Source organism: Dendrobates tinctorius, unplaced genomic scaffold (genome assembly GCF_039654945.1).
Source record: "Dendrobates tinctorius isolate UK_male_01 unplaced genomic scaffold, ASM3965494v1 ptg000007l, whole genome shotgun sequence".
Taxonomy (NCBI): Eukaryota; Metazoa; Chordata; class Amphibia; order Anura; family Dendrobatidae; genus Dendrobates; species Dendrobates tinctorius.
The window spans coordinates 51264031-51534523 of record NW_027361675.1 but is presented as its reverse complement, the minus strand read 5'-3'; the positions used below and the strand labels follow the sequence as shown (position 1 = coordinate 51534523).

The 270493-nt window shown below is 44.4% G+C and overlaps 2 protein-coding genes and 1 long non-coding RNA gene across 3 annotated transcripts; 1 reads left to right on the top strand and 2 right to left on the bottom strand.

The window, feature by feature from the left end:
• Positions 1–9228: 9228 nt before the first annotated feature.
• LOC141088491 (uncharacterized) lies at positions 9229–14956 on the bottom strand. The gene is made up of 3 exons (XR_012231963.1): positions 14362–14956; positions 11497–11926; positions 9229–11424 (listed from the first exon to the last, which is right to left on the bottom strand). It is a non-coding gene; the product is annotated as an uncharacterized lncRNA (long non-coding RNA).
• Positions 14957–34343: 19387 nt separating this feature from the next.
• On the bottom strand, positions 34344–43262 carry CYB5D2 (cytochrome b5 domain containing 2). The gene is made up of 4 exons (XM_073574589.1): positions 42904–43262; positions 41255–41395; positions 40944–41127; positions 34344–35391 (listed from the first exon to the last, which is right to left on the bottom strand). The coding sequence occupies exons 1-4, from the start codon at positions 43178–43180 to the stop codon at positions 35178–35180; spliced, it is 816 nt and encodes a 271-aa protein (XP_073430690.1). The 5' UTR covers positions 43181–43262; the 3' UTR covers positions 34344–35177.
• Positions 43263–102705: 59443 nt separating this feature from the next.
• On the top strand, positions 102706–270055 carry LOC141088480 (multidrug and toxin extrusion protein 2-like). The gene is made up of 17 exons (XM_073574576.1): positions 102706–102846; positions 131792–131893; positions 141125–141193; positions 174394–174542; positions 192344–192386; positions 198632–198676; positions 206579–206676; positions 207098–207195; positions 208117–208230; positions 233409–233476; positions 234702–234810; positions 242204–242279; positions 246985–247054; positions 249514–249646; positions 264267–264361; positions 267033–267090; positions 269816–270055. Exons 1-17 carry the CDS (start codon positions 102706–102708, stop codon positions 270043–270045), a joined length of 1698 nt encoding a protein of 565 aa, XP_073430677.1. The 3' UTR covers positions 270046–270055.
• The last annotated feature ends 438 nt before the right edge of the window (positions 270056–270493 follow it).

Here is a 270493-nt window from a genome sequence, read left to right as displayed (position 1 = left end):
TTGAAAGGAAAAGGAACCTGTCCATTGCAAACGCAGATATCGTCAAAGTCCTGAAGAAATCAGGACCTGGATAAGAGCTTCATGGAACAAGGGAAAATCATGCGATTCACAGGAGGCAAATATTGAACGAAGAAAATTTCTTCCTGAGAAAAACAAGTATGGACTCAAACCTAGATCCCCAAAGTCACGCTGAGGAAAAAAGCGCTGAAGAATGACGAGGCTTAGCCTAAGGAATGAGATCGCTTGTCCTTCCAGTGACCTCATCAATGATTTGGCCTATTGGAGCCACATTGACAGAACGGAAAGTTGGTGAGGGACGTCGGGGATAATTTCGCTCGTGAGACCGAAAGCCAAATGGAACCTTAGATAGGAAAGATAGGCGAAAACCCATGTCTCCATGAAAGAAAATTATTTTGAACAGTGAGGACAGTCAAATCTTTCGACTGGTGTCCAGAAAGAATGCTCTGATGAGCAAGCTAGGCCACGCGGCTATAGAATTTTGCCAACTACTGTGTGAAATTTGCCGTTGGCATCCTTGAGGGATACACTTCTGGGAGAGGAAGGACCATAGTGGTGGAAAACTTGGAACCGGAGGGTTCGCAGCCGCAGAAGTAGTCCAATTTTGCGAAGCACTCGGGAGAAAAGAGAAATATTGAGGCGCCCCCTTGTTTGGAAACTGCTGAAGTCCGTTCTGTGAGAAAATGACAGGACCTGAGAGCAGGCCACTGGGAACCTGCTAAAGAGTCGAACACTGGAAACGTACTGAATGGCACCTGGGAATAACCTGGATCTCATCGTCGCGATGTAGGCTCAGGATGGCTATGAAGAGACAACAAATTGCTCGACTAAGCAGGTAGAACGAAGGCTACTGGATTACTTTGAGATCAAAGGGAAGATAAACCCATCATTCAGGGATGAGGGTGGATATGGAAAAAATAGTCCAGCCGGACTTAGAAAAGGGATTTGTCGAGCAAGGAAAGTCCATGTTGGACTATGTCAACTGTAAGGAAAGTTGGCTCTAGGTAGATAAAATAGACCCCAGAGGACAACTAGGCTGATGAAAGGCAGGTCAATCCGTATGATGATGTAAATGACCAAATCCATCCTGGACCCTCTGGAGCAGGGACTGGATTGCGGTGAGTAGACCCGCTTACCTAAGTCTTAAGACAACACGCCCGAGGATAACAGGGAAAAGATACAATTCTAGCTGAAGGAAGAAACACGTTATCACCAGACTCATCCTTGGATCCCAGACTGGAGCAGCTTTCTACCCTGGTCGATGCTTGCGCAGAGTCAGATTCCACTCTTGTCTGAGGTGGGATACATTTTCCAGTCACGGTCAGAATTTACCTGGCGTCTGTAAGAAAGAATAAGTTCCGACAGATAAGGAGCTTAGGCATTGTGGTAGCTCGAAGGCGCTTAGGACAGACTACTATAGGCCAAACATTAAAGTAACACCTGCAGTAAAGAGCCTGCGGACAGTACTGTAAACTGATCAGAAGGTGTGGCAAAAACTCCTGTGGGGCAACTCGCACATAGGGTCCAGAGCATGCCGCAGTAAAACCGCGACCATCCGTACCTGACGAGAGTGTCTGACCCACCTGAGGGTGGAGAATCAAGTTATGTTGCTACCGAGATCCGCTCTGTGGTACAGAGATCCGCTCCGTTTGGATATGGTAGTGCTTACGGTTAACTGTTAACAAACCACGGATGTTATTAACAATGAAATATGCATCTGAAAGGTGTGTTTGACTCACCTGGACACGGCCTGTAACAGCAGCTGCAGTCCGTCAGGAGCAATAAATGCCGGCACCTCACCACGAGTGGTGATTAGACGGGAGCTTAGGCAAAAGCTGCAAAAGACCCAGATGAAAGCGAAAGAGGTCGCTCCTAACTCACCTGAAATGGGACAGTAGAGCCGGACCAGTGTAGTAGATGGACCTCGGGTACGTTTGTCATCAGAAAGACGGCATGTATTGACTAAACATGTCTGGTAGAGGTCTATCCAAGTGCTCGATAAGAGATATAATACTGCTGCAATAGAGCGCGAGGAACCTGAAGGCGAGAGCGTCTAACTCACCTGAATACAGTACAGAACACCAGTACCACTGAAGCAGTCAACCCCAGACACGTCTCCACAGTAATACGGCCGTTTGAACTACTGTACCTGGAAGGTGGTGCTTCTGAAGCCTGTATAGCGGATATAGCACAGCTGCCATAGGCTCTAAGTATCCTGTGAACAAATCAGCGTGGAGAGAACGTGGAGAAGGGAATAGGAGACAGCCATTTCTGTGTTGCGGTGCAGTCTAGGTCTGGATACCTGATGACATTAGGTAGAATAACGGCTTCTGTGTTGCGGTCAAGGACTGGGTACCTGACGGCATTAGGCAGAATAACGGCTTTTGTGTAGCGGTCTAGGTCTGAATACCTGACGGCATTAGGCAGAATAACGGCTTCTGTGCTGCGGTCAAGGACTGGGTACCTGACGGCATTAGGTCGAATAACGGCTTCTGTGTAGCGGTCTAGCTCTGAATACCTGACTGCATTAGGCAGAATAACTGCTTCTGTGTTGCGGTCTAGGTCTGGATACCTGACGACATTAGGTAGAATAACGGCTTCACGTGTAGTAAGCCGTACTACGAAGACTAGTAAAGTAGATTCTGACCATTCAATTCTTCTGACGGTAGAACATTAGGCCTGGGATCAGAAAGAGACTAACTGCACTCTGTTGTGTGCTATGGTTCCAACCTCTGGACCAGCGAGTTGTGGTCAGCTTCTTTATCCACTGAACCACAGTAGACAATTGCCAGGTAGCACGAACTTCCATCCAGCTGGAAGGCCGGCCAAAACACAGCGGACGTGAAGAGATAGAAGCCGCACATTATTCTGCTTAGAGCAGTATGAAGCCAGCGTCCGGAGGGGGCTGCAGAAAAAAGGAAGGGCGAGTGCCTGTGAACAGTAGATATGGGAGCAGATGCTATGCCAGGGCTCCAGCACCTTTATGTGTGAAGCAATGGTTGAGTGTTGCTCTGCTGAAATCAAGGCACATATGACAAAATCAGATCTCCGATGAAAAAAAGTGCGATTGAAACCCCCTACCAGGCCAACGCCATGCGGCAAATACAGAAGACAGCAGCACGGCTCTCCAAGCCTCTGTGTGTTATGCCAGACATACTGATGCACTAGAGACCGTGCGGCAGAAGATTACAATTACGCCAGGAAAATACACAATGCTAGAGTACTATTACATCAGTGACTGTACAGTTCAAGAGTACAATTACTTCAAAGACTGTACGGCTCCAGAAAACCATTACGTTAGTGACTGTACTGCTCCAGGGACTGTACGACTATAGCGCATTTCACATGAGACGCAATAGCTAAGATGGATCCTCTGCTCCATCATTGGACCTGCGGAAAGTGTGGCCCTGCTTAATTTTACTATGAGGGGCTTATACTCCGCATTGTATCTGATTCGGCTGAGGGGAGATAAGCAGGAAACAGCTGGTCCTGTCCAGTGAAGGCACTAACCGTGTCCCACGCTGGGAGAATACGATCGCTGTGGTGGATGCCGACACAGGGAGGATGCCGAGGTCCAAGAAGATGTATCTCATTTTGCAAGTGAGAGAAGAGGAGCAAAACTGAGCGGTGACTAGGACCGCGCTGCCCTCAGGCAGGACAGAGTCATTACCGGAGTGCTCACACCAATATGGCTGCTCAGAGCCCCCACCTACCCGCCTTAGACAAGGGCGCACTGTGCACAACTCCACTCTGCACAGCCCGAACGGGGGCAGAGCCAGCCGTCAGCTCTGGGGACAGAAAGATGGCAAAGGATATTCTCTCTGTGCCGCAAGGGAGGCCGGACGGAGGGCAGAGCTTGCGCTGGGTGCAGGGAGCGGCTGAGGGAAGACGGGCTGGAAAAAAAAGCCGGCCCGAAACAAGAGGATGGGGGCGGGGCTACAGAGGACTAGGCCGCAATTGAAGTCGGGGCCTAGATTAGACCCAGGAAACTGCTGACGAAGGGGGGGGGCGGCGCGGAGGCCTGAAAAATTCTGGAGTTAGCCACTGGATCCTACCAGAAAGGTCGTCGGGTGCGGGGGGGAAACGGTGGGGCGGGATACACGCACTGAGGAGAGCAGGCTGCTGCCCACCTTCGCCTATTCTGCTGAATAGGGTACCAGCTGGGGGAAGCCTGAAACACACCGCACTCGGCGAGCGGTGGTGAGGGCTTTGACGACCTCGGCAGGGAATGAGCTCCCCACATGTGTGGCAGGAAGAGCAGCCAGGGAGCGGGAAGGAATCTGCCCGATATAAGCTGGGCCTAGACTACTGGAACCTAGGGGATTTCCTCTTCTTTACCTATCTTCTTATGCGGTGTTTACCTCTACTCCCTGTGGTGTCAGACGTCCAAGAACATGTTGCAGGACGTCACATCTCATCCAACTAACAGGCTCTGGTGGGCGAGTAGTTGGGAGACGAAGGGCAAGGACCAGGTCTGGATCACCTAAGCACGCTTCTGTGCTAGGGGTTTGGGTCCTGCCGACTAGACATATGAGGATACGGGGTGGCACTACACGCCGTACTCAGTCTCTTTGTGGGAGTACAGTTGTGACCTTTCACACTGTATCCCTCCTGGTACCTGAAAAGGAACGACGCACATTGAGGTAGATAAGGGTCTAATGAAAGACCCGTGTCCACCTCCTTCTGACACTAAGCTAAACTGCGGAGGAGGAGCCAACTTTTTTTCTGCATAGTGTCAGCCTCCTAGTGGCAGCAGCATACACCCATGGTTTCCTGTGTCCCCCAATGAAGCGATAGAGAAAGTAGAGAGAAGTCTGATCTTTTTTACTCCATACAGGATTTGGCAATTGGGATAAGTAATTGTTCAATCTGTGTAAGGCTACTTTCACACATCAGGTTTTCGGCGTCAGGCGCGATCCGGCGTCGTGCCGGAATGCCGGATCCGGCAAATGTTTTGTAAAACCTGATATGCCGGATCCGGTTTTCTGCCGGATCCGTCTTGTTCTTGACAGACAAAACCGGATCCGTCTCATCCGGTTCATCCGTTTTTCTATCCGTTTTTCGACGGATTACGCCGGATCCGGTTTTTAAAATTGACCCTTGTGGCCTTCCGAACGGGATTGGCTACTGGAAAACTATATATAGCATGTTCCTACAGCCCTTCTTTGACAGGTTGTAGAGAAGAAAGTGCAGGTTGGAGAGAAGAGCAAGTTACTGGCGAAGATGGATGTTGTCATTGGAAATATTACCACTAGAAGTTCTGTGACGGTTTCAGTAATGAGGGACAATTTTGCACTATACTTTGTCACCTCAAGGCAGAGTACACTGGCAGGATGACAGAGTGTGAAAGATTTGTGCCCTAACCAAACTTGTGTACCTTCTGGACCAACAGTATATACCTTTGCCAACCAAAGTTGGCTATCTTGTCATGGTCTTACTATTTTTAGCTTTAGGCCACAGGTGTGTACCTGGTTGTGTTTTATGCAAAGTATTTCACCTTTTAACAAAAGTTGTGTACATTGTTAGGAAATCACCAACAATAAACACAACTTTTTAGGTGAAATACTTTGCTTCAAACACAACCAGGAACACAACTGTGGCAAAAAGCTAAAATTTACCCACAGTTATATACCTGGTTTTGAATACCTTTTTACCTTTGAAATACCCTGTATTTAACCTTTTTTTTAAACATAGTTCGCCGCAGAAAGAAATGACAGACAACCATTGTGAAACGATAATTTAACTTTTATTTAAATTTTTTTTTTTTTTGTAAAATGTTTTTAAAGTGCAAAAAACTTTTTTAATAAAGGTTTTAAACCCAATGGGCATTTTTATTAAAAAACACACATTACAAATCTGTGTAGTGTGGGGTGGAAATACTGCTGGAGGGGCTGCGGGACACTTCGACACTGGGTGTGTGGAGAGAGGACTGGGATCGTGGTGGGGAAGGAACAGTTAGAGGTGAAGGTGTGGAAAAAGCTACAGAATGGGTGGACATGTGGGAGGCAGAAGAGGTGGTGGGTGGTGGAGTGGAGGGTTGGGCAGGGACTGTAGGAGCAGATGATGTTGATGGAAAGTTGTATGGGGAAGGAGTTTGGTACGGGGAAGGAGTTTGGAAGTGGGGAGATGTCTGGTACTGGGGAGGTTGCTGGTACTGTTGAGGTTGCTGATATGTAATAGGAGGGGGAGGATGGAAAGTGGCTGGAGGGGGTGCAGATGTAATAGGAGGGGGAGGATGGAAAGTGGCTGGAGGGGGTGCAGATGTAATAGGAGGGGGAGGATGGAAAGTGGCTGGAGGGGGTGCAGGTGGAGGAACTACAGTGGTGGGAGGTGGAGGTTGGGAGGTAACCTGCTGTAGAGCACCGTGGCACGAATGCATTACATGCATCTGCTGGGTAGGAGATAGTGTTGCCATGCGCTCCACAACAGACCTGAAAAAGGTGTGTTTTGGCGAAGATCTTGCTTCTGAATGCATGGTTTGCAGAAGTGTCTTCACCTCCAGAATGCTGGAGTTGATCTGCTGAAAGCCTGCGGAGATTTGCTCTGACAAGACTTTTGGACAGTTCTGGAAAGATGCATTCAGATGCAAGAACTCTTGCGCATAACTCTTTTCCTGACCCCTCTGCCGCTGCCGCCCAGTACCCGCAGGTGTACTAGAGGTGGCAGGGGCAGAAGGGTGGGGTAAAGGGAAAGCGATCTCACCAGCAGCTTCATGTAATGTAGGCGGCCACGATGCTCCTGTGCTGGTGGATGGGACAGATGGGTCGAATGTGTGGGAAGGCTGGGAAGGTGCAGATGTACCGGGGCGGTCGAAGTGTCCCTCGGTGCCGGTCTCCTCAGGGATCGCCTCAGAAGGGTCCAATCGTGCAGGCTCCCGAGTGCTGCTCACCGTGCTGGGGAATAAAGAGAAAAAAAAACAATTAAAATACTGACATGGTATGGCCCTGGCTGAAAAAAAAAAAGTTACATCTAAGGCCTCTTTCACACTTCAGTTTTTTGCCATCAGTCAAAATCCGCCAAAAATTTGAAAATGGCGGATCCGCAAAAATGGAAACAAAACGGATGCAAACTGATGGAACGGATCCGTTTTGTTGAGGATCCGCCATACCGATTTTACTGCGGATCCTCAACAAAACGGATCCGTTCCATCAGTTTGCATCCGTTTTTGTCATCCGTTGGATCCGTTTTTTGCGGATCCGTTTTTCCACACCTCCAAAATGGGATGCTCCCAAATATGATTCGCTCTTGGAAAATGCTCTCAAATGTGATTGGATGCTGGAAACTAGGGAGAAATATATCTAGGGTGTTGTGATACAATTTCTTTGAAAGGTTTTAGAGCTAGTGGCAGCGATGGAAGGAGTTAGTGCGAGTCTGGAAGGAGTTATTGCGAGTATTGACAGCTTCTGTGTGGAATTGGATCTTCACTTGAATCGGTTGGCAATTATTGCTATCGAGAGGGAGAAAAGAAGACTGCGAATCCTGCGTATGAGGAGACGGCGCCAGTGGATTCATCCCATTAATGCGCAGATGTTCACCCGTGGCGTTTTTTCCACAATGTACCTGGAATTGAGGGAGAATCCGGACAAGTTCTTCAACTACGTGCGCATGCGGATGGAATTCTTTGAGATATTGGTGGATCGTGTTGGAGAACAAATCCGGAGAAGGGACACCTACATGCGGTTTTCTATATCACCGGCGGAGCGTTTGATGGTGACCCTTCGGTAAGTTATCTACCTTTTAAAATGTTTCAGATTCTGCAGGCTTTTATTGTTATGTTATGGCTTGTAGTTTGTATTAATTTTACTTTTTTTCCCTTTTTTTAAGATTCCTGGCAACTGGAGAATCCTTCACCTCCCTCCATTTCCAGTTCCGGATTGGGATTTCCACTATTGCTGGAATTGTACAACAGACCTGCCGGGCATTATGGGATTCTCTACAGGAGGAATACATCCCAGAGCCAACACAGGAGAGGTGGCTGGAGATTGCAGAGAAGTTTCAAGATATCTGCCAGTTTCCAAACTGCATCGGTGCCGTGGATGGCAAGCATATCAGGATTGTGAAACCCATGGGATCTGGTTCACAGTTTTACAACTATAAAAAATACTTTTCCATTGTGCTAATGGCCATTTCGGATGCAAACTGCAAATTCATTGCCGTGGACATTGGTGCATACGGTCGTTCTAACGACTCACAGGTATTCAAGAGTTCCACCATGGGCCGTCGCTTGTATGGAGACAATTTTAACTTCCCACCTCCAAGACCACTCCCTGGAACAACAGGCCCACCAATGCCTTTTGTGTGCGTTGGCGACGATGCTTTTCAACTTTCAAAACACCTACTGAAGCCATATGGTAGTCGTGGATTAACACACCAGAAAAGAATCTATAACTATCGGTTAACCAGAGCGCGCAGAGTGGTGGAGTGCGCGTTTGGAATTTTAACTGCAAAATGGAGAGTCCTGTTAACGGCCATGAAAATGAAAACAGAGACTGTGGATGAGGTGGTAAAGGCCTGTGTAATCCTGCACAATTTTGTCCTTTCAAAGGAACCAGTTTCCATCGATGACAATGTGTATGAAACCACCTTGTGGGATTATGAGCAGCAAACTTTTCGGAGTACTGGTTCAGTGGCAAGAATTAGGGATACCTTTGCAGATTATTTTGTTACACCAGAGGGACAAGTGGACTGGCAATATCACATGATATAATTTTCTTCTTACCAATTGTGAGTAATTTTTTTTTTTTTTTTTTTTATCTGAAATTTTACCAAGTGTTTGCTTTGCACAAGCATTGTGTTTTACCATGTGATTTGGTTAATTTTACACTTTGCAGTGTTAACAATTGTTGGGTACCAAGCGTAAAGTTATCCAAGTGTTGTGTACCAAGCGTAAAGTTACCAAGTGTTGTGTACCAAGCGTTTTACACTTTGAAATGTTCACAAGTGTTGGTTATCAAATGTTGTGCTACCAAGTGTTTTTTTGTACCTTGTACACCACCGGTGTACTGTGAAATATTACCCAGGGTTGTGTGTTGTGTTAACAAGTGTTGTGTTTACCTTTTACACCACTGGTGTAATTTGAATAAAGAAGCAAAAAATAAACATCACAATAAAGTTTTTTGAAAAAAAACAGTTTATTTCTGACAATTTGTATTAACTGTATTTTTTTTTTTTTAATTTTTTTGTAACTTTTTTTGTAACTTTTTTTGGTATTACCTTTTTGGTAACTTTTTTTTGGTATAATATTACCTTTTTTAATTTTTTTTGGTATATTACTTTTTTAATTTTTTTTGGTATATTACAACAGAAAAATTACAAACTATGATACTGTTGGGTGGAGATAGTATTGGAGGGGGGGTTAACAGGGTTGACCACATCGAGGGGGGTAGGGGACTGGGGAGGGAGTTGGTGAGGACCAGAAGTGGAAGGGGGGTTTAACACATGTGGTTGGGACGGGAGTGGATGGACAGACGAGGTTTGTGGGTACATTGAAGGTGTATGTGGGGGTGGGTATGGCGAGGGCATTGGGGTATAATGCAATGGGGAAGGTAGGTACTGGGAAGAATGGAATGGGGAACTAGAGAAAGGAGAGGGAGTGGTAGGAGGAGGGACGGCTGTGTGATTGATGGTGGTGGAAGGATGGACGGGGGGAGGATGGACTGTGGAAGGATAGACAGGGGGAGGATGGACTGTGGAAGGATAGACAGGGGGAGGATGGACTGTGGAAGGATAGACAGGGGGAGGAAGAGATGCTTCAGCAAGCACTTCCACTAGAGCATTCTGACAGGCTTGCATCACACGCATCTGCTGGTGAGTACTTAAACCTTCCATTTGCCGGACAACAGATTGAAAAAAGGTATGTCTCGGTGTCTGGTTTGATTCTAAACTCATCTGTTCCATGTATCTTCTGAGTTCCATGATACTTTGATTGATCATGGTCAACCCAGAAGATAACCGTTGTCCATAAGTGTGGAAACCGTGTTGAACAGTTGAGTTTAGACTCAAACAGTCAGACAAGGTCATCCTTTCCTGACTCCTCAGACGCTGCCGGCCAGAACCAAAAGTTGGTCGAGATGTTGCGGCAGTGTCTGAGGGGTGGGGAACAGGGAACAAGTCGTCACCAGCAGCTTCATGTGATGAAGTCTGCCCTGCTGCTCCAGTGCTGGTGGAGGGGATAGAGGGATCAGACAAGAGGGTAGGTACAGAGGGGTCGGATACCTCGATGTGGTCACCGGGGGCGGTCTCACTAGGGATCACTCCAGAGGGACGCAACTCTGATGCAGACTCCCGAGTGCTGCAGATGGTGCTAAAAAAAAAAAAAGAAGAAAAAAATGTATATTAAAAATATTGATATTTAATTTAAGTCTGCTGAAAAAAAAATTGGTTAAACATTTCTACTACAGGAATTGTTTGGGGAATATTTACCTTCTGCACGCCATTGTAGATCGCAGGAACGCCAGGGCTTGGTAGTTTTTGTACTGGGGTCCCCGGCGTCCTCCCGACGATCCACTCGGGGTCTGAATCTCTTTGTTGTAGTCCCTCTTGAAGCGATCCCGGAGCGACCGCCACCGTGTGATAACCCTGTCACCTGTGAAGCAAAAAAAAAAAAAAAAAGGTTTAGTATTCAACACTTCACATGCTGGAAATATAAGTTACTGAAGTTGTAATACTTACGCACAAAATCCCTGGCCCTCGCATTGAGTTCCTCCCAGTTGTCAATAACTGAAGAACAGACTTCATCCCAGAGCCGTCGTGTGGTTGGTTGGTCGGCATGAAGACGGTTTGCCATGTTCCACAGCGGCTCCCGGATTTCCACCTCATGGATGAGGTCATCACTATCAATAATGACACCCTCCTCCTGATGTCTGCGGGGAGCACGCTGTGAAACCTGTGAAGATAAAAAACAAAACAAAAAGCAAAAAATTACATTATATTCAAACACATGATGTTCATTTAAACAATTATCAAAATAGGGTTACTTACCGTTTGCCGACCACCAGAGGCATCACCTTGACGACCCTGGGATGTCCTGGGAGTCACTCTAGTGCGGGCACCGGATTCTGAAGACTGTGGGAAAAAAAATAAAAAATGTTTGGATGGATGCAGTTATGGTGTGCACTGTGATGAATGTTTGTGTTGGGTGTAGCATTATGTATCTGTGTATGTGCTAAACTTACAATCTGCGCACCCCCTCCGTGTGTCTCTCCACCCTGCACGTCTCCTCCTGGAAGCTCCTCTGAATCAGCTTCCTGTTAAAACATAATAGGATAGTGTTTTTAACCACAAAAAAATTATTTTAAATAAAAAATAAACAAAATTTTTTTTACCTCAGCTCGCTGATGATGTGAGGGGGAGCTTTCAGGAGAAGACATTACGGCTTGGGGCAGCTGTGTTGCTTCCTGAACTGATCTGCAAGTATAAACACACTTGTTAAGCTACTATACAAAGTATCATAATAAGCTTTCAGGCTTTTATACTTACAGGGAAAATGTTTGGCTGGCAGTATCTGCTTCGGCCTGGCTGGCAGTCTCTGTTGCGGTCTGGCTGGGCCTCTCTGCTGCAGCCTGGCTGGCAGTCTCTGTTGCGGTCTGGCTGGGCCTCTCTGCTGCAGCCTGGCTGGCTCTCTCTGCTGCTACCCTGCTGGTAGTGCTTGAAGTGATCTGCAAGTATAAAGAGACTTGTTAAGCTACTATACAAAGGATCATAATAAGCTTTCAGGTCTTTATACTTACAGGGAAACTAATGGTTGCCTGTACGCCGCGGTGTGGCTGTTCCTCTCTGCTGCGGTCAGGGTTGTTTCTGCTGCGGTCTGACCGGTCATGTCTGCTGCGTTGATCCCTGCTGCGGTCTGAATCTCTGCTACGGTTGGGCTGGCCGTGTCTGCCGGTATGGTGGCGCTTCATTGTGTGAACTGAAAGAAAATGATATGAAAGTTTTAAAAAAAAAAACAAAAAAAAAAAAAAACCACATTTTGTATGTGTAATTCCCTGAAACTAATTATACGCAATTTTAAGTGTTTGCATGTCTACATTCCCTTATCTCAGAGTGTAACCAGTGATTGAAGGTGTCTAATATTTTGTGTAAACCTACTTTCTTTGTGTTTTGTAACTGAGTGTAACCAGTAATTGAAGGTGTGTAATTGCTGTGTATACCAGTTTGCATTCCCTGAAACTCTCACCGAGAGTGTAACCAGTGATTAAAGGTCTCACCGTGTAACCAGTGATTGAAGGCGTGTAGTGTGTAATTGCTGTGTATACCAGTGTTTGCATTCCCTGAAACTCTCAACAGAGTATGTAACCAGTGATTGAAGGTGTTTAATTTCTGTGTATACCCACTGTGTTTGCATGGTTTTGAATTCCCTGAAACTCAGTTGTGTATACCCATTTTTTCATGGTATGTTGCAATCTCACTTTTAACCACACTTGTATACCAGAACACTTCAATTACCTTTATGGTAACTTAATTTTACCTTTTTTAAAATGATACAAAGTAGATTTTTTCAAAACAATTTATTTATTTTTTTTTTTATTATTTTTTTTTTTTCCAAAAAATAGGAGCTACTCTGCTCTTTATTTTAAATACCACAATACATGAAAAATAAAAAAACGCAAACACGCATAACACACAGCCAGGCTACACACTCCAGGTGTCTTGCAGGTGGAAGATTTGCAGCGGAGTTTGAAATTCTATCAGTCAGGCTGGTGTTTGATGTCTGGTTCGGTTTCTTCAGTGTGGCTGTTGCCAGATGTCTGGGCACAAACCACATACAATACCATTTAGGCCGGTTTCACATTTGCACTTTATAGCGCAGCGATGGCCTGCACACGTCCGCCACAAATCCCCACCTACTACTGCACATGAATGCTTGCGATCTGCGCACCCTATCTTTATCATAGGGTGCACAGATGGTGCGCTGGCAGGATTTTACAGTGTGCTGCGCACTTTTGAAGGTGTGCCGTGCGCGCCAAAATGCAACATGCTGCGTTTGGCGCGCAAGGGCACACCTTCAAAAGTGCGCAGCACATGGTAAAATCCTGCCAGCGCACCATCTACGCACCCTATGATAAAGATAGGGTGCGCAGATCGCAAGCATTCATGTGCGCTAGTAGGCGGGGATTTGTGGCGGACGTGTGCAGGCCATCGCTGCGCTATAAAGTGCAAATGTGAAATCGGCCTAAATGGTATTGTATGTGGTGTTATTGGGCACAGACATCTACATTAAAACACCAGCCTGACTGATACAGTCAGGCTGGTGTTTGATGTAGATGTCTGGGCCCAATAACACCACATACAATACCATTTAGGCCGGTTTCACATTTGCACTCTATAGCGCAGCTATTTCCTGCACACGTCCGCCACTAATCCCCACCTACTAGCGCACATGAACGCTTGCAATCTGCGCACCCCATACTAAAGATAGGGTGTGCAGATCGCAAGCGTCCATGTGTGCTAGTAGGCGGTGATGACCAGATGGGACGGGGATTAGTGGTGGACGTGTGCAGGTTATCCCTGCGCTATAAAGTGCAAATATGAAACCAGCCTTACACCACACAATCACAGCAAGAAATACAATATTAAAGTTGTATGAAAATAACATGCAGTACACATGCAACAGAAAAAAAAAAAAAAATGCAACACACACACGCACACACGCTCCAGGGGTCTTGCAGGTGGTAGACTTGCAGCTGTGCAGACAGGTTTTATAGCTCTAGTTGAATCTTCTGTCAGGCAGGCTGGAGTCTGATATCTTGCTTGGAGTATTCAATGTTGCTGGTGCCGGATTGTCTGGGCCCAATTACACCACATACAATACACCACTCAATCGCAGCAATCACAGCATAAAAAATACAATATAATTACAGTTGTATGAAAATAAAAAGCAGTACACATGCAACAGAAAAAAAAAAAAAAAAATGGAAAGAAAAAAAAAAAAAAATGCACACACAGGCCACACACATACACACACACGCTCCAGGGGTCTTGCAGGTGGTAGACTTGCAGATGGGCAGACAGGTTTTATAGCTCTAGTTGAATCTTCTGTCAGGCAGGCTGGAGTCGGATATCTTGCTTGGAGTATTCAGTGTTGCTGGTGCCGGATTGTCTGGGCCCAATTACACCACATACCATACACCACTCAATCGCAGCAATCACAGCATAAAAAATACAATATAATTACAGTTGTATGAAAATAAAATGCAGTACACAAGCAACAGAAAAAAAAAATATAAGAAAAAAAAAAAAACAGACATGCAACACTCACAGACCACACACACACACACACACACACACACACACACACACAACACACTTGCAGGCCATACACAGAAATGTCATAGGTATACTCACACTTGGTAAAGCTGGTACTGGCAGGCCTCTTGATAGCTGTGGCTGCAGGCTTGGTGGGTGTCTGGCAGGCTGGGTGGTCTGGCAGGCTTGGTGGCTGTCTTGCAGGCTTGGTGGCTGTCTTGCAGGCTTGGTGGTGGTCTGGCTGGCTTGCTGTCTGGCTGCTACTGCATGTCTGGGCCCAATTAGCCCATCTTATATAGTTTTGGGACTGTCTGGAAAAGTATCTTTTTTTCTGGGCATGCGCAGTGCGATTTTGCGGATCCTGCCGGCGGATTCCGCAAAATCGCGGATCCCGGCGGATCCGCCGCCCATAGGGCCCCATTCTACCGCATGGCTGATGACGGCGGATCCGCCGTCATCCGCCATTTTGACGGCGAAAAAAAACGTTACATTCTCCGTCCCCCTCAGACAGAATCCGCAAAGAATTTTGCGGATCCGCCGAATATCGGACGCAACGGACGACCATCCGTCAAAATCCGCCACTAATGTATCCCAATGGGGAAATTGGCGGATCCGCAACAAGAAAAAGCGGATCCGCCAATTTCAAATTTTGGCGGATTGTGACTGATGGCAAAAAACTGAAGTGTGAAAGAGGCCTAACATTTTTTTGTCACATGTGGTGTGTAATATTTACCTTCTGGTGAGCATTGTTTCCCGGAGGAACGACAGGGCTTGTGCGTACTTGCTCCTGCGTCCTCCAGATCCACTCGGGGCCCGCATCTCTTTATTGAACTCCTTCTTGAAACGATCCCTCACAGACCGCCACCGATTCACAATTCTGTTCCCTGAAACGAGAAAGGAGTGGTTAGTATACAACATCAGTGTTTCACAAACTCCAGTCCTCATGGTCCCCAGGGGTCATGTTTTCAGGATTTCCATAGTAAATAGAAATCCTGAACACATGATCCGTGGGGACCACGAGGACTGGAGTTCGGGAAACACTGGTTTACATCAAGCAACCGGTACTGTATATACTTACGCTCTTTAATCTGGGCCCGAACATCGAGGTCCTCCCAGCGGCCCACAAGGAGCGAACAGATTTCCTCCCAGAGTCGTCGGGTAACGATAAGGTCAGCGTGGCGGCGGTCAGCCATATTCCAGAGCGGCTCCCTTTCTCTGACGAGATCGATGAGGTGGTCCACATCGAGTCCTCCATCCTCACCGTCAGAGTCGGGAGCACGCTGTGAAGGCTGTTAAAGAAAAAGACAAAAATAACATAATTAGCCTCCACAAAAGAAATGAAATAAAAAGTGCAAAAAAACAAAGCAAAAATATTTATACTTACACGCTGGTGACCACCGCGTTGCTGTCGCCGACGACCCTGGGAGGCACTGCGAGGACCTCTTGGCCGAGCACCAGATTGGGAACACTAGAGAAGAAAACAAAAAATGTTATGTCTTTGGATGTAGGCATTTGTTTGCTGTGTGTGGTCTGCAGAACATTGTTTTCTATGTGTTGTGTGTAGTGTGATGTTGTGTTTCTGCGTTTGATGCAAAAAACTTACCATTTGTGAGCCCACTCCAGGTGTCTGTCCACCCCTTCCTTCTTCTGGGAGCTCCTCTTCATCTTGTGATTCCTGTTTTGAAATAAAAGGCAATGAATAGACATATATTACAGAGATGATGGATTTTGGAAATAAAAACTTACCGTCAAACGCTGACGATGCGAGGGAGGGCTCCCAGAAGAAGATGTGCTGTCCTGTTGATGGCCAGACTCCATGGCTGTGGGTATTGCTGCTGCTGTTGCTGCTGCCAGTGATGCCATTTCTGCTGCTGCTGCATCTCTTGGGCGGCTGTTGAATAAAGAGAAACAAAGGGCCAATGAATATCTTGATATTCCATGGCCCTAGTTTGGAGGAATGGGGGATTTGATAATTACCGTCTCTCATCTGCTGCTGGACTCCCCTCCTCAGCATGTTCCATTTGCTGTTCCATTTGCTGCTCCATTTGGGGTGGTGGTGGTGCTGATGGTGCTGCAGTGGTCTCCTGCCTTCTCCTGCTGCGCTTGGTTGCTTTCTTGGGTGGCATGTTGGGTGTGGCTGTGGGTCCCACTGTCTTGCTTTTATATATGTCTTGTGGGCAGAGCTACTGAGCATGCTCAGACCAAAAAAAACGGATCCGGCCACCGGATCCGGCTTTCGCCGGATCAGGCGCATTGCGGCGCTCATAGGCTTTCATTGTGTGAAAGAGCCGGAGGCGCCGGATCCGGAGGGTCCGGCTTTTTCGCCGGAGACAAAAAACGTTACAGTAGCAGTTTTTTCCAGACGCCGGATCGCGACACATTGCCGGATCCGGCGAAAACCGGATGAAACGCATGGCCATCCAGCGCGATCCAGCGCAAATGCAAGTCAATGGGGGGAAACCGGATCCGGCATTGCATTTCGCCGGATCCGGTTTCTGTCAAAAGCGCCGGATCACGCCTGACGGCGAAAACCTGATGTGTGAAAGAGGCCTAACCCTAGCTTTATTAGAAGCTTTCTTCAATCCATATTTTGGGGTATCATCTCTTAGTATTTAAAGATACAGAGAAACTGTCCAGATACTATCCTTCAGGTAATCCCTTCCTAAGTGGTGCAGGATGGCTATTGTCACACCTAAGGGTGAGTGCACACGCTGCGGAATGGTCTGCGGATTTTTCCGCGTGGATTTGGCAAAATCCGCAGGAAATCCACAGGTCAAAAGACCTGCGTTTCACCTGCGGATTAGCCTGCGGTTTTCCCCTGCGGTTTGACACATGTACAATGGAGCAGGTGTGAAACCGCTGCGGATTCCGCACAAAGACTTGACATGCTGCGGATTTGAAACCGCCGCAAATCCACGCGGAAAAATCCGCAGCATGTGCACAGCATTTTTCATTTTATCATTGATTATAATGGTACTGTATACCGCAGCAGAATCCGCAGCGTGTGCACACACCCTAAGAAGTGAATTAGTTGCTGTGGGTTTTCTGAATACCTGGTTCTCAATGTTTTCGCCATTTGTTTTTATAATTCAGTACCTCTAGAAACAGACATTTATCACTACCCTCATTTGTACAATGAAGACCCAGTATGTTAGGCCTGTTTCACACTTCAGTTTTTTGACGTCAGTCAAAATCCACCACTTTTAGAAAAAAACGGATCCACCCATTTTTTGGTGGATCTGTTTTTTTCCCCCATAGACTTGCATTAGCCGCGGATTTTGACTGATATTCGTCCGTCAGATCCGTTTTTTGACGGATCCATGAAAATTTTAGCGTCTCCCGGGCGGAAGAGACGGACGATGCAACTCTTTTTGCAGCAACGGTCCGCTATTTTATAGTGCGCATGGCCGGCAGATTTCCCCTGCCGAGCATATTAACCCTAAATACCGTTCTGGAAGCACCGAAAAAAATCTCTCTCTCCCCCTCCCCGGACCGCGGTTCCTTTAAGTTTAGCCCACATGCCGACTCCAGCGGATCCGTACACAACACGGATCCAGTGACGACCATTTGGCCCACAACGGCAGTGGATCCGTTTTTAACAGCTCTGGCGGATTTGGCCTTCCGTCAAGAAACGGAAATGTGAAACAGGCCTTAGAGTTCAACTGTTCCACGGACTCAGAGAATTGTGTGACTGACCACTTCCAGGTGAAAAAAAAAATGTTTATGCAGTATGCCCATTCTGCAACTCTCTCAGCACCCACATCTTGGTCGGTGCCAAAAATCACAGTCTCCATCCACCTGCCCAGAATCAGATTAGCATACGTGTGGGCACATGGGCTTCTATTAGCAGTGACCTAGAGCTGGTGGTAGAACCTGCCATTAAACTGTTTTCCAAATTATTATGCAAAAAGAGTTTAGGAGTGATAAGGTTAGAATTTTTTTGTCATTTAAACTCATTGATGGTGATGTGTGTCAGGGCTCTTTATATCACTGAAAGCAATTGCAGATACCTGTGCAAATTAGTTTGGCAGGTGTGTCCAAATAAAGGCAAGACTACTTAAGAAGGCTGTTCCACATTATTAAGCAGCCTACATTTTTTGCCAAAATGGGAAAGAAAAAGGATGTGTCGGCTGCTGAGAAGCAACAAATTGTGGAGTATTTAGGTCAAGGCATGACTACAATCAACATTGCCAAGACACTTCATCGTGATCATTGCACAATCAAGAAGTATGTAGCTGATTCCCAGCACACACGTGTGCGTGCTGATAAGGAAAAATTGAGGACTCTTTCCAACAGGCAATTGCGTCAGGTTAAAAGAGCAGCTGCAAAAATGCCTTGTCATAGCAGCAGACAAGTTTTTGAAGCTGCTGGTGCCTCCAACGTCCCCCGAACATCAAGATGCAGGGTCCTTCAGAGGTTTGCAGCTGCCATCCTGTCGACCACCTCTATCCACTGCACACAAGCAGAAACGGCTCCAGTGGGCCAAACGATACATGAAGACTGACTTCCAAACTGTTTTGTTCACTGATGAGTGCCGTGCAACGCTCGATGGTCCAGATGCATGGAGTGGAGGATGGCTGGTTGATGGACACCCCATGAAAACACGGCTAAGGCGCCAACAAGGAGGAGGTGGAGTAATGTTTTGGGCTGGAATCATGGGGAGAGAGATTGTCGGCCCCTTTAGAATCCCTGAAGGGGTAAAGATGAACTCCATAATCTATGTGGAGTTTCTCAAACAGCACTTCCTGCCATGGTTCAAGAGGAAGAACCGTGCTTTCCGCAGCAAGATCATAACGCACCGTCTCATGCTGCAAATAACACATCTGCATCTCTGGCTGCTATTTGCATAAAAGAGGACAAACTTATGGTGTGGCCACCATCTTCCCCTGACCTCAACCCCATTGAGAACCTCTGGAGCATCAGCAAAAGGAGTGTCTATGATGGCGGGAGGCAGTTCACATCTAAGCAACAGCTCTGGGAGGGTATTCTGTCCACATGCAAAACAATTGAAGCACAAACCATCCAAAAACTGACAAATTCAATGGACGAGAGTTCAGAAGCTTCTTTCGAACAAGGGGTCCTATGTGAAAATGTAACTTCACCTAGAATAAAGTTTTGACTTGAAAACTGTTTGATTTCATTTTGTAATAAGCTGACAATGCTTATAATTTCACAATTGACCATTTTTTCATTCAAAATAAAAATAAAAAGGTTGAAAACTGCTGTGCATAATAATTTGGAACATGCATTTTGACTGTTTCTTATTTTTAAAAATATACTGTTTTCATAGGCAGTTTGTTCAAAAACATTGCAATTATACTAGAATAGTAGATGACTGGAAAATAACAGACTGCAATTCATATAGGTAATTTAGAGAAAATGAGGAAATATTTTTTGCATAATAATTTGGAACACAGTGTAAACAGGTAGTAATTAGTGATGAGCGAGTATACTTGTTGCTCGGGTGTCCTCTGAGTATTTTGGCGTGCTCGGAGATTTAGTTTCTGTAGATGTAGCTGTATGATTTACAGTTGCTGGACAGCCTGAATACATGTGGGAATTCCCTAACAAACAGGCAATCCCCACATGTAATCAGCCTGTCCAGCAGCCACAAATCATGCAGCTACATCTACAGAAACTAAATCTCCGAGTAACGAGTATACTCGCTCATCACTAGTAGTAATTTCCGGTAAGGCAAAATATCAAACTCAGCAGAACAAATTAATTTTGAGTGCAGAATTGAACACCGGTTGAATACAAAAAATATATCTTATGGCCTCCACCCCCTTGTCTTTGGGGATGGATTCATACTTTCTAGTAAAATATCAAAATTTAAGGTTAGACCTTTTAATCTCAAGCGATCGTTTTGTCCCTTATAAATGATTGCAGTGCTGTCACAAAGGGCCTGATAACATTATCCAGGTATATGCCCATGTTTTGACTCTGGCTACCTGTCCCTGATGCAAATGATCTACTTCTCAAGGGTCTCAGGCCCTAATGTACTCTAAGCAAAAAGTAGAAAGTGGCTGTTGCAGGACTCTTAGGCTACTTTCACACATCAGGTTTTCGGCGTCAGGCGCGATCCGGCGTCGTGCCGGAACGTCGGATCCGGCAAATGTTTTGTAAAACCTGATGTGCCGGATCCGGTTTTCTGCCGGATCCGTCTTGTTCTTGACAGACAAAACCGGATCCGTCTCATCCGGTTCATCCGTTTTTCTATCCGTTTTTCGACGGATTACGCCGGATCCGGTTTTTAAAATTGACCCTTGTGGCCTTCCGAACGGGATTGGCTACTGGAAAACTATATATAGCGTGTTCCTACAGCCCTTCTTTGACAGGTTGTAGAGGAGAAAGTGCAGGTTGGAGAGAAGAGCAAGTTACTGGCGAAGATGGATGTTGTCATTGGAAATATTTTGAAGAATTTGGCGGATTTTATAGCGGAGGCGAATCGTTTGAGGGTGATTGTTCTGGAGAAGGAGAGAGCGAGACAGCAGTGCATCAGGCATCGTAGACGACGTTTGTGGATCCACCCCATCACAGCCAAGAGAATGACGCGTAGGGTCTATTCTACACTCTGCATGGACCTTCGACGAAACCCGGATAAATTTTTTTGATATGTTCGGATGAAAATGGAGAATTTTGATTACTTGGTGGAACGCATTGCACACCTCATAAGAAAAGCGGACACCTATTGCCGCTTCTCTGTTTCACCCACAGAGCGTCTGATGGTGACTTTAAGGTAAGCCACATTTATTGGATGTGATCGCATCAGAGCACACTTTCACTGCAATCTTGTTGGTGGTAGTTTGTATCTCCAAGTGTTATAGCTGAGTTTTGGTATGTAATGCTGTGATTTAAAACTAATTTATTGTTTTTTAATTCCCCACAGATTTCTTGCAACTGGAGAATCCCTTTCGTCACTGCATTTCCAGTACAGACTCGGGATTTCTACCATATCTGGAATAGTGAAGTACACATGCCATGCACTGTGGGACTCCTTAGCTGAAGAGTTTTTACCAGAGCCCACAACAGAGAGGTGGATTGAAATTGCTGACAAGTTTCAACAGATATGTCAGTTTCCCAACTGCTTGGGCGCTGTGGACGGGAAACATATCCGCATTGTAAAGCCAGCCTGATCGGGATCGGAATATTTCAATTACAAGAAATATTTTTCAATTGTCCTCATGGCCATCGCTGACGCGGAATACAAATTTATTGCTGTTGATATTGGGGCCTATGGCCGCTCCAATGACTCTCAAGTTTTCAAACTGTCTGCCATGGGGCGTAAACTGTATGGAAACACCTTCCAGTTCCCACCTCCTAGACCGCTGCCGCAAACATCTGGTCCACCTATGCCATTTGTCTGTGTAGGGGATGAAGCCTTCCAGCTGTCAGAACACCTTTTGAAACCATACTCTAGCAGAGGATTGACAAGACCAAAACGCATTTTTAATTACCGCCTCACAAGAGCAAGAAGAATGGTTGAATGTACCTTTGGTATTCTGACAGCCAAATGGCGGGTCCTATTGACTGCGAACAACCTCAAGACAGAAACTGTTGACGAGGTGATCAAAGCTTGCGTGGTACTCCACAATTTTGTTATCTGCAAGGAACCCATTTCCATTGAGGACACCTCTGAAGAAACCACCTTGCAAGATTACCATGACATTACCACTAGAAGTTCTGTGACGGTTTCAGTAATGAGGGACAATTTTGCACTATACTTTGTCACCTCAAGGCAGAGTACACTGGCAGGATGACAGAGTGTGAAAGATTTGTGCCCTAACCAAACTTGTGTACCTTCTGTACCAACAGTATATACCTTTGCCAACCAAAGTTGGCTATCTTGTCATGGTCTCTATTTTTAGCTTTAGGCCACAGGTGTGTACCTGGTTGTGTTTTATGCAAAGTATTTCACCTTTTAACAAAAGTTGTGTACATTGTTAGGAAATCACCAACAATAAACACAACTTTTTAGGTGAAATACTTTGCTTCAAACACAACCAGGAACACAACTGTGGCAAAAAGCTAAAATTTACCCACAGTTATATACCTGGTTTTGAATACCTTTTTACCTTTTAAATACCCTGTATTTAACCTTTTTTTTAAACATATTTCGCCGCAGAAAGAAATGACAGACAACCAGTGTAAACAATAATTTAACTTTTATTTAAAATATTTTTTTTTTGTAAACTGTTTTTAAAGTTAAAAAAACTTTTTTAATAAAGGTTTGAAACCAACTGGGCATTTTTATTACAAAACACATCATAAATCTGTGTAGTGTGGGGTGGAAATACTGCTGGAGGGGCTGCGGCACACTTCGACAATGGGAGTGTGGAGAGAGGACTGGGATCGTGGTGGGGAAGGAACAGTTAGAGGTGATGGTGTGGAAAAAGCTACAGAATGGGTGGACATGTGGGAGGCAGAAGAGGTGGTGGGCGGTGGAGTGGAGGGTTGGGCAGGGACTGTAGGAGCAGATGATGTTGATGGAAAGTTGTATGGGGAAGGAGTTTGGTACGGGGAAGGAGTTTGGTACGGGGAAGGTTGCTGGAAGTGGGGAGATGTCTGGTACTGGGGAGGTTGCTGGTACTGGGGAGGTTGCTGGTACGTAATAGGAGGGGGAGGATGGAAAGTGGCTGGAGGGGGTGCAGATGTAATAGGAGGGGGAGGATGGAAAGTGGCTGGAGGGGGTGCAGGTGGAGGAACTACAGTGGTGGGAGGTGGAGGTTGGGAGGTAACCTGCTGTAGAGCACCGTGGCACGAATGCATTACATGCATCTGCTGGGTAGGAGATAGTGTTGCCATGCGCTCCACAACAGACCTGAAAAAGGTGTGGTTTGGCGAAGATCTTGCTTCTGAATGCATGGTTTGCAGAAGTGTCTTCACCTCCAGAATGCTGGAGTTGATCTGCTGAAAGCCTGCGGAGATTTGCTCTGACAAGACTTTTGGACAGTTCTGGAAAGATGCATTCAGATGCAAGAACTCTGGCGCATAACTCTTTTCCTGACCCCTCTGCCGCTGCCGCCCAGTACCCGCAGGTGTACTAGAGGTGGCAGGGGCAGAAGGGTGGGGTAAAGGGAAAGCGATCTCCTCACCAGCAGCTTCATGTAATGTAGGCGGCCACAATGCTCCTGTGCTGGTGGATGGGACAGATGGGTCGAATGTGTGGGAAGGCTGGGAAGGTGCAGATGTACCGGGGCGGTCGAAGTGTCCCTCGGTGCCGGTCTCCTCAGGGATCGCCTCAGAAGGGTCCAATCGTGCAGGCTCCCGAGTGCTGCTCACCGTGCTGTGGAATAAAGAGAAAAAAAAACAATTAAAATAGTGACATGGTATGGCCCTGGCTGAAAAAAAAAAGTTACATCTAAACATTTTTTTGTCACATGTGGTGTGTAATATTTACCTTCTGGTGAGCATTGTCTCCCGGAGGAACGACAGGGCTCGTGCGTACTTGTACTTGCTCCTGCGTCCTCCAGATCCACTCGGGGCCCGCATCTCTAAAATTGAACTCCTTCTTGAAACGATCCCTCACAGACCGCAACCGCTTCACAATTCTCTACCCTGAAACGAGAAAGGACAAAGTGGTTAGTATACAACATCAGTGTTTCCCAAACTCCAGTCCTCATGGTCCCCAGGGGTCATGTTTTCAGGATTTCCAAAGTAAATAGAAATCCTGAACACATGATCCGTGGGGACCACGAGGACTGGAGTTCGGGAAACACTGGTTTAAATCAAGCAACCGGTACTGTATATACTTACGCTCTTTAATCTGGGCCCGAGCTTCGAGGTCCTCCCAGCGGTCCACAAGGAGCGAACAGATTTCCTCCCAGAGTCGTCGGGTAACGATAAGGTCAGCGTGGCGGTGGTCAGCCATATTCCAGAGCGGCTCCCTTTCTCTGACGAGATCGATGAGGTGGTCCACATCGATTCCTCCATCCTCACCGTCAGAGTCGGGAGCACGCTGTGAAGGCTGTTAAAGAAAAAGACAAAAATAACATAATTAGCCTCCACAAAAGAAATGAAATAAAAAGTGCAAAAAAACAAAGCAAAAATATTTATACTTACACGCTGGTGACCGCCGCGTTGCTGTCGCCGACGACCCTGGGAGGCACTGCGAGGACTTCTTGGCCGAGCACCAGATTGGGAAGACTAGAGAAGAAAACAAAAAATGTTATGTCTTTGGATATAGGCATTTGTTTGCTGTGTGTGGTCTGCAGAACATTGTTTTCTATGTGTTGTGTGTAGTGTGATGTTGTGTTTCTGCGTTTGATGCAAAAAACTTACCAATTGTGAGCCCACTCCAGGTGTCTGTCCACCCCTTCCTTCTTCTTCTGGGAGCTCCTCTTCATCTTGTGATTCCTGTTTTGAAATAAAAGGCAATGAATAGACATATATTACAGAGATGATGGATTTTGGAAATAAAAACTTACCGTCAAACGCTGACGATGCGAGGGAGGGCTCCCAGAAGATGATGTGCTGTCTTCCTCATGGCCAGACTCCATGGCTGTGGGTGGTGTTCCTGCTGCTGCCATTGCTGCTGCTGCTGCATCTATTGGGCGGCTGTTGAATAAAGAGAAACAATGGGCCAATGAATATCTTGATATTCCATAGCCCTAGTTTGGAGGAATGGGGGATTTGATAATTACCGTCTCTCATCTGCTGCTGGACTCCCCTCCCGTTGTTCAGCATGCTGCTCCATTTGGGGTGGTGCTGATGGTGCTGCTGCAGATGTCTGCTGCCTTCTCCTGCTCCTGGTTCTTGGCTTGGGTGGCATGTTGGGTGTGGCTGAGGGTCCCACTGTCTTGCTTTTATATTTGCTACTGAGCATGCTCAGACCAAAAAAACCGGATCCGGCCACCGGATCCGGCTTTCGCCGGATCAGGCGCATTGCGGCGCTCATAGGCTTTCATTGTGTGAAAAAGCCGGACGCGCCGGATCCGGCGTGTCCGGCTTTTTCGCCGGAGACAAAAAAACGTTACAGTAGCCGTTTTTTTCCAGACGCCGGATCGCGTCACATTGCCGGATCCGGCGAAAATCGGATGAAACGCATGGCCATCCGGCTCGATCCGGCTCTAATGCAAGTCAATGGGGGGAAACCGGATCCGGCATTGCATTTCGCCGGATCCGGTTTTTGTCAAAAGCGCCGGATCGCGCCTGACGGCGAAAACCTGATGTGTGAAAGAGGCCTTAGGCAGCAAACAAAAATCAAACTCCTCTTCCAGAATGCTCCTGATTTCTAGCCATTGTCCAATCATTGGGTTAGATGGAAGGATTTCATATCCCTCACTCTCAGCTGGGACTTGCACATCTGTTTGTATGCTGTTGTATCAAGGATTACAACATTGTCCCCCTTAGCCAAGTGTTTTATAGTAACCTGTTGATCCATTTCTAGCAAATTTGAATCTGGAGTTGATCCCTCTTGGTGCTCTTATTCTTTAGGTCAATGAATGGCTGTTCTGCATTAGTGGCCCCATCACCTTCCATTAGATTAGCAAAAACTTTAACATCTGGGAGCATTTATTTTGGAATGTCAATATCAGTACACAGCTTACTGTCCTGTTTTGCAAAATGTTTGTGCCACTTTAAACTTTAGCGCCGCCTATTGGATGTAACTATCCTAAAAGTCAACATTAACCCTTAATAAACCTTGCCACATGACTTGGGATAAGAAGCCAAACCAGAAACTTCATTTGCAGACACATATTTCTGTTTGTTTGCCTCTCCTCAGTGTAAAGCAAGAGATCTGATTTGGCTACATGAGAGGCTTCTGACTGGGCGTGCCACTTTAGTAAAATGGATGTGAGTAGACCTTTCTCATTGAGATTTCCTCACTCCCAGTGCTTACAGACATTACAAGTGATGGGAGAAGAGGAGAGCTGCTCTGTAATGTCATTACATAAATCTCTCTGGATCTATCCCAGGTAGCATGGAATAATGTTCATCACTGCTCTACACTGCAGCTCTCCTACTCTGGTGCTGTAATGACATGAGCAGTGTTTGTCACATACAATGCTGTGAATATATTCCAGTAATCGGGGCATTATTCCCCAATACTTGTTATATATCCAGAAAGGTGGATGTAATTTTTTTAAAGAAAAGACTAATGAGAACTGAGTTTGACTAAGGCAAGGAGAGAATTCACATGTTCTTTGAGTACTGGATCCAAGGGGACAAAATCTTTTCAAACAAGCTGATTAGATCTAAGACGTATATGTCAAGCTCTTTTTTTTTTTTTAAATGGGGCCTATTCTAAAGTATGGAGCATTATGTGGGGTACATTATACTGTATGGCGCACTATGTGAGGACATTATACTATATGGAGCACTATGTGGGGCTATTATGTTGTGTTGGGCACTATGTGGGGCCATAATACTGTATGGAGTACTATGTGTGGCCATTATACTGTATGGGGCACTATGTGGGGCCATTATACTGTATGGAAGGCAAGGCAGAGCCCCATTATTCTGTATGGAGGACTATGTGGTGGCAATTATACCCCATGGAGCACTTTTTGTGGCCATTATGCTTTAAGGAGGGTTGTGTGGTGATTACAGTTGGAGAATCATACTGTGATGAGGTCACGCTGGCTACTGGGCTATTTTAGAATCTGTTTACAGAAGACTTTTCAGAAGTCTCATAGTCCTCCGACAGGAGTATAATGACAAGTCATTACTCCTGAATCAGTACAGAATGGCATTCTGGTGCTTTTTTGTGGACACCAGACTGCAATTCTGGAATCTTAATCCAAAGGAAGAGGAAAAAAACCTTATGAGCTTGAAGTTGTCGTTTTGCAACACCTTGAGAGTCTCAGGTTGAAGATCCCTGGGCTTGAGAATAGGTTTAACTGCAATTGGGAAGGGAGTGATGTGAAGAAATATCTGGCCCAGCTCAGGATATGCACACAGTTAGCACTGTCCACTGATCAGCTATTAAAATGACAGTACCTACAGTGAGTCTGATACACTCCACCAGTCTTCTCACTGGCTGAGGATGCTGCTCTCCCCAGCTGCTGCAGCTCTGCTTCTTCTGATTGCCTATGTAGAAACACACATCTTTCATAGGCTCACCAGGAATCCAATGCATTGGACAAGGTAATGGCCATACATACTGAATACTGAAAAGAATGAGGTTTAGTGAAGGGAACCTCGGAAGAAATCATGCAGTAATCATATTGTCCTTCTCTAAGGAAATGAAAGATGGGTAAGGCCCCTTTCACATTGCGTTCTTCCTCACGTTCAGTGGTCCAATCAGGATTTGCGTCAAAACCCCTCGCAAAACGGGATTCGAGTGTATGTGCCAAAGAGGCCATTGACTATAATGGTGCCGACAGTCAACGTGCGCTCTGTCGTGCATCATTTTCAGGCGTATATACCTAATGGATGCAGAGACTCAGATGCGGCCCACTCGCCGTGGGTAAGAACGCAATGTGAAAGGGGGCTTGCGAGCCTCAGGGTTGGCTGTCCTAGGGATTCTAAAAGCTCCCGAGTTACATTTTCATGAATAAAATTTATATAAGAAAGAAAGCAGTTCTACACCAATCATTGCCACAGTAAGATAATGCATGTTTAAATTTGTACAAAGACATTTAAGTACTTATTTCATTAATATGGAACTAATGGAGATGTGGCTGGAGGTTCTGTACACAGAGGTTTGCCGACCATCTGGAAATTCCGGGACAGAACAATTGCAAACTCTAGAATTGGTTAGATTTCATAATAGGGGGGTGTGAGGTAGCGCTGTCATTTAAGTAGGGGATCACTCGCTCAGCAGCCACAAATTCAGATCCGGCACAGGTTTTCCATAAACCAGTATAGTCCATGCGGTTTATTAAACATCATAAACAATGACCAGCAATATATAAACGGCATAGCGTCCATGACAGAGCTTCACTCTGTTAGCAATGTCCAATACGCAGGCTTTTCAGCCTCACAGTTATATCTCACCTCGTCAGGGTTCTCTCATGGCTGCTTCTCCATACTGCAGACATTCATTCCCTCCAGGGAACTCTCAGGCACTTGCAGCCATTACTCACAGCGTCCACATGTGCTGTCAGGCAGGAAGCCCCATCTCAGCGGGACCTTCCACACTGGACCAACCGGGTCCAAGCATTCACCCCATGTGACCTACCCTGGCCACATTATATGGTCCATAGCCATGCCCACCGGGTCACATGACACACACACATATACACTTTACAATAGCGTTATTAAACAGACCCCCTGGGTGGGTTTTTAGGTAACTAGTCCCTGACACATTGAACCGGCACCTCAGTTCTTAGCTCCCCAACTTCACGAGATCTCATCTCTTCATGACAGTCTGCCAAGACGGGCACCAGCAGCTCCGATCCACCACCAGTCGGACCCGGCCGCTGTTCATCACTGTCAAAGTTCTGCCGAAGACCACTTACAGTTTCTTTGAGCTCCAAGACTTTTCTCGAGCTCCTCAACCCTGTGCTCGGCCATTTGTCTCAGGACTCTTTTTTGTTCGAGATGTCCTTCCACTGGCTCCTTTATCAGCTTTATCTCACGATCCTGTTCTCTTTTGCCCAGCACGTGTCTCACCACTACCTCTTTAATTATATTGGGTACCACTGGGTCAGTCCCACCAGTCGTCTCATCTCCCAGCCCACCATCCGTCATATCACGAGACGTCAGGTCCGTAAGTTGGGCAGATGTACTTCTTCCAGTCAGTTCTACCTCTGACCTGTCCACGTCAGGAGCCGTCAGTGTCTGCTGGCCCCACAGTTGAAACGTCTCCATTGTCCGACCATACATCATCAAACAAAACAAAGTCCCGGCCCCTCTCCAAGGCATAGACTAAGTCCCATGGTATCCCGCCCCCTTGGCACTCACCACCTTTGGTCCCCTCAAACATTACTCTGTCGACTGCATAATTCACCGTGACCCCATGTTTACAGCGAACCCTGGCGTTTTTCTCGGTCAGAGATAAAATGAGTGGAGTTCCTGTCAGAGTCACCTGACTCTCTGAGTCCAGTCTACCAGAGACTCCTTCCCGGTGCAGCATCACGGTACACACCTGTGGCCCGTCATTATCTGGAAAATACATGCCGCACTCCTCAAAACTCATACACACTGCGGTTCCCCAGACATACCCACTGAGGCAACCAGTGCTGCCCTTTCTTTAACAACCCCGATACTGCATACATTCATTCCCTCCAGGGAACTCTCAGGCACTTGCAGCCATTACTCACAGCGTCCACACGTGCTGTCAGGCAGGAAGCCCCATCTCAGCGGGACCTTCCACACTGGACCAACCGGGTCCAAGCATTCACCCATGTGACCTACCCTGGCCACATTATATGGTCCATAGCCATGCCCACCGGGTCACATGACTATGACCTCATCACAGCTCCTTCACACACACATATACACTTTACAATAGCGTTATTAAACACACCCCCTGGGTGGGTTTGTAGGTAGCTAGTCCCTGACACATTGAACCAGCACCTCAGCAGTATCACTGCTGATTAACACACACATAAACCTCCATCTCAAGGCCACCCACCTTGAGATACATAACGGTCATTCATCCACTCTCCTGGGACATCCATACAGCGCCCCCTAGTGGACACAGTGGTCACTACACCACAGGGGTCAGGCTGTGTGCACACGCTGCGGATTTTGCTGCGGTTCCGGCCGCTGCGGACCCGCAGCAGTTTTTGCTGCGGTGTACAGTACCATGATTCCCTATGGGAATCAAAAACCGCAATGCAGATGGTGCGGAATTTTCCGCGCGGATTATCTGCGGTTTTCAATCTGCAGAAAGAATTGACATGTCAATTCTTTCTGCGGATTCCGCTGCGGTTTGCCATCTCCTCCACTGAGATGAAAAACCGCAGGGCAAAACCGCAGAGCAATCCGCAGGTAAAACCGCAGGTATTTTTACCTGCGGATTTTACAAAATCCGCGCTGATGAATCAGCACCTAATCCGCAGCGTGTGCACACAGCCTCAGGGGTCTACAGCTGTCTTATGAGTAAGGACAACTGCAGGCCGTCACCAAAATTGACCCCTCCTTGACTAGGCAATTTTTAGTATTTACGCTTTAATTTTTTTCTTGTTCCAAGAGGCACAACTTTTTTTTATGTCAGTATAGCTGTATGAAGGCTTGATTTTTGAGGGACAAGATGTAATTTTGTAATTTAGAACAGATTCAATCATTTTACCATTCGATCTACTAGAAAACAGGAAAAAAATTGAAAATGTGAAAAGTTCCCAAAAAACAAGTTGCAACTGTTTTTTTGTGGCTTTGCTTTTACAGTGTTCATTATGTGGTAAGAATGACCCTGCAACATTATCCTCCAGGCAAGTACCATTGCAGCGATATCCAGGGTCGGTTTTAGGTTTTAAAATGGGGCCCCAAATGCTAACATATTGCACATCACACAGAAGCATTTTGGTTGTATTTACATGCGCTGAGTTCAGGACGCTAAATGAGTGTGATCGACAATATTGAAGTCATTTGCCACTTGTTTCCCGGCCTCTTTCCACCGGCTGAGGAATAATGATGGGACAGAATAATCAGTAATAGATCAATCTGTCCCCATACAGTATCATGTTAGCAGCAGCACATCTAGTTTACACCGGCGACGTGCTGCTGAGAACAATGAATTTTGTTGCGGCATAAACAATCCAATCACTTGATGAATATGCAGCATTTTGCTTATTTAGTATAATACACCCCATAGTCCTCCACATAGTATAATGCACACCTCATAGTCCTCCATATAATATAATACACTCCTCATAGTCCTCCATATATTAAACCACACTTCTCAGTCCTCTATATAGTATAATACACTCATAGTGCTCCATATAGTATAATGCACCCCATAGTCCTCCATGTAGTACAATTCATTTCCCATAGTATAATGCACCACATAGTTCTTCATATAGTATAATGTATTCCCCATAGTCCTCGATACAGTATAATGGAGCCCCCATAGAATATAATGTTGCCCCTAAGGCATAATGCAGCCCCCCTCATATACTATAAGGCAGCCCCCATAGAATGCAATGTAGTCCCCTCAGAGTATAATGAAGCCTCCCCTTACATTATAATGCAGCCCCCCATAGAATACCATATAGCCCCTTCATATATATTGCCCCCTCAGCATATCATGCAGCCCTCCATATAATACAATATAGCCCCCTCGTAGAGTATCATGCAACCCCCACTCATTGAATATAATACAGCCCCCCATAGAATATAATGTAGCGCAGAGAATATGATACAGCCTACCTCCCCATAGAATATAATACAGCCCACCTCCCCATAGAAAATAATGTAGCTCCCCCCTCCCCAGAAAATATAATACAGCCTCACAGTCCAGTACTCACTCACTGATATATTTAAAGAAAAAAAAAAAACACAATCCTCACCTCCTCTCCTCATTCCCCACGCTGCCCCCGACTCGGCTCTGGTCTCAGTGGCTGTGCACTGCCCGGCACACAGTGGATGTGCGATGAAATGACGCCATAGCGCACTAGCAGTGTCAGAGGTAAATGATGGGAGAGGGAGCGTCATCTGGGGCTCTCTCATCCATCATTGCTTTCAACTGTATCGGCGTAACTGTATGGGGCCCCCCTGACTCACGGGTCCCATAGCGATACGCCACTGGCTAGGGACCCAGGGGGGAGCAGAAGCCCTAGGCAGCTGCCTAGTCTGCCTGCCACGGTAATATCAAACTTGTATAGTTTCCTGTGTTTTTTTAAACTGGTAAAAAAATGTGCGTCTCCTTTTTTGAACCCTGTTTTGTTCTCATTTTTACAACAATGGAGCTGTGTGAGAGCTTGTTTTTTGTGTTATCAGCTGACATGGTTACACCATTTTGGTGGATTTTATCTTCATCGCTTTTTCTTGCATTTTTTGCAGAGTTGTGGTGTCCAGAAGAACTACAATTGTCTTTTTTTTTTACTGTTTGCAGTGTTTACTGATAGTAACTTTATATTTTGACCAGATTTTTAGTGATGCAGTTATACCATTTTTGTAAGATTTTTAATAGGGGAAAGGGGAGGATTTAAATGTTATATATTTTTTAAATGCATTTTTCCTTTACTTTTTCAGTCCCCTTTGGGGGCTTGAATGTCAGATGAGTGATCAATCTACTATATTGTATAAATCAGTATCCAATGTTAGAGATTAACATTGGCCTTTAAGAGGTTAGCAGCAGAAGGCTTTGCTCAGCTCCACTTGCTGCTGTTAGAAGCAGACGATAGCTGTGTAAGGCTACTTTCACACATCAGTTTTTTGCAGTCAGGCAGGATCCGGCTATTTTTAGAAAAAACAGATCCGGCGTAAATTTTGGAGAACTGTAGAAACGGATCCGTTTTTCTGCCGGATCCATCTAGCAGGTTATATCTGTTTCCTGGGGGCTGGCCAATTGGATCTGAGCATGCGCAGACTTAAAAAAACAGATCCGGTGGCTGGATCCATCTTTTTCTGGATCCGGCGCCCATAGACTTTCATTGTGGCAAAAAGCCGGAAGCGTCGGATCCGGCGCTTCCGGCTTTTTCGCCGGAGACAAAAAAAACGTTACAGTAGCCGTTTTTTCCAGACGCCGGAATGAGACAAGTAGCCGGATCCGGCAAAAAACGGACGAACCGCAATGCCATCCGGCGCGATCCGGTGCTAATGCAAGTCAATGGGGAAAAACTGGATCCGGCATTGCTTTTCGCCAGATCCGGTTTTACAAAAAAAAAGCCGGATCTCGCCTGACGGCGCAAAACGGATGTGTGAAAGAGGCCTAACAGCCATCATCTGCCAGGAATGAAGCAGGCTCAGCTCCCGAATCTGTGACAGAAAAGAGGACCCATCATATGACGCAACAGTATGTCATATGTCAGAAAATGGATAATTCCTCTTTACTGAATGTTTGGTTAGTTTATTAGAGCACATTAAACAGCTAACCTACCAATAAAAAAGCTATGTCAAACAAGTGTTTATTGGTATACTAGATTATGGCCCGATGCTATCGCATCGGGAGGATGCGATAGCATCACACCTCTTGCCATGTTAACCCTCAACACACACACTCAACACACACTCCTCTCACCTTTCACCATCTCCACTCACTCTTTCACTCCACATACGACTCCTTCTCTCACTCCGTCTCTTATACTCACGCCGTCATCGCCGCTGCTCCACGATCCCCGACATCATCTTCCGCCGGCGCCATCCTGGATCCAGACGTTGTCCATGCCGGCGACATGTTCTTGCGGCGACGCCATCTTGAGTATCGTGAAATCCCGCGATAGTCAAGATGGCGTCGCCGGAAGAACATGTCGCCGGCATGGACGACGTCGGGATCCAAAATGGCATCGACGAAATCTCGCGAGTTTTCGCCGACGCCATTTTGGATCCCAACGACGTCCTCGCCGGCGACATGTTCTTGCGGCGACGCCATCTTGACTATCGCGGGATTTCGCCGATCCAAAATGGCGTCGCCGCAAGAACATGTCGCCGGCGTGGACGACATCGGGATCCAAAATGGCGCCGGCGGAAGATGATGTCGGGGATCGTGGATCCGCGGCGATGACTACGTGAGTATGAGAGACGGAGTGAGAGAAAGGGTCGTATGTGGAGTGAAAGAGTGAGTGGAGATGGTGAAAGGTGAGTGGAGTGTGTGTGTTGAGGGTTAACATGGAAAGAGGTGTGCGGTGACGTCACCGGTTACAACTGGACGGAAGTTGTTACAACCGGAAGTTGCTTAGGGCATTTATTATTATAGATTGTTGTCCTAGCTCGTATACATGTGGATCAAGTCTACCTCTGTGAAGCCTTGTATTTCAGCTACAGCCATCAGATGACCATGGACAAGCTGAACTTACAATTGTGTTTCCGTCTTCATTGTGATGGCTCCTCATGCTCATAATTAATCAAAAGTAGTATAGATAATTGGCTGTTTCAGCAACGACCTCATAGAGATCTTATTGGACATGATTCAACCTTGTGGCGATCCTGTTTTACCTCCTGAAAAATTATGAATAAATTGACAACAGGGTGGCACCATTTCCCTTCACAAGAGGGTGGTGTTGAAAGGTGGCTGCAGAGAACACTGATGGTATAGTGATAGTGGGGAAGGACACTCCCCCAACTTGACTGATGTCAATTTATTATTTTCTAGAAATAAGAGAAAAATACACAGCAGAGTGCTAAAAAAAAAAAAGATGCTCCAGAATTATCAATGTCAGGATAGCTACAATGTTATGGGGTAGCTCTGTATAGTGATCAAGCTTTCTAATCACTTTCTGTAGGGTTTACACTTACTAAATAATGATGTTTGGTGGAGTTATTCCTAAAGTTGCGCATGCCACTGTACAGCCCCCTAGATACACCTCTGGTATAGGAGGCCTTATAGGAAAAGCATAGATGAATGGCATTCACCAAGGAGCAATCCATGTGAATACAAAAACTAAGAAATCAGACTGGGGCTAAAGGAGGAAACTTAGAACAAAAACAATGGCCGGCTGCCTGCAGTTTTCCAAAGTCAAAATTTTTATGTGGTTGTGGACCCTCTTGATAAATCCATAGCACAAGCTGCACCATTTGTATTACGCGCCAATAAGACATGTGGAAGTCTTTTTCCAAAGTGACATCAGAATGTGTAGATATCACAATTTTACTAAAACCATATATTAGTAATAGTGGTCCTCCAGAGTCCATCTTATCAAGAACAGCACTTAGAATCAGAGTGTGGTATTCTCGGCATGAAGTCATGCTTGCGTTACACTCACTGAAACAATAACGTCGTGCCCAGCCTACTAAACAGAGAAGTCACCAAGGATATCGACAGGTAGGAGGAGGTTCGCAGAGCTCTGGTCTGTTGGTCTAACTCATCTCTACTTAGCATGTTGTAAGTATCTATCCATTATGTATAAGTTACTGATATATATCATTTATTCTTTAAGCAGGCACCAGTCAAAAAGAGGATTGCAGTCTTTATATTCCTTCAGGGAAGGATTATGTAGATCTCCATGGTCATCATGTTCTATGGTCTCAGGATCTTCTGATGGGGGACCAGTAGTTCTGACACATACACAGCGATATCCATCATATCCAGCTAGGTACAATTTTCTGGGGACTCCGGCCCAATCTCTTTGTATTCCACCACTACAAAGACAAACAATAATTAATCAGTTGTAGCTGGCTTTATAAAAGTTATTGTACATATACACAGTCTATCAACCTCTTTAGTTTCTGGCAATTTAGCTATCAGGGTACTTGTCAATGCCGTGAATCTAGAGCAGGACTAGATAAATCTTAGTGAGCTCAAAAGTTAGTTGTAACAGCGGCAATGCAACCAGAAGTTCTTTTTACTTATAAAAAATTATAATCCACCCATATGTAGTAACTAATACTTATACATTCAACACCTGGATCTATATAGATATACAGATACAGTAGATCAACAACCCCATAACTTCTTACAGTATATTTAAACGACTGTCCACCCTCTGAATTTTATATTCCATAACTCTTTCTGCACAGTGTAAAATAAAAAAAATATAGAATCATAGAATCGTAGAGTTGGAAGGGACCTCCTGGGCCATCTGGTCCAACCCCCTGCTCAAAGCAGGATTTGCTAAATCATCCCAGTCAGATGTCTGTCCAGCCTCTGTTTGAAGACTTCCTTTGAAGGAGAACTCACCACTTCTCGTGGCAGCTTGTTCCACTCATTGATCACTCTGTCAAAAAGTTTTTTCTAATATCTAATCTGTGTCTCCTCCCATTCAGTTTCATCCCATTGCTTCTAGTCTTTCCTTGTGCAAATGAGAATAAAGATGATCCTTCTACAATGTGACAGCCCTTTAGATATTTGTAGACAGCTATTAAGTCTCCTCTAAGTATTCTCTTTTGCAAACTAAACATTCCCAAATCCTGCAACCTTTCCTCATAAGACAGGGTTTGCAGACCCTTCACCATTCTGGTCGCTCTTTTCTGAACTTGCTCCAGTTTGTTGATGTCTTTTTTAAAATGTGGTGCCCAAAACTGGACACAATATTCCAGATGAGGTCTGACCAAAGAGGAGTAGAGGGAAATAATGACTTCACGTGATCTAGACTGTATGCTTCTGTTAATACATCCTAGAATTGCATTTGCCTTTTTTGCTGCTGCATCACACTGTTGACTCATATTCAGTCTGTGATCTATTAGTATACCCAAGTCTTTTTCACATGTGCTGTCACTTAGCCCTATTCCTCCCATTCTGTATATGCTTTTTTCATTTTTATTGCCCAGATGTAGTACTTTGCATTTCTCCCTGTTAAAAACCATTCTGTTAGTTGCTGCCCACTTCTCCAGTTTATTTATATCTTTTTGAATCCTCTCTCTCTCTTCTCTAGTATTAGCTATCCCTCCTAGCTTTGTGTCATCAGCAAATTTAATCAGTTTACCCTCAATTCCTTCATCTAAATCGTTGATAAAGATGTTGAACAATACAGGGCCCAGGACAGAGCCCTGTGGTACCCCACTTGAGACATTCTTCCAACTGGATGTGCAGCCATTTACGACCACTCTTTAGGTCCGATCACTAAGGCCGGTTTCACATTAGCGCTTTTTAAGCGCACGCACGGCCGGGGGTAGCTCCGCCCCCGAGCCGGCTCTCTGCCCGGCGTGCCCGCCCCTTGCTTGTAGCGCCGCCTCCTAGCGGACAGCGGCGCCTGCGATCGGCGCACCCTATCTTTAGCATAGGGTGCGCAGATCGTGCGCAGGCCGTGCGCTAGTTGCGCTTTGACCTGCGCTGCGCACTTTTGACGGTGCGCCGTGCGCGCCAAAATCGAACTTTTCGGATTTTGGCGCGCACGGCGCACCGTCAAAAGTGCGCAGCACATGTCAAAGCGCAACTAGCGCACGGCCTGCGGATGATCTGCGCACCCTATGCTAAAGATAGGGTGCGCCGATCGCAGGCGCCGCTGTCCGCTAGGAGGCGGCGCTACAAGCAAGGGGCGGGCACGCTGGGCAGAGAGCCGGCTCGGGGGCGGAGCTACCCCCGGCCGTACGTGCGCTTAAAAAGCGCTAATGTGAAACCGGCCTAAGCCAGTTATGAATCCACCTAACAGTTGCCTTGTCCATTCCATACTTAGTCATTTTTTCAATAAGGATTGTATGAGAGACTTTGTCAAATGCTTTGCTGAAGTCAAGATATACTATATCTACAGCATTTCCCTGATCCACCCAATCAGTGATTCCGTCATAGAAGGAAATTAAGTTAGTCTGACATGACTTATTAGTTACAAACCCATGCTGACTCTGTTTAATCACTTCATTCTTATCCAGGTACTGACATACATGTTGTTTAATAATTTGTTCAAAGATCTTTCCTGGTATAGAAGTCAGACTCACCGGCCTATAGTTGCCTGGGTCCACCTTCTTCCCCTTTTTGAAGATAGGAACAACATTTGCTCTTCTCCAGTCTTCTGGCACTTCTCCTGTTCTCCAAGAATTTTCAAAGATTATGGAGAGGGGTTCAAAAATGTCTTCTGCTATCTCCTTCAGTACTCTGGGGTGTAATTCATCTGGACCTGGAGACTTGAATTCATTTAGGTTAGCTAAGTGTTTCCTCACTATCTTTCTGTTTATAGATATCCTGGATTCTTCTATTCCCTTAATAGGACAGCAGTGAAGAACAGCTGATGTTACATTTCCTTTCTGAGAGCAAACAGATGCAAAATAGGAATTTAAAAGTTCAGCCTTCTCAACATCCTGTCTTACAATTTCTTCATTTTCATCCTGTAAAAATCCTATAGCATCTTTGACTTTTCTTTTACTTTTGACATATCCCCAAAATCCTTTATTATTGCTTTTGACATCTCTTGCAAGCCTCAATTCATTTTCAGCTAATCTGATTTGTGCCCTGCAGGTTCTGCAGACAGCATTATATTCTTCTTTAGATATGCCTCCCTCTTTCTATTTTATAAACATTTTTTTCTTCCTTTTTACCATGTGCTTAAGTTCTGTGTTCATCCATCCTGGTTTCCTTAAATGCTTCTTATTCTTCCCTCTTTTCAGAATTGTTAACAACTGTGCTTTGAGAATTTCATTTTTCAAGATTTCCCATCCTTCCTGGACATTTTTGTCCTTAAGGCTATCCAGCCATTGGATAGCTTTCTATACTCTTCTTCAAAACTGGCAAAAGTCAGTGACTAATAATAATAATAAATTTTATTTTTATAGCGCCGACATATTCCGCAGCCCTTAACATTTCAGAGGGGATTTGTACAGACAATAGACATTACAGCATAACAATAATCCCATACAGTAGATTATAACAAATACCAAGAGGAAAGAGGGCCCTGCTCGCAAGCTTACAGTCTATGAGGAAGGAGGTAGACACGAAAGGTGGGTGTTAACAGTTGCCCTGATTGTATGGACCAGCCATAATGTTAAGTGTGTAACAGTACAAACACAGAGGGCTCATGGATGCATAAAGCATGTGGGAAATCTGGTTATGGTAAAACTTTTGGCTGTGCCACACAGGGATAGATTAGGTTAATGTGTTGAGGCGGTAGGCCAGTCTGAATAAATGCGTTTTTAGGGCACGCTTAAAATTGTGGGGATTGGGGACTAATCGTATTGACCTGGGAAGTGCATTCCAAAGAATTGGCGCGGCACGTGTAAAGTCTTGGAGACGGGAGTGGGAGGTTCTGACTATTGAGGATGCTAATCTCAGGTCATCAGCAGAACGGAGGGCGCGGGTAGGGTGGTATACTGAAACAAGGGAGGAGATGTAAGGTGGTGCTGAGCTATGGAGGGCTTTGTGGGTGAGGGTAATAAGTTTATACTGAATTCTGGAGTGGATGGGTAGCCAGTGTAATGACTGGCACAAGGTAGAGGCATCAGTGTAACGATTGGTGAGGAGTATGATCCTGGCTGCAGCATTCAAGACAGATTGGAGAGGGGAGAGTTTGGTAAGCGGGAGACCGATTAGAAGAGAGTTACAATAGTCGAGACGAGAATGAATAAGAGAAACAGTAAGAGTTTTTGCAGAGTCAAAAGTAAGAAAAGGTCGGCTTCTAGAAATGTTTTTGAGGTGCAGATGACAAGAGCGAGCCAGTGATCGAATGTGGGGGGCAAAGGAGAGCTCGGAATCAAGTATGACCCCAAGACTAGTGACAAATGTGTTGAGTTCAGTGATTGGTTGCAATGATCACATGTCCATATGACTAACGGGATCTTGCTTGTGTTTTTGTGACATATGAACACTGCAGCCAATCAATGGCCACAGCTGATCAAAACTGCAGTCAAATGCCTTGACTGATGAGGAAGCATGGAAAATGGTAAGGGACCAGGGCAGCACTAGAACAGGTGCAACGGGGGGGGGAATCGGTAAGGCCTCTTTCACACTTCCGTTTTTGCTTGTCAGTTAAAATCCGCCAAAATGGCGGAAAGCGGATCCGTTTGTAACTGATGCAAACGGATGCCACCGGACCGTTTTTTCGACGGATCCGTTGAATGCAGAATTTTAAAGGAACCGCAGTCAGAGAGAGAGACAGAGATCTTTCAGACTTCCGTTTTTGACCATCAGTCAAAACCCGCCAGTTCATGAAAAAAATGGATCCACCATTTTTTTTGGCGGATCCGTTTTTTTCCCCATTGAGTTGCATTACTGGCGGATCCTGACGGATGGCCATCTGTTGGATCCGTTTTTTTGCGGATCCGCCAAAATGTTAGCGTCCGCCGGCATGCCTGGACGGACCCTGCAACTTTTTTTTGCTGTAGGATCCGCATTTTTCAGTGCGCATGCCCGGAGAAAGGAAGTCAGCCGGGAATTTAACCCTGAAATCCTTTCTGGCAGTGGAAAAAAATGCTCTCTCTCAGACTGCGGTTCCTTTAAAATTCTGCATTCAACGGATCCGTCGAAAAAACGGTCCGGTGGCATCCGTTTGCATCAGTTACAAACGGATCTGCTTTCCGCCATTTTGGCGGATTTTAACTGACAAGCAAAAATGGAAGTGTGAAAGAGGCCTAAGGCAATTTTTTTTTTTTTTTATAACTAGTGAGCTGTTATTGAAAAAGAAATCAAGTGGAATCCCCCCCTTTAACATATTTTATAGAATAAAATGAGTGCCATTTTTTACTGTCAGCTGCAAACACTATAAATATTTAGAGGAGTCTATGACAATCTGGTTAGCCAACAAGATAGAACAGGTCTTGAGTGCCTGATGCAGTTACATGCTTCCCTATGTAGCCATACACGGGAAGTATACAACTTTTGACTATGTTTAGCTTATTTTTTGATCCATTCATCACTTAAAGTTGTAAATTGGGTCTCAGACTTGTCCAGAACCCAGCCTTAGACCGGGATCACACATGCGAGAAACTCGGATGAGTCTCGCATGTTAATACCTGGCACTGCCACCGACACTCAGGAGTGGAGCGTGCGACTCCATGTATTGCTATGCGGCCGCACGCTCCGCTCCCGAGTGCCGGCGGCAGTGCCGGATATTAACATGTGGGACTCGTCCGAGTTTCTCGCATGTGTGATCCCGGCCTCAGGCTACCCTCTCATGTAAAATACTGACCATCACAAAACCAGGAGTGGGTGATAAATCCAGAAGTGGTGACGGGTTTCTATTATGCTTTTCCTCTGACCGTTCCACTCCTGGTTTTGGCTTACAGATACTGAGGTAAAATACTGAACGTGTCCTCAGTCTGTTACTCACCTATTTTTGGAGCACCACACTCTGTTGGAACCAGAGTTAAATTCGGAGTTACATGGAGGAAACTGCTTATTCTCTTCAAATCTCTGCTCTTTTAACTTTACCCCAATATCAATAACGGCTAATGCTTCTTCTAAAGCTTTTGTAGGATTTCCTTCTTCATCATAAAAATGTCCTATGAGTTTACCTTATTGAAAGAATAAAAAAAAAGACTAAGTACTGCCTTCTTAATAATGTCTCTATCCATACGCTGCTTACCAGCAGAACATTATTATCAGCACAACTGGCTCTCATATTGGGGGCAAAATACATACCAACCACTGCATAGTTCTTCTGATAAAAAGTAAGCCAATTGTGGAGGTGTAGCATCTGCGGAGGGGACAGTTCGGTCACATCATCTACTAATCCACCTTCTGTAAAGTCTCCAGTCACGTAGGCTCTAGAGGCGTCTCTCGCTGGGAAAAAGAAATAGAACATTCAGTTGTTTTTAATAAACTCTCTCCCGCAATGTATTTATTTCAGAAAGATTCCCTAAGTATGCAACGCAAATCACTCCAACAGCCCTATGGGCCATTCCGTAGCAGCTGTGAATCTCTACCCACCATCCACATTTAGCAGAAATGAACAGAGGAACAAATATGCTGCGGATTTTTACTAAGAATTTAATTGCATCAATGTACGGAGGTGAAAGCTGAAAAGAGAGAAGCATGGAGTGCTCGCTGTGTGTAACAGTCTGAGCCGCTAATAGCTGCCTCTATGATCCAATCAGCCACACAATAAAAGTATGTGCACAGGGGCGTCGTTTTGACGGTGGGGTGACCCCAACAAAATGCAACATGTATGTGTTCACCGCAGCGTCAAAACAACGCATGCGTAGGCGGAGCTGAACGGAGGAGGTGCGGCAGTGGGCGGAGCTTCACGGAGGAACTACGCAGCCCTCTGCAGCTCTGACATCCCGCAAATCTGAAACCAGCCTTAGAACTGTTAGCTGTACTATTCCTCCTTTATGCCCATTGGAAATGTATGAGTAACCTAAAACTGTCACCTTTTGGAAGTGATCCTTAGGAAAAGCGCAATAGAAATGACCATACCAGAGCCCTATATACCAGACCATGCCCTTTTTGTGTTTTTGCTCACAACATCCAATTAAACTGTGCAAAAAAATGTGCAAACCTAAAAAGGTGCAGGATAAGGCTAGACCACCTCCACCCCTGGGCTCGGCAAACCTAAAAAGGTGCAGGATAAGGCTAGACCACCTCCACCCCTGGGCTCGGCAAACCTAAAAAGGTGCAGGATAAGGCTAGATCACCTCCACCCCTGGGCTCGGACCATCAGGCCTGGGGAGGAGATGCATAACAGAAAAAGATGCTACAGTCGGGGAAGACTGGGGGCTGAGGAGCTCTGCCAAGGGGAAGAATAAACCAAAATCAGGAGTGGAACAGTCAGAGGAAAAGTATAATAGGACCACATCACCACTTCTCACGCACTCCTGGATCTGGCTTACAAATACTGAGGTAAGATACTGAGAGTGGGAACGGGGCCGTACTTTGTTATAGGGCTGAGCCAGTAGCAGGACTCTGGTGTAGCGTCATGCTGCAGCATCCTCACAGAGGGAACATGTGGGGATCACAGCGTTGTTTAGGACGCCCAGGAAACGCTCTCGTCCTGGAGTCGGGGTCATCCCCACTTATTCTGGGGCTCTCCCAGGCCATGCGGGACAGTTGGAAGCATGGGTAACACACACGTTTCCAATTGATGCATACACTTCCAGGAGGGAGAACAGGGTAACACAGTGCAGAAGTCTAATACTAACTCCAGAATTATTTGATAAAGAAAACAAAACAAAAACCATGTCAAGAATGGAATCCACTAACAGGCAATTCATTCCCCCTCTGACTGCGCTCTATAGTGACAGGCATTTCCATGGCACATTTCCCCCATAGACAGAAATTAGGATTTTTACCTGCAAAGAAGCTGTAGGAGCCCCCAGGCCCATAATGCTTTAACCCCTTGTGCACATCAAACACCTGCCCTAGCACTGCCAGGTACAAGCCAGGGCTGCCATGCCCCCCGTGATAGATGGAGAGCTCCCCCTTACTCAGCAGCCGTCCCGGGATCACACTGCACTGCTTCGGAAAGATATAGCTCAGCCCGGGGATCTCAATGAAGGTCCATGGATCCGTCCGTATGCCCAGCAGTGCCGCCAGGCACAGAGCAGCGGCTGCCAGGTACCCGAGCATGGGCACTGCACGATCGCCTCGCCTGCCCAGCACTGAGCACTCCGCTTGTTCCGGGTCTCAAGGGGGCGGAGCTAATGCTTTGTGGTGAACCAATGCAGTCATCACACTGCCATCTAGTGGCAACAATATGGATTACAGCCTGCACTAACCACACAGTTCTCAATGATTTTGGCGAACAAGTCCACGCCTCAGTCACTGTTCATCGCTGTGGACTCTGCATATTATCAGGGCTCCATACTGGCAACATGTTCAGACCCCAGGCTGTGCCCAGGTTGGTTCCACCCCAGCATTGCCTCCTCCCCCCTCGAACCTTCCACAGTCCCAGGGCCCACTCCTTGAAAAACTCAATTTCTGTACCAAATACTCACCAATCACACATTAAGGCTATGTGCACACGTCTGGAATTCCCGCAGAAATTTCCGCTGGAATTCCGGAATTCCATTCCGCAGGAAAAATGCAAGAAAACCTCATGTTAAATTCCTGCCTATTTCCCGTGGAAAAACTAGCGATTTGCAAGCGTATTTAGCTGCAGAATGCTAGCGGTTTCCACGCGATCTGTAGCAGTGCTTAGAGAACTGATTGACAGGTTGGTCACACTCGTCAAACATAGTGTTTGGTGTGACCAACTTTTTACTATTGAGGCCGCCTATGCGGCATCAGTGGTAAAAAGATAGAATGTTAAAATAGTAAAAAATCATGTTATTCTCACCTTCCAACGTTCCACGCAGCGTTCTCGATCATCGCGATGCTCCCGGCAGGTCCCATTCCCAGCGATGCATTGCAACAATGACCTTTGATGACGTAGTGGTCTCACGAGACGGCGACGTCATCAAAGGTCATTATCGCAATGCATTGCTGGGAATGGGACCTGTCGGGAGCATCGCTGAGGCCTGGTGACACTGCTGGGACGCCGGAAGGTGAGAAGAACGCAATTTTTTTATTTTAATTCTATTTTTTACAGGGATATGGTACCCACAGCCCGGAGGACAGTCTCCTCTCCTCCGGACCGTGGGTACCATCCGCAAATGTTCTGCTTACTTTCCGCATGGTGTGCACAGCCACATGCGGAAAGTAAGTGGAACAATGCATTCCTATGTGTGCGTATTTTCCCGCGATTCCACACAAACAATGAACATGCTGCGTATTCTTCCGCGATGCAATTCCGCTGCGGAAAAATCAGCAGCATTAGCACAGCATTGCGGAAACCCATAGGATTGCATGGGATGCTGGTTTTTGCATTTTGGCGGCAAAATTGCGCGTTTAAAATCGCCACAAAAACGCAAAAAAAAGCTGCGTGTGAACACAGCCTAAGGCTATGTGCACATGCTGCAGATTCACCAGCGGATCCGGAGGTAAAACCGCGGGTAAACTGACCTGCTGTTTTACCTGCAGATTGGCCAGCGGTTTTCCCCTGTGGTTTGACACCTGGACAATGGAATAGGTGGAAAACCGCAGCGGAATCCACAGAAAGAATCGACATGTCAATTCTTTCTGCGGATTTAAAACCGCAGCTTTTCCGCAGTGAAAAAACCGCAGCATGTGCACTGCAGATTGTAAATCCCATAGACTTACATGCTACTGTACACTGCAGAACTGCTGCGGATCCGCAGCAGAATCCGCAGAGTATGCATATACTCTAAGGGTGTGTGCACACGCTGCGGATTCTGCTGCAGTTCCGCAGCAGATTTGGCCCTGCGGATACCATTATTCCCTATGGAAAATGGAAACCGCAGTGCAGATGCTGCGGAATTTTCCACGTGGATTTTCTGCGGTTTCTAAACCGCAGAAAGAATTGACATGTCAATTCTTTCTGTGGATTCCGCTGCGGTTTACCATCTCCTCCATTGTGGAGATGGTAAAACCGCAGGGCAAAACCGCAGGATAATCCGCAGATAAACCACAGGTCTTTTGACCTGCGGATTTATCTGCAGATTTTGGAAATCCGCGCGGATCAATCCGCAGCAGATTCCTCAGCGTATGCACACAGCCTAACAGTTTCCACCGAACACCATATCACATACATAGTCATTACTTTTGTTTTAGGCCTGTTTCACACTTGCATCAATCAAAATCTGTCGTTAGCAGAAAAAAACGGATCCGACGGATTTGCCTTGCGGATCCGTTTTTTTCCCCATAGACTTGTATTAGCGATGGATTGTGACGGATAGCCATCCGTTTGGTCCATCGTGCGACGGATACATTGGAAAATAGGTGTCCGTCAGCCGGAAACATAGTCCATAGGAACATTTTTTGTCTCCGTTGAAATGTCTGACAGTGACGGATCCGTCGCCGTCCGTCGTCTGATAGAATGGACGCCTATGGGCGACGCATCTGTCAATCAGAACAATTTCTCTTCATTTAATTTAACCCCAAAAGCCATTCTGGCACTGAAAAAAATCTCTCTCTCTCTTTCTCTTTGGCTGGAGTCACACACAACGTACAAAAATACGGACCATATTGTACGGCCGTAATACGCATAAATGGTCCCTAAATAGTGCTCCATATGTCATCCATTGTCAGGGTGTGGCCGCATATTTTTCTCATGTAAGCATCTGTATGGCATCCGTATAGCGTTTTTTTCTCGCAACCTTGCAAAATGGACATTTAACGGTTTTGAGGCCTGCACATAATTTAAATCATCAGCACCAACCCTATTTATTGCCTCTACACCAGGTGGCAGCCTCCAATCTGCCCATTTTGGTGCTGTGCTTGTGTTGGTGTATCGGTGGTTGTTAGCAAACATGTCAGACACACTTCAGTTCACCCCAACTGACCGTGTTCTCTTCAACTGGGTTTTGTCCCGCCGCTTTGGTCAACCATACCCAGTGATTGTGGATCCCAGGAGGAGGAGACGCGTACATCCACTTTTGAGGCAACAACTGACAAGAGCTCATTTTCACCGCCTCTATTCTTCTCTTCAGGAGCATCCTGAAAAATGTTACAAATACTGTTGCATGAGCCTTGCAACATTTGATTGACTTTTGGAGACAGTGCGCCCTGGGATCCTGGGATAACCTTTCAGGACACAAGGATGCGCAAAGCCATATCTGCAGAGGAGCGACTTCTACTCACATTACGGTATGTACTACACAACCACATTCTCTATGTTCATGATGTGTTGCCCAAAGTATGTTTTTTATTTTGTCCTAAGTTTAATGCCCTCATCTTATTCTAGATATATATAAACTTACAGACCAGTGTAATATGTACTGAATATCACGTAGTGATTGTGCGACCAAATATATGTGTGTTAGTAGATATGAATCACTAACAAGTTTGGTATGTATGTACCTGGTGTTTTGTTAATTTGTGCATTCTAAAATGTTCCATTTCTGTTGTTCTTCAGCTTCCTGTCCACTGGCCTGTCTTATGCCACTCTCCACCATGAGTTTCTCATTGGAAGATCTACCATTTCTGGCATAGTCAGGTCGACATGTAGTCAAATATGGTCAAGACTACATCAACTCGTCATGCCCCAGCCCAGGATGTGAGACTGGTTGAGGATAATAATCCCAATTCTTATAAACAATACTTTTCTGTGGTATTGTTGGCTCTGGCCGACCCTCAATACAAGTTTATAATTGATGACATTGGGGCCTATGGAAGGACGGGAGACTCTAAAGTCTTCAATACTTCCATTATGGCTCGGCGGCTGCGCACCAACCAGTTGGATCTACCACCACCATGCCAGCTACCAGGCTCCACTCAAGAATCAGTCCCTTATGTCCTTGTGGCAGTTAACGCGCAATGTCATGAGGCCATATCCCCGGCGCAACCTGGACCACCGGTGCAGAAATTTTAACTTGCGCCTATCACGTGCTCAGCGACTGGTGGAGTGTTTCTTTGGCATTCTTTGGGCCAAATGGCGGGTCCTCCAGTCTGCCATTCAGCTGAGTGAGCAAAATGTAAATGAAGTAATTAAAGCATGTGTCGTTCTTCATAACTTCACCAGGATACATGATTGTTCCTCCTCTGCTGGTGTTGTGCGTGGGTCAGACAATGTACGTAGAGCGAGACCACCTATCAACCCTCAACGTAGACCGCTCTCTGGGCTCAAAGTGCATGATATTTTCACAAATTACTTTGTCACCTGAGGGGGAAACTTCTTGGACAGATCATGCTATGTCTATGTTGTAAATTTTTCTTTTTGGCCTTTGGGAAACTATATATATTACAACCCCTTATGTCTTTTCTCTGTTTCTAAATCACTGTGTAAGCATATGGCAGCATGTCGTGATGTAAGTGCATCATTGATAAAGACAGCAACAATTGAAAGTTAAAACTTTTTATGTATCCTTTTTTTCAAGGCCTTGTGAATCCATATTCGAGAGATATGGTATTTAACAAAATGGCCCTAATTGGCCTTAGAACAAAAAAAAAAAAGGTAAAATGTAACAATACGGCATTAACAAAAAAAAAACACACAAACTTATAAATTGTAGTATGTGGGGGGGGGAGAAGGCGGCAGCCCAGCCTGTGTTGCCTGATGGCTAGTTTGGTCAACTTGTCCCTCGGCCTGTGTGGGGGCATACTCTTGCCCATGATGGAGGTAGTGGGCCGGCTCCTGGGCTTGAGGTGGATACTGGGCACTATAATATTGGAGACGACTCTCCTGTTGGGGCTGGTAGGGCCGTGAGTCTAAACCACCAAAATGGCCATGTCGTCCCCAACCAGATTGGTACCAGCCTCCAACATTGGCTGGGAGCAAGTGGCCATATTGGTGTGCTGGGTTATACCCTGACATTTGGGAATCATGTTGCCAATGTTGGGTAGGGAGGGAAGGGGGTGAGGTGTAGGCCCACGTGCAGGAGGATCCTCAGACCCTGATTGAGCAAGAACTTGGGGGTGTGGGTTGAGACGCATGAGATTCCTGGGTGACAGCTGCCACCTCTCCAGAAACTCAAACACCTCATAAGGGGTATTGGGGGGTGTGCTTGCGTCAATTAGGATCTGAATGGATCCTCGCACACGTAGCCGCACCTCACGGGGAAGGGAACGAAGATAATGGGCAAGGCTGCGTGAGTACTCCTCCCCATCATCAGTGGCAACTCTGGTCACATAATTTTAGTACCATGTATCCACATTGGTCCTGGTGTAGGGAAGGTGACCTGACGGACGGACTTGTCAGAATAGAGGAAGGAAGGGTTGCACAGTTTAGATAGGTGTCAGTTACTACAGTGGGGAAACAGCTGAGAAAGTGTACTGGACGTGCAGTACCTTGGGTTGACCAATAGAGGGCAGGGAAGAGTGTGAGCAAAGGACTTGACATCAGCTTAGGGCTTAGGAAACCGTTGGTCATGGGGGGCGGAGTTACAGGAAACCGGGTTTGATATAAATTTGACAGGAGGGTTCCAGAAAGTTCCAGTCCCCAGGGGGAGCTCCAGTGACAGGAGGACTACGACAGTTTGTGCACTGTGAGGAAAACCGTACCAGGGGGACTGAGGAGAGAGAAAGTCAGGGGGGTGGTCCTGACAGGAAGAACTGCAGTAGAGGCGAGACACCGGGTGTAGGACACCGTATTTGACACGACGCCTGACCAGTAAAATTGCTGTTGGTTTACGGGCCTAAGGCGGCCACAGTGACGAACCTGTCAGGAGCGTCAAAAAGTGAAGAAGGGACGGTACATGCATGCACGTCTCTGGTGTGAAAGTGCAGTGTGCATAACGGGCCCTAGAAACGGAGGGCCGTGAGGTGAAGTGAAGTGCGATATACTTCTGAGGCCGTCAGGCGGACGGCGAGTGAAATAAACTTAGACCTGTTGCACCCAGGACCTGCCTCCATCTTGTCTCTGTTTTGTCTCTGCGCGGTAAAGAGAGGGACCACCCCCCAGTCCGGCCCACGACCCTACACTGGTATCAGTGGCAGCGATATGGCGCCTAAGTCTACCTCGCTGGTATGGTACAGCAGGCTAGGGGAACCCTCTAGCCCATCAATTGGGCTGCTGCTGTTGCCCTGTTCATCCTGGATGTCGGATGGGGCTGCAGCTGACAGTCCTTGTAGTGGCTCTGTTCCTGGTGGTGGTGTTTCTGGTGGCAGGCCAGGTTCTAGGGCAGGATCAGGTCGAGCAGGAGAAGTCACTTGGGCCTGGCTCCTTGGAAGGTCACAAGATGGGCCAGACACCTCAACCCCTCCACCTACAGGATCAAGGATGGCCTCTGAATCAGACCCTGTCTCCCTTTCAGTGAGGTTAGACTGAGTTCTGTGATTAAATATAAAATGTAGATAAAGGAAAATTTGGATCGGGCCCTATAACGCATTTGTGTCATGTTGTGTTTTTGGTATACTTACGGTCTGAGATCCATAATTGAAGCGAGGAACGAGAGGCGGTCGAAATAAATATATTTCCGCTTTGTGGGGGCCGCAGAACCACTTCTTGCCTGCCGCTGGCGCTCACGGCGATACTGGTCACGGATGCTGCGCCAGCGTCTCATCACATATTCGATTGCAATGTGACATAAAAGAATGAAAAAATACAATTTGCCTAAAACAAGTTTTTGAACTAGTATCAAAGTAATGTGGCCTACTAGGGTGTGAGTTCTACCCTGGGTAGCATATAGCATTGGTGCAACCAGGCCAGATGCACAGGGTCACAGTAGCTCATGTGGCAAGTAGCAACTCTTTAAACTGTTTTTGCTAAGCATTATGAGGAGCTTGGGGACAGGGTAAAATCCTCTCAGGGTCAAACAGTGGGTCCAAAAATAATATACAAGGCACAAGAGCCCAATATTAGAAGCACAGGATGTGGGAGGCCTACTTGTAAAATAATTTTTTGATGGCAGGTAATTTGACATACATAATTTATGGGCACTTACTTATGTTCTGCTGCTCCTCACGTGGCCGATCACCAAAATCAGGGAACATTCGGAGACATATGCGCCTCCATGCAGCCTCCTTTCTTGCCCGGTCGGCATAATGTGCATCCCGTTGGTCCCATAATTCCAGGCGATCCTGCACAAGAACAATTAGCATCTCCACATTCAGATTCAGGTAGGGTGCCATGATGCAGGACTCCGTGGAGGTGTACTTCCTGGATGTCTTGAGTGCTTTTTGAGCTAATTAGCATGTCTAACCTTCCTGATAATTGCTTGGAACATTTCCTGTCACCAGGTGAAGTCCTGCATATTTCTCGCAAGTCACACGTGTGGTTCGCGTGTAATGCGTATTTTTTGCGCACCCATAGACTTGCATTGGCGTACTATGGTCGTAGTACGCTGACAATCGCTGCATGCTGCGATTGGCACGGACCGTATGAAATACGCGTAAAAAATAAGCCTGATGGAAGCTACCCCATAGAGAATCATTGGTCCGTGTGCAATGCATTTTTTTAACGCCTCTCACTCGTCCGTATTCCTCTCTAGTGTGCCGCCGGCCTTTCTCTCTCTCCAGAATCCTGTCACTTTAACTCCTTTACTCCCAAGCGTGGTTTGCATGTTAATTCCCGGGCCAATTTTTACCATTCTGACCACTGTCCCTTTATGAGGTAATAACTCTGGAATGCTTGCATGGATCCCGCTGATCCTGACATTGTTTTCTCGTGACATATTTTACTTCATGTTAGTGGTAAAATTTCATTGTTATAACTTGCGTTTATTTGTGAAAAAACAGAAATTTGGCGAAAATTTTGCAATTTTCCAACTTTGAATTTTTATGCTCTTAAATCACAGAGATATGGCACTCAAAAAACTTAATAAATAACATTTCCCACATGTTTACTTTACATCAGCACAATTTGGGAACCAAAATTTTTTTTTGCTAGGAAGTTATAAGGGTTAAAAGGTGACCAGCGATTTCTCATTTTTGCAACACTTTTACGGACCACATCACATTTGAAGCCACTTTGAGGGGTATATATGATAGAAAATATCCAAAAGTGACACCATTCTAAAAACTGCACCCCTTAAGGTGCTCAAAACCACATTCAAGAAGTTTATTAACCCTTCAAGTGCTTCACAGGAATTTTTTGAGTATTTAAAAAAAATGAACATTTAACTTTTTTCACAAAAAAAATTACTTCAGGTTCAATTTTTTTATTTTACCAAGGGTATCAGGAGAAATTGGACTGGAAAGGTTATTGTGCAATTTGTCCTGAGTACGCTGATACCTGAGATGTGGGGGGAACCACTGTTTGGGCGCATGGCAGAGCTCGGAAGGGAAGGAGTGCCGTTTGACTTTTTCAACACAAAATTGGCTGGAACTCAGATTGGATGCCATGTCACGTTTGGAGAGCTCCTGATGTGCCTAAACAGTGGAAACCCCCCACAAGTGACCCCATTTTGGAAACTAGACCCCCCAAAGAACTTATCTAGATATGTGGTGAGCACTTTGAACCCCCAAGGGCTTCACAGAAGTTTATAACGTACAGCCATACATTTAAAAAAAATCATATTTTTTCCACAAAAGTGATCTTTTCACCCCCAATTTTTATTTTCCCAAGCGTAACAGGACCCCAAAAGTTATTGTGCAATTTGTCCTCAGTACGCTGATACCCCATATATGGGGGTAAACCACCATTTGGGCACATGGCAGAGCTCGGAAGGGAAGCAGCGCCATTTAACTTTTTTGGCTGGAATTGAGATCAGACGCCATGTCGCGTTTGGAAAGACCCTGATATTTTGGCCCACAGAGTCATGTGAGGTCTTATTTTTTGCAGGACGAGTTGACATTTTTACTGGTACCATTTTCGGGCACGTGACTTTTTTGATCGCTTTTTATTCCAAGTTATGGGATGCAGAATGAACAAAAACCAGCGTTTCATGAATTTCTTTTGGGGGGTGCGTTTACACCGTTCCGCATGCGGTAAAATTGATAAGGCAGTTTTATTCTTCGGGTCAGTACGATTACAGCGATACCTCATTTATGTTTTTTTATGTTTTGGCGCTTTTATGCAATAAAAACAATTTTATATAAAAAAATAATTATTTTTGCATCGCTTTATTCTGCGAGCTATAACTTTTTTATTTTTTCGCTGATGACGCTGTGTGGCAGCTTGTTTTTTGCAGGACAAGATGACGTTTTCAGTGGTACCATGGATATTTATATGCGTCTTGTTGATCGCGTGTTATTGCACTTTTTGTTCGGCGGTATGATAATAAATCACTATTTTTTGCTTCGTTTTTTATTTTTATTTTTTAAGGGGTTCGCTAAAGGGGTTAAATAATGGGACAGTTTTATAGGATGGGTCATTACGGACGCAGCGATATCAAATATGTGTACTTTTATTGTTTTTTTTATTTTCAAAAAATGAATTTATTAGGGAATATTTTTTTTTTATTTATTTAGCGATTTTTTAAAATTATTTTTACACTTTTTTTTTTTTTTTTAACTTTATTATAATGTCCCAGGGGGGACATCACTGCCATGTGACAGATCGCTGATCTGTCACAGGCACTGCTGCAGGCTTCCTCGTGCCTGCGCTCTGCGGACAATGAGGAAGCCAGCTCCCTGCAGGCCCCCGAAGGTCCCCGTAGCCATATTGGATCCGGGGACCTGCAGGGATGGAGGCCCCCGCAGCAGCGCTGCACATTGTGCTGCTGTGGGGGTCTCAGGGAAGCACGGATGGAGCCCCCTCCCTGCCGATGCTTCCTTTAACCCCCGGTACACCGCGATCATGTTTGATCGCGGTGTGCCAGGGGTTAACGTGTCGGGGGCAGTCCATGACCGCCCCTGACACATGGTGCCGGGTGTCAGCTGTGATAATCAGCTGACACCCGGCCGCGATCAGCTGTGCTCCCCCGTGAGCGCAGCTGATCGCACTAGACGTACTATTCCGTCCTTGGGACTTATGTCCCAGGTGACATGGATGGAATAGTACGTCTAATGTAGGAAAGGGGTTATAATTCCACCAATTGCTGCTCAACGGATCCAGCAGATGTCAGTGCCTGGGCCCACCAGAGAATCCTCTGGTTCTCCGGTGGGCCAGTAAGACCCTGGAGGGGAGATACGTGTCACTGTGCGCATGATGGCGGCATTGATGTAAAACCAGAGTAGTTTCCTCCAGCACACTACGTGTTGAGAGTATGAAATAAAAGTTGCATTATGAGCTGGTTTTAGTGGACGTCCATAGAGTGGGTGGGAGGGGGTCTACCGTATCTCCACATGAAAAGTCCTGACAGGACCTGTGTGATGTCAAGATCATGTGATCAGTCACATGATGGAGAGTCACATGGTCTGGCCTTAAATAGCTCAACTTGAGGGTTAGTCTGGGCTGTTGAGGGCCTGGAGAGGAAGACTCCAGGAGAGTGTTTATGCACATAGTGCTTGTGCAAAGACGTTGTTAACCCTGAGTGGGCTGACCCAAATAGTGCAAGGACAACACAAAAAGCTACCGCTTTGTTTTGATGCTCTGCCCAGGAGGGGGGCTGTGTTTATTTTTGTGCTTAACCCCTTAACGACCACCGATACGCATTTCAACGGAGGCAGTTAAGGGTATTTATGCCTCATCGCACATCAGAGGAGAGAGAAATGAGGTTCCCTGATTCCTCCCGGTACCTCCTGCATCCCCCAATCCTTTCCCCTATTTTTCCTATTAGTTCATTTTGATCACTGTGATAGACTCTCACATAGATCACAGTGATCAAAATAAAAAAAAAATAGGAAATCAAACCCCCCTTTAGTTAGGTAAAAATAATAAAGTAAAAAAAATGTATTTATTCCCATTTTTCCATTAGGGTTAAGGTTGGGCTAAAGTTAAGGTTGAGTTAAAGTTGGCGTTGGGCTAGGGTTAAGTTTGGGGCAAAAGTTAGGGTTGGGCTAAATTTAGGGCTGGGCTAAATTTAGGGTTGGGCTAGGGTTAGGGTTGTGGTTATGGATGGGATTACGTTTAGGGTTGGGATTAGGGTTAGGGGTGCGTTAGGGTTACGTTTGTGGTGAGGGTTATGGATAGGGTTGTTGGGGTTTGCGATGTGGTCAGGGTTATGGTTAGGGTTTGGATTAGGGTTAGGGGTGTGTTGGGGTTAGGGATGGAGTTAGAATTTGGGGGGTTTCACTGTTTAGGTACATCAGGGGGTTGACATGATGCCACCATTGATTCCAGACAATTTTGCGTTCAAAAAGTCAAACGGAGCCCTGCCATGCGCCCAAACAGTGGCTTTACCCCACATACAGGGTATTGGTGTACTCAGGAGAAATTGTACAACAAATTTTGTGGTCCATTTTCTCCTGATACCCTTGTGAAAATAAAAAAAATGGTTCCAAAGTAAATTTTTTGTGAAAAAAGTAAAATGTTCATTTTTTCCTTCCATACTGCTTTAATGCTCGTGAAGCACCTGAAGGGTGAATAAACTTCTTGAATGTGCATTTTTGGGTATTTTCTGTTATATTGATCCCCCAAACTCACTTCAAATGTGACATAGTCCCTAAAAAATGGTTTTGTAAATTTTGTTGGAAAAATGAGAAATCGCTGGTCAGCTATTAACCCTTATAACGTCCTAACAAAAAAAATTATGGTTCCAAAATTGTGCTGATGTAAAGTTGACATGTGGGAAATGTTATTTATTAACTATTTTGTGTGACACGACTCTCTGATTTAAGGGTAAAAAAAAAAATAAAAAGTTTGAAAATTGCAAAATTTTTAACATTTTTGCCAAATTTCCATTTTTTTCATAAATAAACGCAAGTAGCCACTAACATGAAGTACAATATGTCATGAAAAAGCAATCTCAGAATCAGTGGGATGCGTTGAAGCGTTCCAGAGCTACAACCTCATAAAGTGACAGTGGTCAGAATTGTAAAAATTGGCTTCGTCATTAAGTACCAAATTGGCTCTGTCACTATGGGGTTAAAACCTTGGTTTATGCTGTACTAAATAAACAAGTGCACCCTTAAAGGCGCAGTGGTCCATTGACTACCTCCGTGTGCAGCCGAGTGAGCCGATCTACCACACCCCTCACTTCACAACTCTCCGATCCTCCAACTGACTGTGGGGAACCACAGATGAACCAGTCTACAGAGCTGATCACACATTGTATTCCATGAGCATCAGAGTTCTGCTCCAAAGATTCACAGAATTAAGAGGAGGAAAGCATCTGCACTGATGCACACACTTTTTTTTCAGTTGGATCAGGGGCCTGATTAATTAGGGTCCGAGCAGAATTCAGACCCTCGTCACTAGACGCTAAACCCTGGGGGTGGAGGTGATCCTGATGAGACTCATATTCCAGAGGCGCATGGGAATTGTACGGTGCTGTCTGGGCAGGAAGAAGAGGAGGGTGACTCTCAGGGCGAGGAATGGGAGAACAGAAAGGATGATGATAAGATTCACACTTGGTGTGAACCCAGAAGTTTACGTTGTGGCTTCCCGCACAGAATTGGAGTGATGCAACCATGATAAGCACTGCATCCTCAGCCACAACTCAGGCTGTGGCTAGCAGCAGTCATGGGTCTGCAATTCACATGGGTGGCAGACGTTGTCTAGCCTGGGACTTTTTTCAGATTGAAAAGGATGACTCAACTCATGCTATCTGCCAACTTTGTTAAAAAAAGACTCAGTAGAGGCAAAAATTCCAATAATTTGACTACTACATGCCTGATCCAGCACATGCACTATCAACATGCGTTAGTCTGGGAATCTCGGACTAGCGGGCCTCGTCAACTCCGGCCACCCCATCAACATCTTCTGCTGCTGCTTCTTCTTCCTCCAACACCATACCAAGCTTTCTCACACAGGTTTCCGGCTGCAGAACCTCCACTTGCTTACCCACTACAGTTGGGGGGAGTGAGGGCCCATCTGCTGTTTAGGCAGTGGACATGCCTGCTGTTTTTGACTGATCTCAGACTCCAAGCACATGACATCTTTCTCAATCCACCATAACATCTCCGCCTGCACCTCAGTCACAGTCCAGAAGTTTGTCATGTTCACTCAACTCCACCTTCTCTCAGCATAGCAGCTAGTCCTTGATCCCATAGTTGTGGTCACATAAAAGATTGTTTCCTCCTACACATGCCAAAGCTAAAACTTGAACTTCACCATCTCCAATCTGTTGGCAATAGAAATACTGCCTTTCTGTCTGGAGGATACAGATGGTTTCCGAAAGCTAATGGTCGTCGCAGTCCCCCAGTACAAGTTGCCCAGTCGCCATTACTTCTCAAAGAAAGATGTACCTTCCCTACACCAGTAAGTCACAGACAACATCACCTCTTCTATGAAAAAATCTGTCTGCCATTTCACAACTGACACCTAGAAGAGCAAGGATCGCCAGAGGCGATACATGTCAGTAAATGGGCACTGGGTGAATCTGGTGGCTGTGGGGGCAGGTGGTGAAGGGTCTGCTCCACAAGCCTTGGAATCCCCAAGGCTTTCAGAGTGCTTGGGGATGTAGAACTAAACCATTACACACCAGAGGATAGATAAATAAACTACTAGACAACGGGTTGGAGAACTAAACTACTAAACACCTAGGGCTGGATAGCTAAACCACTACACACCAAGGGACAGTGAACTAAACCACTAGACACCAGAAAATGGAGAACTAAAACTATTAGACAACAGAGCTTGTGGAACTAAACTACTAAGAACCTAGGGTTGGAGAACTAAACCACGACACACCAAGGGAAGATTAACTAAACCACGACACACCAAGGTGTCACTAGACACCAAGTCTTGGAATGCCCAAGGCTTGCGGTATAAACGTCTGTATCTAATACTTCTTTCACTGCTTCGGCCTCCTCCCCCTCTTCTAGGGCCTCCACCTGCTCCCCCTCAACCTCTCCTTTAATGAGACACATGTTCGAACAATGCAGACAGAATCCCCTCCACCTCCATGCTAAGCAGCCAGAGCTCACCAGAATCAGGCAGTGTATAAATTAATATGCCTTGGAGATTGCAGTCACACAGCTCAAGAGTTGTGGAAAGCTATCCAGGCCAAGTTTGAGCAATGGCTGTCTCCACTGAACCTGTAGGCAGGCTGTGCGTTATAATGGTTCGAACCTGGTGCAGTCCCACACTGGGGCAACCTCAAGTTCTTTGTCACTATCCCGATCTTCTGCAGAAAGCAGGGTCACCGTGTGCTCACTTCCGACGATCGCACCCTGCGGGACCTACAGAGGGCTTTGGGCTACTAGTTAACCTGTTGATATGCGATGTGCCAGCATACAAATTGTTTGTGAAAACTGTGTTTCAGTGACAAATCAGAAAGCCAGATTTTCATTTAAAAATCATTACGCCTAATATTGAGGTGCAGTCACGAGGCCCTATTAGCTAATCCAAATTGTTTGTGATAAAACTGTGTTTCAGAGACAAATCAGAAGACCACATTTCCACTTAAAAATTGTTAGGCCTAATGTTGGGGTGCAGCAAGGAGGCCCATTTAGCTAATCCAAATTGTTTGTGATAAAGCTGTGTTTTAGTGACAAATCAAAATGCCATATATCCACTTAAAAATCATTAGGCCTGATATTGGGGTGCAGCCACGAGGCCCAATTATTTAATGCAAACCATTTGTGATAAAACTGTGTTTTAGTGATAAATCAGAAGGCCAGATTTCCACTTAAAAATCATTAGGCCTAATATTGGGGTGCAGTCATGAGGCTCAATCAGCTAATCCAAATCTTTTGTTATGAAACTGTTTCAGAGACAAATCAGAAGGCCACATTTCCACTTAAAATTTGATAGGCCCAATATTGGGGTGCACCACGAGGCCCAATTAGCTAATCGAAATCATTTATGATAAAACTGTGTTTCATTGACAAATCAGAGGGCCAGATTTCCACTTAAAAATTGTTTGGCCTAATATTTGGGTGCAATTAGCTATTCCAAATTGTTTGTGATAAAACTGTGTTTCAGGGACAAATCAGCCAAGATTTCTACTTAAAAATCGTTGGATCTAATATTGGGGTGCAGCCACAAGGCCCGATTAGCTAATTAAAATCAATTGTGAAAAAAAGTGTTTCAGCGACAAATCAAAAGGCCAGATTTCCATTTAAAAATTGGTAAGCCTAATATTGTGGTGCAGCGAGGAGACCAATCAGCTCATCCAAATTGTTTGTCATAAAACTGTGTTTCGGTTAAAAATCAGAAGACCAGATTTCCAAGTAAAAATCATTAGGCTTAATATTTGGGTGCAGCCACGAGGCCTAATTAGCTAATCCAAATCATTTGTGATAACACTGTGTTTCAGAGACAAAACAGATGGCCAGATTTCCACTTAAATTGTTAGGCCTAACATTGGGGTGCAGTGAGGAGACCCAATTAGCTAATCCAAATCATTTGTCATAAAACTGTGTTTCAGCGACAAATCAGAAGGCCAGATTTCCACTTAAAAATCATATAAAGGGGGTTTTACACTAAGCGATATCGCTAGCAATATCGCTAAAACGTCACTGGTTTTGTGACGTTATAGCGATATTGCTAGCGATATCGCTATGTGTGATACTTACCAGCGACCGGCTCCCCCGCTGCTCATCGCTGATCGCGCGAGAATGTCCGGCTCCATTTCTCGTCGGGCGCTTCCTGCTGAGACTTCCTGCTGTGACGACGAGCGACGCTGGACGCGGGCGGGAGGACGCAGGATCGCTGTGTGTGAATGGTAAGTATCGTGCGCTGCGTCGCTGCTGCATCGCTGTGAGGTCTTTCTGTATGAAAGCTCACTAGCGATCATTTAGCGATGCACCAGCGATCCTGACCGGGTGGGATCGCTGGTCGGATCGCTGGTGCATCGCTAAATGTAAAAGGGCCTTAACAGTGTTGTTTAGGCACGCTATCTAAGAAAATAAATAGTGATTGTTCATTTAGTGACAGGCGACTGCCAGCTGTGAACCTAAGGTTGTGAAACAGCAGGTTACATGAGGGGAAGACTACCTACAAAGAAAGTGGGAAAAAGCGAGGTCATGGTCAAAGGGAGAATAGGCTTGGTGTTCGACGTGTGCTTGGGTTATGTTAATTAAAGCTCAACTGAACAAACTCTGTCTTGTCCTATCCAAAGACCACTGACAACATCTGTTACTGGACAGGCCACTCGACTCCCTTTCTTTGGCATCGCATAGCTGTACTCCTTGTAGATGAGGCAGAGAAAGAGCATATGCTCCAGTGAATGGCAAGTACTGCATCAAGTGGCTTCTCCTCTTCCTCCACCTTAACATCACTCAGTAGAACCCTCAGAGGTGGCTTCCTACTCACCCTTGTTTCCCCCACGTCAAAAATTTCCAAACGCCCAATTGACTGTGGGGAATCACAGATGGGCCATTCTGCAGAGCTGTTCACACATTCTATTCTGTGGGCATCAAAGGTCTGCTCTGAAGAATCACAGAATCTAGAGGAGTAAAGCATCTGCACCGATGTCCAAAATTTTTTCATGTTGAATCCGGGGCCTAATGAAGTAGAGTCCGAGCAGAATCCAGACCCTCATAACCAGACGTTTACCACCAAGGTTGGATGTGATCCTGATGAGACTCAGCTACCATAGGTGCACACAGACTGTACTCTGGTGTAAGGGCAGGAAGAGCAGGTGGGTGACTCTCAGGAAGAGGAGTCTGAGAACAGAGAGGATGAAGATGAAGATGTAGACCCCACTTTATGTTAACCCAGAGGTATGCAGGTGAGTAGCTCAGGAAAGGAGGTGGAAGAGGAGGACGACAAGGCGGTTATTGTTATGAATGGGTCACCGAGGAGACTGGCAGGAACAGGCTAAGCCACCAGAAAACCAGAGAGGTTGGAAACTGCGGATTGCGGACCCCTGGTCCTATCAACACAACTAGCAGTAGGCGAGGAGCGTGCCTACGAAGCCCTAGACGCTTCGGCACAGCCGGAGAACTAACTAAGCCTAAAGTCAGAAAGATGAAATCTAAACTGCCCCGGAGCAGATCCCCAAAGGAATAGACAGCCCCCATACATATATTGTCGGTGAGACAAGATGAGACACAAACACAGGCAGAGAAGAGGCTGAGCAAACGGTGCCCAAGCTGTCTAGACAGGACAGGATAGAAAAGATACTGTCTGCAATAACGCACAAAACCCTAAAAAAATCCAACACATCTGATATACAAAAAAATTGAGGCCACACGACCTCACCCCCGCTAGATCAGCACTCTGGTATGGACTGGAAGCAAAGCAAAAGATACTAACATAACAGGGGACTGAACAAGCTGGAACATATGGAGCGGGGCACAGCGCAGCCCCCAGCAGGGAGTACGCTGAACCCTAGCAACAAAGAAAGCAAAAAAAAGGCACAACCAGATTAGATGCAAAGGATTAGCAAAAGAATGACTTAACTGAACCATGCAGATCAGGCAGGAGACAAAAGAACTTCAAATGCACAAGGAGGAACTCACCAGCAACTACCAAGAGCAGCCAGCTCAGTTATATGCTCCCAGCCAGTAATCCCAGGTTCCCAATTATCATCGTAAGGTGGGAAACTTCCATCAACATGGCCAGCTCCACTACTCCCAGTAACCACCAGAGGGAGCTTCGGCTCAGAAGTCCGAGCCAGGGAATTCACAACAGGTTACGTTGTGGCTTCCCTCACAGACACAAAATGATGCAACCACAAGAAGCACTGCATCCTAAGCTCCACCTCTGTCTGTGGCCAGCACAGGTCACGGGTGTGCAGTTCGCAGGGGCGACAAGGGTTGCCTAGCCTAGGCCTTTTTTGAGACTGTAAAGGATGACCCAACACACGTTATCTGTCAAATTTGCAAAAAAAAACTCAGTAGAGGCAAAAATTGTAATAATTTGACAACTACATGCATGAACCGGCACATGCATGATCAACATGCCTTAGTGTGGGAATGTCAAAGCATTAAAATGTGAACTAGCAGGCATCGCCAACCACCGTCCCATCAAACCCATCTACCGCTTCTTCTTCCTCCGTCACCGTGCCAATTCTTCTCACACAGCTCTCCGGACGTAGAAACTCCACTTGTTTACTCCCTACAGTTGGAGTGAGTGAGAGTCCATCAGCTGTTACGGAAGTGCACATGACTGTGGCTTTTGTGTTACCTAGCACAACACATCTTTCTCAATCCACCATAACATCTCTGCCTGCACCTCTCCACAGTCCAGTAGTTTGTCCTGTTCTCCATACTCCACCCTCTCTCAGCACAGCAGCCAGCCCATGTACCCGCAGTTATGGTCACGTAAAAGAATGTTTCCTCCTACACATGCCAAAGCTAAGAGCTTGAAATCCAGCATCTTTAATCTGTTGGCCACGGAAATGCTGCCTTTCTGCCTGGTGGATACAGACCATTTCAGAAAGTTGATGGCCATCACTGTGGCCCAGTACCACTTGCCCAGTCACCATTACTTCTCTAAGAAAGCTGTGACTGCACTACACCAGCAAGTCGCCGACAACATCACTATTTCCCTGAAAAAAATTATATGTCTGCCACTGACACCTGGATGAGCAAACATAGGCAAGGAAGTTAAACCTTGCTGACTGGGTTCTGGGTGACTGGTGGCTGTGGGGGCAGGTGGTCAAGGGGCTGCTCCACAAGTCTTTGATTCCCAAAGGCTTTTGGGAGAAACCTCTGTATTTAACAGTTCCTCCACTCCTTCTGCCTCCTCCATCTCCTCTAGGACCTCCACCTGTGCCCTCAACCTCTCCCTTAATCCAACATGCGTTCCAACAGTGCAGATAGAATCCCCCCAAATCTTCAAACTATGCAGCCATAGCTCACCGCAATCACGCAGTATTCAAATTAATATGCCTTGGAGATTGCAGTCACAGAGCTCAAGAGTTGTGAGAAGCTATCTAGGCTGAATTACAGTAATGGCTGCCTCTACTGAACCTGGAGCTAGGAAAGGCAGGCTGCGATAACAATGCAAACCTGGTGGTGTCCCTTCGCCGGGCAACCTCACAAACTTGCCTTGTATGGCTTACGTCTTCAACCTGGTGGTACAGCAATTTCTCCGCCACTATCCCTGCCTGGGCGCGCTGTTGCAGAAAGCACGGTCGCTGAGTGCTCACTTCCGCCAATCGCACCCTGCAGGTCCTCAACTTGTATCTCTTCAGAGGCCTATCGGTTAACTGTTTGATTTGCAACATTACGACACAGTGGAATTCCACTCTGCCCAAGTTGCAGCAACTGTGGCAGCAGCAATGAGCGCTGGTACAGTATGTCCTTTTGCATAGCCTGGGCCAACGCAGTACAGGCGTGGTGCAAATCACACTTGAGGAGTGGGCACAAATGAAGGACCTCTGCACCCTTCTGCACAGTTTTGAAATGGCTACTAAGATGCTTAACGCTGATGATGCCATCATCAGCATCACTATTCTGGTCATCTACATGCTGGAGCACACTTTGAATAGTTTGTGTGAGGAAGTGGTGGTCCCAGAGAAAGAGGTGGAAGCAGAGGAGGATGCGAAAGGGATAACAATATCTCAAATTTTTGGACTGTTGTCACACTGGAAGGTACAATGGGAGGGGTGGCTTGCAGCTATCGAGGGGGGCTCATGGTACCAGACAAACTGTTAGTGAAGGTGCATGCACAGAGGAATAAAAGGAGGAGGATGAGGTGATGGATGCGCAACATTCAAGAGATGAAGAGGATAATGATCACCTCTCTGTTGTCCATGGTTGGAGGAAAGAGAAGTCACCAACACACCACGGACTTTGACCTCATGGAAGCGCCTGACACAATAGCACCTTCTTGCTGCACTATCTTTAACATGATGCCTGTATTCTTAGTAACATAGTAACATAGTTATTAAGGTTGAAGGGAGACTTTAAGTACATCTAGTTCAACCCATATCCTGTCCTAACCTGCCCTAACATGTTGATCCAGAGGAAGGCAAAAAACCCCATGTGGCAAACAGTAGGCTTCACATTGGGGAAAAAATTCCTTCCCGACTCCACATACGGCAATCAGACTAGCTCCCTGGATCAATCCAATATTAAAGAAACTAGTGTATATACCCTGTAATATTATACTTTTCAAGAAAGGCATCCAGGCCCTTCTTAAATTTTAATAGGGAATCACTCATTACAACATCATATGGCAGAGAGTTCCATAGTCTCACTGCTCTTACAGTAAAGAATCCGCGTCTGTGAGTATGCTTAAACCTTCTTTCCTCCAGACGTAGAGGATGCCCCCTTGTCACCGTCACAGGTCTAAGAGTAAAAAGATCATTAGAAAGGTCTTCTGTAATATAAAATTGTCCTCCTCTGTATTGATTACCCTGCAGAGTTTAGTGTCATCTGCAAATATTGAAATTCTACTCTCTATGCCCCCTACAAGGTCATTAATAAATACGTTAAAAAGAAGCGGGCCCAAAACTGACCCCTGTGGTACCCCACTGCTAACCGTGACCCAGTCCGAGTGTGCTCCATTAATAGCCACCCTTTGTTTCCTATCCCTGAGCCAGCTCTTAACCCACCTACACATATTTTCCCCTATCCCCATTGTTCTCATTTTATGTATCAACCTTTTGTGTGGCACCGTATCAAACGCTTTTGAAAATTCCATGTACACCTCGTCCACTGCATTCCCTTGGTCCAGTCCGGAACTTAACTCTTCATAAAAGATCAGATTAGTCTGACAGGAACAGTCCCTTGTAAACCCATGTTGATATTGGGTCATGAGGTTATTCTTCTCCAGATACTCCAGTATAGTATCCCTCCAGGATTTTACCCACAGTTGAGGTTAAACTTACTGGCCTATAATTTTCGAGTTCAGTTTTTGCCCCCTTTTGAATATTGGCACCACATTTGCTATACGCCAGTCCTGTGGTACAGACCCTGTTATTATGGAATCTTTAAAGAATAAAAATAATGGTCTATCTATGACTGTGCTTAATTCCTGCAGTACTCGGGGGTGTATCCCATCCGGGCCCAGGGATTTGTCAATTTTAGTGATTTTTAGACGCCACCGTACTACCTGCTGGGTTAAGCAGGTGACATTTAATGGAGAATTTTTATCCCTGATCATGTTATCCATCATGGGATTTTCCTGTGTAAATACTGATGAAAAAAAGTCATTTAGCATATTGGCTTTTTCCTCATCCACCATTTCAACCAGACTATTTTTAAGGGGACCAACACTATCATTTTTTAGTTTCTTACTATTTATGTAGTTAAAGAATATTTTGGGATTAGTTTTACTTTCTCTGGCATTGAGTCTCTCTGTCTCAATCTTTGCTGTCTTGATTTGCTTTTTACAGAATTTATTTAATCTTCTGTATTTAGTTAATGCTTCATCACTACCTACTTGCTTTAATTCTCTAAATGCTTTATTTTTTATCTCTTATTGCACCCGTTACAGCTCTATTTAGCCATAGTGGTTTCCTCCTATTTCTCGCATGTTTTTTCCCATACGGCATACACTCACTGGCCACTTTATTAGGTACACCTGTCCAACTGTGTGTTAAGACTTAATTTCTAATCAGCCAATCACATGGCGGCAACTCAGTGCATTTAGGCATGTAGACATGGTCAAGACAATCTCCTGCAGTTCAAACCGAGCATCAGTATGGGGAAGAAAGGTGATTTGAGTGCCTTTGAACGTGGCATGATTGTTGGTGCCAGAAGGGCTGGTCTGAGTATTTCAGAAACTGCTGATCTACTGGGATTTTCACGCACAACCATCTCTAGGGTTTACAGAGAATGGTCCGAAAAAGAAAAAAAATCCAGTGAGCGGCAGTTCTGTGGCCGGAAATGCCTTGTTGATGCCAGAGGTCAGAGGAGAATGGGCAGACTGGTTCGAGCTGATAGAAAGGCAACAGTGACTCAAATTGCCACCCGTTACAACCAAGGTAGGCAGAAGAGCATCTCTGAACGCACAGTGCGTCGAACTTTGAGGCAGATGGGCTACAGCAGCAGAAGACCACACTGGGTACCACTCCTCTCAGCTAAGAACAGGAAACTGAGGCTACAATTTGCACAAGCTCATCGAAATTGGACAGTAGAAGATTGGAAAAACGTTGCCTGGTCTGATGAGTCTCGATTTCTGCTGCGACATTCGGATGGTAGGGTCAGAATTTGGCGTAAACAACATGAAAGCATGGATCCATCCTGCCTTGTATCAACGGTTCAGGCTGGTGGTGGTGGTGTCATGGTGTGGGGAATTTTTTCTTGGCACTCTTTTGGCCCCTTGGTACCAATTGAGCATCGTTGCAACGCCACAGCCTACCTGAGTATTGTTGCTGACCATGTCCATCCCTTTATGACCACAATGTACCCAACATCTGATGGCTACTTTCAGCAGGATAATGCGCCATGTCATAAAGCTCGAATCATCTCAGATTGGTTTCTTGAACATGACAATGAGTTCACTGTACTCAAATGGCCTCCTCAGTCACCAGATCTCAATCCAATAGAGCATCTTTGGGATGTGGTGGAACGGGAGATTCGCATCAGGGATGTGCAGCCGACAAATCTGCGCCAACTGTGTGATGCCATCATGTCAATATGGTCCAAAATCTCTGAGGAATGCTTCCAGCACCTTGTTGAATCTCTGCCACGAAGAATTGAGGCAGTTCTGAAGGCAAAAGGGGGTCCAACCCGTTACTAGCATGGTGTACCTAATAAAGTGGCCAGTGAGTGTATATTGTGCACAGGTCCTATTCAGGATGCTAATAAACATCTTCGTCCCAGTTAATTGCACCAAGATCATCTCTCATCCGTTGGAAATTTGCTTTCCTGAAGTTTAGTGTCCTTGTAACCCCTCTACTACACATCTTATTAAAGGATACATGAAAACTTATTAATTTGTGATCACTATTACCCAAGTGACCCCCAACCCTTACATTTGATATGCGGTCTGGCCTGTTGGTTAATATTAGGTCTAGCAGTGCCCCCCCTCTTGTTGGGTCCTGAACCAGTTGTGAAAGGTAATTGTCTCTCATAGTTGTCAAAAACCTATTACCTTTGCTGGAACTGCAGGTTTCGGTTCCCCAATGTATTTTAATAGGGTTAGAAATAGTGCAGACTGCCAGGTTGCCATTCTCTTAGATCCACGGTATAAGAGTAAATTTAGCCAGATGCTCCCCCCTTGGAAAGGGATGTGCATACATGCTGTATCTATTTTCAGATGCAACCTTCTCGGTTTACCAGTGACAGGAAAAAAGTTCTGTTCATCATTAATCTCCTGACTGATGAGGCTCTTGAATGAGGCTCACCTTATGTGGGCAAGAATTCTGACCTTCTAAATGACTTAGTTTCCTCCATCACAGCTATGGATCACGTGTTTGATGACCCAAGTTGTTGTGCTACAGCTTGTCAGGAAAATATGAATAGGTTTACATTCTATGTACACTTCCAGAGCTTGTGCTGCCCCTCCCCATCACATTTGTGCAGTGTCATACTGAGCTCTCATGTACAGGCACATAGCTGCAGCGTCCAACCCCCTTCCTCTATCTTCCCCTGCCTGTGTGTAATTCTATCTCACTCTTTCCCCCCTCCCTCGGGAATGTGGTTTTTGACCAGGTAAATCCAGTTTGTCTGTAGCACATGCCGGAACTGAAGGTGGAAACAAAAGTCGTGGGTGGTTATATAACCCACGACCACAAATAAATGATAAAGTCATGACAATTGGTGGGATATAATAAATCCCTGACAACTGGGGGCAACCTCACACCCCCAGTTCCTGACATATTGATGGTAGAGTGGTGGGATCATAGAGCATCAGTGACCTGGTTTGAGCAATCATTTCTCTCACTAAAAACTTGCATGGTTCTAGCGAAGACCCTGCACAAAAAGTTTTGGAGAACGAACTCAGTGTTTATTAGTGCTGAGACAATACTGTGTATATAGCGGTTACCCCCTCCCTTTCTCTTGGTTTTTCTGTCCTATCTTTTATTTGGCAATTATGGCTACACTGGGAGAGGCCTGGTATAAGCAGCAGAAAAAGGACACTCTTGCTGGAATATGTACGACCAGAGGTATTGACCCTGTGGCAAAAACAAAAACCAAATGGTCGCGGAACTAGTGCGACTTGAAGCAGAGCCAGGCCGTCCCCAGAACCAAGGGGATGCAGGAGCCAGCCCAAGCGCAGGTGGTGCTGCTGCAGAGGTCCAGCCGCTGAATGCCGGCGCTATTTGTAACCAGGGCAGCATGGACTCCCTTCTGCAGATAGCCTTGGATCAACTCCAAGCAGACGATCGTGAGGAATGTCTTCAGCAACAACGAGAGGCCCAAGCCCAGCGAGAGGCTGAGTGGGAAGAGAGACAGTACCAGCCTGAGTTAGCTCTAATCCAGGGGCAGAGGTCGTCCCAGGCCAGCAGAGAGTCCATCAGCTCTCAGTTCCTTAAACCCCGGCCGGAGCAATTTCCTGTGATGGAAAAGGATCGGGATTTGGACATTTTTCTGCGGGGATTTGAAAAAGCCTGCATACAGTGCCAGCTGCCTGTCACCCAATGGGCCTGATATTTCACCCCAGGGCTCTAAGGAAAAGCTCTGGAGGGGTTTGCTTCTCTCCCTCCAGACCAAGATGGAAACTATGAGGCTATCAAGCAGGCCCTTATAAAGAAGTACCAACTTACTCCTGAGTTTTACCGTAGAAAGTTCCAGAACCTCCAACGTGACAGTTACAGCGATGTGGTGCATGGACTCAGAGCTAATGTTGACCAGAGGGTCCAAGGACTGTCAGCGACCACTTTTGAGCAGCTGCGGGACCTGTTGATAAAAGACCAGTTCCTACATCTTTGTCCGGCTGAGGTGTGACAGTTCGTGATGGACCAGGAGCCAAAAAATGCGGATAAAGCAGTGCAGATCGCCGACACCTACGAGACCAACCGTAAACCGGAAGTGTGGAAGCCAGTCATCGCCAACAGGAAAGGGGGTAAGCCATCAACCAACCCCAGTGCCCCTGCCAGCCAACTCACTGGAGGCTCTGTCCCCTTTGCCAATGTCAGGCCTACATCCGATCTCCGCAAGTGCTACTTCTACAATCAGCCTGGACATCTCAGCGCCACCTGTCCGGAGAAACAGAAGAAGAACTCCCAGTCAAGTCCTCAGGGCCTAATGCAGCAGTTCTTTTGGTGGATGGGGCAGTTGAGAGGGCCTGTGAAAATTTGCAGAACGTCACCGTGGGAAGAAAGGTCGCCATAGGCCTCAAGGACACTGGGGCCAAACGAACCCTCATCCAACCCGAACTGGCGCCCCCTGAAGAGATTATTCTGGGGAAAACTCTGTCAGCAGGATTGGGGGCCTCCGCTGTCCCTTGCCGATGCCCCGGGTTTTTATAGATTGGGCTGCCGGGAGCGGGGTGAAGGAAGTGGGGGTGTTCGAAAACTTGCCACCGACGTTTTGTTGGGCACTGATTTGGAGAGAATGTTCACATATTATGTCCCTGACACCACTCCCCGATCTGATATTGAGGGTAATGTTGATGCTAATGATGATGATGCTGATGTAAATGTGCATTGATAATGATGATGTGTCTGCAGGTGCAGAAGTACTCAGCCACGTCACGCTGTAGGGTGAAATGGCTGAGGAACCCCTAACAGGAGCAAGCGACAGTGCTAAGGGAAATGGGGAAAGGCATGGGGACCTAAGGAAGGTGATGATGTGCAACTGACCAGTGGCAAAGGTAACTGCCCCATATATAGCACTGCTCCTGGGGTATTGGGGGTGGATCGGGAGGTAGGACCCATAGTCGAGCAGGCTAATGGAACTGCGGTAATCCCTGGGGAGACGGCCTACATAGCAGCTGTCACCCGCAGGCAGAGTGCCCAGAATGTAGGTATCGCCCTGCCTTCTGGACCCTCCTCAATCAGAGGGACGACTGAACCAGAGACGGACCCAGAGCAGGTCCCAGAGGGTTCCCCTGAGGAAGGGACCTCAACGTCACTTCTGGCTGCCTCCAGCCAGGAGTTCCAGGCAGCTCTGCATTCAGATGCGAGCCTGGAGACCTTGAGACACCTCGCCGAGCAGCCCATCTCTGAGACTGATAAGGAGAGGATGTTCTGGGAACGAGGGAGGTTGTACCGGGAGACAGTTCCCGGTAAATCCCAAAAGGAGTGATTGAGGGAAAGACAGCTGGTCGTCCCCTACCAATTTAGGGGTGAGTTATTACGGATTTCCCATGAGAATCCACTCGCTGGACACCTGGGGATCAGCAAAACTAAGGCACGCTGTGTCAACACTTCTATTGGCCCAAATTAGGAAGAGATTTGATAAACTACTGCCGCTCCTGTATCACCTGTCAGAGCGGGGACGTTGGGACCTGCTCCCAAGGCTCCCCTGATCTCTTTGTCAGTGATAGAGGAGCCTTTCCAGAGGATTGCTGTGGACATTGTTGGACCTCTGGCCATACCCAGCAGCTCTGGAAAGCAGTACACCATTACTGAGGTAGACTATGCTACCCGGTACCCGGAGGCAGTGGCTCTGTCCTCAACTAGGGTGGATAAGGTGGCGGATGCCCTGTTGGCCATCTTTTCATGAGTAGGATTTCCCAGGGAGATGCTTACTGACCAGGGGGCTCAAGTCATGTCTCGCCTAATGGAGGATCTCTGTATGAAAATGCAGGTGAAGCGTCTGGTATCGAGCTCGTATCACCCCCAAACTAATGGTTTGCATGAGCACTTCAATGGTACCCTCAAACAGATGCTAAAAATTCTGGTTGAGACCCAAGGACACGACTGGGAATGGTACCTCCCACACCTGCTATTCGCTTACCAAGATGTTTCGCAGGCCTCGAGCTCCTGTATGGCAGGTGAGTCCGAGGACCCCCTGGGTTAGTAAGGGATTCCTGGGAAGATGAGCTGAGCACTTCAGAAGTGTCCATTGTAGAGTATGTCATGCGCTTCCGTCACAAGATGCAGACCTTGACGCAGTTGGTATATGGCACAGGACAAGGCTGACCAGAAGCACTGGTATGACCAGAATGCCCAGGATCGGACCTACAAGATGAGTTAGAAGGTGTGTGTGCTGGTCCCCGTACCAAAGGATAATCTTCACGCGGCTTGGGAGGGCCCATACGTCGTACACCAACAGTTCAACCCAGTCACCTACGTGGTCACTCTTGACCATGCTCGGGATAGGTGCAAGGCCTTCCACATCAACATGATGAAAGCTCATCCAGAAAGTGGAGCCTGCGTCCTACCGGTGTTCAACCTGCCCGAGGACAGGGAGGAAGACCCCCTCCTGGATATGCTTGTCCAAGCTAAGGCCAGTGGGTCCATAGAGGATGTGGAGGTAAGCACCTTGCTATCCGCACCCCATTGGTCGCAGCTGCAAGCCACGCTGGAACCATTCCGGGCTGTGTTTACCAATCAACCAGAAGGACTGAGGTAACGGTCAACTAAGTGGACACCGTTAATCATGCCCCCCTACGGCAGACACCCTATCGGATCTTTGACGATGTGCAGCACGTCATGCGCCAGGAGATCGATGAGATGTTGCAGCAAGGGGTGATTCAACCATCCAATAGCGCGTGGGTCTCACCTGTAGTCCTGGTGCCAAAGAAGGATCGGACTTTAGAACTAGATACAGACATTTTGAAAATCTGGTTATGCCTTTCGGCCTTAGGAAAGCCCCTGCCACCCTTCAGCACTTCATTAATGATGTTTTTGAGATTTCTTGGATCAAGTTGTTGTTTTTTTTATCTTGATGACATTCTTATATTTTCAGATTCCTTGGAGGAGCATTGCAGACATGCCCACTTAGTCCTGGAACGTCTACAAGAGAACCATCTATATATCAAACTAGAAAAATGTGAATTTGAACAAACCAGAAATCAATTTATGGGATATATCATTTCCCCAGAAGGTCTGAGCATGGATCCCAGTAAAATCAGATTGGTAGTTGACTGGCCTAAACCAAGAAATTTAAAAGATGTTCAGCGCTTTATAGGATTTGCAAATTTCTACAGAAGATTCATTAAAAACTTTCAACAATCATTTGACCAATTACTTCACTCACAAAGAAAACCAAAATGTTTTTCTGGTCTCCAGAAGCACATGTGACTTTCGAACAACCTAAAGACACTTTTTACTTCCGCACCATTACTAGTCTATCCAATTCCTGATCTGCCATTTGTTGTTGAAGTAGAACCCTCAGACTCTGCGATAGGAGCCATTTTATCACATCGAATTGGAGACAAAATGCAGCTTCAGCCCTGTGAATTCCTTTGTCATACCATGTCATCTGTAGAAAAGATCTATGACATTGGAAATATATAACTTAGCTATTAAAGTGGAGACATCTTTTGGAAGGGGCCAATTATCTGGTGACTGTCCTTACTGACCAAAAAAATTTAGAATTTATCTGTGCAGCTTAAGAGGCTGCAAGACAAGCACATTGGGCCTTATTTTTCAGCAAGTTTAATTTTATAAGTTCTTATCGGCCTGGTTCAAGAAATGGCAAGGCTGATGCTCTTTCCAGGATATTTACTGAACCATTCTACGTCCAAAAAAGTTGGGGGGAATACTGTGAACTCCAAAGAATTTCTGACGAAAATTTAAAATGGATACCAAACTGACTTTTTTCTTAACCATCCTTCTTTTTTTTTTTCTTTTTTTCTTCTCAATTATTTTTATTGAGGTTGAACAAGAAAACAAGTCAAAACAATGACAACCATAGTTACAACCACCATATATATGAAACTAGGGGAACGAGAGGAGAAAATAAGGAGCAGAAAGTGGGGACCGACAAATGAAAAACAGGAAAGGAAGAGAGGGGAAGGGGTGAGGGGAGGAACAGGCATTAGTGGCATTGATAGAACTATGTGTAACAGCAAGTACACATAATAAGTCTCAGTGTTCTGCAGTACAGTAATATATTCCAAAAAGGAAAGAAAACAAACAACATCCAATATCTAATATCCGGCATCTTAATTATATACGGCTAAGCAGGCTGGAGCGGGGCGACTGTGGAGTGTCTACTATGTATCCAGGGGTGCCAAATGTTCTGTCTTTTTATTATGGCGGTCATCGAGTGAGCTAGTACTAGTACAAGCTGGCAGTGAGTGTTAATTCTATCAATTAGTCCTGCAACCTCAGGGGGGGTTGGATCTTTCCATCTAGCCGTTGTCAACACTCTAGCAGCTATCAAAATATGTGACAGCGTACCTCAAAGAATATGAGGAATTTCGTTCAGGCCAATGTGTAAAATGGCCTGGCTTGGGGTCAGAGTCATCTGGATACCCAAGACTTGTGAGATCAATAAATCAACACCCCTCCACCAAGGCTGGAGCACCGGACAGGACCACCAAGTATGCTCAAGAGTACCCCTCATCCCACACCCCCTCCAGCATTCACCAGACCCACCAGCTCCAAAATGTGCCGTTCGGACCGAGAACTGGTACCATCTCAGGTGCGTCTTTTTCAACTGCTCCAGATGGTTCACACATGAAGAGACCCATACAACTTCACACAATCCTTCCTCCCAGTCAACAGGTTCGGAGAGAAAACCCAGATCCCGCTCCCACCTGATCATATAGGGCAGTTTTGTATTATCCGGCGGGTCATTCAGGGCTCTATATAATAATGAGATACCTCTCGGGCCAGAATCAGGCAGCAGAAAATAACCGTTAACTGTGTTATTTAGTTGTGAATTGAAAAAAACCGAGTCCGGTGAATTATGCAACATATGACGTATTTGTAGGTATTGGTAAACACACCTCCGGATGGCCGGAAACTCAGCAGCCAGTTGGTCAAACGGGATTAACCCACCACTCCCCACCAGGTCTCCCAGACTCACAATTCCGGCAGCAACCCATGACTGAAGGTTAAGGTATGGAATATGCATCTAAAGGGCCTTTAACGATATGGAGTGGCGTGATAGTTTAATAAGAGATGGGACCACTGTCCCCCAATGATGTAGCGCAGCTTTCATAGTTGGCAAAAGTGGGGAATATTTAGTAGTTTTAATAGCTTCAACCTCCAAAATATATCGGGTAGACTTGGCTGTAGCATAATTTTCTATTTGAAGCCATTTATGGTCTCTGTCCGCTTGCCACCAGTCTCTCAGTCCCGTCATTATAGCGGCTTTATGATACTTTAACAAATTTGGTACCCCCAGTCCCCCTTTTTTATACGGGAAATACATTAGGGCCCTGGAGATCCTAGACTTTTTATATGACCAAATATAACTATATGCCATAATTTGTAATCTTAGAATTCTTTTTTTAGGGATTCTCATTGGTATGCACCGGAGTAGGTACAATATTTTAGGTAGGACAATCATCTTAAAGGCATTAATCCTTGCAATCCAGGAGGTCTGGACAGCATGAAGCTGCTCCAATTGTTTCTTAAGCTGTATTTCCAAATTAGTAAAGCTCCTATCCACAATCTGCTCAGAACCCGTCAGTGTAATGCCCAAATATGGAATACCCTCTCTCATCCACTTAAACGGAAAAATGGCCTCCAGCCTTGTCTTTGCCGCACAAGGAACCGCCACAGGGATTTTGTGGGGTTCAGTTTATAGTATGAGACCTTGCTAAATTCCCCAAGTTCACAAATAATCGCAGAAAACGAAGATTCTAAATTTACACAGGATAGAATGACATCATCGGCGTATAGACCGACTTTGTGCTCCACCTGTCCAACCCTAATCCCAGAAATGCCCGCCGACATTCTAATTCGCTCGGCAAGCGGCTCCATGCACAACGCAAACACAATAGGCGAGAGCGGGCACCCCTGTCTCGTACCGTTCGTGATCTGGAACGGGCCGGACAAGAAGCCAGACGTCAAAACCCTGGCGCAGGGGGTCGAGTACATGGCACCGACTGCAGACAATATAGGGCCCGACAGTCCAAATTTCTTCAGGACTGCTCTTAAATATCCCCAGTGCACCCTGTCAAAAGCTTTTTCAGCATCAAGTGACAGGAATGCACTGGGTTGGCCAGACAGCTCAGATATTTTAATCAAATTCAACATACGTCGTATGCCATCCTTCGTCTCCCGTCCTGCAACGAAACCCACCTGATCTGGTGACACTATAGTCGGTATAATTAGTTTCAGTCTAGATGCTATGATTTTAGTAAACAGTTTGACATCTGAATTTAACAAAGCAATGGGTCTGAAATCTCCGGGATGTGTGAGTGATTTCCCCGGTTTTGGTATAGTGGAAATAGTGGTCTCTAAATTAGGGGCCATCACAGTACCAGCGTCTCTCCAGTGTGTGAACAGACGCTGTAGATATGGTGTTAATTGCTGAGAAAAGGTCCTATAATAATCATTCGTTAAGCCATCCGGGCATGGGGCTTTATGAAGTTTAGTCTGTTTAATCGCCTGCTGAATTTCTGCAGCCGCCAAGGGGGCGTTTAAATAATTTAATTGGTCAATGGTAATACATGGCAAATTAACAGAATCTAAGTATGCATCAATAGATGTTTGGTCAGGTTGAGGGGTGGAGGCATCATCTTTTAAATTATAGAGGGCAGTGTAATATTGAGCAAAGGCTTGCACTATGTCCCGTGGGTTCCTAAGGGCTCTACCTTGCTCATCCATTTTGTGGTCAATTCGTGACATGACCTCCCGTTTACGAACTCTGCGAGCTAGAAGCGCTCCCGCCCTGTCCCCGGTAGCATATAAGTTAGTTTTAAGTTTCCTCATATTGAATGCATATTTGTATAGGAAACTTTCCCTTAATTTAAATCTAATTTGGGAGATCTCCTCAGAGACGGAGGGCGTATGTGCAGCCTTATTAATAGCATCTAAATAATGTAAACGGGAAAGCAGAGCCTCTCTACTGGCTTCTCTTTTCTTCTTTAAATATGAAGCTTGTTGTAGGAGAACCCCCCTAACCACCACTTTGTGAGCAGACCAAAGGGTCTCATCAGAGACCTCCCCATTATCGTTTATTTGAAAGTAGCCCTCCAGCTCCGAGGAAACCCTATCAACCACCTCCCCCCTCAGCAGCAGTGAGTCATGAAGACGCAACCTGAACGCAGGGTCAGCCTGGTGGGCAAGAGCAAGGGTCAGAGAGACAGGAGCGTGGTCAGACCAGGCGATTAGGCCAATAGTGGCATTTAGACACCTGCTTAGGGTCGCACTATCTATTAAGAAATAGTCGATACGGGAGTATGTGGAGTGCCTAGGAGAATAAAAAGTATAATCTCTTTCCGATGCGTGTGAGTATCTCCAAAAATCATGCAGGTGAAATTCATGGGATAGGAGGTTCAAACCCCTCCTAGTTCTCTTCCTTCCTGAAGAGCAGTCAAGGTCCGCATTCATGGGGAGATTGAAATCACCACATATGATATTGCTACCCTTCGCTTTTAAAGAGATATCATTAAAGGTAGTTCTCAAAAATTTGTGTTGGCCTTCATTGGGAGCATATACATTTGTCAACGTGTGCACCTCTCCATTTAGCAGGCAAGTGACTGTCAAGCATCTACCTACGGAGTCAGCATATTGTGATAACAATTGAAATGCTATTGTACATTTCACCATAATGCACACACCAGCCTTTTTGGTCTGACCATTAGCAAAAAACGTGGGGGAAGTGAGGGTGTTGAAGCCTGAAATTATCGGCTTCCAATAGATGTGTTTCTTGAAGGCAGACAACATCCGCCCGTGATCTCTCCACCTCCCTCCACATCATAGAGCGTTTTTCAGGGGAATTTAGGCCCCTAACATTCAAGGATAAGATTTGTATACTCATAATACTGATACGAGAAGTTCACAGTGCTGCCGGCAGAATGGAACTGCACACTTAATATAGTCACATATAGCATGTTAGAACCAACACGTCTACAAATACACTGAGAGTCCATTGTAACACATAGATGCCTGGGTATTTGGGAGGAAAAAACCTGGAAGAAAAAATGGGAGCAGATATACTTACAGACGGGCCAGAGTTTTGACCCGAAAGGATGCCAAAAAGAAAATAAAAAAGAGAACAGACAAAAAAAGAAAGGAAAAGTAAAGAAGAAAAAGATAAGAAACCAAAACATAGTCAAATATACGAGAGCCACTCGTATAAACATCCAGAACAGTTCGGACGATCCGCAGATCAAGGATCTACGAGGGGGTGGAAGTGAAAAGTTCACGAACCAAGGCCCACTAGAAAGCGTAGCAGGAGAGTCCAGTTATCCAGACTCATACCATGCAGTACAGTCAAGCCATAGACCACTCCGAAGCCACCTTCAGACCCGTGTCAGCTTGTCTCGATGAAAAAAGGATCTTCCAGCTCGTGAGCTTCTCCTCCGCTTGCTTAGGAGAGGAACAGACGACTGTACTTCCATCATGAGTGATGAAGAGCCTCACAGGATTGAAACCCCACCGATATTTCACGGAGACCTCCCTCAAGGCTCTGCAGACGTGGGCATATTCCGCCTCTTAGACAGCGTAGCAGCCGACAGATCTGGGAAAACTTGCAGTGCCTGAAACTCAGAAGGAAGCTCAGGAGGATTTCTTATTTGTCTCTGAAAGGTCTCTTTAGTAGTATACAGGTGTATCCTTGCAAGAGTGTCCCTGGGGAGAGACGAATCCAAGTGCTTGGGTTTGGGCGTCCTGTGGACCCTGTCAACTAACAGGTCCCTTGGGGAGAGCGATGGCAGGACAGCTTGCATATAGTTTTGGAGGAAGGGGGCTAGATCTTTATCTCCTACAGTCTCTGTGATGCCTCTTATACGAAGATTATTTCTTCTAGATCTGTCCTCCAGATCGTGTATTTTATCAATTGCCCCTGCCAATCTACCTTTCATGGCTTGATTCTCATCCACAAGAGCGTTGATAACAGAAACACACTCAGACATCTTGTTTTCTAAGTGGTCTGTACGTGCTCCTAAAGAGTTAACTTCTCTTATCTCCTTTAACATGTCCTGCATGTCCTCCCTTAAAGAAGTGCGTATAGATACCAGGAAATCCCTCATGTCCCCCCTAGTCATAGGTGCAGAGTTACTGTGATGTGTATCTGCTGAGGTCTCACCTCTCTCTGAGCCCTGGGAGCTGTGGGAGGAACGAGATGATCCTGGGGGAGGGGAAGCTGCTGCCATTTTCCCTGCTGCATGTGCAGTCTGAGTCCTCAGAAAGAAGTCAGGCAGGCGCGGAGGAAAAGCCTTTCTCTGTGTTCTACCACGGGTCATCATGTGCCCGGGGGTGTTAGGAAGCCGGCGGTGCACTGCACGGTGGTCGAGGAAGCCGCTGAATGCCGATATGAGCCGATGTAAGTCTGGAGTCACTGGAGCTCTGGAATCACACTCCCTCCATCTTCAGCGCGCAGACCCTGCCCCCCTAACCATCTTTCTAAAGACATTGATATTTCTTATAAGGAGGGATTTTGGATGCAGAACCTCCAAATATATGTGTCACGAAGTGACTGGCCCTGCGTGACGCGACCCAACAATCGGTCGGTCACAAAACCAACACAGACAAACAAGGGGACACCGGGGACACAATTATAATGGTGGGCCCTGCAATAGAGACCGGGGAAATAGACACCTCCTGCACTCTCCTAAGGAAGTCCCCTGAACTCTCCTGACGTTCCCTATACAGGTTCTTTCAACCTGTCGCCGAACAGGATACATTGGTCCCTCACTTGCCCTGCACCTATCCCTTAGTAGGGAACTGGCAAGAGCGGACACTGGTCCCACCACTGTACTAATAAAGCATCAAGGAAAAATAACAGACAGGGAAAAACAAACAACACTTAGCTTCCTCTGCTGTCATGCACCAGACTGCAGATTTAGGAACCCGAACACCGCTTTCAGCTGTATGGCCACTGCACCAAATAAGCTGATAACACTACTGCTCCAGAGATAACTCCTCTCTTTAGAATGGTTGGTTTCCAAAGGACCTGTATTACCAACAGTCAGCTGGTGTACCAGGTGACCTTATATAGGAAGGAGGGAGTGGTCACCACCAGCAATAACAGACTCACAAAACATGTAGTAACACTAGCGGCCACCGGGGGCACAAACTGACATTAACCCCCGATGGCCTGAAAGGAAAAAAGTTTATATATGAGAAGCCAACACTGACTCAGATCCAAAAATGGATCGTGACAATATGTCTCCGAATCTGCTCGACTTGAAGTCCTCAAACAGTGCCCATGATTCTAAACTTGTAGGACACCCTGGAGTTATGAAAACGCATGAACTAGTGCTTTGTTCTTTTTAGTGGCCTAATTGTAGAAAGGATGTGAGAAAATATGTTTCCTCCTGTTTAACATGTGCACGGAACAAGACGCCACAGCTTCTCCTCTAGAACTTCTTCAACCTCTTCCAGTTCAATCCAGGCCTTGGAAATCAATCTCAATCAATTTTATCATGAACCTACCTTCATCTAAAGAAACTACTGTTATCCTTATTATCACAAAGATGGCCCATTTCATTCCAACTAAAGGGATTCCTACCGCTGAATAAACCGCGGAATTAATAGTCAAAGAGATATTTAGGCTGCATGGAATTCCTGACAATGTCATTTCTGATAGAGGTGTTCAGTTTAGATCAAGATTTTGGAAAAGCTTCTGTACAGCTTTAGGGGTTACTGTCAATTTGTATACTGCTTTCCACCCTCAATCCAATGGCCAGACTGAAAGAACTAACCAAACCCTGGAACAATAACTGCGCTGTTTTATTTCTTATCTACAGGATGGCTAGGTGGACTATTAACCAAAAGAAGAATTTGCCTATAATAATTCCAAACACAGTTGTATATCCCAAAGTCCATTTTTTTGCTAACTATGACTTGCATCTAGTATTTATTCCTACTCTTCCATTTAATACTTCGGTTCCTGCTGTTACAACCAGACTTACAGAGTTGCAGAAAGCTCAAAAAGAACTAGCTGAGATGTTACAAAAGGCCCAAGAAGATTACAAAGCAACAGCAGATAAACATCACTAAGCCCCTCCTACCCTTCAGGTCAGTGACACAAGGTTTGGCTTCCTACAAAAAATCTGAAACCGAATGTACCATCTTCTAAATTGGGTCAAAATTCATAGGACCTTTTCAAACTTCTTCACAATTTAACCCAATTGATTTCCGTTTAAAACTTCAAAACAGTCTTAAAATTCACCCTGTGATCCATGTATTCTTGCTGAAACCATTCAGTAAGAACCCATTTCCAGGAAGAAATAAGCCACCTCCTCGAACAGAAAAAGTCCATGGTGATGAAGAGTACATTGTGGATGAAATTCTGGACTCTAGAAGACATAGAGGAAGAATATTTGTTGCAATGGAGGGGTTACAGACCAGAAGATAAATCATGGGAGCCGGAGGGCAATATCCATGCACCCTGGCTTACAAGATCTTTTCATCAGAGACATCAAAAAAAAAGCCAGAGCCTGAAATGTTCAAAGGCCATCTTGGAAGGAGGGGAGTACTGTCAGAATTCGAACCCAGCAGCTCTTGTGCACCAGGCAGCAGCTCTTCTCTCTTATATATTCAGCTTGCTGGACAGATCTATGCTAACCCAAATACCCGTGTTGTTTCTGATTGGCTCCACCCTGATTGAACACCCTAATTAAACCTGTCACTGCACTCCCTTCCTTGCAAGATTATTCAGCTACCAGACTCTAGTCAAGCTCCTTTTCACCTGCTGCTTATCCTCAAGATTCTACTGCTGATTACGCTACCTGCTGCTCCTTAAAACTACATTGCTGCTCCTGTGTACCGACTTCTTGGCATAAGCAATTTATGCAAATCATTTCACACATTCTTTAGACCAACCCATGCTCCAGGAGAACAAAATACAAGTCTGACAAGTTGTGAATGAGTGGAGAGGATGGTGCAGCAATATCTGAAGCTCAATATCATTGCCGTCAGGGGAGGTTTGGACCTTTTTGCATTTTGGTCTTCAAAAATGGAAGAGTGGCCTGAGATCACCTGTCACGCCCTGGAGGTTTAGTCATGCCCGGCAGACAGCGTTCTCTCAGAACGTGTCTTCAGCACTGCTGGTGGTGTCCTGACAGATAAGAGCATCTGACTGTCCTCTGAAAAAGTAGGACTTTCATCAAAATGAACAAGTCATGGATCTGCAATGAGTTTTGCACCCTGGTTGCAAACTGGGCAGACTAGCCGATGGTGTCATTTTTAGTTTCATGCATTGATCTCACGTGGTGTCATCTGTGCCTGCTGTTGCTACTGCTGCTGATGTTACAATTTTTTTAAATGTGGAGACTCCAAGTTGGGTCTCCATCATGTGAGTTGCCCCTAGTGGAAGGTGTAACAGAGGCCAATTATACTGTTTCTACTCTGTGAGATAAAAGGAGAGATACAGGGCGCATCCACTGTGTGAAATCCGTATAAAACAATTAAAATTGTGGAACAGTAAGGAAGGTGCTCACCTATTGGGGTTGTGAGGAAGTCACAACACCCATGAACGCTAAAGAAGCAGCAGCAAGTCTGCACAGGGTCCTAGGACAGAATTTCAGAAATGACGTGGAAGTGCAATAAGGACTGCGCTTGCTTCTGGTAGAGTAAAGGGTTCTTTATTCAGCCAACGCGTTTCCTGAGCCTGCTGGCTGGTCTGCCCTGATGAAGTGAGCCAGCAGGCTCAGGAAACGCGTTGGCTGAATAAAGAACCCTTTACTCTACCAGAAGCAAGCGCAGTCCTTATTGCACTTCCACGTCATTTCTGCGTTTCTACTCTGTGGAAATTAATGCCACTTTAGTGGTATGTAACAATAATTTTTTCAAATGTGGAGACTCGAAGTTGGGTCTCCAAATGGTATGTTGCCTTTAGTAGAAAGTGTGTCAGAGGCCTATTATACTGTTTCTAGTCTGTGGAAATTGATGCAACTTTAGTGGTAATTGATGCCCAATTACGGGTTCTAGAAAGGGGCCTAACGTTCTCTCCATCTCACTCTTTAGACCCATTTCTAGTCACTAAGGACGTGCACTTATTTGCGAGAAAGATTATCTTACGCAAATTGCACTTGAAATCCGATCAACATGAATTATTTTCTACTGTGGAAGAACAAGAGGCTCTCCAAACTCTTGAATCCCTCCTTGATGAAAATACAGGTCCCATGGAGGTTAGTAATTTCCCTAATCAACTTTTTAACAAATCCAAAAAGTTTCCTGCATTAAGTATTTGCCTGTGGTAGATATATTTACCAGGCTGGTTACTTCAGAACTTGACTATGTAGGATGAAAAAACAAGAGCATACTTTCAGTTTGGAAGAACATAAAGCTATTGTGGAATTACAACAGTGGAAGGATATAATCATAAAACCAGCCGACAAAGGAGGAAATTTGGTGATTTGGCCTTGCATTCTCTATGAGAAGCAAGCCAGGAAGTTACTCAGTGATGCTATATGTTACAAAAGACTTCCTTCAAATCCCATTTCCGCCTTTCAGACTGAATTGTTGGTTATTTTGGAAAAAGCGCTTCTTGATTGCCTTATCCCTAAAAAATGTTTGAATTTTTTCAAACGCTGTCACCAAGGTTGCCTACTCTATATCTATTCCCAAAAATTCACAAAGACCCCCAAGATCCACCTGGAAGACCCATAGTGTCGGGGAATGGTATGTGATATCATTGATTTTTTTCTCAAGCTGTTGGTAGCCACGCTTCCAACGGCTTGGCTAAGGGACACCACGTCCACTTTACAGAGACTGGACCATGTCAATCTGGCTGATGATATGGTAATGGTCACGGCGGACGTGGAGTCCCTTTAAACATCAATTAGACATGAAGATGGTACTGCGGCAGCTTCGTTGTTTTTACAGTCTAGTAATTTGGAGCCACGATTGATTACATTGATTCTCTCCCTCTTGGAATTTATTTTGACACATAACTATTTTGTCTTTAATAAACAAATATTCCTCCATGTACAAGGCACCGCTATGGGCGCATCATGCACACCTTCGTATGCCAATTTATTTATGGGTGTCTGGGAGAGGGACATTTTTCAATGTAATCCAGTGGCTGGGATTGAACATGTCCACCAATGGATGAGATACATTGACGATGTATGGTTCATTTGGGAGGGGAGTAGAGATGAGAAGGATAAACTAATGTTTAATTTGAATTCAAATGATAAAAACATCAAATTGACCTATAAAATGGGCCGATCTTTAGAATTTTTGGATATTTTGATTAATACTACATCCAGTGGAATTGTAACCACTGATATGTACTGTAAGTCCACATCCACTAATTCTCTGTTGGACACTTCCTCCTCTCATCTTCTGTCGACCATTAGGGGCATTCCCACAGGGCAATTTTTACGTACCTAACGAAATTGTTCTAACAATGAGCTGTTTGAGAAACAGTCTCAGGATATAAGACGACGATTTAAAAATAGGGGTTATTCATGCCGCATTATCAGTGATGGATATAAAAGAGCAAAGATCACACCACGAGAAGAACTTCTTTACAGGAATGTTAAGTAGGATTCAGCGGATTCTTTTACATCTGACCACAGCCGCAAGATGTTTAATAGCAAGGAAATGGAGGCTGGCTTACTCTCCGTCACTTAACGAGTTGCATTCCCACATACAGGACATACGAAGTATGGAACATCTCACTGCTTTAATAAATAATACGTTTGAAAGTTTTGAAGCAACATGGAATCTGTGGGACGTATACTGGGCTCGGAAGGCTTAGTATCGATATTTACTCAGCAAAATGTGCCATCTTTCCCTGGGATCTTTCCTCCCTCCCTCCCTCATGTTTCACTGTCTTGTCCATGGGTCCTCAAACTACGGCCCGCTGGCCACATGCGGCCCGCCAAGGACTTTTATCCGGCCCCCCGCCAGGTCGACAATGAACTCATGAACTGCACTGCAGTTCAATGCCGGCGGGCCCTGTAATCGCGGGCGGGACGAGGCGCCAAGGAAAGGCGTTACGCAGCCCTCCGTATGCAGCAGAGCACAGTGCACACAGACGGCGTGATTGTCATCACACCGCCTGCGCGGCCTGATGACATCACGCCGCCTGTGTGCCTGTGCAGGAAGAAGACTGAGATGAGCGGGCGCCTCTTCAGACCAGCGGGGGACATAGGTGAGTACTTTTTTTTTTTTTTTAACGCCGGGTCCTATTGGGGACATTTACCTGCCTAATGGGGACATTTACCTGCCTAATGGGGACATTTACCTTCCAATTGGGGACCTGTGCTGCCTAATGGGGACCTGTGCTGCCTAGTGGGGACATTTACCTGCCTAATGGGGACCTGTGCTGCCTAATGGGAAACGGGGCCGCTTAATGGGGACATTTACCTGCCTAATGGGGACCTGTGCTGCCTAATGGGGACCTGTGCTGCCTAATGGGGACATTTACCTGCCTATTGGGGACCTGTGCTGCCTAATGGGGACCTGTGCTGCTTAATGGGGACATTTACCTGCCTATTGGGGACCTGTGCTGCCTAATGGGGACATTTACCTGCCTATTGGGGACATTTACCTGCCTAATGGGGACATTTACCTGCCTAATGGAGACCTGTGCTTCCTATTGGGGACATTTACCTGCCTATTGGGGACCTGTGCTGCCTAATGGGGACCTTTGCTGCCTATTGGGGACATTTACCTGCCTTTTGGGGACCTGTGCTGCCTATTGGGGACATTTACCTGTCTATTGGGGACATTTATCTGCCTAATGGGGACATCTACCTGCCTATTGGAGACGTATGCTGCCTAATGGGGACCTGTGCTGTCTAATGAGGACCTGTGCTGCCTATTGGGGACATTTACCTGCCTAATGGGGACATTTACCTGCCTAATGGGGACCTGTGCTGCCTATTGGGGACATTTATCTGCCTAATGGGGACATCTACCTGCCTAATGGGGACCTGTGCTGCCTAATGGGGACCTGTGCTGCCTATTGTGTGCACAGGAATTTTTTCATAATTTTTTTTAAACTATATTCCGGCCCTCCAATGGTCCGAGGGACCATAATCTGGCCCCCTGTTTAAAAAGTTTGAGGACCCCTGGTCTTGTCAATTATATTTGTCTCTATTATGTTTGTTAATTGTTTTTCATTGAATGTTTACATGCATTGTATCTTGGTGTGTTTTCATTCTGTAAATTTCTATTGGAAAATCAATAAATATCCAGTTATAAAAAAAAAAAAAAGAAACAGGACAAGTCTAATGATATCAGATTGATAGCTATGTATAACAACTAATGGTTTGATTTGGTGAAGGTGGTCCAGAAACACTGGCCAATCCTAATGTCTGATCCTATTTTACAGAAATGTCTACCCGAAAGGCCGTTGATAACGGCAAGAAGATCGAAAAATAATTTTTAAGGATCTTTCAGTCAAAAGCTACTATGAGCCACACAAGAACAAGGAAGATCAAAATTGGCTGGCAGTCACAGGCTTTTACTCCTGTGGCCATTTTCTAATTCAAAAGGAGACAGAACATATATGATCCGACATCACTTGTTCTGTTATTCTAAGGGTGTAATATATTATGCCCGCTGTCCTTGCGACAAAATTTACATTGGTCTTATGACAAGAGAACTGCGCATTAGGACCAGAGAACATGTCAGGGATATTGAAAAGAGTGCATCGGTGAAGGATCCCTCTATCATGAAAACACTACCAAGACATTTCTTCACCCATCATCAAAGTAAGTCCAATTTACTTAAGGTAAAGGGTATAGATAGTGCTTCATTGGGCATGAGGGGTGGTGATTTGAGCAAGATCCTAGCTCAAGTGGAAAGTAAGTGGATCTTCAGGCTGGGTACCAGGGCCGTATTTAGAGTTTGTGCTGCCCTAGCCACTTTTCATGCTGCCCCCCCTCCCATTGGCGAGTAGGACTAATGCAGACACTGTCGGCAGTGACTTGGGCTACTTTCACCTCAGCGATTTTCACCATTCACAGCAGATCCGGCAGTTTTTTCAGCATCTGTCACATAACGGATCACTTATGGCAACACTGCATTATTCGGCCTCATTCATTCCCTATGGGACTTGCGGACATGTACGGCACTTGCAGTTTTGCCGCGATCCCGCAAATGCGGTACTTGCAGCAACGGAAAAAAAGCTGCTAGCTGTGTTTTTTTGTCTCACTGCAAGTGCAAAACCGCAATTGCCGAACATGTTCGCAAGTCCCATAGGGAATGAGTAAGCGGTCCGAATCTGTGTATGCCCATGTAGCTCTTTCAAAGACAATTCCAGTAATATTTTTACATGCTCATTCTATTCATCTGAAATCGGTTTGCATACATATGCAAATGAGGGAGTAGATCTGTTACTCCAGCTCTATACCCGCTCGCTGCCATCTCTTCCAGCTCTTTTTTCCAGAAGAAAGCACATCATAGAGGCTTTCAGAGAAGGAGGTCGCACTCTGTGGGAAATAGAGCTGGAGTGATAGAGGGATAAGATCCACCATAGTCGTTAGGCCTTATTTATATATCAATTGAAATGCTGATTTCTCAGTACAGCAGAACGGATCTGGTTCACAGATCTGTTTTTTTCACGGATCTGTACGGATCCGTCTCTATAGACATCCATGTTATTTGACCCAGAAAGCTACGGATCCACGTCTGTCCATTTGTGTTGGCTTTTTTCAAGGCAGCCCAAAACCAGAGCAGTCTCCGATTCTGGGTTCATGAAAAAAACTGACACAAATGGATCAGAGAAAACAAATAGAATAAAACGAATAACAAAGAATAGACACGGATCAGAAATTTAGCAGTGTGAAAGCCGCTAAGGCTACTTTCACACATCAGTTTTTCGCCGTCAGGCGCAATCCGGTGTCATGCCGGAGCGCCGGATCCGTCAAATGTTATGTAAAACCGGATGTGCCGGATCCGATTTTCTGTCGGATCCGTCATGCGTAGCCGACCAAAAAACGGATCCGTCTCATCCGTTTCAACCGGTTTTTGACGGATACGCCGAATACGGTTTTTAAAAATCCAGCCCCTTGGTGGGCTTTTGAACGGGATTGGTTACTGAAAACCTATATATACCGTGTTCCTACAGCCCTTCTTTGACAGGTTGTAGAGGAGAAAGTGCAGGTTGGAGAGAAGAGCAAGTGACTGGCGAAGATGGATGTTGTGATTGGAAATATTTTGAAGAACTTGGTGGATTTTACAGCGGAGGCAAATCGTTTGAGGATGATAGTTCTGGAGAAGGAGAGAGCGAGACAGCAGCACATCATGCATCGTCGACGCCGTTTGTGGATCCATCCCATCACAGCCAAGAGAATGACGCGTGGGGTCTATTCTACACTCTGCATGGACCTTAGATGAAACCCGGAGACATTTTTTGTATATGTTCGGATGAAAATGGAGAATTTTGATTACTTGGTGGAGCGTATAGCACACCGCATAAGAAAATCCGACACCTATTGCCGCTTCTCCATTTCACCGACAGAGCGTCTGATGGTGACTCTAAGGTAAGACACATTTATTGGATCTGATTGCATCAGAGCACACTTTCACTGAAATGTTGTTGGTGGTACTTTGTATCTCCAATTGTTATAGCTGTATTTTGGTATGTATGCTGTGATTTGGAACTAATAATTTTTTTTAAATTCCCCCCAGATTCCTTGCAACTGGAGAATCCCTTTCGTAACTCCATTTCCAGTACAGACTTGGGATTTCCACCATATCTGGAATTGTGAAGTACACATGCCGTGCACTGTGGGACTGTTTACTTGATGAGTTTTTACCCGAGCCCACAACAGAGAGGTGGATTGAAATAGCTGACAAGTTTCAACAGATATGTCAGTTTCCCAATTGCTTGGGCGCTGTGGATGGGAAACATATCTGCATTGTTAAGCTATCAGGATCTGGATCGGAATTTTTCAATTACAAGAAATATTTTTCCATTGTCCTCATGGCAATCGCTGACGCGGAGTATAAATTTATTGCAGTTGATATCGGGGCCTATGGCCGCTCAAATGACTCTCAAGTTTTCAAACTGTCTTCCATGGGGCGTAAACTGTATGGAAACACCTTCCAGTTCCCACCCCCTAGACCGCTGCCGCAAACATCTGGCCCACCTATGCCATTTGTCTGTGTAGGGGATGAAGCCTTCCAGCTGTCAGAACACCTTTTGAAACCATACAGAGGATTGTCAAGAACAAAACGCATATTTAATTACCACCTCACAAGAGCAAGAAGAATGGTGGAATGTGCCTTTGGTATTCTGACAGCCAAATGGCGGGTCCTATTGACTGCGATCAACCTCAAAACTGAAACTGTGGACGAGGTGATCAAAGCTTGCGTGGTACTCCACAATTTTGTTCTCTGCAAGGTACCCATTTCCATTGAGGACACCTCTGAAGAAACAACCTTGCAAGATTACCAGAACATTACCACTAGAAGTTCTGTGACAGTTTCAGTAATGAGGGACAATTTTGCACAATACTTTTTGTCACCTCAAGGAAGAATACACTGGCAGGATGACAGAGTGTGAAAAATTTCTGCCCTTAACCAAAGTTGGGTACCTTCTGTACCAACAGTATACCTTTGCCAACCAAACTTGGCTATGTTGTCATGGTTTAAATATTTTTACCTTTTGGCCACAGGTGTTTACCTGGTTGTGTTTTATTCAAAGTATTTCACCTCTTAACAAAAGCCATGTACATTATTAGGAAATCACCAACAAGATACACAACTTTTAAAAGGTGAAATACTTTGCTTAAAACACAACCAGGAACACAACTGTGGCAAAAAGGTAAAATGTTGTTACCTTTTTCCCACAGTTATATACCTGGTTTTGAATACCTTTTTACCTTTAAAATACCCTGTATTATACCTTTTAACCTTTTAAATACCCTGTATTAAACCTTTTGGTATACCATATATATCGCCACAGAAATAAATCACAGACAACCATTGTAAAACAATAATTTAACTTTTATTGATAATTTTTTATTTATTTATTTATTTTTTTATTAAAATGTTTAGAAAATTTATAAAACTTTTAGAATAAAGCTTAGAAACACCAACATTGGTCCTTTTTATTGAACACAACATTACAAGTTTGTGTATTGTGGGGTGGAAATACTGCTGGAGGGGCTGCGGGACACTTCGACACTGGGAGTGTGGAGAGAGGACTGGGATCGTGGTGGGGAAGGAACAGTAAAGGCCCTTTTACATTTAGCGATGCACCAGCGATCCGACCCGGTCAGGATCGCTGGTGCATCGCTAAATGATCGCTAGTGAGCTTTCATACAGAAAGACCTCACAGCGATTCAGCAGCGACGCAGCGCACGATACTTACCATTCACACACAGCGATCCTGACGTCCTCCCGCCCGCCTCCACGCGTCGCTCGTCGTCACAGCAGGAAGTCTCAGCAGGAAGCGCCCGACGAGAAATGGAGCTGGACATTCTCGCGCGATCAGCGATGGACAGCGGGGGAGCCGGTCGCTGGTAAGTATCACACATAGCGATATCGCTAGCAATATCGCTATAACGTCACAAAACCAGTGACGTTTTAGCGATATTGCTAGCGATATCGCTTAGTGTAAAACCCCCTTTAGAGGTGAAGGTGTGGAAAAATATAGAGAATGGGTGGAGATGTGGGAGGCAGAACAGGTGGTGGGTGGTGGAGTGGAGGGTTGGGCAGGGACTGTAGGAGCAGATAATGTGGGTGGAAAGTGGTATGGGGAAGTAGTTTGGTATGGGGAAGGAGTTTGGTACGGGGCAGGTTGCTGGAAGTGGGGAGATGGCTGGTACTGGGGTGGTTGCTGGTACTGGGGTGGTTGCTGGTACTGGGGAGGTTGGTGGAACTGGGGAGGTGGCTGGTATGTAATAGGAGGGGGAGGAGGGACAGTGGCTGGAGGGCGTGCAGGTGGAGGAACTACAGGGGTGGGAGGAGGAGGTTGGGAGGTAACTTGCAGTAGAGCACCATGGCACGAATGCATTACATGCATCTGCTGGCTAGGAGAGAGCGTTTCCATGCGCTCCAGAACAGACCTGAAAAAGGTATGGTTTGGCGAAGATCTTGCTTCTGAATGCATGGTTTGCAGAAGTGTCTTCAACTCCAGAATGCTGGAGTTGAACTGCTGAAAGCCTGCGGAGATTTGCTGTGACAAGACTTTTAGACAGTTCTGAAAAGATGCTTTCAGATGCAAGAACTCTGGCGCATAGCTCTTTTCCTGACCCCTCTGCCGCTGCCACCCAGTACCCGCAGGTGTACTAGAGGTGGCAGGGGCAGAAGGGTGGGGTAAAGGGAAAGCGATATCCTCACCAGCAGCTTCATGTAATGTAGGCGGCCACGATGTTCCTGCGCTGGTGGATGGGACAGATGGGTCGAATGTGTGGGAAGGCAGGGAAGGTGCAGATGTACCAGGGCGGTCGAAGTGTCCCTCGGTGCCGGTCTCCTCAGGGATCGCTTCAGAAGAGTCCAACCGTGCTGACTCCCGAGTGCTGCTCACCGTGCTGTGGAATAAAGAGAAAAAAATACAATTAATATAGTGACATGGCATGGCCCTGGCTGGAAACAAATTAGACATGTAAACATTTTTTTGGACATGTGGTGTGTAATATTTACCTTCTGGTGACCATTGTATCCCAGAGGAACGACAGGGCTCGTGCGTACTTGTACTTGCTCCTGCGTCCTCTGGAGCCACTCGGGGCCCACATCTCTTTGTTGAACTCCTTCTTAAAACGATCCCTCACAGACCGCCACCGCTTCACAATTCTCTCCCCTGAAAAGAGAAAGCACAAATTGGTTAGTATACAACATCAGTGTTTCTCAAACTACAGTCCTCATGCCCCCCACGGGTCATGTTTTCAGGATTTCCATAGTGTTCCTCTAAAGGAAATCCTGAAAACATGACCCGTGGGGACCACGAGGACTGGAGTTCAGGAAACACTGGTTTACATCAAGCAACCGGTACTGTATATACTTACGCTCTTTAATCTGTGCCCGAGCATCGAGGTCCTTCCAGCGGTCCGCAAGGAGCGAACAGATTTCCTCCCAGAGCCGTCGGGTAACTATCAGGTCAGCATGGCGGTGGTCAGCCATATTCCATAGCGGCTCCCTTTCTCTGACGAGATCGATTAGATGGTCCACATCTATTCCCCCATCCTCACCGTCAGAGTCGGGAGCACGCTGTGATGGCTGTTAAAGTAAAAGAGAAAAATACCAGAATTAGGCATCACACTTTAAGACATGAAATAAAAATGGGTAAAAAAATAAACTAAAATATTATACTTACACGCTGGTAAACGCCGCGTTGCTGTCGCCGACGACCCTGGGAGGCACTACAAGGACCTCTTGGCAGAGCACCAGATTGGGAAGACTAGAGAAGAAAAGAAAAAAAATTATGTGTTTGGATGTTGGCATATTTGTTTGCTGTGTGATGTCTGCGGTACATTTTTTTCTATGTGTTGTGTGTAGTTTGATGTTGTGTTTCTGCGTTTGATGAAAGAAACTTACCAATTGTGAGCCCACTCCAGGTATCTGTCCACCCCTTCGTTCTTCTTCTGGGAGCTCCTCTTCACCTTGTGATTCCTGATTTGAAATAAAAGCCAATGAATACACATGTATTACAGAGATGATGGATATTGGAAATAAAAACTTACCGTCAAACGCTGACGATGCGAGGGAGGGCTTCTAGAAGAAGATGTGTGTCCTCCTGCTGGCCAGACTCCACTCCGGTTGGTGGTGCTGCTGCTGCTGTTGCTGCTGATGGTGCTGCCGTTGCTGCCTGTGCTGCTGCTGCATCATCTCTAGGGCGTATTCTGCTGGTGAATAAAGAGAAACAAAGGGCCAATGAATATCTTGATATTCCATGGCCCTAGTTTTGAGGAATGGGGGATGTCATAATTACCCTCTGTCATCTGCTGGTGGACTCCCCTCCGCCTGTTGACCATGCTCCAATTGAGGTGGTGCAGATGTCGTCTCCTGCCATCTTCTGCGTCGGTCTCCTCTCTTTGGTGCCATTTTGGGTGTGGCGGAGGGTCCCACTGTCATGGGTTTATATATGTTTGTTGTGGGCAGTTGTACTGAGCATGCTCAGACCAAAAAAAACGGATCCAGCCACCCGATCCGGCCTAAGCCGGATCCGGCGCATTGCGGCGCTCATAGACTTTCATTATGTGAAAAAGCCGGAAGCGCCGGATCCGGCGGGTCTGGCTTTTTAGCCAGAGACAAAAAACGTTACAGTTGCCGTTTTTTCCAGACACCGGATTGCGACACATTGCCGGATCCGGCGAAAACCGGACGAAACGCATGGCCGTCCGGCGCGATCCGGTTTTAGTTAAAATAGCCGGATCTCGCCTGACGGCGAAAACCGGATGTGTGAAAGAGGCCTAAGATGTGTGAGATGCATGCGAGATACTTGTACGAGTCTTACATGACTCACCTGGGACGGTGGCAGGAGGGAGCATGATGTCAGCTGTATGAGTTTCTATGCAGCTGACGCATTCACATCCAGAGAGCCTGCCGCTGTCTGGGTGAGTCATGTTACACTAATGCGAGTATCTTGTATGCCTCTCGGTCCGTGTTTCCAGCCTTAATGCTTTAATGCTGCAAAATCAACAAATGACCATTGGAACCTAGTGTTTAAGTATGGTAAAATAGCAGTCATTATTACATGAAGCGCTACAATGCCTTCAGGCAACTGATCAGTGCTGGTGTCAATATTGATGGCCTATTATAAGGATAGGATATCAATATTACATCCTCAAATAAATCAATAAAAACAGATGTGTAGTGCATATGATGAGCATAGAAAGAGCTAATACACAATGCTGCCAGCAAAAATATTCTTGCATAGCTATTATGGCAGCCCGGTGGCTCTGTGGTTAGCACTGTATATGGTGGCTTAGTGCTTAGCACTGTGTATAGTGGCTCAGTAGTCAGCGCAACAGCTTTGCAGCACTGGGGTTTGGGGTTCAAATCCCAACAAGGATGACATCTGCAAAGAGTTTATATGTTCTACCCGTGTTTGTGTGGGTTTCCTACCACACTCACAAGACCTACAAATAGGATATTTAGATTGTGAGCCCCAATGCGGACAGTGTTAATGATGTATATAAAGCGCTGTGGATTTAATAGCGCAATATCAATGAATAAATATTATTAAATTAGAAAATGGTAGCACACCAAATTACTTTTTATTACTTGTATACTAGTTTTCTGACTGAGCACTCCGCCCTTCATCAAGTGGTGATTTTAATCGCATTCAATCACATGTTTGGTTCCTATCGTCCTATATATACAGGCTTTATCATGTTTACTCGCCAGAGGTCAGTTCACACCAGGCAGTCAGTATAGGGACTCATTCAATCTGAGATCACCTTGTCGCTGGTGAATGGGTTCACATCTTTTGGCCAAATTTTGTGCTAAGTATCTCATATGTTTTTCAAGATTACAAAAGCCATTATGCTATTCATATTTCACTTATTTCATATTTGATATGCCTTACAAAAACCATTATGAAATGTATTACTAAAGCCATTTTGCTATTCGTATTTCACATATTTCATATTTGGTGTGCTACCATTTTCTAATTTAATATGTAAGTTGCCTTTTAGTATGCACCTATTCAGACTAGTTCTAGATGTGCCGTCAGTTTGTTTTATTACTTGTATTCTTAATATTATGTCACAATACCAGGATCTGAGGATCTTCTGTTTCGAGGTCATGATGCGATGTTGCTGCCTGTCTCGCTGTCTTCCTCTTTTGACACTGCAGTGGTGGACAAGAAAACATTAACTGGTTAACAGAAAGAAGTATGGTGTCTGTACTAACTGAACTATAAACTATCCCCATACCACGTCCAGCAGACATTGGAGGATTACCCGTATATACTCGTGTATAAGCCGACCCCCTTAATTTTACCACAAAAAACTGGGAAAACTTATTGACTCACGTATAAACCTAGGGTGGAAAATGCAGCAGCTACTGGTAAATTTCAAAAATAAAAATAGATACCAATAAAAGTAAAATTAATTGAGACATTTTGTCTTTTGTAGGTTTTGTATGCTTTTTGGCCATGTGAACATGCATTTATATGCTGCATGTGTACCAACTCAAACCAAGCTCAATTTTTGTGTTTTTTCTTTGTATTTTTGCATTCTGTGCAAGCTGGGGTGTGGCCTCCATCTCCTGAGCTGGAAATTGTATTTAAAGGCTTCCCCTGACTGGTGTCCGGTGGTTGGGACCCAGTCCTTGTCTGCCCTTATTCACACAGACGTCAACTTTGACACATGATAAGGTTACTAATACTAGACAGTGTAGGACCGCCCCGACCACAGAGTCACCTTGTCGATGGTGGGACGGCTTTTATGCTATGTTTGATCAAATACAGTATTACTAAGAAGTCTGTATGATTTAAATGAACTTTTGCTTTTTACTTATTTAATTATAGCAGGTTTTTTTTCATTTTGTCTTTTGTAGGTTTTGTATGCTTTTTGGCCATGTGAACATGCATTTATATGCTGCATGTGTACCAACTCAAACCAAGCTCAATTTTTGTGCTTTTTTATCAGTAGGTTAAATGTTTTTGAATATCCTTATTGAATCAGGAGCCCCATATAATGCTCCATACAGTTCATGATGGGCCTCATAAGATGCTCCATATAAAATACACCCCATATAATGCTGCACAAAGGTTAATAATGGCCCCATAAGATGCTCCATAGAATAATATGCCCCATATGCTGCTCCATAAAGGTTATGGCCCCATAAGACATTCCATAGATTATGCCTCATATGCTGCCTCATAAAATGCCCCATAAGATGCCCCATAGATTATGCCCCATATGCTGCCCCATAAGATGCTCCATTGAATATGCCCCCATAACATACTCCATTGAATATGCTTCCATATGCTGCCCCCATAAGATGCTCCACTGAATATGCCCCCATATGCTGCCCCCATAAGATGCTCCACTGAATATGCCCCCATATGATGCTCCACTGAATATGCCCCCATATGCTGCCTCCATAAGATGCTCCACTGAATATGCCCCCATATGGTGACCCCATAAGATGCTCCACTGAATATGCCCCGATATGATGCTCCATTGAATATGCCTCCATATGCTGACTCCATAAGATGCTCCATTGAATATACCCCCATATGCTGCCCCCATAAGATGCTCCACTGAATATGCCCCCATATGCTGCCCCCATAAGATGCTCCACTGAATATGCCCCCATATGATGCTCCACTGAATATGCCCCCATATGCTGCCTCCATAAGATGCTCCACTGAATATGCCCCCATATGCTGACCCCATAAGATGCTCCACTGAATATGCCCCCATATGATGATCCATTGAATATGCCCCCATATGCTGACTCCATAAGATGCTCCATTGAATATACCCCCATATGCTGCCCCCATAAGATGCTCCGCTGAATATGCCCCCATATGCTGCCCCCATAAGATGCTCCATTGAATATGCTTCCATATGCTGCCCCCATAAGATGCTCCACTGAATATGCCCCCATATGCTGCCCCCATAAGATGCTCCACAGAATATGCCCCCATATGCTGCCCCCATAAGATGCTTCACTGAATATGCCCCCATATGATGCTCCACTGAATATGCCCCGATATGCTGCCTCCATAAAATGCTTCACTGAATATGCCCCCATATGATGCTCCACTGAATATGCCCCCATATGCTGCCTCCATAAGATGCTCCACTGAATATGCCCCCATATGCTGCCCCCATAAGATGCTCCACTGAATATGACCCCATATGATGATCCATTGAATATGCCCCCATATGCTGACTCCATAAGATGCTCCATTGAATATACCCCCATATGCTGCCCCCATAAGATGCTCCATTGAATATGCTTCCATATGCTGCCCCTGTAAGATGCTCCACTGAATATGCCCCAATATGCTGCCCCCATAAGATGCTCCACTGAATATGCCTCCATATGATGCTCCACTGAATATGTCCCCATATGCTGCCTCCATAAGATGCTCCACTGAATATTCCCCCATATGCTGCCCCCATAAGATGCTCCACTGAATATGCCCCCATATGATGCTCCACTGAATATGCCCCCATATGCTGCCCCCATAAGATGCTCCATTGAATATACTCCCATAAGATGCTCCATTGAATATGCTTCCATATTCTGCCCCATAAGATGCTTCACTGAATATGCCCCCATATGCTGCCCCCATAAGATGCTCCACTGAATATGCCCCCATATGCTGCCCCCATAAGATGCTCCACTGAATATGCCCCCATATGCTGCCCCCATAAGATGCTCCATTGAATATGCCCCCATCTGCTGCCCCCATAAGATGCTCCATTGAATATGCTCCCGTAAGATGCTCTACTGAATATGCCCCATATGCTGCCCCATAAGATGCTCCACTGAATATGCCCCCATAAGATGCTCCACTGAATATGCCCCCATAAGATACTCCATTGAATATGCCTCCATATGCTGCCCCCATAAGATGCTCCATAGATTATGCCACCATATGCAGCCCACATAAGATGCCCCATAGATTATGCCCCCATATGCTGCCCACATAAGATGCCCCATAGATTAAGACCCCATATATTGCTGCTGTTGCTACTGCAGGTATTAAAAAAAAACAAACTGCTCAGTCTCCCCCTGGCCCCCATTCTCCGCCTGGCACTCATTAAAGCCCCCCCCACTCATTCCTTTCCCCACTGCTCAGTCTCCCCCCAGCCCCCATTCTCCCCCTGGCACTCATTTCCCCCCTCACTCCTCTCCCCGCTGCTCAGTCTCCCCCGGCCCCCATTCTCCCCCTGGCTCATTGACCCCCTCAAAAAAAAAACCTTGCTCAGGTGCCACCCTCCTGCTAAGCCCCGCCCTAGGCACGTGCCCTCCGATGTCTAATGGTAAATACAGCCCTGCTGGGTGCTCTATCTCCTTACGGCTTGAATTAAAGTTTTGGGTTTAGTGCCTTTTTGTAAACTTTACTGCTTTCCAAAATTTTTGTCTATTATTATTAAACCGTAGCATATTTTTAGGTTGGGGTGGGTATTTTATTATTTTCTAATAGTATTTTTGAGTCTGAAAACCAATTTTTTGCCTTTCATTTTTGATAGATGATTTTCCATGTCATTTGATGCGTGCAATTCTGTTGGAGTTGTCATCATTCAAAATGTCTTTGGGCTCTTGAACTGAATTCCACCTATGGTCATCATCTGAATGAAGAATGGAAGGATTTTTCATATGGTGGACAAAAATATATTCTTTTTTATCTTCCATATACCCTTTTTCCCTTCACTTTTGTATAATTATATTGCATTAATAATGGTTTGTCCATGCATTTGTGCAACAGCACATATTTATTCACTATGTTCATATATGTACACATATTCTTGTATAATATTATTATTTTTATATAATTCTGCTTTATTCAGCATTACTTAGCACTTTGCACTTTTAGCAGGATTTTTTTGAATGATATGCAGTTATTTTATATGCAATTTCTGCCATTCTATTATGTATTGCACTTTATCATAGTTTAATATAAGCATCAGTCCTTTTTAAATGGGATTTATTAGCACATTGCACTTTTGTCACAATTTATTATAATATGAAGTTCATGATTTATGCCCTCAATGCTTTCTTTATGTGCTAATATTCTTTTGGTGTTGTCAGTTGAGCATTTGCCCCGATGGTGCGCGCTGATCCTGGTGCAGGGACCAGGGCTCGTTAGCTTCCGGTTAACATGGTGCACTGGAACGCATTGCTGTCATTCAGTTGACTGCAGTGCTGTTCTGTGTTCCACATACCGGAGTGGCAGGCTCCTGTACGCTCACTACAGCTGTGTGGCGGTGTCAACATAGGATTGGCTAACACCCATATATAAGGCCATGTAATTTCCTCTTCCTGTACACGCCTGAGGAAGAGAATATCGAAACGTGCGTTGGGGTGGAGGATCACACCACTTGTACCCGGGCATTCCACTGTGGACGTTTACCAGCTATGGCTATCAAATTGGTAACGTGTTTGTGGTTCATCTCTTTATTTAATAGTATATGCTATATTAATTCATGGTGGGTGTCTATAAGGAGGCACTTGTACCTTATCCCACCACAGCTTGTTATTTACTATTAATTTGTAACAAGGTGTACTAGTAGAGGTTACTTATCTCATTTGTTACTAACACAATTTTTTGCCTTGGCCACATACACTCACTGGCCACTTTATTAGGTACACCTGTCCAACTGTGTGTTAAGACTTAATTTCTAATCAGCCAATCACATGGCGGCAACTCAGTGCATTTAGGCATGTAGACATGGTCAAGACAATCTCCTGCAGTTCAAACCGAGCATCAGTATGGGGAAGAAAGGTGATTTGAGTGCCTTTGAACGTGGCATGATTGTTGGTGCCAGAAGGGCTGGTCTGAGAATTTCAGAAACTGCTGATCTACTGGGATTTTCACGCACAACCATCTCTAGGGTTTACAGAGAATGGTCCGAAAAAGAAAAAAAATCCAGTGAGCGGCAGTTCTGTGGCCGGAAATGCCATGTTGATGCCAGAGGTCAGAGGAGAATGGGCAGACTGGTTCGAGCTGATAGAAAGGCAACAGTGACTCAAATTGCCACCCGTTACAACCAAGGTAGGCAGAAGAGCATCTCTGAACGCACAGTGCGTCGAACTTTGAGGCAGATGGGCTACAGCAGCAGAAGACCACACTGGGTACCACTCCTCTCAGCTAAGAACAGGAAACTGAGGCTACAATTTGCACAAGCTCATCGAAATTGGACAGTAGAAGATTGGAAAAACGTTGCCTGGTCTGATGAGTCTCGATTTCTGCTGCGACATTCGGATGGTAGGGTCAGAATTTGGCGTAAACAACATGAAAGCATGGATCCATCCTGCCTTGTATCAACGGTTCAGGCTGGTGGTGGTGGTGTCATGGTGTGGGGAATTTTTTCTGGGCACTCTTTGGGCCCCTTGGTACCAATTGAGCATCGTTGCAACGCCACAGCCTACCTGAGTATTGTTGCTGACCATGTCCATCCCTTTATGACCACAATGTACCCAACATCTGATGGCTACTTTCAGCAGGATAATGCGCCATGTCATAAAGCTCAAATCATCTCAGATTGGTTTCTTGAACATGACAATGAGTTTACTGTACTCAAATGGCCTCCTCAGTCACCAGATCTCAATCCAATAGAGCATCTTTGGGATGTGGTGGAACGGGAGATTCGCATCAGGGATGTGCAGCCGACAAATCTGCGCCAACTGTGTGATGCCATCATGTCAATATGGTCCAAAATCTCTGAGGAATGCTTCCAGCACCTTGTTGAATCTCTGCCACGAAGAATTGAGGCAGTTCTGAAGGCAAAAGGGGGTCCAACCCCTTACTAGCATGGTGTACCTAATAAAGTGGCCAGTGAGTGTATATACGTATTTTCTGTCCACTGTTGGTATATTATATACACAAATTTTACACTATTTAATGCCCAGGAGATGGCGTTCCCTGTTATGATTGAGTCACCGAGGAGGAAAAAACAAAACACAAGCTCAGCCCAGAAAATCAGAGAGGTTGGAAACTAGCGGATTGCAGACCCCTAATCCTATCACACAACTAGCAGTGGCCGTGGAGTGTTCCTACGGTGATCCTAGACACCTCGTCACAGCCGGAGATCTACATAAGCCTAAAGAGAGAAAAGGGAAAAACTGACTGCCCCAGAGCAGACCCCAAAGCAATAGGCAGCCCCCAACATATAATGACGGTGAAGCAAGATGAAAACACTAACACAGACAGAAAGATAGGTTGAGCAAACGATGGGGCCCAAGCTAACTAAAAAGGACAGGACAGAAAAGCTGCTGTCTGCAATCCGAGAAAACCCTGCTAAAAATATTACCAACACAACTGGTTAACAAAAAGGATCCTGAAGTCACTAGACTTCAAACCCTATATCAGCAGTCAGAATATTCTGGAAGCAGAGCAAAAGAGAACACTGATCAAGGAAAAAGAATCCAGCACACCCCCGGCCGGGGATGGCTGAACTCCAAAAAACAAGGTAAACAAAACCAAAACTAATAAGTTCAATAGCAGAGCAAAAACTTATCTTTGGGAAGCAGGAATCAGACTGGTCTCCAAGAATCCAGCAGAGAAATCACCAGCGCCTCAGAAGGGCGTCGGCTGCCTTATATCCAGTCTGAAGTTCCCATTACCCAGTCACCATCCATCTGATCAGGTGTTTGGTTTCTTTCATCAAAATCAGCCTCACTACCTTCCTTCACCAGAAAAGGGAGATCCTCGGACACAAAAGATGAATGAACAGATGAGCTCACAACAGTTCCCCCTTTTTTTTGTCTTGAGGGATCTCGATTATTCATTTTATTGAATTTATGTATTTTAATATTTGTCAATAAAAAATAATTTTTAACGAATTCAATAACTCTAATGGTTCCTGTTGTGTGCACTGGACTTAAATGACAGTTCTAGTATACATTGGTTGTTTTTATTGATTGTAGTGGAACCTTAAATTGGTTTGGACTATTCATGTAGTGATAACTTTAGTGGAGTGTAACAATAATTTTTTGATTTGGATTTATCCTACATCATATTGCAAGACTTGTTAAAGGGTTGAGTGTGACTTGTAGGATCGCTACTTCCAACAGGTGGCGCTATAGGGTTCAAGTCCTCTTTCTCTCTGAAGTGGCAATTTGCATATTAAATTTCACAAAGGAGCATTGCACGGCGAATAAGCCTCCTTATCTTGATATGCCAGAGCTTGTATGTCACTCTCCACAAGGAGAAAAGTTACCCCTTAGACCGCAGGCAGTACAGAGCCTCTCACCTAACCAAACCAGTTCTCATACTTTGCAATGACAAGGGCCAATAGCACGAAACACTGTGTCTGCAAATTGAGATTCTGATTTGGCCTTTATCCTAAGTCATATTGAAAAACTTGTTAAAGGGTTGATTGTGAAATATAGGATCTGTACTTCCAACAGGTGGTGCTATAAAGTTAAAGTCCTCTTTCTCCCAGAAGAGCCAATTTGCAAAATATTTTTTTTGAAATGTGGAGACTGCAAGTTGGGTCTCCATTTGGTGGGTTGCTTGTGTATGTAGGGTTCCCAGACAGGCAGGCCTGTACTTACTTTCAGTCAACTACCTGTAAAACTTTCCTTATATTTGTCTACCAATAGTGCTCTATGAAACTGGTGTTTGTGCCATCTGAGTGTGGCTGGAAAAAAAAATTGGGGTTGTTGCATGAGGTATCAGGGCTCCCAGCTATGAAGGCTTACACAGCTCCCTTAACCACCATGTCCTCATTGAAACTTCAATTCAAAGTTGTAAATGTTTGGTCAGACCCTGATACCTCATGCATGGCCCATGGCTGACTGCTGCTAAGCCATTTGCAAATTTCTACTGTGGGTCAATTGACGCCACAATTCATGGTGTCTGCTCCTAATTTTAGCTGTTTGGGAAGCTTTTGTCACCCCTTAAGGTGATGTGTATACTTTTGGTTTGGCCTCTCATTGAATTTAATGGGGTTCGGATACGTTCGTCGAACTGTACGGCGAATGTCTAAACGTTCGATAAATTGAACCGAACAAAGCTTTGAAAGGTTCGCTAATCTCTAGCCCTGACTACGATAATTTTACAGCCATTTTTAAGCACCGAAGTTTGGGTCTCCATTCACTTCTACTGGGTTTGGGTCTGGGGCCAAGTTCGAGATCAAGTTCGGCCTCGAACCAAACTTTTTACTGTATGTTCATTGAACTCAAAGAACATCCACAGGTTCGCTCATCTCTACTCAGGTTTCAGCAGCATTTGACAAAGTAAATTATTTAGTGATATGCTTAACTATGGCAGTTAGTTTAGATGAAAGACTTGAAAAGTAGTGGCCAACCTCTTTAATCCTTAAGTAAATGTCTGGATGACATTATCTTTTAGAGAACAACATGACAACTAAACAATTAGGAGAGGGTAAGGTGATCTTTCTGACATATTCCCTTTAAGTGTATCAAATCGCAAAATATATTATTGAAATCATATTATCTTGCTTTCATGTTTTATTTTTCTTCATTTTTTATATGTATCTTGTGACAATATATTTGGGGCTGGCATTGCTCACCTATGTACTATTTCTCATAAATGAAACTATTTGAGATGGTGTGCAATAGAAAAAAAACATGGTTAAGAATAACTGACTAGCTACTGTAGATCAATTAACTCCAGTGATCCATCTCCTACATGTTGCCAGATAAACTTATTAGCCTTAGGGCACAAGTACAAGAATGGTGTCAAACCAGATTGCTTTGTCTGACAAACTAAAGGCTCAAAATTGTTTTCTTTAGTTACACAATGCAGTTATCTGACCATATTTATTTAAAGTAGTACTTCCGACTAAAATTGTATTATCTAAACTTTTCTGTATATATCTGTAATGTAGTATAGTTGTATTAAAATACATACTTTGTCATTTTCCCTGTGGTTCCTGTGTGAGCAAGTAAAGGAGAGGAGCAGTCATGTGACCAAGACGAGGACTGAACAAGCAACAAAAAAAGTAACATGTAAAGGATCACCATTAAATATACAAGATTTAGCAAAATGTATCTTTAAAGGGGTTCAATTATCTACGGTCAACGGATATATTTTCATGACTTGCACTTTTTGAGTTTTTTGAGCTTTTGATATATTGTGCTGTGTATATGGCGTCTTTTTATAGGGAGCCTTACCTTAGCACCCTCCAGGTGCACATAGTGAAGGAGTCTGGTGGGCACTTATATGGCCCTGCAGGTTGTCCATCTGTAAGCCTCTTTTTTTTTTTTTAAATTGTTTTTAAATTATTTATTGTTTTGCTTGTTTAATCAAAAATCACTTGAATAAAGATAAATTTTGCTAAATCTTGTATATTTAATGGTGATCCTTGCCTTTACACGCTACTTTTCTTTGTTGCTAGTTTACACTTTTTTAGCGTGTGGTCAGTGATCCCATTTACTTATATCTATAGTAGTGCCCTCAGTTTTTGTTTCTACAAGACGAGGACTGAAGTTTTTTTAATACAACTATAATAAATTGCAGACATATTTAGAAAGGTTTAGGGAATAAAACTTTTGACGGATGCTTCTTTAAACTTTTCCAAATTATTTCTCTTAAAACATTTTGACCAATTTATGGACTATAGACACATAAGGCTAAGTTCAAATGTTTTAGAAACATGTCAATGGCTCCTTCAGCACCTACATCTGAAGCCTTGAAAAATGACATTCAGGTGTAGCCACTAGCCACCAATCGGATCATTGACTTTAATGAAGAAGATGGGGTCACTGTGTTCTATCAGACATCATATTCTTTAACCACATTTTGGTACCCACCTCAAGTAGGTGGATAATGCAAAAAATGATGTCAGACAGAGCATAAAATGAATTCATTTACATCTTGAAAAGTTAATTGCTCAGTCGTGGGATGGGTTAAAATTCTGTTTTTCAGTTATTCAGATGTGAGCCCCGATGGAGTCAGTGACATTTGGCTAAAACATGATGTGAACATAGCCTAAGAATACTTCAATACTGCAATAAGTTGTAATTGGAGTTTAGTTTGCATTAATGTCACAGCTTCCGGTGTAATGGATTTATTTTATGAGAATTTTTAAAAAAATCCCAAATTTATAGATAAAAAGGTAAATAATAAATGTTCCACATTACAGTATGTTAGTAGTAATGTTTGTGATCAGTCTTCAGGTTTCAGCAGGTTCTCCTCCCACTAAAGTATTTGATTAAAGCATACTGTATCAACTCCACCTTTTCACAGTGAAAAGCTGTTTTGTGAGTTTTATGGTTTTTTACATTCTTTTGCTCTTCACTAGTTTACACTGCATAGTTGCAACACCAGCCTCATGAGTTTTCACATAGTCAGCAGTGATGGCAAGGGAGAAGGATGAACCTCGTGAGACCTCGCCGCTTTCAGGCAATCCAACGGGATTTAAGAAACTCTTGCGTTATTTGACGATTGATGGATTTTGTAGTGAAGCAAAAGATATGCTTGCGTTGGCCATACCTGTTGTAAGTAGTGATTTCACATACTTTGTATGTATAAGTAGTCATGCAGAAATATTTACACAGTTTAGATGGGTCATATCAACTAACTTGCAGACTGAATAGAAATAGAATTTTGGTAATATAAAGAACTAGCTGAAGAGCTCGGCGTTGCCCGGGCATAGTAACTAACAGTGGTTACTTATAACAAATTCTAATGATTAAATTGCACATAAAAATATTTCCCTTCATATATTCAACACTACAGATTTTCATTTCCCCCCCCTCACATCTCATTTCCCCCCCTCACTCCTCACATTTTCCCCCCTCACACCTGTCATTTTCCGATCACTCCACTATTTTCCCCTCACTCCTCCCATTTTCCACTAACACCTCTCCATTTTCACCTCACACCTCATTTTCACCTCATACCTCTCATTTTCCCCTCACTCCTCTCATTTTCCCCTCACTTCTCTCTTCCCCTCACATGTGCACATCAACTTCCTGTTATGAGCACAGCAGTGTAATCCATGAGGCTCCTCCCTGTCCCTTGATGTCATGCCTCGCAGGAGCAACTCCATTCTAGACACGACGAAGCTAGATGTGGCCTGTGCCTGCCACACACTGATACTCTGAAGGCGGCCCTGATTGTAGCTCGCAGCGGCTGGGACGTCACAGCCATTGAGTTTTGCAGGGTGGCTTTTGAGCTGAATGTGTCTACGCCCATGGGAACTAACAACATTTGCCGTGTGGATGGGGCTTTGCGTGTGGAGTGAGTGTGGCTATGTGGAATGGGTGGGGCTATGCGGAGTGGGGGTGGCTTGATACATACAGGCACACATACACTCAGTTTTATATATATATATATATATATATATTGTGTATATATATACACACACATACACACATACATACAGTGCCTTGCGAAAGTATTCGGCCCCGTGGAACTTTTCAACTTTTTCCCACATATCATGCTTCAAATATAAAGATACCAAATGTAAATTTTTGGTGAAGAATCAGCAACAAGTGGGACACAATTGTGAAGTTGAATGAAATTTATTGGTTATTTTAAAATTTTTGTGGAAATTCAAAAACTGAAAAGTGGGACGTGCAATATTATACGGCCCCTTTAACTTAATATTTTGTTGCGCTTCGTTTTGCTGTGATTACAGCTGCAGTTGCTTGGGGTACGTCTCTTTCAGTTTTGTACATCAAGAGACTGAAATTCTTGCCCATTCTTCCTTGGCAAACTGCTCGAGCTCAGTGAGGTTGGATGGAGATCATTTGTGAACAGCAGTTTTCAGCTCTTTCCACAAATTCTCGATTGGATTCAGGTCTGGACTTTGACTTGGCCATTCTAAGACCTGGATACGTTTATTTGTGAACCATTCCATTGTAGGTTTTGCTTTGTGTTTGGGATCATTGTCTTGTTGGAAGACAAATCTCCGTCCCAGTCTCAGGTCTTTTGCAGACTCCAACAGGTTTTCTTCAAGAATGGTCCTGTATTTGGCTCCATCCATCTTCCCATCAATTTTAGCCATCTTCCCTGTCCCTGCTGAAGAAAAGCAGACCCCAACCATGATGCTGCCACCACCATGTTTGGCAGTGGGGATGGTGTGTTCAGGGTGATGAGCTGTGCTGCCTTTACACCAAACATATTGCTTGGCATTGTTGGCAAAAAGTTCGATTTTGGTTTCACCTGACCAGAGCACCTTCTTCCACATGTTTTGTGTGTCTCTCAGGTGGCTTGTTGCAAACTTTAAACAACACTTTTTATGGATATCTTTGAGAAAAGGCTTTCTTCTTGCCACTCTTCCATAAAGGCCAGATTTATGCAGTGTACGACTGATTGTTGTCCTATAGACAGACTGTCCCACCTCAGCTGTAGATCTCTGCAGTTCATCCAGAGTGATCATGGGCCTCTTTGTGTTAGCAATTATTGTTTAAGCTCCTGCTTCTGTGACGTAGACCCGTGTCTATATTCTGTGTGCAATATCTGCACATCCGTGTCCTTGCTCTCTGCCTGTTGCTCTGCTGTGCCTCCTGGCACAAGCTCAATCCCTGTACTCTGCCTTGTACTCTGTTGAGCCTCCTGGCACAAGCTCAATCCCTGTACTCTGCCTGTTGCTCTGTTGTGCCTCCTGGCACAAGCTCTGTCCCTGTACTCTGCCTGGTGCTCTGTTGTGCCTCCTGGCACATGCTCTGCTATACTCCTGTGCTCTGTTCCGTATGTCCGTTCCTAATGCTCCTGTGTTTGTCAGTCTCCTCAGTTATCCTTCTGTTCCATGTCTCTCCCGCTATCTAAGCCATCCCTCTTGATACCGGCTACCATGGTATTAGAGATCCCTAGGCCTGTCCCTGACGATCCCTGTATAGGGGTTGGTCTTCACTAGGTCGGCTCGCCCTGGGCAATCTGTTCCACGGTCCAGAGGGTCCACTCTTATAGCTCGCCTCACTGAGGCGTTACAGAATAACCAGGCCATTGACCCCGCCGGCACCACGTTTTCTGCGGCTTCCTTTCAAGTAGCACCCTGTGATGCTGGCCTTGTCTCCCTGCCATATTTCCCGCCTCGTCCATGCAAGCCACCTAAGTTTTCTGGGGATCTCAAACAGTCCAGGGGGTTTTTGACTCAGTGTAGCATCCATTTTGAACTCTTGCCCCTGCAGTATTCCACCGACCGGGCAAAGGTGGCTTTCATTGTATCTCTTCTAGAGGGAGAGGCCTTGGCTTGGGTGAATCCCCTGTGGGAGCGTGATGACCCCATTGTCTCCCAATTGGCAACCTTTTTGGAAACTTTTCGCAGAGTCTTCGATGAGCCGGGAAGGCTGGTCTCTATGACTGGGGCCCTTTTTAACCTTCGCCAAGTTTCCCTGTCACTAGCTCAGGATGTGTCATGCCCGCCATGTCCGTTATGCCGCATGAACCCGGGAGCAGTGTGCACGTGCACTGAAGTATCATGCTCGTTATGTCTTATGCTGCAGTGTGCACATGCACCTCGTGACTGTTGGGCTGCAAGATGCCTGGAGCAGTGTGCACGCGTGCTTAATCTCATGGCCCTTGCCAGTGCGCATGTGTGTTTTACCTTATGGCTACACGCCGCTGCTGTGTGACCAGCCATCTCTGCTCTGCCTGCAGCAATCCTCTCTGTGTTCCTGGAGCCCCTGATCATGTGACCTTTCCTATGTTCCAGCGCTGTCTGATCCAGCTATCCTCTCTGTGATCCTGGAGCCCCTGACCATGTGACCTTTCCTATGTTCCAGCACAGCCTGATCCAGCAATGCTCTCGATGGTCTTGGAGGACTCGCCAATGTGACCCTCTCTATGATCCTGGAGGATCTGAACTGGAAGTCCTCTCCTGGTCCTGACCCGAAAGTGCAGGTGTTAATGCCCTATATCAGACCACCCCTTCCTATGGTCGGGGCCTGAGTATCGTGTTGCTTCCGTGCATGGCTGCTTGGTCTGCTCGGTCGCTCCCTGTATTCTGTGCCCCCTGCACTCTGCCCTGTAGTGCTTCTCTGCACACGCTCTGTGCTTGCATTCTGCCTCTTGTCTCGTGCCATGTCTTATGTTGTCTTTTGTGCCGTGTTTTGTCTCTGCTATCCTTGGACTTGTAGTACTTCCTATGTTCTCTGCCTTTGCCTGTTTTCGCCATGTCTTGTCCTTGCTATGCTTTGCCTTGTAGTACTTCCTTTGTTCTCTGCCTTGCCTGTTTCGCCATGTCTGGCCTTTGCTATTCTGAGCCTTACTGCACCCTGAATAAAAAGTGCAAAAAACACATTTTAAAAAATATATTTAAACATATCTTTTATAAAAATGTGGAGTATTGGTTAATATTTTGGCCAAAATACGTGAGCCCGTAACCTACGTCAAAGATCTCCACGCTTACGGGTACCTAACACTAAATAATAATACAGCACAGTACAAAAAGAGGACTTGAAAAACCTCCAATAATGAGAACAGCAATAGAACAACAAGGTTTACCCGTACAGGCCTCCAAACAAATGCACTATCAGGGTGCAGTGGACCCATATAAAGATGGCAACACAGGTGCAAAAATACCAATCAAGCAACTGCTCCAGCCTACCAATACATGGAGGGGGCGATTGCCTGGTATGTTGATGCACAAAAACAACTTGTATGCGGCGCTGTTCACACTAAGGCCATGCACAGCGTCCAGGCCAGCCTAGTACCAACACCCTTCTATTAGTTCAGGCGGGCTGCCCAGCGCTAACAAATGCATGCCGTGTGGAAAACAGACACCGCAGTTTACAAGATATGTTTAAATATATTTTTTAAAATGTGTTTTTTGCACTTTTTATTCAGGGTGCAGTTGGGCTCATTTGGTCTTGTAAACTGCGGTGTCTGTTTTCCACACGGCATGCATTTGTTAGCGCTGGGCAGCCCGCCGGAACTAATAGAAGGGTGTTGGTACTAGGCTGGCCTGGACGCTGTGCATGGCCTTAGTGTGAACAGCGCCGCATACAAGTTGTTTTTGTGCATCAACATACCAGGCAATCGCCCCCTCCATGTATTGGTAGGCTGGAGCAGTTGCTTGATTGGTATTTTTGCACCTGTGTTGCCATCTTTATATGGGTCCACTGCACCCTGATAGTGCATTTGTTTGGAGGCCTGTACGGGTAAACCTTGTTGTTCTATTGCTGTTCTCATTATTGGAGGTTTTTCAAGTCCTCTTTTTGTACTGTGCTGTATTATTATTTAGTGTTAGGTACCCGTAAGCGTGGAGATCTTTGACGTAGGTTACGGGCTCACGTATTTTGGCCAAAATATTAACCAATACTCCACATTTTTATAAAAGATATGTTTAAATATATTTTTTAAAATGTGTTTTTTGCACTTTTTATTCAGGGTGCAGTTGGGCTCATTTGGTCTTGTAAACTGCGGTGTCTGTTTTCCACACGGCATGCATTTGTTAGCGCTGGGCAGCCCGCCTGAACTAATAGAAGGGTGTTGGTACTAGGCTGGCCTGGACGCTGTGCATGGCCTTAGTGTGAACAGCGCCGCATGCAAGTTGTTTTTGTGCATCAACATACCAGGCAATCGCCCCCTCCATGTATTGGTAGGCTGGAGCAGTTGCTTGATTGGTATTTTTGCACCTGTGTTGCCATCTTTATATGGGTCCACTGCACCCTGATAGTGCATTTGTTTGGAGGCCTGTATGGGTAAACCTTGTTGTTCTATTGCTGTTCTCATTATTGGAGGTTTTTCAAGTCCTCTTTTTGTACTGTGCTGTATTATTATTTAGTGTTAGGTACCCGTAAGCGTGGAGATCTTTGACGTAGGTTACGGGCTCACGTATTTTGGCCAAAATATTAACCAATACTCCACATTTTTATAAAAGATATGTTTAAATATATTTTTTAAAATGTGTTTTTTGCACTTTTTATTCAGGGTGCAGTTGGGCTCATTTGGTCTTGTAAACTGCGGTGTCTGTTTTCCACACGGCATGCATTTATTAGCGCTGGGCAGCCCGCCTGAACTAATAGAAGGGTGTTGGTACTAGGCTGGCCTGGACGCTGTGCATGGCCTTAGTGTGAACAGCGCCGCATACAAGTTGTTTTTGTGCATCAACATACCAGGCAATCGCCCCCTCCATGTATTGGTAGGCTGGAGCAGTTGCTTGATTGGTATTTTTGCACCTGTGTTGCCATCTTTATATGGGTCCACTGCACCCTGATAGTGCATTTGTTTGGAGGCCTGTACGGGTAAACCTTGTTGTTCTATTGCTGTTCTCATTATTGGAGGTTTTTCAAGTCCTCTTTTTGTACTGTGCTGTATTATTATTTAGTGTTAGGTACCCGTAAGCGTGGAGATCTTTGACGTAGGTTACGGGCTCACGTATTTTGGCCAAAATATTAACCAATACTCCACATTTTTATAAAAGATATTTTTTAAAATGTGTTTTTTGCACTTTTTATTCAGGGTGCAATTGGGCTCATTTGGTCTTGTAAACTGCGGTGTCTGTTTTCCACACGGCATGCATTTGTTAGCGCTGGGCAGCCCGCCTGAACTAATAGAAGGGTGTTGGTACTAGGCTGGCCTGGACGCTGTGCATGGCCTTAGTGTGAACAGCGCCGCATACAAGTTGTTTTTGTGCATCAACATACCAGGCAATCGCCCCCTCCATGTATTGGTAGGCTGGAGCAGTTGCTTGATTGGTATTTTTGCACCTGTGTTGCCATCTTTATATGGGTCCACTGCACCCTGATAGTGCATTTGTTTGGAGGCCTGTACAGGTAAACCTTGTTGTTCTATTGCTGTTCTCATTATTCTGAGCCTTGTAGTACTTCCGCGTTCTCTGTCTCTGCCTGGTTTTCCGTACTCTGTCTTATGGTGCTCTCTTGCACATTCCATGTCTAGTCTCAAGGTTCTGCCTTGACCCGGCTCTGGGCTTCGGCCTACGCTCCGCTGCTAGTCCTTTACTCTCTCTGACCCCGCTCTGTGCTTCTGCCTACGTTCCGCTCCTTGTTCCGTCCCTCCAACCAATGTCTCCACTCCTCAAATGCCCACTTCATGGCCAACAACTCCCGATTCCCCACGTCATAGTTACGTTCAGATGGGGAGAACTTTCGAGAAAAGAAGGCACAGGGATTCATCTTAGAAGTCACAGGGTCTTTTTGGGACAAAACAGCTGCTGCACCAATCTCAGAAGCATCTACCACCACCTGAAATGGAAGTGAGATATCAGGTTGCCGTAAAACTGGAGCTGAAGTAAATCTCTGCTTAAGCTCCTGAAATGCTGAGATAGCCTCAGGAGACCAATTCGGCACATCAGCGCCCTTCTTGGTCAGATCAGTCAGTGGTTTGACAATACCAGAAAAATTACCTATAAATTTACGATAGAAATTAGCAAAACCCAAAAACTTCTGGAGGGCCTTCAAAGAAGTAGGCTGAACCCAATCATAAATGGCTTGTACCTTGGCCGGGTCCATTTCAGTAGTCGTTGGAGATGAGATAAATCCCAAAAATGAAATCCTCTGTACACCAAAGAGGCATTTCGATCCCTTAACAAACAGGGAATTCTCCCTCAAAATCCGGAACACAGTCCGGACGTGTTCCACATGAGAATCCCAATCACTAGAAAAGATCAAAATATCATCCAGATAGATGATCAAAAACTTATCCACAAAGTCACGGAAAATATCATTCATAAAGTACTGGAAGACAGAAGGGGCATTAGTGAGCCCAAAAGGGATCACCAGGTACTTAAAATGTCCCTCCGGAGCATTAAATGCCGTCTTCCATTCATCCCCGTACTTGATGCGAATAAGATTATACGCCCCCCTGAGGTCAAGCTTAGTAAACCAGCAGGCACTCTTAACTCTGGAGAATAAATCAGACATCAGAGGTAACGGGTACTGATACTTAACTGTCATCTTGTTAAGGGAACGATAATCAATACACGGTCTTAATGAACCATCTTTCTTGGCCACAAAAAAACCCCAGCACCTAAAGGTGACGAGGATGGTCTAATATGACCCTTCTCCAATGACTCCTTAATATAGGATCGCATAGCATCATGTTCGGGTACTGATAAGTTGAAAAGCCGACCCTTGGGAAATTTACACCCAGGCATCAACTCAATTGCACAGTAATAACTCCTATGAGGAGGCAAAGACGCAGACTTGCTCTCACTAAATACATCAGAAATATCGGCTAGATAATCAGGAATATCATGAGACTGAAGAGAGGTAGAGAAAACAGGAACGTCCCTAAGAACACACTGACAACCCCAACTCACCAGAGACCCAGATTTCCAATCCAAAACTGGATTATGAGTTTGCAACCAAGGAAAACCCAGAACAATACTATCATGTAAATTATGCAGCACCAAAAATTTACAATTTTCTTGGTGGTCTGGGGCAACTCGCATTGTCACCTGGGTCCAAAACTGAGGTTTATTCTCCGCCAAAGGAGTAGCATCAATACCCCCTCAAAGGAATAGGCGTCCGCAGAGGCGTCATGGAAAAACCACAACGTTTAGCAAAGTCCAAATCCATCAGATTCAATGCTGCTCCTGAATCCACAAAAGCCTTCGTGGAAAACGTGGATAAGGAGTAGATCAGAGTAATTGCCAAAAGAAACTTAGGTTGTATACTGCCCACAGCAAATGTGTGTGCAAAACGTTTCTCTCGTTTTGGGCAGACAGAAATAGTATGAGAGACGTCTCCACAGAAAAAACACAGCTTATTACGCCTTCTAAACTCCTGACGTTGCGCCCTAGACAAAACTCCATCACATTGCATAGGTTCAGATGTTTGTTCAAAAGGTGGCAGCGCCTCCCGTGTAGTTTTACGTTCACGTAAACGCCGATCAACTTGAATGGCTAATGACATAGAATCATCCAGACCAGAGGGAACAGGAAATCCCACCATAACATCTTTTACGGTCTCTGATAAACCCTTCCGAAAGAGAGCTGCCAATGCACTATCATTCCATGTAGTAAGGACCGCCCACTTTCGGAATTTTTGACAGTATAACTCTGCAGAATCCTGACCCTGGTTTAATGCCAACAGGGTCCTCTCAGCTTGATCAACAGCATTAGGTTCATCATACAACAACCCCGAGGCTTGAAAAAATGCATCCACATTAGTCAGAATAGGATTTTCAGGTGTCAGAGAAAAAGCCCAATCCTGGGGATCGTCGCGCAACAAGGAGATGACAAGCGGTATGGCTGGTGATTCTGTTATGAATGGGTCACAGAGGAAAAAAAAGCAAAACAAGCTAAATCACAGAAAACCAGAGAGGTTGGTAACTATGCAGATTGCAGATCCCTGATCCTACCACACAACTAGCAGCAGCCATGGAGCGTACCTATGATGTTCCTAGACGCTTCGTCACAGCCAGAGGACTAAATAAGCCTGAAGCATGAAAAGGGGAAAACTAACTGCCCCAGAGCAGACCCCAAAGGAATAGACATCCCCCACACATGTATTGACGGTGAAACAAGATGAAGGCACAAACACAGGCAGGAAAATAGGCTGAGCAAACGATGGGGCCCAAACTAACTAGAAAGGAAAGGAAAGACACTGTTTGCAACCTGCAAAAAACCCTACAAAAATAATGTCCAACACTTCTGATAGCAAAATTAACCCTGAAGTCACTAGACTTCTCCCACTATATCAGCACTCTGAAATATTCTGAGACAGAACAAAAAGAGACCAAACTAGTAAGGGACAAAAAGCAAACTGGCAAAATACTGATAAATAAGAGTGGAAATTCAGCACAGCCCCCAGCCGGGGCTGGCTGACCACACAAAACACTGAATAGACCAACAAAATCAAGTGTGAACATTAGCAGAAAAACTTAGCTTTAGATGACTGGAACAGAGCTGAAAACCAAGAGCTGACAAGCCAGAAGGAATCACCAGCAACTGAATAGGGCGTCGGCTGTCTTAAATCCAATCTGAGACTCCTGAGGTCCAATCATCATCCTCATTCTCAGGTGGCAGATCTCCACCGATCAAATCAGCCTCACTACCTCCTGTTACCACCAGAGGGAGTCTGGAAGGAGAACTCACAACTGGTGAACCAGAGAATGAACTCACAACAGCCCCAGCCATGCTCTCTGTGCTTCCTTGCACCCACTCTGTCTCTGCACTGTGCTTTGTGTGCTTCTCTAATAGCATGCGCAGACCCTCGCCTGTTCCTTGGCATACCTCCCTGTGCTTATGTAAAAGTATGCGCAGGTCTTGCCATGTACCCTGTCATGCCCTCTTGCACGCACAGGCCCCAGCCTGTACCCTACGCACAGGCCCTTGCCTGAACCCTGGCGTGTCTCTTAGCACGCACCCTGACTTGAACCTGATCCTGGCGTGTCAGCATGCGCAGGACCTTGCCTTGAACCCTGACCCTGGTGTGTCCCTCGGCATGCGCAGGACCTTGCCTTGAACCCTGACCCTGGCGTGTCCCTTGGCTCGTGCAGGACCTTGCCTTGAACCCTGACCCTAGAGTGTCCCTCGGCACACGCAGGACCTTGCCTTGAACCCTGACCCTGGCGTGTCCCTCGGCACGCACAGGACCTTGCCTTGAACCCTGACCCTGGCGTGTCCCTCGGCACACGCAGGACCTTGCCTTGAACCCTGACCCTGGCGTGTCCCTTGGCTCGTGCAGGACCTTGCCTTGAACCCTGACCCTAGAGTGTCCCTCGGCACGCGCAGGACCTTGCCTTGAACCCTGACCCTGGCGTGTCCCTCGGCACACGCAGGACCTTGCCTTGGTCCTTGAACCCTGGCGTGTCCCTACACACGCACCATGTCTCATACTTTGAACCCTGGCGTGTCCCCTACACATGCACCATGTCTTGTAGTTTGAACCTGGCGTGTCCCCTACACACGAACCTTGCCTTGGACTTTGGCATGTTCCCTAACACGCACCATGTCTGGAGATCTGTCGTGCCTCCTTGCCTGAACCCTGGTTTGCCTGCCGGATGCCCGGAATCTGCCGATCGTTGCCAGAGATCGTAAGCCTGACGACTGCGGCCTGATGTCCGGAGCTGATGTCCGCAGCCTGATGCCCTGATCCTGTCGATCGTTGCCAGCTGTCCGGAGTCCGATGCCATTGAGCCTTGCTTGTACCTAGGCGTACCATCTAGCATGTACCATGCCATGGACCTTTGCGTGCCATGCAAGCACCTTGCTGTGTTTTCCTGTTATCACGTTTTGCACCTGTTGTTACACTGAGTTTGCCTTAATGAAGATACCTTGAATTCACGCCTTGTCTTGTTTCCTGCATGTCCTTTGTCGTCAGACACTCGTACTTAGTGTCTACCTGAGCCGGCCGTCTGGTCCCAGCTGTCGTGGTGGCTCACCCCCTTGGTCTTGCCCCTGACACTGCCTGTATAGGGGGTGGTTCCTCACAAGGTCAGCTCGCCCTAGGTGGGTGGGTGCCATGACCCAGAGGATCCACTCTAAAGAAAACGACTCAGCGAAAGCTGACTCCGTCACAGTATGCAATCCGCTTCCGCATCCTAGCCTCCGAGTTGGGGTGGAATAATGAGGTTCTGGTTGGAGCCTTCTGGCATGGGTTGTCAGGCCGGATTAAGGATGAGCTCACGGGACGGGAAACTCCAACGTAAATGGAGGATCTCATCTCCCTGGCCACACGCATAGATTTGCGTTTCCAGGAACGATTTTGCGAGGCTTCCAGAGAGGCTGGTTTACTTCTTCCCCTAGGACAGGTAGGGGAGCCCTTCTCGGGAGTTCCTGATTCTTCATCCCCCTTGACTTTGTCTGTTTTGATATACCAGGAGTAGAGACCTTACTCCGAGGTGGCTTATGTGGATTCGGGTGCGGCAGGCAACTTAATTTGTCTCGAGACTGTCAGGAAGCTTCAGATTCCTGTTATTTCCCTGGACAGACCACGTCTCATTGCATCGGTGGACAGAAGACCTCTGCAAGAGTCCGTCACCATGGTGACCGAAGAAATAGTACTACAAATTGGGGCCCTTCATCGGGAAAGCATTACTCTGCACTTACTACCGAACCTCTCACATGCCCTGTTGCTTGGGTTGCCTTGGCTCAGGCTCCATGAACCTATTCTTGATTGGCGCTTGGGTGAGGTGCTTCGTTGGGGGTCTTCCTGCCAGAGACAGTGTCTGCAGCCAGTTCATCCTGTTAATCCCCCACATTCCAACTCTGCTCCCGCAGGTCTTCCTTCGGCTTATTTGGGCTATGCGGATGTCTTCAATAAAAAGGAGGCTGAGGTCCTGACTCTGCACCGCCCTTATGATTGCCCGATCGAGCTTGTTCCCGGTTCCTCGCCGCCCAGGGGGAGGATTTACCCTTTGTCTCCGGCGGAGACTCAGGCCATGTCGGAGTATATTTAGGAAAACTTGTCCAGAGGCTTCATCCGGAAATCATCCTCTCCTGCCGGAGCGGGATTTTTCTTCGTCAAGAAGGACGGTTCACTCTGACCCTGCATTGACTACAGGGGACTGAATAACATCACAATCAAGAACAGATATCCACTACCTCTTATCCCGGAACTCTTTGACCGGCTCAGAGGGGCTCGTATCTTCAGTAAACTTGACCTCCGGTGCGCCTATAACTTGATTCGCATCCGCTCCGGGGACGAGTGGAAGACTGCATTTAGCAACCGAGACGGCCACTATGAGTATCTAGTTATGCCGTTTGGCCTCTGCAACGCCCCAGCAGTCTTCCAAGAATTTGTCAATGATATTTTCTGATACCTCCTATATTCCTGTGTAGTGGTGTACCTAGATGACATCCTTGTCTTCTCTTCTGATCTACCGTCTCACAGAAGAAGTGTTCATCTGGTTCTCCAGCGTCTGAGGGAGAATAACCTTTATGCTAAATTCGAAAAATGTATCTTTGAGCAAACATCCTTACCCTTCCTGGGTTACATCATTTTCGATACAGGGCTAAGGATGGATCCCGAGAAGGTGTCTGCTGTCCTCAACTGGCCCCGACCCTGTGGAGTGAAGGCTATTCAGCGATTTCTTGGCTTTGCAAATTACTACAGGCAGTTCATTCCCAATTTATCCACCGTAGCCAAGCCTATCTCATCGCTCACCCGTAAAGGTACCTGCTCCAAGGTTTGGACTCCAGAAGCAGAGGACGCCTTTCTTCTCTTAAAACGCTCTTTTTCTACGGCTCCTGTATTATATCGTCCCGAGTCTAATAAACCCTTTACTCTGGAAGTGGATGCTTCTTCTATGGGGTCGGTGCCGTGCTCTCACAGAGGACCTTGCAGGGTCGCTTGGTTCCTTGTGGCTTCTTCTCCAAAGCGTTTTTGGCAGCGGAACGTAACTATACCATCGGAGACTGCGAGCTATTGGCCATTAAACTTGCGCTGGAAGAGTGGCGATATCTCCTCGAAGGTTCCGTACATCCGTTTGTAATTTTCACTGACCACAAGAATCTGGCCTATCTCCAATCCGCACAGAGACTTAACCCTCGTCAGGCCAGGTGGTCCCTGTTCTTCGCTCGGTTTGATTTCGAGCTTCGCTTCCGGCCAGGCGACAGGAATGCCAAGACGGACGCACTTTCTAGGTCATTTCAGCCTGGGGATATGGACGAGGAACCAACGTACATTGTGGATCCTTCTAAAGTCATCACTGTGGCTCCTTTAAAGTTGACCTTCCCGCCGCCCGGTAAGACCTTTGTAGCTGAGAGCAACAGGAGGAAAGTGTTAGGGCCCCGTCACACATAGAGATCTCGCTAGTGAGATCGCTGCTGAATCACTAGTTTTGTGACACAACAGCGATCTCACCAGCGAGATCGCTGTGTGTGACAGCGATCAGCAACTGGCCCCCCTGCCGGTATCGCTGATCGTTGATGGAAAGCCCTGGACATTTTTGGGGTCGCTGGTCTCCCGCTGGTCAGCACGCATCGCTGCGTGTGACAGGTGGGAGACCAACGAGCAGGAGCTGGTAATTAAGGTACACATCGGGTTTCTAAGGGGGCGCGGTGTGCCTAGAAACCCGATGTGTACCTTAGTTATCAGCGCGCTGATGCAGGGAGCTGGTAACCAAGGTACACATCGGGTTTCTAAGTGACGCACACCCCTTAGAAACCCGATGTGTACCTTAGTTGCCAGCTCCCTGCATCAGCGCGCTGGTAACTAAAGTACACAGCGACACCGCGCGCTCTGCGTCGCTGTGCTGATCGCTGGTGAAGCTGTCTGTTTGGCAGCTCACCAGTGATCATGTAGCGACTCACCAGCGATCCTGACAAGTTGATATCGTTGTCGGGATCGCTGGTGAGTCACTATGTGTGACGGGGCCCTTACTCTGGGGACATTCTTCCAAGTTGGACTGGCACGCCGGAGTAAAGAAGACTTTCCTTCTCATCGCTCGCTACTACTGGTGGCCCTCCCTGCACCAGGATATTAAGGACTTCGTCGCTTCATGCCCTTTCTGAGCCTAAAACAAAGTTCCTTGACATTTACCTCATGGTACCCTCCTTCCACTTCCATCTGCTCCTTGGCAACATATTGCCATGGATGTCATTACCGACCTTCCGAATTCAGCTGGTTGCACTGTTATTCTCGTGGTTGTGGATCGGTTCTCAAAGATGGCTCATTTTGTCCCCTTGTCTGGTCTACCTTCAGCTCCTGAGTTGGCAAAGACATATTTATTGAGCATATTTTCAGACTCCACGGATTTCCTCGGCACATCGTATCTGACAGGAGGGTTCAATTTACTTCTCGCATTTGGAGGGCGCTGTGCGGACTCATGAGGGTGTCACTGAACTTCTCCTCGGCCTACCATCCACAGTCCAATGGTCAAGTGGAACGGACTAATCAAGTTTTGGCTATCTACCTTCGACACTTTACCAACGCTCACCAAGATGACTGGGTAGGTCTGCTTCCTTGGGCAGAATTTGCCTTTAATAAACACTCCAGCGAGTCCTCAGCTAAGACTCCCTTTTTCATTGTCTTTAGGCAACATCCGGGCATGCCTCTTCCAGTGTCTTCTGCCTCGGAGATACCAGCGGCCGACTCCTGGTCTCAAGAGTTTTCCAAAATCTGGGAGGACATTAAAAAAATTACTTGACAAAGCGTCAGGAAGGATGAAGAAGCATGCCGACAAGAGGCGTCTTGACTCTCCTCCTTTCAGTCCGGGTGACAAAGTCTGGCTCTCCTCGAGATATATCCGACTCAAGATGCCCTCTTACAAATTGGGTCTGTGTTACATTGGCCCTTTCGAGATTCTAAGATGAGTCAACGAAGTTGCTTACAAATTGAGGTTGCCTGCCTCGCTCCGTGTCCCCAACACCTTCCATGTGTCTCTGCTGAAACCTGCGATTTTTAATCACTTCCATTCCGCCTCTAATTCAACTCCTCAACCTGTTAGTGCTGAGAACACCTTTGAAGTAAGAGATATTATAGATATGAAAAAGGTTCGTGGAAGAACTTTTTTCTTAATTGACTGGAAGGGTTTTGGCCCTGAGGAGAGATACTGGGAGCCATTGGAGAACATCGATGCACCCTGGATTTTAAACAGGTTCCTCGCCAGCCAGGGTAGGAGGGGTTGTAAGGAGGGGGGTACTGTTACCACCACTGGCCGCTCTCCCCCTGTGGCTGGTCGCGCCACTGTTACCTCTGTGCCCGCTGCTGCCCACTCCTCCGTTCCTGTCCTTCGGTCCTGCCGTGCTCCCCACACTGCTGGAGGCTCCAGGACTCGACACTTGCACTCTGGCAATCTGGGAGGGTGGCAACGCCTCCTCTAAGGTCCTGTAGCTTCTCTGCTGTCTTGACCCGGGTGGCCACGCCCCCTCCCAGGTCCTTTATACACTTGGATATCCTGACCTGGAAATCCCAGCAGCCAATCCGGGTATGGTGGGGGTTGTTTGAACCTGCTTCCTCTTTCCTCTGGCGCCTGATTATTGTTTAAGCTCCTGCTTCTGTGACCTAGACCCGTGTCTATATTCTGTGCGCACTATCTGCACATCCGTGTCCTTGCTCTCTGCCTGTTGCTCTGTTGTGCCTCCTGGCACAAGCTCAATCCCTGTACTCTGCCTTGTACTCTGTTGTGCCTCCTGGCACAAGCTCAATCTCTGTACTCTGCCTGTTTGCTCTGTTGTGCCTCCTGGCACAAGCTCAATCCCTGTACTCTGCCTGTTTGCTGTTGTGCCTCCTGGCACAAGCTCAATCCCTGTACTCTGCCTGTTGCTCTATTGTGCCTCCTGGCACAAGCTCAGTCCCTGTACTCTGTCTTGTACGCCTTTGTGCCTCCTGGCAAAAGCTCTGTCCCTGTACTCTGCCTGGTGCTCTGTTGTGCCTCCTGGCACATGCTCTGCTATACTCCTGTGCTCTGTTCCGTATGTCCATTCCAAGTGCTCCAGTGTTTGTCAGTCTCCTCAGTTATCCTTGTGTTCCATGTCTCTCCCGCTATCTAAGCCGTCCCTCTTGGTACTGGCTACCGTGGTATTAGGGATCCCTAGGCCTGTCCCTGACGATTCCTGTATAGGGGACGGTCTTCACTAGGTCAGCTCGCCCTGGGCAATCTGTTCCACGGTCCAGAGGGTCCACTCTTATACTGTAGCTCGCCTCACTGAGGCGTTACACTTTGCTGCATCTCTGATCAGTCTTCTCCTTGTTTGAGATGAAAGTTTAGAGGGACGGCCGGGTCTTGGTAGATTTGCAGTGGTAAGATACTCCTTCCATTTCAATATGATCGTTTGCACAGTGCTCCTTGGGATGTTTAAAGTTTTGGAAATCATTTTGTATCCAAATCCGGCTTTAAATTTCTCCACAACAGTATCACGGACCTGCCTGTTGTGTTCCTTGGTCTTCAAGATTCTCTCTGTGCTTCAAACAGAACCCTGAGACTATCACAGAGTAGGTGCATTTATACGGAGACTTGATTACACACAGGTGGATTACATTTATCATCATTAGTCATTTAGGACAACATTGGATCATTCAGAGATCCACAATGAACTTCTGGAGTGAGTTTGCTGCACTGAAAGTAAAGGGGCCGAATAATATTGCACGCCCCACTTTTCAGTTTTTGAATTTCCACAAAAAATTAAAATAACCAATTAATTTTCTTCAACTTCACAATTGTGTCCCACTTGTTGATTCTTCACCAAAAATTTAAATTTGGTATCTTTTTGTTTGAAGCATGATATGTGGGAAAAGGTTGAAAAGTTCCAGGGGGCCGAATACTTTCCCAATGCACTGCATATATATATATTACTTCTATTAAATGTCATTTAATTGTATTATTTGCTAATATTGTATTTTTCCTACCATTGTTGTGTCAGGATAGTAGGTATTTTATAAATGTAATATATATAATGGTTAGTCAAAAAAGAAAAACTATCAGCTCACCCATGTAAAGGTCCGCAGCACAAAGTCCGGCATTGTCACAGTGAAAAGCAATGGTGGATTCCAGCATCAGGATCTTCAGTTAGAAACATTATTTATTAGGTAAGTATAAAAAAGTAACAAACCCTGTATAAGGATATCTAGCAAATGCGTTTTAGACTAGAGTATTTAACTGCTTCCCAACTGCCCACGGTATATAAACATTGGCGCTTACTGGGCTCTGTGCAGCAGTTGGTGGTCTCACAGTGCTCTGGACTCCCAGGGTCCTGCAAGCGCTTTGATCCTGTGCAGAGGGGTAGTTCTGACAGGTGACATTATCAGGACCTGATTAGGTCAGGTCCTAATTATGTTAACCCTTTGCTATCTTCTAGCTGCCGCAATCGCGGCATTTAGTAGATAGCAGTTCGAGACCACTGCTATACTCTCCTCTCCGACGCCCCCGTGATGAGATCTGATCACATCATGGGGGATCCCGCATTGTTCCGGCAGCCGGAGGTCACATCATGACTTACAGGTCTGCCAGTTACGATGGTTTGTTAGACTCAGCCAGCAGCTGAGCCTAACAAGCGATCTGACAGTGTAACACTGTCAAGTCTCATAGAATGCAATACATATGTATTGCATTGTATGAGACCAGTAATCAGCCAAATAAAAATTGAAGTCCCATACAGGTGTAAGGAGGTGTCCGGTCCCCTCAGTTGCGCCCTCTCCTTCTCAGTGTGGCCCCCCCTGTGCACCTTATATAAACATGTTCTTAACCCCATTCTGACATATAGAGTACTATCCTGTCCAGGTGACCCGGGCCCGTATGACCGTGGACGGGATAGAATGTCATACCAATCAGCTGCACTCACGGGGGGAGCTCAGCTGATCTTGGCCAGTTATCAGCTAATTATCACAGCTGACACCCGTCACTATGTGCCAGGAGCAGTCACGGACCGCTCCCGGCACTTTAACCCCCGGCACACTGCGTGCTTCCCCGAGACTCTCAGAACAACGCGATGTGATAGTGTTGTTCCGAGGGCCTCCTCCCTGCATGCTCCTGGATCCAAGATGGCCATGGGGTCCTTCCGGGTCCTGCAGGGAAGTGGCTTGTCAGTACCTGCTGAGAGCAGGCGCTGAGAAGCCTCCTGCACTGATCTGACACAGTGCTCTGCAAAGTGTCAGATCAGCGATCTGACACTATATAGTGATGTCCCACCTTGGGACAAAGTAAAAAAACTAAATAAAAAAAAAAATTAATATATGTAAAAAAAATTTTTTTTAAAATTCCTAAAGAAAAAAATAAATATTGTTCCAAAAAATACATTATTATATAAATTAAAAAAAACAATAAAAGTATACAAATTTAGTATCGCCGCATCCGTAATGACCCGCCCTATAAAACTGTCCCACTAGTTAACCCCTTTAGTGAACCCATTAAAACAAAAAGGAAAAAAAAATGCTTTATCATATCGCAGAACAAAAAGTGGAATAACACGCGATCAAAAAGACGGATATAAATAAAAATGGTACCGCTGAAAACATCATCTTGTCCCGCAAAAATGAGCTGCAATACAGCATCATTAGCGAAAAAATATAAAAGTTATAGCTCACAGAATAAAGCGATGTAAAAATAATTATTTTTTATATAAAATTGTTTTTATTGTATAAAAGCACCAAAACATAATAAAAATCATATAAATGAGGTATCACTGTCATCGTACTAACCCAAAGAATAAAACTGCTTTATCAATTTTACCACACGCGGAACGGTATAAACGCCCTCCCCACAAGAAATTCATGAATTGCTGGTTTTTGCTAATTCTGCCTTCCAAAGTCATAATAGGGTTGGGGCTAAAGTTAGGGTTAGGGTTACGGTTGGGGCTAAAGTTAGGATTAGGGTTAGGGTTGGGATTAGGAGTGTGTTAGGGTTAGCTTTGTGTTTAGGGTTATGGCTAGTGTTGGAATTAGGGTTAGGGGTGTGTTGGGGTTAGGGTTGGAGTTAGAATTGGGGGTTCTCCACTGTTTAGGCACATCAGGAGCTGTCCAAACGAGACATGGCGTCTGATCTGAATTCCAGTCAATTCTGCGTTGAAAAAGTCAAACAGCGCTCCTTCCCTTCCGAGCTCTGCCATGCACCAAAACAGTGTGCCCATACAATAGTTTTCTCCCACATATAGGGTATCAGCATACTCAGGACAAACTGGACAACAACTTTTGGGGTCCAATTTCTCCTGTTACCCTTGGGAAAATAAAAAATTGGGGACTAAAAGATCATGTTTGTGGAAAAAATCTGATTTTTTTATTTTCATGCTCGGGCGTCATAAACTTTAGTGAAACACCTGGGGGTTCAAAGTTCCCACCACACATCTATACAAGTTTCTTGGGGAGTCCAGTTTCCAAAATGGGGTCAATTGTGGCGGGTTTCCACTGTTCAGGCACATCAGGGGCTCTCCAAATGCGACGTGGCGTCCGATCTCAATTCCAGCCAATTTTGCATTGAAACAGTCAAACGGCGCTCATTCCCTTCCAAGTTCTTCAATGCGCCCAAACAGTGGTTTACCCCCACATAAAGGGTATCAGCATACTCAGAACAAATTGCACAATAACTTTTGGTGTCTTGTAACCCTTGGGAAAATAAAATTTTGGGGTGAAAAGTTCATTTTTGTGGAAAAAATATCTTTTAATTTTATGGCTGTACGTTATAAACTTCTGTGAAGCCCTTGAGAGTTCAAAGTTCTCACCACACATCTAGATAAGTTCCTGGGGGGGGGGTCTAGTTTCCAAAATGGGGTCACTTGTGGGGGATTTTCCACTGTTTAGGCACATCAGGGGATCTCCAAACGCGACATGGCGTCCGATCTCAATTTCAGACAATTTTGCATTGAAAAAGTCAAAAAGGTGCTGCTTCCCTTCCGAGCTCTGCCAAGTGCCCAAACAGTGGTTTACCCCCACATATCTGGTATCAGCAAACTCAGAACAAATTGCACAATAACATTCGGGGTCCAATTTCTCCTGTTATGCTTGGTAAAATAAAAAAAATTGGACCTGAATGACTTTTTGTGAAAAAAAGTTAAATGTTCAATATTTTTTAAGCATTCAAAAAATTCCTGTGAAGCACCTGAAAGGTTAATAAACTTCTTGAATGTGGTTTTGAGCACCTTGAGGGGCGCAGTTTTTAGAATGGTGTCACTTTTGGGTATTTTCAATCATATAGACCCCTCAAAGTGACTTCAAAAGTGATGTGGTCCCTGAAAAAAAATGGTGTTGTAAAAATGAGAACTCGCTGATCAACTTTTAACCCTTATAACTTCCTAACAAAAAAAAAATTTGGTTACAAAATTGTGCTGATCTAAAGTAGACATGTGGGAAATGTTACTTATTAAGTATTTTCTGTGACATATCTCTGTGATTTAAGGGCATGAAAATTCAAAGTTGGAAAATTGCGAAATTTTCCATTTCACAAATAAACGGACCCTGTCTTTTCATATTATTATCTAAGTCTAAGAAGTAACAGGACTCAGGAAGAGCCCTGCTGCAGCTGATGTACACATGTATGGTATCACCGCTTGGGAATGAGCCGACCTATAAAACTGTCACACTTGTTAACTCCTTCAGTGCTCACCATTAAAAAAAACGGATCAAAAACCGTTGCTTTTTCATCATGCTGCCAAACAAAAAGTAGAATAAGACGTAATCAAAAAGACAAATCAAAATAAAAATGGTAGCCATAAAAACGTCATCTTGTCCAGCAAAAAACAAGCTGCCATACAGCTCCAACAGCGTAAAAATAAAGTTATAGATCTCAGAATAAAGCAATGCAAAAATAATTATTTTTTCTATTAAAGTTTTTATTGTGAAAAAGCGACAAAACACAAAAAAAGATATAAATGTGGTATCAATGTAATAGTACTGACCCGAAGAATAAAACTGCCTTATCAATTTTACCACATGCAGAAAGGCAATAAAAAAAACCCCTAAAAACAATTCCTGAATTTGTGTTTGATCATTCTATCTCCCAAAAATCAGAATAGAAAGCAATCAAAAAATGTCATGAGCCCGAAAATGGTACCAATAAAAACATCAGCTCGATCCGCAAAAAACAAGCCCTCACGAGATTCTGTTGGCCAAAATATGGAAAAATTATAGCTCTCAAAATATGGTGATGCAAAAACTTGTTTTTGCAATAAAAAGCGTCTTTCAGTGTGTGACAGCAGCCAAACATAAAAACTCAATATAAATCTGGTATCGCTGTAATCACACCGATCCGAAGAATGAAGTCACCTAATCACTCATACCATACAAGAAATGGCGTAAAAAATAAATAAAATCAATTCTTCACCTGCTGTTTATTTTTTCATTCTGCCTCACAAAGATTGCAGTAAGGCTCTGCGAGCGTTTATCCTGCGTGCTGCGCTGAGCACTTACACCAGAGTTTCCATCTAAATCTCTGAAATCCGTGATTCAGATGGAACCCCCGGTGGAAGATTCCCTATAATGAGGCAGATGGAGGCACTGTGGATGCCATAGTACCTGTGATCTGGCGGTGTCTGTCTATTTAGTCATACATAAAAGCGCAGATCGTCAGTTTTATGCACCTCTGAAAATAAGGACACAGCTGAACAGAGGCCAGATGTAGTCCAGCATAACTCTGCTGCCTCATAATAGTGAATGGAAGCCTTTGGGGTTTCATTTTAATCATGTCACTAAGAGATTTAGATGGAAATCCCAAAGTAAGTGCTCAGCGTAGAGTGCCGGTGATCTCCAACATTATGTAAAATGCTCCCAATAAAAGCTTCAACTCAATCCACAAAAAAGCAAGTTCTCACTCAGGTCCGTCATCTGCTAATGGAAATATAGGAGGCTTCCACATTACTGTCACAACACAGCTGTTGGGTGACCCGGGACCAGGGGCTACTTTCCTGGCCCTGAAACTAGGGGGTACTCAAGCTCACACTGTTCCCCGGAATACTTCAGATGGCGATGACGTCGGCGTCTCTGCCCTTGACTTATCTCCTAAGTAAGCCCTCCATCTGTTCTTTTCCCCCACCCAGGGAAGAGGGGGTGCAACTGTGCATCGCAGTACACCAACCCGACTAATAGGGCAACAAAGACAAGGGGTAACTGAAAACTCCACAAACACAAAATATTCACTCACATATAGCAGAGGAATCCATTGGGGGTGTGCAGGTAGAGGAAGAAACCACAATAGGGAAGGATAAGGAATTACCAAGCGTACAAACCAAACAAGTCACCTATAATTCCTCCATCACTCCTCATACAGACTTCTTTCCCTCCTTTAGACATGCAGCAAAAGCTAACTCTGACAATGATTAGTAACAGAGCCCAGATTATATAAGGAAAAGGAGTAACATAGTAACATAGTTATTAAGGTTGAAGGAAGACTTTAAGTTCATCTATTCAACCCATATCCTATCCTAACCTGCCCTAACATGTTGATTCAGAGGAAGGTGTTTTGTAATGGGTTTAAATGGATTGTAATGAATAAGAAAATGCTCACACAAGAATTGAATTTACTTAAATTGATTTCATAAATGATAACATTAAATAATAAACAATATAAACAATAAATACATATGCATTATTCATACATTACATTATTCAGGTATAAAAATACATCCATGTCCATCTTCGTATCATCTCTGTCGGTCACATCTCCCCTCTGCGTGTGTCCCCCTACTTGCATGTCTGTGTGCTCTTTTCAGTTCATATATCTTAGCCAGTGCATATTGAAAAAGTTCCAAAGTCTTGGCAGAGCTAACTCAGTCCAAAGCAACAGTCCAAAATAACCCAGTCCATGATATATTCACATTCCAAGATAGATTAAGTTGCCCAAGATAACTCAGTCCTGGTGGCTTGTTTTTTCAACCCTTGATCAAATGAATGAAACAAAATTACTGTAGGTTTGTTGGTTCAAACTAATGACCTTTGAAATTTTCTACTGTAGCAAATAAATATTTCTATTCTAGATGAAAACTAGTAAATAAAATATATCATATATGTATGGACTTATATACTGAAATAAGTCATAATATCAAAATATCAGACACATCAAATTCATGTCAATCACATTTGCATAATAATAATCATAATTACCAGTACAATCATGCTAATTGGGATCATAAAATAATGTTACTACTAAATCAAAATCAGTGCATTTACATGTTTCCACATTTTTTAGGGAAAACAGAACCCAAACCAATATGCTATTCACCCAATTCTAACAAATTGTTATTTTTACATCATAACATACACATTACATCAACACACCCTCTGGCTTTACCTAATGCACTCATTCAGTTAGTAGGAAATATTCTTATTTACATATAGACAAAAACATACTTTGGGTAACCACACATTTGTATTGCATGCTAATACCAAGAACAAAAGACCGACATAAACAAACATTCACTGAAGTCATTTCTTTAACATATACGTTCTTCAGAACCCAATATGCACTGGAGCTCCCAAAAAAATAAATAAATAAAAATGTGAAAAACTCAAAAAGAAAAGTCAAATAGATGGACTCCTGTTTCAGTACTGCAGAAACAAACTATTTACTGTGCACTGTAATTACATGTTTATTAAATGGCCAAGGTTTCTACTAGAGTTACTGGATTTTAATAAAACAAAAGCTTTGAAGACTGATAGTAGCTAAGGGACAAATAGGAAGCAGAGAGTGAAGCAGATTTATTTTTGCTGTAGGGTCAATTTGTTAAGTGGCACAACAGCATGGCACAGTTGTGACTACTATGTTATATTGGCTGTCTTATGTATATAATGGATCAATTCAGAAGGCACAACTAATGTTATGTGAAATTGCATAAGATCTAGTAGGCGCTTGTTGCTCTATTTATGCTATTTGTTTTGCAGTACCTTATATATTAAATATCACTGTGTTTGACATGGTAAATATCTCATAAAATATAGAAAGCCTAGGACCAGTTTTATTCAGGACCTGTCACAAGGTCCAAAGTGGCAAGTTTTTATTCAAGATTTTTTTTAAATCCGATATACAGTTCCAGAGATATAGGCCTTTTCATGAAGTGCTAGTTTTTATGGTCTTTACCAAGGTGGCATGACTCATTGATTTCCCTAGGGGGTGTCTTTAGGCTGTTCTGCATTTTTAACCATGCCTCCCTCTCCATTCTGTGAATGCAGAGAAGACAATCGATCATGTTCACTGGAGAAATTAGAGAGCAGTCCTAAGTAAACTTGACTTTGAGGCTATGTTCACACGTGGCGTTTTTTTCGCGTTTTCGCGGCGGTTTTGCCACAAAAACGTGAAAAATAAGCATCCCATGCATTCCTATGGGATTCCACAATGCTGTGCTAATGCTGCAGTTTTTACCGCGGCGGAATCGCTTCGCAGTAAAAAACGGAGCATGCTCATTTATTCCGCACCCATAGGAATGCATTGTTCTGCTTACATTCCGCATGTGGCTGTGCACACCATGCGAAAAGTAAGCAGAACATTTGCGGTTGGTACCCACGGTCCGGAGGAGAGGAGACTGTCCTCCGGGCTTTGGGTACCATATCCCTGAGGAAAATAGAATATAAATTGCGATGACGTCCGTTCTCGCGGGATCTCGAAGTCTCGCGGTCATCGCTCGCAAAGGATTACTGCGACCAGGAGCGTGGAGAGAGGCGGGAAGGCTGCGCGGGACGCCGGAAGGTGAGAATAACAATATTTTTTTTTATTATTTTTTACATCCTATCTTTTACTATTGATGCCGCATAGGCAGCCTCAATAGTAAAAAGTTGGTCACACTCGTCAAACACTGTTTGATGAGTGTGAACAACCTGTCAATCAGTTCTCCAAGCGATGCTACAGATAGCTTGGAAAACGCTAGCATTCTGCAAGCTACTTAAGCTTGCCAAACACTAGTTTTTCCGCGGGAAAATCGTGGGAATTTAAAATGCAATTTTCCCGCGGAATGGAATTCGGAATTCTTGCGGTAATTTCCGTGAGCGTTCCGCTATGTGTGAATGTAGCCTGAAAGTCACATTCTCTTGTCTATAATGGACCTTTATTTTTTGTCCTTCTGCCAAAGTTCATATATCTGGTCTTATTTCCAAACTATTCTATATAATTAATGTCCCATGTTAAGGTTGCTCATCGTCAACTCTAATTTTTGGCCTGATGATGGATCTCTTTGCCAAACAAAAATGATCTTTATAATTTATATGTCATAACCAATATTTCCGGTATCAAAATAGAAGAATCAGAAGATTGCATAATTTTTCACGCAATTTAATCTTAAGCGCTCTCCAACAAATCTCTCATATCTTTGAACTTTTTAGCTTTGCTAGTTACTAAGATTTAGATTAATACCTGTAAATGGTATTATAGGGCATACAGTGCAAAAGTTTTAGGTGTGTGTGAAAAAGATGCTGCAAAGTAAGAATACTTTCAAAAATAGAAGTGTTAATGGTTTATTTTTCATCATTTAACCATTTTCAAAGTGAATGAACAACAAAGATATCAAAATCAAATCAATATTTGGGCTGACCACTCTCTGCCTTCAAAACAGCCTCAATCCTTCTTTAGCACAGTTGTTGGAGGAGTTCAGCTGGGAGGTTCTTCTAAACATCTTGGAGATCTAACTACAGATCATCTATAGGTGAAGGTTTAGGAAAATCCTTCCGTCTCTTCATGTAATGCCAGACAGATTCAATGGTGGTCAAATCGGGGCTCTGTAGTGGCCATATCATCACTTCCAGGTCTCCTTGCTCTTCTTTACTCCAAACTTAGCTATTAATGACATTGACTAAATGTTTGAGGTCATTGACTGGCTATAGAATAAACTTGGAGCCTATCTGATGAAATTGTGTGATAGATATGTATCTGCCTGCATTTCTCAGCATTGAGGACACCATTCATCTTGACATTGATCAGCCCCAAACTTTCAAGGAACCACTACCATATTTCCCAGTTGCCGGCAGACACTCATTATTGTACTGCCCTTCAGTGAACAAACTATCTTCTGTTACAGCCAAATATTTCACTTTTTTACACATTAGTTCGAAGCACCTGCCGCTTTTTTTTTATTTAATGACTTTACTAACTACTGGGTAGAAATAGAATCTGCGATCACAGGGGTTTTCTATTTTGTGTTCACTATTGTGATATGTTAGAATAGGTGGAAATATACAATCCTTCCATTCATGAACAGTTAAAGCTGCTATTTTTACATGGAAAAAAGTACTTTCCATTTCCTTCTAGGAACTCTATGGAATATGATTAACTCCATATGGAAGTTATACAATGATTAATTGCTAACATTGAAACTGGAAGCCAGATTTATAAAAGAATATTATTCATGTGCTTATGCTTGAGAATTCTAAGTTAGTCTCATTTCTAGATCTGCATAACACCTTTAACCCCTTTATGACCTATGACGTATATGTATGTCATAGGTTGTGTTTAGGAATTTGATGTGGGCTCCCGCATCTTTTCCGGCACATAACATTTGATTTGACAGCGGCATTTGACATGCGGAAGCGTGTCCTACACCCCACCCATCAGCGCCCCTGTCACATGATCGCAGGGCGATGATGGGTTGGCATGACACCCGAGGGTCTGCAGAAGACCCACGTGCTTGCCATTGCAGATTTCCCTTGAAGGAGATGATGGAGAAGATGAAGTCCTGCTAGTTGTAGCATAAGCAATCAGACGGTAGCAGTTTCAAGTCTCCTAAAAGGAGCAAGTTAAAAGTAAGAATAAAATGCTTTAAAAAATATATAAAACTTAAAATCACTCTCCTTTTGCCCTATTCAAAATAAAACAATAATAAAAAAAATACACATTTGGTATTGCTGCCTTCAGAAATATACAATCTATCAAAATATAGAAACAATCCGATCGGTGTAACGAGAATAAAATCAAAGGGCCAGAATTACGCTTTTTTGGTTGCTGAAAACATTACAACAAAAACAGGTAATCAAAAAATGGTAACAATAAAAACGTCAGCTCAGCATGCTAAAAATAAGCCCCCACCCAGCCCCAGATCCCAAAACATGGAGACGCTGCGGGTTTCATAAAATGGCACCTTTTTTATTTTCTGACATGGATTTTTCTTTCACCACTTAAATAAAGAACTTACACATGTTTGTATACAAGCTTAAATAAAAAAGAACCTATAAATATTGATTTGAGAACTTGCAATGACCTGTAGAATCATAATGGCAGGTCAGTATTAGCATTTAGTCAACATGGTAGAAAAAAAACAACTATTGTGGAATTGCACTTTTTTTTGCAATTTCACTGCACTTGGATTTTTTTCCTGTTTTCCAGTACACGATATGGTAAAATCAATAATGTTGTTCATAAGTACCACACAATCCGCAAAAAACAAGCCCTGACATGGCCATATTGATGGAAAAATAGAACAATTATGGCTCAGGGAAGAAAAAAACAAAAATGGAAAATTCCAAGGTTTTGAAGGGGTTAATATCTCACATTAATTTTTTAATGTATTTACAATTGAAACATTTTCTGTCTACTAAACATATTTCCATTTCTTTGAAAACTACAAAATCTACTTTTACAAAACACAGAAAAAAAAGGTATCACTGAAGCATATTTAGCTTTAAAGGGAATCTGTCCCCCCTTTTTTGCGATATCATATGATATAATTCAATTGTGTGTCACATAAGGATTCTCTTAGTACTTTTGCTTCCCCCTGACCCCGCACCTTTCATGCATAAATACCTTTTTTATATCGGTTCAGATGTATGTAAACTGCCGCAGTCTGGTCCGCTGGGCGGGGCTTATTCACCTGCTCCCCCCCTCCCTGTCTTGCTCTACACAAGAAGAAATGCATAGTGCAAGACAGGGAGGGGGGGAGCAGGTGAATAAGCCCCGCCCAGAGGACCGGACTGCGGCAGTTTACATACATCTGAACCGATATAAAAAAGGTATTTATGCATGAAAGGTGCGGGGTCAGGGGGAAGCAAAAGTACTAAGAGAATCCTTATGTGACACACAATTGAATGATATCATTATATGATATCTCAAAAAAGGGGTGACAGATTCCCTTTAACTTCTCCAGATTCTTTAGGTCATTCTCTCCTTTAGGCTGGCGTCACACAATGAATACGGATGAGTGCTATGCAATAAAACATCGCATAGAACTCGGACCAGTATTCTTCTATGGGGCAGCTCCCATCACCATTTTTTTTCTCGGCCATATTCAAAGTGCGAGAGAAATCGCAGTATGCTGCGATTGTCACCGGCACTCGGCTGAGTCTTGGCGCACTTGCACCTATATAAGTCAATGGGTGCGAGTGACACAGTGCACATCACTCGGATATCATCCAAGTGATGTGCAATATACGCTGACCCCGGAAATGGAGGAGATGGAGAAATTACTTTCTCCACCTCCTCCACAGCTGTCCTCCGATCCGCTTTGTGCGAGAGGCTCAGAGAACAGTCACATGATACTAGGCTCCCGCTCGCAGCCGAGCAGGAGCCGAGGGTCATTAGCATATCCTATCTGATGCTCTCGCATCGGATGCCATACGCTAGTGTGACCCCGGCCTTAGGTTCAAATGAGTAATTTTTAGTGATAATCTCTGCCAGCTTACAAAAATAAATGCCAAGCCTTCTCATTGTGTAAGTTATTTAGAAACAGAGAACATTTTCATACAAGTAGAACCATACCCCATATTGCCTCTTATAGTTATACACTTTCCTGAATCAGTTTCATAAAGTATAGAGTTCTGGTCATATTACAATATCACTGCATGCAACAAAAGCCACTATTAAAACACAATGGGCAAGAATCATTAAAGGGGTTGCCCAGTCTTAAGCTACAAGTCTGTAGTCTCTATATGTGCGTGCATACTTGTGAATATTCACATCAAGCACAGATGAGGAGTGGGCGTGAACAGTGTTGGACTGGCCCAGCAGAGCACCGGAGGATCTTCCAGTAGGCCCTCTCACTTGCTTTTGTGTGTTTAGAACAGAAACACTTTGGCTAAAGTCTGAAACATCATTTAAAGTAGTGCTGGCATTTACAGTTGTGAAGTACTACCTTAATAAAACTCTTTGTGCTTTTTCTAAGTGTCATAAAATATTGACCTCAATATATGTCATACAACACACTGTTATACACATACAATATATGTTTATATTTTGTTTTTCCTACAGTTCTTATCCCAGCTGATGGTGTTTCTTCTGGTTATTGTGAGCGCTATATTCTGCGGACATTTAGGTAAAATTGAGCTGGATTCTGTAACCCTTGCTGTGGCTGTAAGTATATGTTTCAAAGTAGATAACATCCTCAATTGTTTTGTATAAATTTAAGTTTATTTTAAGGTAGACATTTATGCACTTATGTGTATAAAACATATAAAATAATAATAATAATAATCTTTATTTTTATATAGCGCTAACATATTCCGCAGCGCTTTACAGTTTGCACACATTTTCATCACTGTCCCCGATGGGGCTCACAATCTAAATTCCCTATCAGTATGTCTTTGGAGTGTGGGAGGAAACCGGAGCACCCGGAGGAAACCAACGCAAACACGGGGAGAACATACAAACTCCTTGCAGATGTTGTCCTTGGTGGGATTCGAACCCAGGACCCACTGAGTTCTAACCACTGAGCCACCGTGCTGCCCCTAAAATTTTATACATTGCTTACAGAATGTTCTAAATATACCATACATTAATAAATTTTAAGATGTTCAGAGATTTAACTTGAGGTACTAAGGACATGTTAAAGAGCTGTTCCAGTAGCTTATTCTATGTATAAGGCCTCATTCAGACATCCATGAATCAAGATACATGTTCTATCCGTGTATCCATTATAATTTATGGAGCTGTTCACATGTTCGTGTTTTTTACGGACTGTGGGCCTGGTTAATCAAAGCTTTCATGCCAGAGTTCTGGTGTAAAAGCTTTGAAAAGTTGCAAATTTAGGCATCTTTGAGTTGTGTCTAAATTTTGCCACTTTTAGTGTTTTCACACCAGCTTCTTCCATCTTTGACAAAATATGCAGAACTGGGGTGTGGCAAGGACATAACGCCACAGCATATCTAAATCATGACAAGCAGTGGTGGTCCCTGATCCAGAAATCTCACATCAGTACCTGGCTGGATTGAGATTTTTGGTGTAGCGCACAGAGGCGCAAGCCCCTTGTTTGGCACTCCTGATTCATTAAGAGGCATGCATCTCTTCATGAATCAGGTACATCTGACTCTAGCACACCTCATCAAAAAGAGTGTCACGGGGTTACCGTGACAGTTTGCAGCAAGAAGACCGCAGCGGCTGATTGCTCCTACTCCAGAGCTGAGAAGAAGCACTTCTCCTTTATTTTAAAAGTTTATTCCTTTTAGCAGAACAGGGGTCAATCAGTCATGTTGGAAATCCCTCTGTTCACAGCTGAGCTCGGTTAGAGCCACTCCTTTTCACTTTATAATCTGGGCTTTGACACAAATCCGTGTCAGAGGTAGCTTTATTGCTGCATGGCTAACAGAGGGAGAAGAGTTCTACTGAGAAGGAGAGTTGGAGGAGTTTTCTGTGACCGTTGCTTGGTTGTATGTGTGGTTTATTCCCCTACCTTCACACCCTGCTGCATTCCTCTGTTATATGTGAGTGAATATTTTGTATGCCTGGAGTTTTCTGTTAACCCTTGTTTGCGTTACCCTGTTTCTTGGGTTGGTGTACTACAGTGCACAGTAGCGCTCCTCTTCCCTGAGTGGGGGAAGGGAACAGACAGAGGGTTAATTCAAGAAATAAGGCAAGGGTAGAGGCCAAGGCATCTTCACCTTCAGAAGTATCCCAGGAAGTAGGGCGAGCTAGGGCGCCTCCTAATGTTAGAAACAGGAAAGGAGACCCTGGTCCCGGGTAACCCAATAGCTGTGTCATGACAAAATGTGTGAACAATGAAGGTGTTGATTAATCAGACCATGTGGGCTCACACAAAATATCATGGCGACTAGTCGATTTTTGATCTGTGTCATGATCAAAGTTACCTAAACAACTCTAGAGGTCCATGAAAATTACCGGCTGCACACAAATGGCATCAGTGTACAGTCCATGTGCTGTCTGTGATTAAAATTTAAATAATTAGGAGGAGATTTGCTTTTTTGACTTTTCTTCTGCATAAGTGCAAAGTACAATGATGAAATACTGAAGGTAAAAAATGAAACTCTGATGAATTTTTGATCACTAAGTGAGGCCGAATACTAGTCTCTTTTTGAATGGAAGAGTGACCACAAACACATAGATTTTGATCACTTTTTGTTGTTTTTTTAGGAGGCAGAATGAACAAAAAAAGATTATTTTGTCATTGCGTTTATTTCTTTTTACTATGTTCATCATACAGGGGAAACATTTCTGGGTTTTTTTTTGTACAAGTCATATGGGTGTGGTAATAATTTTGTCCAGTTTTTCATTTTTTTATGAAAAACATTTTACAGTGATAAACTGGTAATTTTGGGCCTTTCTACTATGATTTTTTCACTAAACACGTCTTTATTTTACTTTTTTTTCTAAGTTCCCTTGGGAAATGTGATCTTTGCTTACATAGTACACTCATATACAATAAAGACCACGCAGATGCAGGGACATAGCTAGAGATGTGAAAAGCTAGTATGGCTATAATAGTATCTCTGAATCCCACAACCAGGCTCTGAATAACTGATGCAAATGTTGGAACTTGCTTCTCACTGATCTAATAGTGACGTCCGGGACATATCTACATCATGAATTAACCCTATCAATATATCATTCAGAACCTTTGATGCCCACAGTGGCTGTTTACACGAAGACATAATCTGATCCTTAATTTGGGCCAATGCCTCTTACATTTCTTGGTATTTAAAAGGTCCAAAAAATCTGGAGAGGTGGAGACATAATTACGGACATTAATCTACAGGAGAGTTTTTGGCTGTATACGTTAACCAAGTTTTCTCCAAAAGGTTTGAATGTTTATTTGGAGCTAAAATCATGTTTAAATTTTGGTATTTTGGTACCCTAGGCAGATGAGGATTGTGATGCAACTCCACCCACACACACCGCAATAGTTGGATCGCTCGAAACGCATCAGTTTTTATGTTGCCCTGTTTTTTCATTTTTTAATGAATCTTCAATAAAAAAATTTTTTATGCTATCCAAGGATGGTTGTGCAGAAATCCCTCCTCTATTACCTATTTTGGTATCCTAGGTAGATGAGTATTGCAATGCCACTCCACCCACACACACCAGATTGCCCTCCCTCCCTCTTCAGTTACAGATGCCTCACTTCTACTGCAGCAGCCTGCATTCTTATGGTCTTCTACCAGTTTGTGAACTTGCAGTGGCAGCACTTCAACACAGCAATAGAAAGAAAAGTGTCTGATGACTGAGACAGATGTGAAATAATTAGTATACAGAATATATCATCTGTCAGCACTGTTGCCCAATGCTAGGGAGAAGCGACGCTATATATTATTTGCACTAGGACAGCACTAATTCTGAGTTCCCCTGAGTGACACTTCCAGGGTGTCCACAGATCACAGCTGCCACTGGCCTGACGTCCCTTTTTCTACTGATAAAACCAGTGTGTGCAGTAGTCAGTGTCAGAAACAGTCAGTATACTGTTTAGTAATGAATGAATCTACACCAGCACAAGGGGATAGCTGGCAAATTTTAACCTGGGGGGAAAACACAAAGCAGTGGCCCAGTAATGGTGCCCCATTCTTATGCTAAGATCTCAAATACCATTCGGCGTGTGTAGTGGTCATCCAAGGTATGAATGCTAAGAAACCATTTCATACAACTCAACTTGAATTGTCTTCCTAGTAGCCATACGTGTTACACACAACAAATACTACCTGACACCCCAGCCTTAACATTTTTACATTTATTATCACATGCCCTCTTGCAGTATCACCCCAATGCGCACACTCACACATAGTGTAAGAGTGCTGCACAGACATGACAATTGCCTAAGAAACTTCAATTTTATTTGTGTACTGAATCCACTAATACACCTAGGCCACAATTCATCAAAGTATTTTTGCCAGAATTCTGTTGTAATACACTTTGAAAAGTCACAAACTTTACGAGCATCTTGAAGTTGTTAAAAAAATGTTGTGGCTATTGCCAATGTTGGCCAGATACACCAAAGTAGGAAGAGCATGGGCGGCAAGTGGAATGGCGAAGTCCGTCAACCAAATTCTTCAAAAGCTACAACACTTTAGTGGCCTAACTTAAGCCAAGAATGTACACTTCTGGCCACAAACCAGTGATAAGATGTGCCTAATTCATTAAGTGCTACGTGTGCCTCTTAATGAATCAGTCACATCTTACACCTGCATGACCATCAATAAAGGGGTGGTCCGGTACCAATAATGCCCTTTGTAATATCTATCCTTACAACCTAACCGCTTTTGTGAGGAGCTTTATTACACAACACCCTGCAAGTCTCTCTACCTATCTAATCCCTAGAAGCATTTTTTTTTACTTCAATTCCTATGGAGTTTTGATTAAATAAAAAAAAAAAAACAGTATTAACATGCAGATATGTGGTTAATCTGCAGGTTAATAGTGTTATTAACCTTCTCGAAGACCGCACTTAGCCATGCGGGAGAAAATTAACTTTATTCCCCCTGGCAGCATTCTGGTTTCAATAATGGTTTCAGCGCTGGTTCAGTTATCGCTCTGAGTATTGTGGTGTAGTGACCACTGTGTCCGATAGGGGGTGCTGTGTGGGTGTCCCAGGAGAGAGGATGAGTGGCAGGATGCTGAATGACCGTTATGTATCCCAAGGTAGGTGGCCTTGGGATGGAAGCTTGAACATGTGTGTTGATCAGCAGAGGTACTGCCTGCTGAGCTTCTGTTACACTGTGTCAGGGAGAGCTTTCCAGGTAGCTGGTGAGACGGGCGGCACCAGCTACCTACAAACCCACCCAGGGGTGTGTGTTTAAAAACACCTATAGTAAAGACTATGTGAGTGTGCTTGTAGGACCTGTGATGAGGTCAGGTGATCCGGTGGGCGTGGCTACAGACCATATAAGGTGGCCAGGGGAGGTCACATGACTGAATGTTTGGACCCGGTTGGTTCATATGGAAGGTCTCGCCTGGCTGACATGCTGGCTGCAAGTGTCTGACAGTTCTCAGGGAGAGGGAATGAACGTCTGAAGTATGAAGCAGCTAGAAGGTAACCCGGCCATGGGGTGAGCTAACTGTGGTTAGGCGAGAGCCTGCATACTGGACATTGTATAACCTGTGTGACCACAGGGTTAACAGAGTGGAGCTCTGTCATGGATGCTATGCTGTTTAATATGAACTTTCTGTTGCATATGGCTTTGGTTTATATTGCATAATAAACCGAATGGACTGAGTTTATGTTGAGAAGCCTGTGCCGGACTTGGTTTTCTGCAGCAAAGCGAGTGTCCCCAACACGTATAACAAGCGCTACCTTACAGTATACAGAGTGATGGCTGTAATGGCGACTCTGGCCATGACTGACACTTTCTCTGCATTAGGACTGTCAGTGAGGCCCGATGGGCAGAACGGCAATTGCCCTCTGGCTGGTCTCCTAGCTGCAGCTTTGGGCTGTTCAGCCACACATGACTTTAGCATTGACTGCTGAAAACTGCTTCTCTTCTGCAGCAGTGTTCAGCGTTCTGTCTGTGGTATGGCAGGTGCCGGTGTTCATGAATTAAGTGGCGTCAAGCAAAGCTCAGAGTTGCCAGGACCAGCAACACTATTCTGTGGTGACACAGACAGCAGTACTGATGACAGCGCTGATGAGGGCATCGGGGTAACAAGAAAGCAGTACACAGCATGACAGCAGTGACAATACGTGCTGGTGTGGATTTATTCAAATTCAATTTTATTTTCCTTCAATATTGCACCCTTTCCTGCTTCACCTTAGGTGGCGCCCAAGGCAGTCGCCTACCCTGCCTACCCTTTGTCCCGGCTGTCATGACACAGCTTTGGGGTAACCCGGGACCAGGGGCTCCTTTCCTGGCCCTAACACTAGGAGGTGCCCTAGCCTGCCCTGTTCCCCAGGATACTTCAGATCACAAAGACACCGGGGCCTTCGCCCTTGCCTTATCCCCTAAGTTAGCCCTCTGTCTGTTCTCTTCCCCCTCCCAGGGAAGAGGAGGCACTACTGTGCACCGCAGTACACCAACCTGACAAACAGGGCAACAAAGACAAGGGGTAACTGAAAACTCCACAAACACAAAATATTCACTCACATATAACAGAGGACTCCATCGAGGTGTGCAGGAAGGGGAAGAAACCAAAATAGGGAAGGATAAGGAATTACCAAGTGTACAAACCAAACAACAGTCGCCTATAACTCCTCCAGCACTCCTTCTAATACCAACTTCTTTCCCTCCTTAAGCCATGCAGCAAAAGCTAACTCTGATGAGTATTAGTAATAAAGCCCTGATTATATAGAGAAAAGGAGTGGCTAACCAAGCACAGCTGAGCACAGGGATTTTCAACATGGCCGATTAACCCCTGCTCTGCCAGAAGAAATGCACACGTTTAATAAGACGGAAAAGTGTTTCTTCTCAGCATTGAACTAGGAGAAACCAGATGCTGCGGTATTCTGGCTCCACTCTGTCGCAGTAACCCCGTTACACTGGCCTAGGTTCAGAAAATGTCAATATGGACAATGCCCACTATGGGTGTCAAAGATTCAAATGATATATTCAGTTTGTTGTCACTTTCTTGTCTGATGTAGTTGGGTCGCCCCCCCAGGGCCGTGGGGTACTCGGTACCGGGCCGGTGTCAGGGGAATGTGTCACAGCAGCAGTGACTCGGTCCGTGGCCCTGGGTGCCCAATATCAATGGCGGTGGTGTTAAAGGTGTTAGAGTTTATAGGTATAGTTCGTGACGCCACCCGTGGTATTTGGCATGTGAGGTGTTAGCCAATGCTGCGTACAGATCCCCTGGGACTGATGGTGTAGTGCAGCAGAGATGGTATAGCTCCCCACAGGTGGAGCTGTAGTCCCAGGGCAGTGTAGGTGCAATGGATGAGGAGAGGCACAGGATGGTGTAGATGTTGTTACCCATGTATAGCGATGCGAGAATAACTGGAGGACACCAGAGTATGCGGTTCCAAAGCTTTACTCACTGTTTGCAGTTCACACAACTGCCTGCCTCCATATTGTGTTCTCCAGGTCAGGGCTCCAGCCAACCTCCAGGCAGGAGAGGACTCTCCCTTCCACACTCCGCCAATATGTACCTTCACTGAACGACTCCTCAAATGCGCCTTTAGGTGCGAAGCACTCCAGTACTTAGTTACACTAGAATGCCTCTCTCTAGGTGTTCCTAATCTCTACTTGTATGACAGACAGCTGTAGCCTGCTTCAGGGACTCCTCTCCTGAGTCCCGGCTCTCTATCCGTTTTGCTGTTGTGTCCCAAGTCTATGGTGGGATTAAGGCGTTAGCGGCTCACTACTCCTCCGGTGTCTCTTGCCGGATATAAAGATCCAATCAACCTCGAGGACCGAGCCCCGGCCTTTGCGCTGAGAACCTATAGGCAGGGTTCCTATCCAACCCACTCCTCCTCTCTGTTCTCCTTCTCCTTCGTTCTGATCTATCTCTCTTTTATGGAATCTGTAGTCTTCAGTCTACGTCTCTTTCTCCTTCTCTTCCTTCCCTGAGAAGCTCTTTCCACTAAGACCAGTCCTCAGACTCTCCCGTCTGACTGCCTTCCTCCGCCTTGAGCTCCTCTCAGGCTGACCTGCTGTCAGCCTGCTCTCGTCTCTGGGTCTCTCCCCAGACCGACCCCTTCTGGGTCTCTCCCAGACTGAACCTGTCAGACTGACCTGAAATCCTAAACTTTCCCTCTCTTTTATATCATCTAATTCCACCCACCTCCCAGCACATCTCATGTTACGAAGCAGGGTTCCTCGAGGGGTGCTCTGCTAACCCCCAGCCTGAAGCTGTTAGGTGGCCCCACTGAACTATCCTGTGTGTGGAATGCAGGTGTGGAGCATGGTCAGGAGTTCCCACCTTACCTGGATGGTGGGGCACTACACCTTAGGAGAAGGTGTAGTACCTCTGTGGCGACTGAAGCCTCAGGGGCGCCACATAGTGTTCTAGTTGCACAACAGTCCTGTGCTGGATTTTTAATTTCATAATGAACTAATTATTTATTATTGGGAAAGTTGGTTATCATAAAGAATTTAATATTTTGATTCATCTGACCACAGAACAATTTGTGATTTTGTCTCAGGCCATTTTAAATGAGCTCTGGCCCAATGAAGATCACAGCGAATCTGTATTTTCTTGATATATGGCTCCCTCTTTGCATTTTAGAGCTTTCACTTGCATTTGTGGATTAAATGGCAAACTGTATTCACGATTTCTGAATGTTCTCCCGAGCCCATGCAGTGATTTGCACCTGTTTTTAACGCAGTGCCTAGACAAATTTAAACATTTTGAGTTTAAATAGAAAAAAAAAAAAAAAAACTTGTCTGGCCCCATTTCACACTGCTTAAGCATCAGAGAGAAGAAAAACATCATTTTGCATTGCCGCATAGTTTTCCCTATATTGCCTTGCAGCTATTGCATCTTTCGTATTATCATGCCTTGTTCATTGGAGGTCAGTATCTGAGCCATCAAAGATCAGCAGTTCCCAGTGAAGCACAATTTAAACAGCAGAGTCATATTGCATTTCCAAATTCTCTGGCTAAATCCCTCTCTTCTATAGAGTGTAAGATCTTATGGTCAGCGGGGTCCTCTCTCTTACCTGTAGAGTCTAAGCTCTTATGATGGGTTCTCTCCCTATCTCTTTCCTGCAGAGTAAAGCTCTAATGGTCAGTGGTGTCCTCTCTCTCGCCTGTAAAAGGTAAGCTTTTATGGTCAGTGTGGTCCTCTCACTCACCTGTAAAGTGTAAGCTCTTATTTCCAGCAAGGTTCTATCTCTCGTCATAGAATCCAATATTAACATTTGTCCCCTTCACATATGGTTTTCTCCAGTATCTGAATCTTTTGTTTATATTATGTCCTGTAGATGGGGGAATATTCAAAGTCTTTACAATTTTATGTTGAGGAATATTTGTCTGAAATTGTTTCACATTTCAAAGACACAGTTGTTCACAGATTTGTGAATCTCTGACCATCATTGCTTTTGAGAGACTCTGCCTCCCTAACATTCTCTTTTTATACACAGTTACTTTTATATACAGTGACTTAGATCAAAATTCACCCCACAGTTGCTTTCTAGCCTTTTGTTAACCTTGTCTCAACTTTTTTTTTTATATATATTTGTTGCGGCAATCAAATTTAAATGAGTAATTTTTTTCAAATTAAATTGAAAATGTCTAACTTTCAACTTTTGATATGTGATCTATGTTCTGTTGTGAACAAAATATGGTTATAAGAAAATTCCAGTTCATTGCATTCTTGTTTTCTTTATATTTTTTAAAGTCTAACTTTTTTTTTTAAATTGGAGTTGTATTTGAAATTAGGCATTTTGTGCATTTGTTTCTTATTCCTTTTTTCATTTTTGCTTTTTCGCAGATTATAAACGTAACAGGGATATCGGTGGGTTTTGGCATGATAGCAGCATGTGATACACTCATGTCCCAGGTATGAACATTTTGTATACATCTAAAGCAAAACTCCAGTCAAATCTATACTTTTCCATGTGGGTGAATGTGGAATTTCAATAATTTTAAGTGTCTCTTACCTAGCAATTTCAATTGTCGTGGAAGCAATTAGTACTAATTAGTTTTAGGACTAGCATTGTGTTCACATGTTGCTGCCATGATAATACAGTAGTGAAATTGTCGCTGACATACAGAACTGTATGGCCACTAGCAATAATAGTTCTTTAGATGCAATCATTTACAAAAAAAAAGCCTATATGCATGTTGGCCACATAATGGCCCCTCCTTGATTCCAGCATGTGACCATAGCCTACTGTAAATCCATTTAAAGGGAACCTGTCAGCAGGATTGTGTTCAGTAACCTGCAGACAGTGTCAGGTTGGTGCTGTTATACTGATTAAAATGATACCTTAGGTTCATAAATTCTGTCTTGTGGTTGTTTAATCTTCATTTTCAGTTTTGAGTTAGTGATATGCTCGTGCTTCGGGGCAGGCCTGTGGGGGGTTCTTCATGTGGTGCTCTACTTAGCTATTCATCTGTATGGCTTCTGACAGGTCACTTATCCCTCAGTGACCTGCCCCCTATTTTACATAATATTATACAGTATATAATGAAAAAAAATCAACTTCTGCAGGCAGGCGCCGGCGGTGGCACCTGCGCTACCCCATGATTCCCATCTATAATGTGTATTTAATTGTTTTATTTGATGGCATACATAACTTAATTAAAAAAAAAGTGTGAAAATGGCGATCCGATAGCTGCTACTGTAAAGGCGCTGGCGGCACCATCTTGCTAGAGAAAACAAATCCCTCCTCAAATATAGGGCCCCAGCGCCTGTGCAGTAGCATCTATCGGATCACCAATAGATGCTACTGAGCAGGCGCGGCCGGCGCCATCTTAGTGTAGACAATTTTTTTTTTCTCTTGCATGATGGCGCTGCCGTCGCCTGCGCAGTAGCATCTATAAAATCCTATTGATGCTACTATGCAGGCTGCACCATCTTGGAGGAGGCCAGAGGCATATCTAAGGGGGGCAGCCGAGGCATGTGCCCTGGGCGCAGCCAGCAGGGGAGCGCAGTCAGGCCACCTAATGCGGCAGTCCACAGTGTCTCCTCCAGCGGCTGACAGCCGGCACAGAGAAACTGCAGAGCACCGGCTGCCAGTGTTCAATAGTACTTGTGTCTAACAGATGCGAGTACAATTGAAGGTCTGCCCGCCGGGTGAGAGTGACGCCAACAGCGTGATCAGGTCATGTGATACCGCTGCTGAAGTCACTGACCCATATTGCAGAGGCAAACACTGGTGGTAAGTATTCTAGTAGTGCTGAAGACACCAAAGATTAAGTGCACAGAGGGATTTAGTGTGGAAATGGGGAGATTTGGAGTGGAGATGGGAGGATTTGGAGTGGGGATAGGGGGGATTTAATGTGTGTGGGGAGATATGGAGTGGGGATGGGGCATTTTATGTGTCGTGGGAGATTTGGAGTGGGGATTTAATGTGTGTGGGGGGATTTGGAGTGGTGATGGGGGATTTAATGTGTGTGGGGAGATTTGCAGTGGTGATGGGGATTTAATGTGTGGGAGGAGATTTGGACTGGGGACTGGGGGATTTAATGTATGTGGGGAGACTTGGACTGGGGATGGGTGGATTTAATGTGTGGGGGGATTTGGACTTGGGATGGGTGGATTTTAATGAGTGGGGGGAGATTTGGACTGGAGAAGGGGGGATTTAGGGCATGTATGAGGAAACAGTATCGGGGCCATGTATGAGGAAACAGCAATATGGGGGCAAACGGGAGAATGTATACGGACACAGTATGAGAAGTAATGGGAAAAAATGTACATGGACACAGTATGGGGAGTGAGGGTGATGAGATGTTTGAAGACACAATATGTGGAGTAAGGGGTATGTGTAAGCAGGCAGTATCGAGAGTGAGGGGGTAAATGTATGAGGAGACAGTATGGTAAACAGGGGGATGTGATAGGAGACAGTTTGAGGAGGGAGGGGAATAGTGTGAGGAGACAGAAAAGTGAGTGGGCACAGAATAGACACTGAGGAATGGGGCTTAGCATGGGGGGACAGTGCAAGGGTACAGCCAGAAGGGAACAGTATACCAAGAAGGGGGGAGTGTGATGAGAGGGAACAATATCGAGACTGGACCCTATCGGGAGGACACAGTGTGAGAGGACAGTGTGAAGAGGGGTCACAGTATGGAAAGGAGAGGGCAGTGTGAAGAGCAAGTACCATAAGAGGGACAGCATGGGATCATATTTTGTGCAGACAATATAGAGAGGGGCAATTAATATTTATTGAGGAGCTCAGCGTAGGGCAAATATTTTTATTCAGGAGCATTATAATAGTACTGCTATCTTTAAGGGCATCATGTGGAGATTTGCAGCAGAAGACCGGAGAAGATGGAAGTCTGCAGAGACAGCTGTAAATGAGAAAACTCATCAAGGGGTCTGGATAAGATGAAGAACAACTCGAGAGACGTCATCTATAAGGTACCTGGATTTAAATATTATTTGTTATACTGACTAATTCTCATGTTTTTAATTATGTTAGGTGCAGTAGCGTAGCTACCGGGGGGGTAGAGGGGGTGGTGGCCCCACGCTTTGAGGGGGCCCACCCGCCGGAGCTATGCTGTGGCAGAGCAAGGAAAATCGATCATCTCCATACTCTGCTATGTTCTCTTCTGTACGCATCGCACAGGACCTGTGAGGAGGTCACAGGAGGGGAGGAGTCAGGGGTCACATGATCAGGGGCCTCTGCATGCTGAATGTCATCGTGCTGGATGAGGGGAAGTTTATGTGTGGGGTCAGGAGGGGTTTACAGGGTGGATGTAGCAGAGCCGTGTGTGTTATGAATGAGTCACCGGAGGAGGAAAAAACAAAAATACAAGCTAAGTCCAGAAAACCGGAGAGGTTGGTAGCTAGCGGAATGCAGACCCCTGATCCTATTCACAACAACTAACAGTAGCCGTGGGGTGTTCCTACGGTGGTCCTAGACACCTTGTTCACAGCCGGAGAACTAAATAAACCTAAAGAAAGAATGGGGAAATCTAAACAGCCCCAGAGCAGACCCCAAAGCAATAGACAGCCCCGAACATGTATCGACGGTGAAAACAGATGAAAACACAAACACAGACAGAAAGACAGGCTGAGCAAACGATGGGGCCCTCACTAACTAGATAGGACAGGAAAGAAAAGCAACTGTCTGCAATCACGCAAAAACCCTGCCAAAAATAATGTCCAACACGTCTGATAGAAAAGGCCCTGAAGTCACTAGACTTCAAAATCACTATATCAGCACTCAGGTATATTCTGAAAACAGAGCCAGGGCTGGCTGAACACAAACACTAAGTAAACCAGACAAAATCTCATGGAACAATAGCAGAGCAAAAACTTAGCTTTAGTAGACAGGACTAAACTGGAGGCCAGAGCTCAGAGCAGAGAGGATCACCAGCAACCCAGCAGGGCGTCGGCGGCCTTATATCCACTCAGAGATTCCGGATGTCCAATCACACTCCACCTGTTCAGATGACAGGTTTTTCCCATCCCAATCAATTTCACTATCTCCTTTCACCAGCAGAGGGAGTTCATCGGACATCAAAGGTGAAGGAGAAAATGAGCTCATAACACGTGTGTGTACGAGGTGTACGGAGTGGAGCCGCGTGGGTATGAGGTGTATGGAGCGGAGCGGTGTATGTACAAGGTGTATGGAGCAGAGCCATGTGTGTACGAGGTGTACGGAGCGGAGCCGTGTGTGTATGAGGTGTACGGACCACAGCTGTGTGTGTATGAGGTGTATGGAGCGGAGAGGTATACGGAGCGGAGCCGTGTGTTTACAAGATGTACGGAGCAGAGCCGTGTGTGTACGAGGTGTACGGAGCGCAGCCGTGTGTGTACGGAATGGAGCACTGTGTGTACAAAGTGTACGGAGCTGAGCCGTGTGTGTACAGGGTGTACGGAATGGAGCCACATGTATATGGAGCGGAGTCTTGTGTGTACGGGGTGTGTGGAGCGGAGCCGTGTGTGTACAGGGTGTATGAAACGGAGCCTTGTGTGTGCAAAGTGTACAGAGCTGAGCTATGTGTGTACAGAGCGGAGCAGAGCCATGTTGTCACGTGGACCCATCCTGTGCGACACGACCCGCAGGCCGGTAACTAAAACAACAAGACAAGGGGAAGGGGAATAGTTACAACGGTGGGCCCTGCGATAGGGAACGGGGACGTGGAGACCTCCTGCACTCCCCTGAGTCAGTGTGCCTCACACTCCTAACGTTCCCTAGGCCGGTTCCGCACTGGGCGCCGATCAGGATACCTGTCACCCTAGCACACCCTACACCTATCCCTTGCTAGGGAGCTGGGTGGTGCAGGCGCTGACCCCGCCGCTGTACTAATACACACCAAGGAAAAATACAAACAGGGAAACACCACTTAGCTTTGCTCTGTTGCTCTTGCTCCCAGCAACAGAGTCCACCACCAGAATGCAGCTTTCCTCCTGAATAGCTGCCACCAAGCTCTGTCAGAGCTGCAAGGAAATCCCCTTTGACTCCTTCCACACCAGGACTCTGACTGTGCTGCAAGGAACTCTCTCTAGCTCCTTCCTTCACCAAGGATGGTTGGAAATGACCACTAATATCAACACTGGTTGCAACACCTGACACTCTTATAGCAGAGCCAGAGCAATCACACCTGCTTTATAATCACATGCACTAAACTAAAGAAACCAGGGTGCAATGACCCCAACGGCCACCGGGGGCAAAACTAGAACTGAAACCACCACAGTGCAATGACCCTAATGGCTACCGGGGCAAAACTATCTTTAAGCACCACAGCTTAAGAAAAAAAAGGTTACTAGTGCATTTTATCTGTCATGATCCAGCATGGATCATGACATGTGTGTACGGGGTGTACAGAGTGGAGCCGCGTGTGTATGAGGTGTACAGAGCGGAACTGCGTGTGTACGAGGTGTATGGAGCAAAGCCACATGTGTACAAGGTTTACGGAGTGGAGCCATGTGTGTACAAGGTGTACAGAGCGTGGCTGCGTGCGTACAAGGTGTACGGAGCAGAGCCGCATGTGTACGAGGTTTACGGAGTGGAGCCGTGTGTGTGCGAGGTGTACGGAGCGGAGCCGTGTGTGTACGAGGCATAGAAAGCGGAACCGTGTGTGTATGAGGTGTGCGGAGCCATGAGTGTACAAGGTGTATGGTGAGGAGCATTCATGCCTCCCAACCGTCCCAGATCCAGCAGGACAGCCCCGATTTTGAGAGAGTCTGCCCCACTGCCCCGGCCGTGAGCTTACTTTTTCCGCGGACACAGGAGTACACGGCGGAGCCCCGAGGAGCACTTTAAAATTCGCACGTGACGTTCCACCGGAAGTGACGTGCTAGAAGTTGACCGGAAAGGAGGTAATTTCTGGAGGAGATTGTGACAGAACCATGGAGGCACTTCAGGGAATGCTTCAGATCTATCACCGTGTCCTCCTCCTCCAGCGCGGACAGCGGGATCGCCTTGGACTTGGGGATGTCAGCCATGTGAGCGGATCATGATTTGTCCTGCACCAGGAGGCACAGGTGGGCACTACAGTGGGAGCTGGGCTGCTATAGTATCTTTATAGAATCTTTCTCTGTTCTTTCTTTCTTTCCCCTCTTCCTTTCTCTGTTTTTTTTTTCGCTGTTCTTTTTTTCCTTTCTTTCTCTAATCTTTCTTTCTCTCTCTCTGTTCTCTTTCTATCCCCTCTTTCTTTCTCTGTTCGTTTCTTTCTCTCTCTCTCTCTGTTCTTTCTTTCCTCTCATTCTCTCTCTGTTCTCTCTTTCTCTCTCTGTTCTTTCTTTCTCTATACTGTAGCCCCCTTCACATGGTATAATACAGCCCCCCCAAAGAATATAATGTAGTCCCTTCAGAATATAATTCAGCCCCCCTCACAGGGTATCATACTGCCCCCTCATAGGGTATCATGCTGCCCGCCGTTATATGGGGTATCATGCGGCCCGCCGTTATATGGGGTATCATGCGGCCCGCCGTTATATGGGGTATCATGCTGCCCCCCATATGGGGTATCATGCTGCCCCCCCTCATATGGGGTATCATGCTGCCCCCCCTCATATGGGGTATCATGCTGCCCCCCCTCATATGGGGTATCATGCTGCCCCCCTCATATGGGGTATCATGCTGCCCTTCCTCATATGGGGTATCATGCTGCCCTCCATCATATGGGGTATCATGCTGCCCCCTCCTCATACGGGGTATATCATGCTGCACCCTCATACGGATATCATGCTGTCGCCCCCCCATATGGGGTATCATAATCATGCAACCAGGACTCACTATATAAATAATAAAAAAAAAAAAGCTATACTCACCTCTCCTCCTCACTCCCACACTGATTTCGGCGGCGACTCTGCTCCGATGTGAGGAGCTGCGCTGCAGTCAGACCGGCACGCAGCGGGGACGTAATATCAATATTGGTCTGTTTATATATAGATTATTTTTGGCAACAGTGCAATCATCTGCTTAGGTTCTATTGCTAGGGGCCCACTCAGAAGTTTCCTCTGGTTAGGAGCATTAAAGGGGTTGTCCAGGTTTGTGCTGAGTCTGCAGTCCTTCTATGTGACTGCAGATTTCTGAATTCTCACAGTGCTCACTGCACGCTGTTAGGATTCTCTTGTACCGGCGATTTACATACATGCAGTTAAGTGCTGACTAGACATGCGTGGCCTCATTCACCGAAAATGAACGGAGTCTAGTCGGAATGTGGCCAGAAGTATACAAATCACATGCTTGTGCTGACATGACTGCACTCTTGCCACCAGCAAGGGAGTATCCTGAAAGTGTGCACTGCCGTCGTTGTGAGAATTCAGAAGTCTGCAATGTCAGGATTCAGCTCACTTCCAGGATTCAGCTCTGCAGGTTCCAGTAGTCATCACATGGATACTTCACTCAGATGTAATTTTCATACTTATGGTCCTGTGGCAACGAGCTTCTCTTCCTGCTTCTCTCAGTTTTTCACTCAACATTGAGAGAATTAGGGAGAGCAGCTCACTGGTGCCAAATTGAATTCTTGCCCCGGGTGCCAGAAAACCTAGATACGGTACACCTTTGGAGGAGGCAATTTTTTTTCTCTAACAATGTGGCACCTCTGGCGCTTGCACAGTAGCAGCTATCGGATTGCCAATAACTACTACTGAGCAGGCGTGGCTGGCACCATTTTCAGGCTCATTTTTTTATATGAATTTATGTATACCGTCAAATAAAAGAATACACATTATACACTCACTGGCCACTTTATTAGGTACACCTGTCCAACTGTGTGTTAAGACTTAATTTCTAATCAGCCAATCACATGGCGGCAACTCAGTGCATTTAGGCATGTAGACATGGTCAAGACAATCTCCTGCAGTTCAAACCGAGCATCAGTATGGGGAAGAAAGGTGATTTGAGTGCCTTTGAACGTGGCATGATTGTTGGTGCCAGAAGGGCTGGTCTGAGTATTTCAGAAACTGCTGATCTACTGGGATTTTCACGCACAACCATCTCTAGGGTTTACAGAGAATGGTCCGAAAAAGAAAAAAAATCCAGTGAGCGGCAGTTCTGTGGCCGGAAATGCCTTGTTGATGCCAGAGGTCAGAGGAGAATGGGCATACTGGTTCGAGCTGATAGAAAGGCAACAGTGACTCAAATTGCCACCCGTTACAACCAAGGTAGGCAGAAGAGCATCTCTGAACGCACAGTGCATCGAACTTTGAGGCAGATGGGCTACAGCAGCAGAAGACCACACTGGGTACCACTCCTCTCAGCTAAGAACAGGCATCTGATGGCTACTTTCAGCAGGATAATGCGCCATGTCATAAAGCTCGAATCATCTCAGATTGGTTTCTTGAACATGACAATGAGTTCACTGTACTCAAATGGCCTCCTCAGTCACCAGATCTCAATCCAATAGAGCATCTTTGGGATGTGGTGGAACGGGAGATTCGCATCAGGGATGTGCAGCCGACAAATCTGCGCCAACTGTGTGATGCCATCATGTCAATATGGTCCAAAATCTCTGAGGAATGCTTCCAGCACCTTGTTGAATCTCTGCCACGAAGAATTGAGGCAGTTCTGAAGGCAAAAGGGGGTCCAACCCGTTACTAGCATGGTGTACCTAATAAAGTGGCCAGTGAGTGTATATGCAATCATGCTGCACCGCCTGCCTGCTGCAGGTGATTTTTTTTTACTATATCTAAAATTCTTTATGTAAAATAATGGGAAAGTCACTGAGGGTTCAGTAACCTGTCAGAAGCCACACTGATGAATAGCTAAGTAGGGCATCACAAGAAGTCCCTCCCACAGGCCGCGCCAGAGCACGAGCATATCATTTACTCAAAACTGAAAATAAAGATTAAACAACAACCACAGGATGGATTTCATCAACCAAGGTATCATTATAATCAGTTTAACAGCGACAACCTGACAGTGACTGTAGGTTGCTGTGCACAATCCTGCTGACACATTCCCTTTAATTTAGGAAGATGGAACATCATCAAAATTTAACCCCTTAGGCCTCTTTCACACTTCAGTTTTTTACAATCAGTCACAATCCGCCAGGTTTTGAAAAAACGGATCCTCAATTTTCTTTTGAGGATTCGTTTTTTTTCCCCATTGACTTCCATTAATGGCGGATTGTGACGGATTGCCGTCCGTTGCATCCGTTTTTTTTGAGGATCCGCCAAAAGTTGCTGTCAGTCACCATCCTCAAAGATTTCAAAACGGAGCTTGCAAGGTTTTTTTCTCTCTCTCTCTCTCTCTCTCTCTCTCCCCTTTTCCAGGCTGCAATTCCTTAAAAATTCTTCATTTGTCGGATCCGTCAAAAAAAACGGACAGGTGGCATCCGTTGTCATCAGTACTAAAACGGATCCGCCATCCGTCCTTTTGGCGGATTTTGACTGATGCAAAAAACTGAAGTGTGAAAGAGGCCTTAGCGACCGCCGATACGCCTTTTAACGGCGGTAACTAAGTGTATTAAAACCACAGCGCCGCTAATTCACGGCGCTGTGGAGAAAGTGAATAGCGCCCCCCAGTGTTGGATTTTCTCCGGGGTCTCGGCAGCCGGGGGGTAGCCGGGACCCCAGAGAACATGAATCGGTCGGTTTTTACCGCCCCGCTTTTGCGATCGCCGTTATTAACCCTATAACGGCGACTGCAAAAAAAAAAAAAGCCGCGATTTTGCATAAAATTTCTCTTTCCTCTGATGTGATCGCACATCAGAGGAGAGAGAACTAGGGTCCCCGATCCCCCCCCGGTACCTCTCCGTGGTCCAGGGTCCCCTCCCGGTGGTCCCGCGTCTCGCCGGCATCCTCCGGTGGGCGCCGCCATCTTGGATCCGGAAGAAAATGGCGGGCGCATGCGCAGTGCGCCCGCCGGGTATCTGCCGGCTCTGGCTGGCAGATTCCATTCATTCATTTTGATCACTATGATAAACTAGTGATCAAAATAAAAAAAAATAGTACATAACCCCCCTGTTTATCACCCCCTTAGTTAGGCCAACATAGCGAAATAAAGAAAGTACTGTATATTTTTTTCCGTTTTCCGTTAGGGTTAGGGTTAGGGCCAGTGTTAGGGCCAGTGTTAGGGCCAGTGTTAGGGCCAGTGTTAGGGCGAACTAGGATTAGGGTTAGAATTATGATTAGGGATTAGGGTTGGATTAGGGTTAGGGTTGGGATTAGGGTTAGGGGTGTGTTGGGGTTAGGGTTGGAGCAAGAATTGAGGGGTTTCCACTATTTACCAACTTTGGGGGTCTAAAAATTGGGGTCTAAAAAAATCACTTGAGGAAATAAAAAAGCCTTTTTATTTTCACGGCTCTGCGTTCATAAACTTCTGTGAAGCGCTTGGAGGTTCAAAGTGCTCACCACACATCTAGATAAGCTCCTTGGGGGGGGGTCTAATTTCCAAAATGGGGTCACTTGTGGGGGGTTTCCACTGTTTAGGCCCATCAGGGGCTCTGCAAATGCAACATGATGCCCGCAGACCATTCCATCAAAGTCTGCATTCCAAAATGGCACTCCTTCTCTTCCAAGCTCTCCCATGCGTCCAAACAGTGGTTCCCCCCAAATATGGGGTATCAGCGTACTCAGGACAAATTGCACAACAACTGTGGGGGTATGATTTGTCCTTTTACCCTTGTAAAAATACAAATTTGGGGGCGAAAAGTTCATTTTTGTTGAAAAAAATGATTTTTTATTTTCACGGCTCTACGTTATAAACTTCTGTGAAGCACTTGAAGGTTCAAAGTGCTCACCACACATCTAGTTAAGTTCCTTAAGGGGTCTAGTTTCCAAAATGGGTTCACTTGTTGGAGGTTTCCACTGATTAGGCACATTAAAGGTCTCTCTGAACGCAACATGGCATCCGATCTCAATTCCAGCCAATTCTGCGTTGAAAAAGTCAAACGGCGCTCCTTCCCTTGCGAGCTCTGCCGTGTGCTGAAAAAGTTGTTTACCCCCACTTTTTATGGGGTATCGGCATATTCAGGAGAAATTTTACAACAAATTTTGTGGTTGATTTTCTCTTTTAACACTTGTGAAAATAAAAAAAATTGGTTCTGAAGTAAATTTTTTGCAAAAAAAGTTAAATGTTAATATTTTCCTTCCTCATTGCTTTAGTTCCTGTGAAGCACATAAAGGGTTAATAAACTTCTTGAATGTGGTTTTGAGCACCTTGAGGGGTCTAGTTTTTAGAATGGTGCCACTTTTGGGTATTTTCTTCATGTACACCCCTCAAAATGACTTTAAATGTGATGTGGTCCCTAAAAAACTGGTTTTGTAAATTTTGTTGTAAAAATGAGAAATTGCTGGTCAACTTTTAACCCTTATAACTTCCTAACAAAAAAAAACATTTTGCTTCCAAAATTGTGCTGATGTAAAGTAGACATGTGGGAAATGTTATTTATTAAGAAATTTGTGTGACACATCTCTCTGATTTAAGGGCATAAAAACTTAAAGTTTTAAAATTGCAAAATTTTCAAAATTTGCCATATTTCCGCTTTTTTCATAAATAAACACAAGACTTATCGAAGACATTTTACCACTAACATGAAGTACAATATGTCACGAAAAAACAATCTCAGAATCAGCGGGATCCATTAAAGCGTTCCAGAGTTATAACCTCGTAAAGGGACAGTGGTCAGAATTGTAAAAATTGGCCCGGTCATTAAGCTGCAAAATGGCTCTGTCACTAAGGGGTTAAAGGGGTTGTGCCACAATTACATTTACATGTACTATAGCAGAAAACATTTAAGTACAGGCAGGTAGGGACTGGGGCTGAAATTCAGTCCTGGCATTTGAAATCGCACAGGCCCATGCTGTCCCTGTACCCATGAACCAGATGGGAAATATTAGTAATATTAACCTGCATAGAGGAAAGCAAGATTTACTACAAGACCAATATTTCCCATGATACCCGTGGCCTGCTGGTGTAAGAGATGGAGTCATCGACTTTGTGCTACATCACAACTCTTAACAGTATGGGTGTCTTGAGAACACTGATTCTGTTAACAATGTAGCAGACAAGGCAGCCCATGACCAGACAGGTCCTTGTGGCATTTGCGAGAATTGCAAGATGGTCAGTCCGGCCCTGAGTACAGGCAATTTAGTAATTTATTGCTGTTAAAAAATGATGCCCCATTTCAAAGATAGCCACCAGTGAAACAGTAACTCTGAGTCACCATACTCAAGGATCCCTCTCACTGAGCAGAGTGAATGTACCTGCAGTGGGCGTCTGAGCAGTTACAAGCAGACATTCTCAGTCCTGGAACCAGCCTATGCCTCCTCAGTCTGTAGGCAAGCTGAGCTCCTGGAATTGCCATTTTCTCTTCCCACATACACAATTAGGGAGGAGTCAGTAGCAGTAGCTGCTCATCCTCCTTCTCTTCCTATAAAGTTTGAAGCCCAGGTGGAGGAAGGAGCCAGGAACAGAGCCATCACCAGCCCAAAAACAGCAGCTCTGCAGGCATGTATGAATACATGCATGAATGGTATGTCACTGCCCTACATGTATGAATGGCATGTTACTGCTACATATATGGATGGTATGTCACTGCACTACATATATAAATGGTATGTCATTGTCCTACATGTATGAATGGTATGTCACTGCCCTACATGTATGGATGGTATGTCACTGCCCTACATGTATGAATTTTATGTCGCTGCTACATGTATGGATGGTATGTCACTGCCCTACATGTATGAATGGTATGTCATTGCCCTACATGTATGAATGGTATGTCACTGCCCTACATGTATGGATGATATGTCATTGTCCTACATGTATGAATGGTATGTCGCTGCTACATGTATGGATGGTATGTCACTGCCCTACATGTATGAATGATATGTCACTGCTACATGTATGAATGGTATGTCACTGCACTACATATATGAATGGTATATCACTGGCCTACATGTATGGATTGTATGTCACTGTTACATGTATGGTTGGTATGTCACCGTCCTATATGTATGGATGGTATGTCACTGTTACATGTATGGATGGTATGTCACTGCCCTACATATATGACTGGTATGTCACTGTCCTACATGTATGAATGAATGGTATGTCACTGCCATACATGTACGAATGATATGTCACTGCCCTACATGTATGAATGGTATGTCGCTGCCCTACATGTATGAATGATATGTCTCTGCCCTACATGTATGAATGGTATGTCACTGCTACATGTATGAATGTGGTATGTCACAGTCCTACTTGTTTAAATGGTATGTCACTGCCCTACATGTATGGATAGTATGTCTCTGCCCTACATGTATGAATGGTATGTCACTGCTACATGTATGAATGTGGTATGTCACTGTCCTACATGTATGAACGGTATGTCACTGTCCTACATGTATGAACGGTATGTCACTGTCCTACATGTATGGATGGTATGTCACTGTCCTACATGTATGAATGGTATGTCACTACCCTACATGTATGGATGGTATGTCTCTGCCCTGCATGTATGAATGGTATGTCACTGTCCTACATGTATGGATGGTATGTCACTGTCCTACCTGTATGAATGGTATGTCACTGTCCTACCTGAATGAATGGCATGCCACTGTCCTACATGTATGAGTGGTACATCAAAAGTTTACATACCTGGCAAATATTTGCTTTCTTGGTCTTTTTTCAGAGTATATGAATGATAACACCAAAACTTTTTCTCCACTCATGGTTAGTGGTTGGGTGAAGCCATTTATTGTCATACTACTGTGTTTTCTCTTTTTAAATCAGAATGACAACCCAAAACATCCAAATGACCCTAATAAAACATTTACATACCTTGGTGATTTTGGCCTGATAACATGCACTAAAGTTGTCACAAATGGGTTTGAATGGCTACTAAAGGTAACATCCTCACCTGTGACCTGTTTTCTTGTACTCATGTGTGTGCATAAAAGCTGAGTATGTTTCTGAGATCCAGACAGACTCTTGCATCCTTCATCCAGCCACTGACATTTCTGGATTGTGAGTCATGGGGAAAGCAAAGAATTGTCAACGGATCTACAGGAAAAGATAGTTGAACTGTAAAAAATAGGAAAGGGATACAAAAAGATATCCAAGGATTTGATAATGCCAGTCAGCAGCGTTCAAACTGTGATTAACAAATGGAAAATCAGTGGATCTGTAAAAACAAAACCATGGTCGCATAGACCAACAAAAATTTCATCCACAACTGCCAGGAAAATTGTTCGGGATGCAAAGAAAAACCCACAAATAATATCAGCTGAAATACTAGACTCTCTGAAAACTAGCAATGTTGCTGTTTCAAGATGCACAATAAGGAGGCCCTTGAAGAAAATTGGGCTGTATGGTCAAGTCACCAGAAGAAAGCCATTACTGCACAAATGCCACAAAGTATCTCGCCTACAATGTGCAAAACAGCAGAGACACAAGCCTCAAAACTTCTGAAAAAAGGTAATTTGGAGTGATGAGACCAAAATTCAACTTTTTGGCCACAACCATAAATGTTACATTTGGAGTGAGGTCAACAAGACCTATGATAATAGGAACACCATTCCTACTGTAAAGCACGGAGGTGGATCGCTGATGTTTTGGGGATGTGTGCTCTACAAATTCACAGGAAGCTTGGTCAAAGTTGAAGGAAAGATTAATGCAGCACATTATCAGCAAATACTAGAGGTCAATTTACAATCATTAGCCCAGAAGCTGCGCATGGGACTTATTTGGACATTCCAACATGACAACGATTCAAAACAGGAGATTTTATTATTTTTACATCATTTTGTTAATTGTTGTTGTAAGAGATTTGTGTGGATCTGTGCTATCTATATAAACTTCTGGGAGAGAGTACTATTCCTTGAGATCATTTGGTGAATTTTACTATGGATCGCTACTGATCTTTTAGGAGTGATAAATTGTATTCACGTGGGTTATATTAGCGCAATTATTTTTATGTAATTTTTAATTGTTTTATTATTCAGACAAAAAGGTGGTGTTGTCTGATAATTTGCAGCTTATATATCCCTAAGCGCAGCGCCACTGGTTATATAATATTCTCTTCATTTACAAGTTACACCAGCCCGGTCACAGGAAGCCACACCAGGTGTACCAGCTGAACTTGCTCAAACCATGGTGGGTTTGGGAATCGCTGGAAGCTTCTTGCCTGGGGGCCCATCCCGAAGTGGAGTAGGTCACAATTGCAGAGAATTGGCAGCCCAGAAGCAACAGTGTTGAGAACTGCTGCAGCAGAACCGTGACCTATTCTTGGAGTTGCCAGGGTGTACACAGGTGGTGGAACACAAAGTGATAACAGAGCCAAATGTAAGGGTCAACCTCAAGCCCTATAGAATCCCCGAGGCATGACGGGAGATAAGATCAAAGGAGATGAAGAGAATGCTAGACTTCGGCATAATAGAGGAGTCAAAAAGTGGGATGGTTGAGTCCCATTGTCCTCGTGCTGAAGCCTGACAGCGAGTGGCGATTTTGTAACGACTAGTGCAGGCTGAACGAGGTATCCAGTTTTAATGCATATCCGATGCCCCGCTTGGACGAACTCATTGAGCGACTCGGGCCCATGAGGTATATCACAACCCTCGACCTGATGAAGGGGTTACTGGCAGATTCCCATATCCCAGAATGCCAAGGAGAAGACAGCCTTCTCAATGCCTTTTGGGTGTTTTCAGTACACCAGAATGCCCATTGGACTGCAGGGGGCCCCAGCTATCTTCCAGAGGGCGATGGATCGGATCTTGGCTCCACATAAGAAATATGCCGCAGCCTTCCTTGATGACATTGTCATCTTGAGCCCTGACTGGAGTAGTCATCAAACAAAGGTACAGGCAATCCTGGCTACATTTACAAAAGCTAGGTTCACTGTAAAGCCAAAAAAGTGTGCCATGGGAAGGAAGAGGCCAAGTACTTAGGCTATGTCATCAGGAGAGGTGAAATTAAGCCACAGTTAACTAAGATCGAAGCAATTCAGAAGTGGCCGCAACCGCTTTCCAAGAAGCAAGTAAGGGCATTTCTTGGAATTTTGGGGTATTAACGGCGGTTTATCCCAAGTTTCACAATGATTGCCTCACCATTGACGGAGCTCCTCAAGGCAACCAAGTTGACGATGGTGAATTGGACTACTGACACAGCGGTGGTCTTTCAGGAGCTGAAGCAGGCTCTATGCAATCATCCGGTTCTGGTCGCAGCGAACTTTAGCACTTCAGAAGTCGGGTTGGGAGCCGTGCTGTCTTAGGAAATAAATGGAGAAGAGCATCCCATCCTGTATCTGAGCCAGAGACTCTCTTCCTGCGAGAAAAACTATGCAATTGTTGAGAAGAAGTTCTTAGCCTTAAAGTGGGCTGTGGATACACTGAAATATTACCTACTAGGCCGAGAGTTCAAGATAGTGTTATACCATGCCCCTCTGAGATGGTTAAGAGAAAAGAAGGGTAAGAATGCCCGGGTGACTAGGTGGTCCTTATCCCTTCAAGATTTCAGTTTCCATGTAGGACAAAGGCCAGGGAAGTTACTTGGTAACACGGATGCTCTGTTTGGTGTTCTGGCCCCTCTCTGATGCATTATTCCTGTGACTTCTAGGCAGGTTTTCAAAAAACGCTGAACTATAAAGTTGAGCACGTGGGCCAGGCATGGTATGTGTGCGAGCTTGTCAAGCTTCAGAGTCACCTCCAGGTTATGAACAATATCACACATGACCATGCATTGTTGTGGTTTCAGCAGCAACAGCCACAGATTTGTCTGGTCTGTTATACCTTTCCACAACTCTGCAGCAATGTGCTGTTTGTCACCTAAACAAATTGTTGCCACTTCACCGAGACAGTGCTGCAGTGTTTCCAGCTTGTGTTGATATGGATGACATGCTCCGAGTTGACAATTCGGAGATCGAGGATGAGGAGGGGCAGGGAAGCAGGACCAGCCAGTAACTGGTTAACAGGAGGACATGCAGATGGTTAGACAGAACTGGTTACTTATAGGACTGCTCGACTTGTATACAGAACAGGTTCTGTATAGGACTGCAAGGCTGGTAGACACATGTACTGGATCAGTCACGGACAGGATAGGTTCAGGAACACAGGGCGAACTTGAGTGCAGAACACAGATGCTGGTTCAGACTGGACAGGTGAGGGTAGCAGTACAGCTGCAGATGAGACAGATCAAGAAGGAGGATGGGCTCAGGAATAGGTTACAGCGGTATGGGCAGGATCAAGTTCCGGCAGGATGGACAGAATCAGGTAGACAGGACGAACAGAATCAGATTCAGGGAGCACAGGTACAGGGACCTTACAACTAGGTAGCAGGATAGCAAACTGATTCTAATGTTGCTAAGGCACCTCCCAATAGGAAAGGGGGCTTTAAATATCAGACATCTCCCAGCTATTGGCTGGGGAAGTTTTCAGAAGCTCTCGTGCTGCCCCTTTAAGAGGCAGGGAGCATGCACACCCTAAGTAAACTCTCAGGACACCTGACGGCCATGCGCAGGTCCTGGAAGGAAGCAGATGCTGTGGGGACTGGAGCAGTGTGGACGGGTAAGAGAATACACCAGCATCTCTGCTAAAAGGAGGAAGGGGACTTGTCCAGGGACACTGGCGCTGTTCTAACAGTATCCCCCTTACGCCCCTCTTCTTGAAGCCCGTGAGGTATTTCTGTTGATGAAGTCAAGCATGAATATTTTCTTTGGGCTCCCAAGACCTTTCTTCAGGTCCAAATCCATTCCAATCAAATAAGAAAAAGGTTTTTCCTCTCACCTTCAAGGCTAAGGTTTTCTGCACCTACAAGCGGAGCTGATGGGAGCAGGTGTAGCACCAGGATAATTGAAGATCTCAAGGGACTCAATATAACCACCTGCAGTAGGGACATGTGGAAGGAATTTGGTACTCATAAAGAGGATGGCAGCCTCAACTTATAAGATAAGATATGTCATTAATTTGCTTGATGGCTTCAGAGGAACTGATGAAGCAAGGACCCATCTTGTAGGATGGGATCTTCAGATGGATGTACTTAGAAGATAGCCACACCTTATCCCCTGGACTATAAGAAGGAGGCTCTAAGCATCTCTTGTCCATTTGCCTTTACATACACTCAGATGATCTCTTTAGAGTCACTTTGGTGGCCTCCCATACATTAGGGAAAGTAAGTATTTGATACACTACCGACAGCCTTAGGGAGACTTTTGGGTGAGAACTGCTCCTGCCCCAAAAGAAGAAACATCTATCTCCGGAAAGAATTGTTTGTTCACATCAGATCATTGTAGTGCTGGAGCAAAGGAAAAGGCCTGTTTCAGAGAGAGAAAAGTGTTCTCAGCCTCTGAAGTCCATACCTTTTGATCAGCACCCTCACGAATCATAGCAGAGATGGGAATGGTCAGAGACAGGAAATGAGGAAAGAATTGTCGGTTAGTAATTGCCAAATCCTTGGAATTACTGGATAGCCTTAACATCAGCAGAGTGTGGCCACTTGAGGATGGAAGACAATTTCTCCAGATCATCTTCAAACCCGTGTCTGAGATGATATAGTTTAAGCTAGGAAATGCAGAGAAGATTGTTCAAAAACACATTTTTCAAATTTAGCATAGAGGCGATTCTCCCTAAATCGCTGCAGGACTTGGTGAACGCTCCACCTATGAGAGGGCAGATCTGAGAGAAGACCAAGATATCGTCCAGATAAACCATAACACAAGTATAGAGGAGGTCTCAGAAGATGTCGTTCATGGATTCTTGGAAGAAAGCTGGGGCATTGCTGAACCCAAACAGCATAACTTAGTACACATTGACCATCCCAGGTGTTGAAAGCAATCTTCCATTCATCTCCTCGGCGTATCCGGATTAGATTCTAAGCTCTCACATCCAGCTTAGTAAAAATCCTGGTACTGTTGAGGCATTCGAACAACTCCAGGATGAACGGTAGCGAATATTTGTTTTTAACCGTGATCTGATTGAAACCCCTATAATCTATGCATGGCAGGGGGTAGATATGGCTTTATGGAGGTGAGGATCCAGGCAGCAGGTCTATAGGGCAGTCATACTGCCTATGCGTAGCTAGCATCTTTCCTTTCTTCTTGTCCAAGATGTCAGCATATGACCAGCAGGCGGGTGGTAATCCTAACAAAGAAGATGGTGCTACCGGCGGCTGAATCGGTAGTACAGATAAAAGACACCTCTCATGAAAAGACTGTCTCCAACATAGCACCTCTCTGGATCTCCAGTCAATGATGGGTTCATGCACACACAGCCATGGAAGCAAAGAAGTGGATGAGACACACTAGAAGGCGATCTCTGTGTGCAGCATTCCTATCAGGAGCTCTACTTGCTCGGTGACCACCTTAACAGCTTTGCATAGGACCCTCCCATTGACAGATGACACCAACAATGGATTCTGGAGTGTCATGATCCACGCTAGATCATGACAGATAAAAAGCACTAGTAGCCTTTTTTTTTTTTTCCCTTAAGCTGTGGTGCTTAAAGATAGTTTTACCCGGTGGCCATTAGGGTCATTGCACTTGATGTTTTCTTTGCTTTGCCTTTTGCCCCCGGTGGTCAGTAGGGTTATAGCAGCTTTTTGCCCCTGATCATTTGACCATCCCCTTTTCCTATATAGGGTCACATGGTCTATGAGCAGGTGTTGGTGATATTGCTCTTTCCCAACCAAGTCTGGTGGAGAAAGGAACTACAGAGAAGAGTTCCTGGCAGCTCAGGGGAGCTCTGGTGTATAGCTTCTGGTGGAAGCTGAACTCCGGTGTCGAGCTTCTGGGGAAAGCTGCATTCTGGTGGTGGACTCTGTTGCTGGGAGCAATAGCAACAGAACAAAGCTAAGTGGTGTTTCCCTGTTTGTATTTTTCTCTGGTGTGTATTAGTACAGCGGTGGGGCCAGTGCCTGCACCACCCAGCTCCCTAGCAAGGGATAGGTGTAGGGTGTGCTAGGGTGACAGGTATCCTGATCGGCGCATGGTGCGGAACTGGCCTAGGGAACGTTAGGAGTGTGAGGGACACTGACTCAGGGGAGTACAGGAGGTCTCCACGTCCCCCTTCCCTATCGCAGGGCCCACCATTATAACTGTTTCCCTTCCCCTGTGTCTTGTTGTCTTAGTTACCGGCCTGCGGGTCATGTCACACAGGACGGGTCCACGTGACATGGAGTCATGGAACAGAGATCTGGTAACGGTATACCACCGCTTGCTGCATGAAATTACCTGCCGCACCAGAATCCAGGTACACTGTCTCAATGATCTGGTAACTTCCAAATGTCAAGATCAGCAGTGGAGAGGGATTATTAACTCCCAGGGTAGTCTGTTGTGGCGCCCCTGAGGCTCAGTCGCCACAGAGGTACTGCACCTTCTCCTAAGGTGTGGTTCCCCACTGTCTGGGTAAGTTGGGAGCTCCTCTCCGCACTCCAACACTCGCACCCCACACAACAGGGTAGTTCTGCACAACGACATTGCGGCTCAGTGCTTAGAGAGTAGCAGAGCACCTCTGGTGGTTCCCTGCTTGGAACACTGGATGTGTTGGGAGGTGGGTGGAGTTTAGATCCATATAAAAGATTGGGAAGGTTTAGAATTACAGGTCAGTCCCTTCGGGGCAGTCTGACAGCAGGACAGTCAGTCGAGTCTGAGGACAGGTCCGAGGAGGAGAAAGACGTAGAACTGTAACCAAAGCATCCATAAGAAAGAGACAAGTACGGAACGAAGGAGTAGAGAACAGAGAGGAGAAGTGGGTTGGAAGAGGAACCCTGCCTATAGGTTCTCAGCGCAAGGCCGGGGCCCGGTCCCCGAGGTTCTATGGATACTTATGGTTCTGCAGCAGACACCGGTGGAGTAGTTGGCTGTAAATGCATTACTCCCATCCAAGACTTGAGGCACAACAGCAACACAGATAGAGAGCCGGGAGTGAGGCGTCCCCGAAGCAGGCTACAGCTGTACAGCTGTCTGCCCTGCAAGTAAAGTTCTAGGAACATCTAGTTAGGAGGCATTCCAGGGTTACAAAGTACTGGAGTGCTTCACACCACAAGGCGCATTGGAGGAGTCGTTCAGGAAAGGTACATGTTGGCGGAGTGTTGGAGAGGAGACCCCTGACTTGCCCGGGAGGTTGAGTCTTTACCCCGGAGGACACGGCACGGAGGCAGGCACCAGTGTGTACCACGAACTGTGAGTAAAGCTTTGAAACTGCAAGCTCTGGTGTCTTCCATTCCTTCGTCGCTAGCACCTTCAGCACCGCTACATCTGGGTACCAGCAACCACACCATCCTGCACTTCCCCAGATCCATTGCCCCTACACTGCCCTGGGACTACAGCTCCACCTGTAGGGAGCTACACCATCTTTGCTGCACCACACCATCAGTCCCAGCGGATCTGCATGCAGCGTCGGCTTAACACCTCCCTTGCCAAACACCACAGGTGGCGTCACAAACTATTCACATAAACTACATTAAAAACCACCATTGATTTGGGCGCCCAGGGCCACGGACTGGGTCACTGCCACCGCAACACATCCCCCTGACACCGGCCCGGTACCGAGTACCCCACGGCCCTGGGAGGGCGACCCACTGTACTACCGTCCTAAGACCTGGGAGTTTCCCGACTTCTTGAAACAAGAGCGAATGAGGTGTCCTGTGCCACTACAATAGAAGAACAAGCCCTTGGATCTCCTGCCATTGGTCAGCCAAGCTCCACGTTGTCGACCTGCATTGGCTCAAGACAGGCTGCAGCTGTGGAAGGCTGAGTAATGAGTGGCCTTGGGAAGGATAGAGCCAGACAAAGAGGTTTTATTTCATGCGCTGTCTCACGGGAGCGTTCCTGGAACTGGATTTCGATTTAGATGGCCAGTCAAGCTAGATCATCCAGTGTAGTGGGAATGTCTCAACCTGCTAGCTCATCCTTGATCCTCCCGGACAATCCTTCCCTGAAGGAGGCTACCAGTTGCTCATTGCTCCAGTCAAGTTCAGAAGCCAGGGTGCAGAATGGATGGCATATTAGCCTACAGATGAGTGGCCTGGTGCAGTCTGGGGAGGGATAAGGCAGCAGAGGCAATTCGACCCAGCTTGTCAAATATCTTGAGGAACACATCCAGGAAAGCCCGCAGATCCAAGATTATAGCATCTCCTCTTTCCCACAAGGGATTGAGCTATGCCAGAGCCTCTCTTTCAAGATGGGACATTAGGAAGGCTACTTTCGCCGAATTGGAGGGGAACTGGTGGGCTAGTAGTTCAAAGTCCATGGATCACTCATTAATGAACCCTTGGCATTGCTTTGGATCCCTGTCAAAACATGATGGTGCACACAGACGAGGTCATGGACCTGAAGCAGGACTTGCAGACTGAATAGTCACTGCCAAGGTTGCCGCAGCTTAACCCACAGCGGTTGCAGCTGTTGATGTCAGAGCGTCCAGTCAGGTATTCACAGTCCGTAGATATGACAAGATCTTGTCTTGCTGGTCTCTGATAGGTCATCTCTTGGAACAGGTCTGAGATTGCCGGGGTTGGAGAGACAGTGGATTCCATGGCCTTAGCATACTGTTACGCATGTGGTTGTGGAATCAATGTACCACTGTCTGGGAGAGCCTGGAGTGGCATAACTAAGCAACCACCTGGTTCTTCCCTATAGATTCTGATGGTGTGGTTACACTTAAACCCATGTGGACACAAGGATGTACTACAGGACAAACCCTGGAGCCGCAGCAGCCGACCCCCAAAGGATCAGGGAAGCAGGCCATCCAGGAACTGATTAATAGGAGGATGTGTGGCTGGTTAGACAAAACAGGTTACATATAGGACTGCATGGCTGGTATACAGAAAAGGTTTCGTATAGGACTGCATGACTGGTAGACATAACAGGTCCCGTATGACTGCACGGCTAGTAGGAAGAACAGGTGCTGGATCAGGCATGGACACTATAGGTTCATTTACACAGGGTGGACTCGGGTGCAGGAACACAGGTGCTGGTTCAGACTGGACAGATGAGGTAGCGGTACAGCTGTGGATGAGATGTATCTACAGATTTCCTGGAACATTTCTGCCTCAAAAGCGGGACCTTTATCTGTAAACACTCGCTCAGGATATCCATGTGGTCTACAGAAGTGCTGTTGAAAGGCTCTGGCTGCTGTCCTGGCTGTTTGATCTTTGACAGGCACAACTACCAGGAATTTTGAGTAGTTGTCCACGATGGTAAGAGCATAGATGTAGCCCGACCGGCTTGGGACCAACTTCACATGGTCCAGGGCAACCAACTCGAGTGGCTGCTTGGTCACTATTGGCTGTAGAGGAGCTCTCTGGCTGTTTCGGTCCTTTCTGCACAGGTTGCATTGTCCACACTCCCGGCACCACTTTTCAATGGCTTTCCAAATACCAGCCCAGTAGAATCTCTCCCGGAGCAATGCTTCCAACTTCTTCCATCCGAAGTGTCCAGCTCCATTGTGGTATGCTTCCAAGACCATTGATGCTTCTCTCTTTGGGACTACCACCTGCCAGACCAGCTCATGAGTGCAGGCATTGATACTCCTCCTACACAGCTTTCCTTCATAAATGAACAGCCGGCCTCTCTCCTTCCACAACTGTTGGGTTTCTTCAGGAGCATCCGACTCTGGGCTCGAGTCAGCTTGTGACAGTAACTTCTTCACCAGGCGGACTGCGGGGTGGCTATTCTGCGTTTCTGCCCAGTCATGATGGGGCAATGGATTTAGAGTGACCTCTTTCAAGCCAGACCGCCTGTTTCTCACTCCTTGCGCACGTTGGGCCGCAATTGGCAGGTGGAATGGAGGTAACTATTTCTTCAAGAGCCTCAGGGTCTTCTCCTGCATCTGGCAGATTAGGCATTCTGGACAGCACATCAGCATTTGCATTCTTGTGCCCTGCCCAGTACTTGATGGCAAACTCATAGTTAGACAGCCGAGCCATCCATCGCTGTTCCAGTGCATCTAGTTTTGCAGTGTCCAAGTGAGTCAACGGGTTGTTGTCCGTGAAGATGGTAAACTTGGCTGAAGCTAGGTAATGTTTGAATCTTTCAGTCACAGCCCAGACTATGGCGTGGAACTCCAGCTTGAAGGAACTGTAGTTGTCTGGGTTCCTTTCAGTGGGACGAAGCTTCCTGCTGACGTAGGAGATCACTCTTTCTTTGCCATTCTGTACCTGCGACAGTACTGCTCCAAGTCCCACGTTGCTGGCATCAGTATACAACACAAAGGGTTTGTCATAATCTGGGTAGGCCAGAACTTCATCTCCTGTGAGAGCCATCTTCAGTCTGGTGAAGGATCTCTCCAACTCCTCAGTCCATTCAAAGGTGGAACTTTTCTGTTTGGCCTTCTTGGACTGCCCCACCAGAAGATTTTGCATAGGGGTGGCTATCTCCGTGAAACCTTTGCCGAACCTTCGGTAGTAGTCTACCAACCCGAGGAATTGGCGTACTTCATGGAGGTTGCTGGGCTTTGGCCAGTCCCGGATGACTGTGACTTTGTCCGGATCTGGTGCCACACCTTCTGCACTCACTACATTGACCGAGGTACTGTACCTTGGGCTTCAGGAGGTGGCATTTGGAAGGCTTCACCTTCGGGCCAAAGTTGGACAAGGCTTCAAACACCTCAGCCAGGTGCTCCAGATGGTCTTCATAAGTCTTGGAGCAAACAATGACATCATCAAGGTACAACAGGACTGTCTCAAAGTTCATGTGTCCCAGGCAGCACTCCATCAGCCGTTGAAATGTTCCTGGGGCATAGAGTTGAACTCACAGAGACCCATTGGGGTGGTAAATGCTGTTTTCTTCTTGTCTGCCTCTGCCACGGGAACCTGCCAATACCCACTAGTGAGATCTAAGGTGGAAAAGTAGTTAGCAGTTTTAAGTGCAGCTAATGACTCTTCAATTCTGGGTAATGGGTAGGCATCTTTATGTGTAATGCTGTTAATTTTCCTGTAATCAACACACATTCTCATGGTACCATCCTTTTACTTTACAAAAACTATTGGAGCTGCCCAGGGGCTACAACTGTCTCTGATAACCCCAGCTTCCTTCATCTCTCTCAACATACCTTTAGCACATTGGTATTGTGTTGGGGGTATAGGCCGGTACCTTTCTTTAATGGGTGGATGATCTCCAGTGGGGATATGGTGTTGAACCACTTTTGCCTTCCCAAAATCTAGAGGGTGTTTACGAAATACCCGCTCATATTCCTGGGTCACCCTGTAAACCCCATTTTTTTGGTATGAAGGTGTAGAGTCAGTCCCCACCTGCAGTTGCTGGCACCACTCCTCCAGCTGCTTTACAGAGCCATTGTCCTCCACCTGGTCGGATGAGACCAAGGGCTCTGCTGCCTGCATTGCATTATTACTGACAGTGAGCAGCTTAGCAACTGTGGCATACCGAGGTATTGTGACCTCCTCCTCCCCACAATTCAAAAGGTGTACAGGTACTCTCCCCTTTCATACATCAACTACCCCACTGGCTGTCAGGACAGTGGGCCTGCTATCAGAGTATACTGGCTCTACCAATGCCTGGTAATCCTTTCCTCTAAGACCTATAGCTGCCCGACACCAAATCAACATTTCACATCTGGGGAGTATTGCAATGGGGAAAGCATCACTCACTCTGACGCTGCCAATTTCTCCACCAGAGAGTTCTACCTGCTGTCTTTGCATCAGGGCCTTGATCTCCTTCTGCAGGACTCGTTGTTCACTGGAACCAGCAGTCTCAGCCACCTGTTGCAACAAGACAATAACGTCAGAAAGACAATTTTCAATTACATTTGTACCAAGAGTCATCATGGGATTACATTCACGTCGATCAATATCCACAGCTATCAGACCTTGAGATTTTAGCTCCACCCTCCCCACTTTAACAGTAATTTCTTTACATCCCACTTGTGGTAAAGACTGACCATTACTGGCAACTACTGTTAGTTCATCACTTGGGCCACGGGTGAGTTCAGAGTCAGCCCAATACTGCTTGTAGAGGATATAGGGCATAGTGGTCACCTGAGAGCCAGTGTCTAGCAAAGCGTTCATGGGGATGCCGTCAATCACCACAGGAAGGATCGGTCTCCCTCCAACATACTTGGCTCGCCAGTTCCTTGGGCCTTGTCATCCTGCTCCTGGTGGTTGGCCCTCTCCCCGAGGGGTTACTCGTTTAAAGGACAGAATCTTGCAAGATGGCCTGCCTTGTGGCAGCGACGACAGATGGGACGTCCGTCCTGGTCATAGCGGTCGTTGTTCCTCCCTCGGAGTGGCGGTGTTCTCCTCTTCCGGAGCCACGGGACATCCTCTGGACTGGAAGCAAGCTGGATCTTCTCCTTGGAGGACACCTGCAGGGACTGCATGGTTTTAGTAAGTGCAGCCATACCTTTGGTCAACTCCTGGACTTGAAGACGCAGCTCTTCTGTTGGATCTTTATCCAGAGTCTGTGCATCAGCCTCCACAGGGATGGAAGGGAAAGATGTTGCTTCCTGGTGGTAGGTGATTGCTGGGCGCCTAGGGGGCGCTGGACGGCTGACAGTTGGTTCCTGCAGTACCCGAATAGCCCTGTCCTTGAAATCAGCAAAGTCAAGATCAGGGTTCTGTAGGGCTATGATGCACAGCTGTGCTCTGTTGGTACTGGATAGGAGTCCCTCAATGAATTGCTCTTTTAACAGTCCGTCTCCATCTTTCACACTGTCAGGGTCAATCTGCTTGACGGCTCGCAGCGCCTCCTGCAGGTTAAGAGCATAGTCCCTTATACTGTCCTGTACTTTGTTTACATCCAAAGAACCTCATCTTGATTTCAGCGGCAGTGCGGGAGTCAAAGGTGCTCCTTAGCTTAGCCAGGATCTTGTTAACAGTCTCTTTATCAGTGTCCTGCCAGGCTTTTACTTCTCTCTGTGCTGCACCTGTTAGCTGCCCCATCAGGATGTTCACCTTCTGGCTTTCAGATAGAGAATACACCTCAAACAAACTGCACAGTCTCTCTTTAAATTCACTCAGGGTATGGGACTCACCCGAGTACTGCGGTAGCCAGGCCGCTCCCTTATGTAGGGCATAGACAGCGGCATTATGGGGACCGCTGCGGTGGGTGCTACCGGAGCCGCGTTGGGCACTGCATCTTGCGTCGCTGAGAGGCTGGTGGGGTCGTCCGCAGCTGCATCGGCGCTTGCCTGAGACATTCTCCTTCCCCCTAGTTAACGGTTGCCAGGCCCCAGCTGTAGGCCTCAGCTCCTCCCCTTCTCGCACGCTGCCCTCTCTTCCCGCGCGGCACTTCACTTCTTCGCGCTCTTTGTCAGGCTCCGCCCACGAAGGCCTGCCCCTTTTTCTTCCCGCGCTCGCCAATCAGCGGGATAATGGCGGCAATGGCGCCAATTTCGCACACAGTCTGTAGCACACAACAGTCTCCGGCACACAGGACCCGGGCATACCGGGCTCCGTAATCCTGTTCGTGACGCCAAAAATGGGTCGCCCTCCCAGGGCTGTGGGGTACTCGGTACCGGGCCGGTCTCTCAGAGGGGATGGTCACAGCAGCGGTGACCCGGTCCGTGGCCCTGGGTGCCCATGTAAAAGGGGTAGAGTTGGGAATAAAGTTTATAAGTGATTCGTGACGCCACCTGTGGTGTTCGGCAAGGGAGATGTTAAGCCGACGCTGCACAGATCCTCTGGGACAGATGGTGTAGTGCAGCAATGATGTTGTAGCCCTCCACAGGTAGGGCTGTTGGTCCCAGGGCAGTGTAGCGGAATGGTTAGGAAGAGGGTGTAGTGTTTGGCACAGAGATGTAGCAGTGCTGAGGATGTTGCAGGAAGGAGGCAAGGACACAACAGGGTGCAGTTTCTTTACCTTTACTTGGCAAATGCAGTCCAGGGTCCTGGTTACAGATGGCACAGGAGCAGGCTAGCCTGGAAGCAACTCAGGGATCTCTCTATCAGATGGGTTGTGTAGTCTCCTTCCTAGCGCTGGCTTGAGGTACATGCAGTACTTTGTTACGCTGAAGTTCCTCCTTCTTATCTTCTCTTAGAACTATCTCGTATGGCAGACAGCTGTAGCCCTCTATCTCTCTTGGCTCACCCGTCGCTGTTGTGCCTCATAGTCTTAGGTGGGAATAGAGCATTTACAGCTTCCTATTCCTCTGGTTTCTGTTGCAGGACCTTCAGTATCCGTACAACCGTGGAGACCAGGCTCCAGATCATGTGCTTTCACTGTGAGGGAGCTCTCTATCCTCAGCTCAAACTCCAGCTTCTCTCCACACGTCTACACACGTTGCCCTCCTCACACTAACTGCCTAATTTCCCCTCCTGGCCCTCAGAGAGCACTCCTCCCCCAATTCTGGTTCAGAGCTCCCTCTGCTGGCCCGGAGTGGGAACTGTGTTGCATGAATATGATTAACTGCTAGAGAGACCCTTCCTTGCTTCCCAGCATGACATCACCCTCCCTGGAGGAAGGCAATGCCATTGTGGCGACCATACTCCTGGGGGCGCCACATATCAGACTTTTTCAGAAGCAACATGGGAACCCTATGCACACTCCCATGAGACCTACATGCCGTGTGCAGGTCCTGGTAGTAAGACACTACGGGGACCAGGGCAGCGTGGGAGGGTAAATGAACATGCCGGCATCCCTTCAGAGAGGAGGAAGGGGACATGTGCAGGAGCATCGGCTCTATTCTAACAAGGAGGAGGTGGTGCAGGAATTGTTGTAGGAGGTGAAGGAAATCCTGATGGAATTAGGACCCACAATCCTCAGTATGGGTGTCGTCCCAGGGTCCAACTCTGTCACAGCCTCCATCAGGTTCACTCATTGTGCAGTCAGGGAAATTTAGCGTGCCTGGCCACAAGTACTTATCCATGTGTCAGTTGTTATGTGTACCTTACCAGTAACTGCGTTAGTCAGGGCATGGGTGATGTTATGGGACACGTGAAGGTGAAAGGCATGGAGGGCAGACCGGAAAAAATAGTGGTGGCTGGGAACCAAGTACGATGTCTGCCGCCATGAGATTACAGAAAGGCTTAGTGTCCAAAAGATTAAATGGCATTATTTCCAGTGCAAGCAGCCTGGAAATGTGCCCATTTAGTGTCTAGGCCTGTGGGAGTGAAGCTGGTTATTTTGGTTTCCGTGCCAAGGCCTGGGGGGAGGGACAGCTGAACACTGTGCTGGGACAAAAAAATAGGACATGATTGTTGATGGTGCTTGCGAATTTGCAATGACAGGTGCAGAGTGGGAGGCATGAGCATCTGTATCCTGGACAGGGGATTGGAAACATGGCTACGGCGCATCTGTATCCTGGACAGGGGATTGGAAACATGGCTACGGCGTTACCGAATATGGCAGGGACTCGAGCATGGCTATTGAGCACCCTCAATACTCGATCAAGTAACGAACATACCCGAGCTCCCTGATGCTCGTTCGAGTATCACGCAGTGCCTAGCATACTTGCTCATCACTAGTCGACAAACTTCCAATGCCCCAGGTCAATGAACTGATTGAAAGACAAGGGCCGGCTTGGTACATTACCACGTCTGACCTCACAAGAGGGTATTAGCAAATGCACCTATCCAAAGACACTAAGGAGAAGACTGTGTTCTCAATGCCAGATGGAAGTTTCCAGTACACAAAGATGCCATGTGGGTTTCAAGGAGCTCCGAGCACCTTTCAGAAAGCCATGGACCTGATCCTAGCTCCTCATAAGAAGTATGCAGCGGCCTACCTGGATGACAATGTGGTGTTCAGCGAGGATTGTGGAAGCCATCTGAGCAAAGTATAGGCATAACTTGATGCTCTAAGAAATATGCCATGGGTATGGAAGATGCCAAATACTTGGGTTATGTCATATATGGGAGCGAAATCAAGCCCCAAATAAACAAAAGTTGACGAAATGCATAAATGGCCACAGCCTCTTTTAAAGAAGCCGTTCAGAGCGTTCCAGGGCATCGTGAACTACTGCTGATCTATCCTTAACTTCGCCATGATAGCAGCCCTGCTGATGGACCTCCTTAAAGGTAAGAAGATGAATATGGCTATGTGGTCTCCAGAAGCTGAGAGGGCCTTTCAGGAACTGAAGCTTCTCCAAGGAGTTTGTGGTCCAGAGTGATGTGTCAGATGTCGTCCTAGGTGCCATCTTGTCTCATGAAGTGAACGGCGAAGAACATCTGATAATGTACCCGAGTCAGAAACTGGGTGGATGTCAGCTTACCAGCATAGGTGAATTTTCCCCATGTAATCCAAAGCCACGCAAAGATCAGGGTGAAGCAGCCGCAGCAAAGACCAGCAAAGGAAGGTGAGATACAGTGAGAAGGTTAAGGCTACTAGATATATATATATAACATTTAATCCAAGTTAGTTAAAATGGTATGTACATATTGCGTCAAGCACTGATAGGAAAGATCAATGTGTTTCTACTTGCATCTTAGTCATGATCTAAACCATATTCTACAAGATGTATATACCATTTTAAATACCTTGGATTAAAAGTTAATTTTATACTGGTAGCCTCAGCCTTCTCACTCGATCTAGCCTTCCTTTGTCGAGTCAGAAACTGTCCTCCTGTAAGAACTACTCCATCGTGGAGAAGGAATGTTTAGCCATCAACTGGGTGTTGGACACTCTTAAGGTACTACCTGTTATGCAGGAAGGTCAGGTTAGTATCAAACTATACCCCTCTGATGTAGAGCATAGGCCCGGGAACTTATATGGTAATGCTGATGCTCTACCGAGGGTCCAATGTATGATGGCAGAAGGTGCCAAGAACCCTGACAGTGGGCAGAACAGGGGGTATTTAAGATGACCACCGGACACGTCCTTGATGGAGATACAGTTGTGCTCAAAAGTTTACATACCCCGGCAGAATTTTTGCTTTCTTGGCCTTTTATCAGAGAATATTAATGATAACTCCAAAACTTTTTCTCCACTCATGGTTAGAGTTTGGGTGAAGCCATTCATTGTCAAACTACTGTGTTTTCTATTTTTAAATCATAATGACAACCCAAAACATCCAAATGATACTGATCAATTTTTACATACCCCATTTCTTAATACCGTGTATTGCTCCCTCTAACATCAATGACAGCTTGAAGTCTTTTGTGGTAGTTGTGGATGAGGTTCTTTATTCTCAGATGGTAAAGGTGCCCACTTTTCTTGGCAAAAAGCCTCCTGCTTCTGTAAATTCCTGGGCTGTCTAGCATGTACTGCGTGCTTGAGTTCTCCCCAGAATAGCTCAATGATATTGAGGTCAGGAGACTGAGATGGCCATAACCTTCACTTTGCTCTGCTGTAGCCAATGACATGTCGACTTGAATCGTTGTCATGTTAGAGCATCCAAGTATGTCCCATGCGCAGCTTCCAGGCTGATGATTGCAAATTTGCCTCCAGTATTTGATAACGTGCTGCATTCATCTTTCCTTCAACCTTAACCAAGTTTCCTGTGCCTTTGCAGCTCACACATCCCCAAAACATCAGCGATCCACCTCAATGATTTACAGTAGGAATGGTGTTCCTTTCATCATAGACCTTGTTGACCTCTCTCCAAATGTAATGTTTATGCTTGTGAACAAAAAGTTCAATTTTGGTCTCATCTCCAAATTACCTTGTTCCAGAAGTTTTGAGACTTGTCTCTGTGCTGTTTTGCATATTGTAGGCGAGATACTTTGTGGCATTTGCGCAGTAATGGCTTTCTTCTGGCGACTCAACCATGCAGCCCATTTTTCTTCAAGAGCCTCCTTATTGTGCATCTTGAAACAGTCACACCGCTAGTTTTCAGAGAGTCCAGTACTTCAGCTGATGTTGTTATCTGTGGGTTTTTCTTTGCATCCCAAACAATTTTCCTGGCAGTTGTGAACAAAATTTTTGTTGGTCTACCTGGTCGTGGTTTTTTTTTTTTACAGAGCCCCTGATTTTCCATTTGTTAATCACAGTTTGAACGTTACTGACTGGCATATCAATTCCTTGGATATCTTTGTGTATCCCTTTCCTGTTTTATACAATTTAATTACCTTTTCCTGTAGATCCGCTGACAATTCTTTTGCTTTCCCCATGGCTCACAATCCAGAAATCTCAGTGGCTAGATAAAAGATGCAAGAGTCTGTCTGGATCTCAGAAACTCACTCAGATTTTATGCACACACACTGATTACAAACAGGTCACAGGTGAGGATGTTACCTTTTGTAGCCATTCAAACCCATTTGTGTCAACTTTTGAGCATGTTATCAGGCTAAAATCACCAGGGTATGTAAACTTTTGATAAGGGTGATTTGGATGTTTTGGGCTGTCATTATGATTTAAAAAGAGAAAACACAGTAGTTTGACAATAAATGGCTTCACCCAACCACAACCATGAGTGGCAAAAAAGGTTCGGTGTTATCATTCATATTCTCTTAAAAAAGGCCAAGAAAGCAAAAACTCTACCGGGGTATGTAAACTTTTGAGCACAACTATATATATATATATATATATATATATATATATATATATATATATATATATAGTCATTTATCCGTAAAAGGTTACAGTTGTAATAGACATGTATATGCAAACCCTGATTGACATAGTGTTATTAAAAGATATATTAGGATATATTAGCCATAGCAAAGAACCATACCAGATGGGTGATGTGCTGTGTTTGTAGTGGAACGCCCCATTCCTCATTAGCCATAGCAAAGTACCATACCAGATGGGTGATTGCTGTGTTTGATGTGTAGCGCCATACTTCACACACAGCACATCACCCATCTGGTAAGGTTCTTTGCTATGGCTGATATATACTAATATATCTTTTAATAACTATGCAAATCAGGCTTTGCATATACATTTCTATTACAACTGTGTCACATGTAAGGGGTCGCTGTGTGTTCCACCGAGGTTGCGCACAGAGGCGTGTTGAGGCCATAGGAGTGCGTTGCAGTCACAGGCGTAGCTGTGATTGCAATGCAGAATAAAAGTGAGTATATGTCTTGGACAAGCTATTTTTCCAGGGCAGATTTAGGAAAACCTGATGGGCTTTTATTTTTGAAACAGACTACAGGATGGTAGTAGGGCAGTACATTTCCTCTCCCAGCCCGGGCAAATAAACTGGACTTTTCTTCATTAGGCTGAGAGAAAAAAGGTAGGTATCCAGCTCCAATTAAAAAATGTAATTAATTTTTTACTTCGTTTAAAAGAGTCTTTCCATGACAAGGAAGATCATACCTATGAGAACAAGGATGATCCTCCATGTCATGGAAAGATTACTTCAACCCAAGTCACCAAATAAATTATTTTTTTTTATTGGAGCTGGATACCTATCTTTTTTCCCATACTTCACATCTGGTCAGAACTAGTGATGAGTGAACGTGCTTGGATAACGTCTCATCCAAATATGCTCAAGTGTTATCCGAGCAACTGGGAGTGCCCTTATATTATGTTCGAGTCCTTGCGGCTGCATTATTTGTGGCTGTTAGACAGCCTGAACACATGTGGTGATTGTCTGTATGTTAGGGACTCCCCATGTGTGTTGAGGCGGTCTAACAGCCGCAAATCACGTAGCCATAGGGAATCAAAAATAATATACAAGAGCTCCCAGATGCTCGGATAAGAGGTTATCCAAGCACATTCGCTCATCACTAGTCAGGACAAATCTTCCGTGCACATTGAACCACAACAGGTGACCTGGCCTCCTTTCACGTTTTTGCATTTTCATTAGACTGCCCCTTTCATGGAAACTAAGACTAAACCCTATTCTGTTTATTTTTACAGACATACGGTAGTAAAAACCTAAAACGTGTGGGAACAATACTTCAGAGAGGGATTCTCATTTTACTTCTCTGCTGTTTCCCTTGCTGGGCTATTTTAATTAACACAGAACAGATATTGCTTCTATGCAAACAGAATCCACATGTTGCCAGGTAAAAAAATGTTTAGTAATGTATAGAATTTTCTAAAATACTGTATATTAAACATAATCACCGTATGCTAAAACAATCTGAGCTGATGGCCAACCAGAACAACTTATTTTTTATTAAGAGGCTGTATCGCTTGAACAGCACTGTTAAAGAGTCATCATCAATTTAACTTTTAGCAATAGTACACATGAAAATAAGCAACTTTGTAATGTATCTTATAGAAATTTGCTTCTTTCTCTGCTAGAATTGATCAGTCACTGTCAAAATTCTCAAATCTGAAGTAAAATCTGTATTCAGTGAAGACAGACTTTCCCATTACCGCTGAAATCAAGAAGCACAACAAATCTGGACAATGAGCATATTATACATGTTAGGAATTGCTATGCTACAGTGCCCAATTTATAATTAATGCTCCTAACATAAATATAGATGTAGAAGTCCCTAACTTGTCAGCTGGCACAATCTAATATATAAAGCTCAATGTGGGTGTGTATGTATGTATGTATGTCCGGGATTGGCATCCGCACCGTCGCAGCTACAGCCACAAAATTTGGCACAGTCACACGTCTGGACCCCGAGAGCGTCATATGCTATGCTGTAAAGCGAAATTTTAACCCCGAGCGTTCCAATTCACCAAACAATTTTGCCCCTATCTACATAATGGGGAAAAAGTGAAAGGAAAAGTGTTGGAGGCAAATTGACAGCTGCCAGATGTGAACAAGGGGGACTTAAAGAATGAGAGCGATGGCGCCAAAGAGTATATACTGTGCAGTTGCTAAGGTGGGGCCCTGACATGGGATACTCACCACACACTGGGATATGAACACACACAAAGTGCGTCACACACTACCAAGTGCGTCACATATACCACCCTCAGCACACTTTTCACCACACATACACCAACCTCGCCAAATAAAAGTTGAAACACAAAAGTCGCCACTCAAAACTCGCCACGCTGTCCCAGAGCTGTTTAAAAGATGAAAAATGAGCTGTGATTGGTTGCTATCAGCAACAGTTTTCTTTGTAGACAGTTGTGGTAACTGCGGCCGATTATTCTTATAATTTCTATGGTGTTATTGTCCTTCTGTAAAGCTGAAAATAACACAATTTATTACCGTGCCAACACAGACCACCCTCTGACACAGACTGCAGGGGGAGCCCAGTATCACACAGGATAGGATTAGATACACGGCTCAGCAGTCAGTGTCACACAGGATAGGATTAGATACACAGCTCAGCAGACAGTATCACACAGGATAGGATTAGATACGCAGCTCAGCACACAGAATCACACAGAATAGTATTAAATACACGGCTCAGCAGACAGTATCACACAGAATAGGATTAGATACAAGGCTTAGCAGACAGTTGGTTACCCTGCCCAGGCAACGCCGGGCTCTTCAGCTAGTACTTAATATGATACATGGCTATGTACATGTATAGGAAGAAAAAGTAATGGCATTCACTGGTCCTTTAAGAGTATGTCCCCACGGTCAGTAAACGCTGTGGGTTGGACGTTCTATACATCCGCAGCATCAAACCAGCAGCGGACAGATGTTACAGCATAGTGGATGGGATTTCATGAAATCCCAACTCCACTATGGGTGCAGGGACGCCTCCGGCTGCCCTGCGTAAATGGAAATGCGGCGGGTCTTTCCAGATCGCAGCATGTCTATTTATGGTGCTAAGACGCTTCATCTCCACAGCATAAATTACCCATAGATTATCATTAGATGTGGTAAAACTGCATTATCTTTATAGTCACATGCGTACTAAGTGCGGGAACGCAGCTTACTACTCACGTGATCTAATATAAATAATGTCTTACCTTGTGCCACAGCCGGAAGTTTGCATCCTCTGCAGTTCTTGCGATGAGCTGATCTGACCGCAAGAACTGCCGTGTACGTGACCGCCAATCACTAGACAAGTTCTCACAGTCAGCTGACCATGAGAACTGCAGTGCAGGTGACCGCCGGAGACTGAGTTATCTCTGGTGGTCATCTACATGATCCGCTGTGTCTGGATGTCAGGCTGGATGGTGGCATAATGCCACTGTTCAGCCAAAGGCATCCAGCTGTAGCAGAGCTGGACTCGTCGTGGGACAGGATGTATATCTTCTTGGCGGACAGGTATGGTATAATGTTGCTTTTTTATTTTATTTATCTTACAGGAGATCGAGGGCTTTGCTGGAATTAAGCAATGCACTAAGTATGGTGTAATTGAGAATATTAAAGTAGTCTGTGTCCTTATTCTGGCTGTGTCTTTATTTACCATGAAATTATAGGATTAGCAATGGATAGGTGTCTTATAGATGCTTCTCCATTTCTAAGCCGTGGGCTTGATGTCATCGGACAATACAAAGGTGACATCAGTCCCACAAATATTACCCCACTTGCCACCGCTACAGGGCTAGTGGGAAGAGCAGGGTAAAGTGCCACTAATGGCACATCTTTGAATGTGCCAATTGTTTGGCTGCCGGTGTGCTGCTATTTTTAGGCTGGTGAGGGCCAAAATCCATGGGCCTCACCAGCCTGACAATACCAGGCCGCAGCTGTCTGCTTTTTCCGTGGCTGGTTAACAAAAATAGGGGGAGCCCACGCTGTTTTTTATTTGGAGGGGTTTCCACTATTTTTGCTAACCATCCAAGGTAAGCAGTCCGGAGTCCGATGCCATCTAACCCTTGCCTGTACCCAGGCATGCCACCTAGCACGTATCATGCCTTGGACCTTGGCATGCCCACGCACCTTGCTATGTATCACTTTGTCCTTGTTATCACGTCTTGAACCTGATTAAACCCTGAGACCACGCTTTGTCTTGGCTTGCACCCTGCACGTTCCCTGTTGCCAGTCACACAACCGTGTCTTCGCTGAGCCGATCGCCTGGTTCCAGCAGTCGTGGTGACTCACCCCCTTGGTCTTGCCCCTGATACTCCCTGTATAGGGGGTGGTTCCTCACAAGGTCAGTTCGCCCTAGGTGGGTGGGTGCCACGACCCAGAGGGTCCACTCTAGAAATTGACTCAGCAGAAGCTGACTCTGTCACACCCAGCAGATGGACACTCAACCAGGGGTGTTAATATTTTCAAAAATTATTGGCAGACATCACCAAATTGGCATCCATCAATTTCACCACAGTAAAAATTGTACAATAGGGACCAAAAGGTCTTCCAATATGCCCAATCCAGCAAATAGACACCCAACCAGGAGTGTTCACATTCAAACAAATGAGGGCGTGAAACCACGAAAGTGGCATCAATTTCACCATGACTGTTCACATTTCCACAAATTTGTGTTAACATCTGCAACAGCAGCAACAGCAGGCACAGAAGCCACACTAAAGATATCAGAGAATGCAGTTGCGTGGCATTAATGCAGCATACAAAAAACTGCAATATCACCTAGTCTGTATAGTCTGCGATTGGGGTGAAAAAGTTCTTTGAGATCCATGACTTGTTCATCTTGATGAAAGTTAGGCTGCCTACACTTTCAGGGGACAGCTGGCTGTACTTATCCGTCAGCATACCACCAGCAGGGCTGAAGACACATTTTGAGAGAAGGTTGGCTGCCGGGCACAATAAACCTCCAAGGCGTGTGAGGTGAGCTCAGGCCATTCATCCATTTTGGAAGACCAAAATGTGAAAGGCTCGAAACCCTCCCTGATGGTACTGATATTCAGTTCTAGATACTCCTTCACCATCCTCTCGACATTCGTTCACCACCTGTAAGATTTGGACTGTTGTGCTTGTGCACAAGCTGGTCTAAAAAAGTGTCAAAGGACTCACAGAAATTGCTTCTCTCACTTACACTACTGCTGCTGCTAATGTTTTGGCATTGGCGAATTGATGTGCCGGATTGTTGGAAGTCTAGAGCTACAATGCAAACTCTGTGCTTCACTGCTGTCTTGGAGAAAAGCGCTCTTAAGGTTGTGTAAAAGCGTGTTTCAATACTCCAGCATTTGCAGATCCCTTTCCAGGGTGGGAAGAATGTGTAAAAATTTGGTTTTATAACATGGATCTAATAGTGGTAACCCAGTAGTCACCCTATTTCTAAGAATAACTTTACAGGATCATGTTGCAGATAGTGCAGCAAAAAGGGTCTCATATGTCAGGCTCTACCATGAGGTCCAAGCCCATGCTGTGTTGGTGGCTGGGTAACACAGATTGTTTCCACTGTCCCCTCCCACCAACAATAGAGAGGGGGAGGACTATCCCCTTCATGTCCTGACAGTTGATCACCCATCACCTCTTCCTCCCTTTGTTCCTCTGATCTTGTACCTTCACTAACAGTTTGTTATCACCAGCCCTCCTCGATCGCAGTTATCCACCCTCCCTTGGCACCCGCCAGTGTGACAGTCTGGAACTTAGTGACAATATTATCCCTTCTGCATCCTCCTCTGTGTGGCACCCCAGGAGTCCAGTTGCCACAGTGGCATTGCCTCCCTCACGGGGGGTGATGTCAAGCCTGGAAGCAAGGAGGGGTCCTCTGGCCAGATAACACTAACATCCAACACTTTTCCTGACTTCAGGCCAGAAGGGGGAGCTCAAAACCCGAGTTCAGGGGAGCTTCCCTACAAGTTCTTGCCTGGAGGTGGGGTTAGTCAGTCAGTAGTAGACAGTCTGTGGGAGTCTGTGTAGGGAACAGGAAGAGTGAGGAGCTTGTCCCCAGACAAGAGCAGAGTAAAGAGAGAGGAAAAGAGAGAAGTTTAGGAAAACCTGGGGAGTGGAGCTTTGGTCAAGCTCACCCCAGGCAGAGCGCTTGACATCGGACACCGAAGTCCGTGGCTGCACAGGTACAACTGTCCCAGCAGCTAAATTTGGAGGGCAGGAGACTGCAGGCCTCCTGGCCCCATCATACACCCGAAGGCACAGCAGCATCCCAGAGCCTGGAGCCGCCACGAAGGAGCGACACCTGTAACAGGCTCAAGTTGCCTGCCATACAGACAAGTACTAAGGACGATAAAGAACAGAGGACTGAGCATAGCTTTAGACAGCCAGGACCTCAGAGACCAGCGCAGTAAGGAGGCATCCAACCCCATCTGGCTCAGGGGATCCTGTTATGATTGGGTCACCGAGGAGGATAGCAGGCCCAGGCTAAGCCACAGAAAACCAGAGAGGTTGGTAACTAAGCGGATGCAGACCGCTGATCCTGTCCACACAACTAGCAGTAGCCGTGGAGCATACCTACGATGATCCTAGATGCCTTGGCACAGCCGGAGAGCTAACTAAGCCTAAAGCAAGAAAGGGGAAATCTAAACTGCCCCGGAGCAGACCCCAAAGGAATAGATAGCCCCCAAACATATATTGTCGGTGAGACAAGATGAAAACACAAACGCAGGCAGAAAAATAGACTGAGCAAACGATGGGGCCCACACTGACTAGACAGGACAATAAAGGAAAGACACTGTCTGCAATCACGCAAAAAACCCTGCAAAAAAGTCCAACACGTCTGATGCACAAAAACACTGAAGTCACACAACTTCGCCCCCACTAATCAGCACTCTGGTATGTTCTGAAAGCAAAGCAAAAAGAGACCAATATAAAAAGGGACAAAACAAACTGGCACATGCAGTAACATATGGGCGGTGATTCAGCACATCCCCAGCCGGAGCTAGCTGACCCGCACAAAGCAGAGATAAACAAAACTAGATCAACTGCAAACAGAATAGCAAATGAACCACTTAGCTGAACATGCAGGGAAAGAGTAGGAGACATCAGACCTCAGGAGGCACAAGAAGAAAATCACCAGCAGGGATAGAGGGAGTCAGCTGTCTTAAATCCCAATCAGAAACCCCAGATCTCCAATCGTCTTCTTCATTATCAGGTGGCAAGCCTCTGTCAATCAGATCAGCTCCACTACCTCCAGTAACCACCAGAGGGAGCCCAGAAAGAGAACTCTCAATCTGACCAGCTCCACTATCTTCAGTAATCACCAGAGGGAAGCCAGAGAGAGAATTCACAACAGGATCCTGAATTGCTTCCAGATCTCCATTTCCACCTGTACCAGTGCTTTGGTCTGCACATCAATCCAGCAAGTAAAGGTAAAGGAAACTACAGTTCTTGTGTCTGCAGTTATTAATCATTCCCTCAGCCCTGCACTACATCCGTCATCACCATCTTTAACAATATAACTGCCTTGGGACCTGTGGAGAGCTGTAACAACTCTGCAGCATCACCATCAGGCACAGCGGTCTCTTTAAGCACCGTCACCTACCACAGGTGGCATCACGAACAATCTCTTTTAAGCTACGTCATCAGAGGTCATTCGCGCAATGCATCCCTGGTAACGGAAGTTGCCGGCAGCGCCATGAGGGCCGGGAGGATTCCGGGGGCTGACGGAGGGTAAGTATCTCTCTATTTTTTAAATTATTTTTAACATTCTATCTTTTACTATTAATACTGCATAGGCATAGGCAGCATCAATTGTAAAAAGTTTGTCACACTTGTCAAGCATTATGCTTGACAAGTGTGACCAACCTGTCAATCACTTTTCCAAGCGATGCTTCAAATCTTTTGGAAAAGCGCAAGCATTCTGCAAGCTAAAAACCCTTGCAAAAGGCTTGTGTTTTGCGGGAAAACGCATGTGAATTCCGCATACGTTTTACCCGCGGCGGGGAGTTGCGGAAATGCTGTGGTGGACATTTCCGCAGCATTTCGGCAACGTGGGCACATAGCCTTAGCGTCAAAATGTCGCTAAAACAAGATGTCCACTCTTTATATGGAGAGGGACATGTGATTTCAGCAGCCAATGACACAAGCCATTGAGTCAGGACATTGTGGATGTTTCCTGCGCTCTGATTGGCTAGCCGCAATGTGTACACATAAAGTTAGGGGAAAAAATTACTGTTTACAAGAACGCCGCACCTCTGAGCTCTGCAAACTTACTCCCCTCAAACACGTGCCAAACGCTCATGATACACAACCATTATTGTTGCTAAAGTGCTGAAAATACTTTTGTAGCAACGCAACTATTTTCCCACACTTTTTACCAAATGTTACCGATTTTTTTTTTCTGATTTTATAAAATTTTGCTTGTGTTTCCGATCACGAATCCGAATATGCCATATTCGTGCCGAATTTATGTTTGGCGATCGATTTACGAACAAATTCGCTCATCAATAATTATATTGTCCTCTGCAGAAAATCCATAATATGCCCTAAATAAGCCTCTTACAGCACATCGCCTCTACATTGACTGCCCTGATGAATGACACCCACCTCACTGTCTGCCTTAATGAGCTATAATCACCACACTGTCCGCCATTATCAGATATAACTGCCACACCATCTGCCTTTATCAGATTTAACCGCCACACAATCCACCCTTATGAACCACATCCTATATGGCTGTCCCCTCTCCAATGGTTTCTTTTACGCTCTCTTTATCTCCACACTCCCTCCTTCCACCATGCTAACCATCATTTCACGCTTCTTTTCTCCATATCCATAATGTACCCCCTCTTCACACTGTCCTCATACTGCCCACTATGCTGCCCTATCCAAAACTGTGTGCCCTTCTTACACTGTCCTTATTTACAGTGTAATGATCACCGCAGCTCCTTGAACAGTGTTTTCACCGAAGTCCACCATATGCTGTGTGATATCCACCACAGCCCCCTCATATATGGCTCCCACAGAACCCCATACAGTATGATGGACCTCATAACCATCTGTACAATATAATGGCCCCCATATCCCCTTATACATGGTATAATGCCTCTCAGTCCCTTAAATGCAGTATAATGTCACCCACTGCCACATACAGTATAATGTCCACACCTATACAGTAAGACACCACCACAGCCACAATATTCAGTATAATGTCCACCACAGCCCCACATATTCAGAATATCCAGCTCAGCCCCCCCATGTACAGTATGATGTCTACCCCTATACAATATGATGGCCTCACAGCCTCCATACAGATTGATGGTCGCCACAATCCCCCATGCAGAATGATGCACCCACAGCCCATTGTATACAGTGTAATGTCCCCCAAAGCTCCCAGTGTGATGTCAAACCCAGCCCCTCAAAAAGAATGATATTCACCGCAGCCCGAAATATACCATATTATGCCCAACAAAGCCCCCCATACACTATGGACATCACAGCCCCTACACAGTATAATGTCCCTCATAGCCTCCTATATAGTATGGTCACCACAGCCCCCAATATAATGACCCCACAGCCTCCTATGCAGTATGAGAAAAAGGAAAACGGTCTTAGGAGCGCAGGAAGGAGACTCAGACAAGAGATGGGTTTAAATCACAACGTGTTTGCGACGGAGGATCCGTCTTCATCAGGTGGAAGGTTGAAACTTCCACTTGATGAACACGGATCCTCCGTCGAAACGCGTTGTGGTTTAAACCCATCTCTTGTCTGAGTCTCCTTCCTGCGCTCCTAAGACCGTTTTCCATTTTCTCATTGCTCCTATCCTCCATTGGAGGTTTTCGGCTGGAGCTGCGGTGAAGACCTGACATCCCAGTCTGCCCCTGGGTTGCTTCCTAAGCGCTTCTTTATGGCCGCTTATCACTGACTCTTACTCCTATACAGTATGATCACAAAAGCCCTCCAGTTTATTGTCCCCCACAGCCCACTATACAATAGAGTCATCAAAGCGCAAGTATAATGCCCCCCCACAGCTCCCATACAGTATGGCCACTATAGAGCCCCAGTATAATTTCCCTCACAGCCCTCTATACAGTATGGTCACCACAGCCACCCATAAATGTCACCAACAGCCCCAGATACTGTATGGTCACCACAGCCCCCCATATAGTATGATGCCCCCACAGTTCCCCATACAGTATGGTCACCACAGCTCCTATACAGTATAATGTCACCAACAGTCCCCAATATAATATCCGCCACAGCCCCAGTATGGTCACCATAGCTATTAACATAAGGTCTCCAACAGATACCACAGCCTGCCAATATAAGGTCCCACACAGCCCCCAATATAGTATGCATTTCAGAGCCCCCATTATAATGTCCCCCACAGCTCCCCATATAATGATATTCCCCAGCCCCTGTATATTGTCCCCCACATCCTCCCATGTATGATGATGTCCTCACAGCCTTTAGTAGATTGTCCTCCAATGCCCCCTGCATAATATGATGTCCCCACAACTCCTAGTATAATATCCCCACAGCCCTCTTTTCAGTGGCCTAATAATATAAGAAAAATAAAAAACCATACTCTCCTAATCCAGGCTTCTCGTCCAACCGCCATTTTATCTTGTATCTTGATTAGCAGTGGGCATTGAGCAGCACAAATACAATTGAGGGCAGACAAGAATACCATTGAATACAGAGAGGGAACGACAGCTGACAGTGTGCTGAATGCTGATGTCTGTGTAGAACGTTTGCCGACCCAGGGGTGGTCGCTACAGCACACTCCATACTCCCGATGCAGTCCCCGATCCTTTCCCCGATGAGCGAAAAGACTGAAGTCCAGAGCCAGGAGTACTTCACACAAAAACCGTTTATTCTTCTCCAAAACACAGCAACCTTTTGGACAGCTTCCATACACCTGTCTGGGTACCTATTAAACCAAAAAAATTTTCCCCATAGCCAAGTGGAAACACCTCTAGACCAACAATATGTACCAAAAACAGAAAGCAAAGGCGAAAATTGAAAATATTCTATGTGACGATTAAACGTAATAATATGATTCCCAATAATTTATGTATAACTCGTCACTATGAAATATAAAGATATTATAAAAAATCCCTAAATAGAGCAATAGAGGCTCACAAAATATCGAAAAATATTATAAAGTTTATTAATCATAACATATCGTGACAGAAAAAGGCATGGGTATACGAGTGCAATGGGGCTACAGATGAAAGGAGAGGGGAAACCGGTGTGAAAATGATGGTATTCATTACAAAATAGTGCACTCACAACGGTAGTAATAATACATGGTTGTGTCGCGATAATCATCAAATGGTTCACATATGAATACATAAATGTAGGCTAGTTCCATTAGCAGACACAAAAATAATTTAGAAGTGCAAAAGTCAGGGAATATTTTACACACCAAACAGAGAAAAAGAAAAAGTCCCACTAAGAGATTTGCATGTGAAAAAACCGCAACAACTACCTGCTGATAATAACAGCAGGACCTATGGTCTATAGGAAAGTGAGCGCCCATGTAAAGTCATTATATCAAGTCTCTTGATATCACTTCCCTTTACACCATAATCCACCATGAAAAGGGGTGCGAATCTGTGGAATTTATGACGAAAGCTAATGTTTTACCTAATGATCAAATTACTTTTTGCTAGGCGTCGGATTCCTGACACTGCACAGCACAAATCCAGAGCCAGACATCCAGCGGTCTCCCATTCTCCTCCGACCACTCCGGGTGCTGCTCAACAATCACGGCGAGCCAGGCGTGCTGCTCAGACTTGCTCTGACAGCCTGGATGTTGCTGCCACCTCTGGTGCAGCAATGGTAGCGCAACCTGCTCTGCAGGGAACCGCTCCAGAGGCTAAGTCCTCATGCCGTGCTACTGGGCATGCCTGCAAGGTGACCTCTCACTGGAGATCAGGGGTCACATGCTCAGGTCCTGCATTGGATCTGATTGGTCCTTCCCAGGGTACTGGAAGGTCCCGGAAGCACATGGCTATAAAAAGCCCGCATGGCGGCTCGGCCATGCGCTAGTGTAGCATATTATGCTGTGTGTATGGTGATGGATGCATGGACTGGTGACTGACTTATTAAGAAACCCCTTCCCTCTGATAATACGAATGGTGACAGACTGTTGATCAGTCAGCGCCACATTGTGGCAAGCTACACGCCACTGTGCCTCCTGCACTGCACACTAGCGTCCGACGGTGTCCGGATCCTCGGCATCGTCACTTAGCGACAGTAGCTACCGCTGCACTGCAGTCAGCAGTACCTGTTGGTGTTCGCGGCTGCGACGCCACCCGCTGGTTAGCCCTGTGAAGCGAACAGGCCCAGCGTTCATACTTTAGTTTCTTTAGGGTGTCTCTGTGATTAAACAGAGTCTGTCCTAGCACCTCGGGTGACGTAACCCGAGTGCACTACTACGCCTCCTAGCATGTCTGCCATCGTCCAGCAGCGGTCGTTACATCTACCACACGGTGGACCCCGGGTGGCAAGCGCACCTCCTATCATTTATATTTGGTGCGTTCCGCCGACACTAGCACTTTTATTGTAGAATGTATTTATAATTACTTCCGTTTTGGAGCGCACTACTACTCCCAGCAGTGGGGGACTGCAATGGGTACCTGGTTCGCTCCTAGTTATGCAAATTTGTACTTTGGTATGTGGGAACATGAAACCATTTCCCCTGGTGGTAACTTACGTGCGAACCTGGTACTATGGCAGCGCTTCATAGACAATGTTATTTTTATATGGTCTGGTCTGGTGGGCCTATTCTTTTAGTGGATTTTAATAATGAACTAGCTGAAGAGCCCGGCGCTGCCCGGGCATAGCAACTAACCCATATACCCATCACACATCCTTCATCTCATAGTCCCATACCCATATACCCATCATACATATCCTCCATCCCATAGTCCCGTGCCCATATACCCATCATACATATCCTCCATCCCATAGTCCCGTGCCCATATACCCATCACACATCCTCCATCCCATAGGCCCATGCCCATATACATATCCTCCATCCCATAGTCCCGTGCCCATATACCCATCACACATCCTCCATCCCATAGTCCCGTGCCCATATACCCATCATACATCCTTCATCTCAGTCCCATGCCCATATACCTATCATACATATCCTCCATGCCATAGTCCCGTGCCCATATACCCATCATACATATCCACCATCCCATAGGCCCGTGCCCATATACCCATCACACATCCTCCATCCCACAGTCCCGTGCCCATATACCCATCATACATATCCTCCATCCCATAGTCGAGTGCCCATATACCCATCACACATCCTTCATCTCAGTCCCATGCCCATATACCCATCATACATATCCTCCATCCCATAGTCCCGTGCCCATATACCCATCATACATATCCACCATCCCATAGGCCCGTGCCCATATACCCATCACACATCCTCCATCCCATAGTCCCGTGCCCATATACCCATCATACATATCCTCCATTTCATAGTCGAGTGCCCATATACCCATCACACATCCTCCATCCCATAGTCCCGTGCCCATATACCCATCACACATCCTCCATCCCATAGTCCCATGCCCATATACCCATCATACATATTCGCCATCCCATAGTCGAGTGCCCATATACCCATCACACATCCTTCATCTCAGTCCCATGCCCATATACCCATCATACATATCCTCCATCCCATAGTCCCGTGCCCATATACCCGTCATACATATCCTCCATTCCATAGTCCAGTGCCCATATACCCATCACACATCCTCCATCCCATAGTCCCATGCCCATATACCCGTCATACATATCCTCCATCCCATAGTCCAGTGCCCATATACCCATCACACATCCTCCATCCCATAGTCCCATGCCCATATACCCGTCATACATATCCTCCATCCCATAGTCCAGTGCCCATATACCCATCACACATCCTCCATCCCATAGTCAACCATTGACATCATAATGAGCGGAGGGGCTTGTAAACTATGATGACATCAGCGTCGCCATGGCAACCATTATGACATCATAATGAGGGGCGGGGCTTGATACACACACACTGTTTCCCCATTATGTAGATAGGGGCATTATGACATAATGAGGGGCGGGGCTTGACACGCACACACTTTTTCCCCCATTACATAGACAGGGGCAAAATTGTTTGGTGAATTGGAACACGCAGGGTTAAAATTTCGCCTCACAACATAGCTTAGGACGCTCTCGGGGTCCAGACATGTGACTGTGCCAAATTTTGTGGCTGTACCTGCGACGGTGCGGATGCCTATCCCGGACATACACACACACATACATACACACACTTTGAGCTTTATATATTAGATTAAATAAAAATTGTTATTTTTTAAAATTCATGGCAACCACCACTTCCAGAGAAATTAATTTTTTAGATTTGAAAATTTTTATAGAAGAAAACACCATTCAGACACAATTATTTCACAAACCCACTGACTAAAATAATTATATCTCTTTAGAAAGTTGCCATCTCCCACGCTGGCTTCTTAATATTCCAAAGAGCCAATTCATACGGGCCCATAGAAACTGTTCTAGGATGCAAGACTATAATATTGAGGCTGACACCTTAACTAAAAAATTCTGCCAAAAAGGGTATGACATTCAATCCCTGCGAAAAACCAGGGAATTAATTGGTAACACACCACGGGAACAACTATTTAGACATAAAATAAAAAATACGCAAAATACTATCATGGAAGAAATCCCAATTGTGACTCAATACAACGCTAATAGCAAAATCCTTAAAAAAATTGTAAATAAACATTGGAGAATTTTGAGGAATGATAAAGTAATTGGTGCGGCACTACCAGCACATCCGAGGTTTATTTTTAGAAGGGCAAATAATTTGGGAAATATGGTAGCCCCTTCTATCTCGAAACCTATGGCGGCATGCAAACCTCATCTACAACAACATCCAAATGTTTTTTTTCCCTGTAGGAAATGTGCGCCCTGCAGGAAACTGGGCATTAAAAAACAATTTTCAATCATGAATAAATCCACAGAAATTCTAATTAAAGACTTGATAACGTGTGACACGAAGGGGTGTAATATACTGCATCACATGTCCCTGTGGTAAATTATATATAGGTCGAACAATACGTCCATTAAATGTCCGGATTGGTGAACATCTGGGCAATATTTGCAAGAAATTCACAGGCCATCCCCTCTCCAACCACTATCTTACACATCATGGTGGTTGTAAAAAGGATACTAGAGACAAGTTTTTTCTGGCCCCTTGAGCACTCCGTGGCGCTCCACTGCCTGTCACGTGACCTATCACGTGTCTGTGACATCACGCAAGGTCCTGCAGCGTCTCTGAACCTTGCAGGCTTGCCTCTTGATGTGTCTTCTGTAACAGACACAGACGGCCGCTGGAAATGTTCAATTAGACGCTAGTCACCGGCCGGGACAGCGTCCTTTATGGAGATCCTGCTCTCATCTATCTGGGACACCAGTGATTGCTAAGATACTGATTGTGAGCGAGATAAATAAAAGGTCCTTTCTATTTGCAAGGAACTCTCTCCAGGATTACTGCTTTTATGCCACCTGAGAACTCCTAAAGCTAAATCACTCCTTGCTTGGTTCTGCATTACATTTTTATTGGCACTATTTATGTCTGTTGGACTACAGATTTTATTCACTGAATCTGGGTAAATTTACTAGCGCAAGTTTTTATATTTATTTTTATATTTCCCCTTTCGACAAATTAAGTGTTTTTTGTCTCATTACTTGCTGCTTTGTACCAAAATTATTTGCGCTTAGCGCCGTTGGCTTTGTATTATTTCTGATTATATCAAGTCTACCTTATAAAATCTAGACAGGTGCAGCGATGTGCAATAGTGTGTATCTAAACAATAAAACGGGGACTCTCATCTAGGGCATGATATACCGGCAAAATAGCGACTGAAAACTAAGTTAGTTACCTTCTGACATGGTGCGGTGCAGTCACAGAGCAGAAGACACGTGGGAACACGCTAAGCTAAGATCAGAGTCCCCGTTTTATTATTTAGATACACATTATTGCACATCGCTGCACCTGTCTAGATTTTATAGGGTAGACTTGATATAATGACTTTACATGGGCGCTCACTTTCCTATAGACCAGGGTTCCCCAACTCCAGTCCTCAAGGCCCACCAACAGATCATGTTTTCAGGATTTCCCTTGTATTGTACAGGTGATGCAATTATCACCTGGGCAATACTAAGGAAATCCTGAAAACATGACCTGTTAGTGGGCCTTGAGGACTGGAGTTGGGGAACCCTGCTATAGACCATAGGTCCTGCTGTTATTATCAGCAGGTAGTTGCTGTGGTTTTTTCACATGCAGATCTCTTAGTGGGACTTATTATTCCCTGACTTTTGCACTTCTAAATTATTTTTGTGTCTGCTAATGGAACTAGCCTACATTCATGTATTCATATGTGAACCATTTGATGATTATCGCGACACAAACCATGTATTATTACTACCATTGTGAGTGCACTATTTTGTAATGAATACCACCTTTTTCCCCTCTCCTTTCATCTGTAGCCCCATTGCGCTCGTATAACCATGCCATTTTCTGTCACGATATGTTATGATTAATAAACTTTATAATATTTTTTTTGATATTTTGTGAGCCTCTATTGCTCTATTTAGGGATTTTTTATAATATCTTTAGATTTCATAGTGACGCATTATACATAAATTATTGGGAATCATATTATGTTTAATCGTCACATAGAATATTTTCAATTTTCGCCTTTGCTTTCTGTTTTTGGTACATACTGCCTGGGTACCTGTTACACATCTCCTCCTTCCCTCCTCCACTTTCCCGGTGCGACGTCGTTTCAGCCTGTTTCACTGCGCCTGCCTTAGGCCACCGACCACAGCGATTACTTACTCGGCCCGGTCACCCGCTGCCACACCTACTTCTCTTCAGTGTGCAGCTCTTCAACAATTTGGTACCCCAATCTCTCCTTTACTTTAGCTGTCTTCCAGGGTCACCCCCCTCTCTGAGCTCTCTAGGTCTGGGAAAACCCCCCTTTTTATCCTCTGAGTCTGGAAATCCCCTACTTGCTCCTCCAGACTGTTCTCAGTTGTCTCCCCCTAGTGGCCGGATTCTGAACTCCACTGTTCCTATCTCCTGTTCTAATCACCAGTACCCGTACATTTATAACAATATGAGACATACTAATAGTTACATATATAGTTACAGAGATGCATGTCACACAACCCATATACATATTAACTATTTATAGTCAGATCAGTCCACATTTTAGTCCACCCTCCTACATCTGTAGGGAGGTGCAAGGTGGCCTTCAGCACAGCACAGCCAGTGATTATTTTTTTAATGACACCCCACCACTGGAGGGAAAAGGTAGTGCCCTAGGAAGGTGCCTACCCTGCCTAACCCTCGCCCCAGCCATAACTGTGAATTGTTATCAGACATCATCAGACTTCAGACCATAGAGAAATCACAGTATTGATGAGATGTAGTCAATATCACAAATAACCAATTACATTCAGGTACCATATAGGTAACATCACTGATTGGAGAGTTGTTCCCTTTCTTTTCTTCTTCATCTTTTCCAGAACCCATGATTACTTTTCCGATCCACAGGTTATCGCTCCAGAAGTCCATCTTCTCTGATCTTCTGCAGATGACCCTTACACGGTGCCCTTAAAAATAACAGCGTCATTATAATGTCCCTGAATAAAATATTTGCCTACCCTGTGCACCTCGCTGTGCACCTTCCATGCACAAAATATGACCCAGTCACTCCTCCTTTTATCGTACAAAGCATCCACCCTTTCTTCTCCTATAAAATATTGCCTCCACACTATCCCTCCTTATAAACTATAACTGCCACACTGTCCCCCTTATGAACCATATTTATCTCGCTCTCCACCGTTATTAACTTTAGCCGTCACACTGTCCACCCCGATTCGCTGTAACCACCACACTGATGGAGCTTATTAGCTATAACTGCCACAATGTCCACCCTGATTAGCTCTAACTGCTACACTGTTCACACTGAGTAGCTATAGCTAACACACTGTCTGCTCCCATTAGACATATCCTCCATACGGTCTGCCTTTATTAGCTATAACTGACAAGCTATCTGCCCTTACTAGCTATAACTGCCACACTGTACGACCTTATTAGCTACACCCAGCCCACCCTTCTTAGCTCAAACTACTACAGTGACCACCCTATTTAGCTAGAAAACTGTTTAGCTTTTGCCACCACTCTATTCGCCCTTAACTGTAAAATTATTGGCTATAATCACCACACTATATGCCGTAAATAACTATAACCGCCACACAGTCCACCCTGATTAGCTGTAACCGTCACATTCTCAACCCTAATTCATTATAGCCTCCACACTGTCTTTATTTTAAAAGTCCTCACCCAATGCTGCCACGCTTCCATACTGAGCCCCCATCACACAGTCCCGTCACTCTATGTCCCCATACTGCCCAGTCTCTATACTGTCCCTAATCCTCACAAACTACCCTCTCCGCGTACTGTCCCCTCCATAGTGTGCCCTCACACTGTACCCTCATGTTGCCCTCTCTCCATACTGCTTCTGCAAACTGCCCAGTCTTCACACAGTGTCCTGTCAATTTTTTTCCCCCCATACTGTCCCTCATACCATTTACCTTCTCCACCAATAAAACGCCCCTGTATCCTTGGCTGTATTTGAACGCTTAACTTCAAGCTGTCTTCTACTTCTCTGTGGGGGAGGAATGACATCAGCTGCCTGATCAGGTGTCCTCATCATGCTGCTTCATGTTACCTTCACACCAGAAGTGCCGACATTCAGAGCTTTCAGACTCAAGTATAATTGAATGCAAAGACCTGGTCTTTTACATGATCTCCTAGCCACCTGTCAGTTTAACAACCAGCTGGAGGAACATCTGAATTCTACTCCTGGGGTCTGGCAAAATGATTCCCTGTGGGAGACACAACTGACTATGGCACAAGGTGAGATGTTAATCTCTCCTCATGGCAGTGGCAACCGGATGGTGCCCCCCTGCTGGTTGGAACCAGGGCACATGCACTGCATGCCCACCCCAGCTTTGATCCTGCATAGGGCACCAAAACGCTTATATCACCAATGAAAATCTCCATTTTAATTTTTTATTTTCTTTTTTTAGGTTAACACAAAAATATGTAATGGTATTTTTGCCTGCCCTTCCAGTAAGTATTATCTATCATCAGGTACAACAGTAAATACACTTTACATCTCTTCATTTTTGCTATATTATTATTTTTTGTATCTACAATCTTTACATAGCTTGAAAGTACAAGATGAAAGTAAATTTGCTTAACACAATTTCCCCTAATATAATCTTCCCAGCAACATTTCTCTGTAAAAAGTATGGGTGATCAAATTGTTTTGCTTGTACAGTATCCTAGATTTCCCAATCTATTGAAGCCAATACAACACTGTCAGTCACCCCCAATGAAGTACGGTAATTTAAAGCGAACATGTCAGTAGGATTTCGCTAAGTAAACTACAGTCATTGTCAGGTTGGCAGTCTAAAACTGATTAAAATGATACCTGGAGTGAAGAAATCCATCTTTTGGTTCATGTGTAGTCAGTGTTAGAAGTTTTCAGTTAATGATATGTCTGTGCTCTGGGGCGGGACTGTAGGCAAAATCTTATCTTCCTGCTCTAAGCCAGAGAAACCTAGGAGAGACCTGCCCACAGACTGCCCCGAAGCACAGTCTGTCTCTCTCTCTGACTCTATGATGAGGAACATGTTTGTGCTTCTGGGTGGGCCTGTGGGCAGGTCTTTCCTTGGTTTCTCTGGCTTAGAACAAGAAGATAAGACTCTGCCTACATTCCTGCCCAGGAGCACGGGCATCTCATTAACTGAAAACTTCTAACACTGATTGTACAAGAACCACAAGATGGATTCCTTCACTCCAGGTATCATTTTAATCAGTTTAAGGCTGGAGTCACACACAACCATTAAAAAAACGGTCCCATTTTAACGGTCCGAAATCACACAAAGGTATCTTAACCATTGATCCGTTTTTGATGCGATTTTTCTTAATTGATGCGATTTTAATTGCATGTAAGGATCCGTTTGACATCCGTCTGGCGAGATTTTCTCGCAGGGTAGCTAAATGGACATATAATGGAGCCCAATGACAGGTTTCCTCACACAGAATGAATAGATCTAGACACATATATATATATTTTATACATGTCATAGAGACACATTAATATATATATTACAAATGCATACAGTTCGTCATAGCAGAATAGCCGCAGAAACATTTGCCGGCTTTTGTATAATTATTGTCCTGCCCGACCTGAAATGACACATGCTTTACATATAGTTAACCAAAAAAAAAAACATGAAATGAAATGGTTATGTCTATCACAAATAATTAGATGAGGGTTTGTGGGTAAAACTTTGGACTTGTAGGGGTTAATTTAAGGGGTTAATTCGTTGTATGAAATTACGGGGACTCCCTGCAGCTTCAGTGACGTCAGCAGGCGTCCCTGCAATTTCATACAACGAATTAACCCCTACAAGTCCAAAATTTTACCCACAAACCCTCATCTAATTAATAGTGATAGACATAAAAAAAACCTGAAATGAAATGGTTATGTCTATCACTATTAATTAGATGAGGTTTTTGTGGGTAAAATTTTGGACTTGTAGGGGTTAATTCGTTGTATGAAATTGCAGGGACTCCTGCTGACGTCACTGAGGCTGCAGGGAGTCCCCGTAATTTCATACAACGAATTAACCTCTTAAATTAACCCCTACAAGTCCAAAATTTTACCCACAAACCCTCATCTAATTAATTGTGATAGACATAACAAAAAAAACATGAAATGAAATGGTTAACTATATGTAAAGCATGTGTCATTTCATGTCGGGCAGGAGAATAATTATACAAAAGCCGGCAAATGTTTCTGCGGCTATTCTGCTATGATGAACTGTATGAATTCGAAATATATGTATTAGGCTGGTTTCACATTTGCGTTAAAACAACGCTGCGCCCTGCGTCGTTAAGCCCCGCCCCGAGCCGGCTCCCTGCCCGCCCCATCCGGGATCACCGCCTACTTTCGCATTTGCACGCATGCGATCGGCGCACCCTATCTTTAGCATAGGGTGCGCAGATCATGCGCTGCCAGTGAGAAAGTAGCGTGCTGCGCACTTTTGACGGTGCGCCGTGCGCGCCGAAATGCAACATGCTGCATTTCGGCGCGCACGGCGCACCGTCAAAAGTGCGCAGCACGCTACTTTCACACTGGCAGCGCATGATCTGCGCACCCTATGCTAAAGATATGCGGTCGGCGCACCCTGCGTGCAAATGCGAAAGTAGGCGGTGATCCCGGATGGGGCGGGCAGGGAGCCGGCTCGGGGCGGGGCTTAACGACGCAGGGCGCAGCGTTGTTTTAACGCAAATGTGAAACCAGCCTAAATGTGTCTCTATGAGATTATATATACAGTGCCTACAAGTAGTATTCAACACCCTGCAGATTTAGCAGGTTTGATAAGATGCAAAAAAGTTAGAGCCTTCAAACTTCACACAAGAGCAGGATTTATTAACAGATGCATAAATCTTACAAACCAAAAAGTTATGTTGCTCAGTTAAATTTTAATAAATTTTAAACATACAAGTGTGGGTCAATTATTATTCGACCCCTAGGTTTAATATTTTGTGGAATAACCCTTGTTTGCAATTACAGCTAATAATCGTCTTTTATAAGACCTGATCAGGCCGGCACAGGTCTCTGGAGTTATCTTGGCCCACTCCTCCATGCAGATCTTCTCCAAGTTATCTAGGTTCTTTGGGTGTCTCATGTGGACTTTAATCTTGAGCTCCTTCCACAAGTTTTCAATTGGGTTAAGGTCAGGAGACTGACTAGGCCACTCCAACACCTTGATTTTTTGCCTCATGAACCAGGCCTTGGTTTTCTTGGCTGTGTGCTTTGGGTCGTTGTCTTGTTGGAAGATGAAATGACGACCCATCTTAAGATCCTTGATGGAGGAGCGGAGGTTCTTGGCCAAAATCTCCAGGTAGGCCGTGCTATCCATCTTCCCATGGATGCGGACCAGATGGCCAGGCCCCTTGGCTGAGAAACAGCCCCACAGCATGATGCTGCCACCACCATGCTTGACTGTAGGGATGGTATTCTTGGGGTCGTATGCAGTGCCATCCAGTCTCCAAACGTCACGTGTGTGGTTGGCACCAAAGATCTCGATCTTGGTCTCATCAGACCAGAGAACCTTGAACCAGTCTGTCTCAGAGTCCTCCAAGTGATCATGAGCAAACTGTAGACGAGCCTTGACATGACGCTTTGAAAGTAAAGGTACCTTACGGGCTCGTCTGGAACGGAGACCATTGCGGTGGAGTACGTTACTTATGGTATTGACTGAAACCAATGTCCCCACTGCCATGAGATCTTCCCGGAGCTCCTTCCTTGTTGTCCTTGGGTTAGCCTTGACTCTTCGGACAAGCCTGGCCTCGGCACGGGAGGAAACTTTCAAAGGCTGTCCAGGCCGTGGAAGGCTAACAGTAGTTCCATAAGCCTTCCACTTCCGGATGATGCTCCCAACAGTGGAGACAGGTAGGCCCAACTCCTTGGAAATGGTTTTGTACCCCTTGCCAGCCTTGTGACCCTCCACGATCTTGTCTCTGATGGCCTTGGAATGCTCCTTTGTCTTTCCCATGTTGACCATGTATGAGTGCTGTTCACAAGTTTGGGGAGGGTCTTAAATAGTCAGAAAAGGCTGGAAAAAGATAATTAATCCAAACATGTGAAGCTCATTGTTCTTTGTGCCTGAAATACTTCTTAATACTTTAGGGGAACCAAACATAACTCTGGTGGTTTGAGGGGTTGAATAATAAATGACCCTCTGAATAAGCTTTTCACAAATTAAAAAAAAATTAAACAAAGAAATAACATTCTTTTTTGCTGCAGTGCATTTCACACTTCCAGGCTGATCTACAGTCCAAATGTCACAATGCCAAGTTAATTCCAAATGTGTAAACCTGCTAAATCTGCAGGGGGTTGAATACTACTTGTAGGCACTGTATATATATATATATATATATATATACACACACACACTCACTGGCCACTTTATTAGGTACACCATGCTAGTAAGGGGTTGGACCCCCTTTTGCCTTCAGAACTGCCTCAATTCTTCGTGGCAGAGATTCAACAAGGTGCTGGAAGCATTCCTCAGAGATTTTGGACCATATTGACATGATGGCATCACACAGTTGGCGCAGATTTGTCGGCTGCACATCCCTGATGCGAATCTCCCGTTCCACCACATCCCAAAGATGCTCTATTGGATTGAGATCTGGTGACTGAGGAGGCCATTTGAGTACAGTGAACTCATTGTCATGTTCAAGAAACCAATCTGAGATGATTCGAGCTTTATGACATGGCGCATTATCCTGCTGAAAGTAGCCATCAGATGTTGGGTACATTGTGGTCATAAAGGGATGGACATGGTCAGCAACAATACTCAGGTAGGCTGTGGCGTTGCAACGATGCTCAATTGGTACCAAGGGGCCCAAAGAGTGCCCAGAAAAAATTCCCCACACCATGACACCACCACCACCAGCCTGAACCGTTGATACAAGGCAGGATGGATCCATGCTTTCATGTTGTTTACGCCAAATTCTGACCCTACCATCCGAATGTCGCAGCAGAAATCGAGACTCATCAGACCAGGCAACGTTTTTCCAATCTTCTACTGTCCAATTTCGATGAGCTTGTGCAAATTGTAGCCTCAGTTTCCTGTTCTTAGCTGAGAGGAGTGGTACCCGGTGTGGTCTTCTGCTGCTGTAGCCCATCTGCCTCAAAGTTCGACGCACTGTGCGTTCAGAGATGCTCTTCTGCCTACCTTGGTTGTAACGGGTGGCAATTTGAGTCACTGTTGCCTTTCTATCAGCTCGAACCAGTCTGCCCATTCTCCTCTGACCTCTGGCATCAACAAGCCATTTCCGGCCACAGAACTGCCGCTCACTGGATTTTTTTTCTTTTTCGGACCATTCTCTGTAAACCCTAGAGATGGTTGTGCGTGAAAATCCCAGTAGATCAGCAGTTTCTGAAATACTCAGACCAGCCCTTCTGGCACCAACAATCATGCCACGTTCAAAGGCACTCAAATCACCTTTCTTCCCCATACTGATGCTCGGTTTGAACTGCAGGAGATTGTCTTGACCATGTCTACATGCCTAAATGCACTGAGTTGCCGCCATGTGATTGGCAGATTAGAAATTAAGTCTTAACACACAGTTGGACAGGTGTACCTAATAAAGTGGCCAGTGAGTGTATATATATATATATATATATATATATCTCATAGAGACACATTTAGGCTGGTTTCACATTTGCGTTAAAACAACGCTGCGCCCTGCGTCGTTAAGCCCCGCCCCGAGCCGGCTCCCTGCCCGCCCCATCCGGGATCACCGCCTACTTTCGCATTTGCACGCAGGGTGCGCCGATCGCATATCTTTAGTATAGGGTGCGCAGATCATGCGCTGCCAGTGTGAAAGTAGCGTGCTGCGCACTTTTGACGGTGCGCCGTGCGCGCCGAAATGCAGCATGTTGCATTTCGGCGCGCACGGCGCACCGTCAAAAGTGCGCAGCACGCTACTTTCTCACTGGCAGCGCATGATCTGCGCACCCTATGCTAAAGATAGGGTGCGCCGATCGCATGCGTGCAAATGCGAAAGTAGGCGGTGATCCCGGATGGGGCGGGCAGGGAGCCGGCTCGGGGCGGGGCTTAACGACGCAGGGCGCAGCGTTGTTTTAACGCAAATGTGAAACCAGCCTAAATGTGTCTCTATGAGATATATATATTTATTTTTTTTTTTATACATCTAGATCTATTCATTCTTTATTTAACCGGTCTCTGTGATTTTACTGTATTGGAAGAATTGACGGCTTTTGCTAAAGGACACCGGGTGCGATTTTATCGCAAGTCACACATCTAGTCCGTTTTTAGTCCCATTTTTTCTCGCCCCCATAGACTTGTATTGTCGAATCCGATCCGAAAATCAGTGACAATCGCAGCATGCTGCGATTGTCTCGGTCCGAGGATCGGATCCGATCAAAAATCGCATGATGGGAGCTGCCCCATAGAATAACATTGGGACGAATGCAATGCGATTTTTTATCGCATTGCATTCGTCCGATTTAATCGCCAGTGTGACCCCGGCCTAACACTGTCAATCTGACAATGCCTGTAGATTACTTGGCAAAATCCCGCTGACAGGTTCGCTTTAATTACTGATTAGTCAAGATATAGTATAAATGTGAGGATAGACACCTGGTAAAAAAAATAAAATACAAAAAGCATTTAAAGGATATATTGATGTTTTGATTTAGTTCTAGGGTGTTAACTTTATAACGCTTGTATTTTCTTATTCTGTCCTCTTAATGTTATCTAAAGGCAGTTTTTCTTCAGATGCTACAAGCAAAATATTTACAGAATCAGGTAATAAAATAAAGTATATTTCGAAGAGCTGATTTCCTAGTGTGCATGAGTTTTATTTTTATTAGGCTACGTTCCCACAATGAGCTGTCAGCGAATTTTTGATGTTGCAGATTTTATGCACCATTTCTGCACCCATTAAGTAAAATAGGTTACTTGCATTTATTGGGAAAATACGCATCGTAAAAAACCCACCAAAAACTCATTGCGGGAGAGTAGCCTTATAGGGAACCTGTCATCAGGTTTTCCATATAAGTCCACATGTACCCGTTGAATATTTGGTGAGTTTTTTAACTCAGTATTTATGTCAAAACCAGGAGTAGAAACACATCACCACTTCTGTATTTATCACACATTCCTGGTTTTGGCTTACAAATACTGTGGTAAAAAAACTCACCAAATACTCAATGTGTGCACATGGCCTTAGGGATGTGCACGTGATCTCTTTTTCTGGCAAGTCTGTCCAGGAGCCCACTTGAGAAAGCATTAAAAAACATTTAAGAGAATGAACTTTCTGCGCATATGTTCTGATTTTTTGAATGTCTTTTAATTATTTCAAACTTCCCAAACCACAAGGCTATGTTCCCACAATAAGCTTTTAATGAGTTTTTGACGCTGCAGAATTTCTGTACCATTTCTGCACCTATTATTTAAATTAGATTACTTGCGGTTTTTTACCTTTTTTTGTGCTTTTTAAGCTGCGTTTTTTGTTTCTTTTCTTTAAACAAAGCTGCATTATTTTTGACACTTCCTGGTGTTTGGCACTAAAAACACATGTGCGATTTTTACCTGCGAATTTTCCGCACCTAATGCAAGTCTATTTTGAAAATCCACACAAAAAAACTCAGCGAACCCACAAGAGAAACTGACATTCTGTGAATTTGAAACATGCACCGCAGGCAGGGCCAGCGTAAGGGGCAGCCAGACTAGGCAGCTGCCCAGAGCCTCCGCTCCCCCAGCCATTGGCGTGCTGCTAATAACACACCACATGGCTGCTATGGAGCCCGTGAGCAGGAAGGCCTGCCCGGCGCCAGCGACAAACCCCCCCCCCCCCGAGAGCTGCATTCAACTGTATCGGCATCATAGTTACTGATACAGTTGAAAGAGATAATGGAGGCGAAAGAGTCATCTGACACTCCTTCCCCCATCATTCCCCTCTGCGCCTGACACAGTGGGTGCGCGATGACGTCACTTCATCACGCACCCGCTGCGTCCCGGGCAGTGCCGCTGCTGAGACCGGAGTAGAGCTTGGAGCAGCGGAAGAACAAAGAGGAGAGGTGAGTATTGTGGTGTTTTATATATTTTCTAAATTCATTTATTGACCATAAAACATATATACACATGAATGCAGCAAAAGTGATACATATGCATTTGTCCAAAAAACTATAAATGAACAGCAACCTTACATGTTAGATCCCCAGTACAGTTATTGAGCTCATAAGTCCAAGTATTGTTGCAGTATTAATAAACCAAATCAACAAGTAGGCAAAACATTTTGTTTATATCAATTTGGCGATGTATATCTCAAAATGACACTACATATCTAATTATCCTACAACTACTACTAACACACTGCCAAACATATTTATGCAGTATTAATAGCAATTCGATGCCATAAGGTACCCTAAAATACTTTAACCATAGTATTTACGGTGGTACTGAACCACGTCCAACTAGAATGATGAGAGGAGAGGAGTACCACCTATCCCAAATTTTATCAAATTTCCCTGGACAGCCCCGGTTCTGATATAGCGTTCGTTCAAACGAAATGGTATAGCTGAATTTACCAATTCAATCCATGCTCTGAGTTGTGTATAATATATATATATATATATATATATATATATATATATATATACACATATACACACACACACAGTTGTGGCCAAAAGTATTGACACCCCTGCAATTCTGTCAGATACTACTCAGTTTCTTCCTGAAAATGATTGCAAACACATTCTTTGGTATTATTATCTTCATTTAATTTGTCTTAAATGAAAAAACACAAAAGAGAATGAAGTAAAAAGCAAAACATTGATCATTTCACACAAAACTCCAAAAATGGGCCAGACAAAAGTATTGGCACCCTCAGCCTAATACTTGGTTGCACAACCTTTAGCCAAAATAACTGCGACCAACCGCTTCCGGTAACCATCACCGAGTTTCTTACAATGCTCTGCTGGAATTTTAGACCATTCTTCTTTGGCAAACTGCTCCAGGTCCCTGATATTTGAAGGGTGCCTTCTCCAAACTGCCATTTGTAGATCTCTCCACAGGTGTTCTTTGGGATTCAGGTCTGGACTCATTGCTGGCCACCTTAGAAGTCTCCAGTGCTTTCTCTCAAAACATTTTCTAGTGCTTTTTGAAGTGTGTTTTGGGGCATTGTCCTGCTGGAAGACCCATGACCTCTGAGGGAGACCCAGCTTTCTCACACTGGGCCCTACATTATGCTGCAAAATTTGTTGGTAGTCTTCAGACTTCATAATGCCGTGCACACGGTCAAGCAGTCCAGTGCCAGAGGCAGCAAAGCAACCCCAAAACATCAGGGAACCTCCGCCATGTTTGACTGTAGGGACCGTGCTCTTTTCTTTGAATGCCTCTTTTTTCTCCTGTAAACTCCATGTTGAGGCCTTTGCCCAAAAAGCTCTACTTTTGTCTCATCTGACCAGAGAACATTCTTCCAAAACGTTTTAGGCTTTTTCAGGTAAGTTTTTGGCAGACTCCAGCCTGGCTTTTTTATGTCTCGGGGTAAGAAGTGGGGTCTTCCTCGGTCTCCTACCATACAGTCCCTTTTCATTGAGATGCCGACGGATAGTACGGGTTGACACTGTGGTTCCCTTGGACAGCAGGGCAGCTTGCATTTGTTTGGATGTTAGTCAAGGTTCTTTATCCAACATCCGCACAATCTTACGTTGAAATCTCTTGTCAATTTTTCTTTTCCGTCCACATCTAGGGAGGTTAGCCACAGTGCCATGGGCTTTAAACTTCTTGATGACACTGCGCACGGTAGACACAGGAACATTCAGGTCTTTGGAGATGGACTTGTAGCCTTGAGACTGCTCATGCTTCCTCACAATTTGGTTTCTCAAGTCCTCAGACAGTTCTTTGGTCTTCTTTCTTTTCTCCATGCTCAATGTGGTACACACAAGGACACAGGACAGAGGTTGAGTCAACTTTAATCCATGTCAACTGGCTGCAAGTGTGATTTAGTTATTGCCAACACCTGTTAGGTGTCACAGGTAAGTTACAGGTGCGGTTAATTACACAAATTAGAGAAGCATCACATGATTTTTCGAACAGTGCCAATACTTTTGTCCACCCTCTTTTTTATGTTTGGTGTGGAACTATATCCAATTTGGCTTTAGGACAATTCTTTGTGTTTTTTCATTTAAGACAAATTAAATGAAGATAATACCAAAGAATGTGTTTGCAATCATTTTCAGGAAGAAACTGAGTATTATCTGACAGAATTGCAGGGGTGTCAATACTTTTGGCCACAACTGTATATATATATATATATATATATATAAAAAAATCAGTGACTACTGGTGACCATAATACTGTAGGACTGTGTGGCTGGATTATATCCTATAGGGGATGGCTGTATTATACTCTATGAGGGGGCTGAATTATACTATATGAGGGGGCTGTATTATATTCTATGGCGGGCTACATTATATTCTATGGGTGGCTGCATTATACTCTATGAGGGGGCTACATTATATTCTGTGGGGTATCAAGGACTATGTAAAATGCATTATTCTACACTCACTGGCCACTTTATTAGGTACACCATGCTAGTAAGGGGTTGGACCCCCTTTTGCCTTCAGAACTGCCTCAATTCTTCGTGGCAGAGATTCAACAAGGTGCTGGAAGCATTCCTCAGAGATTTTGGACCATATTGACATGATGGCATCACACAGTTGGCGCAGATTTGTCGGCTGCACATCCCTGATGCGAATCTCCCGTTCCACCACATCCCAAAGATGCTCTATTGGATTGAGATCTGGTGACTGAGGAGGCCATTTGAGTACAGTAAACTCATTGTCATGTTCAAGAAACCAATCTGAGATGATTCGAGCTTTATGACATGGCGCATTATCCTGCTGAAAGTAGCCATCAGATGTTGGGTACATTGTGGTCATAAAGGGATGGACATGGTCAGCAACAATACTCAGGTAGGCTGTGGCGTTGCAACGATGCTCAATTGGTACCAAGGGGCCCAAAGAGTGCCCAGAAAAAATTCCCCACACCATGACACCACCACCACCAGCCTGAACCGTTGATACAAGGCAGGATGGATCCATGCTTTCATGTTGTTTACGCCAAATTCTGACCCTACCATCCGAATGTCGCAGCAGAAATCGAGACTCATCAGACCAGGCAACGTTTTTCCAATCTTCTACTGTCCAATTTCGATGAGCTTGTGCAAATTGTAGCCTCAGTTTCCTGTTCTTAGCTGAGAGGAGTGGTACCCAGTGTGGTCTTCTGCTGCTGTAGCCCATCTGCCTCAAAGTTCGACGCACTGTGCGTTCAGAGATGCTCTTCTGCCTACCTTGGTTGTAACGGGTGGCAATTTGAGTCACTGTTGCCTTTCTATCAGCTCGAACCAGTCTGCCCATTCTCCTCTGACCTCTGGCATCAACATGGCATTTCCGGCCACAGAACTGCCGCTCACTGGATTTTTTTTCTTTTTCGGACCATTCTCTGTAAACCCTAGAGATGGTTGTGCGTGAAAATCCCAGTAGATCAGCAGTTTCTGAAATTCTCAGACCAGCCCTTCTGGCACCAACAATCATGCCACGTTCAAAGGCACTCAAATCACCTTTCTTCCCCATACTGATGCTCGGTTTGAACTGCAGGAGATTGTCTTGACCATGTCTACATGCCTAAATGCACTGAGTTGCCGCCATGTGATTGGCTGATTAGAAATTAAGTCTTAACACACAGTTGGACAGGTGTACCTAATAAAGTGGCCAGTGAGTGTATATGAAGAACTATGGGATGCATTATACTATGGAGAGTGCAGTGTACTACATGGAAGACTATGGGGTGAATTATACTATATGGAGGACTGAAGAGTGTATTTTACTATATGGTGGACTCAGGAATGTATTTTAATATATGGAGGACTATGAAGAGTGTGTTATACTATTTGGAGGACTATGAGGAATGTATTATATTATATGGAGGACTATGAGGCACATTATATTATATGAAGGACTATAGTGTGTGCATTATACAATATTGAGGACTGTGGTGCACATTATACTATAATAAAGGACTATGAGGTGCATTATACTATGTGGGGGACTACACAGAGTGTATTATACTATATGGAGAACTATGGGTAGTGTATTATGCTATATGGAGGTCTTATGGAGAGTGCATTATACTATATGGAGGACTATGGAGAGCATATCTAATATATAAAGCTCAATGTGGGTGTGTGTGTATGTATGTATGTATGTATGTATGTCCGGGATTGGCATCCACACAGTCGCAGCTACAGCCAGAAAATTTGGCACAGTCACACGTCTGGACCCCGAGAGCGTCATAGGCTATGTTGTGAGGCAAAATTTTAACCCCATGCGTTCCAATTCACCAAACAATTTTGCCCCCATCTACATAAAGGGGAAAAAGTGTATGTATTGGCATCAGCACCGTCGTAGCTACAGCCACAACATTTTGCACAGTCACATGTCTGGACTCCGAGCGCGTCATAGGCCATGTTGTGAGGCAAAATTTTATCCCCGCGCATGCCAATTCACCAAACAATTTTGCCCCTTTCTACATAATTGGGAAAAAAGTGTATGTATGTATTGGCATCTGCACCGTCGTAGCTACAGCCACAAAATTTTGCAAAGTCACACGTCTGGACCCCGAGAGCGTCAGGCTATGTTGTGAGGCAAAATTTTAACCCCGTGCGTTCCAATTCACCAAACAATTTTGCCCCTATCTACATAATGGGGAAAAAGTGAAAGGAAAAGTGTTGGAGTCAAATTGACAGCTGCCAGATGTGAACAAGGGGGACTTAAGGAATGAGAGCGATGGCGCCAAACAGTATATACCGTACAGTTGATAAGGTGGGGCCCTGACATAGGATACTCACCACACACGGGGATAAGAACACACACACAAAATGCGCCACACACTACCACGTGCTTCAACACATATACCACCCTCAGCACACATTTCACCACACAGACACCAACCTCGCCACAAAAGTCGAAACACAAAAGTCGCCACTCAAAAAACTCGCCACACTGTCACAGAGCTGTTTAAAAGATGAAAAATGAGCTGTGATTGGTTGCTATCAGCAACAGTTTTCTTTGTAGACAGTTGTGGTAACTGAGGCATATTATTCTTATCATTTCTATGGTGTTATCGTCCTTCTGTAAAGCTGGAAATAACACAATTTATTACCATGCCAACACAGACTACCCTCTGACACAGACTGCAGGGGGAGCCCAGTATCACACAGGATAGGATTAGATACACCGCTCAGCAGTCAGTATCACACAGGAGAGGATTAGACACATGGCTCAGCAGGCAGTATCACACAGGATAGGATTAGATACACAGCTCAGCAGTCAGTATCACACAGGAGAGGATTAGACACATGGCTCAGCAGGCAGTATCACACAGGAGAGGATTAGATACACGGCTCAGCAGTCAGTATCACACAGGATAGGTTTGGAGGCACGGTTGTTATGTGCAATATAATCATTATAATTTGTTATAACTAACCACAGTTGGTTACTATGCCCAGGCAACGCCAGGCTCCTCAGCTAGTTATACTGTATGGAGGACTAGGAGACGTGTATTATTTTATATGGAGGACTATGGGGCACATTATATTATATGGAGGACTATGGGGTGTGCATTATACAATATGGAGGACTGTGGTGCACATTATACTATATGGAGGAATGTGGGGTGCATTATACTAAACGAACAAAATGCTGCCTTTTCATCAAGTGACTGAATTGTTTATGCCAGAACAAAAATCACTGTTCCCAGCAGCACATCGCCTGCTGAAAACTGCAAATATGCAGCTGATAAAATGATACTGCATGGGGACAGATTGATCTATTAGTGATTGTTCTGTCCCCATCATTGTTCCTCAGCCGGTGTAAAGAGCCTGGGAAATAAGCATTGAACGACTTCAATATTATTGATCACACTTGTTTAGCTGCCTGAACTCAGCTCATGTAAAAATACCCAAAATCTTTCTGTGTGATGTGCAATATGTTAGGATTTTGGGCCCTATTTTAAACTTTTGCCCAGAGCCCCACTTTGCGTAAAACCAGCCCTGACCGCAGGTCAGTTTACACCGAGTAAATAAAAAGCATAGCGGGCATGAGATTTCTATAAATCCCAACCACTTTGCTGAAACTGTAAGGCACTGTTTTTTTTTGTTTTGTTTTTTTACACAGAAAAAATACACAGCGTCAAAAACACACCAAAAGCTTATCATGGGAATGAAGCCTAAAACAGCTAAAAGAAGTTACTTGACATTTTTTTTTTAATATATACACTTTTTTTTTTTTTTAAAGGCCACCACTAAAAATGTTAACTAAGATATAAAAAAAAATACGCTTCATGAAAAACACCACCAGCAATTACCTGAGCTCAATCTACTTTTTTAAAAAAATCAGTGTCTAAAAAGATACTGTGTGCATGTGCATGTTCTCCAGCCTGTTAGAAATGTATTAACAAGCCCACTTTCACCTTTGCAAACATCAGTTGTAGATTTAGGTCAAATTTATGCAAAAATGTGGAAAATTCTGAAGGTTTTACAAACTTTCAAGCACCACCATATAAGCCACTCTCAGCATGTACCATCCCGTATTTGATTCTTATCAGCAACTAATGAAGATATATTTTTTACTTCCTTTTTAGAATATTATATGGCCTCAGGTTTTCACTGGTATATTAGTAAATGTCATCAATGCAGCGGTCAATGCAATCCTAATGTATGTTCTGAAGATGGGAATAGAGTAAGTTGTTAATCTTTATACTTTCATTTTCAATGGCAAATAACTTTTCTAAATGTAAAAGTATGAGTGTGAATAACGCAGGCAAGAGTCTCTGGTGCATTTAGGACAAAGTGTAGAAAGGGCACAATGAGATATTCCAGTAAAGAAATAGAAGCTGAAAAATAAATAGAAAGACAGCATAGTTTATAAGGTTTATTCATTTATTATGTTTGCCTATATAGCATCAACATATTTCGGAGGGCTTTACAGACTTAATCATCACTATCCCCATTTGAATTATGAATTTGGAGCACAGAGTAAAAACATAGCACCCAGAGGAAATCTACACAAACATGGGAAGAACATACACACTCCATGCAGATATTATAATATTTTATGTATGTATATGCAATACTTTAAATTCATTTGCTCTTTCCTCTAGGGGTTCAGCTTGGGCCAATACAATATCTCAGTGGGCAATGGCCATTTCTCTTTTTATATATATATTTGTGAAAAAACTACATGTCAAAACATGGGGAGGTATGTTTAGAATTGCAGACATGAGATCTTTTTGAAAACCTTATGTCTTTACTAACCTTTGAGTCAATCACTATCTCATCTCCCTAATGTATATCTTCTGAGCAATAACAAGCGTTGCAGTATTGAGATTTGCGCAAATGTATGCACCACAAATCAATTGGGGAGGGGGTCCAGTAAAGCTGACAAACTTATATTTCAAAAGATTTGATCATCTCACATTGCAAAACAATAAATTCACTCCCAAAAGTGATTATTATTACTAATAGCTAAAAAATGGTCAATATTATAGCCACATTACTAAAATCATAATAAACAAGCATGCAGCCCACATTTATAGTAGTGTGATCTGATAAGGTCTGTGATTTTCAATGTGCTACTATTCTATTTAGCAATTTACGCTTGTTTTGTTTTTACCCTGCCAGGGCTGCTGCTTTCTCAAATTAGATGGTATTACATTAAAAAAAAAAAAAAAAAAATGCAATTGCTAACCTCTAACTCATTTCTAAACTTCATCTTAAAGCAATGTTTAATATGTGTCTTAAATTCCGTTTCCTTGTTTGAACATTCAAAAAGAAGCTTAAATTTACAATGTACAATGCCAAGTATTGATACACTATAAAAGTTCAGTAAAATAATGGAAGCCTTTATGTTAGTGATTAACTCTGTTCTGTTATAACAGTGATTAACTCAACCTATTAAATGCTGAGATTTCCACAGTTTTGGTTATGCATTATTTGTCAACACACCAAATTTGCCCATTCATGAAACATGGAATATGCTTTGATCGTAATGCCCAACTAGCAGGTCTCCTGTCAAACTATCTGATCCGAGAACAGTCCGTGTTTCATGAACATGTGAGTTTGTCCTCAGATTGTGAAGAGAAAAGAAAATGAAAAATTGTTGTAATTGTTAACTATTCAGGGTGGTCCAAAGATTGTCTTCAGGAATGGGGACCATTCATGAATTTGGCTATGCCCAGTATGATAATGTTATGCATCGAGTGGTGGAGCTTTGAAATTGGAGGGGTTTTGGCAGGTAAGTTCCGGTTTAATTTTAACTTTTACTATCTTCTTTTCTTTTTTTATAGAATTTAGGAATATCAGGGATGACACTATAAAAAATGTAAGCCACTAGGAATGTTACCAGAGATACTATACTATAAGCCATCTAATATAAAAAAGTAGTGTGATGTTCATGTAAGTGTGAATTAGAAAAGCAATCTGAAAATGTTTTCTGTTCCTAAACATAAATAACTCCATAGCTACGTATGATAGTAAAGAATTTAGAGGATTACCAACACTTACAGGGTATTTCAGAGTCTGACTTAAAGAGGTATTCACATGTTCAAGATCCTGTCCCAATATGTAATAGGTGTAATAATAATAATAATAATAATAATAATAATAATAAATAATATTAGCAAACACCTCCAATTAAAAATGTAGTATAGTTCTGATTCGCTATGTCGCTTACCCCATTTGCAGGGCATTGCAATTGCTTAGGTATCCATGGTTATGACTAGTGTTGAGCATTCCGATACCGCAAGTATCGGGTATCGGCCGATACTTGCTGTATCGGAATTCCGATACCGACTTCCGATATTTTTTCAATATCGGAATTCGGCATCGGAAGTTCAGTTGATTGACGGCCTGACGTCATCATGATGCGCGGTGTGTGCGCATCATGATGCGCCGTCATTTCGGGCCTTCCGGGGGTCTCTGCCGGCCTGCCGGGGGGCTGTGCCGGCCTGCCGGGGGGCTGTGCCGGCCTGCCGGGGGTCTGTACCGGCCTGCCGGGGGGCTGTGCCGGCCTGCCGGTGGTCTGTGCACCCTGTGGGGGTCTGTACCGGCCTGCCGGGGGGCTGTGCCGGCCTGCCGGGGGGCTGTGCTGATGTCCGGGGGTCTGTGCAAGCATCGTCCGATGGGACTACAAGTCCCATCGGGCGATGCCTGCTACCATGACAGTGATTGACACATTAGCCAATGATGGGACAGTAGTAGTCCCATCATCCGGCTAATGTGTTAAATGTTAAAAAAAAAAAAAAAATACTACATACATACTACATGCATGCTACATACATACTACATACATACTACATACATGCTACATACATACTACATACATGCTACATACATACTACATATATACTACATACATACTACATACATACTGCATGCTACATACATACTACATACATACTGCATGCTACATACATACTACATACATACTACATGCATGCTACATACATACTACATGCTACATACATACTACATGCTACATACATACTACATGCTACATACATACTACATGCTACATACATGCTGCATGCTACATACATACTACATACATACTACATGCATGCTACATACATACTACATGCATGCTACATGCTACATACATACTACATGCATACCACATATATACTACATACATACAATACATTCATACAATACATACATAGACATACAGTACATATAACATAGAGTAACATACTTACCAATACTTGTCACATTGTTCCCCGAAGCCATTGTCTTTTCCGGGATAAATATTAACATAACAAACCACAAAAATACTCACCCACGATCCGAAGCAGTCCACGAGTGTGTCCCACGACGATCTTGGGTAGAGAACTGCAGCATCAGATGATGCTGCCGTTCTCTACGGGCTGCAGCAATCCAATGACGGAAGGTAGGTATCCTTCCGCACTGTATTCCTCCGCCACTTAAAAAAAAAAAAGTCCCTAGTCTCACTTTATGCCATTGCTGTGTGGGAATTTCCCACACAGCAATGGCATAAAGTGAGACTAGGGACTTTTTTTTTTTTTAAGTGGCGGAGGAATACAGTGCGGAAGGATACCTACCTTCCGTCATTGGATTCCTGCAGCCCGTAGAGAACGGCAGCATCATCTGATGCTGCAGTTCTCTACCCAAGATCGTCGTGGGACACACTCGTGGACTGCTTCGGATCGTGGGTGAGTATTTTTGTGGTTTGTTATGTTAATATTTATCCCGGAAAAGACAATGGCTTCGGGGAACAATGTGACAAGTATTGGTAAGTATGTTACTCTATGTTATATGTACTGTATGTCTATGTATGTATTGTATGAATGTATTGTATGTATGTAGTATATATGTGGTATGTATGTAGCATGTAGTATGTATGTAGCATGCATGTAGTATATATGTAGTATGTATGTAGCATGTAGTATGTAGCATGCATGTAGTATGTATGTAGCATGTAGTATGTATGTAGCATGCATGTAGTATATATGTAGTATGTATGTAGCATGTAGTATGTATGTAGCATGCATGTAGTATATATGTAGTATGTATGTAGCATGTATGTAGCATGCATGTAGTATATATGTGGTATGTATGTAGCATGCATGTAGCATGCATGTAGTATGTATGTAGTATATATGTAGTATGTATGTAGCATGTATGTAGCATGTATGTAGCATGTATGTAGTATATATGTAGTATGTATGTAGTATGTATGTAGTATGTAGTATATATGTAGCATGTATGTAGCATGTATGTAGCATGCATGTAGCATGCAGTATGTATGTAGCATGCATGTAGTATATATGTAGTATGTATGTAGCATGTAGTATGTAGCATGCATGTAGTATATATGTAGTATGTAGCATGTAGTATGTATGTAGCATGCATGTAGTATATATGTGTTATGTATGTAGCATGCATGTAGTATGTATGTAGTATATATGTGGTATGTATGTAGCATGCAGTATGTATGTAGCATGCATGTAGTATATATGTAGTATGTATGTTGCATGTAGTATTTATGTAGTATGAATGTAGCATGTATGTAGTATGCATGTTGTATGTATGTAGCATGTAATTTTTTTTTTTTTTTTTACATTTAACACATTAGCCGGATGATGGGACTACTACTGTCCCATCATTGGCTAATGTGTCAATCACTGTCATGGTAGCAGGCATCGCCCGATGGGACTTGTAGTCCCATCGGACGATGCCTGCACAGACCCCCGGAGCCTGCACAGCCCCCCGGCAGGCCGGCACAGCCCCCCGGAGCCTGCACAGACCACCGGCAGGCCGGCACAGACCACCGGAGCCTGCACAGACCCCCTGGCAGGCCGGCACAGCCCCCCGAAAGGCTGTACAAGGGCAGGAAAGGGTTTTTCTTATTCCGATACCGGAAGTCCCATAGACTTGAATGGGACTTCCGGTATCGGAATCGGCGATACCGATACTTTTTTTAAAGATCGGCCGATACCATCCGATACGATACTTTGAAGTATCGGACGGTATCGCTCAACTCTAGTTATGACCACTAACTGACTATATGAGTGGTCATAACCATAGATGCCTAAGCTACTACACTGCCCTGCACATGGGGTAAGTGGCATAACGAATCTGAAGAACTACACTATATTTCTAATTGGAGGTATTTGCTATTACATCTACTACATAACTACATATTGGGATAGGAGGTTGTAGATAGGAATGCCTTTTTAACATAAAATTGCTATTACTATGTGAACATGATTACATTTACATTTTTATTACAATGAAACTTTTTCTGTTTTGTCATTTGATGAATCACTATCCTACTCAGTACAGATACTGGTCATGAAGGACCAGGAATGCATTAAAATTGCAAGTGCAGCCCTCTGCAAGTATTGTCCAAAATGAATAAAATGAAGTAAAGAAGACCATTGAAGGGAATCTGAATGCCCACAGTAGCACAAAACTCCAAATAGAAAATGTATTTTCTCTCCTTTTTCTATTTTTTTATTTTAAAAGGTTTATCCATGACTTAGGTTTTTGTTTCCTATTGGACTAAGAATTTACAGGCAGGTAGTTGCTAACTACCTGCCTGTTCTGTCCTGAGGAGAACTCTCTTGGCTCAGGTAGTTAATCCTCTGTTCTCTTGACCTCACGTCAGCTGAGCCATTCTTCCTCTTCAGCCTTGTTCTGCTGACAGGGCATCACTTCCAACGTCATGATGTTTGACAGCTAGCTCCCTGCAGTTAGGCAGTGGGGAATTGGCTGTGAATAATCATGACATAAGCAGAGACGCCCCATTTACAGAGCAAAGGGGAAGAAAAAAAAAAGCTGCTCAGTGAATGTGATGTTACCGGAAGAAAAATTGCTTTCAGCAGCAGTCCATGACCTCTCTGAACTGGAACAGGGCAGAATAGGCAAGTAGATAGCAACTAAAATTGAAACCAGAAGTATACATACACTATCTAAAAAGACACATATGCATGTTTTTCACAATATCCGAAATGAAATCTGAATAAACATTTCCAGTTTAAGGTCAATTAGTACTTCCATAATTATTAATATTTGCTAGAATGAGAGAGAATTTTTTAAGGCATTTTTATTAATTACTGCAAAGTCAAAAGTTTACATACATTTCATTAGTATTTGTTACCATTGCCCTTAAACTGAATTGTTATGAATGGGTTACCAAGGAGGAAAACAAGACCAAGCCAAGTCACAGAAAACCAGAGAGGTTGGTAACTACGCGGATTGCAGACCCCTGATCCTATCCACACAACTAACAGCAGCCGTGGAGCATACCTATGATGTTTATAGACGCCTCGTCACAGCCGGAGGACTAAATAAGCCTAAAGCAAGAAAAGGGGAAATCTAAAACTTCCCCAGAGCAGACCCCAAAGGAATAGACAGCCCCCACACATGTATTGACGGTGAGACAAGATGAAAAAACGAACACAGGTAGGAAAATAGGCTGAGCAAACGATGGGGCCCACACTAGCTAGAAAGGACAGGAAAGGAAAGATACTGTCTGCAATCATGCCAAAAAAACCTGTAAAAATGTCCAACATTTCTGATAGCAAAAAATACCCTGAAGTCACTAGACTTCTCCCACTATATCAGTACTCTGGCATATTCTGAGAACAGAGCAAAAAGAGGCCAATCTAATAAGGGACAAAAAGCAAACAGGCACATACAGTGACATAAGAGTGGAAATTCAGCACAGCCCCAGCCGGGGCTGGCTGACCACACCAAAAAAAAAAAAACTGTATAGACCAAACCAAGTCAAATGTGAACATTAGCAAAGACAACTTAGCTTGAGAAGGCAGGAACTGAGCTGGAAACTAAGACCTCAGGAGGCAGGAAAAAAATCACCCGCATGGGAATAGGGAGTAGGCTGTCTTAAATCCAGTCTGAGACTCCAGATGTCCAATCTTCTTCCTCATTATCAGGTGGCAGGTCTCTGTTAATTAGATCAGCTTCACTACCTCCTGTCACCACCAGAGGGAGCCCAGAAAGAGAACTCACAACTCATCTGTCAGCACAACCAGCTCCCTCACCAGAAACCAGAGGCAGACCAGAAAATGAGTTCACAACAGTACCCCCCCTTTGAGGAGGGGTCACCGAACCCTCATCCCCGCCACCAGGCCGATCAGAATGGGCCCGGTGAAAAGCACGAACCAATCTATTGGCATGAATATCGGAGGCAGAGACCCAAGAATTATCCTCCTGGCCATAACCCTTCGATTTGACCAAATACTGGAGTCTCCGTCTAGCCAAACAAGAATCCAGTATTTTCTCTACCTCATATTCCACATTACCTTCAACCAATACAGGGTCAGGAGGCGCCGCCACAGGAACTACTGGCTCAACAAACGTCTTCAGAGATTTGTGAAATACGTTATGGATCTAAAACGTAAATGGAAGAGCCAATCGAAAAGAAACAGGATTAAGAATCTCCAAGATCTTATAAGGTCCAATAAATCTTGGCTTGAACTTTGGAGATGCAGCCTTCATAGAGATATTCTTTGATGACAACCAAACCATATCACCCACTTTAAACCGCGGACCAATGGTCCTATGCCAGTTGGAAAACCGCTGGGCCTTTTCCTGAGAGAGTGACAACTTATCCACCACTTGGTCCGAAATCTGCTGCATTCTCTCTACCACAGTGTCCACACCTAGGCAGGCTGAAGATTCCACTTGCCCTGAAGAAAATCGAGGATGAAACCCAAAGTTACAGAAAAAGAGCGACATTAAAGTGGCAGAACTAGCTCTATTGTTTAGCGCGAATTCGGCCAAGGGCAAAAATGAGACCCAGTCATCCTGATCAGCAGATATAAAACATCTTAAATAGGACTCCAAAGTCTGGTTTGTTCTCTCAGTCTGCTCATTGGTCTGAGGATGAAACGCAGAGGAGAAAGATAACTGAATTCCCAGATTGGAACAAAAGGCTTTCCAGAATCTGGAAACAAACTGGACTCCTCTGTCCGACACAATGTTCTCAGGAATCCCATGCAACCGAACCACCTGTTGTAAAAACAAGGGTACCAACTCTGAGGAAGATGGCAACTTTGGGAGTGGTACAAGATGGACCATCTTCGAAAATCTATCACAAATCACCCAGATAACAGTCATTCTCTGAGAGATAGGAAGATCAGAAATAAAATCCACTGAGATATGGGTCCATGGCCTCTTGGGCACTGGCAGAGGCATCAACAACCCACTAGAACGAGAACAGGGATTAGACCGAGAACAAGTCCCACAGGACTGCACAAAATTCCTGACATCACAAGATAAGTTAGGCCACCAAAAAGACCGACTCACCAAATCTCTGGTACCAAAAATACCTGCATGACCAGCCAATGCGGAGCAATGAACTTCAGACATCACTCTCTTCCTCCACTAGTCAGGAACATACAATTTTCCCATAGGACAACGCTCAGGTTTATCCTCCTGAAATTCCTCCAGGGCGCATCTCAAATCGGGCGAAATGGCAGAAAAAACTACCCCCTCACCTAGGATGGTAGCAGGCTCGGTCACAATAAGAGAATCAGCAAAGAAACTCCTAGAAAGGGCGTCTGCCTTAACATTCTTAGTGCCAGGAAGAAAAGAGACCACAAAATTAAAACGCGTGAAAAACAAGGCCCACCTAGCCTGTCTAGGATTCAAGCGTTTGGCCGACTCCAGATAAATCAAATTCTTGTGGTCGGTGAGGACCACAACTTGATGTCTAGCTCCCTCCAACCAATGTCTCCACTCTTCAAATGCCCATTTCATGGCCAACAATTCCAGATTCCCCAAGTCATAGTTGCGTTCAGATGGGGAGAACTTTCGAGAAAAGAAGGCACAGGGATTCATTTTAGAAGTCACAGGATCTTTTTGGGACAAAACAGCTCCCGCACCAATCTCAGAAGCATCTACCTCCACCTGAAATGGAAGTGAGACATCAGGTTATCGTAAAACCGGAGCAGAAGTGAATCTCTGCTTAAGCTCCTGAAATGCCGAGACAGCCTCTGGAGACCAATCCAGCACATCAGCGCCCTTCTTGGTCAGATGAGTCAGTGGTTTGACAATACCAGAAAAATTACCGATAAATTTACGATAGAAATTATCAAAACCCAAAAACTTCTGGAGAGCCTTCAAAGAAGTGGGCTGAACCCAATCATAAATGGCCTGTACCTTGGCCGGGTCCATTTCAATAGTCGACGGAGACAAAATAAATCCCAAAAATGAAATCCTCTGTACACCAAAGAGGCATTTCGATCCCTTAGCAAACAAGGAATTCTCCCTCAAAATCCGGAACACAGTCCGGACATGTTCCACATGAGAATCCCAATCACTGGAAAAGATCAAAATATCATCCAGATAGATAATCAAAACTTATCCACAAAGTCCCAGAAAATATCATTCATAAAGGATTGGAAGACAGAAGGGGCATTAGTGAGCCCAAAAGGAATCACCAGGTACTCAAAATGTCCCTCCGGAGTATTAAACGCCGTCTTCCATTCATCCCCGTGCTTGATGCGAATAAGATTATGCGCCCCCCTGAGGTCAAGCTTAGTAAACCAGCAGGCACTTTTATCTCTGGAGAATAAATCAGACATCAGGGGTAATGGGTACTGATATTTAACTGTCATCTTGTTAAGGGAACGATAGTCAATACAAGGTCTTAATGAACCATCTTTCTTGGCCACAAAAAAAACCCCCAGCACCTAAGGGTGAAGAGGATGGTCTAATATGACCCTTCTCCAACGACTCCTTAATATAGGAACGCGTAGCATCATGTTCGGGTACTGATAAGTTGAAAAGCCGACCCTTGGGAAATTCACACCCAGGCATCAACTCAATTGCACAGTCATAACTCCTATGAGGAGGCAAAGACGCAGACTTACTTTCACTAAATACATCAGAAAAATCAGCCAAATAATCAGGAATATCATGAGACTGAGGAGAGGTGGAGAAAACAGGAGTGTCCCCAAGAACACACTGACAACCCCAACTCTCCACAGACACAGATTTCCAATCCAAAACTGGATTATGAGTTTGCAACCAGGGAAAACCCAGAACAGTAGTATCATGCAAATTGTGCAGCACCAAAATTTACAGTTTTCTTGGTGGTCTGGGGCAACTCGCATTATCACCTGGGTCCAAAACTGAGGTTTATTCTCCGCCAAAGGAATAGTATCAATACCCCTCAAAGGAATAGGCACCCGCAGAGGTATCATAGGAAAACCACAATGTTTAGCGAAGTCCAAATCCATCAGATTCAAAGCTGCTCCTGAATCTACAAAAGCCTTAGCGGAAAATGTGCATAAGGAGCAGATCAGAGTAATTGCCAAAAGAAACTTAGGTTATACACTGCCCATAGCAAATGTGTGTGCAAATAGTTTCTCTCGTTTAGGGCAGACAGACATAATATGAGAGGCGTCTCCACAGAAAAAAAAAAAACACAGCTTATTACGCCTTCTAAACTCCTGACATTGCGCCCTAGACAAAACCCTATCACATTGCATAGGTTCAGACGTTTGTTCAAAAGATGGCAACGCCTCTCGTGTAGTTTTAAGTTCACGTAAACGCCGATCAACTTGAATGGCTAATGACCTAGAATCCTCAAGACCAAAGGGAACAGGAAATACCACCATCATATCTTTTACGGTCTCTGATAAACCCTTCCGAAAGAGAGCTGTCAATGCACCATCACTCCATGTAGTAAGGACCGCCCACTTTTGGAATTTTTGACAGTATAACTGCAGAATCCTGACCCTGGTTCAATGCCAATAGGGTTTTCTCAGCTTGATCAATAGCATTAGGTTCATCATACAACAACCCCAAGGCTGGAAAAAATGCGTCCACATTAGTCAGAATAGGATTTTCAGGTGTCAGAGGAAAAGCCCAATCCTGAGGATCGCCGCGCAGCAAGGAGATGCCAATTTTAATCTGCTGCACAGAGCTCCCGGATGAGTTAGGCTTCAAGGCAAGAAATAATTTACAATTATTCTTAAAATTCAAAAATTTAGACTGATCCCCAGAAAACACATCAGGAGTAGGGATCTTTGGTTCAACAGCATGTGACTGAGCGGGCGGAAATTCCCCGCACTTTAGCAGCAAGCTCCTCCACACGATCAGACAATTGCTTAATCTCCATTAGAGAAAAAATTCTCCTACGGCCCCAGAGAAAAAGAGGAAAAAAAATACATTAAAAAAAAGAAACTTTTTTTCTTTTTTTTTTTAACAATCTTTTCCTGCTTTTGAGTACCCTAGAATCTGTGGTATGGCTGGTGATTCTGTTATGAAAACCAGAGAGGTTGGTAACTACGCAGATTGCAGACCCCTGATCCTAACCACACAACTAACAGCAGCCGTGGAGCGTACCTACGATGATTCTAGATGCCTCATCACAGCCGGAGGACTAAATAAGCCTAAAGCAAGAAAAGGGGAAAATCTAAAACTGCCCCAGAGCAGACCCCAAAGGAATAGACAGCCCCCAAACATGTATTGACAGTGAGACAAGATGAAAACACGAACACAGGTAGGAAAATAAGCTGAGCAAATGATGGGGCCCACACTATCTAGAAAGAACAGGAAAGGAAAGATACTGTCTGCAATCATGCCAAAAAACCCTGTAAAAATGTCCATCACTTCTGATAGCAAAAAATACCCTGAAGTCACTAGACCTCTCCCACTATATCAGCACTCTGGCATATTCTGAGAACAGAGCAAAAAGAGGCCAATCTAATAAGGGACAAAAAGCAAACTGGCACATACAGTGACATAAGAGTGGAAATTCAGCACAGCCCCAGCCGGGGCTGGCTGACCACACAAAAAACTGTATAGACCAACCAAATCAAATGTGAACATTAGCAAAGACAACTTAGCTTGAGAAGGCAGGAATTAAGCTGGAAACTAAGACCTCAGGAGGAAGGAAAAAAAAATCACCAGCATGGGAATAGGGAGTCGGCTGTCTTAAATCCAGTCTGAGACACCAGATGTCCAATCCTCTTCCTCATTATCAGGTGGCAGGTCTCTGTTAATTAGATCAGCTTCACTACCTCCTGCCACCACCAGAGGGAGCCCGGAAAGAGAACTCACAACTCCTCTGTCAGCACAACCAGCTCCCTCACCAGAAATCAGAGGCAGACCAGAAAATGAGCTCACAACACTGAATGACTTGGGTCAAACTTTTGGGATATCCTTCCACACGCTTCTCACAATAGTTGATAAAAAATTTGGGTCCATTCTTCCTGACAAAACTGGTCTAGTATAACTGATCCAGGTTTGTAGGTCATCTTGTTCGCACCTACTGTACCTTTTCAGCTTTGGCCAGAAATTTTCAATAGGATTGAGATCAGGGCTTTGTGATGGCCACTCCAAAACACTGATTTTGTTATCCTTAAGCCACTTTGTTACCATTTTGGCAGTATGCTTTGCGTCATTATCCATTTGGAAGATCCATTTTCGCCCAAGCTTTAACTTGCTGACTGATGTCTTCAGTATTGCCACATAATTCTGGACCGGGTCACTATATATATATATATATATATATATATATATATATATATATATATATATCTCGCGAGAGAGAGAGGGTTTTTCTTTCATTTTCGAAAGTACAAAAAGTAAAATGGGCAGCCGATGCAAAAATGTGAGCACCCTTGGAGATATCTGTGCTCATATAACTTTGATCAAGGTTTCAAACCTTAATTAGCATGTTAGAGTTATGGCTTGTTCAATATCATCTTTAGGAAAGTCCAGGTGATACAAATTTCCCCACTTTATAAAAACCAGCCTCCTCTAACCTTGTGCCAAAAAACAGAGTCCATGGGTTCTTCTAAGCAGCTGCCTGGCACTCTGAAAATAAAAATAGAAGCAGGAGAAAGCTATAAGAAGATAGAGCGTTTTCAAGTTGCCCTTTCCTCAGATTGAAATGTAATTAGAAAATGTTGGTTAACAGGAACAGTGGAGATTAAGATAAAATATGGAAGACCAAGCAAAATGTCAGTGACAGCTGCTCATAGGACTGCTAAAGCGGCAAATTAGATCCCTCACTTGACCGCAAAAGAAATTCAGAGAGGTTTAGCAGACTCTGGAGTTGTGGTACATTGTTTTACTGTTCAGAGACATCTGCACAAATATGGCCTTCATGGAAGAGTCATCATAAGATAATCTTTCCTGTGTCCTCACCATAAAATTTAGTGTCAAAAGTATGCAAAGGGGGAAGGTTTGTGGAGAGTGACACGTCAGGTCTGGAACACCATTATGAGGAGAGTTAAACAGCTTACATGCTCCTCTGGGAAATTAAATATGCAAATTGTCTCTTCAGAAAGGAAGAGGACTTGAACTCTAGTGCCACCTATTGGAAGTAGGGATGCTACAAGTCAATATCAACCCTTTACCGAGCCTTGCAATATGACTTAAGGTAAAAGTCAAATCAGAATCTCAAGTAGCAGACAGTGTTTAGGGTTATTGCCACTCGTCAGTGCAAAGTATGAGATGTTGTCTAATTTATAAATCAATAATAACTTAGAAAGGATAAGCCTGACACACTTATTCACAAGTACATACTTCTCTTTGAAAAGTCATAAGATCATCACATCCCATAAACTCACTGTAACACACACTATAATTAACCATAATACTCTTTCACACGACCAATCCCAAACATTGCAACACGCCAATCAATAAAACTCACACCCGCTAACTCTTTACACAAACAAACTACACTATTCCACACACTGTGCGCATAATCACAGTCCCACATACTAAGCCACACAGTCTCACATTCACCACATCCTTCTCTTGGGCATACATCCATTCTGATCAGATGTCTACTCTTCTGAACCTATCTAACAGGCAAAATATTGTGCAAGGACATCCATACAATATTTGCTTATTAGACATCCCATGCGTTCCCAAACTCTTCCATGCAACCAAAACGCCATTCCCTCTCAACTCCACAATATTACACTCCACCTCATTCCTACATAATCTTTTCATCATATTCTTAGCCATTTTAAAGTTGTTCATCGGTACACTCAGGAAATCATGCTTCCTCACAAACTTTTCAATCACCTCATACCAGACCGGACACTTGAAAGCAACAAGCACTCTAGCATCCCTCTTTCTCCAACATAAGCCATATAACATCCAACCAGCTGAAAAACTTGCCATATACGCTCCCTTATTTTTTTTTTATTCAACAACATTACTACCATTTTAATATACTGAAGCCCCAAAATCTCAATGTTTGGAAAGGCCATGCCATCATGGTTTCAAGCCTTATAAAGACTCTCTCTCTCTCTCTTTAGTTTCTCCATTTTACTGCTCCAGAAAAAGGTAAAAAACTAACTTCTCCACTGATCACCGATTTTATGATCAAAATATTACCACACAAGTTCAAGTCTCTCAGGTGCCAAAAATTCACCTTATGTTCTATGCTCAATCCACACTCCTCTCAGCTCTCCTTACCTTCCAAATCCTTATCAAATGATACTCCTAGCACTTTAACCCCTTTCCTACATTAGACGTACTATTCCGTCCATGTGACCTGGGACCTAAGTCCCAAGGACGGAATAGTATGTCTAGTGCGATCAGCTGCGCTCACGGGGGAGCGCAGCTGATCGCGGCCGGGTGTCAGCTGATAATCACAGCTGACACCCGGCACTATGTGTCAGGGGCGGTCACGGACCGCCCCCGACACGTTAACCCCTGGCACACTGTGATCAAACACAATCGCAGTGTACCGGGGGTTTAGTGAAGCATCGGAAGGGAGGGGGCTCCCTCCGTGCTTCCCTGAGATCCCCCACAGTAGCGCGATGTCACAGCGATCTGTGATGTGACAGATCAGCGATCTGTCACATGACAGTTATGTCCCCCCTGGGACATTGTAATAAAGTTAAAAAAGTGTAAAAATAATTTATAAAAAAAAAAAATAAAAAACGCTAAATAAATTTAAAAAAAAAAAAAAAAAAAATTATATATATATATATATATATATATATATATATATATATATATATATATATATATATATATATATATATCCCTAATAAATTCATTTTTTGAAAATAAAAAAAAAAAAAATAATAAAAGTACACATATTTGGTATTGCCGCGTCCGTAACGACCCACCCTATAAAACTGTCCCATTAGTTAATCGTTTTAGCGAACCCCTTTAAAAAATAAAAAACAAAGCAAAAAAATAATGCTTTATTATCATACCGCCAAACAAAAATTGCAATAACGCACAATCAAAAAGACAGATATAAATAACCATGGTACCGCTGAAAACGTCATCTTGTCCCGCAAAAAACAAGCTGCCACACAGCATCATCAGCAAAAAAATAAAAAAGTTATAGCTCGCAGAATAAAGCGATGCAAAAATTATTATTTTTTACATAAAATTGTTTTCATTGCATAAAAGCGCCAAAACATAAAAAAAAAAAAAAAAAAAAAAAATGAGGTATCACTCTAACCGTAATGACCCAAAGAATAAAACCGCTTTATCAATTTTACCGCCCGTGGAACGGTGTAAACGCACCCACCAAAAGAAATTCATGAAACGCTGGTTTTTGTTCATTCTGCGCCCCAAAAATCGGAATAAAAAGCGATCAAAAAAATGTCACGTGCCCGAAAATGGTACCAATAAAAACATCAACTCGTCCCGCAAAAAATAAGACCTCACATGACTCGGTGGGTCAAAATTTGGAAAAATTATAGCTCTCAAAATGTGGTGATGCATGAACTATTTTTACAATAAAAAGCGTCTTTTAGCGTGCGACAGCTGCCAAAAATAAAAACCCGCCATAAATAGTAAATCAAACACCCAGTTATCACCCCCTTAGTTATGGAAAAATACTACAATAAAAAAAAGTATTTATTTCCATTTTCCCATTAGGGCTAGGGTTAGGGGTGTGTTGGGGTTAGGGTTGGAGTTAGAATTGGGGGGTTTCCACCGTTTTGGCACATCAGGGGCTTTCCAAACGCGACATGGCGTCCGAACTCAATTTCAGCCAAAAAAGTCAAATGGCGCTGCTTCCCTTCCGAGCTCTGCCATGCGCCCAAATAGTGGTTTACCCCCACATATGGGGTATCAGCGTACTCAGGACAAATTGCACAATAACTTTTGGCATCCTGTTACTCTTGGGAAAATAACAAATGGGGTGAAAAGATAATTTGTGAAAAAAATATGATTTTTTAATTGTACGGCTGTACGTTATAAACTTCTGTGAAGCCCTTGGGGGTTCAAAGTGCTCTCCACATATCTAGATAAGTTCCTTGGGGGCTCTAGTTTCCAAAATGGGGTCAATTGTGGGGGATTTCCACTGTTTAGGCACATCAGGAGCTCTCCAAACTTGACATGGCATATTTCTAAACATTTTCTTACACACAAGCACAACCACATCATTTTTCAGATTCACACAACTTACCACTGTCTCAGATATACTAACATATCTCAGTCAAATGAGCACCCAGAAAATCCCTTGCTTTCACACAGAATTGTAGCAGCAATCCATTTTAACCAGTGTCTTAATCTTTTTAGCACTCTTAATTATGTTTTCCACTTCATCCATATTCACAACCTCATTCAAAATATAACATTCACCACTATCCAACTTATTCTCTAACCCACTCAGCACTACTGTAACAAGACTAGAATCAATCCATTTTTTTCCATATAACTAATAGAACTCACTCATGTCCTTTATCACATGCTCACCTGACACAGAAACGCTTCCTATTCAGGACTTTATCCATATCAACCTTCCTCCTTTTCATTTTCTTAAAAAAGAACCTTATGCATTTCTCGAGATGTTCTATTTTGGTATGATAGATGATTTATTTCTCTTTTTCATCCATAACAAGCTTTAATTCATTCTTTGTCTTAATGAGCAAGTCAGACACAATCATCTCCCTTGCGCCACACTTTCTTAACCAGTCTTATCCACCTGTTCAAATCATTAAATCTGCTCCGATAAATGGCAGCTTTTTATAGCCCCATTTTTTGAAGAATTTTTTGCAACACACCTTAACACAGTACCAACATTCAAGCATACACACAAAATTCCTCTTACAATTCTCCACTCTTTATACTTTAGTTTTAGTTAATTCATCAAATCCTCATCTTCTAACAATTTTAAATTCAACTTCCATACCCCACCCCCATACATACAGTCATCAATCGCACTAAACACACCTTTTGTTCAAAATTCATGCACAACATATTTTTGGAAAATAACATTTTATGTATTCTGGATACAATTAAACTCCTGTCAGCATGGTATGTTGGCGGTGGTGAGATGCCAAATTCAAGAACAGTAGCATCTAGAAAGAAAAAAAAAAAAAAAAAAAATTAGATTGGATATATTTTTACCAGTTATTTCTCAATTCCCCTCTGTGGTGCAATTAAAGTCCCCAACTAAAACTGTGGGCATTTTGTCCTGCTGCTTTTTTTGTCCTTCCCTGGTGGACAGTACACATTAATAATACAAACCCGCCTCCTACTATAGGTAACATGTGCAATTATTCATGTACCCACCTCTAAACCAATCTCCCTATTGCCCAATAATGTCCATACACCATCATTTTTATTAACACATGAGCTGGACCAGACATGCTGTCCATAAGACCAATGCTTATCACTTGGAGAGTCCACAATCCTGCATTCCTAAAGAAAGAAGATATCAGCATTCATTTGATATAATCTAGGACGGTTGCCCTCCTGGATTTGGATCTAATTTGCCTTACATTCAGCGATGCAATGCCCCAACCAGCTTGGGGAGCCATAGCATGATAGTGCTATATAAATGACGACAAACAGGCCACTTCCTCTTCAACCGCTTTGGTCTTCCATCTGGAACAGCAACTCCTCAAATCTGTTTACATTGCAGGAATGCCTAAAAAAAATCAATGCAATATACTAAAGGAACAGAAAAGCGCAATAGGGTCTTATCCGAGTTAATATTAAAAGATTAAAAGAAATTCACTCACCTATTTGTAGGAGAGATCAAGCACATAGGATTCGTGGTCAGCTGCTGCACATCCAAAGGTCAAACCGAGTGACCGCTGATACATCAATTCTTATGGAAATAATTTATGGACTTCCATGTGCTGCTTGACAAAATACAGAATCCCACTTACGGTGAAAGATTAATCATTTATTCCCAATAAATTATTAATCTTTCACCGTAAGTGGGATTCTGTATTTTCTCAAGCAGCGCATGGAAGTCCATAAATTATTTCCATAAGAATTGATAAAAAAAAAAAATCAATGGTGTCAGGAGAGAAGACATTCTGATGCTAACTACATTGTGCAATTCCAGTGAGTCAATCTTCACCGGCGTCTGTCTAATATGTTCTGGGCTTCTTACAGGAAGTTCGAGGCTCCTCGTTCTTGGAGGACTTCGCTGAAGTGAAGTCACCTTGATCTCCAAAACTGCCCAACTCCTCCTCAGTAGCTATCCAAGATACACTGGGGGACTTAAGAGAATGTCCAACTCCCCTCTCTGCAGACATCAGTCTGATGAGGAAGCTCACACTCAACTTCAGCAAGATCCAAACTTGAGACCTCTGTACTGGGAGATTCAGTTTGGGGCTGGACCTCCTCATATGCATCTGTGATTTAACCCCTTCACCCCCAAGGGTGGTTTGCACGTTCATGACCGGGCCAATTTTTACAATTCTGACCACTGTACCTTTATGAGGTCATAACTCTGGAACGCTTCCATGGATCCCGGTGATTCTGACATTGTTTTCTCGTGACATATTGTACTACATGTTAGTGGTAAAATTTCATTCAAATAACTTGCGTTTATTTGTGAAAAAAACGGAAACTGAAATTTTCAAAATTTTTGCCAAATTTTCCAACTTTGAATTTTTATGCCCTTAAATCACAGAGATACGACACACAAAAAACTTGATAACTAACATTTCCAACATGTTTACTTTACATCAGCACAATTTTGGAACCAAAATTTTTTTTTGTTAGGAAGTTAAGGGTTAAAAGTTGACCAGCGATTTCTCATTTTTACAACACCATTTTATTTTTAGGACCACATCACATTTGAAGCCACTTTGAGGGGTCTATATGATAGAAAATACCCAAAAGTGACACCATTCTAAAAACTGCACCCCTTAAGGTGCTCAAAACCACATTCAAGAAGTTTATTAACCCTTTAGGTGCGTCACAGGAATTTTTTTGAATATTTAAAAAAAAAAAATGAACATCTAACTTTTTTTCACAAAAAAAATACTTCAGGTTCAATTTTTTTTATTTTACCAAGGGTAACAGGAGAAATTGGACTGCAAAAGTTATTGTGCAATTTGTCCTGAGTACGCTGATACCTGATTTGTGGGGGGAATGACTGTTTCGGCACGTGGCAGAGCTCAGAATGGAAGGAGCGCCGTTTGACTTTTTCAATGCAAAATTGGCTGGAATTCAGATCGGACGCCATGTCACGTTTAGGTACATCAGGGACTCTCCAAACAGTGGAAACCCCCTACAAGTGACCCCATTTTGGACACTAGACCCCCTCCCACAGAACTTATCTAGATGTGTGGTGAGCACTTTGAACCCCCAAGTGCTTCACGGAAGTTTATAACGCTTGGACGTGAAAATAAAAAAATCATTTTTTTCCACAAAAATGATATTTTTGCCCCCAATTTTTTATTTTCCTAAGGGTAACAGGAGAAATTGGACCCCAAAAATTGTTTTGCAATTTGTCCTGAGTAGGCTGATACCCTACATATGGGGGTAAAACACTGTTTGGGCGGATGGCAGAGCTTGGAAGGGAAGGAGCACCATTTGACTTTTTCAACTCAGAATTGGCTGGAATTGAGATCAGACGCCATGTTGCATTTGGAGAGCCCCTGATGTGCCCAAACAGTGGAAACCCCCAATTCTAACTCCAACCCGAACCCCAACACACCCCTAACCCTAACGGAAAAATGGAAATAAATACATTTTTTTTTTTATTTTATTATTTTTCCCTAACGAAGGGGGTGATAACGGGGGGGTTTGATTTACTATTTATGGCTGTTTTTATGTTTGGCGGCTGTCGCACACTAAAAGACACTTTTTATTGTAAAAATAGTTTTTGCATCACCACATATTGAGAGCTATAATTTTTCCGTATTTTGACCCACCGAGTCATGTGAGGTCTTATTTTTTGCGGGATGAGTTGACGTTTTTATCGGTACCATTTTCGGGCACGTGACATTTTTTGATCGCTTTTTATTCCGATTTTTGGAACACAGAATGAACAAAAACCAGCGTTTCGTGAATTTCTTTTGGGTGGTGCATTTACACCGTTCAGCCTGCGGTAAAATTGATAAAGTGGTTTTATTCTTCGGGTCAGTACGGTTACAGCGATACCTCATTTAGGTCGTTTTATGTTTTGTCGGTTTTATGCAATGAAAACTATTTTATATAAAAAATAATTATTTTTGTATCGCTTTATTCTGCTAGCTATAACTTTATTTTTGCGCTGATGATGCTGTGTGGCGGCTCGTTTTTTGCGGGACAAGATGACGTTTTCAGCGGTACCATGGATATTTATATGCGTCTTTTTGATCGCGCGTTATTGCACTTTTTGTTTGGCGGTATGATAAATTATTTTTTGCTTCGTTTTTTATTTTTATTTTTTAAGGGGTTCACTAAAGGGGTTAACTAATGGGACAGTTTTATAGGGCGGGTCGTTACGGACGCGGCAATACCTAATATGTGTACTTTTATTGTTTTTTTTATTTTCAAAAAATGAATTGGGGAATATTTTTTTTTTTTTACTAATTTATTTAGCGATTTTTTTAAAATTATTTTTACACTTTTTTTTACTTTATTACATAGTCCCAGGTGGGACATCACTGTCCTGTGACAGATCGCTGATCTGTCACATCACAGATCACTGTGACAGATCAGCTATTTGTCACAGGCAGTGCCGAAGGCTTCCTCATGCCTGCGCTTTGCGGGCACTGAGGAAGCCAGCTTCCTGCAGACCCCCGAAGGCCCCCGTCGCCATCTTGGATTCGGGGGCCTGCAGGGAAAGAGACCCCCCGCAGCAGCGCTGCACATTGCGCTGCCGTGGAGGGCTCAGGGAAGCACAGAGGGAGCCCCCTCCCTGCCGATGCTTCCCTTTAACTCCCGGTACACCGCGATCGTGTTTGATCGCGGTGTGCAAGGGGTTAACGTGTCGGGGGCGGTCCGTGACCGCCCCTGACACATTGTGCCGGGTGTCAGCTGTGATAATCAGCTGACACCCGGCCGCGATCAGCGGCGCTCACCACGTGGGCACCGCTGATCGCGGTAGACGTACTATCCCGTCCATGGGCATAGGGGCTCGGGTCCCATGGATGGGATAGTACATCGGATGTCAGAAAGGGGTTAAGGAGGCTCAGGTTCCACATTAAAATATGAGACTGTAACCTGTGGAATGTCCACAACAGCAGTAGGGGGCACTGGCACCCCACCTGAGACTTCAGCATAAAAACCTAGGACTGCTTGCAGCCTTACAGTACCGATACTTATGATTGCCCTCCTGACTGCAAGTATTGCACATAACATGATTTGCACACAGTCTTTTGCCATTTGGCCAGAACCTTAACAATTCCTGTAAGTTGGCATCTCTCTGAAACAATCCTGGGTACGATCAAAATTCTTACAACTCCTGCAGTACATTACATAGTAATAATAATAAATTTTATTTCTATAGCGCCGACATAATCTGCAGCACTTTACATTTCAGAGGGGACTTGTACAGACAATAGACATTACAGCATAACAATAATCACATAGATCATAACAGATACCAAGAGGAATGAGAGCCCTGCTCGCAAGCTTACAATCTATGAGGAAAAAAAAGGGAGACACGAAAGGTGGGTGGTAACAGTTGCACTGATTGTATGGACCAGCCATAATGTTAAGTGTGTAACAGTACAGACACAGAGGGCTAATAGATGCATAAAGCATGTGGGAACATGATGCGGGGAACCTGGCTATGGTAAAAACTTTTGGCTGTGCCACACAGGGATAGATTAGGTTAATGTGTTGAGGCGGTAGGCCAGTCTGAATAAATGAGTTTTAAGGGCACGCTTAAAATTGTGGGGATTGGGGACTAATCGTATTGACCTGGGAAGTGCATTCCAAAGAATTGGCGCAGCACGTGTATAGTAACATAGTCTTCCTTCAACCTTAATAACTAAGTCCATCTAGTTCAAGCCATATCCTATCCTAACATGTTGATCCAGAGGAAGGCAAAAAAAAAAACCCATGTGGCAAACGGTAAGCTTCACATTGGGGAAAAAAATTCCTTCGCGACTCCACATACGGCAATCAGACTAGCTCCCTGGATCAACGCAATATTCATGAAACTAGTGTATATACCGTGTAATATTATACTTTTCAAGAAAGGCATCAAGTCCCTTCTTAAATTTTAGTAGGGAATCACTCATTACAACATCATATGGCAGAGAGTTCCATAGTCTCACTGCTCTTACAGTAAAGAATCCGCGTCTGTGATTATGCTTAAACCTTCTTTCCTCCAGACGTAGAGGATGCCCCCTTGTCCCCGTCACAGGTCTTAGGCTGGGTTCACACGTAGCGGAATTCCATTCCGCGGGAAAATGGCATTTTAAATTCCCGCGGAAAAACTAGCGATTTGCAAACGTAATTAGCTTGCAGAATGCTAGCGTTTTCCAAGCAATCTCTAGCATCACTTGGAAAACTGATTGACAGGTTGGTCACACTCGTCAAACATAGTGTTTGACGAGTGTGACCAACTTTTTACTATTGAGGCTGCCTATGCAGCGTCAGTAGTAAAAAGATCTTATGTTAAAAATAATAAACAGGGCAGGTCCCGTTCCCAGTGATGCATTGCGGCAATAACCTTTGATGATGTCGCGGTCTCGCGAGACCGCTACAGCATTGCGAGATGCGACGTCAGCAAAGGTCATCGCAATGCATTACTCAGAACGGGAGCTGCCGCGTGTATCGCTGAAGTCTGGGGACGCTGCGAGGGACATCGGAAGGTGAATATAACCCGAATTTTTATTTTAATTCTATTTTTTACAGGGATATGGTACCCAGAGCCCGGAGGACAGTCTCCTCTCCTCCGGACCGTGGGTACCATCCGCAAATGTTCTGCTTACTTTTCACATGGTGGGCACAGCCACATGCGGAAAGTAAACAGAACAATGCATTCCTATGGGTGCAGAATCGCTGCGATTCCGCAAAATAATGAGCATGCTGGGGATTTTTCCGCTATGCGATTCCGCTGCCGGAAAATCCGCAGCATTAGCACAGCATTGCAAAATCCCATAGGAATGCATGGGATGCTGTTTTTTTTGCGTTTTCGTGGTAAAAACCGTGGCGAAAATACCTAAACGCGTGAAGGCAGCCCAAGAGTAAAAAGATTAGAAAGGTCTTTGTACTGTCCCTGCATATATTTATACATTGTAATAAGATCACCCCTAAGCTTTCGATTTTCCAAACTAAATAACCCCAGGTGTAATAACCTGTCTTGGTATTGCAGACCCCCCAGTTCCCTAATAACCTTGGTCACTCTTCTCTGCACCCGCTCCAGTTCAGCTATGTCTTTCTTATACACCGGAGACTAGAACTGTACACAGTATTCTAAGTGTGGTCGCACTAGTGACATATTTAGAGGTAAAATTATGTTCTCCTCATGAGCATCTATGCCTCTTTTAATGCATCCCATTATTTTATTTTCTTTTGCAGCAGCTGTCTGACACTGGCAATTGGAGCATCATGGAAAAAATAAAAAACACTATTCTTCCCAATTGAAAAATTAGAAGGGGTAATGGATGCCTCCCGGGCTTTTGGGATCTGCACCAAATCTCTCAAAAAATATGTACTTCCCGGTCCAGAGCCCTTATCGATTCAGGACCCCGTGAGAGTACTGAACATAAATGCAGTGTCTTTAAAAATAATGTAATGTCATCCAGGTACATAAAAGGGTTTTGCATAAAAACTGCAAGTGGGACATCCCCTTTGGAGTAAAACACAGTATAGGTAAGACCTTCCAGCAAACAAATTCTGGCAAGCAGCCATAAATGATAGCACCAGCACATACCTGCCCTCCCTCCTGAACTCATGCAGGCATATTATCTCAGACTTCCAAATCTTTAAGATGTCATAAAACACCATGTTGCCCAAATATCCCAGCAAAAAATGCATCTTATGTTCAGCTATGTCAATACTGAATCCATTTTTGACATGACTATCATCAATCCCAGAGAATAGAAGCTTAACTTCCATCATCCACAGTTTCCAGGATCTCCCTCCCGATTCCTCCTGGCTGTCCCCCAAAAGCAGCAACCAGGTTAAGCCACCGAACTGGTGATGCCAGAATGCCAAAAGACAGCAAAAGTGGTGATGGTTCTAATACAGAGGTCATTTGTAAGTTTAAAAAACGGCGGCACCTGATCAAATATCAGTGAGTTAATTGATGCTTAGCGATAGGGTCTTTTTTTCTTAGAGATTGTAGGATGTCTTTTCTGAGTATACCTTTGGTTTGTTATACTAGAATAAATATGAACCATGATGATGAGAAGTTGAAACAACAAGGTTTAAGTTGATGAGCTTATATTCAGTTGTTTATAACTAACATGACTGATAAAAAAAACAAAAACAAAAAAAAAAAGACACTATCTGCAAATTGAGATTCTGATTTGGCTTTAATCCTAAGTCATATTGCAAGGCTTGTTAAAGGGTCCAATATTGACTTTTAGGACTGCTACTTCCAATAGGTGGTAATAGAGTTCAAGTCCTCTTTCTCTCTGAAGAGGAAGTATGCAAAAGAACATCTAAACAAGTCTAGTACAGTTTGGGAACAAGTCTTGTGGACTGATTAAGTTAAAATAGAACTCTTTGACCAAAATGATCAAAGGTATATGTGGAGAAAAATGGCACAGAATTTCAAGAAAACATCTCATCAACCATGGATCAATCATGCTTTGGGGTTGTGTTGAAGCCAATGGCACGAGGAACATGTCACGGGTAGAGGGAAACACGGATTCAATGAAATTTAACAAATTCTTGATGCAAACATAACACAATCTGTAAAAAAGCTGAAGTCAGTCTTATTCCCTCTCAAAATTCCTCATACGGTCCATCAATGTAGTATGTCCGCCGCTAAGTATAGGGAGGCATGACAAAGTAAACATTATTTCTTTGGAATCTTGAAGGGATTTCAATCAGCACTTCAATTAACATGCATTTTTAAAAGTTGGTTGATGCAACAGTTTCCAAGCACATTGCTATATAACACTGTTCCAGGGAGAAGTAGATAGTAAGATTTTAACCAGGCTCCTTCTTTTCATATAATGCTTCCAGGCAAACATACATGAAGTCTTTTCACAGACAATTTCTCTTCACACAGCATCTTTACACAGAGCAGAACTGTACTTTATCATGCAGTGAGGGGGGATGAGTCCTGTGCTAGTTCTCTCTCACTCTTATCTTGTAAAACAGAAATTGCTCCTGGATAGAGTTGAGCGACTTTGGTCGGATCGGGTTTCATGAAACATAATTTGTTGTTTCAGATGAAACTGGTCCGACTAAGGCAAAAAAAGTCGGAGTTTCGTCCGAAACCCGACTCCAATGCAAGTCAATGGGGAATAAAAGTCGGCATTGAGCGGATGAATGTCATCCGTTCAATGCCGACTTTTATTCCCCATTGATTTGCATTGGGGTCAGGTTTCGGACGAAACTCCGACTTTTTTTGCCTTAGTCGGACCAGTTTCATCTGAAACAACAAATTTTGTTTCATGAAACCCGATCCAACCAAAGTCGCTCAACTCTACTGCTGGACTGTACTGACTGCTTCCATACAGTAACGTCTCTGAACTAGCTGGCCTCTGCAGCTTGACTTGGTTCAACACACACATGTCTTTATCTGATACTGTTTCTTCTTGCAGATCCCAGACACAACTACTGCTTTCAAGTAACATCTGGAGCCATGCTAACCACTCCCTGTCCTTTCTTCTATAACCACTTTAACTCCACTAGTTGCTGGATGATTTTAAATCATCAGCACACCTGCTACATGTCACACTTTATTAATTATTAAATCAGGTAAACAGTGTTTTGTTAAATATTTATGCAAAGATTAAAGTGTGTAACTAGAGATAACACAGACCACATCAAAGCTCACAAGGCACACAAAAGGGGTATCAGGGAAATGAACAGTTACTGCCAGGGAAAAGTAGGTAGAAGTAATTGTAGTTGGTGACTAAAGGTACTGTCACACTAAGTGATATCGCTAGCAATATCGCTATAACTTGTGACGTTATAGCGATATTGCTAGCGACATCGCTGTGTCTGATACCTACGACCCGCTCCCCCGCTGGTTATCGCTGATCGCGGGAGAACGTCCAGGACCGCTTCTCGTCCGTCACTTCCTGCGGCGCTTCCTGTGGAGAGACGAGCGACGCATGGAGCCGGGCGGGAGGACGTCAGGATCGCCTAGTGTGACAGGTAAGTAGCGACCCCCGTCCCCAGCGATGTCGCTAGTGAGATCTGCCTGTGTGGCAGCTCACTAGCGACCACTTAGCAATGTACCAGCGATCCTGACCGCGTCATATCGCTGGTCGGGATCGCTGGTACATCGCTAAGTGTGACAGTACCTTAAGAATCCCAAAGTGATTAGATGGATTATATTTGTTTTTCTTGTCGTTCAAGACTTGGGAACTATTCTATTCAAGTGTTTAGATCAAAAGAGGAAGGTGGTGAGGTCTGTTTCCACTGTCTTAATATAAGACAATGGGCTGCTTTTAAGATACTTAAAAGCAGTTTTGTAGTATGTATCCTACAGAAGATGGTGTAGTTCAAGAAGTATGTTAAGGGGTCTATGGGGGATTTCCCAGTCAAGGACATTTCAGATAAGAAAGTTTATTTTAGTGTTCACCACTATGAAAAATATATATTTCATTTTAGGACTCATCAGTGTGGTACAACTTGGAGGTCAGGCAGCAATGATGCAGCTTGTAACAGTAGCAGTATTGGTAAGTTACTCAACCTTTTATATTCAATTCTCAATAACTTATACACAATATAATGTAACTTTGTCACACACGCAGGTGGCGCATGTGGCTTATGGACCCAATGTGCCACGGGGCCAGGCTAACTTAGGAAGGGCACAGATAAGTGGCTACCTGGTGTTCACTGGAGCTCCAGATTGTGGTGTCAGGTTTGAGCTGCAGGTAGCCACTGAGTATCATTCCTAGGCAGTCCTTGGTACTTAAGCTACTAACCCCAAGGTTCAGGTTAGCGGACAAGGACTCAGGCTCCGTTCAGACTACTCCTTGAGCAGGATGGATACTGACACGGAGTCACCGACAGGTTTGGATTTGGAGACTAGCAGCCCAGATATACGGAGTACACATTCAGTCACTGGCCGGACACAATCCAGGTGAGCAGGGTCAGACACTGGCCACATATGGACGAGGGGATGAGGTTCAGGCACTAGCCACACATGGACCAGGGACGAGGTTCAGACGCTGTCCACACATGGACCAGGGATGAGGTTCAGGCAATTGCCACGCAAGGATCAGGGGTTCAAGTTCAAGATCTAGCCACACATGGACCAGGGAACCTAACAACTCACTAGTAACACGCTTCACTCACTAATGACTCAATGTTGCTTAGGCACTTCACAATTGGGGAGGGTGCATTTTATACTAAATGCCTCCCAAACATTGGCTGGGGGTATTTTACTATGGGCGCGCGCTTACCCTTTAAGAGCAAGGAAATGGGCGCGCGCACAACAAAAGGAAGAAGAGACCACACTGGGAACCACGCTGCAAGAACGGGGCATTGAGTATGCCGGCATCCCTGGATGAAAGGGGAAGGGAACCATATAGGGGCATCAGCATATTACAAACTTGTCATTGGAATTTCTCCATTTATGATCTGGAAAGAGCCCATAACCGTGTAGAGCAAATCAAATACTTACCCATTGCTTTCTTCCGCCATTTTCGATGCTGCTTCAGTCCATACTGTGACCTCTGTGTGGACCAGAGGTCACATTCTCCATGTAAGTCTATAAGACTCAGAAGAATGCTCACATAGGCTTATATTAATAGAGGAACTAATGGTCCACGGTGTGAGCTAGTAATAACAAGCTGTTGTCACATGATGCAGGAGTTGTCATTAAAGTCTACTATACTTTTCTCCACTGTCTTGTTAGAATCATGGCAATACCTTTATTATATTGATTTTTCTTTACAGTTTCCATTAGGTTTAAGTGTAGCTGCAAGTGTCAGAGTGGGAAATGCACTAGGAGCTGGAAGAGTTGAGCAAGCCAAAAAATCCAGTAAAGTTGTAATATGTCTTGGAGGTAAGAAACTATTGATCTTATGCTATGCTCACACTGCCGTGTAACATGGCCGAGTGCTATCCAATGTTTTATCTATGGGGCAGTGCAGATCTGCGATTATTTTCTCATGCCGATTTGGCATGAGAAAACAGTCACAGCATGCTGCGTGTGGTTCTGATATTCAGATCACGCGCATCCATTCAAGTCTATGGGTGCATGTGAAACAGACTGCACTCAGATGTCCTCCAAGTGCAGTGTGATGTATGCTCACAGACACAATGGAGAAGATGGCTAAATTAAGTTCACCCTCTTTTCCGCACCTGTGATGCAATGTTCTCTCTGCAGAATAGCCAGAAAACCTATGTTGATTCTTGTTCATTTCCAAGGGTGCCTACAATAGGCAAAGGACTATCAGAAATGGACCATCTGGTGATTGCAAAATGCATCCTCTCCTGTTGATTTGCATTTTCTTTTGCATAGGTGTCTGAATTTTAAAAAATTAGGAAAGATATGGCATCAGAAATTACAATGGGAAAAAGGCGAGCCGACAGAGGCAGTAAGATACTACTAGCAATGTTTTACTGGGAAACTTTGGGTCCTACATGTTACTTTGATACATACTATTTACTTAAACATTGTTTTTAAGAAGCACACCCCTTCATGGCAAGAGTACTCCATAAAGGGAGTGACCTCTTCTAGCAAAATAAAGTGTTCTGGACCATTGTAAAAATTGTTATAGACACTTTTCAGGACTGTAAAAAAAAAAAAAAAAAAAAAAAAAAAGTTCAAAATGTTGGCTTGGCTTCCAAATTCCTCAGATCTCAATCTAAATGAGCATCTGTGGGATGTACTGGAAAAGGCTCTATCAATGGAGGTCCTATATTCCTACCTTGCAATATACAGGACTTAAAGGATCTGAAGCTACCATATTGGTACCAGATTCCAGAGGACACCTTAACATCTGTGTGAGAGCTACTAGGAGATAATGAGAAAATTCAACACAATATAATGGGGGTAATTTAAATGTTATGGCTGATATATATATTATGTATATATGAAACTATTCTACCATATAATGTGCACATAAATAAAGCTAGCAATGGTGCTGCTAAAGGGGTTAGAATTGATAAGAAAATGGAAAACGGTCTTAGGAGCGCAGAAAAGAGACTCAGACAAGAGATGGGTTTAAACCACAACGCGTTTCGATGGAGGATCCGTCTTCATCAGGTGGAAGTTTATTAATGACATAGGGTATGGGGTATTTAAATGGGAAGCAGCCAATCACAACAGTCAAAACAGTCACATGTTATGATAGTCACATGTTACGACGAGATGACCTCATATATTACAAAAAAAGGAGATGAAAACAACCTATATAAAACGTGAGATAAAACAGCATGAGTTAAACAAGTTTTAAATGTATAAAATGTGCAAAAAGGAGCAATAAAATAGATAAAAATGAATAAAATTATTAACAGGTTAGTAGACCAGTAAAAAGATCAATAAAAAAGCTAGAACCCATATTAATAATAAAAGCATGTAAACAATAGCATCTAAGTAAAATGCACTGATGATAAAAAGGCAAATAGTTATCTGGTCACTTTATCAATAGTTAAATTCAGACCTTCAGGGGCAAGTGTGCCAAGCTTGAATATTCAAAAGCTTTCTCTATTGATTAAACTGTTGAAGCGATCAGCCACGGTATCAGGTATGTGGTCAATAATCGTTAGTTTCAAAGTTTTTGGATTTTTTTTTCATGCACAGTTAAAAAAGGTTTAGAAAGGCTGTGCAGGAGAAAGCCATTTCGGATGTTCTGTCGATGCTTGTTCAATCTAGCATGCATCATTTGTATGGTTCGACCTACGTACTGTAGGCCGCACCCACATTCAATCAAGTATACCACAAAAATGGATTGACAGTTAACATGAAAATTAATTTTATATGAGGTACCTGTAGTGTTGGATTTAAATTCACGTACCCCATTTAGAATGGAGGTGCAGCAAAGACATTTGGGGGCTCTACATGCATAGCAACCAGGGTTCAGAGAAATTGGGAGAGAGAGAATAAGGAGCCAAGGTGATGTTGCTTGGTGCAACAAGGTTCAATAACGTGCGGTTTCTGCGGAATACCGTTCTAGGTCGGGGGGGGGGGGGGGGGGGGGGAGATATGCTTGGTCAAAACTGGGTCCCCTTTCAGGATGAACCAGTACTTGGTAAGGAGCTTCTTAATCAACCCATAGGATTGGTTGAAAGTGGTAACGAAACTCTATCTACCTAGATCCGTACCAGAAGAACAAGCGGTTTTATTACTCATAATCTTGCTTATACAGTCTCTGTGTGAAAATTTTGGCTCTCAGGAATGCATCTTGGACCAATTTCTTAGGGTACCCTTTCTGCTGAAACTGCTGTTTCAAAACTTTTGCCTCCTCAATAAAGTCAGTATCCTCTGCAATTTTTTCGTATACGCCATTATTGCCCGTATGAAATGTTCTGAATCCACTTGGGTAATGACCACTGCTGAAACTGAGGTAGCTGTTCACATCTACTTCTTTAAAATGTGTAGTGGTGAAAAACCGTCCCAATTTGTCAACATGTACCAAAAGGTCCAGGAATTGGATGGACGTAGTGGAGGTAATAGCTGTGGAGCGGAGGCCCCAGGCATTCAAATTTAGATTGCGGATGACTTCAAGAGCTTCCTCCTCTGTGCCGGTCCAGATAATGAACAGATCATCTACAAAGCGTCGATAAAAGGCTATTTTGCTCAATGCCAGGTTGGACTGCGCGATAGAGAGATTCAAATGCCCCCATGAAGAGATTTGCATAACTGGGGGCGAATCTTGTGTGGCGCCCCTGAGGGTTCAGTCGCCACAGAGGTACTGCACCTCCTCCTGAGGTGTGGTACCCCACCATCCAGGTAAGGTGGAGACACCTGACCACACTCCAACACCTGCATCCCACACAACATAGTAGTGTAGCAAAGCACCCTTTGGTGGCTCCCTGCTTGGAACACGAAGAGTGCTGGGAGGTTGGTGGAGCTTAGTCTGTACCAAAAGAGTGGGAAGATATTAGGATTTAGTGAGTCTGTCACAGGAGTCTGTGAAAGGAGATCCCCGGAGAGGGATGGATGAAGGGAGTGCTGCAGCAGACCTCAGTGACCTGGGTCTGCTGGCACAGGAAGGAGAGATTTAAAAAGCCTAATTCTCCATAAGAAAGAAGGATTTGTAGGATTTGTACAGAATGTAAGGAGGAAAGGAGGACTAAGGATTAGGGTTAGAGCAGAACCCTTCCCAAGTTCACAGCTCAAGGCCGGGGTCCGGTCCCCGAGGATGTATGGATACTAATGGTCCTGCAGCAGACACCAGAGGAATAGAAGTTGTCACCACTTTATTCCCACACAAGACTTGGGGGCACAACAGCAACGTGAGTGAGTCGGGACGAGGTAGCAAGGAGTCCCCGAAGCAGGATATAGCTGTCTGCCATACAAGTAGAGTTCATAGGAACATCAGAAAGGAGGAACTCCAGTGTAACTCAGTACTGTGAGTACTTCACCATAGGCGCAAGAAGGGAGATGTTCAGAAAAGGCATATGTTGGCGGAGTGTTGGAACGGAGTGCTTCATCTAGCTTGGAGGTTGACTGAGCCCCTGACCCGGAGGACACGGCCCGGATGCGGGCACCTGTATGCACAACAGACTGAGTAAAGCTTTGGAACTACATGCCCTGGTGTCCTCCGCTTATTCCTGCGCCAACACCCTCAGCACTGCTACATCTCTGTGCCTGACACTGCACCATCTATGTCTCTCCCCTCTCTCTTCACCTACACTTCCCTGGGACTACTGCCCTACCTGTGGAGGGCCACAACATCATTGCTGCACCACACCATCTGTCCCAGAGGATCTGTCTGCAGCGTCGGCTTAACATCTTCATTGCCGAACACCACAGGTGGCGTCACGAATCATTCTCTCATAAACTTTAATCATCATCCACACGTTCAACCATCCCCCCCTTTTACAATGGACGCCCAGGGCCATGGACCAGGTCGCAGCCGCTGTGACATCCCCCATTGAAACCAAAGGGCCCGGCTCAGAGTACCCCGCCACCCTGGTGCGAGGGTGGTCCACTTGTCCCCATCGCGCAGCCCTTGACCTGGCAAAAGGAATGATCAAAAGAAAATACATTATTGTTAAGCACAAAACGAATAGAATTTTTTAGAAATTCCCTTTGAAGAGGGGGCAATAATGCATCAGTGGAAAGGAATTGGTCTACAGCCTCTATCATGAGATATATTCATATAGAGTGCTTGAACATCCATTTTGACAAGATGGCAATTCGGAATAGGTGGTATTCTTTGAAGGGAATCAATGAGGTGGGAGGAATCTTTAAGATACGAGTCTAAACCCATAACATACTTCTGAAGGAAGAGATCTACATAATGGGATAGATTACTCGTAATTGAGCCAATGCCGGAAATGATAGGGCGTCCAGGAGGGTTAAGCGGGTTCTTATGAATTTTTGGTAGAAAGTAAAAAAATGGAGTTTTGAAACGGGGGATGTTGAGGAATTGAAATTCTTTTTTTATTCAAAATACCTGAAGAGTGAGCTCCCTTAATGAATGCAGGGTTTTTGCTCACTGTCTTTTGCAGGTTTTATGGCCAATGTCAACATGCATTTATATGCTGCATGTGTATCAACTCAAACCAAGCTCAATTTTTGTGTTTTTTTTCTGTATTTTGCATTCTGTGCCAGCTGGGGTGTGGCCTCCCTCTCCTGAGCTGGAAATTGTATATACAGCTTCCCCAGACTGGTGTCTACTGTTTGGGACCCAGTCCTTTTGTCTGCCCTTGTTCACACATTGAGGTCAACTTTGACACAAGACAAGGTTTTTAATATTAGACAGTGTAGGACTATCCCGAACAGAGTTACCGTGTCGTGGTGGGATAGCTTTCATGCTACTTTTGATCAAAAACAGTATTACTAAAAACTCTGTATTATTTAGATGCACTTTTGCTTTTACTTATTTTGTTACAGCAGGGTTTTTGCTCACTTTGTCTTTTGCAGGTTTTATGGCCAATGTCAACATGCATTTCTATGCTGCATGTGTATCAACTCAAACCAAGCTCAATTTTTGTGTTTTTCTCTGTATTTTTGCATTCTGTGCAAGCTGGGGTGTGGCCTCCCTGTCCAGAGCTGGAAATTGTATATAAGGCTAAATTTTTGTGTTTTCAATTCCTTTCCACTGATGCATTATTGCCCACTCTTCAAAGGGAATTTCTAAAAAAATGCTATTCGTTTTGTGCTTGACAATAATGCATTTTCTTTTGAACATTCCTTCTTTCGCCAGGTCAAGGGCTGCGCGATGGGGACAAGATTCGCCCCCAGTTATGCAAATCTCTTCATGGGGGCATTTGAATCTCTCATCGCGCAGTACGGCCTGGCATTGGGCAAAATAGCCTTTTATCCACGCTTTATAGATGATCTGTTCATTATCTGGTCCGGCACAGAGGAGGAAGCTCTTGAATTCATCCGCAATCTAAATTTGAATGCCTGGGGCCTCCGCCTCACAGCTAATACCTCCACTACGTCCATCTAATTCCTGGACCTTTTGATACATGTTGACAAATTGGGATGGTTTTTCACCACCACACATTTTAAAGAAGTAGATGTGAACAGCTACCTCAGTTTCAGCAGTGGTCATCTACCCAAGTGGATTCAGAACATTCCATACGGGCAATATTGGCGTATACGAAAAAATTGCACAGAGGATACTGACTTTATTGAGGAGGCAAAAGTTTTGAAACAGCAGTTTCAGCAGAAAGGGTACCCTAAAAAATTGGTCCAAGATGCATTCTTGAGAGCCAAAATTTTCACACAGACTGTATAAGCAAGATTATGAGTAATAAAACCGCTTGTTCTTCTGGTACGGATCTAGGTAGATAGAGTTTCGTTACCACTTTCAACCAATCCTATGGGTTGATTAAGAAGCTCCTTACCAAGTACTGGTCCATCCTGAAAGGGGACCCAGTTTTGACCAAGCATATTCCCCCCCGACCTAGAATGGTATTCCGCAGAAACCACACATTACGGAACCTTGTTGCATCAAGCAACATCACCTTGAGTTCAGGCTCCCTATCCTCTCTACCAATTTCTCTGAACCCTGATTGCTATGCATGTAGAGCCCCCAAATGTCTTTGCTGCACCTCCATTCTAAATGGGGTACATGAATTTAAATCCAACACTACAGGTACCTCATATAAAATTAATTTTCATGTTAACTGTCAATCCATTTTTGTGGTATACTTGATTGAATGTGGGTGCGGCCTACAGTACGTAGGTCGAACCATACAAACGATGCATGCTAGATTGAACAAGCATCGACAGAACATCCGAAATGACTCTCATGCACGGCCTTTCAAAACATTTTTTTTAACTGTGCATCATAAAAATCCAAAAACTTTGAAACTAACGATTATTGACCACATACCTGATACCGTGGCTGATCGCTTCAACAGTTTAATCAATAGAGAAAGCTTTTGGATATTCAAGCTTGGCACACTTGCCCCTGAAGGTCTGAATTTAACTATTGATAAAGTGACCAGATAACTATTTGCCTTTTTATCATAAGTGCATTTTACTTAGATGCTATTGTTTACATGCTTTTATTATTAATATGGGTTCTAGCTTTTTTATTGATCTTTTTACTGGTCTACTAACCTGTTAATAATTTTATTCATTTTTATCTTTATTATTGCTCCTTTTTGCACATTTTATACATTTAAAACTTGTTTAACTCATGCTGTTTTATCTCACATTTTATATAGGTTGTTTTTATCTCCTTTTTTTGTAATATATGAGGTCATCTCGTCGTAACATGTGACTATCATAACATGTGACTGTTATGACTGTTGTGATTGGCTGCTTCCCATTTAAACACCCCATCCCCCATGTCATTAATAAACTTCCACCTGATGAAGACGGATCCTCCGTTGAAACACGTTGTGGTTTAAACCCATCTCTTGTCTGAGTCTCTTTTCTGCGCTCCTAAGACCGTTTTCCATTTTCTCATTGCTACTATCCTCCATTGGAGGTTTTCATCTGGAGCTGCGGTGGAGAACTGACATCCTTGTCTGCCCCTGGGTTGCTTCCTAAGCGCTCCTTTATGACCGCTTATCACTGACTCTTAAAGGGGTTAGAATTGTCACACTGCAGACCAGATCCCCAAGTCCCAGTGTCAAGCCATAGGATTTTATTTTTGGGGAATCGATGTATACAAGGTCTTGACAATAAACTTATTAACATGAGAAAATCATTTTATTTTTACTTTTATGATTTTAAATTTATCCTTTAAAGTTTGCTATGTAAGGGGAAAATGTTATACGGTAGCTTTATATTTCTCTGTTTTGTTTTTTTTATTCCTCAGTATTATCTGGTTTGACGACTGGTTGTACTTTTGTGGCACTGAAGAATGTAATTGGCTACGTTTTTACAACAGACAGGTGGGTAAAACTAGAAAGAAGTGTAAAACTTAGGCCTCATTCATATAACAGTATTTTTAATCAATATTTCATCAGTACTTGTTTGCCAAAACCAGGAGTGTCATCAAAACACAGAACAGGTGTCAATCTTTCAATTGTAATCTTTCTCTGTAAGTTTCACTCGTGGTTTTGACATACAAAACACTGATGCAAAATAACTGAGGTGTGAATGAGGCCTTACAAGATGAAAACCATCCTGATGGATGGATGAATAGAGGATGGACAGATATCATGCAAGTAGAATGTGACTATGTTGATATGTTGTGGAATTCCACTGAAATGCTGCAAGAAATTACAGGTTTTGGTGCAGATTTGTTTGCATATTTGCTTACAGATCATGTAAAATAAACAATTTATACTAACTAACTCTGGTGTCTCATTTATTTCCTTCCCTGCTCTCCTGTTGGTCTCTGTACAATTCAGCCTCTTGAGGATGAAATCTTGTCCCATGTTAATTAAGCAGCCTCTGATTAACTTCAGTGGTCACATGTTGATACAAGAAAGATATACTGTATATCTTTGTACTGTGTTAGCCAGTAGATACAAATCTTAATATTTTTCTGAGTCCTCAATGGTTGATACCTTTTAATGGCTAAGGCCTATTTCACATTTCCGTATTTTGACGTCAGTCAAAATCCGCCACTTTTAGAAAAAAACGGATCCGCCCCTTTTTTGGCAGATCCGTTTTTTTTCCCCCATAGACTTACATTAGCGGTGGATTTTGACTGACGATCGTCCGTCTCATCTGTTTTTTGACGGATCCGTCACAATTCTAGCAGCTCCCGGGCGGAGGAGACGGAGTCTGAAATGTTTTTTCAGAGCGACGGTCCGCTATTTTGTATTGCGCATGCCCGGCAGATTTGTTGCGGCAGGGATTTTAACCCTGAACAGCGTTCTGGGAAGGCCGTGAACAAAAATCTCTCTCTCTCTCTCTCTCTCTCTCTCCTTTTCCCGGCCGTGGTTGCTTTAAATTTCACCCTCTTGCCGGCTTCAACGGATCCATATACATAATGGATCCAGTGGCATCAGTTCGGCCCATGACAGAGACGGATCTGTTTTTTAACCACCTGGCGGATTTTGACTGACCTTGAAAGACGGAAATGTGAAACAGGCCTAACTGAAAAGATGGTAACAAATTGCAAGCTTTCGAGACTACTAGGGTCTCTTCATCAGTTATAAGAAATAACACAAAATCTGAAGAGTCATATATTTATGCACAAGAGGACACGAGAATAAGGTAATAGATAAAACAAGTGACGTGAAGCAGAACTATCATTATGGGAGAGGGATAAACAGTTGTGGCCATAAATATTAGAACAGTTCATAGATAAGGAGTGTGAATGTTTAATTGTCCTGTGATTGAGGTCTGGTCCGGGGTTGTGAAGGTCTGAGGAAAAAGAAAAAAAAAAATGTTGCTGTCCAGTTGTGCATGTTTCTTCAGATGTGGCTTTAGTTCCTTGTGGGGGCATCACAACCCCAGACCAGACCTAAATCACAGGACAATAAAACATTCACACTAATATCTATGAAATGTTATTTACAGCTACAACTGTTTATCCCTCTCCCATAATGATAGTTCTGCTTCACATCACTTGTCTTATCTATTGCATTATTTCTGTGTCCTGTTGTGCATAAATATGACTCATCAGATTTTGTGTTATTCTATGCCTGATGAAGAAACCCTAGTAGTCTCGAAAACTTGTAATTTGTTACTGTCACGGAGTTACTGCAACAGAGAGGAGCCAGAAGACCGCAGCGTCTGATTGCTCCTAATCCTGCGGTGAAAAGAAGCACTTCACCTTCTTTTTAAATGGTGTTAATTTCTTTTGGCAGAACAGGGATTAGTCGGCCATGTTGGGAGCTCTGGGAGTCTGAGCTCTCAGCTGAGCTTCATTAGCCACTCCTATCCCCTTTATAATCTGTGTCTTGATTGAAACCCATATCAGAGATAGCTTATACTGCATGACTTGGAGGAGAGGTGGTTATATGAGGAGTTATCTGTGACTATTGCGTGGGTTTGTAAGTGTGATAATTCCCTTCTCTCCTCTTATGATGTTTTTTTCCCCCATCCTCCACTTCCTGGTGCATTCCTCTGTTATATGAGAGTGAATATTTGGTGTACTGCGGTGCATGGCAGCGCAACTCTTCCCTGGGTGGGGGAAGAGAACAGATGGAGGGCTGATTCAGGAGGTAAGGCAAGCGTGAAGGCCTCGGCATCTTCACCTTTAGAAGAATCCTGGGGAATAGGGTGAGCTAGGGTGCCTTCTAGTGGTAGGGACAGGGAAGGAGCCCCTGGTCCTGGGTCCCTCGACAGCTCGTGACAGTTACATGTGCTGAGACATCAAGAGACCAGGCAAGGAAGTGTGGTGCCCCTGAGACTCAGTCGCCACAGAGGTACTGCACCTCCTCCTGAGGTGTGGTGCCCCACCATCCAGGTAAGTCGGAGGCTCCTGACCACGCTCCAACACCTGCATCCCACACAACACAGTAGTTTAGCAAAGCCACATTGCGGCTCTCTGCTTGGAGTGTAGCAGAGCACCTTTGGTGGCTCCCTGCTTGGAGCACTAAACGTGCTGGGAGGCAGGTGGAGTTAGAATACATAAAAGAGTGGGAAGGTTTAGAATTTCAGGGAGTTCGAGGTCAGTCGGAGAGAGACACTCAGAGGAGTGAGGGAAGAAGATCCCTGGAAGAGGGATGGAGGAAGGAGGTGCTACAGCAGATCTCAGTGATCTGGGTCTGCTGGCACAGGAAAGGAAAGGAGAAAGACATTGAACCGAAACCTGATCTTCCATAAGAAGGAAAGACTAGTACGGAACGTAGGAGTAAAAGGGAACAGAGGACGTGGGTTAGAGGAAGAACAATGCCTAGAAGTTCTAAGCGCAAGGCCAGGGCCCGGTCCCCGAGGTTGTATGGACACTAATGGTTCTACAGCAGACACCGGTGGAGTAGTGGGCTGTAAATGCACTACTCCCATCTAAGACTTGGGGGCACAACAGCAACATTGATAGTGAGCCGGGACTCAGGAGTAAGGAGTCCCCGAAGCAGGCTACAGCTGTCTGCCGTACAAGTAGAGTTCTTGGGAACATCTGTCAGGAGGCACTCCAGTGTAACACAGTACTAGGAGTACTTCACACTTAAAGGCGCTATAAGAGGAGACGTTCAGAAAGGCACCTGTTGGCGGAGTGTTGGATGGGAGCATTCCATCTGGCCTGGAGGTTGACTGAGTCCCGGAGGACACAGCACGGAGGCAGGCACCTGTGTGTACTAAGGACTGTGAGTAAAGCTTTGGAACTACAAGCCCTGGTGTCCTCCATTCATTCTTGTGTCAACGCACCCAGCACCGCTACATCTGGGTACCAGCTCCTACACCGCCTGCGCCTCTCCTCTACCCCGACATCTACATTGCCCTGGGGCTACAGCTCCACCTGTGGGGAGCTTCACCATCTTGGCTGCAACACATCACCAGCCCCAGAGGATCTGCATGCAGCGTCGGCCTAACATCTCACTTGCCGAACACCACAGGTGGCGTCACGAACTATTCCATTAACTACATTCCACCATTCAATCTCCCCTTTTTACATTGGGCGCCCAGGGCCACGGACCGGGTCACCGCTGCTGTGACACATCCCGCTGACACCGGCTCGGTACCGAGTACCCCACAGCCCTGGGAGGGCGACCCAGAAGCACCAAGGAAGGAGTGTACAGTTTTCTTTTGTCTCCATTTTAGGCCACATTCACATGTTCAGAACTTGGTCAGTATTTTGCATAAATATTGTTAAGCCAAAACCAGGAGTGGGTGAAAAATGCAGTAGTGGTGATATGTTTCTATTATACTTTTCTTTTTCCTCTCCTGGTTTTGGCTTATATTTAAACGGATGAAAAATACTGACCAAATACTGAATGTGTGAACGTGGCCTTAAACTTAATGGAAATTGTTTTTGCAGTTGAGGTGTGTTGCAGATTTTGACTTCCTCGTTGAATTCAATGGGGAAAATCTTCAAGAGTCTGTAACAAGAATTGATATGCTGCAGATTTCAAGTCTGTAAAACCAGGATCTTACTAGCGAATCACATCTAATGCGAGAGCATTGGATGCGATATGCAGATGACACTCGGCTCCTGCCCTGCTGCGAACATGAGCCAAATGTCAGTGCTCTGTATTACGATCCTCTCGCATGAGAGGATTGCACCACAGCTGCGGAGGAGACAGAAAAATTAATTTCTCCATCTCTGCTGCCGTTGGCGGTGGGAAATGCACTGCGTTCGAGTGATAACAGGGTGCAGTGCAATGTTTCAAAGGCCCCCATAGACTTATATGGCTATGTGTGACCTGAATTCAACATGCTGCGATTTTTTTTTTCTGTCCGATAGCGATCCGATCGAAACAGGAAAAACAATGCAATTGAGAAAGGAACCATAGAATTAAATTGGTACAAATGTGATGTGATTTTTTTGCATGAGTTTGATTTAATCACAAGTGGGGGCAAGCTCTACCGCATGTCAACTGGTGGACGGATATTTTTCCATTTATGGAGATTTGTCACATGACATTTGTTGCTGCTAAAGTAATATGCTGCTGATTTTCCACCTAGAAATTTTGATGTAAATTCTACAGCATAGCTTCTCCATGTGAACATAGCCTTACAATTGTTTTGTATTTTTTTCAGGGATATTCTCCTACTGATTTCACGAATCATGCTAATATTTACTCCATTTCACATTTGTGATGCAACAAATGTAAGTATAGCCATTGTAAGGCAGCGCTCACTGAGTTCATTGGGGAACGCCCGCTTGGCAGCGCTATAACATACAGGAAGACTCAATTTCCTTAAAAGTTCTCCTGGGTTTATTGCTCCATATCCCCAGCAGCACAAATAGAGTAGTCAGCCTTTAGGTCCGGCAACATAAAATAATAATGTCTATAAACAGGGCTTTGCTCCCTCAGATCCTGTTCACACACAGGCCAGGGCAATGTCCGGTAAACACTCAGTTCCATAGGACAGTACAGTCTCTTACTGACCGAGGTCAGTGCCACTCACGGTTATCCCACCGTCCACTCTGGAGGTATCTCACAGACCTCGTTCCGCTGGTTCAGGAATCTCCCAGGTCACAGACAACTCTGTAGTGTCCCACCAGGACACATGGAAGTCTGTGCACAAACCAGACTCCCACCACTCTCCCATGTGCTAAACACACCTTCATTATGTAGGCTGTAACCCCACCCCCAGGTGAGGTATGGATCACATGGCTGGTCACCTGGTCATGACCTCATGGCAGGTCCTGAAAATACCTGCAGGTCCTGAAGGAAAACAGAGGTACAGCCAGCACCCTCACCCAAAGGTGAGGTAATATGGGTAGCCTGACCCTCCCATCTCTCATAGCTACCCGCAACCCGGACCCAGGTGCACTAACCGTTATATTAGTGCTCACGTGCACTAATAATAAAACACTCCGGGTTGCATCTCAGGGAGCATCCATCCCTGTGACATATATCGGCCATTCACAACCCTGCCAGTCACTGTTTCTGCATCACCACAGAGGGAACGCCTGTATGCATGACCTGGGGGGCCCACATAGCGCCCCCTAGCTGTCACAGGGGTCACTGCATTACACCATCAAAAATAATTTTATATATAAAAATAAAATGGTAGGTAAATTGTTTTAACAAAGGGAAACCTGAGAGTAGATACATACTGCTGATCCATGGGCAGCATGTGTCAGACTGTGGCTATATGATTTCACACATATATATTTATCTACTTCACCATTTCGTGATTTTCCGTTTTTGCATTTTCTGTTTTTTTGCACCTTCTTCCCAGAATCCTATTTTATTTAATTTTTTCGTCAATATGGCTGCTTGAGGGCTTGTATTTTTTGGGATGAGTTCTACTTTTTTTAGCATGTTCACTACATTCTAAAAGCTGATCTGCCTTTATGATTCTCCAGGTCTTTACAAGTTGGCAGATACCAAACATGTCTAGGTTCTTCTTTATTTAAGTAGTGAAAAAAATGCAGTTTGTACAAAAACAAAACAAAAAAAATGCTATTATCCGAGACCCGTAGTGTCTCCACTTTTTGGATCTGGGGATGGGTGAGGGCTTATGTTTTGCGTGTCGAGCTGAAGTTTTTGTAAACACCATACACATTTTTCAATTGCCTGTTATTACATTTTATTACAATGTTGAGGTGACCAAAAAAAGTAATTCTGACTTTTTTATTTTTGTTCTCATTATACTGTTTACTGATCGGATTAAGTCTTTTTATATTTTGACAGATCAGACGTTTCTGAATGCAGCAATACCAATTATGAGTATTTTTTATGTTTTTATTTTGAATGGGGCAAAAGGGGCGTGATTTGAACTTTTATATTTTTTTACTTTTTTTTTTTTTTTTTTACACTTTTTACCTGCTTCAATAGTCTTCTTAGGAGACTTGAAGCTGCAAACTTCTGATTGCTTGTGCTACACATAGTAGAGGTTCAGCTATGCGTCACAAAAATGTTAATATGCAATGAATGCTGGCCACGGGGCAGATCAGCAATGACAAGCACGGGGGTCTCCTGTGGACCCTGGTTGTCATGCCAACCCATAGGTGCCCCGCGATCAATTGACAGAGGAGTTGATGGGTGGGGTTAGTGACACGCTTCCAGAGCACGCTTGTTAAATGCCACTGGCAGAAATTGATAGCTGCATTTAACATTTTAACAGCCGCAGGTGGATCGCGATTCCACCTGCAGCTGTTAGGGGCACATAACAACTTCAAGAAAGGAGAGGTGACCTTTGATGTATAGGTACGTCATATGCCGTAAAGGGATTAACTCTGAAATGTCGCCAGGGACCAAGCCACATAGGAGACTAGTCTTATAATAATAATAATTTCATAATAATTTTTGTTTCTATAATGCCATCATGTTCTGCATTTTTAATCTTAATGAGAACGTAACAGGTGCTACTTCCCACCCAGTGCCTGTAGGTCTCTCCCTGCGTGCATATATAGAGATCTATCACTCCAAGACAGTGAGCAGGGAGAATCCTCCATCAGGTTCCTATTAAGACTAGTACATACTTATAAAATATAAATCAATTTCCTGTTTAGAACCTGGCAAGATGATTTTTTTCTGCTATTATTAATGCATTGATTATTACCATTATTTTCAAAAGTAAAGCATTTGACAGCATTTAACAACTGCATTGCAGTATTCCAGCGGAGGAGTCCTGAGAGGATTAGGAAAGCAATCAATTGGAGCTATTACCAATGCCATTGGCTACTATGCTATTGGACTGCCAGTTGGAATTGTACTGATGTTTCGAGTGAAACTTGGAATCGTAGGTGAGATTACTAGCCTATAAATAAGTAAGCATGTATCTACAACTTCAGTTTACAGTGAATTCAAATAGTATATAAAGATTAAGGTAATTTAAAAGAACAATCCAAAGTCTAACAAAGTGATGTCTTCATTAACGCCTTCACCCCCCCCAGCTAGTTTTCCCCTTCATGACCAGGCCAAATTTTGCAATTCTAACCAGTGTCATTTTATGTGGCAATAACTCTGGAACACTTCAACGGATTTCAGTGATTCTGTGAGCGTTTTTTTGGGACATGTTTTACTTCATGATAGTGGTAAAATTTGTTTGATATGACTTGCATTTATTTGTGAAAATATCAGAAATTTGGAGAATATTTTGAAAATTTTGCAATTTTCAAACTCTTAATTCTTATTACCTTAAACCAGACAGGTTTGCCAAACAAAATAGGTAATAAATAACATTTATCACATGTCTACTTTACTTCTGCATCATTTTTGAAATATATATTTTTTTGTTAGGAAGTTATAAGGGTTCAAATTTGATCAGCAATTTCATTTTTTCCAACAGTATTTACAAAACCATTGTTTTAGGGACCACATCACATTAGCAGTGACTTTGGGGGGCTTATATGACATAAAATACCCAAAAATGACCCCATTCTAAAAACTACACCCCTCAAAGTCCACAAATCTATATTCAAGAAGTTTATTAACCCTTCAGGTACTTCATAGGAATTAAAGCAATGTGGAAGGAAAAAATTAACATTTTACTTTTTTTTCACAAAAAATTTAGTTTAGCCCCAAATTTTATCTAGATGTGTTGTGAGCAGTGCACCTTGAACCCCTAGGTGCTTCACAGAAGTTTGTAATGTAGAGCCGAGAAAATAAAATCTAATTTTTCCCATAAAAATGTTCTTTTTGTCCCAGTTTTTTTATTTTCACAAGGTAACAGGGGAAAATCTGCTGCAAAATTTGTTGTGCAATTTCTCCTGTATAAATCAATACCCTATATGTGGGGGGGGGGAGCTACAGTTTGGGCGCACAGCAGGGCTTGGAACATAAGAAGCACCATTTTACTTTTTGAACACAAACATGCCTGGAATCGAGAGCGGATGCCATGTTGCATTTGGAGAGCCACTAATGTGCCTAAACTGTGGAAACCCCTAACAAGTGAACCCATTTTGGAAACAAGACCAATCAAGGAATTTATCTAGATGTGTGCTGGGCACCTTGAAACCCCAGGTGCTTTACAGAAGATTATAATGTAGAGCCGTGAAAATACGAAATCTAATTGTTCCCATAAAAATATTCTTTTAGGCTACTTTCACACTAGCGTTTCTGCGTGTGCGCACGGCCGCCGATAAGCCCCGCCGCACCCCCTCCTGACATCACCGCCTATTATCGCACATGGCCGCATGCGATCTGCGCACCCTATCTTTAATATAGGGTGCACAGACTGTGCGCTAACCGTGCGCTAGTAGGACTTTTGAGTGCGCTACCACTTTTGAAGATGCGCTGAGCGCGCCAAAATGCAACATGCTGCGTTCGGCACACCTACAAAAGTGCGCAGCACACTCAAAAATCCTACTAGCGCACGGTCTGCGCAGCCTATATTAAAGATAGGGTGCGCAGATCGTATGCGGCCATGTGCGATAATAGGCGGTGATGTCAGGAGGGGGCACGGCAGGGGGCGGGGCTTATCGGCGCCCGTGTGCAGACGGAAGAAATGCTGGTGTGAAACTAGCCTTAGCCCCATTTTTTTTATTTTCACAAGGTTGAAGGAGAAAATGGACCCCAAAATTTGTTGTGCAAATTCTCTAGAGTTTGCTTATACCCTATGTATGGGGATTCTAAGACCTCTAATAGAGCATGGAGATAAAATGTGATTTTATCTACATGCGCTAATAAATTGATATCACTAATTGTCAAATATGTAGAGTTGGAACTAAACAAATTAAAATGAATAGCTGTCACGGTTCTACCCCCTCAGTGTGTCTGGAATGTAGTTACTGACAGCTCGGCCATCCAATCTGGTACAGGGGCATACTGAGCTGTCAGTGTGGTGATTGACAGCTCGACTATCCAATCTGAGCCTGGGAGGCGTCGGCTGTCTCCAAGTGTTCATTATTCCAGGTGATTGCCATGCTACTTAACTGAGCTGTTTCTCCCAAACCTCTGGCAGACGTACATTCAGCTAGTGAGGTTTGTGCTTCCTGTGACTTGAGCTCTGTATGCTTGATCTTTTGTTGCCTGATCTTGGACTTCGTTCTGGCCATCCTTCTGTTTAACCCCTTCTGCTCTGATCCATTATCCTCCTAGTATTCTGACCTTGGAACGTTACCTGACCACGCTTTTGCCTCTTCCTTTTGTTAATGACGTACCCTCTTGGCTTCTGACCTTGGACTCCTTGACCACTCCTACTCACGGCTTGGCCATAGCTTTTGCCTTAGTGAATGCACAATTGAACAGTTTCAATTGAAATTCTATAAATATCCATGGAATCCATACTCTGCTCTGTGTTCATGTTCAGACAGGAAATATACACTATACATGAGGTATTGCTGTAATCGTACTGACCCGAAGAATTATTAATTTTACTACATGCGGAACGGCTAAAAAAAAATTCCAGAATTGCTGTTTTTTCTTAATTCTGCCTCCCAAAAATCAAAACAGAAAGCGATCAAAAAATGTCATGTGCTCATAATTGGTACCAATAAAATCGTCAACTTATCTTGCAAAACACTAACCCTCACATGATTATGTCAGCTGAAATATAGAAAAATTATACACAATTGTTGGTACCCCTCGTTTAATGACAGAAAAACCCACAATGGTCACAGAAATAACTTGGAATCTGACAAAAGTAATACATCAAAAATCTATGAAAATGAACAAATGAAAGTCAGACATTGCTTTTCAACCATGCTTCCACAGAATTTTAAAAAATGAAACTCATGAAATATGCCTGGACAGAAATGATGGTACTCTTGAAAATAATGTGTCAAAAAAGAAATGTTAAATTAAGATGTGTCCACTAATTAGCATCACATGTGTCTACAATCTTGGAATCAGTGAGTGGGCCTGTAGACAAACATGTTAAATGGTAGCTACGTAATAAGCTGCATTCCCACATTTAATACGCGTGTGACTAGGAAGATAATGCGGTTTTACCGCATCTAATGAAAGTGTATGGGTAATATACGCAGCGGAGACTGAGCGTCGCTGCTACATAAATTGACATGCTGTGGTCTGGAAAGACTCGCCGCATGTCCGTCTCCGCAGGTGAGCCGAGCCAGAGGCGTCCGTGCACGCATAGTGGGCATGGGATTTCTTGAAATCCCATCCCCTGTGCTGTAACATCTGGACGCTGCGGGTTGGACGCTGAGGATGTCAGCATTTACTGACCGTGGGAACATACCCTGAGGGGTGTAGTTTTCAGAATGGTGTCACTTGTGGGCATTTTCTGCCATGTTTTCTGTCCACGCATGAGGCAACTGCAGATGTAGTTGAATAATAGGGGCTGTGAGGGACCCTACCTCAGTTTCATCGATGCAGAGCAGACAGGACCGATGCTGTTCAGCATCCGGAGAGATGATACATACCAGGAATTGTGCAATCCAGACTTGTTTGTTTGGAAATCAACCATGGTTGATTTCCTTTTTAATTAAATATTTTTAATATTATTTTTAGTATTTCTTTTCCATATAGGATTTTGTCTTGTTTATTTGGAAGTCTGGACATACAACGTATGATGAGTGGTACAATAACTTCTCCAGGAATGCCGGTGTAAACAAAGTGTGATAACAAAGTTGAGCAAAGTGCAGCAAAGTGGTCGAAAACTGATGCCTTCCTCAGCTCGCTTCAAGGGTGTCTCTCAAATAGAAAATTAAACTAAAAATGAAATGGCTGATAGGAGGATAGGTGACCCCTGAACCTTAAGAAATTAATTAACTACAGACTGCTATACACAAAAAGGCTAGTAGGTAGGACAGCAGAGTAACCTGTAAGAATAGATACTATTCATAGCATGTAAAATACAACACATTGAAGACTGCAGAGCATAACTTAAATGCCCGGAAATCGGCCAAACAGAACAGCACATCATATAGGCCCCTTAAAGTCACTTCCAATATGATGTGGTCCCCAAATAGTTTTTCTTGGAAAAATAAGAAATCGCTGGTCAACTTTTAATCCTTATAACTTCCTAAAAAAAAAAAAATATCTTTCAAAAGTTGTGCTAATGTAAAGTAAACATGTTGGAAATGTTATTTATCAAGTATTTTGTGTGACATAACTCTGATTTAAAGGCATAAAAATTAAAAGTTTCAAAATTGCTAAATTTTCCAAATTTTCATAGAATTTTCGATGTTTCCACAAATAAATGCAAGTCATATCGAACACATTTTGCCATTAACATGAAGTACAATATGTCACGAGAAAACATACTCAGAATCAGTGGGATTTGTTGAAGTGTTCCAGTGTTATAACCACATAATGTGACACTGGTTAGAAATGTAAAATTTGGCACGGTCAGGAAAGTGAAACACGGTCATGTTTTTAATACATTTTTTACATGTGCTTTTCAGCTGCGCTTTTTGTCTCTTGTATATGGGTCGCCCTCCCAGGGCAGTGGGGTACTCAGTACTGGGCCCGATGAGCTTCAATGGGAGATGTCACGGCAGCTGGGACCCGGCCCATGGCCCTGGGCGCCCATTGTAAAGGGGGTTGTTGCAGTGTGCTTATGGTGATGAAAGTTTATAAGTGATTCGTGACGCCACCTATGGTGTTCAGCAATGAAGATGTTAAGCCGACGCTGCAGACAGATCCTCTGGGACAGATGGTGTGGTGCAGCAATGATGTGCAGGCAGGGCTGTAGTCCCAGGGCAGAGTAGGTGAAGTGACACTTAGATGGTATAGTGTGGGGCGCAAAGGATGTAGCAGTGCTGGGCGGGTCGGCGCAGGAATAAGTGGAGGACACCAGGGCATGTAGTTCCAAAGCTTTACTCACAGTCTGTTGCAAGTACAGGTGCCCGCATCTGTGCCGTGTCCTCCGGGTCAGGAGCTCAGACAACTTCCAGGCAAGATGAAGTACTCCTTTCCAACACTCCGCCAACATATGTGCCTTTTCTGAACGTCTCCTCTTATAGCGCCTTTGAATGAAGTACTCCTAGTACTGAGTTACACTGGAGTTCCTCCTGTCAGATGTTCCTATGAACTCTACTTGTACGGCAGACAGCTGTAGCCTGCTTCGGGGACTCCTTGCTACCAAGTCCTGGCTCTCTCAAATGTTGCTGTTGTGCCCCCAAGTCTTGTGTGGTAATAAAGTGATGACAACCTCTATTCCTCCGGTGTCTGCTGCAGGACCATTAGTATCCGTACAACCCCGGGGACCGGACCCCGGCCTTGCGCTTAGAACTTGAGAAGGGTTCTCCTCTAACCCTAGTCCTTGTTCTCTTATTCTCCTCACGTTCCATGCTAATCCTTCTTCCCAATGGAGAATCAAGCTTCCTTTCTCTGTCTCTTTCCTGTGCTATCAGACCCAGATCACTGTGGCCTGCTGCAGCACTTCCTTCTTCCATCCCTCTCCCGGGGATCTTCTGTCTCACTTTCTGTCCTTCTACATCCTCACTCATTGACTGAATGCATGACTGAACGACTGACTCAACTCTTCCCGCTCTCTTATGTAAACTAAACTCCACCCACCTCCCAGCATGTTTCGTGTTCCAAGCAGGGAGCCACGAGGGCGTGCGGTGCCTGGAAGAAATCCCTGCCTCCTTTCTTCATTATACTATCACCCCCCCTCTCATGCTCCTCACACTGATTTGTGACATGCAGTTTTGGTGCCTGAAAAGATTAACATATCTATTACCTGCATGCCTGTAGTAACAGCAGAAAAGAGTCACAGGGGGTGACAGATTCACTTTGGAAATTTGGAAATAAAATCCATTATTTACCCCTAAAATATTGACATGTTGCAGATTTCAAAATCACATAAGTCAAATTCAACAGTGTAAAAAAACATTGGGCAAGACTTCTATAAATCCTGTACACTTTTCTGAAACTGTTGAACGCTGTGGGGTTTTTGTGCATGAAAATTTGCAGTGGAAAAAAATGCACCTAAGGATTCGCTCACATCTGCATAAAAAAAAAATTGCTCTGATGTTTATCCAGAAAAGTAAGATGAGTGTAAGGCAAGTGTCCTGCATATTCAACTCTGTGTGTCAAGTGAGTGTGCAATTTTTTTGTTTTTCTCTCTTAGCATCCGTATGACATGCGTATGCAATCCGTATGAAATGCATTTTTAACATCATCTTTTACATACTGTAATACTAACTTAAAGCTAGTTTACAAGCATATAAAACAATCTTAAATACAGTTATAGATAGATTACAGAAAGATAGATGTCCTGAAGGTATATAATTTCCCAAGCCACCTACATAAAATAAACTTACAACCTTTAGTGCCTTTCCTGTGGCACTAAGAAGCATTTCGCCATGTTTGATCTAACAAATAAATAATTAAAAAAATACTTGGGGTCCCAACTATTTTTGAGACCAGCAAAGGTAAAGCAGACAGCAGAGAGCTGATATTATCAGGCTGGGAAGGTCCTGGTTATTGGACCCATCCCAGACTAAAATACAAGCCCACAGCCGTCCCAGAAGTGCCGCATCACATTAGATGCACCAATTCTGGCGCATTGCTCAGCTCTTCATGATTGCCATGATGTGTTGGCAATCGGGGCAATGGGGCTAATCAGAGTTGGCGAGGCATGTTGCCCTCAGTGAGACCCAGCGACTCTGAGTGGTGTAGTTACTGACTGTTCAGAGCCAGTCATTACTGACTCCTTGAATAATATTGGTCAGAGTGCAATGAGATTTTTTTTCTTGGATTGCACACATTTTGATTTTTATGCTAATGTGAAAAAACTTAATAAAAGACTTGCATTCTTGCATTTGTAATTGTAGCAAAAGTTAGCTCCTCAAATTATTAATTTTAAGGAGTTAAATATTTATGCACAATAAAATTCTAGTTTGTTTTTTTTATCACAGTAAAATATATTCTGCGCATTCCAAATGATCAACCCTCCTAAGCCATCAATATGGGCATAGAAGTCATACAAAGTTAAATAAATTGATACCTTAATATCTACAATCTGATGTCTTATTCCAGAGAAATCCCCATTTTTCTTAAAGGGGTATTCTCAAGTTATTATTTACCTTTTATTTTATACAGTTGGATTCCCTGGAGTTTGGCACTACAGCCTGCCCAGGCCTAGGATGCGCATTAGTTACATTCCAGAACAGAAGTAAACATACCAGCCACCTCTCTCCAGGCCATTGATTTCTATACAGCAGTTAGCTGCTAACCTACCTTGTCCTCCCTCTTAGCTCAGGGCTGTTATCAGTCCTGAATAATCATAATCCCTGACACAGCACCCAGCATCATATTGGCAGTTTCCATAGCAGTTCAAATCATGGCTCTCACTTTCTGTGTGCTTGTTCAGTTCCTGTTATCTCTATATGTAAACACAGTGACTCAGAACAAGCACTGCTAAACCATTATTGTTTTGTAGCTGATTGAAGCTGCTCAGAACTGTCACTCAAGGAGATGCACTAGCCTCCAAGCAACCAGGAAGTAAGTAGAGACAAGACTGCATACTTATGAGCTGCTCAAGGACCAGACATAGATCTCCATGAGAATCTGCCTCCAAAACGTATGGGCGTTGTCAATTTGAGACATGTAATAAATGACAGCCTGCTCTTCTGATCTCATTGCAGTACTACAGAACTCTGTGTGATTACAATTAAGAGAGTACAGTAGAACTGAATTTTGTCTCATTACAAACACTTCTGCAACTGCAACTCTCCTTTAATAGTGCTGTCAACTTTGCTGTAGAGGTTCGCATGATTACAATTAGCACTTCTTCAGTAGTGATTGGTGAAGCCATGGATGTCCAGGTCCATCAGGCTCCACTGATCCTTTAAACAAAGTTTGGTTCGGATACCAGAACAATACCCAAACCCATACCCCATTCAGATGAATGGGGCTCCCGAACATCCATTGCTTGCCACATTGTCAAGCGTCAACTGATGAGAGTACTATTATCATCATCCCACACCTGGTCTTGCTGATAGAGAGAACAGGTAAGGCTGATGAGAGTAGTCGTCAGCTGGCGTCTGTGCTATAAATAATTTAAAAAAAAATGATGAAAAATGATGTGTGGTATCTTTGTTTGTTTTCATAACCAAATCAGACAAAACCAACAGCAGTGGGCTGCAACCCCCAGTTGTCAGCTTTATCATGGCTGGTTATCAATAATAGAGAGGTCCCACACAGTTTTTTTAATTTCAATAAATTTAAAAAACGGAGTGGGGTCCCCCCATTTTTGACAACCAGCTAAGCTAAAGCAGACACCTAGGGGCTGGTTTTCTCAGACTGGGAAGGGTCCATGGATATTGTCCCTCCCCAGCCTAAAAATTGCATTCCGAAGCCACCCCAGAAAAGGCGCATTAATTAGATGCGCCAGTTCTGGTGGTTTGCCTGGCTCTTCGAACATGCCCTGGTGCAGTGGCAAGTGAGGTAATAGGTTTGGGGTTGATTTCAGCTGTTTTATGGCAGATGACATGAAGCCCAGGAGTTATTAATTAGACGCCCCCATTATCCACCCCATAGTTAGATTGCAAAAAAGACACGACCAGAATAAAGTCTTTTAATTGAAATAAAGGCACTGACACCTTTATTTGAAATAAAAAAGCAAACATATACTCACCTTTACACCTAATCTATTGATGCACATGTCCTCTGTAGAAGACAAAAAATAATAAAACCCCATATTCTTCACCTGTCTAATAAGATAATCTATTAAAGCTCATGCCCCCCCGTAATAGACAGAAATAATAAAACACCATATTCTTTACAATCGGTCACAGCTGCTTGCTCACATGCAGTCATTTCTCTGACCGTGGTGTTTATTGCACTCACACAGATGACAGTGCGGGGAAAAAAGCTGATATTCGGGGTGCTTAACTGGAACATTAACACAGACTTCCTGGAGAAGTCTGTGTTCGTGGTCCATGCACGGACGCTAGGTGTTCGGTACGGACCCTAAACGTATTCTTCAGCTTACATCTCACAAACAGCTAGTGTGGAGAGAAGGGAGTACCGATGAGCTGACAGCACTGTAATAAGAGAGCTACTACTGTAGATGAGCTTGTAATGAGACAAAGCTTAGCTCTGCAATACTGTGTCCGTTGTAATGAGGGACAGCTCTTCAGTGATGCCCACATTCATTTAAAATTATATCTGAAAGTAGATTCTCAGGGACATCTGTGTCATACCCAGGGAGCTTAACTGCTCATTTACATATTAAGGAAAACGTGGATTTTTCTTAAAGACCTCAGATCGCAAATAGCAAGTATATTTTTTTTCAGTTTTCTGTGCCCTGCATGCCCATTTAGACAGTTTAAGAGGGTTGATCCTACTAAAAGATTTCCTATAACTACTGATAGAATTAGTTTCATGTCTCTTATGTCATGAACACAGTCCTTATATTAAATGTTGTGTTTTTGATTGGGTGGTTGTTAGGGAGCACCTTTACATTAATAATGATGTTACAATGATTTCCTATTTAGTAGAGGTTGGAAACATTGAGAGAAAATGTAATCTTGGTTTTCTCTGTATGTCTCGCTATCTACAATAGGCAGACGTTGATCTAATGGTTTGTTAGCTTTAACTGTTAACAGTGATTTGTATAACCGATTAATTTCTTGGGAGAAAGAAAATTAAACAAAACAACTCATAAAATGAAAATTTATCATAACATGATTTTGCAACAAAATTTGCATGAGATCTTTTTCCGCTAAATTCATGTCCCGTGTGGATGCACTTTAGCGGCATTACAAAAACTGAAAATCTGCACTGGTCATTAAGGTCCAAAACATTTTGTTCGTAAAGAGAATTATCACTAGAAAATGACATTCATTTTGTCATGATCCCAGTGCAGGTTTTGACCTGCACGTCAGGGGTTAATGTCTTGAGCTCAATGCAGGCTTTGACCTGCACACCTGGGGTTAATTATTGTGGCCTCTCTTTGGTTCAGGCAGAGCTTTTTATTGCCCTGAGATACTCCAATCTTTGTCAGTTATACTTTTGCCTTTGGCCAAGTGTGGTGACCCCTGTGTGCCTGTTCGTTGTCTTATAGCTTGCTTATATGGTTCTGATCCGGTTCTGTCCCCCGTTGTGAGTTTGCCTGTTGATTCTGTACTGTATATCTGCTTCTCTGGTTTCTGACATCTTGGCTACGTCTTAACTATCTGTTCTGTCTTGCCCTTTGGTAATTGTCGTGCTATCTCGTTCTTTGACCCCGGCCTGATCTGGTTTATTTCCCTGTCTATGCCTATTAGTAACTTTGTTCCGTAGTTACCATTCTAGGAGTTTTCCTGCAGCTCCTAGCTCTCGGGAGTTTAGGCCACGCCCCTGCAGTCACATGCTTCAGGTCCTGTGGGTCTGAAGCACGCATCTTCTCTGCTGCTGCCCGCTCCACAGGTATCTCTGGCACAGGTTGTCTTACTCAGGACAGGCGCACTGGCTCAGTGAGCAAGTGCAGTGCGGTGTTCCTGATACATTTAACTTCTTTATCATTGTTAATATCAACAGGAATTTCTTCTATGAAGGGAACCTGTCAAAATGAAAATGCATTTCAATCTTCAGGCAGCATGTTATGTTCTAGTCACAGAACAATTAACCCCTTCACCCCCAAGGGTGGTTTGCACGTTCATGACCGGGCCAATTTTTACAATTCTGACCACTGTACCTTTATGAGGTCATAACTCTGGAACGCTTCCATGGATCCCGGTAATTCTGACAATGTTTTCTCGTGACATATTGTACTTCATGTTAGTGGTAAAATTTCATTCAAATAACTTGCGTTTATTTGTGAGAAAAACGGAAATTTGGCGAAAATTTTGAAAATTTCGCAATTTTCTAACTTTGAATTTTTATGCCCTTAAATCACAGAGATACGGCACACAAAAAACTTGATAACTAACATTTCCCACATGTTTACTTTACATCAGCACAATTTTGGAACCAAATTTTTTTTGTTAGGAAGTTATAAGGGTTAAAAGTTGACCAGCGATTTCACATTTGAAGCCACTTTGAGGGGTCTATATGATAGAAAATACCCAAAAGTGACACCATTCTAAAAACTGCACTCCTTAAGGTGCTCAAAACCACATTCAAGAAGTTTATTAACCCTTTAGGTGCGTCACAGGAATTTTTTTGAATATTTAAAAAAAAATGAACATCTAACTTTTTTTCACAAAAAAAAAATTCAGGTTCAATTTTTTTTATTTTACCAAGGGTAACAGGAGAAATTAGACTGCAAAAGTTATTGTGCAATTTGTCCTGAGTACGCTGATAACTGATATGTGGGGGGGAACGACTGTTTCGGCGCATGGCAGAGCTCAGAATGGAAGGAGCGCCGTTTGACTTTTTCAATGCAAAATTGGCTGGAATTCAGATCGGACGCCATGTCACGTTTGGAGAGTCCCTAATGTACCTAAACAGTGGAAACCCCCTACAAGTGACCCCATTTTGGAAACTAGACCCCCCCAAGGAACTTATCTAGATATGTGGTGAGAACTTTGAACCCACAAGGGCTTTACAGAAGTTTATAACATACAGCTGTACAATTAAAAAATCATATTTTTTCCACAAAAATGATCTTTTCACCCTCAATTCTTATTTTTCCAAGGGTAACAGGACCCTAAAAGTTATTGTGCAATTTGTCCTGAGTACGCTGATACCCCACATGTGGGGGTAAACCACTATTTGGGCGCATGGCAGAGCTCGGAAGGGAAGCAGCGCCATTTGCCGTTTTTGGCTGGAATTGAGATCGGACATCATGTCGCGATTGGAAAACCCCTGATGTACCTAAACAGTGGAAACCCCCCACAAATGACACCATTTTGTAAACTAGACCCCCCCCAAGGAACTTATCTAGATGTGTGGTGAGCACTTTGAACCCCCCAGTGCTTCACAGAAGTTTATAATGCCCGGGCATGAAAATAAAAAAATCGTATTTTTTCCACAAACATGATCAATTAGTCCCCAATTTTTTCATTTTCCCAAGGGTAACAGGAGAAATTGGACCCCAAAAGTTGTTGTCCAATTTGTCATGAGTACGCTGACACCCCATATGTGGGAGAAAACTACTGTATGGACACACCTCGGGGCTCGGAAGGGAAGCAGTGACGTTTTGGAATGCAGACTTTGATGGAATGGTCTGCGGGTGTCATGTGCGTTTGGAGAGCCCCTGATGTGCCTAAACTATTGAAACTCCCCACAAGTGACCCTATTTTGGACACTAGACCCCCCACGGAACTTATCTAGATGTGTGGTGAGCACTTTGAACCCTCAAGTGCTTCACAGAAGTTTATAACGTGAAAATAAAAAATCATTTTTTTCCACAAAAATGATATTTTTGCCCCCAATTTTTTATTTTCCTAAGGGTAACAGGAGAAATTGGACCCCAAAAATTGTTTTGCAATTTGTCCTGAGTAGGCTGATACCCTACATATGGGGGTAAAACACTGTTTGGGCGCATGGCAGAGCTTGGAAGGGAAGGAGCACCATTTGACTTTTTCAACTCAGAATTGGCTGGAATTGAGATCAGACACCATGTTGCATTTGGAGACCCCATGATGTGCCCAAACAGTGGAAACCCCCAATTCTAACTCCAACCCGAACCCCAACACACCCCTAACCCTAATCTCAACCCTAGCCCTAACCCTAGCCCTAACCCTAGCCCTAACTCTAACCCTAGCCCTAACCCTAATGGAAAAATGGAAATAAATACATTTTTTATTTTATTATTTTTCCCTAACTAAGGGGGTGATAACGGGGGGTTTGATTTACTATTTATGGTGGTTTTTATATTTGGCAGCTGTCGCACGCTAAAAGACGCTTTTTATTGTAAAAATAGTTTTTGCATCACCACATATTGAGAGCTATAATTTTTCTGTATTTTGACCCACCGAGTCATGTGAGGTCTTATTTTTTGCGGGACGAGTTGACGTTTTTATTGGTACCATTTTCGGGCATGTGACATTTTTTGATCACTTTTTATTCCGATTTTTGGGACGCAGAATGAACAAAAACCAGCGTTTCATGTATTTCTTTTGGGGGGGTGCGTTTACACCATTCCGCGTGCAGTAAAATTGATAAAGCAGTTTTATTCTTCGGGTCAGTATGGTTACAGCAATACCTCATTTAGTTCGTTTTTTTATGTTTTGTCGGTTTTATGCAATGAAAACTATTTTATATAAAAAATAATTATTTTTGCATCGCTTTATTCTGCGAGCTATAACTTTTTTTTTTTTTCACTGATGATGCTGTGTGGTGGCTCGTTTTTTGCGGGACAAGATGACGTTTTCAGCGGTACCATGGATATTTATGTGCGTCTTTTTGATCACGCGTTATTACACTTTTTGTTTGGCGGTATGATAATAAATCATTATTTTTTGCTTCGTTTTTTAAGGGGTTCGCTAAAGGGGTTAACTAATGGGACAGTTTTATAGGGCGGGTCATTACGGACGCGTCGATACCTAATATGTGTACTTTTGTTTTTGTTTTTTTTTTTTCCAAAAAATGGATTTATTTGGGGGAATATTTTTTTTCTTTTTTCTAATTTATTTGGCGATTTTTTTAAAATTATTTTAACACTTTATTTTTTTTTTAACTTTATTAAATAGTCCCAGGTGGGACATCACTGTCCTGTGACAGATCGCTGATCTGTCACATCACAGATCACTGTGATAGATCAGCGATCTGTCACAGGCAGTGCAGAAGGCTTCCTCATGCCTGCGCTTTACAGGCACTGAGGAAGCCAGCTTCCTGCAGGCCCCCGTCGCCATCTTGGATTCGAGGGCTGCAGGAAAGGAGCCCCCCGCAGCAGCGCTGCACATTGCGCTGCCGTGGGGGGCTCAGGGAAGCACGGAGTGAGCCCCCTCCCTGCCGATGCTTCCCTTTAACCCCCGGTACACCGCGATCATGTTTGATCGCGGTGTGCAAGGGGTTAACGTGTCGGGGGCGGTCCGTGACCGCCCCTGACACATTGTGCCGGGTGTCAGCTGTGATAATCAGCTGACACCCGGTCGCGATCAGCGGCGCTCACCACGTGGGCGCCGCTGATCGCGGTAGACGTACTATTCCGTCCATGGGCATAGGGGCCCGGGTCCCATGGACGGGATAGTACATCGGATGTCAGGAAGGGGTTAAAATAATTAAAACCACAGGTTATCCTGAATTTTTTTCCCACAAAATTATATATCAATCAACTCCGCTTCAACTGTTCTACAACATGGTGCCTGCATAGAGGGTGGCTTTAAAACTATTAAAGTTTAGGTATTTGGTCCCAATTTCGTCCTTGTGGTCCTTCATATAACAGTTATCACTGTCTGAATTATTAATTCCACTGGGAATAGAGAATCTGTGAATTGTATGGCATGGTGGTTAAAGTACTCATTTCTTTCTCCATACTAAAATGGTGCTGTGCAGTAAGAGGTTGAAGGAATTTCCACCCAAAACTCAAAGATATTGACATTGCCTTTCTCATAAACATATTTTAAATTTAATTTTAAGGTTTATGGGCTGGGCTGTTATGTCCAGTGGCCTTGCAGTCCTGCATCTATGTGCCCTACATTTTGCGTATGGATTGGAATCGGGCATGTGAAGAGGTAATTATTTTGTTGAATTAATAGAAACGTTGCTTATTTGCTGCCTATTTTGCAAGTATTACTACTCGCATCATTCAAGTCTTTGGATACGCCACAAATGTTTGATTGATGTATAAAGGTGACACCATTCACTCTTTCAATACTTATATTATTATCTTAAAGTACCACTGATTCAAGGATTCGGTAGAGGTTGAAGAGGGTTTAAATATGTAAAATACAAGCACATACAATAAATAGTGAAATAAACTGTACAGAGGTGAGGAGAACAATCTACAAGGTATTGGAAACAAGACAGTAGGATAGGGGGTTGTAACAGCTCAAGTGGTAATGATAGCAATGAGACAGCTCTGATGAGAAGTGATGAGGTTGCAATAGAATGCATGGTCAGTGCACATTGAAAGGAGAAAACGAGTAATCGGAGACCAACGCCGCCCGCCCCCGCAAGTGACATCACTTGCTGGGACGTTTCTAGTCTCTGCTCGATCGTTCTCTCTTTCCAAAGCACACTGACTATACACTCTCTTGCTGGCTTGTCACTTCTCATCAGAGCCTTCAAGACAGTGCACAGTGACAAGATCTTAATCAGCATGGTCTAACCCAGCCACTGAAACAGACGTCACTGACGCTTTATTTTAGGGTAGGGGAAGAAGCTGCAATAACTTTCCCTTGATGACGACACATTCAAGTATCCCAACATGCCATTGGCTTCCCAAAGAATGGGTCATCACACAAGAAGTAGTAAAAAAAGTAAAAAAAATAAATCAGTTAAATACATTAGTGAGGAAACAATAGAGAGTGTACTAGAAAAGAATAAATAAACATATACATGTATCATGAGCACAAGGGTAAGTATACCAATTTAGCACATGTAGATAGAAGAAAACCTATAAAAAATAAGTGCAACGCCACAGTATACTCAGTAAAATATAACTTTTATTGAAAATATAGTTTAAAAAGAGTTAAAAAATGTAAGACACAAGATAATGAAAGCTGATAAGCATAGGATTGTATAAATAATTTTGTGCAGCGGTGTTCACACCGTGCAGTAATGAGGCAATGACCCAGGAAAGTTCAAAGCAAACATATTTAATGTCCATAAACTCGCAAAATGAAAAAGCACACGTATCCTCCGGATCGCAGCCAGGGCGTCAAAAACAGTCCATATCCGAGACGGGTTGCCATGGCGACTGCACCACCGTGTCACACTGAGGAGTGCCAGACATTTGCTTCTCTTGGCTCTGTGTTACCTCACACAAGCCAGCTGTTGCAGAGCCACGTTCTCTGCCACTTGCAAACCAACACTGACACACCCCACCCTTTGCTGCAGGGTACACAGCGGGTAACTAAGGGACGCACGCTTAGTTACCCGCTACTTACCTTAGATACCAGCTCCCAGCATCTGCTTACAGCGCTGGGAGCTTGCTGATCGATGGTCTCCCGCTGCCACACGCAGCGATGCATGCTGGCCAGCGGGAGACTAACGATCAAAAAATGGCCCAGGACCTTCCTGCACGATCAGCGATACCCAGCGGGGGGGCCGGTCGCTGATACATGTCACACACAGCGAGATCGTTGATGCATTACAAATCGGTGACTCATCGGCGATCTTGCTTAGTGTGAAGTACCCCTTAGACTGAAACAAAACCATACAAAAAACGTATTAAAATAGAGTCAATATGTGCGAAACAAGACAGAATAATCTTACATTCCAATAAGAACAAGGAAAACCACTGCATGAACAGATGTGTCCAAACTTTTGACCAGTACTGTATATACTGTAAATGACTTATAGGTCACTAAAACAAAAGTGAAGACTGTCATTTTTAAGATTATTGTCCAGGTTCTCTCAAATAATCATAGAATGTTAGAGTTGGAAGGGACCTCCTGGGTCATCGTGTCCAACCCCTGCTCAATGCAGAATTCACTAAACCATCTCAGACAGATGTCTGTCCAGCCTCTGTTTGAAGACATCCATTGAAGAACTCACCACTTCAAGTGGCAGCCTGGTCAACTCATTGATCACCCTCACGTCAAAAAGTTTTTTCTAATATCTAATCGGTTTCTTCTCCCTTTCAGTCTCATTCCATTTCTTCTCGTGTTTCCATGTGCAAATGAGAATAAGGGTGTGTGCACACGTTGCGTTTTTGCTGCGGTTTCGCAGCGGATTTGGTAATGCGGATCTGCAGCAGTTTCCATGCGGTTTACAGTACCATGTAAACCTATGGAAAACCAAAACTGCTGTGCACATGCTGCGGAAATTTTTCTGCAGCATGTCACTTTCTTTGCGGAACCGCAGCTGCATTGTACGTTCCGGGACAAAATTTATTCTCTCTCTCTCAAAAAATCCATAACGTCTGCACACGCCCTAAGGATGATCCATCTACACTGTCACATCCCTTCAGATATTTGTAGACAGCTATTAAGTCTCCTCTGAGCCTTCTTTTTTGCAAGCTTAACATTCCCAGATCCTTTAACCATTCCTCGTAGAACATACTTTGCAGTCCGCTGACCATCCTGGTAGCTCTTCCCTGAAATTGCTCCAGTTTTTCAATGTCTTCTTTAAAAGAGTACACTGGCCAATCACTTCCACAGAAAAGAAATGTATTTTCTTTCAGTTATTTTTATTTGCAGATGTGTATAAAATTCTAAAATCACATTTCGTTTTTACTAGGCTAGAATTAGGTCAGGTGTCCAATCAAAGAGAGCTGAGAAAAGCAACAATGAAAATGGTAAGAACTATAATTTACATATTAAATTAGTAATAAATCATAGCAATTAAATATATGGGACTTGTAAAACATCACTTATCGAGCAGTAATTTTGTAATATACAGTAAGTGGTGATCTGTGCATTGATCTTGGATTACCGGTATGTGACTCTAGGTGGAGGCTTAAACTGCTTGGATGAAAAAATTTAATATTAAGCTACATTGGAAGGAAATTTGTCAGCAAAACAACCGATATTTACCTGCAGCCATATTGCTAATATTGCAGGTAAATGCAGTTTTAAACATATGTGGTTGTCTAATTGGAAATATGGCTACAAGAAAAAAATGAAGTTATATTGTGCGATTACTGTGGAATGAGGGCTGATACTTCACTGCGCGTTTTACCACGCAAGTGACTAAAAGTGAGTGACTGCAATAAAAACTTCATTTTCTCCCTCCAGCCACATGTTTCTATTAGACAGCTACACATATTTATCCCCTTCACGACCAGAGGGATTTATTTTTGTGTTTTCATTTTTTGCTCCCCTTCTTCCCAGAGCCATAACTTTTTTATTTTTTGGTCAATATGGCCATGTGAGGGCTTTTTATTTGCGGGACAAGTTGTATTTTTGAACAATACTATTGGTTTTAACATACTGTGCACTGGAAAATGGGAAAGAAATTCCAAGTGCGGTGAAATTGCAAAAAAAAAGTGCAATTTCACGTGTTTTTTTTACCATTTTCACTAAATGCTAAAACTGACCTTCCATTATCATTCTCCAGGTCATTACGAGTTCATAGACACCAAATATGTCTAGGTTTCTTTTATTTAGGTGGTGAAAAAAAAATCCAAAATATGGTAAAAAAAAAATGGTGCCATTTTCTGAGAACTGCAGTATCTCCATTTTTCATTATCTGGGGTTGGGTGAGGGTTTATTTTTTGTGCTCCCAGCTGACGTTTTTATTGATAGTATTTTAGTGCAAATACGATCTCTTAATTGCCCGTTATTGCATTTTATTGCAATGTAACGGCAACCAAAAAAACATAATTCTGACATTTTGAATTTTTTTTCTTATTACGCTGTTTAGCGATCGGGTTAATTCTTTTTTTATATTGATCGGACGATTCTGAACACGGCGATACCAAATATGTGTATATTTTATTTTGTTATTGTTTTATTTTGAATGTGGTGAAAGGGGAGTGATTTGAACTTTTATATTTTTTATTATATTTTTAAACTTTTTTTTTACTTTTTGCATGCTTCAAAACTAGAAGCTGCAATACTTCGATTGCCACTGCTACACACAGGCGATGATCAGATCACCTGTGTGTAGCAGAAATGCTCGCTTGCTATGAGTGCTGGCCACGGGGCAGCGCTCATAGCAATCTGGCAATGGCAAACATCGAGGTCTGCTGGAGAACTCTGGTTGTCATGCAGACCCATCATGACGGGGACGGGGTCACCGATGGGTGGGATTAGTGACGTGCTATCCTCTGCTTCTATCTCAGCCACCACATCTTATAAGGCTATGTGCACACGTAGATTTAGGTCCTGCGGATTTTTATTTTTTTTGGAAAAATCTGCAGGTAAATTCTCAGGTTAAAAGACCTGCGGTTTACCTGCGTATTAGCCTGTGGTTTAGCCCTGCGGTTTCACACCTCTACAAATGGAGAAGGTGTGAAACCGCAGCAGAATCCGCACAAAGAATTGACATGCTGCGGATTTGAACCCGCAGCAAATCCGCGCGGAACAATCCGCAGCATGTGCACAGCGTTTTTCAGTTTACCATTGAAAACAATGGTACTGTACAATGCACCTAAATCTGCTGCGGACCCTCAGAGCCTGAAACGCTGCAGATCCACAGCTGAATCCGCATTGTGTGCACATAGCCTAACTGTGAAACTAAACATCATCAGGGGGTTGACAAAGAAGAAGTGAGTGATACCGGCACCATCCTACAGCTTCTATCAACGCCTTCAAATGAATCAGGGGGTGGAGCTTGTGTCACTCACTGCTTCTATCATCGCCCCCAGATGATGATTTGTTTGAGGGCTAGAAGCTGTGGGGCAGTGCTGGTGTCACTCACTGCTTCAATCTCCGCCCCCTGATGACATCTTGTTTCACTGTTAGAAGATGCGGTGGAGAAACAGAGTGCTGGTGCTGCACTCACCTCCTACACAGCTTCTATCGCTATGGATCCATAAACTACTTTAGAGGGTAATAGACTCTGCAGGAAAGTGAGTGCAGCCCCAGCCTCCTGTGGCGTCCTTTTTGAGACTCCTGTCAAACGAAACATCACAGAAAGTACAGTTAAAAAAAACCCACATTTAGGGTTTAGTTACAAAGGCAGAAGTGTTTTATATATTTTATAATGAAGCTGATTAGGATCTAAAGATAGAAATTTAGAAAGGACATTTTAGTTACCAAACCAACCCTTTAAACGTTAATCTTCTCTTCTATATGGGCTGTGTGCATAACCGAACAAATACAGATAACCTTTTAGTCTCAGACCAATGATTTATAATAAAGGCTGTCGCCTATAAAAATAATATCATAACTTGGTCACTAAACATCTTTCATTCTTTTTTCTGACACTACTAATATTGCTATTCTCCAGGAGTTTAGAACACTGGAATAAAATATATCTTGGGTTAGGATCCTCATCAGTTAACTAACTGACAAAATACATTAAATGTGGGTATTTATTTGTGAATCACTAAAAATTATTTCTTTACAATTGCATAGGAAAGCATGCTGATGCTGAAAATAAAGGTGCAATTAGCCTACGTAACATCGCTGAAGAGACTTATGAAGCAGAAATGGTGTCAGAAGATAATCTGCCATTAGAGGCATCCAATGTTGTCGGAGAAATACTAACAACAAAACAGCTAATAATCAGGCGCGGACTTGCAATATTTATATGTGTGTCCATATTGCTGTTTGGGATTGCAATCTATTTCATTAAAAAAAAATAGGTAATGCTTAGTGGAGTCGTCTGATAGCTTAAGGCTATGTGCACACGTATGCAGAAAATTTCTGCATGAAAACCGGACTCCTTCCCAGAAAACGCGCGTTTTTTTCTGCGCGTTTTCCGCATGTTTTCTATGCGGTTTTTGCGCAAAAACTCGCGTTTTTTTATGCGTTTTTTTCCGGAGGAGTGCCAGCCTCATAGAAAATAGCTAGAAATGTGGAATTTTCCTCGAAATTAATGAGCATGCTGCGTTTTTTCCGCGATGCGTTTTTTTTGCGGAAAAAACCTTATCAATATGCATAAAAAGTGCAGAATTCATTAAAATGAATGGGATGCTTCTTTTAAGCGTTTGTTCAGCATTTTTGCCGGTAAAAACGCTTAAACGCGAAAAACGCTTACGTGTGCATACACCCTAATACAGTTTCTTCTAGGCATGAACATGAATAGTTTTA

Excerpts from the sequence above, each read along its gene's own strand:
- CYB5D2 (XM_073574589.1), bottom strand. The coding sequence starts at position 43,180 with ATGCTCGGGTACCTGGCAGCCGCTGCTCTGTGCCTGGCGGCACTGCTG. Across the intron at positions 41,396-42,903 it reads CTCCTACAGCTTCTTTGCAG|CGAGAGACGCCTCTAGAGCC; the intron begins GTAAAAATCCTA and ends TCTTTTTCCCAG. Across the intron at positions 35,392-40,943 it reads GTGTGGTGCTCCAAAAATAG|TGGTGGAATACAAAGAGATT; the intron begins GTGAGTAACAGA and ends TTGTCTTTGTAG.
- LOC141088480 (XM_073574576.1), top strand. The coding sequence starts at position 102,706 with ATGGCAAGGGAGAAGGATGAACCTCGTGAGACCTCGCCGCTTTCAGGC. Across the intron at positions 208,231-233,408 it reads AATTGGAGGGGTTTTGGCAG|GACTCATCAGTGTGGTACAA; the intron begins GTAAGTTCCGGT and ends ATTTCATTTTAG. Across the intron at positions 264,362-267,032 it reads GGAATCGGGCATGTGAAGAG|GCTAGAATTAGGTCAGGTGT; the intron begins GTAATTATTTTG and ends CGTTTTTACTAG.